The sequence below is a fragment of the Typopeltis vanoorti genome, chromosome 6 (genome assembly GCF_054136105.1).
Source record: "Typopeltis vanoorti isolate ZY-2024b chromosome 6, IOZ_Tvanoo_1.0, whole genome shotgun sequence".
Taxonomy (NCBI): domain Eukaryota; kingdom Metazoa; phylum Arthropoda; class Arachnida; order Uropygi; family Thelyphonidae; genus Typopeltis; species Typopeltis vanoorti.
In genome coordinates, this window is record NC_143554.1 from 97,026,813 (window position 1) to 97,231,335 (window position 204,523).

The 204,523-nt window shown below is 35.8% G+C and overlaps 3 protein-coding genes across 3 annotated transcripts; 1 reads left to right on the top strand and 2 right to left on the bottom strand.

Moving 5' to 3' along the window:
• The first annotated feature begins 9,236 nt into the window (after nucleotides 1-9,236).
• On the top strand, nucleotides 9,237-96,044 carry LOC150105732 (sarcalumenin-like). The gene is made up of 6 exons (XM_090394542.1): nucleotides 9,237-9,372; nucleotides 32,689-32,931; nucleotides 47,866-47,982; nucleotides 63,005-63,177; nucleotides 82,863-83,054; nucleotides 95,349-96,044. Exons 1-6 carry the CDS (start codon nucleotides 9,237-9,239, stop codon nucleotides 96,042-96,044), a joined length of 1,557 nt encoding a protein of 518 aa, XP_090250668.1.
• Nucleotides 96,045-114,392: 18,348 nt separating this feature from the next.
• On the bottom strand, nucleotides 114,393-153,652 carry LOC150105733 (proton channel OtopLc-like). Its single transcript, XM_090394328.1, has 5 exons — nucleotides 153,544-153,652; nucleotides 140,815-141,073; nucleotides 132,774-132,934; nucleotides 124,173-124,350; nucleotides 114,393-118,850 (listed from the first exon to the last, which is right to left on the bottom strand). The coding sequence occupies exons 1-5, from the start codon at nucleotides 153,640-153,642 to the stop codon at nucleotides 117,871-117,873; spliced, it is 1,677 nt and encodes a 558-aa protein (XP_090250454.1). The 5' UTR covers nucleotides 153,643-153,652; the 3' UTR covers nucleotides 114,393-117,870.
• Nucleotides 153,653-158,914: 5,262 nt separating this feature from the next.
• LOC150105734 (uncharacterized) lies at nucleotides 158,915-193,752 on the bottom strand. The gene is made up of 3 exons (XM_090394544.1): nucleotides 193,448-193,752; nucleotides 159,651-159,838; nucleotides 158,915-159,063 (listed from the first exon to the last, which is right to left on the bottom strand). Exons 1-3 carry the CDS (start codon nucleotides 193,750-193,752, stop codon nucleotides 158,915-158,917), a joined length of 642 nt encoding a protein of 213 aa, XP_090250670.1.
• Nucleotides 193,753-204,523: the final 10,771 nt, after the last annotated feature.

A 204,523-nucleotide genomic window follows, 5' to 3' on the forward strand; every position in this document is an offset into this window, starting at 1 on the left:
TATCAACCAACTTTCGCAATCCACAAATCTTCAATCTATCCTCATAGAGTGCATTCCTCAGATTTCTTGAAATCTTGGTTATTTACCTCTGGATCCTCTCCACCACTTCCAAATCTCCATGAAACCTAGGTGACCTTAAAATAAGAAATCATTATCACTTTAATATTCATTCTGGTAATCCTGTCGTTGGGTTAATTAACATATTCCTAACAATCAAAAAACGAATTACAGTATCGATATGGACACTAATGTTTTATTGCATAGAAATATTTTATTTCCTGTTAAAAAAACGTTTAATTTTCTTGACCAAAAAGCTCTTGAAAGACTTTTAATGGAATTATATTGATCAAGTGCATATAATAAACAACTAAGTTATACCAACTAGTTTCACCAACTAAGGCTGTTGGCATCTTCAGGGTACATAACTGATGTAAGACACTAAAAAGTAAAAAAACTGTTACAAACTATAATCAACCTATTTCAATTATATTAAACAATGAAGTGATATCATCCACGCTCTACGCATGTTTTGTACACCCTCTGTTCTTTGTTTAATATAATTGGAATCGGTTGAAACAGAGCGTGTACAAAACATGCATAGAGCGTGGATGATATCACTTCATTATTATATTAAACAATTTTATATAATTGGAATCGGTTTAATATAATTGGAATCGGTTGATTATAGTTTGTAACAGTTTTTTACTTTTTAGTGCCTTACATAGTTATGTACCCTGAAGGTGCCAACAGTCTTAGTTGGTGAAACTAGTTGGTATAACTTAGTTGTTTATTATATGCACTTGATCAATATAATCCCATTAAAAGTCTTTCAAAATATTTTATTTCCGTTAAAAAGTCTAACTTTTTAATGTAGTTAGATATTTTGTTAAAAATTCTGCCTACCAAATGGTAGCCAAAATTCGCCGAAAAACTTTAAGAATGTCATGTCTTGCTGGATATGTAAGACTACCAGTTATAAAATCTCCGTAGATGAAAAAATGCTGTTTCAAAGAATCTATACACAAAAATGAATCACAGAACTATGATGTCAAGCAAGAAAATAATTATTATATACAGTATATACGTATTTACCGACTGAAGAAATAAGATCGTAGTGTTTTGTATGAAGTTTTTTTATGTAAATCCCACCCATAAAAAGGCATAAATATATAGTGTGTATTGGCATCATGAGTGGGCTAAGGATCACATGATCCAGTTTGCCCTCTAATCTAGAGAACAAACAAAACTTTTCATGCCACTCTAAGCCACCAAGCAGCGTGGTGAACTCATACCCATTCAGAAAATTCATCTACCTCCTAAAGACATTCAAAATATATACATGTCTAAATAGGTTTCATATACCCATAGCATATTCTTGGGAACACATAGTATATTCATTGGTTATCAAAAGCCATGTGCTAGTTACCATTCGAAGTAACCACTATCCATCTCTGTACACATACGGAGCAAAGAGGATGTGAACTCTGTACACAAACAGAGAGAGAGAGAGAGAAAGAGAGAGAAAGAGAGAGAGAGAGAGAGAGAGAGAGAGAGAGAGAGAGAGAGAGGGCAATATCTTTAATGTTGTTAAAATCGAAAATTACATCTGGCACTCTCATCATATTATTTAAGATCTCATAAATTCAATTACCCTTGGCAACATTTCATCATGGATATTGGAGCCAATACTAAAAATAGGTTATTCGCACTTTTTTGTCAAATTATGGTTTCCATCTGTCTCCTGAAGGAGAAAATATTGCACTTGCCATCTGTCATCAGTAGTACGAAAAAAGGCCCTATCTTGCATGAAAGAGGTATGAAAAATATACTTATTTCTTTCTTTATTTATTTTTGGTATACGTTTTACTAATCAGCTCGCCGATATCGTGATCTTCTGCACTCACGTCAGAAGTCCATGCAATATTTCTGCCTAGCATATCAAAAAGCTTCTTGGGAAACGGGCATTCAGAAACTTTGTAAACGGTTTCTAGATATATGAACTTAGATGCCATGTTGTAGGTATTGATACGTTTTTTGTTTAAAGGTAACCTCATCTTGCAATAATTAAGCAAAACCTATGAGATTTGATAGAAGATGGCAATAGCTCAATATCAATGCCTTTCTGTCAGAAAATAAATAATAAATGAATTTCTCTTATACATATGAAATGTGAGCAAATATTTAGCAATTTTTCATCTCCTTCTATCTCTCATATAATATAGTTGTCTACTGGTCAATCTCATCTGTTGTCTATTATAGCTCAGCATTTAGCTTCAAAATGCTATGTTGTGACCTAGAAGAAACCATTAGCAATATTACACTTTTTTATACGCTTAATGCAAAAGAGCTATAATAATGTTAAGAAAGGTATAAGTAATACTATTTGCATAGAAAATGAACCATAGCGTAAAACTTGGATTCATAGATATGCTTTTTCTGTTAGGTCTACACGCGTTAGCAGAAGATTTCTTTAAAAAAAAAAAAAAAAAAGAAAGAAAGAAAGCAATAACTGAAGATAATGGAAACAAAGATTTTTTTCGTAAAAGTATCTGCAATGCTGCTTTTGCCAGTTGTGGATAAGATTCTAACTGTGTACACCAGAATTGTTCTATGTCCAGTTTTTCAAATTCCATTTGAATATGTGCAATGGCTCGTATTTCAATAAGATCGTCTTTTATTAAATAGCTGTCGTCCATCGAATCTGGGTCAAATAGAAATGGATCCAGTACCCATCTCTAAACTTTGCTAATATTTCCCGTGCTAAAGTATCCATGAAATGATTCACTCAGTTGGAGGTGAATTGAAATTTCAGGTATAATTATTATTTTCTCATTTTCCAGAACGATTGAATCAAGCAAAGGAAAGTTTGCAAAATTCCCATTTTCAACTTGATTTCCAAATGTTCGATAAATGAAGATAATTTTTCACTAGCTGTTATTATGTTCTTACCAAATCCTTGCATTGATGTGTTTAATTCATTCAGGTGGCTAAATATATCTGGTAAGTAGGCTAGTCGAAGTATTGCTTCTCTTTTTTCAAAAGCTTTAACTAAATCACAATTTTGGTTAGTAAGAAACTATATAATTTCCTGGCGCAATTCAAAAACCCTGCTTAGCATGCGGCCCTTGGAGAGCCACCGTACTTCAGTGTGATAAAGAAGCACAGTATGAACAGCGCCAATTTATTCGCACAAAACACGAAAGATACGATGATTAAGCGCTCGTCCTCGGATATACTTTACTACATTTACTGCAGTAGTTAAGTGTTATTTTTAAATTCTCTGGGAAAGCTTGCGATGCCAGTGCATGATGGTGCAACATGCAATGAGTTATTGTAACTTGCGGTATTTCTGTCTTGATGTAAGAAAAAAATCCAGAATTTTTCCCAGCATTGCAGGGGCACCATCAGTGCAAATTGAGCCTATCACATTCATGGATATTTGATGTTTCAAAAAAAAAAAGTTTCTAATATGATCGAAAACATCAATTCCTTTTGTCGTCAATTCCAGTGGCTCACAAAATAAAAATTCTTCCAACATTTCTTTTTCCTTAATGTATCGCAAAAACACGAACAACTGACTGCAAGTATCAACATCCAGTTGAAAACTCACTTTTAGAGGACTGGCTTTGATATCTTCTACTACTTGCAGTAAAATATCAACACGGAGATCTTGAATGCGCGATCGAATCACATCGTTCGATAACGGAATCTGCTGAATTTTTCTTTGTGCTTCAGAACCCAATACAATTTTTGCAATTTCAAGTGCACATGGTTTTACCAATTCCTCAGCTATTGCATGACCTTTTCTTAGCACACAGATGTGCCACTTGATAAGAAGCTTCTAATAAGGGCTTTTGAACTGCCGCAACGCCAAATTTTGTGATAGTACCGCTGGTAACAAATCGTGCCTTCTTGTACTTCAAGATGTTAAGAGTATGTCCTGCAGATTCACCACCAATCTGATTGTTGAAATGCTCTAACAACTTTGACGGTTTAAGATTGGAGTTTGAAAATATTTGCAACATAAAATGCATTGTGGTCGTTGCTTACCATCTTTTTCTGTTGTACAAGTGAATCCATAAGCACCATCTTTCCATTGGCGTTTTTTCGACATAACGAGGGTTACTACAATCAATAAAATAATAATTATAATTTTTCAAAATTTGCAGAAAACCTTTATGTCATCAATTGATCGTATCCGGTATGGGCTTTAGTCACTGATTAATGTTGGTAAATTAAAGAAATTAGTATTCGTTTCTGCGTCAAACCACCTCGTTAACGTTCGTACTCAGAGTATGCGAACACGTTCGCGTATCAACCAGTTTCTTATTGTACTGCATGTGCTGGTATTATAAGTGCGATATGCTGAGGCAAAGGTAGAGAGGGTAGGAGTGGGGGTCCAAAAAGTCGACGTAGTGTTCGGTAGTTTCTCACAGGCGGTCAGGCGGTAGTTTCCATCGAAAATTTAGAAACTTTTCTCGCACCCCTGGAAATGCTTTCTCGCACCCCCAGGGATGCACACACACGCCCAAGTTGAGAACCACTGGTCTATACCGACAGAGCTACAAAGGCTCATCATTATCATGATATAATTTCTGACACTAAATCAGGAACCGGTCGAGCAAACGTTTTTTTTTTTTCCTCCAGGAAGCTAAGGTTTTCCTTGCCGCAAACTCCACAAAATCGACAGTACAGTAGATCCCTCGTTATTTTGGACAAAATATAGTGTTAGTATTAGGGACAAGGAAATGGTGATAGTTGTCAACCGTTTCTTCACTCAATGCCGTTTACCATTTCTGATATTTTTGATCAGCTATCACTGATTGGCCACCAGTGGAGATTTGACTTCCGTTATCAGTCTCCAAAAAATCTTAGGGCTAAAATGACCTCGCCTGCTTTCTACAGTGAAATTAGCTGATTTATTTAAAATGATAAATAAAATTTACCACATCGCTAGGCCATCCAAAGAAAGCGTATCAAGTTCGATTCTACTTGCTTACTACAGAAACTTCTTCTAAGCATTTCTTCAGCCATGCATGGGGTTTCTCTTGGAAACTCTTGTTTTTTTTCGTCCCGTAAACTCAAGAAAAGTGACCGCAGTACCCACACTATTTTCAGACAATAAATGTAGATGAGGATTAGGGTCCATGAGATTCCTGCGCTAGTCAGCCACCTCTCGTCTGCTATCTCTGATTGGCTACCAGTAAAGACTGAACTTCCCCCTCAGTATCCAAAAGTTAGATAAGGCTAAGACGGCCTCATACTCTCTATATGAGTAATGGAAGGCGTTAGTTTTTCATATATATGTATTTTTATATTTCTTAATAAAAAAAATACTAACAAAGTTTGTAATAATATTATATATTGCTACAGAATCGTTATTTATATATATAAAATTAAAATTCAGCTGCTGGCAACTTAATTAATGACCATTAAATTAAAAAATAAAATAATACATAAAACAAATCTGTTAAAGCCTTGTTCCATGTAAAGAGTAGGCAAGGAGGTTTTTGCGTTAACTTTTGGAAATGAACGAGATGTCAACAAGTGTTGCCATCTCTTTGCTCTATCTCTTACAGGGTGGAATGGTTTCTATGGAACATTTTCTTGAGTTTATGGGATGCAAATATCTGAGTTTCATCAAGAACAATTATTATTATTATTATTATTATTATTATTATTATTATTATTATTATTATTATTATTATTATTATTATTACTACTACTACTACTGCTACTACTACTACTACGGGCGACTCCAAGGAGTCCTTATACTCATCGATGGAGGCCCTGAACATCATGTTCACACAACTATTCGACATTCTCACTGTAGCTATCCTACATTGCCTTGAACTCATTCACTGTCATAGCACCCACAACAGACTCTGGCAGCTTATTCCACTCATTCACCACTCTAAAAGTAAAGAACCCAGCTCTAACACACTTACTAACCACACTCTTGCCCAGCTTCCATAGATGTCCCCTAGTCCTCCCACCACCAGTCCTGATCTCAAAAATATCCTCTGAATTAAATCTATAGAAACCTTCAGCAATTTGAATGTCTCAGTCACATCTCCTCTTTTCCGCCTATCAACCAATTTCTGCAACCCACAAATCTTCAACCTGTTCTCATACGGTTCATTCCACAGACCTGCTATCATCTTGGTCACTCGCCTCTGGATCCTCTCCACCTCCTCCCCATCAAGAAGAAACCTAGGTGACCAAATCTGAGCACAGTAGTCTAGATGAGGTCTTATCAAGGCTTGAAACAGAGGAACAATAACTTGCTCGTCTCTGCTTGCCAATGCATTCGTCAGCAACCAAGTGATTTGATGAGCTGATTTAGCCACTTTTGTAATGTGCCCCCCTAAACTTCATCTCCATATCCACCAACACTTCCAAGTCCCTGGCCTCATCAATCTCCTGGAGTACAGTTCCACGAATGTGGTATACTGCTGCTAATCTTTTCACCCCAAAATGCATAACCTTACATTTTGTTGTTGTGAACCTCGGTTCTGAATGTTTTTATGCAGATTCGTGTTCCGGTAAATACCCAGAACTCAATGTGTCGCCCGACTAATGGCGGCTTTTACATATCCTGCGTAGCGCCTTACGGCTACGTTCGGTGATTGTGGTGGGTCATCCATTGCAGTTGGGTAGCACTTTCAGTTAACTCCCTGCGCTTTCATATCAGAATGGCATCATTGATTGTTGACCTGGGATGGCCCAATTTGTGAGTAGTTTGCAGAACATAGAGGCATCAATCACAACGCCTCTTTCAAACTCTCAATTCCACCTCTCCTAGACATTCACCTAGATACAGTTACACAGACCTGGGAGCATCATATTCCTCTAAATTTATACCTGCTACAAACACGCGACTCGTTACATGAAATGCCCATTCACTTCTTTCCAAGAAGCAATTAGTGATAGTCTTGGACTAGGTAGTCTCCACAGGTAGCCAATAAGCTACATCTGATTCGCTACTTGTGTAGATTGAACTTCCTCCTTAGTCTCCAAAAGTTAGATAGGGCAAAAATGGCCTCGTCTACTACATAGGGGAATAAAAGGCGTTTATTGCTATAAATCACTTTAATCACTTATATGCTTCTATCACAAAGTGAAAGAAGCATATAAGTTATTTGTGATTATTTGTCACAAATACTTGTATCTATTTATCACAAATAATTGTATCTGTTTGTGACTTACATCTAAATCGACCGTAGTACCCAGATTATTTCAGACAGTAACATATCTTGTTAGGGTTAGGTACCAAGAGATGGCAGCACTTGTTTGCCAGCCTATTCATCAGTGGCTGCTATAATTAGTGATAGATATGGTCCAGCTATCTCTGATTGGCTACGGTGGAGATTGAACTGCCCACTCAGTCTCCAAATTCTAGATAGAGTATAAAGGCCTCACCTACTCCCTAAAAGGGAATAAAAGACGTTAGCTGATTTATTTATTTATATTTATCTGGATCCACACCACCGCTTCATCACTACAAAATCCAGGTGTCTGAGAGCAGTAGTCAAGGTGTCGCATTATTAAAGCCTTATATTGGGTAACAATAAGTAATCTACCTTTCTTATTAGTGAGTTTTTCAACAACCGGTAATCTGATATGCTGTTTTTGCCACCTTCGCAATATGTTTTCAACTCGTTGTTTACAAAGTTATGCAAGCTGTTGGCATCTCACCGCTTTAGAAACTTTTTCAGGAGTTGCTCTGCATAAATACAGTATTAGCTTTTCTGCTTGCTGAATACGCAGGACGTAGGACATTAATGGCACAAAGGGTGAAGCTTGACGCTTTTTATATTCCCTGTTGTCTGTTTCAGAAGCAGTGATGGGAGAAGTATGTGAGCTATTTTAGCTCGCCCTGAGAGGGAAGAGGTGGTTATGTGTCATCGTTGGGTGTTAGGTTGGCTTTTGTGTTTCCAGTGGTCATTACCATCGTAGTTTCCGGTTAGCTGTATTAATTGGTTTAGATGGTGAACACCATCGTGAAGTATTTTTCTCCTAGAGAGGCATAGTAGTGAAGATATATGGAGGATATTTATGTCCCGGTGGATCTGGGTGTTCCCGACGAACCACGGGGCGTCCAGGATCATCTGTAGGCACTTGTTTTGTAGTCTTTATAGCTTGAGGATATTTATCTTTGAGGTATGGCACCAGGTTGGGGAGGCGTATGTAATTGTGGGGTGGATCACTGTCTTGTGGAGTAGAATTTTGTTTCGTGTGTTTAGTTTGCTGTCTATTGATCAAGGGGTACAGCTAGGAGATGACTTTTGATGTTTTGGTGCATGTGCTCTTGATGTGGCTGGTGAAGCATAATCTTTTGTCGAGGAGTATTCCAAGGTATTTAGTTTTCGTTTTTTCCAGGGAATATTTGTGTTGAACAAGGTGATATCTCCTTTGGGGGATACTCGTCTTCTTGTGAAGAGTATAGTTGTGCTTTTCTGGGGGGGGGGTTCTTGTAGTCATGAGACTGCAGACCATTTTTCTAATTTTTGGATGGTGTCTTGTAGTTTTTTGGTTACGAGATGCGGTTTGCGGGATCTGGCTAGTATTGCCATGTCGTCTGCGTAGAGAGCAATGGCGGATGTGAGAGGCTTTTAGAATCAGGGCCAGCAGTGATCCTTCAGGAACTCCGGCTAGGATATGTCATTGGGTTGAGACTGTATCACTTATTTTAACTTGCATCTTCTTGTTTGTGAGGTATGACTTGATGAGGCGTATCATGTTTAGTGGAATGTTGGAGAAGATAAGTTTGTATAGCAGATCCTGGTGCCAGATCTTGTCGAAGGCCTTTGAGATGTCTAGGAAGACGGCTCCAGTGTGCTGATTCCAATTTAATCCTGTGGTAATGTGTCCTACCAGCCTGTGGATCTGTTGGGTGGTGCTGTGGTTTTGACGGAAGCGAAATTGTTCTTGTGGAATAATGTTTTGTTTGTTGACATGTTCTTGGAGTCTGATGAGGTTAATTTTCTCTGCTATTTTTCCTAGATTGGATAGCAGGCTAATGGGATGGTAATTTTCTGGTAGGTGTGGGTCTTTGTCTGGCTTGTGAATTGGGATGATGTCGGCAATTTTCCATGACTGGGAGACGTGCTTGTTGAATAGTCGACATCATTCTATTAAATAATTTTGTAAATTTTTGAATGCAGCATTACGCATCATCAGATGAATGACAGCGCCACCATTTCCATAAGCCCATTTGCTCTATGGCGTGAAAAATGGCAGTATCACGTGTGCATCTTGCAATTTCCGCTGCGGTTTTTAAGGTCGATCTCACCGCAATGATGTTCAAACATGCATTTATGAATGTGGTAGTACTTCTTATTTTTAATGTAATTTTTTTAGAAGTACAAGGTAAAAAAATTTGCGTAATATTAGTAATAGAAAAATAAAAGGCTCAGCAGCAACTAACAGCTGCCTTGCTTTTAGATGGAACTTTTTTTTAATAATGATATTACTACTTTAATAACAGTTTTTGTGGCTTTCGAATTTTTTCTTTTAATAAATAATTTAGAAATTCACTGACTGCTGCAAAATACGATGCAAGGCAATAAAAACGCACTCAAAAAATAGACATTTTAAGAAGATTGTATACCTCATTCGTGTGTGTGTGAGAGAGAGAGCGTGCGTATAAACGACATACAACACAGAACTTAAATAACTATACAATATATTATATCATTCTAAACAAAATCCCGCTTTTTTAAACGCACCGCATGCATTTTTTTGTGTTAAGAACTGCATCGGCCGAGTCAGATAATTATCACTTTTGATCATTAAATTGAAAAATTTGTCGATAATATTTGGAAGGTGTGTAAACCATAAACAAAATTCTGATGTTGCACATACTTAGTTATAATTTAACAGTTTAGAAATAAAAATAGAAAAACTTGATTATTTCATTTTTGTCGGTTCATCAGTGTAAAAATGTATTCTGCAAGGAAAATATTTGCTGTTGAACTCCAGAAATATGGTAAGATGCTATTATTTATTGATATTAAGGAAAAACTCTCATGTTCTTTTAGGATTCAGAACCCACCCCTAATTTTCACCATTCCTGTTATGCTACTTAAATTGGTTTCACATCAGTTTGCTAACCATGCTCTCTGACTTCCACTCGATAGCCATTCTCAGAGAATACCATAACTCCATACACTTAGGAAGTACGACACCCTTTGCCAGTGTACGAGAAGGTTCCCCCCCCCATACATACACCCTTGTTTGTTTGCTTTTGTTGGTTTACCAAACGCTATAGCATTTGTGTTCTCTTATTCTGATATTATTATATTTGGGTACCTGAACCTTCATCACTGAGAGTATTAAGTTTACACCAACACTTAAGCCATGGTAAAATATGAATATAATACAATTTTTGTAGTTTAAAATATACTACTCAGTCCATAAGAATTTTTCATGACATTTCTACTGCTTCAATTCTGTGGAGTGATTCGAGATGCATTTGGATCAAGGTCTTTTAAAGAGGAATAGTTAAGTACAGTGTGACTTTCTTGTCTATTCATCCATGCCTCTTCATTGTATAATAATCCCTTTCTTTGTACTGTAGTTGATCATCAATGCTACCATTATTCACAGAATCCCTTGCCTTTCCATTTCTTGCCATACATTCCCACCTATGTTACATTGCCAGCCTGGTTGGCCGAGTGGATAGCGTATCTGCTCTCCAGCCAAAAGGCTGTGAGTTTGAATCCTGCCGTGGGCATGGATGTTTGTGATTATTGTCTGTGGAAATACTAGTGGTGATGGTGGTCGGCGGTAGATGGCGTTGGTGTAGTTGCGGTCAGTTGGTGATTGAATCGTGGAGACGAAGTTGTAGAGCAGGTGCCCTCCCTTGATTAGTCCTTGGACTCCCTGGAGGTGTTAAATAATAAATTACTTTTAATCTTTTCAGTCTTAACTGTAAACCTTACATTTAGCATTACTGAACTGCTGTATTTCCCTTTTCTTCATTTTCCTGAAGGGACATTACACAGTCTTTGTTACTTTTCCCAACTTTGCGTTTAAATTTTTCAGTGAACAGCAATATATGTAAAAATTCACTTCAAATTAGGAAAGAAAAAAAGCAAATGTGATTATGTTTTAGGACTTCAGGATTGAGATAGGAAAAAAAAAGAGTGAGGAAGAAAGCTGTGGTGATTGCAATTAAAATATCACTGTTTAAGGCCTTGTAGAGCACGATCCAATGATACAAATGCTGTGAAACTTTGCAGAAATACATTGTGCATCAGATATCGCAGAAATGATATCTGAGAAAAAAAAAAGTTGTTCCAAAATTCACCACCAGGAGCATTGTAAACAGTAAATGCATGGAATTTGCATAACACGCAAATTGGTAGGTGCCAGGAGGATTTAAAAAGATTCCTCTTTATTCTGGTTGTTAATACCATACACAGCGATGGCACTAACCTTGCCTCCTACCATGCTGAAGTTGTGAAGCTGTACTGCTTAAACAATTGCAATGCTAATGCTACACTCTGTAAATTTCATTGCCTGAACAAATGTTGACAGTGTCCACTATCTCCATGTGTTCTGTGATGAATGATTAGTTGTTTTGAAGAAACAGGATCATTGTGAGTTAGACCTGGCATAGGTCGCGAATGAATCAGTTCAGAAGTGAATTGCTACTACCACCATTCTGCAGCAAGCCATGAATAACAGCGTTGGTTCCTGCAGTGCACATGCTAGATTAAGACACATGGATGTGCCATACACAACTGTCTGGAAAATTCTGCATTTTTACTCATTTGAGATAATCCTGACACAGGAGTTGTGCCCACAGGACTTTGAAAGTTGACTAACATTCAGTTTAGCATTCCTTGCTTGACAAGTTGGACACTGCATAGTTGTGGATGATTTTGTAGGCTTACTTTCACCTGAACAGAGCTATGTATACCCATAATTGCTGGGCATGGCATGGGCTTTGCAAAACCTGCATGTAATGCAACAAATTCCTTTGCATTCACCCAAAATTACTGTCAGTTTTGTTTATCATTGGACATTCTTCATTGAGGACATTTGCCCTTTAGGTCATGTGACCTGCTCAGTTACTGTTGAGAGATATTGTGATATGATAAACTATTTTGTTACAGCTGCACTTGTTCGTGATTGTCATTTTCATGCAGGATGGAATCCCTCTACACCAGTGAATTTTTACAAGAGAACATTTCACAGAAGTCAGTGATCAGCCGTGTGCTTCCCACTCCATGTCCACCTCATTCACCTGATCTGACCCCTGTGACTTCTGGCGCTAGGGATTTCCCAAGGACAGGGTTTATCAGGATCAACGTGATAACTTGCCAGCACCAAAAGACAGCATAACGCAGCATATGCATAACATCAGTCCCAACCAGTTACATTCTGCCGTTGAACACGCTGTGCAAAGGAAGCAGTTCCAGGAAGAGTAGAACAATGAACAGTACAGTCCGTGAATGCATAATGGAAGTGAATAAAAATGTGTTATTTATGCTTGTGTCACTTTTCTCCTTACACACAGAAAAATTACTATGTCTATATTTGGTACATCATACAGTGCCCCTGTTGTTGGATTTTAGAACTACTTTTTTTTTCCCCTCAGATATTGCTTTTGCATGATGCACAATGTATTCCTGCAAAGTTTTGCAGGATGTGGATCACTGGTGGTGCTTCACAAGGCCTTAAACAGGATTGCTTTCATTTTGATCACCTTGTATATATATTATAGGAAAAATAACACATCAGATGCAGTTGTTGACATTTCACATAAGCAAAAATATTAAATTGAAGTATGCATCTCAAACATGCATTTTCTTAATGAGAAAGCATTCAATTTTCGAGTGAAAACATTCTTTAATTTTCAGTTTATAAACTAAAAATTTAAAAAAAAAAAACTGTTCAGATTCTGGTCTTATTATCCAAGTATTGTTCTCCATTCATTTTTCAAAAATTATGGATGCAACTACCATAGTATAGTAAAAAAAAAATTTCAACTTAATATAAATCAAAATAATTGCCAAACATTTTGACCTTCATGTCAGGATCATCATCTGGAGTATACACACATAGTATGCTAAAGTCACAATAATTTGTCAACAAATAAATTAACAAATTTTCAAGTTCTACAGCAAATCCTCACTTTAGGACTAGGAAATGTATTTATGTATTTACCACCATTAATAACTGTTTTTGTTCTAATTTATCTATAAGTAATCTCTAGCTTATCTTTGTTAATTTAACTATTAGTAATTTCAGACTAAACAAATAGCAGGAACCAATTAGTGTGGCTTTAGCATACTATGTGTATTGTAATGTAACTTGTTTCTTTGTATGTACTCTAGTATGACCTTGATATGAAGGGTGAAACATCAGGTGATTTTTTTTGTGTATGCTATTCTGCTGAATCAGTGGCATACTACAGTCTGCCATCCTTGATCTTTCATTAAGAGGGATGGATCTCGGAGCTCTCATTGGATCTACCAAACATTTTCTGATACTGAATGTTCTGCAATATTTTAGATATGCTGGTGTGCTGGACAGAATAAGAACTAGTCCTTGTGAGGTGTACATAGTGTTGAGAGAGGCCAGATTTCTGCGGTTTAAAAAGACGAATGTGGTCTTGATGTTCCGAGATGCGTTTCTGAACAGACCTACCTGTCTGTCCAAAGTAAGACAATTTGCATGAGCATGAAATTTCGTAAACACCAGGCAACATCAAAGGTGAGAGTTTGGAGAAGGTAACAAGTTGTAAATTTGGTTGATAGGTTTGTAAGTAGTGGCAAAATTGTATTTCTTCATAATTTTAGAAAGATGTTCAGAGATTAATATAATTAATGGCTATTTTAGCCTGTTTTTGTTTAGGAGTGTCCCTTATATTTAATACATTGGCTAACATAACTCAAAAGGGGTATATATATATTTTAGGGCATTATGGGCGAGTACACATTTTTTTATTCTGCCATAATTGCCTATAGAAGGCAATTATGGCAGAATAAAAAAATGTGGAAAAATTATGTACATATCTTGTTTTTGGTTTAAAGATGCCTTCTAAATCCAAGCTCTTGTTGAAAGGTTGTATGTAAACAGGGGGGGAGAGGGAAAGAACATGGGGATGTGCTTGAGACTAATAATAAATTTAGTTTAATCCTTTATCCAAGTGTGAGCAAACAAAGTTTGCGCCTGAAAGTATCTTCAGGACTGGGTTAAGGTGGTACACACCAGGGCAACTCGTTGCAAAGGTGGAGCAAGCTACCAACACTCCTATCCTAGTATCTCCTATAATGCAAAACACATCTCCTTGCGGATATGTCTATTGTTATGCATTAAGGGATTTGGGAATCCGGGTTACTATTAATAATATATATATAAATATATATATATATATATTATTTTGTTGTGGGGAGAGGGGGGAGGAAAAGAAGGGGAAGGGTATCCTTATGTGGAAACGGGCAAGGGTTTATAGGGTGTGGACCGTTTCGGTCATCGTCTGAACCATTGTCGGAACTTTGTGGGAACCTCACAAAGGTTTCAATTTTCAAACAAAATAATATATATATATATATATATATATATATATTATTAATAGTAACCCGGGTTCCCAAACTTATTTCCTGTGTCTCAAGCACATCCCCATGTTCTTTCCCCCCCCCCCCCCCCGTTTACATACAACCTTTCAACAAGAGCTTGGATTTAGAAGGCATCTTTAAACCAAAAACAAGGTATGTACATAATTTTTCCACATTTTTTATTCTGCCATAATTGCCTTCTATACTCGCCCATAATGCCCTAAAATATATATATATATATACCCCTTTTGAGTTATGTTAGCCAATGTATTAAATATAAGGAACACTCCTAAACAAAAACAGGCTAAAATAGCCGTTAATTATGTTAATAGTGTTTTAGAGGAGTAGCATGGGAATTTCCCAGAAATTATACTTAATGTTCAGAGATGCCTTTGACATAAGGTATGGGAATCCTATGGACTTCTTCCTGTCTGGTTTGATGTGTGGAGAAGTGACTGATGATTTTTTGAGTTGACAAACAGCTATAAACCTATTTCGGATTATATCCGTTTAGGATGGCTGTATTTTTGAATTACTTCCAATTCCTGGTTTAAAGATTCTTCAGAGGAGCAGAATTTGTGTGCTCTGGAAACTTGTGATTTAATGATGCCAGATTTCCGAGATGGATGATGAGCAGAAGAATTGTGAATGTAGCGACCTGAGAATGTAGGCTTGCGAAAGACAGATGTGGTGATGTAACCGTATTATTTTCTTTTGATGTGTAAATCCAAAAAGGAGATACCTTGTGGAGATTCTTTTTCTAACGTAAAGTTGATGCAATGATGAAGAAGGTTAATTTTATCTAGAGACAGTTGTAATTCATGTTCGGGATGATTCCAGACTGCAAATACGTCATCGACATATCTTAACCAAATTTTTGGTTTGAGTTCAAAAGTGAATATTTTTTCTTCAAGGTGTTCTAGAAACAAGTTTGCTAGGTTTGGTAATAAAGGAGATCCCATTGCTGTTCCTTTTTCTTGCTTGTAAATTTGACCTTTCCAGGTGAAGTAACCTGATGCAATAACAAACTTGAACAATTCAACTATATACATACATTCATCTTCAAGGCCCACCTTTCCTAATTGGGTTGTGGGGGCAACAGCTGCAAGAGGAACTTCCAATGGTCACGATCCTCTGCCACCAAGCTCAGGTGGGATTCCCAAACGTGTACACCCAAGGTTTTGGATATAATCTATCCAGCGAGTCCTTTGTCTTCCATGTGGCCTCCCACCCTCTGGCTTGGCAAAGAGGGCCTACTGATGGAGCCTCTCTTCTGGCATTCTGACCAGGTGCCCGTACCAACGTAACTGTGATCTCTCAACACGGAGAAGCAGCAGTTGAGTATTGAGGGTTTCCCGAATTGCAGAGCTTCTGACTCTGTCGAGTCTTGTCAGCCCCGCAACCCCTCAAAGGAACCTCATTTCAGCCGCTTGGATTCATGTCCGCATTCTATCAGTCATTAATCAACTCTCATGACCATAGGTGAGGATGGGGACATAGACTGTATTGAAGACAGCCCGCTTTGCCTTCTGGCTTAACTCCCACTTCAATACTACCGAACGGCCAAGCTCCCACAATATTGAGCTTGCTAAGCATATTCGAGTATCTAGCTCTACGTCCCATTTTCCATCATTCATGAATATGGACCCAAGGTATTTAAACTTCTCCACCTGCCTCATGGGGACTCCACTTACATGCAGAGTGCACTGGGATGGTTGTCTTGAGACCACAAATGTTTCAGTTTTGGCCACACTGATCTTCATTCCATCATCTGCACAAACAGCCACAAACCTATCCAGGGTCCGCTGGAGGACATCTGTGGAAGAGCTAAGCAGAACTAGGTCATCTGCAAAAAGCAGACGTCTAATTCTACCTCTTCCAATTCTGACACACTCACTGCCTCGGCTGTGCCTATCAATCCAGTCCATTAATATTGTGAAAAGGAGGGTTGGCAGAACACATCCTTGGCAGAGGCCAACGGAGACTGTGAAAGGTTCAGACTTTGTGCTGTTTACCCTGACACAAAACTCTGGGCATTCATACGGGGACTTGATGGCAGCTAATAGTTGGCCACCCACTCCATACTCCTATACTACTTTCCAAAGCTTATCCCGAGGAACCCGGTCATATGCCTTCTCCAAGTCCACAAAACATATGTAGACATTCTTGGCATATTCCCAAGATTTCTCAAAGACTTGCCTTAAAGTGAAGATTTGGTCAGTTGTGTTTATACCAGGACGAAAGCCACATTGTTCTTTTTGGAACTTTGACTCAACTATGCTCCTGCACCGTCTTTCCAAGCACTTAGCATACACTTTCCCAGGCAGGTTGAGCAGAGAGATGCCACGATAGTTACTGCAATCCTTCTGGTCTCCCTTCTTGAAGACTGGTATTATTATGCCTGTCTGCCATTGCTTTGGTGCTCGCCCAGATATCCAAGCAGCCTGACACACTCGAGTCAGCCAGAGAACACCATCTTGATTTAAGGCTTTTAGCATTTCGGGCCGAATTTCATCATCGCCAGCAGCCTTGTCTGATTTTAGCAATTTTATTGCTAAATGGACCTCTTCTGGTGTGAGACTAGTCATTGCCCTGATCTGCACCTCTTGGATGTCCACAACTGCTGGGCCACCCAGGTTAAGAAGGCTCTCAAAGTATTCCCTCCATCTGTGGAGGATATCCTTCTCGGTTGTTAAAAGTGCACCGTCAGAGGCCTTAATTGCCCTTGCTGTGCACGATTTCCTCCCTCGAAGGCAGCGGATGGTCTGCCAGAATACTCTGTTTGCATTTGCTTAGGATGAGTCTAATCTTTCTCCAAAGGATTCCCAAGCCTTCTGCTTTGCTGTCTTTACTGCTTCAGCAGCAGCTTTTCATGCCTCAGCATACCACAAGCGCATCTCAGGTGACCTGACTCTAAGCCATGTTAGGTAGGACTCCTTTTTTTCCTGGACAGTTTTTTGGACTTCTTGGTTCCATCAAGGTGTCCTTTTCTCACTGCCCATTGCCACGCCGTCCGCTTTCTGCCACAGCATGAGAGTGCAGAGGCAGTCACAGCTGTTCTGAACAGCTTCCACTCCTCCTCAACATCTACAGTATGCTTGGGAAACTCTTTGAACCTGGAGGAAATGTCATCTGCAAAATTCTTCCTCACAGCCTCATTTTCCAATGTCTCCCATTTCACGTGGTATAGCTGCCTAGGCCTAGCAGCGTTGATGGTAGCATCTGGTTTCTGAAGCCGTGGAGTGCACACAACAAGGTGGTGGTCAGTTGACAGTTCTGCTCCCTCTTCTCACACGAATGTCCAACACTGAGGAAAGTAGGTCTGCTGAGACTATAAAGAAGTCAATCAGAGACCTTGGTTCTAGTGTATCCCTGTACCAGGTATACTTATGGACTTCTCGGTGCTGGAAGAAGGTATTCATTATGGACAAGCTGTTAGTACAGCAGAAGTCCAATAATTTCAACCCATTTGCGTTAAGGTCAGGGGCGCTGTTCCTGCCAACCACACCCTCCATGTCTGGTCATCTGTTCCAACATGTGCATTGAAGTCACCCATTAGCAGGACTGATTCCATGTCTGCCACCCTGTCAAAAGCAGCATCCACTTCCTGTAGGAAGGCAGAGTATTCTTACTCCAGATTAGGTGCATAGGCTTGCACCATAGCCAAATCATGGTTTTTCATCTGGAGCCTTAACACACATACCCATCTCCCCAATGGGATCCACTCAGCAACACAGTCTGACAGCTGGGGGCTTGTGAGTATCCCCACACCCGCCTGAGCAGACATTGTCAGGCTCACACCAGAGTAGTAGAGGTTCCACCCCTTATCCAGGTCAACAGTTCCAGAGCCTCTCCTCTTGGTCGAAGAAAGCCCGACTAAGTCTAGCCGGTAGCGCTTGGCTTCCTCAACCAGTTCCAACTCCTTCCCTGTCAGAGAGAAGATGTTCCAGTTGCCTAAAGCCATAGTCTGGTGCTGTTGTCATTGCCATTTCTGTCCTTTTGCAGAACCATTTCTTTGCACTGCCCCTAAACACCTCCCCAAATGGGTAGCGGGCCCATTGATGGAGTTTCCTCTAGCAGAGTGCTGAGGAGTGGTGTCTAAGGGAGACTGTAACATATTTTTCAAATGGGTCCCTCTGCCTAAAACCCGAATGCGTCTCTTGGTAACCTGCGTGACTGACGATGCGGTATGAACATTTTTTGATGGCCTTGATCATGTTACAGTTACAATTCAACTATGTCAGACGGAAATTTTTGAGTTAGTAATTCTGTTGTTTCTTTATGGGGAATGTTTGTGAAGTGGGAGACAGTGTCGAAGCTGATTAACAAGTCAGTTTTTGATAGTTGAATGTCTTTAATTTTTGTGTGAAATTCAGTAGAATTTTTGATTGAAGAGACTGAATGGCCTATGTGAGGATGGAGAAGGTTAGACTGCTGGTACAGTCTACAACAGGTCTAAGTGGAACATTAGTTTTGTGTAGCTTAGGTATGCCATAAATTCTAGGAGGTCTTGCATGGTATGTCTTAAGTTTTTTGATTGTTTCTTCATCTAAGGAGGAAGTTTCATTAAGGAGCTTATTTAATTTTCTGAGTTGATGTTTTGTAGGATCATAATCCAATTTGGCATAAGTATTACGATCTCGAAGAAGTAAATACATTTTTCGGTCATATGAGTTTGTATCGAGAACCACAGTGGTATTTCCTTTATCAGCTCTGGTAATGATTATGTTTTTATTACGTTTTAATAAAAAATAAAATTAAATAATAAAAGCTATTATTTCCTTAAAACGTAATAATAACATATAATATATGTTTTTATTATATATAATGTTATAAATTATATGTTATAAATATTATATATTTATAATATATAATGGATATAATCCGAAAACAACTCAAAAAATCATCAGTCATTTCTCCACACATCAAACCAGACAGGAAGAAGTCCATAGGATTCCCTTACCTTATGTCAAAGGCATCTCCGAATGTCTTTCTAAAATTATGAAGAAATACAATTTTGCCACTACTTACAAACCTATCAACCAAATTTACAACTTGTTACCTTCTCCTAAGGACAAACTCTCACCTTTGATGTTGCCCGGTGTTTATGAAATTCCATGCTCATGCAAATTGTCTTACTGTGGACAGACAGGTAGGTCTGTTCAGAAACGCATCTCAGAACGTCAAGACCACATTTGTCTTTTTAAAACACAGAAATCTGGCCCCTCTTAACACGGAATTGAAAATCCAAACCATAGGATCCATTGGGAAAAGTCTAAACTTTTACATAGATCTTTATATAAACATGAACGTTTATACAAAGAAAGTTCTGAAGCCCTACTACACAGACCAAACTTAAACCACAATGATGTTCTTACTATTCCTAAAGTATGGGAAATTGTCATACAAAATTGTGTTAAATAATTTTTTTTTTTGTTTTTAATGAAAGCATGTTTAATGAGATTCTCTTGTAATCATGCGTCCTAACTGTATGTTAATCCTATAATTGTTTTAAACTACTACTGATGATGTCCTAAGATACTTAGGATGAAATATTTACAATTAAATAATTTTCACTGTGGTTAATACGCGTGTTTCTTTTAATTATGATCGCACCACAGGTTTTGTTATTTAAAACAGTTCTATTTTCTGTGTTTGCACATACTATTCACTCTCTAGCAATTTATTCCACTCACCCACTACCATTCATTCATGTAAAGAAACTCTCTCTCACTTACTCCCTTATACATTTTCCAGAAATTGACTCTTAATTCCTTCATAACCTCTGTCTCCTTTACCTGTCTGATAAGCTCCTCTCTCTCTCCAGCTCTCAGTCGTATTTTTACTCACCACACTAGAGTCCTTATATAATTCAAATTATCAGATTATACAGATATTCAGAAATAGGCCTATTTCTGAATATCTCTGAATATTTCAGAAATAGGCCACTTGCATAATCATTGCCTTATGCAGAGACCTAACATTCTGATCCTTGCTCCCATTCATTCCAAGCTTCAAGGGCTGTCCAACCTTAGGTAATCCAAGGGCCGCATTAAAAAAAAAAAAATTTATCTGAAGGTTGCATCCAATGCGTATCTAGTAATTTAGTGAGCAGCAGCGACACAACCTCGAAAGCTGAACAAACGAACAACACTAATTGAACACCGCATGCTTACGTTCGCCATGAACACCTGGAGCATACACGTTAGAATAAAACAGTGTAAGAACGCTTCTTTGACATATCTAATATTTGAAAAACACGGTACATAGTGATGTAAAAACCCCAAATAAAATAACCAACATCGAGACTATCAATTAGTGATAGAATTAAACTACCTAATACGCATTCAGTTCAAATTGTTAATTTTATTTTTTTGCTCATGTAAATCAATACCACATCAATACAAAATCAATACACGGGTGGGCTGCACAAAATTGAACCACAGGCCGTGTTTTGGACAGCCCTGCCATAAATCATTTCTTTAACACTGATCCTCTTACCATTTTTCAATGGGATAAGAGGAACCTTGTCAACATCATGGGTAGGAAAATAGTCCTGCCATTTTTCATAAGAAAACTCACTTCACTTACCTTTTATAATACCTATATCTCCAAACAAGATAATTTCTGCTCCCAGAAAAGTAATAGAAGGTAAATTTTCTGGAAAAAGAGGAAGAGTAGACTGTCAATGAGATAGATGGATGGTGTGTGTGTGGAGTGACTGATCTTCAGAGAGTTGAAGCCTCCAAAAAAGCATACAACAGGACTACATGGTAAGGCCTGGTGGGACACATCACCGAGCATTGGGGTGACCATACGGCATTTGTGGATGCCCAGTGAACAGATGGAGACGTGAACCTCTAGCTTTTCCTGACAAACACATGTATCCACAGCCTCTTCTTCCTCCAAAATACCGTCTTTTTCTACTGAAAACATTACTTCTCACTTGCACATCTGGTAACTCCATACAAATCGCAAATCTCTCCAACTTTAGAATACTGTTCCCACATTTGGGCTGCTATGCCAAGAACCTCAATAAAAATGATGTCATCCAGAAGAGAATTATCAGGTAAATCGATGATGATGTCTCTTTGAGAGATTCACTTTATTCGCTTTCTTGTAGATGTTCTGTTTCTGCCTTATGGCACTCTTCTGTAAGTATTTTCATGGATTCATGACCTTATGTTTTTACATAAACACTGCTGTGTATACATTTACAGTCCAGATGTTGGTTTTGTAGCTTATCTTTAATCTGTTTCTGTGTAAGTTTAATGTAAAAAAGAGAAAAAAAAAATTGTCAATGTCCTTCTCAATATGGCAGTAATCCAGACTGACTCTCATAACTGTCACAGCTTATCTTTTAAACTTCATTTCTTTATTTGCCATTTCCTTCCAGATCCCTTGTGTGGTGCAGGATCCAGGGTAATGATGTGAAGAATGATGTAGTGTGCTATATTGGTAAAATATAACACACTACATCATTTGGTTTCTTCAGGACAAAGTGTAAAATTTAACCTCTAGCGCAGAGCAAATTTCATTCACTGGGATGAAACTCCCAGTCAACTGCACCTGAAACAACAGGCTCCACTCACATCATTCCAACAAGAATGGATACAATAAAAAAAACTCTTGCCAAACTCTTTATAAAGAACACCAAACCTCCACCTTTCAATCCAGACTATACGTACACCATATCTTTACTTTACATCAAAAGTACAACAGATAAACTGGGCTCCCTCCTGAAACAACACAGAATCAAAAGAGTATACAAACCTTTAAACAAAGTATCTACCTTCCTAAAACAAATCAAGTATGGCCAGGATCCTCTCTCTCCTTCTCAGGTGTCTTTCGCATCCCATGTGCAACTCAGCACTTTAGGCAAACAGGATGGGACTACCTTAATCAGGAAAAAAAGAACATGAAAAATATATCTAGAACAGACAACCAAAAAGCAGACTCTTGCAACATACTTTGGAGAAAAATCACTTCATCAGATGGAAAAAAAGCAGGTTATGAAGCCATGAAGGAGAATCTGTATGATTATCCTTCATGATGTGATGTACCGCATTTGCCGGCATATAAGACGCACTTTTTTTCTTTGAAAATAGGTCTGAAAAACAAGGTGCATCTTATACGCCAATACTAAGTTTTTTATTGTTTTCATTTCTGGAAATTTTCTTTGTTCCGACGTGGAACTCGGATTTCTTTCTTGCTTCCTTGCGGTGTGTGATAGCAAGCCAGTTATGTAGAGTTCAGTGGATGCGTATGCGCTGTCATCAATGATCACAGCTGCTAAATCACAGATATGCCATTAAATTTTCTTTAAATTTCTTGGCAAATTATGGGTGAAAAACGTCGGCATTGCTACAATATTGCATACAAGCTACGTTGCATATGCTAAAGAACATGGAAACAGGGCTGCAGAGAGGCATTTTGGGCCCCAACTGAGAAAATTATAAGAACATGGCGGAATCAGGAAAAGGATCTAAAAAAAGCAACTCACAGTAAACATAACCTACGAAGTGGAACTGCAAAATGGCCAGAACTTGAGGCAGAACTGAATACTTGGATTTTAGACCAGTGCTTCCCAGACTTCTGGATGTCAGGGCCCCCCTTTGTAAAAATTAAAATATTTCACAGCCCCCCCTCGAAAAAAAGTCGTAATAGAGAGATATATCATTATAATATTTATTGTATTTATATTCAATACAAAACATACACAGCAAATATTGCAAAAATCAAATGTGTGTATTACATTTTTTGCCTCTTACCGTTTGGTTCTGAAGACGATGCGGGCTGTTCTGGTAAAATATGAAATACTGTCCTTTTGTTTGAGTCTGTTTCTGCTTCTTCTGATTGTTCGCGGGATTTTTTTTAAATTTTTTATTAGCCACTTATCCATCCCAGGGTTAAATTTTTTTAACGTAGAATAGATCAAATAATATCACCACTTACCGATACTGGCACACCACAGACTGATAACATGAAATTAGTGAATATTACCTGAATAAGGGAATTCCCGGACCAGGAACATTTTTCTCTTTTGTGACTTTTCTTCCTTGATGGTAATTAAGCCTAATGCGAAACAGACAGCAATTGCAGGTTATTAAAACATGCATATGATTGGTGCGGTATTAACAAAAGATCCCGCAACTGAAAGATAAAAGCATAGCTGACAATTGAGTTGAAATGCTAACTCTCTTCAACCGAATTCCATATGTGAAACTGCCATAACATTCATTATATATATATATGGAGGCTGTTCAATAAGTTATAAGACTATATTTATACGGAAAACAGATTACCTTTAATCGTCATCATTTACATGTATTTTTCGAAGTAACTACCATGAGACGCGATGCATTTGTCCCAACGTTGCGTCCACTTTTTAAACACGTGAAAGTCCGTTTTTTGAGAGTTCTCTCAAAACCGCCTCCGCAGCTTTTACAGATGCTTTGTTGCTTTCGAAATGGCGGCCTCTTAGTGGTTTCTTGAGCTGAAGAAACAGCCAGAAGCTGAGGAAACAAAATCGCACGGTGCGAGATCAGGACTGTATGGAGGGTGTGGTAGGCTATCTATGTTGTTCTTTTGCAAAACGTCCACTACACGACCAGCAATATGTGGTCTTGCATTATCGTGGTGCAATAAGAAGCCATTCTTCAGCAATGGACGCTTCCTTTGACATGCTGTACCATTGTCCGTAAAACATCCGCATAGTATGAGCCATTTACAGTATTCCCGGGTTCTACAGTGTGTTGGTAAAAAATGCCTTCGTAGTCAAAAAACATTATGGTCATAACATTACCAGCCGATTTTACAGTTTTTGCTTTCTTGTAGGTGTTGGTGAAGACGGATGCTTTCATTCACTGCTTTGTTGTTTCATTGTAGGGTCATAGTGATACAACCAAGCTTCATCTGCTGTAATGATGTGTTTTAAGAGGTTGTCGCCTTCTTGTTCCAGTCTTTCTTTCAATTCTGTGCACACATCCATTCGATGCTGCATTTGCTCCAGTGTCAACAGTTTGGGAATCCATTGGGCGCAAACATGTTTCAGTCCCAAATGTTCTGTCATGATTGAGTGAACACTTCCCACAGAAATATTCAGGACAACATGCAGCTGGCGTACTGTAATTCTGCGATCCTCCTTGATGATAATCACTGCTGTGTTGATCATTGTCTCTGTGATGGACGTTGAAGGTCTTCCCTCACGTTCAAGATCTTCCACATTTTGGCTTCCTTCCTTAAAAGTTTTATGCCAGCGAAAAACACTTGCCCTTGACATTGCTTCATCGTGGAAAGCTTCACGTATCATGTCAGTAGTGTCCGATGCCGATTTTTGCAAACGGACACAAAATTTAATCTCATAACGATGTTCCAAGGACGCTTGCATTTCGACGACTGGTCGCGGCTCGTAGGCGCGCCGAAACAAGCTTGCATTTAGTCAAGTGACACTCTGGCACATCAACCTGTATACGCCATCTATCAACCTCTTTTGTTAATACAGACAGCAACATTTCTTTATTCCACAGAAATTAATATTGTGATGAGTGGTTTTGTGACAGTAAAATTAGTCTTATTACTTATTGAACAGCCCTCGCATATTACTTAGTTTTAACACTTTTACGAATTTTAACACGTTCTGTTGAATTTTATTGCTGCCTTGGGAAATCGAACTCACACACATCTAATTAATAACAATAGTTTTTAGTTAGATACTGTGTTTGCCCATGCAACATATGGTTTTGTTTCAGTCTATACAGCATAGTTTCTGTATGAGGGGACATGTGGTTCATTAATTAGTGTGTTTTTATCCCAGTTGTCTCTAATTGCACTATTTGTTGACAAATATATTACACAGACTCCTCATACCTTATTCACTGGCATAATAAAAGTACTTGTTTTTATTGCCTCCGCAGTATAGTGGCTGTTAGGGAGGGCGTGTTGTTTACCACTGCAAGCCAGTTACCATCTCCCCACATGAACTTGTTTAAGCTTTTTTTCATGTGTGAAGTATATGCGAAACTTTTGTTGGTAGCAGAAAACTAGCTCGGATGACAGTGATAATATAAAACAAGTTTTGATATGTATATAAAGTCAGTATCAACAGTCCCTGATTACGAACGCATGATGAAAGGGATGGGATGATTTGGAGCTTCCCTGGAGAGCATTCAAAGTAAATACAATTAACCACTGCTTTGAAATGAAACATATGAATAAGCAATATTTACTAATATTCATTAAGCACCGAAATACGCAGGAAGCAAAGTTTGTGAACCAACACCAATGTGTGAATTTTTGCATTAAAATATAAAAAATAACAAAAAAGAAATAATAAATAATAAAAGTTAAATACGTTTCTTTTAAAATAAAAAAAAATCTACTTAGTCTTAAAACATTTTAAATTTGTTTTCATTATTTCACGGCTCCCCTCAACAAAACGTACGGCCCCCAAGGGGGCCGCAGCCCACAGTTTGGGAAGCGCTGTTTTAGACCACAGAAAAGCGGGACTTTCAGTGTCTGCAAAAATGATTATTCATCAAGCAAAATCGATAACCACTAACAGAGGCTATCGCCAACTTTACTGGATCAACATCATGGTGTTCAAGATTCATGAAGAGAAACCAACAATGTATGTGGACTAAAACAAAAATATCACAGAAGATGCCAGTTGAATATGAAGAAAAAATTATTGAATTTCATTATGTAAATTCATTATAATATTCAGTGATAAAGTTTTTTTCCTAAAAAATGTATACGAAAAAGAGGGTATGTCTTATAGGCCGGTGCATCTTATATGCCAGCAAATACAGTATATGTGATTTATATAGATGAAGAATAACAGTAGAGATAGTGTGCACTATCTGCCTATGTTTACTTGAATTCTAAAAAGCAAAAATATAAGAAATATTTGCTTACACAGTAATGTAGTTTTATTTCTGCAATTATAAATAGTTGATTTCTTTATGATTTCCATTCTATCTCTGTGTCTTTTGAGTAACATATTTTTGCATCTTTGTTAATATATTTCTTAATCCATTGAGTCTTCAACTTTGTTTTCTGAATTTTTTTTTAATTTTTTTAATATGATTTCCATCCTGGAGAGATTGTATGCCACTCATACATTAGTCTGGTATAGATGGACTAATGCTGAAATCATTCAAACCTTAATCAAACTTTGACTGTATGCCAGTTTCAAAGTTTGAGAAAGTAACTACCATTAACTGTTCGTAATTTTTTCTATATATTATTTACATTTAATTTCAGAAACTTTTTACAGTTGTTTCTTTGAACTCTAATAGTGCATTCCTGTCAACTTAGCTGTCACTGAGACATGAGCTAGTAAGCACATGCTATGTGACTTATTCTTATGATTTCATGTTTTGAATGTTGTTAGTGATGATTTCTTCTTTCTACCTGACAAGTCCATTTTATGTTGGAGGAAATTATTGCAGGTTTCTTAATAAATTGTATATATTTTTTCTACACATTAGCCACATAGCTATTTAGAAATAGCTTTGCTTGTTCTTACAATTTTCAAGAAAGTGAAAGAATGATAGTTACCAATTCAGCTAAGCATTGACCATGAAAGCACAGTAGTTCCCTTCCCCCTTATCCATGGGGGATACGTTCAAAGACCTCTGTGGATAGTACCGAACCCTATATATACCTAGGATAAAGTTTAATTTATAAATTAGGCATAGTAAGAGATTATTAGTAATAACTAATGATGTATAATTGTTCTAATAAAATAGAACAATTATAACAACAGACTTTGAAATAATGTTGGATCTAGTATCTTATTTGCCTATGTAATTTTAAATTGTTTATTTCTGGAATTTTCTATTTAATATTTTTGGACCATGGTTGACTGCAGATAAGCGTGTGTGTGTGGGTGGGGGTACCTGTAGAAGAGGCATTCAGTGAGAGAAAAGTCTTCAACTGATTAATTGCTCTCTCTCTCCCCCTCCTGAATAGCATCAAGCAATTCTAGTGAGGCTTTGGCTGCACCAACCAAAACATGTGAGCAGTATTCAATGTTTGGATGGATTTGAGATTTATAGAATGTTAGCAGTTGTATAGGTGAAAAGTGCTTTGTGCAGAAAAGTATTGAGTTCTTTGCTGGCTGCAGAAGCTATGGTTTTGGAGGTGCAGGTGTGTACAAGAAACGAGATCTGTCATGCTTTGATGTCTGAGTGTTACTCATTTTAACGAATTATGGAAACAATTACCATGTTGTAGTACTAACTTCAGTATATTAGTATATATTCCTATATATACACACACACACACACACACACACACAGTATGGCACAAAAAAAAACAGTATTGACTTTGACACCTCCATCAGTACACGTGCTATGAGATATGCCATTCAGCTGTATGCGCATTAATAAAAGAGCACATGTAGAGTGTATGCCTTATATTTAGCTGTAGCAGTGGTGTTGATGTTTGAATAAAAGATGTTTATTGTTGAGCATTATTTTCATTCAAACAGAGTTGGTTTGTTTGTCATTTCCGTAAACATGCCCCAAGCAATAGTGTCATCATTGCCTTAATCTAGAGGTTCCAATGTACTGGGAGTGTTCTGCCACAATGCAAAGGGTGTTCAGAGACCACGAACTGTTAACACACATGAAAATCATGGGCGTGTGCTGGAGCATGTCACCAAAACACAGTCAATGCTGAAAACGGGTAAAACATGGGATACTGAGGCAGTCGCTACAGAGAATCCTTAAGGAGCTAGATGCATTTTAGTCTGTCATTCAGTTGGGTCAGTGTTTAACAGCAACGGATTATGCTGCATGGCAGGAATAGTGTACACGTATGCTGGCAATTGTCTACGAAGATCAGTCCTTCCTCCATAATGTCTGGTTCTCGGATGAAGTGCATTTCCAACTAAGCAGTCATGCAAACAAATGAACCTACAGGTTTCTCGAGACCTAAATTTGTCCAAGAGAGAAACCTCTTCACAGCAAGAAGGTCGCTGCACCGTGTGACTTCCAGCCATTGGTGTAACCATGACCTTGAATAGCGAATGCTACATCAAGAATGTGTTGGTTCTATTCACCCAGGATTTGCATAGGTTGTGTTGTGCTAAAAACATTCTATTTCATGCACAGGTATTCCAAAAGGACGGAGCAATCTGTCATACATCACATTGTTCTAGAACCTCTTTATCAGAACACTTTCCTGGGGGGCTCATTTCACGGTTCACAGAATTCCCATATCCTTCATGTTCTCCTGATCTCCCATCACTTGATGCCTTAGTTTGAGGTATGTTTATGTCATGTGTACTCCATCATTGCCCACCTTCAAACCTTGATGAAATAATTACACAATAGTCCAGCAGATGTCCCAATCCTTGTTCTCCAAGGTGACAGAGAACCTTTGCATGCGCTACAAAACCTGTCTTGAAAGATCATATGGCAAGCAAGTAATCTATGTCATTAATGCTTTATTCGACCAGCATTCCACAATAGTTGTAGATATAGATACATATTATGTGTAAGGATATATTTCTTTGTTAATAAACCCGTTTACTCCATCACATATATTATTGTAATTGATCAGTACTTTTTTTTTTTTTTTTTTTTTTGCATGCCATACTGTACCTTTTGTTCATAACTGTTAGTTTCCCACTTCAGCTTTTCAATTATTGACTTTTATAAGGGAACAATTCAAAAGCTTAATGCACACTTAAGTGTGCAGTAAGCTTTTTCGTTGCACATACACTGCAGCAAGGTTGGTGGCCAAAGGGAAAGAAACCTTTTATACATTATGCACTCTGCTAAATGATTGTATGAGTGTGCATGTGTGCGTGCGTGCATGCATATAAGGATTTGGAGGGCGGGAGATACTTTGCCATGGTCATCATTGCAAGAATTGGAAGAGAAGATATCAGTAAATCAACAATGAAAAAAAAAAAAAAGCTGATCATATGGCAAGATGTCTCTGGAATATCTGTGGAAGGTGGGATACAGTTTCTGAACTAATACTGTGTAGCTCAACCCAAGTCACTAATACCATGTGAAGTTTCATATTGTTCCGATGGAAAGCAACACTTGCATTTAACTAGTGCAGGCTGTTTTTTTGAGCAGCACATTGTGAACTAGCTGCAATTGTGCAAAGAGTAGTAGCTTGTAATTATACCCGCTGTATTCTGTTAGACATGCAACAAAATTTTCTGTTAGTTTGATGGTGCAGCACAATGGATAATAACTAATGATGTGATCATTTTGGTGTTTCTGGACATAGATACGTTTTTATTATATCTACATCTAGTCCAAAAATGGCTTATGACTGGTTTGGCTTAAATCCAACTTTTAAATCCAAATTAAAGGCTATCACTTTTTCAGTGATAGCCTTTAATGTGTTGTTTGCAATGTGAGTCAGTCATTCCTCACAGAGTTCATCACAAAATGATTCATCATCTAATGTAGTTTTTTTTTTTTTTTTTTTTGTATAATTGTGCGTTTGCACATTGTATCTTTTGTGTAGCCTTTGTGCCAAGTTTGTATTCATGCAGTGAGCACTCTCAAATAACTAATTGGAAGCATGAGAGAAAAAAAAAAACAATTTCCATCCCCCCCCCTCACATTTCACTATTTCACACTAAAAACATCATCTTTGCTAGGTATCAACACTCAGCATTGCTTTTGTGTTCGAAGTGCATCGACAGATAAGTACCATCAACCCATGACATTCGCAAATGTGGGAAAAAGAAAGCTTATATGAAGAAAAAGTTCTGTTTTTTGGGTACCATATAGAACATGTGAAAGTTGTACCACTCAGCTACTGAAAGCAGAACCTTGGATTGCCATGAAAACATTCAGAACTGTCTCTGGCAACAAAAGTTTTTCATTATATAGGCAGAAATAAAATGGATGGGATGCATAAATTTTTATTGTTCTTTTTAATTGTTTTTTTCGCACTGTAAGTATATGTAGATAGGATTAACCATACTGTCATTACGTTAACTAGATTTATGTGAAGCCAGATTGATTAGTTGTGACATTCAGGTTAGTGTGACACTTTAAAGGGAAATAACCAGAAGATGAAACATGCACATACAGAGTGTCCATCAAATATTGTCAGTGATAATTAGAATGCCAAGTTTTAATTTGGAGTAAACAAGTGCAATTTTTTGTGCTCCAACATTTCCAGAGTAACTTTAGCAATGCTGTCTCTGATTTTGCATTTTAACTGTTCTGTTGATGTGACCACCATTCTCTGACCCTTCCATTAATAACCTGGTAAAGTAGAAGCAGGATTATTTACTAAATAGTCAAGCAGTCACCCAATTCAAGAACAAAGCCAAGTTTTTGATTTCACAGAAAAGGAAACATTTAAACTGTCTTTCAATGAGCTAACAGCTGAGAGATACAATATGCATCTCTACAGCTTAGAAATACATGATTGTATCTCCAAATCCCAGTGTAGCATGAACGTTTATAAAAGTTTGTAGGTGATTTTCATTGTCTAGCGAGAACCACCACTTTGCTTATTGGAGGCATGAATTGACATGAAAAATACCATACAGCTTAGAAATACATGATTGTATCTCCAAATCCCAGTGTAGCATGAACGTTTATAAAAGTTTGTAGGTGATTTTCATTGTCTAGCGAGAACCACCACTTTGCTTATTGGAGGCATGAATTGACATGAAAAATACCATGTCGTGGCATTAAAGCAGGATTCCCAGTTTATATAATCTCTGGCTTATCAGTAATACTAATGTGCTGTAAGTTTCTTATGTAACCTTGCATTTCATTACTAGATTTGACATAAAAATTAGGTGATAAATCGGAGATTATGAAAGAGGTTAGTTGCTCTCAGTACTAGTCAACAGGTATACCAAAGCCAATTTGTATATACACTTTGCTTCTCATAATATAATAATAATAATAATTTATGATTATATGACCTATGTAGCTCAGTGGATGTGGTGTTTGCAGACCACGCTGCTTAACCGCACAAAGGAAGACTTCTTGGTTTCGAATCTAGTCAGCGACTAGAAGAAATTTTTCTAAGCCTTTTTTCGACCGGTTCCCGAGTTAGTCTATCTCTGACATGGGCAGGTGGGTTTTTTCTCCTGTAAACTCATGAAAATTGACCGTAGAACCCACATTATTTCAGACATTAAATACGAGACCACGAGATGGCGGCATTTGTTGAGCCGTCTCTCTTCACTGCATGCCGCTTAATTAGTGATAGCCTTGGGCCATCTATCTCTGATTGGGTTCCAGTGGAGATTGAACTGCCCACTCAGTCTCCAAAAGTTAGATAGGGCTAAAAATGGCCTCGCCTACTCCCTATATACGGGAATAAAAAGGCATTAGCTGATTTTTTTTTTTGACGATTATTATAACACTCTCCAGCAGCCTCCTTATGTTAGCTACTATACTGTTTTTTGCATTTTGCTGTTTCATATTGTTGATTGTTTAAAATTTGTTACAAAATAACAGTAAATAGATGGCAATACTAGATTTGACAAACTAACCTCTCTCATGATCAGTGATCATGATAGGGGTTAGTTGCTCTCAGTACTAGTCAACATACCAAAGCCACTTTGTAGATATACTTTACTTCTCATAGTATAATAATAATTCTGATTATTATACCACCCTTCAGCAGCCTCATTGTGCTAGTTACTATATTGTATTTTGCATTTTACTGCCTCATATTGTTGATTGTTTAAAATTTATTACAAAATAAATAACAGTAAATAGATGGCAATATTGTTAATATTTCTTTGTGGAGTTAAATAACAGTATGTATGTGGATAAATTATGAAGCATGCATTTTCTAGTAAGCAAATATTGAAATACCTTTTGTCCTACCTATCTACCTACTTTTCTTCCCAAAATGTTTACCTAGAGATATATGCTCAAGCAGTTGCATACATTGCATATTGCAGGCAGTTGTGAAGTTTTCCCTCCCTTATGGATTAAATCAAAACTCATCTGATTTTTCTAAGATTAGGCGATTGTACTATATTGTATTCTTATGTTTTCACATATTTGTTTGTATACATTTTGATTATACATTCATATGTTTATTTTCTTACCACATCTAATCCATGTGGAACGCTTATATTTGTTTCTTTAATTAACAGCACATCAGACAAGCTCAGAAAACAATCATAATGGTGGGACAGAGCATATTACTGCTAGAAAGTTTGGAGAAAGAAGCCGAGATCACTTAGTGTCAACATTTCATTTAGATGAACCAAATAACATCAGTGAAGATCCACATGTGATAGAGATACTACAGAAACTTAATAGGATATATACTAATTCTATTAAGCCTCTTGAAAATGCATATAAATTTAATGAGCTGAATACAAATATAATCTCCGGTAAAAATTTTACATTTTATAGTAATATTGTAATTTCTTTAATTATCATCTATATAAAATGCAATCAGTCCTGGACTACTGAGACAGTTCCTGAACCTCAGCTTAACATAGCTAGCCAGAATATGTAACGTAATTTACTGTTGGCTGAGTTTATGAAACAGATACACATAGTTCATTTTAAATTAAAATCATATATGTTGCATTTTGTGTCCTGGTAATGTTATTGCTATGATTTTATAATATCTTTGTATCTGTCATAGCTACTGTTTTCAATATGTTATGAAGCAGAATGTTTTATGTTCACTACATGGCAAAAATTTCTCAACAGAATTTAATAAAGCTTAATCGATAAAAAAAAAAATAAAAATCTTACTCTACTATAAAATCCATTCAATATTTGATACACTGCATTGCATTCACAGTATGGATTTATTGCATGCTCGCTCGCTCTCTCTCGTTCATAAGTTAGAAAGTTGGACAATGAAATGACCTTAAAAAACATGCACACTATCTGAGTAAGTGGAGAAAACTATGTCAATATGTTTCTTATTTATTCTTAATGTATTTCACACTTATATTAATGCTATTTACTACCTTCATTTTCTACAGACCTCTCTCTGGTCTGTAGTCTTTAAGGAGGTGTTTTATTTCTAACCTAGCCCTTAGATCCATAAGATAAAATATTTGCCATCTTCACTAAAAATTTTGCCTAAATAGTTGAAAAGTTTTATTTTTTCTATAGGGTCTCCATTCAGGATGCAGTTCATGTTTTCATGTTAAATCCTATTTTGATGCTCTTTTTATTACTGATTTTCATGCTAACTTTTACAGCAGTTATTCAATTATAGTTTAGGAATCTGTAGATGTGAATTGGATTTCTTTTGCAGTATAACAGTTTCTGCATACAAATCTGACATTGCCATCTTCAGTTTTGATATCAGGGTTTTATATATATACACACACACACAGTGTTGTGCCCATTAAGTCATGAGACAACAATTTAATTATTATGTCAAAGCAAAGAACTGCATTTGGAATTGTCAATTACACATATTCAAAATAATTTCCCTACAACTCCATACAACGTTTACGTCTGTTGTATGAGTGTTCAAAGATACGGTGGAAGTCCTGAACAGGAACCCCCTTCAGTCTCTGGGTCACACCATGTTGGATGTACTCAATGTTGCTGAAGTGCTCCCCTTTCCAAGCACACTTCATTTTTGGCAAGAGGAAAAAGGAGCCAAATCTGGTGAGTAGTGAAGGAAGGGGGGGGGGTTCAATCTTGCAGGTTGATTTTGAAGCCAGAAAGTGCTATACAGGAAGTGCACAGTGCATGTGTGTGTTGTTATAATACTGACCATTCATTGTGGTGCCCTCAGGAACAAATTTGTGGTGGATATGTCGAAAAAAATTATCTAGATACATAATTTTTGCAACCTGACTTTCTTCTGCTGAGGAAAAGACGTTCCACGCCATTCAATGCTCTGACATTTCATTTCCAGATCAAACTTGAAAACACCAACTTTCATCACCGGTGACAATTCTTTACATCACATCATGATTTTGATCAACTGTATGGATGCAGTTTTTTTTGACAGCATGCAACCTGGTGCTCTCTCTATTCTTCCTTTCTTTTAGTGTTACATGGTGATCAGTATTCATTTTAGAAATTATGACTTTACAACCATGTTATAATTGTATCATGATGTAGTTTCTAAATAATTAATTCTTTCATTTTATTTGTATTTTGTTTTTACATATATATATTTTCACTAGAGGTCATACCAATAGATAACCGTTGATCAAATCATTGTCTCTTTAGCATGCTGTGTGAAATGTAACTCAGCTTGTCCCTGTATATACTCCAGATGATGACCTTAATATGAAGGTCAAAATGTCGGGAAATTAAAATAGTTATTTATAACACTGTTGTAAAGTCCATACTCTCTATTCTTGTGTCAACGTGTGCAGCAAACATACTTTGAACAAATCTTCCTCTTGTGCAAATCTCTTTCTAAGATTAATTGGGCCATTTCCTTACCAACACCAAGCTATACAGCAAGTAGACTAGTGTTTATTTGCCTGTTATGGGCAATAGTTTCCTTAGTTTTCACCACATTTTCATTTGTCTGTGCAAAAACTGGCTGTCCACAACATGATGCATCCTCCAAGGACTCCCTCTCCTCTTTAAACATTGAAAACCAGTGGAAAACACCTGTGCAACTTTCGAGTTGGGTGATGCAGCAGTTTCATGCGGCTCAGATATCACTGTAAACTTTTTTTAGGTCTTGGAACACTCCTGTAACAGTTTTTCCTAATTTACAGTAAAATTTTATTACAGCTCTTTACTCCATGACACAACTTCTGACATGCTCCATTCACACACACTGTTACTTCAACAGTTGCCATATGAAAACTGCTGCATCACCCAACTCAAAAATTGCACCTGTGATTACAACACACTCTAGCGGTCAAAACCATAAACACATTTTTGAAAGTTTTTCCACTTGGTTATCCTATAAATTAAAGATGCCAAGAAATTATTTCTTTCTTTAATCCGTTATCCAAGTGTAAGCAAAAAAAAACCAAGACTATAATTTCTTGGCATCTTTAATTTATAGTATAAACAAGTGGAAAGACTCAACATCTATCTCTAATCCAGAGTATTTTAGTAATCAGGTGTTGACACCTTTTGGCTGCTTGTATATGGAAATATGACTTCTTCATTACTTCAATCACTTCTGGGTCTGGCTCCCACTGATGAGACATCAATAATAAAGGTCGAAAGTGAAGTGAAGTCATTATCCTCTATATACAAGTTGCCCAGTAGTGAAGTTACTTCACATGCAAACTTTGTTTGCTTACACTTGAATGTTGGATAAGTGAGAAATTAATGGATATGGACTTCACCACTTTCATAACTAATTCTATGAATCCAGTAATCTGTGTCACAGTATGATACAGATTTCTATCCAAATATATTTCCACAGATTCTCATCCTCAAGTTCTTTGGCACAAATCACCCATCGCATTTCTGCTCTTCCTTTATCCCATTGACTACTGCTCTTAGTTTTCTGATTTGCAATGCCTGCTTTGAATTCTTAACAGAAGTTATTCTTATTGGTATGAGTACTTTCATTCCACAATACAACTTGTATTCTCAGCCTGTATTTAAGCCTTGGCACTCCAACATGTGTTCCAAGGCAATTTGCTAATTAAAACAAAGTACATCAGAAGCACTTTTAAACAGTCTTCTGTATGCTGCAATGTTGTACACAAAATCAGGTGATGAAAAGACATGCATGATCATCAGGTGATCATGCATGTCTTTTTATTACTTTTTATTTTTATTTATTATTCATACTATCAGGACTGCTTACTTATTTCAACAACAATGCGAAGCACATTTTGAGGTAAGTTATATTTTCTATGTAAATTACTCTTTCTATATTCTCACCCTTCTCAATTTTTATTTTTTTCTGAACTCAGTAAATTATACATCTTCTAAATTGTATAAATGCATGTGTGGTTCCTCCACTTCCATGTTATTAGGACTACTTAACCTATTTACATGAGGATAGGAAGTAGCATGTTTTGAGGTAAGTTAATTTCTAATTTAAACTCATCCTCTTTTTTTGTTCTTTTTATAGTAAGAATCTGTACTGTAAACATATGTACTTTTGCACAGACATAGTATGATTTTTAGATGCACAAGACTGAATATTTCCATTATCTGCCTGGATGCTGAACAAATGAATAGGGATGAGCTAGCAACATGGGACTTAATTAGTCAAACTGTATTACATACTAGCTTAAATCAAATGACAATTATAGTAGGAGATGAAATGTTGCAAAGTTGAGAAAAATTATAAGTAGCACTGCCAGTGGCACACTCAGGATTTAATCTTGGGGGAGAGTTGAGTAGACGATTTGCGAATACACACTATGCAGTGCATATGATCTATGACTGAGCATCTGCAGTCATCGCCAATACATAATAAGTAGTATAGAAATAGAAGACACAATAGAAGGTGGCATAATGTTCTATGGGCTCTTGAAAAACAAACTGAGAAAAGAGCACTGTAAAAGGAATTAGGGATAATAAAGATGACATGAAAACTGAAGATAAAGATATTCTAGATGTCTGGTGTACTTACTTTGAAAGACTTAAATAAACAAGATATGATAATAGGGGTAAAAATAATTGAGGAATGCAATCAAAAGCACATATTCATATCTAAGGTAGAAAAAGCCATCAAAAACCTGAAATGTGGAAAGACAGTTGAAGTAAATGATATTTGACCAGAAATGCTTTAATAATGTTTTACAGTGGCTATACTGCATAATTCAAATTGCCTGGTCACAGGGTTAAATTATTGGAGTAGAGCTCCCATAGTGCCCACCTATAAAAAAAGAGAAATAAAACAATGTGAGAATTATAGAGTAATTTTTTTAATTAGTATTCCTGGTAAGACTTATGTAAGCATATTGGAAAAGAGGCTATGAATAACTGTGGAAGAGAAAATTAGAGAACAAGCTCTGCATATATGAACCACATTATGAAGTAGTATTAAAAACAGCTTATAAGTGGCTTAAGACAAAAAAAATTCCAACTTCATTCACAAACTATGCTAAAGTCTGCACCACTTGCAAAAGCCATTATTAACAAGGCTACACCCAACTTTGAAAGGATTAAATATAGAAAATTCACCACCTGTGCTATTGGCAGCCTCAAATAATAAAGAAAGTCATCAACAATTTCTTTGACACCTGGAGAAGTCAACTAATCAGTCACCATTATGGGAACTGAAAACCAATATGGATTTCACCACTCAAGATCCACAGTATATCTCCTTACCTACGTCACATACCTCTAGACATGTGCCATGGAAAGGTTTATAGAAATCTATACTGTTGCACTTTTAAGGAATTTGATATGATTTAGCAATAAGGGCTTCTCAGCAAATTGCCATTTTATGATCTGCTTTACTCCCTTTGTGACTGGATTGCCATTTTTCTCTTGGGCAGCTCACTTGTTTTCCTTGACCTTGTTATTTCATCCACCGTCTTCCTCATATACATAAATGGCCATCTCACACAGACCCATATATACACACACTCCATCCACAGTTTTGCTGATAGTGCCTCCACTCATCCTTGCAGTGCTCAAACATTTGAAGCTTCAAGATTATCTACAATGTGTGCTAAACAATGATTGCCACATTGTTCAATGGGGTGATAATCTAGTAACCTCCAGTGCTTCCAGAAGCAGTGTTTTTTTGTTTTTTTTAAATCGCAAATAAGATCCCATTTTTTTCACCTTACTCTTTAATAACACTCAGCTAAGTCAAGACTGGATTCAGAATGACTTACTCCTAGTGTTTCTCGACATAATCACATCATTTCTATAGCATCATCAATTTGCTAAAACCTTGGCATCCTTTTTTGCTCAAGATATGACTTCAATATATATGATGCCTATATATATTTGTTCAAAATCATTCAATTCTTATGTTTATAAGTTCACAATACAGGAAGGCCTCATTTTACTTTTCCTCTATTTACGAAGATTCAAATTCACAAACATTTCAAATCAATTTATTTATTTATTTATGCTTATGGCTACATGAAAACTGGTAAGTGAAAAGTACAATCACAAATTCCAGAAGCAAATGTTGAAAATCTTAACATATAAAAGTTCATTACATAAAAGGCACAACCTGCTTTCTAAGTCTTCCCTTTTTTCTTTTTTTTTAAATATAAAGCAAAAGTAACTTGTCATAATTAAGCCAGGGACAATTATCGTCATACTGTAGGAAGTATGACAAGGCTGTAATATAATAAAATTAGTTTAATCCTTTATCCAAGTGTGAGCAAACAAAGTTTGCACCTGAAAGTATCTGGTAGCTTGCTCCACCTTTGCAACGAGTTGCCCTGGTGTTGTACCACCTTACCCCAGTCCTGAAGATACTTTCAGGTGCAAACTTTGTTTGCTCACACTTGGATAAAGGATTAAACTAATTTTATTATACTCTAACCAAGTGAAAAATAAACTTTCAAATATGACAAGGCTGCATGTTCTCACAACACTTCACAATATAAAAGAAGCTGTATCCGAGGTTTAAGTAGAGAGCAGTTGTGTCTTGTGTGAGAAACTTTGATCCATTAGAGGAGGCCCATTTCACACTGTATCATCATCTTCTAACATGAGTTCTGCTGATACTATGACGAGGACTATGAGAGTAACGTCTTCGTGGTGAGACGGGACCGTGATCTTCTGTTTCCTCCATAACCACTGCCACATACCAACTACAGGTCAAGGTCCAGGCTGGAAAGCCAATTCAAGGCCTCATCCATCACCTTGTGGATGTCCTGTAGGCCACCACCGTGAAATTGGCGCCTTGGGCAGTCGTATACAATATGAGTAATCGTCTGAGCCACGGGAAAACAATCACAATAAGGGTGATCTGACAGCCCCCATTTATGTAAAAGATAGCCACATCTTCCCTGACTAGTTCTGATCCTGTTTATGGATGACCAAATCTTCCTACAATGATCAAAACTAGGCTATGGAGCACAGGGATCTTCTACCAGGAAGCCGTTTGTTGGGAGATTATTGGACCAGTATTCTCTCCATATGTTAGATATTGATGGCAGTGCAGCTGAAGAGAATTCGTCCATGGACCAGAGAGGCTCTCTAGATTTGAGGCGAAGACTAGGTGGGTTTAAGAGAGTCTGGTGTAGGGGTAGGAGTGGGTTGCTCATTGCTTTATTAAATTCCTTAATCAAGGCTTGTCTTCTCCATATGCGTGGTGGAGCAATGTTAGATAGAACAGGCAGCCAGGAGAGAGGGATGCTTCTCACTGTCCCACTAATTGTGCGCATGGTAGAGTTCAGCTGGGTGTCTATAATGTTAGTGCGTGTACTTCTTTCCCAGACAGTGGCACAATATTCTGCTGCAGAGAATGTGAGGTCTAGTGCAGACGACCTTAGGATTCACCAGAACCCCAGGTTGTTCCAGCAAGCCTTGAAATGATGTTATTTCTGGTTTTAATTTTATTGGAGAGGTTCATGATGTGTCTTTTATAGGTTAGGCTTCTGTCCAGGCTCACTCCAAGGTATTTTGGGTGAGGCTCATGTTCTACCATTTTTCCACGGAAGGGAAGGTTGAGTTGTCGATTCGCCTCTTCATTGTACAGGTGAAATACTAAGGACACTGTTTTCGTTGGATTTGGCTTCAAGTACCACTGCTTGAAGTACTCTTCCAGGATGTGCAGGTCTGTATTCAAGGTTGATTCTAGGTTGGTAAAGGAGGTAGATTGATGTAAGATCGCTAGGTCATCGGTGTACATATACCTGCTTGATTTGGTATGAGGTAGATCATACACATAGATGTTAAAAAGTATAGGGGATAACACAGAGCCCTGAGGAAGACCGTTGTGAAGGAATCTGGGCCTGCTCTTTTTTCCGCCAATATGAACCCAGATCTTTCTGTTGGAGAGAATAGATTCAAAAAGTTGTAGAGTTTTTTTACACTTTATAATTTTCCTAGTTTTAGGAGGAGGCCCCTGATCCAGACAGTGTCATAAGCAGATGTTAGGTCAATGAAAGTGGCTCCAGATTTAAGTTTCTTCTGGAAGCCTGCTTCAATTTGAGTTGTCAGGGCCTGGTCACAGCAACTTCTTCCTGACCTGAAGCCAGCTTGTTCAGTCGGAAGTGCTCTTTTGATGAGTGGTGAAATTCTTTTAAGGAGAATTCTTTCAAAGAGCTTGAAAGTGGTGCAAAGCAAGGAGATAGGTCGTAGGTTTTTCACTTCATTTGGATCTTTCCCTGGTTTGGACACGGCAATTATTTTGGCTTCCCGCCACAGCTTTGGTAATTTACCAGACATGATGATTTCTGAGAAAAGGGCAGCCAGCCATTTTTGGCCATGTTGACCAAGATGTTTTAGGAATTCAGGGAGTATACCATCCACTCCTGCAGCTTTGCCATTCTTGGTAAGTTTTAAGGCTATTTGTACTTCTTCCCGAGATATTGGGTGTATACGAGTTCAGGAAGCTCGGTTTCCGTCTTCAGGATTTGTCTGATGGAAGCTTGTACAGCAATTTTCCTGGTAGAGCTGGGATGAATCTTGGAGGTTTTCAATAAATGGTTAGCCATTAGATCAGGAGTTATCTCTGTTGTTTTGTGTGTCGAAATGCATCATATTTGCAACGATACAATTGTCTTTTATTTTATATTATATGACATTGTGGGTAAAGATTATAAAACAATTTACATTTTGGTCCTCCATGAACCATATTGTAAGGACTACTCAAAAAGTTCAAGTTTTACTAACATCAGTAACTAAACAATAAATTAAAAACAACTAAATGTAGAGCTGATTCAACATCTTCCTCAGGCTACAAAAAGCAGAAAATCACCATTGAATCAAAAATGAAAGTGATTCAACGAGTGAATTGAATCAGGTGAGCATCATTCTGAAGTTTGTAAAGCATTAAAGTTAATGCCTTCTACAGGTTCAACAATAGTAACCAATACAGATAAGATAAAGCATTCACTGCAGGAATTGTTAGCGCAAAAGTATCAAGAGCATCATATTCAAAGCAACGTTCCTGTAACTCAAGCAGTAATCGTGGACAAATCAAAGTCTTTGTTTAATTAAATCAATGAAAGAGCTGGTGGAAAAGAGTCATTACTGGCAAGCAGAGATTGGTTTTTCCAGGTTCAAAAATCAGACAAAAATTCATTCGAGTTTCTGGTTTTCATGCTGAAGGGAACAATCTTATTTAAATTCATTATAATTTTACCTCAATTTACAAGTGATTCATATTCAGTGGGCTGAGATCCTAACCATTTCTTAAAATGAGGCCTTCCTGTATTTTGAATATCAAATGACAAAAATTTTTCCAGGTATACAGACTAATCCTAAATTAAAAATTTCTGAATCATCTGAATGAACAATACTGAGATATCTTTTATTTCCAATACTAGTGTGCTCATCCAAAGTAAGACTAAAATGGTGATCCATTTCTCTTAATTCTTTAATTTTTTGCTCATCCTTTTTTATGTTCATAGAAGTTCAAAATTAACTTTAAGATTTCACTGGTTCTTTGGATACATAATTCTGCTTTGAAATTGATTCGCATATAAAAGAACTATTGGCAATTGTTCGAATCTAGTTAGTCTCATTTAATCATGTTGTATAAAGGTTGGAAATTGAATGATCATCCTTAGGGGGTGCTTAAGTGTCAAAGCTGTATAACTGAGAGGAGACCTCCACATAGCATTTAAAGGAATGCGGAGAACCGACCAGGGCCTCTGACCTAATGTCCATTCCTCGCCGTCTCGTGGTGCTGTTGGGTATCTACTTGGATACTGAACGAACGAGGATGGGCTGGCAATTGGGGATTTAGCCGACCAAATTGTATTCTTATTGGTTAAACCAATATAGAAAATGATGGTACAACATGACAAAATTTCATGCCGGCTGGGGCATCGCCTGGTTAAACAAGGCCCCCGTTATTTTCGCCAGGGAACCAGGGTGAACAGCGAAAAGTCAGCTACTGGAACGAATCTGAAAGCACACCCCCAACTCAACATCACCAGAGTTAAAGATCGGTACTATCAACATAAGAAGCCTGAATGGCAAAGAAATGGAGCTAGCTGAGGAATTAGAATAAGTACCAGATTGACATAATAGGGGTGACTGAAACAAAAAAGACAACAACTGGTGAGATCTTTCTGAGCAATAAATACAAAATGTTATATTCAGGAAATGACAATCAAGGAAAAGAAGGAGTAGCCATAGTATTCAACACAAAATACAAGGCTAATCTTCTTGAATGACAGGCAGTCTCAGGTAGAGTGATGTAAGCAAATATTAGAATGGGGAATTGGACAATGAGACTTATTTGTGCCTATGGTCCCACAGAAGGTTTTACTAAGCTAGAAGTGGACGAATTTTTTGATGCTTTAGAGAAAAGCAACTGACAGAATGAAAAATGAAAAGATGGTACTTGTTGGGGATCTAAATAGCAGAGTAGGAAATGATTGTCAGACATACAAAAATATTTTAGGAAAATTTGGAGAAAAGAGCAAAGCCAATAATAATGGCAAATACCTGTTGGATTTCTGCTCAGGTTATGGACTGGTTATTACTAACACCATGCTCCAACACAAAAATGTGCTCAAATTCACATTGAGAGAAGAGGCAAGGAATAAGAAACGTCTCATTGACTATGTTATTGTTGATAGTGCTGTTTTTTCCCTGGTGCAGGACACCAGAGTGTACAGAGGATTTGAAATTGGAAGTGATCACTATTTAGTCTTGAGCAGGATAAAATTGAATTTCATATTGAAAAGAATAACATGTAAGAAAGTTTTAAAGTGAATAAAAGTTGAGCAGCTCTCAGATGTGAACTGTATACTAAAATACACAAAGGTTATTGAAGAAAAAATGAAAGAGTTTGGGAACAGGAACCAAACCTTGGAGATTCAGTGGCACGCCTTGAAGAAAACTCTGATTGATTCAGCCAGAGAAGCATGTGGTGAGGTTGTCTGCAAGGATAGAAAAATCAGAACTCCGTGGTGGACACAGGAAGTTAAGGAGGCAGTGAAGGAAAAGAAAAAAGCATACCAAAAGTTCCTGGCAAATAAGTCAGCTTGTGCTCTTGGAGAATACAGAGACAAATGTAAGAAAGCTAAACACTGTGTAAAACTAGCTAAAGAAAAGTCATGGGAGGACTTTGGCAAGAACATAGAAAATAAATATCAAGAAAATGATAAAATATTCTGGAGGTTGTTGAAGAAGTTTGCGAATCAAGGAAAGTTTTTACGAATCAAGTAAAGTTTTTACGAATCAAGGAAAGAGTGCTGTAAAAGGAGTTAGAGATGATAAAGGTGACATGAAAACAGGAGAAAAAGATATCCTTGAAGTATGGAGTAATTACTTTGAAAAACTGCTAAATGAAAAGCAGTGATGACAGTACAGTGGTAAAAAACACTGACTAGGCATGCAGTCAGGAATACATATCCATACTTGAAGTAGAAAAATCCATCAAAGGCTTGAAATGTGGAAAGGCAGCAGGAGTAGATGATATTCGACCAGAAATGTTGTATGCTGGTATATAAGTCTTACAGTGGCTGCACTGCATAGTTCAGAAAGCCTGGACGGAGTGACGAATTCCCAATGACTGGTGTAGAGCTTTAATAGTACCCATATATAAAAAGGGAAATAAAACTGAATGTGAGAATTACAGAGGTATTTCCCTACTGAGTGTTACTGGCAAGATCTATGCAAGCATACTTGAGAAACGGTTGAGAAGAATTGTAGAAGAAAAGCTTGGTGAAGAACAAGCTGGATTCATGCCAAATAGATGCTGTCAGGATCAGATCTTCACTTTACGACAGATAGTTGAGAAAGCATGGGAATATAACAAAGATCTGTATTCAAGTTCTGTCGATCTAGAAAAAGCATATGACAAGGTGCCAAGAGAGAAGCTGTTCAATACGCTACAGTTATATGGTGTCAATGGGGCATTATATCATGCGATACTTAGTCTGTATTTGAGTTGTAAGTCAGCAGTTAGAATTGAAGGAAGTACAGGAAGATGGTTTAATGTTAAATCTGGTGTGAGACAAGGATGTACATTATCCCATCTGTTATTCATTATCTATATGGATCACATTATGAAGGAAAGTGGTATTAAACATGATATCAGAATTGGAGATGTTAATGTCAGCTCTCTGCTTTATGCGGACGATGTTATACTTCTAAATAAATCCGCTAAAAGTTTGCAAGATTCCCTGACTAAATTGAATAATTGTTGTAATAGATATGGTATGAAGGTCAGCATTAAAAAGACAAAGACAATGAAAAAAAGAATTGTTAAATGTCAGCTGTGTTGTGAACAGGAAACCTGTGGAACAAGTGAAACATTTCAGCTACTTAGGCATGATTTTTAGTGAAGATGGTAAATTAAATATGGAAATAGACAACAGAATCTACAAAGCTGGTATGGTAGGAAGCCAATTCAATAAATTCATATGGAATAAGAGAGAAATTAGTCTGAATACTAAATTAGCTGTATACAAGACAGTGTTCAAACCAGTTTTAACTTATGGATCTGAGAGCTGGGTCAGAAGTAAAACACTTGACCAAAGACTAGAGACCGCAGATATGCGAGTCCTGAGAAAGATTAGAGGCGTGAACAGATGGCAGCAATGGCAATATCCTCTTAAAAACGAGGATATTAGGAAAGAACTTGACATGTCAGCATCCAGGAATGCAGTAGCACAGCTAATCTCAGGTGGTATGGTCACGTAAACAGAATGAGCGAGGAAAGATTAGCAAAACGAGTGTTCTCTACCAGGTTGGAAGGAAAATGACTCAGAGGAAGACCAAGATATAGGTGGATTGATACGGTACAATGTGCTTTAGACGATAGAAATATAAGATCTGATAATGATAATATTGGAGTCTTGACAAATGATAGACTGATTTGGAGGAATATTGTAGATAGGAAGTTAGTAATGATGTATATTTTTCATGGTACTATCATATCCCGTGCACCCCTTCAGGGTATATGTCAGGAATTTGATGATGATGATCATCCTTAATTCTTTTTTGAGCTACTTGAATGCTCTGTATTTTCCTCAGCACTTCTTTTAAAATGTAATTCATGCATCTGTCTGAATGTCTCATTGATCTGCTAATGTTTGATCTCTTATATAAAATTTGCTTTAAACAATGATTGCACTGAGCTGCTTTTTCATTTTTACATTTCTTAAAGTGTTTCCAAACTTCAGATTGATTTATTTTAATTTTTAAGATAAAGTGAAAATATGAAAATTATTAAATTTAAAAATTAATATAATCTACATAAAAAATAATTTTATCATGCATTAAAGCAAGGAAATCCATTGATGCTAGTAGTGAGGCTTTAGTTTTTATTTAACTAATGAACCGCCTGACCTGTTTGATCTAGTGCATCAGTTCCCAACTGGTGGCACGCATACCCTAGTGGATAATGCTGGGCCATTCAGGGGTACACAAAAAATAATTAGTAATGGCGGAAAAACCTGATTTCCACTATTTTACATTAAGATAGGCACTGAACAAAATTGTCAGTATTTAAAAACAGCTATTTTAAAAACAAGGGTTTTTAAAATAGCTGTTTTTAAATGGGTTTAAAAGGGGTACACAAGTGGAAAAAGGTTGGGAACCACTGGTCTAGTGGATAGTGTACCCACTCTCCAACCAACAGGCTGTGGATTTGAATCCCACCATGGGAATGGATGTTTGACTGTCGTACTAATTTTGTGTGGAAAGGGCATCTACCCCTACCACTTCTAGCAGAGACTTCATTCTCAAAATCCTGTGAGATATGGGTGCAACCATACAGTATTCAGTAAGCTATATGAAAATGGCCTGATAAGAGGAGTAATTCTGTGAATTACACTTCTTAGAGTAGCTAAGTATAATAAAAATGTCTTATGTGTTTGTTTCATTTGTACTTAATTTGTAGTCATGTAAATATCATTGTTTTAAATTTGAAACAAGCACAGGTGTATAAAATAAATGAATAGCATAGATTTTTTTGCAGTCATTAAACAGTTTCATTAATTCATAATAAAATTTTGTCATCTGTAATATATGTGATACAATAATTTACTAAAATTAAAAAATTATAATAAACTGATTTGTAAATATAAATTTCTGAAATGTCTCGATGTTTTTCTTGTGACTCGAGAAAGATATTTGAAAATTTCCTTGGAATTTCTGGGACAGAGCCCTAATCATTATCAATGCCACAATCTTTCATAAGGTTAACCTTGCCATGCCCAAATTGTGTTCCATGGTACATAAACTAAGCTAACCATGATAACTGTTTTGAATATTTTAATAAATGTAACCTTTTTACCAAATCAAGCTACATGCTACATTAATAACAACAACAAAAAAAAAAAAAAAAAAATCATACTCTCTGAGAATTAGACACAGGTTCAAACAAGTATTTATTCTGACCTGGAAATGACCCAGCAGTAAAATCTTGAGGTGCTGAATAAATCACCAGATGTGACTGTCAACACTTCTGTGAATTGTCTAAGTAATGGAATACCTAAAGGAATATGTGGGAAAGCTGTTATAGTAATACACTGCTACAAGACTCCAGTTTCTTAGAACAAAAGTTAGTTTACTTTTGATTTGCTGTTATATGAATAGTCCAAAATTGATTTTGAAGTATTTTGTAAACTACAATATACTTGGCAAATTTTTACCCTGTGATAATTTATGAAATACTACTTTTTAGAGAGTGATGTCTTTAGTCTTCCAAAAATAATATTTGTGGAACTCTGAAGCACTTGAAAATCCTCAAAATTGACTTAATACTTATTAACATTTTCAATCTGAACCTTCATGTTCTTTATGATGTTTTGCTATGAAAGTTGCTATCATCTTTACTTAGATTTCCAGATAAGCCTTTCCATCTCTTTCTTCATAATAATCTTAATTCATAAAATAATGTTTATTTCCCTCACCAAATAATCAGAACAAACGTTTTCATTAAAATGAAATAGTGAACTAAGATCTTATAAAATGTGTATAAAATCTTATATAAGATGTCTAAAAAAATTTCATCTTTCCTAGTTTGTCAAACTAGGAAAGATTAAATTTTTTTATTTAATCAGTTGTAGCAATTTGGCAAAAATCAAATTTTGCCAAATTGCTACAACTACCAAAAATCCCAATGAATAAATAAAATAACACTGTATTTGGGGGGGGGGGGCGATCACCTGTAGTATTCATCTGCTTTTGACCCTGTATTCTGATAGTGGAACTGTCTTGGATATATGATTTTGAACTATGTTGTAAACTACAATATACTTGACAAAATTTTGCCCTGTGATAATTTATGAAATACTTTTTAGAGAGCGACGTCTTTAGTCTTCCAAAAATAACATTTGTGGGACCTTGGAGCACTGGAAAATCCTCAATGATCAACTATATTTTAGATATTGAAAATACTAGCCATGCCCTACTGTCTGGTAAGTAAAATATATAAAAGCTACCTATATGTGTTATGAAAAATGGGTATTGAGAAGTGTTTTTCAATTTAGATTGCATATAACTATTTCACATTTTTTTTTATTTATATTTATTTTTTTTTAATTTTTAGGGAATACAGAATATATTTTTGAAAAATATTCAAAACATTTTTGGTAAAGGTAAATATATTAAATATACGTGTTAAGCATATTATTATTAACTATACTGTGTAAGGGTCAAGGGATGCTTAAGGGTCAAAGCTGTATAACTGAGAGGGAGACCTCCACATAGCCTTTAAAGGAATGCAGAGAACCGACCAGGGCTTCTGACCTAATTTCTAAACCTCACCTTCTCATGGTAAACTCTGTTGGGTATCTACCTGGATACTGAACGAACGAGGATGGGCTGGCAATTGGGGATTTAGCCGACCAAATTGTATTCTTATTGGTTAAACCAAAATTCAAAATGATGGTACAACATGACAAAATTCCATGCCAGCTGCGGAATTGCCCAGTTAAACAAGGCCCCTGTTGTTTTTGCCAGGGAACCAGGGTGAACAGTGAAAAGTCAGCTACTGGAACAAATCTGAAAACACATCCCAACTCAACATCACCAGAGTTAAAGATCAGTACTATCAACATAAGAAGCCTGAATGGCAAAGAAATGGAGCTAGTTGAGTAATTTGATAAGTACCAGATCGACATAATAGGGGGTGACTGAAACAAAAAAGACAAAAACTGGTGAGATCTTTCTGAGCAATATATATAAAATGTTATATTCACGCAATGACAATCAAGGAAAAGAAGGAGTAGCCATAGTATTCAACATGTAACAAGTAGAATAATGTGGCCAAATATGAGAATGGGGAACTGGACAATGAGACTTATTTGTGCCTAAGGTCCCACAGAAGGTTCTACTAAGGTAGAAGTGGAGGAATTTTTTGAGGCTTTAGAAAAAGCAACTGACACAATGAAAAAGGAAAAGTTGGTCCTTGTTGGGGATCTAAATAGCAGAGTAGAAAATGATGTCAGACATAAAAATATTTTGAGAAAGTTTGGAGAAAAGAGCAAAGCTAATAATAATGGCAAATATCTGTTGGATTTCTGCTCAGGACATGGACTGGTTATTACTAACACCATGTTCCAACATAAAAATGTGTACAAATTCACTTGGAGAGAAGAGGCAAGGCATAAGAAAAGTCTCATTGACTATGTTATTGTTGGTAGTGATGTTTTCTCCCTGGTGCAGGACACCAGAGTATACAGAGGATTTGAAAACAGGAAAATTTAAGCTTTTTGATACATTCCTCCCCCCCTCCTCAGCAGTCATAGAAGAAAAAATGGATGACATAAGTGATGAATTCATTGCACAGACACAATCAGACTTTTGTACACTCCCCAAATCTAGAAGATACTACATTCCAAGACAGCATCTATCAGACCTTGGAAACACATTCAGAATTCCAAATGGTCAAAAAGAAGAGAAAAATCTCTACAACCACAGAAGAACCCAAAACAGCAGAAATGGAATCAGTCAATGTACCTGAAGAAAAGGTACCACCAGTCATCTTAAGGGATAAAGAAAAATGAATTCCTGTCTCATCAGCCCTCAGGGAACATAACATCACATTCTCATGACCAAAAACTCCGATGAAGGAGTTAAAATTCAACCTGCCACAGTCACGGACTATAGACAAATGACTAGATTTATGGACAGTGCAAATCTCTCATACCACACCTTCACTTTACCCAGCAAAAAGAACCTGAAGGGTGGTTCTTTGTGGAGTTGCTGAAGGTGTCACCCCTGAAGATGTGATCACCGACCTCTCCAGACAGGGCCTGTTCCCAGTTAAAGTGAGCAGGATGCTGAGATCAGATAAAAGACCAATGCCTTTGGTGCTGGTAGAAATCAGCACCAAAGGCATTGGTGCTGAAAGCAATATTATGTAAGGCAGCCTACAGGTGCTTGAAGTGCATCAAGGGACACCAGACCAACACCTGCACCAAGCCACAATTACTCCTGGCTGCTGTGCTAACTGCAGAGAACCTCATGCCGCCAAATACAAGGGATGCCTTTTCAATCCAAATCGAGGGTCAACAAGAGTCAGTGTTGCTCCTCCTTGCAACGACGCCATAAGCAACCAAGTAGGTCACCCCACCCCACCCCAGTCCGAAACACCTCACCTTCAACCACACAGGAAGGAACATGATCCACGACCAAAACATATGCCGAGGCTGCACAAACTAAGATTCCTACATCTCTAGAGTGAGCAAGCTCCAACCTAACATCAGTTTTAACTGCTTCGCTTGCCACCATGCTGCAGGAATTCAGCAAAACAAGCCCTTCACCATCTTCCAGAAAGAGATTCCTGCAAGGCACTCGAACCATTATAACAGCCATCTGTCATGAGTAAAAAATTCAAACCAAAGTCACTCATGATAGCATGGAATGCAAATGGATCGATAAGCAAGGTCCTGAAACTTCAAGAATTTGAGATATCAAGATGATATCTCAGTGCTGATATCATCTTGATTGGTGAAACACACCTAAGACCAGCTAATAACCCTAGAATCCGTAGCTACACTATGTACAGAAATGATACTTGGCACAAGAGGTGGAGGCACAGCCATATATATCAAGAATTACCTAAATCATAATACAATACCCAACCCCCAAACCATAAACCTGGAGGTGCATACCAACGCCGGCAGTCTCAAGATATATGCTGCTTATAATCCTCCGAACATTCCTCTGCTGACAACAGATCTGGACTCCATACTCGGATCAAATGACTCAATAATAGCAGGAGACCTCAATTCAAAACACACAGCTTGGTACAACTCTTCAGTTAACACCAAAGGCTACACGCTATTCAGCTATACAGTGCTCAACTCTGCTGTTGTGGAGCCCCCCCACTTCAGCCCATCAGGCAGCTCGGATGTGCTAGACATCATTAGTTTTAAAAATATAAGATACTAATACAAATTGGAAACAGTTAATGAATTATCTTCTGACTAAAGTCCCGTAGTGCTTAATCTAGGTTCATCAGATCAATTCTTCCCCCCCACACACACACATTCATACCATGGGACAAGTTAACCAAGGTTCTTCCAGATTATATTGGTCTGGTGCCCAACATCAGTAAAAAGGAAGACATAGACTCCTCAGCAGTAAATAACTTAACCATCCATCAGAAAGCAATAGAATCAATCAGGCAAACCACTGTCTTCCACCCAACCAACCGTATCCCAGAGGAAATCATGGACCTAATTAGAGCAAAAAACAGAGCCAGAAAGAGATTCCATAACACAAGAGCCCCACAAGGCAAATCAGTGCTGAACAACCTAAACAGACAAGTTTGTAAAGCTCTTCAAAAATACAGAAACCATCAATGGGAAGCCAAATTGGCTACCATCAATGCTGAAGATCACTCTGTCTGGAAATTCTTAAGAGCCATCTGCACCAAAAAGCAACTCATACCCCCTATTCAAACCAAGAAAGGGATTGTTCATACAGATAAAGAGAAAGCTGAAGCACTAATAGATAACCCTGAATCACAGTGTAATCCATCATTTTATGCAAATCTAAATATTATCCTTGTATATAAGATTCACCGTCATGTTAGGACAACTTTACAACAGCATATTGATAATTCAGAACATATCACTCCCACTACTCTGGCAGAAATAATAAATATCTTAACTCGCCTAAACAGTAAAAAGGCTCCAGGCCCAGATGGCATAACCAAGCGAATAATAAAACTACTTCCAAGAAAGGCCATAGTCTATCTCGTCAACATTACCAATGCCATTTTAGATACCAGCATTTTCCCACTGCTTGGAAGACAGCCACCATGATGCCATTGAAGAAGCCGGGAAAAAACCCTCAACTCCCCAAAGCTACAGACCTATCAGCTTGTTGTCCAGCCTCGGAAAGGTGACAGAGAAAATCATCCTCACAAGGCTTCAGGCAGAAACAAATAAGTTAGGAATTTTGTTTGGCTTCCTCAAGGCCCATAGCACAGTTCAAGTACACTGGCTAGTGAAGATCATCACAAAAGGTATAATTGGAAACTCCATACAGCTGCCATCTTCATCAATGCTGAGAAGACGTTTGACAAAGTATGACATCAAGGCCTTCTTTACAAACTCATAAAATTTAACTTGCCAATCAAGTTAACAAAAATAATCCACTCATACCTGAAAGACAGATATATGCAGGTCAGGGTCAGCAAAACAGTTTCGTCCAGATGCAGGGTCTTGGCAGGCGTACCTCATTGCTCTCTTCTGGCCCCTCTCCTGTTCTCAATCTACATAGCAGACATCCCTCTGAACCCGAGAACAACATTCACTGCATTATATGCAGATGATACTGCATTAATGGCAAGATCTCTGAGGCCCAAAACTGGCAACTAGAAGACTTCAAAGCAGTATACATATACCTAGAAAAATGGCTAGCAGACTGGAGGATCCAAGTAAACCCCCCCCCCCCAAAAGAGCTTAGCCATACTGTTTTCTAGAAAGAAAATCCATAGTATGGAGGACATTCATATTTTGGGAGTGAAGATTCTATGGCAGACTGAAGTCAAATATCTTGGAGTGATTCTTGATTTAAAAAAAAAAAAACCTATTCAGCAATCATCATGAGACACGTTGCTTCGAAGACATCCAAAGTAATTGGACAGCTCTACCCTGTGATCAACAGAAAAATCAAACTGGATACACAAACAAAGTTAATAATTTACAAGATAGTAATAAGACTGGTTGGAAAAGGGAGGCTCCCTGTTTCACAAGAAACCACAGGATTGGAACTTGGAATGGTAGAAGTAAACTAAGGTAAGCTGGAAATAATAAACATGGAAATGGAGCACAAGAAGCTGGATATACTGGGAATAAGTGAACTTAGATGGACAAGAATAGGCCATTTTCAGTCAGGGGACTATATGGTGTTTTAGTCAGGACATGAGACAAGTCGTAAAAATGGAGTATCTTTCTTACTCAGGAAGAAGATGGCTAGGTATGTATTAGGTTATAATCCAGTGAGTGACAGATCATTTCTCTCAGAGTGAGTGGACATCCAATGAATATGACCATCATTCAGGTTTATGCATCTACTACAGAGGCACCAGAAGAAGACACTGAAAAATTTTATGGCAAGTTACAAGAAGTGATAGATGCAACACCAAAGCAAGATTTATGGCTACTTATCGGAGGTTGGAATGCAAAAGTGGGAGAGACTGAGGAACAAGGAATGACAGGTCATTTTGGTTTAGATATTTGTAATACTGCAGGGAAGAGACTAGTTGAGTTTATGCAGAGAATTCTTGTTTGTTGCTAATGCCTGCTTTAAACAGCCCACAAGAAGATTGTATACATGGTTATCACCCGATGGACAATACAGAAATCAAATTGACTATATACTTGGACAAAGATAATTCAGAAGTGCAATTCAGTCTGTCAAGACTTTTCCAGGTGCAGACTGTGGAACAGACCATGAGTTATTAGTGGCTATGATACATGTGAAATTACAGAAACTGAAAACAACACAAATGTCGATCAGATATGATCTTGGAAACATACTAGCTGAATACAATATTAGCATACAGAACAGATTCAATACATTCAATTTGTGTGAAAGAGAACCAGATGAACTATGGGAAAAGATTAAAGATATAATTAAAACAGAAGCAAAGAAGAATATTCTAACAGTTTGTAAGAAGAAGTCCAAATGGCTGTCAGAAGATATCATCAAAAACTGCTCAGAAAAGGGGGAAAATGAAGGCCACAGGAAATTTGAAGGAAGTATGGCATTTGAATGCAGAGTTTCAATAACAAAAAAAAAGCCAGAAGAGACAAGGAAAAATACTTTACCAGGAATGTCAACAAATAGAGGCCCAAAACAAGAAAGGAAAAACAATAGATCTTTTCAAAAAAAAGTCAGAGAACTAACAGGGAAGTTTAGTGCCAAGGTGACAATATTGAAAAGTAAACACAAAGAATATCTTACAGAAGCTGCAGATATCAAAGAAAGATGGAAAGAGTATACAAAAGCCCTTTACAGAAAAGACTCCAAAATTACTGAGAAATTTGAAGAGCAGGATTATACACAGGAGCCAGTACCACTGGAGAGTGAAGTGAGGTGGACACTGCAACAGCTATCCAGTATGAAGGCACCAGGAGGAGATGGAATACCTATTGAGCTGCTCAAAGCCCTAGGAAAAAAGGCAGTTAAAATTTTAACAGCTCTATGTCAGTGAATTTGGATCACAACTACATGGCCTAGAGCAGTGGTGGCGAACCTGTGTGTGTGTGTGTGTGTGTGTGTGTGTGTGTGTGTGTGTGTGTGTGTGTGTGTGTGTGCACGCCAAAAATTTTCAAATCGAGTTGCTGACGTGTCGGGCAGTTTTTAATAGGGGAAAAATTAATAGAAAATTAATCTAACTTAATTTATTTATAATATATATATATTTATTTATAATATTTATTTCTGTATAAATTTATAATGTTATTCAGTGTAAAATTTATTATTGTATTATTAAATTGATTTTCATTATGTTGGTTTAAAAAAAAAAAAAAAAGTAGTGAGAAAAATATTTATGCATTGTAACTCACCATTGAAGTTAGCTGAGCAAGGGAAGCAGTAGAAGGATGTCAACTTGTCGGCGAAATGCTTACCATATTTACTCGAAAATAACTCGCCCTCACGTATAACTGGCACCCCTGATTTTACTTTACGAAAAAAGACATTAAAAAGTATTGCATATGTCTCACACACGAAAAATGTTTAAACATGTTCATGTTGAGGCAATAATAACTCCCTGCGGTTAACAACACGCCCTCCCCAACAGCCATTATACTGCAGATGCAAGAAAAACAACTAGTTTTATTGTATCCCTGATTAAGGTACCGAGGCTTTTGCAATCTGTGTAATATATTTCTCAACAAATAGTGCAATTAGAGTCAGCTGGAATAAAAATGGTGCTAACTAATGAATCACATGTCCCCTCTCACAGAAACTACACTGTATAGACTGAGCAAAACTATATGTTGCACCGGAAACACAGTAGCTAAAAGCCAATTTTTCAATTACATGAAATAAGTGTTTGTTTTATTGCATTTGAAATTCTCCATGTCATTATGACAGATCACAAAGGCTAACTTCAAATAAAATTCTACCACGAATTGCAATATGCCATATAATGCATGTGTGAGTTCCTATGCCAGCTCAAACACAAACAAGCAGCAATTCAATCAAAATTCAACCAAAGTGTGAGTTGAACCCACCAATAAAGAGCAGTTCTGTCAGAATGATAAACGACACCCCGTCGTGAATGTGTTAAAACTAAGAAATATATAGTGAATGTTGTTATGACAGTTTCACATGTTATGGAATTCAGTTGAAGAGAATTAGCATTTCAACTCAACAATTGTAGGTTGCCTTTGTCATTGGGTCACGCGTTACTATCGCACCAATCATGTACACATCTTCATAGCTGCTCTCTGGTGTAAAACAAAATTTAACTTGTAAGTATTGTAACAATTAAAAAAAAAAGGTTTAATAATTTTTATAAGTGTATAAAAGGATATCACCTGTAAATCATTGATGTTCCAGCAAAATTCTCAGACGTGCCATAGGTTCGCCATCTGTGGCCTAGGGAATGGAAAAAAAATCAGTTTATATACCTTTATTGAAGAAAGGCAATGCAAGAGAGCGAAAATTATAGAACTATAGCACTGATTTCTCATGCAAGTAAAGTCTTACTTAAGATCATTCAGAATAGACTGGAACAATTCATGAAGAGAGAAATGCCAGATGAACAGGCAGGATTTCGAAGAGGCAGAGGAACAAGAGATCAAATCGCCAATGTGAGATGGATAATAGAAAGAGCACAGGAATATCAAAAGAATGTCTACCTTTGTTTCCTTGACTATAGCAAGGTTTTGACTCGTGAAACTGTGGAATGTGTTAAGAACAATGGTAGTCCCAGAGCATTTCATTATCCTTCTGAGGAATCTTTATTATGAATAAGAAGCTACTGTCTGAACAGATCTTGAAGAAACTGAGTATTTCACAATAGGTAAAGGGTGCTACAAGGATGTATTTTATCTCCATACCTGTTTGCAATACATTCGCTGATACATTCGCTGTATCACAATACAATTGTGATACAGCGAATACATTTTAAGAATGGCAGGGCTGGAGGAGTCTTCAGTTGGAATTAAAATTGGTGGAAAAAATATTAATAATTTGAGGTATGCAGATGGTACCACCTTGCTAGCAGAATGCAAAGAAGATTTGGAGGAACGTATTATGAAAGTTAAAGAAGAAAGTGCTAAATATGGTCTTAAACTTAACCTCAAAAAGACAAAAGTTATGGCAACATGTGAACTAGATGATTTTGAAGTAGATGGGAAGAAAATGGAAGCAGTTAACAATTTTGTGCTCCTAGGATCCCAAATTGATAAAGATGGTTATTGTACTGAAGAAGTTAGAAGAAGATTATTACTCGGAAAGGAATCAATGACAAATTTAAGCAAGATCTTTAAAGATATTAGCCTCGCAACAAAAATCAGAATTGTGAAAGCAATGGTAATTCCTGTGGTACTGTATGGATGTGAAAGTTGGACCCTGAGAAAGAGTGAAAGAAGGAAGATAGATGCATTTGAAGTATGAGTTTGGAGACGCTTACTAAGAATACCATGGACCGCAAAGCAAATCGATAAATCAGTGATAGACAGAATAAAGCCAGATTGCTCCCTCGAAGCTATGATCATCAAGCAAAAAATTGTCATACTTAGGACATATTATGCGAGCAAATGACAGTCTGGAGAAGATGATGACGCTTGCTAAAGTTGATGGAAGCAGGAGAAGAGGAAGACTAAGAATTAGATGGGTGGGTGGAGTTAAAGAAGCAACTGGAGTGCACTTGGAAATTCTGAAAGACATGGTCAGGGACAGATCTGAATGGAGAGCGTATGTTCGTGGGATCACCAGGAGTCGAAAACGACTCGATGGAACATATAACACACAATAAGACCGGTCATCACTTATGCATCTCCTTGCATGGAGCCACACTGCGAATACAAATATTCAAAAACTACAGAGATTACAGAACAAGTGCCTGAGGATGATGTCCCTTGGTTTATTAGAAACTCCCAGATCCATAGAGAAGTCAACATTCCTTACATCTCTTCCCTTCTCTTAGATCTAGCTGAGAAGTTCTTTACCAAGACAAGCAACCACCCAAACCCGTTGATCAAGGAAGCTTCAGAATATAATGAAGTGGAAAGCTACAAATACAGAAGGCCAAAGTCAATCTTACATCCAGCTGAACACTAATTTCACTGCCCTCACAGGGCGAGCTTATAGCTCATAAACACTCCATTCAAAATTCTTCCTTTACAGACAAAGGGGAATATGAAAAGCATTGTTTGCTTCAATTAACTCACCAAAAATGTTATTCATTCATTCTTAGTATCACCACCTCTGCGTCTGGCTCCCACTGACGAGACCTCAATAAACTAGTCTGGGTAGTGGCCCTTCCCTTAATGCATAGCATTATACATGTCCACAAGGAGATGTGCTTTGCATTATGGGAGATACTAAGATAAGTAGTGATGAGAGCTTGGTCCATCTTTACCACGAGTTGCCTCAGTCCTGAAGATACTTCAGGCACAAACTTGGTTTGATTACACTTGGATAAAGGATTAAACTAAATTTATTATATATCATCAGAGAGTATCAGTGTGACTTCTGCAAGGAAAGTTGACAACTAATCAAAGTTTTGTGCTCTGACAATTGTTAGAAAAACATTATGAACTTGATAAAGAATTATATTTTGATCAAGAATTACAGTTATTCCTCTCTAGTATTGGTGGACTATGAACAAACACATGACAGTATGCATCAAAATGCGCTATGGGATGCATTGATACTTTTTAGAATATTACAAAGTATATAAATATGACTGTTTAATTGCCATACCTTCTGCAATGTATGTTTCCTGCAGGAACATTCATCAAATTTTGAAATAAAATCTGGACATTGCCAGGGAGATGGCATATGACATCTCTCACTGACCCTGTTTGACCTAGCATTTGAAAAAGGTATTAGAGACCTAAATGAAACAGGAGGAATGAAATGAATGGGAATATTCTAAGGACAACATTGTTATCCTTGGAAACTTTTGGCACAATGTTATCCAACTGTGTCTAATATAATTAAGGAAGTAAGTCTATGAATCTTGTCATAAAGCAGGAAAAATATGTGCATTTTCAAGGACCCATCAGGATCCATTCAACTTGGTTATTGATAATTATATCCTTGAGCAAGTGAATAATTTTAAGTACCTAGGAGTCAACATTAGCAGCTATGATATGCATCAAGAGATAGAGGAGAAAAAATTGAGAAAGCCAATTATATATATATTGTAGTTTTATAACTCCTGAAATGCAGAATATTATCAAGAAAATCCAAAGAAAAACTGTTTAAGCCATCTCTATAACCAGTATTACCCTGTGGTTGTGAAAAATGATCAGCAACAAAGGGAGATATTAGAAAATTTATCACATTTGAAAGAAAACTACTGGAAAAAATTTCTGGACCATCTTACAATCAAAATACTACGCTGTGTGAATATGGGTCCCATGCTACCAAGAGCATCCCCAAGTTGCGGATAGGGGGAATGGCCTCTGGATACAGAGGTTAGCTGCAAATAAACAGGGAAACCTGTGAATAAGCAGTCATGGACAATGGGACAGCATCTACCTACAGGAAGTGGTGAGATGGACAGTGGCATGGTTATCTCTATAAAAAGCCACACATTTCCACTGATGGGGGATGTGACATGGCGAGATGTAACCACCATTCAATAAGTTACAGCCCGGTGGAAGTTGGGACAGCAACAACTTTCATCCTGATCAGTAGAAGATCACCATAAGTGACAACGGTGTGAAGGATACTGTGGTAGGCGGATAATCACGAAGAATAAGAAAAGGCTAGCACACTGAGCCCCCACCCTCTAGAAGGTTATTGCTGTAAGGAAGGCAAGGGGATACTACCTTGTTCTATTTTTCTCTAGTAAGATAGCAGTATGGATGGACATTCTAAAAGATAGTAAAGCACACAATGGCTCGGTACTTGTGCAGGGCAGGGGAAGAAGCAAGACTTCCCAGGTCGTAAACCAGCGAAATCCTTGTACATTCATTGGGACGTGGAATGTGAGAAACCCTCCTACAAATTTGAAGAGAGAAATGGGTAGATTAAAAATAGCCATATTGGGAATTAGTGAAATGAGATGGAATGGAACTGGAGACTTTTGGAGTGGTGATTACAGAATCATTTATTCAGGTGATGAGACAGCAAAAAGTGGAGTCACGGTGGTTCTCAATAAGGAACGGGAAAGAAGAGTAATCAATTCAGTAAAATGTAGCAGATTGATAATGGTAAAACTAAAAGCAAGACCAACAAATATAATAATACAAGCTTACATGCCTACTAGCAACCACAGTGATGATGAAGTTGAGAGAGTATATGTTGATATTGAGAATCTAATCAAACACACCAACAAAGGAAGATAATCTTATTGTCATGGTTGATTGGAATGCAGTCATTGCTGAAGGCAAAGATGGTAGAGAGGTGGGAAAGTACAGACTTGGATGCCGAAATGAAAGAGGAGATAGACTTTTGGAGTTCTGCCACCAATTCAATCTGATCATTACTAATACCTGGTATGAGGTACCAAAAAGAAAAAGGTATACTTGGGAAATGCCAGGGGATATATGAAGGCACCAAATTGATTATATTATGACAAGAAATAGATTTAAAAATCAAGTAAAATTATGCAAAAGTTACCCTGAAGCTGATGTTGACAGTGACCACAATTTGCTTTTATTGAAATGTAATCTGATATTTAAAAAGCTGTCACAACTAAGGAAAAGGCCCAGATGGAACATAAGTAACCTGAAAACATGGGAAAACCATAGAAACTATGAACAGCAAACTGATGAAAGCATTAAAACTGGAGAGAGAGAGAGAGGGGGGGGGAGCAAAACATAGAGTAAAAATGGACTCATTTGAAAGGTACAATCATCAAGGCTGCCAATGACTGCATAGGATTAAGGAACAAGCAAATAAAAAAGCCATGGATCACCCAGAACATTCTAGATCTAATAGATGAAAGAAGGAAATACAAAACCTCCCTAAAGGAAGAAAGCAAAGACAAATATAAACATATAAAAAATATGATAAATAGAAAGTGTAAAGAAGCAAAAGAACGATGGTTTACAGAGAAATGTAAAGAAATAGACTATCTAACAAAGACTGGGAGAATCGATAAAGCTTATAACATTATAAAAGGAATAAACCAGCAAAACAAGACAAGAAGTACAATTATCTAAAATAAACAGGGGAACATACTTATAGATATGTTCCCCTGTTTAGGAAGAAATAAGGAAGAAATTTCAGAAAGATGGAAGGAGTACTTAGAAGATCTAGACAACAAGACTATAGAAGATGAAACAAGACTTGATGTGGAAGAAATTGGTCCAACTATATTAAAAGATGAATTTGAATGGGCACTGAATGAATTGTCAAACAACAAGGCACCAGGCATTGATAACATCCCTTCAGAATTAATAAAATACTCAGGAAACATAACTTAGTCATACCTTTTCAAGATCATAAAGGATATTTATGAAACGGGGATCATACCCAAATATTTAACACAATGCTCTATCATACCCATTCCTAAAGTAAATAATGCAAACAAATGTGAAAATCATCGAACAATAAGCTTAATATCACATACTTCGAAAATACTACTCAAAATTATACAAAACAGACTAACAAGAAGGTTGAAGAATATGTTGGCAATGGCCAGTTTGGATTCAGGAAACAGCAGGTGACAAGAGAAGCAATCCTAGTGCTAAGAACAGTTATTGAAAGAAGATTTGAGAAGAATCAAAATACTCTGATAGTCTTTCTTGACTTGGAGAAAGCCTTCGACAGTATTGACTGGAACCAAATGTTTCATCTCCTAAAAACAATAAAGGTAAATTGGAGAGATAGAAGGCTCATATTTAATCTTTTACAAGCATCAAGAAGCCCTAATAGAAGCAGCCAGCAATAAAACAAAAACCACAATAGCAAAAATATGTAGAGGTGTAAGACAGGAGTGCTCTCTTTCACCCATATTGTTTAATCTGTACATTGAAGATGCAATAAATAAATTGAAAGAACTAGTAGAAACAGGAATTAAGATAAATGGAATTGATATTAACTGGCTACAGTTCACAGATGATATAGTAGTTATAGCTGATAACGGAAACAAACTGAAAGCTGCCCTGACAAAGATGGGAGAAATTTTCACACAGTACAGCCTAAAAATTAATTATAAGAAAAGAAAATTATTAATTACAAGTAAAGCAAATCCAATGAATATAAACCTGGAAATAAATAAATAACCTAATACAACAGGTATTCTCTTTTAAATGGAAGAAACCACTCAGATATTAAAGTACAAATAATCCTAGCCAAAAAAAGCATTATGCAACAGAAGAAATATTTTTACCAGTAAAGGACTTGGCATCCAGCTCAAAAAAAGGCTAGTGAAAACATACATATTGAGCATTGCATTATATGGTTGTGAGACCTGGACTCTAACAAAATAAGACATCAAAAAGTTGGAGGCATTTGAACTTTGGTGCCGGAGAAAGATGATGAAAATTAGTTGACAGAAAGGAAAAGTAATGAAGTTCTAAATATAGTTCATGAAGAGCAGTCCAGTCATTAATGAAACACATCAATATGAGAAAAAAAAGCTTAATTGCACACCATTTGAGGCATGGGGGGCAGGGGGGGGGTAGACTGATTACAGAAATAATGGAGGGGACTGTAGAAGGAAAGAGGCCATGAGGCAGACCAAGAATTTTTTATATAAATAACATAATGATGCTAACTGGCACTAAGAGTTATGAAGAGATAAAAAGGAGGTCACAAGACAGGATGTTGTGATGTGCTGCTATAATTACCAATCTTCGGATTAATGCACCAAAGAAGGAGAACTACAAAAGTTGTTTCAAAGGTCCAACATTATATCATCTGTAAGAAGTAAGAGAATTGAGTGATGTGGTTATGCTTGGAGAACAGATGACCAGGTAATTAAACAAGTACTTACAAATAAAACTGACAAGAAAAAAAAAAAAGACTCGCATGAAGACTCCCCAAGTACGATTGATGGATGTGCTAATGAAAGACCTAAGACAACTGGATGGACATTTTACACCAGATGCAGCATTAGAACCTAAATAGTCCAGTGAGCTGTTGAAGATGTGTACATTTTGGATTACATAGCCATCTAAAGGACAGATTAAAATGTAATAAAGCACACTAAAAAAATGCTGTGCTTTTCAAAAAATTTGACAATACAAGATCTTTTAACATCCCTTACCAATCTGTTGCTTAAATCAAAATATTTAGAAGAAAGATCAGTGAATTTACAATTTGAAGAAACTTGTTAATTCTACAGTGCAATAGATTCAACCATAGAACACAGGTTTACACAAATTAGGATATACGGTGTGTGAGTTTTTTCAATTTAATAGTACTAGCAGGTAAAAGATTAAAAATCACTGTTTTTAAATTAGTATTTGTGCTTTGAATGAAGAAATACAACTTTTATGTTTCATCCTTAAGAATATTTAATAACAAAACATATAAAATGTCATAACTTTAGGGTGATTGATCATTCTTCATAGATATGGTAAAGATTTAATGATACATCTGATTAATATGATTTGTAGTACAGAAATTATGAGAAAAGTAGTCTTTCAGTATTTGCAGTTCATAGCTAGAAAGTGTGGGGGGGGGGGTTAAAGCATGGCTTACGAGTATTTCATCTTTCTCTTCTGATAGTGATTTGTGCTATTTTTTTAAATTATTTAATATTGTATTTCTAATTTAACTGTATTTAGTTTATTATGTTGCGATGCATTTTTTTTTTGTTTGTTTGATTGATTTTAGGTGCTCAGCCAACCACTTCAGATTTTACAGTTATTTCCTATGGGCCTACTTACAAAGTTGTTGAAGGTTTGGTACTAACTATGAATAGTAGTTATTCCTCTCTTGAAAAGTTTGGTCAAAATTTCTTATCAAGACTAGAAGGTGTTCAGATTCCTAGCAAAATTCTGAAAAAGGTATGTGTAAAAGAACTTTTGTTTAAGCACTGGATATATATGAGTGCAGATTGTATTTCAGTGGGTTCAAAACTTTTGCCATTGAAATAAATTGTGATTGTAAGGAGAGATTGTATCTTCATTGAGGCAAGTTACCTGGGATTTGACATCTACAATCCACTAAATATATTGTTGCTGATTTTGCTTATGAAAAATGCTTGTTTTTATATTTTAAACATGATTTTATTAGAATTTGAGCAACATTTTATTTATAAAAAAAAATTAATCCTCTCAAAACTTCAAATACAGGCAAAAATAAATTAATAATAATAATAATGATACTAAAATCAAAATCTTAACAAGTATGGAAATAATTAGAGACATTAAAAAAAAAAAATGCTTATCACTGTGATTTAATACTATTGACAATTTATTTTTAATCATTAGCAGCATATCATTGGTATTGTTTTGAATTGTTTTACAACTGTGAATAGTCCAATTTGAAATTGAGATAACAGCAAATTTTAGTAAATATCCTAAATATCAAATTTCATTAAATGCTATCCTATCAGAGCAGAGCTATTTTGCATAATTTTGAATAACTTTGGAAAGTGATTTTAAACCAAAATTTAAGATTGCTCAAAAATTTTCTGTAAAGATCCCAAATATCAAATTTCAATATCCATCTGATCAAGAGGAGCTATTATATGCATATGGATGGATAATCAAAGCAAGCTTAACAGATGTTTTCCCACTGGTTCAGGACTCAAGAGTATACAGAAGATTTGAAATTGGAAGTTATCGCTATTTAGTGTTGAGCAGGATAGAATTGAATTTCATATTGAAAGAAAGTTCTAAAGCTAATCAAAGTTGAGCAGCTTTCAGAGCTGAACTGTAGACTCAAATGCACAAACATTATTCAAGAGAAAGTGAAAGAGAGATTGAAAACAAGAACTAAACATGGAGAGTCATTGGAAAACCCTGAAGAAACCATTGAATAATTCATCCATAGAGATATAGGTAAGGTTGTCTTCAAGGATAGAAAATTAAAACTCTTTAGGAAATTTCATTATCCATCTGACCAGAGAAGCTATTATATGCATATGGAATTATAAACAGCAAATTTAACAGGTGTTTGAATTTTCCAGAAAATGACAATTTCAACGTTACATAAGCACAAAAGTTTCTTAAGGGATGTGAACACCATAATCTTAGAGGTGCTCTCTCTCTCTCTCTCAGACAGTCTTCATTGTTACTTTGCATAGGCTGCTTTCTGATTTGTAATTAGTAGCCATCTGTTTTGAATTGTTTTAATATTTTGAGATTAATTTTGTTTGGTTTACTTTACAAATCAATGCAATATATAATTAAAAACATAGGCATGTTTTTTTTTTCTTTATCAAATACCTGATATGCAATCAAGGGATGTGCAGGATAATATAATAATATATGAAAAGTTGACATTATTATTAACATCCTGTAAACAATTTTCCACCAAGATAGAGGTGGATTAATACAGTAAAAAGTGCCCTAGAAGACAAAATTATAAGATCTGATGATGTTAGCGTCTTGACAGGTAACATTGATTTGGAGGAAAACTGTGGATAGGACGTTAGTGGTGATGTAAGTTTTTCATGTATCATATGCTGTACACCCCTTGAGGGTATATGTCAGGAATTTAATGATGATGATATTAGCTATTTAGGTGGGGCTTTTTAGAGTTGCCTGTTATTGTTGATTTACCATTCTATGATAGGCATCTTCAGTATATTAGCAAAAAAATTTTATATAAAATAAGTTTTTATTTTAGTTTCCTTCTGTTTTTATATTTTTTTATATTTGATTATGCCAACTCATCGTATTCCATTATTAAAACAAGCCTGTAATTTCTGGCAATTCAAATTACTGTGTAACTAAGTGAAAAACGTTTTACAGCTATCTGTGATCCAGGTGATACACCTTATTACTACTTGTATATGGGAAATATATAACTTTTGCATTGCTTCAACCTTGGTATCCTCTTGTGTATGGAGCCCCATTGATGAGACCTCAATAAAGGTCAGAATAGTCTGGGTAGTAAGCTTTCCACCCACCCCACCCCTGTATTTAGCATTATTCTGAAAGGAAGTGTGTTTTGCATTATGGGATACTAAGGCAATTGATATGAAGTCGTCAGCCTCTATGTACAAGTAGCCTAGTTGTGAAGATTCTTCACTTGCCAACTGTGTTTTACTTACACCTTAGATAAAAGATTAAAAAAATATATAATTTCTTGGCAAACATTTACTTTGTGATCAAATGAAAAACCTTTCTACAAAACATAAAGAATTGGGATGATCTATTCATAAATCACTCAAAATGATAACATGAAAAAGTACAATTCAAATAATAATGGAAGACAATGGAAACAACTAGAAGAAAATGGCAATCTATAATCAGTGTTTAAATTTCAAAATGTTATGAAATTATAACCAAAATCATAATAAGCTAAATATGTGTAGTCTGTATACCATTAAAATCATAATTTGAAAAATTTAGCTGATCACTCCAGTTACGAGAGGAAAGAAACAGAAGTGATGAACAATAATCAGTATATTATTCAGCCTTGGGGGGGGGGGGTGATAGACGTAGCAGATGTGAATGTCATCTTGATTGGACCGAGTGATGTACAGCTGACATCTTAATACTGATCTCTTAGAACTGTAAATTAAAAAACTATTACAATATATGGTATTTTTTTAAAATTCAGAGTTAGGTAAAAGTTACGAAATTTGTTTGGGTAACAGCTCATTCTGTGTTTGAAAGACTATGATATTAAAAAAAAAAATTCTGAATTTGTAGTTTAGAATTTTTGAACTTTTGACCTAAATGTTTGATTTTAATTTAAGCTAATGTAACCTTTTGAAATATAAACATCAATTTTAGATTTTTATTTTGGTAGTTTCATACTCTTCTAGTTCTTTCATATTCCTATTATTGTTTGGTTTGTATTCTTTCGTGTTGTTGTTTTTGTGTACATTGTATGTAGTTCCTGCCAATGCTTTTGTTCTGTTGTCACTTTATGATTCACCACCATTGTTTATTTATTATTATTTTTGTTGTTGTTGTTTTGTTTATTTCTACACTTTTCTTTTGTTATGTTTCATGTGTTTTTCCTTTGTGTTCTGTAGTCAGTGTATGATTTCTTATGATTTTTCCTCTGTGTTTTGTAATTAATGCAATTTCCTGCCATTTCCTTTGTCTCCTGATTGTGACATCATTTGCTGGAAATTCATTTCATTATCATGAAGGTTTTCAGCTTTTACTGTTTGTAATAATAAACTTAAAATAGCATTGGTTCTATGAGACTTGGGTCAGAACTTTTCCATAGTTTGTTATAGTGCATCATTTTGTTAAAGTGGCTTTCACTGTGTTGTATGTCTGTTGTATAAATTATAAACATGCTTACTCCTGGATTATTATATTATATTACTCTTGAAAGGGAGATTTTGTAAGCATTTATTCTGTCTTGAGTAGACCACAGTTTTGCTTGGAAAATTTCATTTACCATTAAAATGCTGTTCTATTGCTATAAATTTTAACATGCATACATTATTCTGTTGTACTTTTTTTTATATGGGTAGAGAAATTGTGTAAAGTGTCTGCTTGTTTAACAGAATAAAATAGGATTTATTGTGTTGTTTAAACAATCAATTTTTGAAGTGGCTATTTGTAATAGTCCTTTAATTTTTTAATTAAGCCAGCATTTCCCAGACTATGTTCTGCAGAACACCAGTGTTCCATGAAAAATTATCAAAATTAATATGAGCTTGGAATGGTTTTGAATGATGCAAACAAGTTCAAACATGTTTGAAAATCAGGCGCTCCTCACTTTGCGTGTGGATTGTGCTATTAAGGCCAGCATGCGCTGGCCTTGACTTAGCTGCTGGCTGACAGCCGCCTGCAGTTGCCGACACCTCAGAGCATGAGTGAAGTACGGAGATATCTATTCTAGGAAACATGCGGTCAAAAGCGAGGTCAGTATGATGTGCTGCTACCCAGCATGCCTGTAGTGTGCGCTGTCACATTTTTGCAATGCAATACAGCCTGTTGCCATGATAGTGTGCACTTAGCTTTATATTGAATATGAGACTGATGATACTTGACTCTAACCAAGGTGGTTCCGTTCAAATTTCAGGATTTGTGAAGTTTTCTGTCGTAGGACAAGTTTGAGAAATACTGAAATAAGCTATGGCTGACGAAAGTGTAGTACTTAAAAAAAAAAAAAAAAAAAAAAAACTTTATGCAAATGGTAACATGCAGAAAGTTTTAGAAAAATTCATTTAAAGAATTTAGAAGCAAAATCAATTAAATTTGTTTAATTAATGAATTAACAACGATATATCTTCAACATTATTGATTTTTGCGAGTGGTCATTTAATTTAGTACTTGTGCAAAATTAACTATTTTTATCTGTTTTGTTGTGTTTATTCATCAGAAAATCAGAGTATTATAGTATACTGGTGTAGATTTTTGTGTTTTTTGAGTATTAGTGTATTTATATAACATTTTTGTGATATTGTCAGCCTGGCACCAATGTGACGAACAATGGTGGCAAAGACCATATTATCCAGTGATTTGAATTTGTGGGATATCAGTGCAGTGTGTGCAAAATATATGCATCAAGAAAATTAAAGAATATGTGGAAAGAAATTGAAACTAGAGAGAGAGAGAATGTATTAAGTATTTTAAAAGCGAGTGTCTGTTAGGTGATGAGATTGCAACAAATACTGACAATAAGATGGAAAATGATGTTAATAATGTTGAACGTGCAGCTGTGGAAATAGAGGAGAATGAAATACATATGAATAAAGAAATAGCTCACTTAAATGTTATCCTTCATAGGACAAAGCACGAAATTGAAAAACTGCAGAACATCAAGAGTTAAGCAGGACTGGAAAAAAAAAAAGAAAGAAGCTGGATATTAGCCATGCCATCCAGATACAAAAAGGTAAGTCGAAAAAAATAATTGTTTTGGTTGGTAGCAATGATTTGAGAGGCGAAAGTATTCTATGAGAGAGGATGTACAGGATTTGTTAGAAGAAGCAAAACTTAAGAGCAAGAAGGTAAAGTTTGTAAGTCTTCTACCATGCTATGATAGAAGCGAACTGAGGAGGAAGGTGTTGATAGCCAGTGAGTCTATACGTAGATTGTGCAAAAGGAATGATGTAAAATTTGTTGATCTCTGGTCTCTGTTTGACGAAAAGAAGGATTTAGAAATTTTTTTACCTTGGGTGTAATATACGTTAAAGATACCAAGAAATTTTATACTTGGTTTTAATCCTTTTCCCAAGTAAGCAAAACAAAGTTTTGCCCATGAAATATATTCACATCTGAGCTATTTGTATATAAAGGCTGCTAATAACTTCATATCACTTTTATATCACTAAATATAAATTGTGAAATATATATTTAGTGATATATGCATATTAAATATAGTGATATGAAGTCATTAGCCTCTATATACAAGTAGCTCAGACGTGAATATATTTCACGGGCAAAACTCTGTTTTGCTTACTTGGGAAAAGGATTAAAACCAAGTATAAAATTTCTTGGTATCTTTAACGTATATTACAGCCAAGGTAAAAAACTTTCTATATCTTTCTCTCATCCAGAGATTTTTATTAAAAAGGTCAATCACCTTTTGCCTACTTGTATATGAGATATGTATGGCTTCTGCATTACTTCAACTTTCAGGTCTAGCTCCCACTGAAGAGACCTCAATAAAGGTCGAAACCAGTTGGAAGCTTGGTGCTCGGCTGTTGCTGTCACCCAGGTTCTCAGTGGGGGGGGGGGGGGGTAATGAATGACAATGCTGTAGCCCGTGAAGTTAACTGAGGGACAGCTGTTGCTGTTATCCCTCAGATGACATATGAGCAGCTCTGCTCGGTGGTGGGGTGAGCCTGCCACATGTAGAGCCAACCGGCTCTGAGAGTTCTTCTCAGTGGCAGGGTGAGCCTGTTACTGAGGGAAACAGTGCTGAGTTTTTGGAATTTGACCTGTACTTGAACATTCAATAAAGGTCGAAAACCGATCTGGATAGTGGCCCTTCCCATTATGCATTGCATTATACATGCCTGAAAGGAGGATGTGTGCTTTGCATTATGGGATACATACTAAGGCAAGTGATATGAAGTCATTAGCCTCTATATACAAGTAGCTCAAATGTGAATATATTTCATGCACAAAACTTTGTTTTGCTTACTTGGGAAAAGGATTAAAACCAAGTATAAGATTTCTTGGTATCTTTAACGGAAAGAAGGATTTGTACAATGTAGATGGACTACATCTTGAATGGTTTTAGTGTTAGGTGTGTGGAGAGAGCTTTGTTCACTGACATGCTGACATTCAAATTCAGAGTAAACTTAAGGCAATTAGGGTGAAAGCAAGTAAATTTGTGTGAAGGCACCCATGAAATGAGTGAGTGTGAGAAATGAGTAATCTAGTCTCTCAAGCAAAAATATTGAATAGGGTAGTCAATTCAGAAAGTAAATAAGGGGAATAAAGGTATGTTGCTGTTTCTATATACTGATTCCAGAAGTATCAGGAACAAGAGGGAGGAGTTTTTGGCATTGGTTAGTGCGGCCCCGCTAAACGTTATAGGCATTAGTGAGACCTGGCTAACAGCAGATGATGTAGTTACTGGGATTGAATGTGAAGGGTTTAGTATTTTCAGAGAAGATAGGATGGGAGGGAGGAATACTGCTGATAATAGCAGATGAATTGCAACCAAAAAAAAAGAGAAGATGGGCAGGGAGGGTGGCTGTTCATTTGAAGCAATCTGGTGTAAGATAAAGACCAATAAGACAAAATATACAGTTGGTTGTTGCTATAGGCCAGGGAATTCCACAGATGATCTGGAAGACATGCATTTTTGAAAATTATGGAGACAACTACTGTGTTTGAATAAAAATTTTAGTTTAATATAACTAAAATCTGCATTCAACGTTTTGACCTTGTCAAGGTCATCTTCTGGAGCATACACCTATACACAGAAAACAAGCTACACTACAATCAAACTGGTTTGTTAAAGATACTGACCAACCGTTGCAACAGTTGTTGGCCTGACCTCTGGTGAAAAAAAAAAAAAAAAATTATACATCAACGCTAGAGTCCTATTATTAGTGTTATCCGTTGGTTGTAGAAATACATTGGGCGTAACAAGTATCTATCTATATACATGTATTAACATCATGATTATACTTGTACATTCCAGCCAGTTGGTATGAAATGGTTTCTAATACTAGCTGAAGATTGGCTAGAGTCCTGACTAATGCTGGATCTTATATATTAGGTAAGTTGAATGTGTGCCATCCAGATCCTTGGAATTTTCATGCCATCTTTGTTGTTGATATTTGGGTGGTTTATCAGGATTTCACAGGCTTCCTTAAATTTCCTTTCATACCAGGTTTTTGTGTGGTGTAAAGAGCGGGTGCTTTTCCAGTTGATTTGGTGTAAGGTGTTGAGTGTGTGGTCTGAGAGGCCTGCTTCACCATAATGGTTATATTTAATGCCTAATGTGTTCTTTCTTGCATATAGGGATTGTCCGTCCTGTTTCACCAACGTATGGTAAGTTAGGGGGCAGCAGATGCAATAGACTCCAAGATGTGCTAATGGGAGGAGAGGATCTTTAGAGGAGTTGAATATGGTTTTAAGTTTAGTGGGTGGTTTGAAGGTGGCATTGAGGTTATAATGTTGTAGGATTCTGTTGATTTTTTCTGATAGCCCTTTAATATATGGGATAGATATGGTTTTACTGTAATCTAGATTCGTTTTTGTTATTGTTTTATGGAGTATTTTATTAATAGTATTTTTGTTATAGCCATTATTTATGAATGTGTCACTGATGATTTTTAGTTCTTGTTTCAGGGCTTGCTGGTTGAAGCAAATTGTTGTAGCTCTGTTTTTTAAGGGTGTTAATGACTCCATATTTTTGTGATAGGTGGTGGTATGAATTAGCATGTATGTATTGGCCAGTGTGTGTGTCGGTTTTCGGTAGACCGTGAAGGATAGACTGCCTGAAGGAAGACGTGACTAGTGTGTCTAGGAACGGGAGCAAATTTTGATTTTCGATTTCGATGGTGAATTGTATACGTTTGTGTTGTTTGTTCAGGTGGCTAAGGAATGTGTTTAGCGTTTGTCGCACGTGTGGCCAGATCGCGAAAACATCAACATATCTAAGCCAGACGGTCGGTCTTAGCGTGGTGGAATCCTTTGCTCAAAAGTTTCCATGTAGATATTAGCGATTGGGGATAGTGGTGAGCCCATGGCTGTACCTTCTTTCTGTAGGTAAAATTTGTTTTGCCACATGAAGTAACCGACTGTAGTACGTGGGCAAAGAGGGCCGTAATGTCGGGTGGAAATTTGTTCTGTAGTAGGAGAATTGTGTCATTGATGGGGACATTAGTGAAAAGGGCAGAAACGTTGAAACTGACTAATAAGTCATCTTTGTCGAGTGTTATGTTTTTAATTTTGTTTATAAAGTGTTGTGTGTTTTTTATGTAGGAGGGGGAATGACCTACCAACTCCTTGAGTGTTGTCGCTAATTTCTTGGCCAAGTGGTAATTGGGACTGTCTATTCCTTCTACGATTGGTCAAAGGGGCACATTTTGTTTGTGTATTTTCAGGACCCATATATTCTGGGGGGGGGGGCATAGTGGGGTTTGAGTTTTTTAACCATGTCTGGTGGTCAAGAAGTGACGGACTTGAGTAGTTTCTCTGTTTTATCCTTTATCCTTTTTTGTTGGGTTATAATTTACCAGCTTATATGTGTTATCGGCTACTAGTTGATTCATTTGAAGTACGTATGTTGACCTGTCAAGGACGACAGTGGCATTGCCTTTATCCGATTTTGTTATTATTATGTTTTGTTTGGCTTTTAATAACTTAATTGCTGCTAGTTCTGTTTTTGTGAGATTGTTCTGTATGGTTTTCTTAGTGTTCAGGACATTACTAGTTTCTAGTCGTATTTTATCTGCTATATTGTTAGGTAGGGACCTGATGCCTCTTTCTATGTGGTAGATAAAATCCAATTTGTTTATCTTTTTAGGTGCTATTGCGTAGTCAAGTCCTTTATTCAGTAGTGTAAGTTCGCCGTTGTTCTGGGTGTGGCTTGATAGGTTGATCACATAGTTCTTGCTTGCCGGTGGTTGGTCGCTCCTTGTCTTCATTGTTGGTGTTTATCAGGGAGGAGGGCTTCTGATTGGATGGATTCCTGTGATTGGCCACCATATTTTGCCATTGTTTCAAACTGTTGAATTTGGTCTTGAGTTTTTCTTTATTCTTTTCCAGAGTATATTTGGCCGAATTGTCAGTAATTATTTCATGTACTTGTAGAATGTCTGGATTAATATAGTTCGATAGTTCGGATTGCAATTTTGAAACCAGATTTTGTGTTGTTGCTAGGTTTTGGCGGGCTGTTTGGATCTGTTCTCTGAGCATTGCTTTTTCTGTGCGGTCATAAATACGGAGTGCCTTAGCGGACGTAAATTTCTTTTTTAGCCTGATGCAGATAGGAATAAGGTTATTGTCTCTGCATCTCTTTAAAAAGGCCAGCCGATTGATCAAGAGGGAAATACGAATCTTTAACTTACCATAGTGATTGCAGTGCTTGTGGGTATCATTTCCATGGATGATCTGAATCCTTTCTTTTAAGCTTACACGGTAGTTGTCTCCATAATTTTCAAAAATGCATTCAGATCACCGTGTAAGCTTAAAAGAAAGGATGATCTGGAAGACATGCATTTCCAAATTAGTCCAATGTGTACAGGTCAAGTGATTATTATGGGGGACTTCAACTATGGAGATATAGACTGGAAGGAAGAAAGATCACATGGCAGAAAGGTAGCAGAATTTATACACCTCCTGAGAGATAATTACTAAAGGCAGCATGTGATGGAGGGGACTAGGGGTGGGAGAGTATTGGACTTGGTCATAGGATCAGAAGAGCTATCCATAACCAAGGTGAGAACATCGCCTCCAATTGGTGAAAGTGACCATGTGGTCTTGACTTGGAGATTGTAAAACATGAGGAATATTCTATCAAGAAGGGATATTTGTGGAACTAAAAGGCAGGTGATTATGACATGCTTAGGAAAAAGCTTAAATCTGTACTATGGCATAAAACATTGCAGGATAAAGATGTTAGTAGTGCATGGTATATAGTTAAGGATCATCTAGAGCAGGGCTATCCAACTTTTGGTAATCTTGAGGGCCACATTAAAAAAACAAAGATTTACCCAAGGCTGCATCATAATACATATCTAGTAATTTGGTGAGCAGCAGCGACACAACATCGATAGCTGAACAAACGAATGAACAACATTAATCGTGTGCTCGCATTCCCTGTGAGTGGCCAGTGCATGCGCGTTGGAACAAAACAGTATAAGAATGCTTCTTTGACATGTCTAATATTTGAAAAACACATGGGTATATAGTGATGTAAACACACCATATAAAATTAACAATATCACAATTATTGATTAGTGATAGAATTAAAATATCTGGTACGCATTCGATTCAAATTGGTGTTTTTTTTTTCCATTCTTGAAAATCAAAACCAACAGGTGGGCTGCACAGAATCGTGCCTCAGGCTGCATGTAGCCCACAGGCAGTGCTTTGAACACCCCTAATCTAGAGGAAGCTGTATTAAATTTTATACCTAGGGTAAGGAGGGTTAGATGGATGAGTAATATCATTAAACACATCCTGCAGAAGAAGAAAATGCTGTGGATAGTATATAAAGAGAAAGGTGATCAGCAAACTCATGAACAGTACAAGGCTTAGGTAAGAAAGGTGACCAGCATGGCAAGGAAGGCAAAATCAGATTATGAGAAGAGTTTAGCTGAGCAGGCCAAAGGAAATCTCAAAGAGTTTTCTTTTGTTATGTGACAAGTAAGAAGAAGAATGCCTATGGAAGATTAACCTTAATGAGTGATGATGTCACGAGAAGACAGAAGCGGATAAAATAGTCAAGTTACTGAGTGACCACTTTTAAGCATATATCTTCCTGGTGTGAGGTTACTGCTTTAACCTATGTGAGAGACACTAATGTGGGAACAGAGGCGGGCGAATTGAAAGTTCTTAGGATATTGCAGAATTTCAACGTAAATACAGCTGTAGGATTAGATGGGATATCAGCTAGGGTTTTGCAAGAATGTGCAACGCGACTGGTGCAATGCCTTTGACAAGCTGTTTAATTTAAGTCTCAGCTCTGGTAGAGGTAGAGTTCCAAGGGAATGGAAAGAGGGCAAAATTGTTCCTTTGCATAAGGGAGGTTCTAAGACTACAGTAGCAAATTATAGACTAATCAGTATCTCGGGCTTGGTGGTAAAAGTACTAGAAAAATTGGTAAAAATTAGAATTCAAGAATGTGTAGATAAAAATATGGTACTGTATGATGGGTCAACATGGCTTTGTAAAGGGTTGGTCATGCCTTAGTAATTTATTAACTTTTCATAATAGAGTGACATTTGAGTTGGATAAAGGAAATGGCTACATCATCATTTTGCAGGATTTTGCAAAGACATTTGACAGAATACTACATGGAACTCTGTTACACAAATTAGAACAAATGGGGATGGATATGACACTGGTTAAGTTGATAAGAAAGTGGCTGCTGGTCAGATATCAAAAAGTGGTATATGAGGCAAAAACAGGTGACTAGTGGTGTGCTGCAAGGTTCAGTGCTGGGACCATTGGTGTTTAATTTGTGCATAAATGATATAGGAAATAACCTGAAAGGAAATATTGCAAAATTAGGTAGAGTAATAGTTAATCAAGGCAATGTTGGAGAGCTTGCAGGATGATTTACATAAGCTGTCAGTATGGGAAAAAGTTAATGGGCTTAATGTTGAGAAATAAGTTATGCATTTTGGAATAAATAGATTACAAGCTGTGTATCACATTCATGGCACTGTACTCCAGGAAATAGATGAAGCTAGAGATTTAGGAGTGGGTGATAGACAGAGTTAAAGTTTAGAGGACATATTGCTGAGGTAGCCCATAAGATTACTTGGCTAGTGAAGAACACATTAACGAGTAGAGATAAGGAAGTTGTAATTACTCTTTAGAAGGCCTTGATATGCCCACACTGGATTACTGTGCTCAAGTCTGGTCCACTGGGTTTCTGGGGGAGGGGGGACTGTGGAGAGGATTCAGAGACAAGTGACCAAGACAGTGAGTGGCCTGTGGAATGTTCCTTATAAAGGTGTGTAGATTACAGAAGTTGGTTGGTTGATAGGATAAAAAGAGGGGATATGATAGAAACGTTTAAGTTGCTTAAAGGATTTTATAGGATAGATGCAGGGGAAATGTTTCAATACTTGGCTAGAGGGACCAGAACAAAGGAGGGGGGGTCATCCCGGAAGTTCAGTAAAGGTGTGGGCAGCAGGGGTTGTGAGGAGTAGATATTTTGCTTGGAGAGTGGTGAATGAGTGGAATGGGTTGCCAAAGTTAGTTGTGAGTGCATTTTCTGTTAATGGGTTCAAGGAGAGTTTTTAGCGAAGATGGTAAATTAAATATGGAAATAGACAACAGAATTTACAAAGCTGGTATGGTAGGAAGTCGATTGAATAAATTCATATGGAATAAGAGAGAAATTAGTCGGGACACTAAATTAGCTGTATACACAGTGTTCAAACCAGTTTTAACTTATGGATCTGAGAGCTGGGTCAGAAGTAAAACACTTGACCAAAGACTAGAGACCACAGATATGAGAGTCCTGAGAAAGATTAGAGGCATAAACAGATCGTATCAGTGGCAATATCATATTAAAAACAAGGATATTAGGAAAGAACTTGACATTGTCAGTATCAGGGAATGCGTTAGCAGAGCTAATCTCAGGTGGTATGGTCACTTAAACAGAATGGGCGATGAAAGATTAGCAAAACAAGTGTTCTCTGCCAGGTTGGCAGGAAAACGACCTGGAGGAAGACCAAGATATAGATGGATTGATATGATACAAGTGTCTTAGATTATAGAAATATAAGATCTGATAATGTTGGAGTCTTGACAAGTAACAGACTGATTTGGAGCAAAATTGTAGATAGGGAGTTTGTAATGATGTGAATTTTTCATGTAGCACTATCATATCCTGTACACCCCCCCCTTGAGGGTTCATGGCAGGAATTTGATGATGGTGATGATGGTTTTGTACCTGCTCTATATTGCATAAATAAACTTGATCTGACTACTGTTGAAAGTGCAATGAAAAAAATGGTCTGAAAAGAACTAATAATCTCAGATTAAAAAGAGCTACCTTACAAGGCAACCTTTCTAAAGGACGAAAATATAAAATAAGCACACACAGGTGATGCTTTTATTATCATGGATACATGTGATTGTGGAACCAAAAAGCTCCTGGTTTACATGTGATTTATTATTATTAATATTATTATTAACACAGGACCTCCATGAAGTCAGAGACTCATCGTGGGAGGTACTCATTAATGCATACAATGCTTATCCAACCGCATCTTAAACTGATTCAATGTGTCCACATCCACAACACACTCAGGCAATGCATTCCACTCACCAACCACCCTCCATACTAAGAACCTACTTCTCACTCCTTTGCTCACACCCTCCTTATACAGTTTCCAACAATGGCCTCTTGTTCTACTCCCCTCTCCCATTTCTATGAAAAATCTCTTCCATGTCTACTGATAACCGTTTATGTCTCAATCATATCCCCCCCCCTTCTTCCTCCTATTTACGAGGCTCTGCAACTTACATTCTTTCAATCTGTCCTCGTACTCCACATTCCAAAGACCACTGTACCCTTTCTCTGTACCCTTTCCAACATATCCTCGCCACCATGAAAACCTGGTGACCAAATCTGTGCACAGTAATCCACATGAGGCTTGATCAAGGCCTTATACAATGGAATCATATTCCATTGTTTAAGGAATTTCTGCATGACAGGGTTCTCCGCATCATTTCTGCATGACAGGGTTCTCCGCATCATTGCCATTACTCGATGTGATGTCTTCGCAACTCATGCAATGTGGCCATGAATTTCAGGTCCTGTCCTTGTCTACCATCACTCCTAGATCTCTCTCATCTTCTCTACTTCTGTTAAAGTTTCCCTTCCAAGTCTATACTTTGCATCCCATTGTTGCTTACCAAATCTCAAAACCTTACACTTGGCAACATTGAACTGATAGTTCCACTTAGCTGCCCATTCATGCAATCTGTTCAGGTCCTCTTGTAAGGCATTAACATCAGCCTGACTGTGCATTGCTCTCCCCAGTTTTGCATCATTTGCAAACAGCTGGATATCACTAGTTAAACCCAACCCAATATCATTAACATGCAAATTGAATAACAATGGCCCCAAAACTGACCCTTGTGGCACACCACTGGTGACCTTTCCCTTTCGAGACACTGCACCCCCATATGCAACTTTCTGATACCTATCTGACAGCCAGTCACTGATCCAACACAGAAGTCTGTTATCCAATCCTATCTGTTTCAATTTGTTTAAGCACTTGTCATGTGGCAGTCCATCAAAAGCCTTTGCAAAATCCAAGTACACCACTGTATATGCATCTCCTATGTCCAAGGCATTTGTCACCTTGTTATAGTACATAAGTAAGTTAGTGAAACATGATCTCCCCTTAACAAACCCATGCTGATAACCACAGAGAATACTGCTATTATTAACCCATTTCTGTATCCTACTTCTCACCAATCTCTCCAGGACCTTCACCACAACTCCAGATATACAGACCGATCTATAATTTGAATCTACTGCCTTATCGCCACTTTTATGCAGTGGAACAATTTTACCCTCCTTCCACTCCCTTATGATTTATAAGTTCATTTTTTTTTTTTTTTGGTTTGACTAAGTTGTGCTATTTTATGACCTACTCAGGAGAATACAGTGGCACAACTTAGTCAAACCAAACAAATGATCTTATAAATCACATGTAAACCAGGAGAATTAAAAATAAATAAATAAATAAAAACAGCTAACATACTACCCATTTGTATCACATTTGCATATCTTACCAAAGACACAAAGGAGACACTAATCCATCATGTCGTTGATGGAATGGATTGGCTGGTCTCATATGAAGGTGGCAGAGCTTTTCTTTCCAGAAAAAATACTTAGCAAAGAATCAATAATTGGCCACACCTTTACATGAAGAAAATTAAATTTGGTTCAGAATTTTTGGAACTATGTTTCTCTATCATGTTTACCTATACTCCTGTGTGGGGGAAGGGACTTTCAGACATATTGAAAATGTTCTCTTTCAACATAATTGAAATTTTCTGATACTCTCTCTCTGTTCATCCTTTTTTAAATGGAAAGGTTAAATATAAAACTGTTATGCTTCTTGGCTAGAGGCTTGCCATTGTCACGTGTAATTTTATTTATTGAGAAATTCAAGAATGCAGCCCTCTCTCAAGCTAGTCTTAAAAACCCTACACAGGGTTGTGATACATTAACACTATCAAAAAATGATAAAATTTACTCTAGTTAGAAAGCAAACAGTAGTAATCTTTCTTGAGTAATCTTGAGTAATCTTTCTCAAGCATTATGATAAAACCTGGAAAATAGTAATGGTTTTAGAAGCCTGGAGGAAACCAACTTAATAAAGCATTATGTATTCTACAAAATAAGAATAAAATTATTATTGTTATTATTATTTTGGTAACCTCTATGGAGTCAACAGATTCATCATGGTAGGCCCACTCAACCAGCAATATGTCTATCATAATGAGCTTTGAAGTTATTTAAACCACCTGCATTCACATTGCACTCTGGCAGTGCATTCTACTCACTAACAACTCCTCACATAAAAAATCTACTCCTCACACCCTTCTTCACATTTTCATACAAGGGATGGCCTCTCATTCTTCCCATCTTAACATCCACTCTTTTTATAATTTCTTCTGTATTAATCTGATAGAATCCCCTAACTAACTTGAAGGTCTCTATCATATCTCCTCTTTTCCTCTTATCCACCAACTTCTGTAATCAAAATTCACTCAAATGCTTTTTATAACCAACACTTCAGAGTCCTGATATCACTTTGGACCTGCTGTAGTGTTTCCACATCACCAAGAACTAGGTGACCAAATCTGAGCACAGTAGTCTATATGTAGTCTGACCAGTGCTTTATGCAGAGGTACCACCACTTCCTTATCCCTACATGGCGGCATGCTTTTTATCATAGCAGCAATACAATGTTCATCTTTGCAACACTTGTGATGTGTCCTTGGAACTTCTTTTCTTTAATCATTTTATCCAAAATGACTACTTTGTGAAAGCTGTCCAAAAGTTTCGCCTAAAAGATGTACAAAATTTATTCCACTCACACAAACATACTTTGTAAGTATCAATCACTCCAAAAGTACTAAGGTGCTATATACTGAACATAAGTATAATCCATTATACTTATGTATAATGGATTATACATAAGTATAATGTATAATCAGTATGTAGGTTACATTGGCCAAAGGTATTACATTGGGGGGGGGGAATCATAACAGTGTAATGCATAAAAGACTAAAAAAATCAATATGTCTAAATGCCTGCATCGTCTTAGATAACCAGTCTATGAAGTACTTTGTGGTAGCAGTGTGCTGTCCAGTATAATTAGTTGGTGTAATTTTTCAAAAAATCCAAAAATCATCCACTCATGATATCGTTAATAGAATTCAAGGCTTGAATTTGCACATTTGTATAATCAATAGTTACTGTGACATGGCAGACCTCAGTTGTGCCAATGGTTACTAGTTATCACTGAGATGGCTGATATGTGAAAGAAATATTTATATCTTTCACATATCAACATCACCCACAGAAAAAACTAATCTCCTTGCTTTCACGCTTTGCCTCCAGTGCACGCATAACTGACAATAGCAAATGCCCTCCAGTAATTCCAACTGCCCAACACACAATGTCCCCTGCATCCTTTTGTCAGAAAGAGATCATAAACCTGTTGTCTAAATTAGACACAAAAAAAGTCTCCTGATCCTGGCGGCATTCCTCCAATTGTCTTTACGGTCTGTGCACCAGAACTGACTCTTTTCCTATGCCGTCTGTGCATACTCTCTTACTCCACTGGTGTATATATCCCAAAGCCTGGAAATTGGTCTATATTCAACCCATTCCTAAAAAGGGTGACAAATTGTTACCATCTAACTACTGCCCTATCTCACTCACCTTAGTCCTATCTAAAGTGATGGAGAAAACTATCAATTCTCAACTCCTACTCTACCTTGAAGGTACCCAGCTATTAAGCGACCACCAGTACGAATTCTATAGATGCTGATCAACAGGTGATCTGCACTCATATATCACCCATATCTGGACAAATGCCATGGAGAAATTTGGTGAATCCCAAGTGGTTGCACTTGACAACTCTAAAGCCTTTGACTGGATCTGGCACAAAGGCTTAGTAAGAAAACTCTCATCATTTGGACTTCTGCAGATGGATTGCCAGCTTTCTGTCTGGACGCACACTGTGTGATGGTAGGCGGCTCCCTATCTTCTCACCATCGAACTAAAGCTAGCTTCCCACAAGGTTCAGTTCTCTCACCGACCTTCTTCCTTATGTATATCAGTGACCTACTTCAGTTGACCTCCAACCCATTACACAGTTTGCAGATGTCAGCTCATTGCATGCCTTCCTTTCATTTGATAAACCTTACCTACCCTACACAACTCACTTCAACCCACAGAGCATCAATTGCCACTGCCCTTAATTCTTACCTCCAATGGGACTTAAACTTCACTGCTAGTAAAACCCAGTTCTATCTTATTTCTCACAAGAAAAGAACCATTTTCCCCCCAATATTATTTTTGATAACACTCAAATTCCCAGACAAGATGAGATTTCTCTTCTCAGAATTACCCTGACATCAGGCCTCTCCTGGCATAAACACATCACTATTGCATCCTCAGCTTCCAAAAAACTATATAGTACTTTAGTGCTGTTTCTCCTTTCCCAACCCACTACCCATATACAGCACTAAAGTACTATAGGTTGATCAGCAACCTCTTGTATATGGACCCAACATAAAAAAAAAAATATCACATTATCTGTTCCATCACTCACCAGTTTTGTAATTGCTCAGTAATGGAACAGACCATCTCTAAACTATTACATCTTTCACCTATCAAAGTGATAGGTGAGAAATGTAATATATCTCAAAGTGATAACTGGAGTCTGTTCTTAAGTTAAGGGGATAATAAATCCCTCATTATTTTAAAGCCGGATACGAAACTCGGAAATTGAAATCTAAGAATTTCATGCTGAAGAACTATCAGCGAATCCAAGCGTAAGTCAACACCTGGGTGGTACAGCACTAGGGCAACTTGGAGCAGAGGTGAAGCAAGATCCATCACTATCCTTAATATTTTCTCATAATGTAAAATGCAGCTCCTAGGAGATGTATTACTGTTTTACATTATGAGGAGAGGTCACTACCCAGCCGGTTTTGACCTTTATTGAGGTCTCATCAGTGAGTAGGTAGACCTGGATAATACCAAGATTTAAGTGAACCGAACTTGCATATACCCATTGCCAGACCGGTGTACCCATATATTATTATATTATTATTACTATGATAATGAGCCAAGAAGCTATTTTTCCGGCTGCGTAAATTAAGTTAAGGGGGATAATAAATCCCTCATTATTTTAAAGCCAGATACGAAACTCTGAGATCGAAATCGAAGAGTTTCATGCCAAAGAACTATCGGCGAGTCCAAGCATAAGTCAACACCTGGGTGGTACAACACTAGGTCAACTCAGAGCAAAGGTGGAGCAAGCTCCTTCACTATCCTAAATATTTTCTCATAATGTACAACGCAGCTCCTAGGAGATGTCGGCTTTAAAATAATGAGGGATTTATTATCCCCCTTAACTTAATTTACGCCGCCGGAAAAATAGCCTCTTGGCTCTTTATCATAGTAATAATAATATATGGGTACACCGGTCTGGCAATTTGTTAGTAGGGGTATATGTAAGTTTGGTTCACTTAAATCTTGGTATTATCCAGGTCTACCTACTCACTGATGAGACCTCATAAAGGTCAAAACCGGACTGGGTAGTGACCTCTCCTCATAATGTAAAACCGTAATACATCTCCTAGGAGCTGCATTTTACATTATGAGAAAATATTAAGGATAGTGATGGAGCTTGCTCCGAGTTGCCCTAGTGTTGTACCACCCAGGTGTCGACTTATGCTTGGACTCGCCGATAGTTCTTCGGCATGAAACTCTTTGATTTCGATCTCTGAGTTTCGTATCTGGCTTTAAAATAGGGATTTATTATTCCCTTAACTTAATTTACGCTGCCGGAAAAATACTCTCTTGGAGTCTGTTCTGTTACATTACTCAGCAATTACAAACTCTTGAGTGATGCAACAGACCATTTCCAAATTATTACATCTTTCACATATCAACTGTCTCAGAGTGTAACTGGTGATCATATGGTATAAATGCACTTAGATTAAAGATCTTATAGGTTACAATTCTTTTCAGTGAACTGTTAGTATGCTGAACAACATCCTATCTCTGTTTAATATGGTGCCTGAATTATTTTAGGCCAATCTTTTGTTATTATGGCTATAATATTATAAAGTGGTATTATAATTACGTAGCTCACATTCATAAAAGAGTATTCTGATAAATCATTACTATATAATTTTAGGTTGATTTTATTGATACACCAGGCATAATTGAGAATAGCAAACAACAAGGAAGAGGATACCCTTTTGATGAAGTATGTCAATGGATATTTGATCTATCTGATATGATTGTTCTTGTATTTGATCCTACAAAACTTGATGCTGGTGCTGAACTAGAGAAACTCTTTAGACATTTAAAAGGTCAAGAAGCAAAGGTAAGTTAAACTTTAAAATTATTTATGAATTTTCTTTATTAAGGATGAGTTTGTTGGTATTGGTAATTGGTCCTTTGAAAATGGCCTTTATTATTTCTGCTTCTATCAAACAGATAAGTATCTCTGGAAAAAAATGAAGATGACCACTCTTTCTTCCCCCCCCCCAGCGAATGAGTGAGTGAATGAGTGAATGTGAAATATAAGGAAAGCAGATGATCTGCAGAAATATTTAATTTCAGATGGTGATAATGCTTATGCACAACTTCTGCAGAAGATTGATGGCATACTTAGAAATTTTGAGACTTAATATTTAAAAAAACCCAAAATAATATGGTACACTTCATCACTATCATAAAATTCATGAAATATCCCTCAAGGGGTGTAGTAATATATGAAAAGTTTATATTATTAATAACTTCCTATCAACAGTTTTCCTTCAAATTAATCTGTTATCTGTCAGGACTCCAGTATTCACAGCTCTTATGCTTCATTCTTCTAAAGCACTTCTTATTGCATCAATCTACCTAGATCTTTGTCTTCTATCCTGGCATCAAATACTTTTAATTTGCTAATCTTTTCTTTCTGCTGGCTGGCCAAGTGGTTAGTGTATTTGCTCCCAAACCAGAAGACTACAGTTCAAATATTGTCCTGGGAAGGAATATTTGTGATTATCTTTAAGTGGAAGGTGAACCTCATCTCCCAATGTGAGATCACTATCCCTCTTACTGAAGGTTTGAAGTGGCTTAACAAAGTTCCATGTTTGGAACTTTGTGAAGGAGCTTTGTCTCTAGAGCTGGGTTTCTGGACTATATAATAAATGCAGTTTTACATATATCATCATCATCAAATTCCTGCCATCTACCCTCAAGGGGTGTACAGGATATGATAGTACTACATGAAAAATTTACATCATTATTAACTTCCTGTCTACAATTTTCCTCCAGATCAGTCTGTCACTTGTCAAGACTCCAATATTATCAGATCTTATATTTCTGTCGTCTAAGGCACTTTGTACCGTATCAATCCACCTATATCTTGGTCTTCCTCTGGGTCGTTTTCCTGCCAACCTGCCAGAGAACACTTGTTTTGCTAATCTTTCCCTGCCCATTCTGTTTAAGTGATCATACCACCTGAGATTAGCTCTGCTAATGTATTCCTGGATGCTGACATGTCAAGTTCTTTTCTAATATCCTCGTTTTTAATATGATATTACCATTAATGCCATCTGTTCATGCCTCTAATCTTTCTGAGGACTCTCACATCTGCGGTCTCTAGTCTTTGGTCAAGTGTTTTATTTCTGAACCAGCTCTCAGATCTGTAGGTTAAAACTGGTTTGAACACTGTCTTGTATACAGCTAATTTAGTGTTCCGACTAATTTCTCACTTATTCCATATGAACTTATTCAATTGGCTGCCTACCATACCAGCTTTGTTGATTCTGTTGTCTATTTCCATATTTAATTTACCATCTTCAGTAAAAATCGTGCCTAAGTAGCTGAAATGTTTTACTTGTTGCACAGGTTCCCCGTTCACAACACAGTTGACATTTTCAACAATTCTACCTATTTTCATTGTCTTGGTCTTTTTAATGCTGACCTTCATACCATATCTATTACAACAGTTTTTCAATTTAGTCAGGGAATCTTGCAAACTTGTAGTGGATTTATTTAGAAGTATAACATCGTCCGCATAAAGCAAAGAGCTGACATTAACATCTCCAATTCTGATATCATGTTTAATACCACTTTCCTTCATAATGTGATCCATATAGATAATGAATAACAGAGGGGATAATGTACATCCTTGTCTCACACCAGATTTAACATTAAACCATCTTCCTGTACTTCCTTCAATTCTAACTGCTGACTTAAATTCAAATAAAGACTAAGTATTCCTTGATATAATGCCCCGTTGACACCATATAACTGTAGCGTATTGAATAGCTTCTCTCTTAGCTCCTTGTCTTATGCCTTTTCCATATCAACAAAACTTAAATACAGATCTTTGTTATATTCCCATGATTTCTCCACTATTTGTCGTAAAGTGAAGATCTGATCCTGACAGACTCTATTTGACCTGAATCCAGCTTCTTCTGCACCAAGCTTTTCTTCCACAATTCTTCTCAACCGTTTCTCAAGTATACTTGCATATATCTTACCAGAAACACTCAGTAGGGAAAATACCTCTGTAATTCTCACATTCAGTTTTACTTTCCTTTTTATATATGGGTACTATGAAAGCTCTCTCCAATCATCGGGAATTCGTCCCTCTGTCCAGGCATTCTGAACTATGCAGTGCAGCCATTGGAAGACTTTTATACCAGCATACAACATTTCTGGTCGAATATCATCTACTCCTGCTGCCTTTCCACGTTTCAAGCCTTTGTTGGCTTTTTCTACTTCAAAGTATGGATATGTATTATTCCTGACTGTGTGCCTGGTTAGTGTTTTTTACCACTGTACTGTCATCACTGCTTGTTTCATTTAGCAGTTTTTCAAAGTAATTACTCCATACTTCAAGGATATCTTTTTCTCCTGTTTTCATGTCACCTTTATCATCTGTAACTCCTTTTACAGCACTCTTTCCTCCATTCCTAAACTTCTTCAATAACCTCCAGAATATTTTATCACCTTCTTGATTTTTATTTTCTATGTTCTTGCCAAAGTCCTCCCATGACTTTTGTTTAGCTAGTTTTATGCGGTGTTTAGCTTTCTTACATTTGTCTCTGTATTCTCCAAGAGCACAAGCTGACTTATTTGCCAGGAACTTTTGGTATGCTTTCTTCTTTTCCTTCACTGCTTCCTTAACTTCCTGTGTCCACCATGGAGTTCTGATTTTTCTATCCTTGCAGACAACCTCACCACATTCCTCTGGCTGAATCAGTCAGAGTTTTCTTCAAGGCTTGCCACTGAATCTCCAAGGTTTGGTTCCTGTTCTCAAACTCTTTCATTTTTTCTTCAATAATCTTTGTGTATTTTAGTCTACAGTTCACATCTGAGAGCTGCTCAACTTTTATTCGCGTTAAAACTTTCTTACATGTTATTCTTTTCAATATGAAATTCAATTTTATCCTGCTCAAGACTAAATAGTGATCACTTCCAATTTCAAATCCTCTGTTCACTCTCGTGTCCTGCACCAGGGAGAAAACATCACTATCAACAATAACATAGTCATTGAGACTTTTCTTATTCCTTGCCTCTTCTCTCCATGTGAATTTGTGCACATTTTTATGTTGGAACATGGTGTTAGTAATAACCAGTCCATGTCCTGAGCAGAAATCCAACAGGTATTTGCCATTATTATTAGCTTTGCTCTTTTCTCCAAATTTTTCCAAAATATTTTTGTATGTCTGACAGTCATTTCCTACTCTGCTATTTAGACCCCAACACGGACCAACTTTTCCTTTTTTATCGTGTCAGTTGCTTTTTCTAAAGCATCAAAATATTCCTCCACTTTTACTTTAGTAGAAACTTCTGTGGGACCATAGGCACAAATAAGTCTCATTGTCCAGTTCCCCATTCTCATATTTGGCCACATCACTCTACTTGAGACTGCCTGCCATTCAAGAAGATTAGCCTCATATTTTGTGTTGAATACTATGGCTACTCCTTCTTTTCCTTGATTGTGATTTCCTGAATATAACATTTTGTATTTATTGCTCAGAAAGATCTCACCAGTTTTTGTCTTTTTTGTTTCAGTCACCCCTATTATGTCGTTCTGGTACTTATTCTAATTCTTCAGCTAGCTCCATTTCTTTGTCATTCAGGCTTATGTTGATAGTACCGATCCTTAACTCTGGTGATGTTGAGTTGCGGTGTGCTTTCAGATTTGTTCCGGTAGCTGACTTTTCTCAGTTCGCCCTGGTGAAAACAACGGGGGCATTGTTTAACCGGCGATGCCCCAGCCGGCATGAAATTTTGTCATGTTGTATCATCATTTTGTAATTTGGTTTAAGCCAATAAGAATTACAATTTGGTCGGCTAAATCCCAAATTGCCAGCCCATCCTCGTTCGTTCAATATCCAGGTAGATACCCAACAGGGTGCAGCACGAGAAGGTAAGGATTGGACATTAGGTCAGAAGCCCTGGTCGGTTCTCCGCATTCCTTTAAAGGCTATTTGGAGTTTCCTCTCAGTTATACAGCTTTGACCCTTAAGCATCCTGTTTTACATATATATATATATATATATATATATATATAACTGTTAATGCAAGATTTAGTGTTGGGACCATTGCTATTTAATTTGTACAAAAATTATATAGGAAATAACCTGAAAGGAAAATATTCAGTTGTTTGCTGATGATGTACAATTAGGTAGAGTAATAGTTAATCAAAGTGATATATGGAGAGCTTGCAGGATGAGGATGATTTAAATAGGCCGTCAGTATGGGCAAAAGTTAATGGGTGTCAATTTAATGTCGAGAAATGTAAAGTTATGCATTTTGGGATAAATAGATTACAAGCTGTGTGTCATTGATGGCACTGTACTCCAGGAAATAAATGAAGCTTGAGATTTAGGAGTGGTGATAGACAGAGTTAAAGTTTAGAGGACATATTGCTAAGGTGACCCATAAGGTTACTTGGCTATTGAGGAACACATTAACAAGTAGAGATAAGGAAGTTGTAATTACTCTTTAGAAGGCCTTGATATGCCCACACTGGATTACTGTGCTCAAGTCTGGTCCACTGGGTTTCTGGGGGGGGGGGGTATCTCTGGAAGCTGAATAAAGGCGTGTGAGGACTAGATTTTTTGCTTAGAGAGTTGTGAATGAGTTGCCAGAGTCAGTTGTGAGTGTCTGTTAATGGGTTCAAGGAGAGGTATGATAGATTGTGCGTATAGATTTGGTCTCCTGCAATGAGTCTTCGGACTCCATGGAGGCACCCGTATAATAATATTAATTGTTAACATATCCTTTTTGTTCATATAATGATTTCTGGCTGACGATCTTTTGACTTACAACAAGATCATCAGAGCAGAACTTAGTTATAATTTGAGGAGTAATGGTTTATATAAAAATTAATGAAATCCTTAGTCCACTGACTATACAAGTATACTATAGGCTTACAATGTGTGAATTGCAATGAAAAAAAAAAAAATAATAATAAAAGTTTAGCTGATTCATCCATCTGAGATTAACTCTGCTCACACATTCTTGAATGTTAGTAATGTCATACTCTTTCCTGATATGTTCATTTTTAATAAGATTTTGTCATTGGTGTACCCATTTACTTTCCTGATTTTTCAGAACTTTCATGTCTATGATCTCTATTCTTTGATCAGTTGTTTAATCCTTTCTTTTAGTGTTACACAGTGATCAGCATTTATTTTTGAAATTATGGATTCTACAACCATGCTAAAATAACTCTTTATTATCCCGACGTTTCGATTTTCATATCAAGATCATCATCTGGAGCATACATAAATATACAAGACAAGCTGCATTACATTTCAAACCGTAATGTAATGAAATGTAACACAGCTTGTCTTGTATATTTGCGTATGCTCCAGATGATGATCTAGATATGAAGATCGAAACGTCGGGATAATAAAAAGTTATTTTAGTGTTTGTTATTATTTTAGTGCATTTTGCAGAAGAACATAAAGTGTTGCTATGAGAGAATTTGGTGTAGCAGAGAGTAATATTAGATTTTGGCGTAAGCAAAAAGATCGTCTTGAAAAAATCCCCAAAACGAAACATGCCTGTCGTGGAGATGTAGCATCCTTTCCAGAACTCAAACAAGAGCTGAATGGATGGATTTTGACACAACGACAAGATGGCATTATAGTAACAAGAAATGCAATTCGTTTTCGAGCTCTACAACTCAAGAATGGTAAATTCAAGGACACACCAGATATTTCATCTTTTCTTGCTTCACCTGGGTGGTGCAACAATTTATGGAACTCAAAGCATTAACATTACAACACTGAACAAAAATTGCACAGAAGTTACCAAAGCAGCTTGAAGAAAAAGTGCAGGCCTTCCATAAATTTATCATAAAATTACGGAAGTGTCACGGATATGAACTTTCCCAAATTGGCAATATGGATGAGACGCCCATGTACTTTGATATGCCTGGGAATCGAACAGTAAACTCAGTTGGTGAAAAGGGTGTCTTCATAAAAACAACAGGACATGAAAAAACGCATTTTACTGTTGTTCTAGCATGCATAGCAGACGGAACCAAATTAAAGCCGACAGTGATATTTAAAAGGAAGAAAATTCCGAAGTATATGAAATTTCCACCAGGTGTAATTGTTCTCGCCAATCAGAAAGGTTAGATGGATGAAGAAGGTGTACATTTGTGGCTGGATCAAGTATGGAACATACGTCCAGGTATGTTCATACAACAAAGCATGCTAGTGTGAGATATGTTCCGGGCACATTTAACGGAGGCAAGCAAAGAGGAAGCACGTGAGCAACGTACATAGCAGTCATACTGGGTGGTCTAACTTTCGTTTTGCAGCCGCTTGAATAAGCCGTTTAAAGATCACTTACGTGAAAAATGGAGAAAATGAATATCATCTGGTTTGGTGAAAATGACAAAGGGCGGGAATTTTCAGAAGCCTGAGATCACCCTAGTCACCAGCTGGGTTAAAGAAGCATGGGATTCGATACCATCTGAAATGATTCAATGCTCATTTCTTAAATGTGGAATAAGTAATTCAATGGATGGATCTGAAGATCACGTCATATACGAAAGCGAGGATGACACATAACAAAATGGAGAGCATGAAGACGATGAGGACAACTGCTATACTGATAATGCAATCCCTACAAATGAATTTATAAATGAAATGTTTGACGACTCAAAAGATGAAGAAGAATTTAAAGGATTTTGACATTTTGTTTTAAAATAAATATTTCTTTTGTTAATTCGTATTGTATTATTTATAATGTTATGGAACAAGATTAAGATCGCATTATACATCGATTGCATTATACGCGATAATATACATTAGTTTAGTGTTTTGATTAATTTCTCTCATAAATTTATTCACGTTACTTCCCACTATCCCTGCTCTGCTTATTTTGTTTTCTATTTTCAAATTTAATTTGTCATCTTCACTAAAAATTGTGCCTAAATAGCTGAAATGCTTTGCGTGTTATATAGGTTTTCCCATCAGAATGCAACTGATGTTTTCAATGTACCTACCTATTTGTCATTTTTATTGCTGATATTCATTCCAAATTTATCACAGCATTTAATCAGTTAGTTATAGGATCCTGCAGACATGTAATGAATTAATTTGGGAGTTTAACATCATCTGCATAAAAATTGGATTAGTGCTGAGACTAATCCAATTTTGATATCGAGTTTAATATCGCTTTCCTTTAGTGATCCATATAGATGATTAAGTGGAGATAGTATGCACCCTTGTTTTACACCTGATTTTATATCAGATCATCTTCCTATATCTCTTTCAATTTGAAACTACTCACAACTTAAATATATAAACTAAATAAACAACTGAAATAGCTTTTTGTTTGGTATTGACAAGTTTATAATTTATAATCTGAGTGCAAAGATGCTTGCACTCAGATTATAAATTCTAAACATGTTTATTCTTACATTATAAATTTCAAGAACCACATTGATTCATGTCTCATGCCAGCCTGGCTGGCTGAGTGGTTAGCGTATCCCTCTCCAGCCAAAAGGCTGTGGGTTTGAATCCCGCTGTGGGCATGGATGTTTGTGATTGTCCTTGGAAATACTAGTGGTGGTGGTCAGCGGTATATGGCATTGGTGTAGTTGCAGTCAGTTGGTGGATTGAATGGCAGAGATAGAGTTGTAGAGCAGGTGTCCTCGATGAGTCTTTGGACTCCCTGGAGGTGTCTAATAATAATAATTACATGTTGTCTGATACTGCATCCCCTTTTCAATGTACGTTGCAATGTTTTGAACAGCTTTTCCTTTGGCACCTTGTTGTATGCCATTTCCAGATCTACAGGACTTAAATATAGATTCTTGTTAATGTCTCATGATTTCTCAACTGATTGTGATCCTGACAACCCTATTTGGGGCAACCCCAGCTTGTTCTTCTCCAAGTTTCTTTTCCACAATTTTCTCAGCCTCTTCTCAGTATACTTGCACAAATCTTACCTGAATGCCCAGAAGGGAAATTCCATTCATGAAATAGCTTTTTGTTTGGTATTGACATGTTTATAATTTATAATCTGAGTGCAAAGATGCTTGCACTCAGATTATAAATTCTAAACATGTTTACTCGTAGATTATAAATTTCAAGAACCACATTGATTCATGTCTCTTGAATCATCCATACATGTTTAAATTCTTATCTAGGCAAATCTCCTGCATTTATCATTTTTAAAACAGGTTTTATTTTTCTTATGAGACTACAAATCAGTACCCCAATGCATAATGGTAATTATAATCTTGTCAGAAGAGACGAAATAAAGATTTTGATTATAAAATTGATATGCTGAATTGCTGTTCTAGGGAGGAGTTCTTAATGGTACTTAATAAACATAAAGGCTGTAAGTTGAAGGCAGGAATGTGTTACTATAGTGAATGAAGTGGTGATTATAGTCCAGGTTGTAAATGAGATTGAAACATTTTGTGATAGTTATCTGCAGTATCATCTGTGGATGATAGTGGATTTTGTAATATCAATTAGTTATAACCCATTTCTGGTAGGGCCAATATTGAATTTCATCTCAACTTTTCTCAATTAGATTGTTAATAGATATCAAGAGAAGCAGAGGTGTTTAGAAAAGATTAAGTGTATGGGAAGATTATATTGTGATAGTTATGAGCAGAGCTTAACAAATTATGCAAAAACCCTACTCTCTATTCAGAAAGTGTATACATGCCTAAGATAATTCCCCTCCCCTCCATCAGGTTCTTTTAATATGTTCAATAATTCAATGAGAATTCCATAAAGTGATTAATGGTGCTATATCATTCATTGTTTGGAGCACATTTCCTTTGTGGGAGATTAATTTTAAAAGGGAGAAGTTGATAAATAATAAGATAAAATAATGTAGGCACCATTGATTTTTTTTGGAAAACATAATTTGCTACATTAATTTTTGTTACTAGAATGGTCCTTTATATTATGCATATTTTTCTGTGTTTTCTTGAATTTAAAAAAGATTGTTTAGAATTTTTTTATTAAATAAAAAATATGTAACTTTGTCCAGTCTGTACTCTTCACAGGCAAGTGGGGGAGCATATTTGTCGAGCCGTGGTTATGAGAATTATTTGTTAGCTGTAATTTGTGGAATTTATTTAACTGGAGACAGACAGAAGATTTAATTGATATTTATTAATGTCTTTTTATGATTCCTTCTAGGCTATATAAATGCACAAAATTTATTTTTACTCTTATTTAAAATATGCAGAATAGTTCTGAATAGAACTATTCTGCATATTCATCATCAAAAACTCAGCTTATCTGGTGTAGAACTTGACACAGCAAGTTTATGGTTTTAAGAAAGATTTAATTGTTATTAATGGAAGATAATTAAAAATTAATAGATGATGAATTATGTTCTAATTTGACAGAACTCCGTCTACGTGTGAGATAGTATCTTTTGTTATGCATGTCACTTTAATCGCATTGATTACTCAGTACATCATCGACTTTGACATATTTTGTAGTTCTGATTTATCAGTCTTGGATTGTCGCTGTGGACAGAGGCTCAACAAATTATGCTTGCCCATGACAAGTAGATTTGGTCAGCTGGCAAATAGCTGCAGTCAGGACAAAACAGAATATTTTTTATTTAATAAAAAAAACTTTCCAAATAAAATATTTTTCTAAACTTTAAGAAAACACAGAAGAATATGCATAATATCAAGGTCCATTCTACTAACAAATTATATTTTCCAAAAAAATAAATAAGTGTTGTTTTTACTATTCTTCATATTCTTATTATTTAGCGACTTCTTTTGAATGGTTCTCACACAATGAAAATGTTCCTCAAGATGATACAGCACCACTAATCAGTTTATGAAGCGTCTATTGATGTATTGGAATGTATCGTTCAAAAAATGGGTGGGGGGGGGGATTTTGGCAAGTGTGTTTTTTTCCTGGTGAGTAGGATTTTACATAATTTGTGGAGCCCTGGCTGTGGGACTGGTGCTCTGTGTTTCTCCTGGCAAATATAAAATTGACCACTGATACTTTTTTAGATATGAAGTGAAGTTAGAATTTGGAAAGTGTGTTCATGCTATTGATATTAGTTAGTGCTGTGGTCAAAGGCTGACGGTAATAATAACAATGGCACATGTGTGCAAAATAAAAGAAAAATTAGTCCTATATATATATATATATTAATCATGTAAAACCAAATTGTGCAGTTGTTTATTGAAAGTGATTGCAGACTGCCACAGTCTCAGGTGTCTTAAACCTCTGAGAAGATTCACTAAAGCTTGTTGTACAAGGGCCAAAAATTGTAATAGGATAGTACATAGATGCTGTGGCACATCCAAGAATTTTGCTGGCACATCCAAGAATTTTGCTGGCACATCAACGATTTACAGGTGATATCCTTCTATACGCTTATAAATTATTCAACTTTTTTTTTTAATTATTGCAATACATACAAGTTAAATTTTGTTTTACACGAGAGAGCAGCTATGATGATTCGCATATGATTCATGTGGTATTAACAGAAGATCACTTGACCTATAAGGCAACTGACAATTGTTGAGTTGTAATGCTAATTCTCTTCAACCGAATTCCATAACATCTGAAACTGTTATAACAACATTCATTATATATTTCTTAGTTTTAACACATTCACGACGGGGTGTCGTTTATCGTTCCGACAGAACTTCTCATTACCAGTGGGCTCAACTCACAATAAGTTTCAACCCTCAGTTGAATTTTACGGCTGCTTGTTTGTGTTTGAGCTGGCAGGCTCACACACTCATTATATGGCATGTTTCAATTCTTGGTAGAATTTTATTTGAAGTTAGCCTTTGTGATCTGTCATAATGAGATCGAGAATTTCAGATGCAATAAAACAAACACCTGTTTCATGTAATTGAAAAATTGGACAATAATTTTTAGTTAGTTACTGTGTTTCGGTGCAACATATGGTTTTGCTCGAGTCTATACAGCATAGTTTCTGTTGGAGGGGACATGTGATTCATTAGTTAGCGCCGTTTTTATTCCAGCTGTCTCTAATTGCAGTATTTGTTAAGAAATATATTACACAGACTGCAAAATCCTCTGTACTTTATTCAGTGATACAATAAAACAACTTGTTTTTCTTGCATCTGCAGTATAATGGCTGTTGAGGAGGGCATGTTGTTACCGCGAGTTGCTATTGACTCGACGTGAACATGTTTAAACATTTTTTGTGTGCGAGGTATATGCAAAACTTTTTAATGTATTTTTTCGTAAAGTGAGATCAGGGGATGCGAGTTATACGCAAGAGCAAGTTATATTCGAGTAAATACGATAAGCATTTCGCCAACAGTTGATCCTTCTGCTCCTGTTCAGCTGACTTCTGTGGTGAGTTACAATGCATAAATATTTTTCTAATACTGGTTTTTTTTTTTTTTTTTTTTTTTCAAACCAACATCATTAAAATCAATTTAATAATACAATAATCAATTTTACACTGCATAATATTATAAATTTATATATAAATAAATATTATTTATATATAAATAAATATTATTTATATATAAATAAATATTATTTATAAAATTATAAATAATTATTTATATATTTTAATGATTAATTAATTTTTACCCTATTAAAAACCGCCTGGCACATCAGCAACTCGATTTGTAAACTTTTGGCACGTGCACATAAAAAGGTTCGCAACCACTGGGATAGTATGTTGTCCAATTCTAGCTTGCTTTCTGTTTACTTTTCACTCATATTAGTATGATAATGTGCAATAAATGCAATGTTTTGATAATTATAACGAAAATAATTATTTTTGTGATGGCATTATCTTAATGTTCTAGAATTACATATTTTAAGGAAAAAGGGGGGGGGAGCCTCTTTGCTTCCTTTTACTTTTTCTTTCTTATTAGTAGTGCAGTCAGTTATGTTCTGTTCAGACATCTATTTGCATTTATTATTGTTATTATTATTATGTGACACCTTTTTATGTAAATTAGATGTTTGATTCCATTAATATGTAACATATTTATTCATTTAAAAAATTGCATTTCCATTTTACCTAAATAGTGTTAAGTACTGGTTAGCATATTAATATTATAGTAAATTAGTCATTTTTTTTATATTTTGAAAAAATATTATTTTTTATGTATATCTTTTTTATATTTTTTTTTTGTAACTAACAGATAAGAATCATTCTGAACAAAGCAGATACAGTTAGTACACAAGAGCTGATGCGAGTTTATGGAGCTCTCTTTTGGAGTTTGTCACCTCTGATAAATGTCACAGAACCACCTAGGGTATATGTTGGGTCTCTCTGGTCTAAATCCTTTAGTCCTTCCAGTTACAATCATCAGCTTTTTATAGATGAAGAAATCTCCTTGTTAAAAGATTTATATAACGTTATGGCAAGTCGAATTGAAAATAAGATCTCTTTAATCCGTCACCATGCAGTTCTTGTACGTAACCATGCCTTACTTGTTAACCAGTATCTTTATTCGTTGAAGAAGCATCTGTCATTCTTCCAGGATAAAGATGAACTTGCAAGTAAAATTGCAAAAAATCCAGATAATTACCGAATTTTTCAAGATGTTTTAGCCCATTCTGACATCAGCAAAGAAGATTTACCAGCACCATCCAATTATGCCAATTTTTTCTCCATCCATCCTATTTATTCTTTCCTCCCACTTTCATTTTACTGCGGATTTGTGACTTCATGTTTACATGACACAATCAATGATGTTATACATACTGAATTACCATCATTGTTGAAACAACTAACAACTTTCTATGAGGAATCCTGCCAAAAATACAGGTACTGTAGTGTTCAGGATAATGATAGCTTTGAGCATAATAAGCAGAAATATAGTAGAACGTATTGAGAAATTGCTTAAACAGAAATTTTGTTTCTTTATACTTTATACTTGTATAAATACTTATATAAGAATGGATTTAAAACATTCTCAGTGCTGTGGGAATTATAGTTAAATTTAGGTTATCAAAAACTCAGATCATCTGTTGTAGAACTTGAGCTGGGCATGGTAGTATTTCATTGCAATACAAATATTATATGTTAGCAAATTAAGGATTGGAGATTTAAGCAAGACTGCTATGCAGAAATAATTCTTGGTATTTTGAGATCTTAGTTTAATATTACACTATTATGTGATAAACACATGAAATTGTTTTTAGCTAGTCTGTGATACAATTTTTAAGCTCTAGTCTTTATATATTAATTTGGACGGACACTAATTTACACTGGTAATTTTTACACCTGAGTTCTTATCGAAATGAATATATATATATATATATATTCATTTCGATGAGGTTGGATGAGATTAGTTTGTTATTCACTGTATAGGTAGAGATTTTTCAGGTATTATGCCTTTGGCAAAATAGTGGTTTCATAATCTTATCTTAATTAGGCATCTCAGCTTTCTGAAGACTAATACTTATTTTTTGAACAAAGAAACTGACTTTTATTTTACTGTTCTGGAGTATTATTTTGAGTAATTCCTGATGTACACAATTTTTTGTCAACTAATATTAGAGCAGTTTTTCATATCACATTATTTTGTTTTTAAATTTGTATAGAGTAATTCATTTATTTTTAAAGTAGATATGCTTGACTTTTACACAGGATAAATTTGTAATGAAATAGAGAACATGTTCTTAGAAAAGTTTGACATATTTTATTACTATATTGAAAAAGTTTAGTACTTAATTAAAATACTTTAGGTTGAGCAGAAAAAAATGCTACCTGCTTATAAAGTTAATGTTTTAATATCTTCTAAGGTCTTTTAGAATTACTTCTTTCTTCTTTGTAGAATATTCATAATATGTAAATGAAGTATAATATGTAAAAGAGCAAATGACTTCATGCTTGACTCTAAAGATTGGATCACTGACAGTTGTTTGAGAAAGTCAGCCAGAAACAATAACTCAATCAAGAAAAAGGAACTTCTGTAATTAATAAATGAAAGAGCCAAAAGGACTTTAAGTTGGCATTAGAACCATATTTCAAGGAAATCAGAGATAATAAACATCCATTATTATTTTATACCAATTAGGCAAATAGTATTTACACTTAAAAAACATGTTGCTTCAAAAATGATCAATAAACTAAGAAGTTTCATAGCCTTCAACATGAGTTGCACTTGTGTCTTTAGTAGTGCAATAAAGACACAAGTTCCAAAGAATAGTATATTATTATTATTTGACACCTCCATGGAGTTCAAAGACTCATCGAGGGAGAGTGTGCCAACAGCATCGAACGATTGATCCCCTACTAACCGCACTCAAACTTGCTTAACTTTTTGCGAGCTATTAGTAGCAGAGGATCTATCAATCGACTAATATTTGCTTTTTATTAGTACTTTTCATTAAAAGTCATGAACTGCTTTAAACTATTAATTCTTTTTTTTTCTACTTAGGCAGAAACTCAAAATACTTCCAGAAAGTTATCTGAAAGTTCTTTCTTAAGTGAACTGTCAGCTGATGCTAAAATCATAATTAGTAAATAAAAGAGCCAAAACGGCTTCAACTTGGCATAATAACAGATGCAATGAAACGCAAAAGGGTGTATATCTTGAAATGCATTTAACACCTTTAACTTTGGTTATGCTGCTTGCATGATTTGATATTTTGTTGCTAGCAATAATTACTGACTTTCAGAATGAAAGTTTTTATACATTTCTGTATAAGAACAATCCACTTCCCTTAAAATTTTTGTGCATTTCCCCTTTTGACTTTGCATAATACCATGTTAGTATTCTCTGCTGTTTTTCCCATCTAATTAACTGTGGTACATGGTATCATGAAATCTACATGAATAATGTTTATGAAATTAATGTTCAAATGCAAGAAAAACAAATTAAATTATGTTTTTATAACAGTTCTTCTTTCTAAGGTAGTATGTTCTGTTTATTTTTTGTGAAAAATCTTGGTATCATCTAGCTGACATCAGAGTTCCATCAAAGCTACATAGTTGTGCAATAGTTGATTAAAAGTTTTAGAAATTGTTTAGTTTGAAAGTTATGCAAATATAAATTTGCATGACTAAATGGTTCTAAATGTATGCTTCAACCTAATAATGTTTTGGCTTGCATTTTGATGAATTTAGCAGTTCAATCAGTGGCCCCCCTGTATACAAGCACAGCAAAAATTATTCAAGTAGCAGTTATGATCAAGCAGATGTTTTTCCTGTGATTTGTTGATCATCATGATAAATAAGAATCTGCAAGGAGCAGGGTTGATATATGGTTTGAAAGAAAAGCATCAGATATCAAACTAATTCTTAGTATTGAAATCCATTTCCTTTGTTCGATTTCTTACTTCCCAGTGAGTAGTAGAATTCCATTGCATAGATCTTGAGTAACATTCATATTATAAAACTTGGTAACTGTACAATTCTTTAAACTACATTATGAAAAATTCCATTTGGAGTGGTATTTAAGAATTGGTAATAATTGCCTATGTACTCATGTCTTACATTCCACTTCATTCACACTTCTGAGTTGTTTTTTTTCTTGCTCTCCTGATTAGTATGAAAAAACCCATTTATCCTGAAGCAATCTTCTTTTTTTTGGTGACCAAAATATATCTGTTGTTTAGAGCAGAAATGTCTTTATGAATCTCTAGGAGAACCAGCAGATTTTATAGTCTTTGTTCTGTGGTCAAGCAATGTTTATTTGAATAGAACCTAAGTTTCAGCCCCATTAAGGATTCAAGCAACATAGCATTTTCAAGTGGGATCTGAGGTGTCAGCTTTGACAGGTTCTTCTCTCAGAAACTTTATTTTTATTTTATAAACCTACCTGAAAACATACACAGTTGACAGACAGGATACACTAATACCTTTAGCATCATACACAGTGAAGAGTCCATAAGGTATAAACCTCCATCTTCCCTTTTATTGCTGTATATCCCTATACTAAAACATTATTATGTCAAAATGGTGCATCAGTTTCTCATGCTTTTGAAGTTATAAATGCCACCAGTCTAATTTGACCTATTTCAGTATAGTTCAGTAAAAATTAGATAAAACATATTAAAAAAAAATTAAATAGGAGCCCATGTATAACATCTTTAGGCTTGTATGGCCTGACTCGTACATGAAGATAGCAGACAGATTGCAGCATAAGACATCTTCAGTATAAATCAATGTGTCACCATTTGACATATTTTTGTACAAGAAGTCTTCTGTTTATGCATGTTTGTTTTATATGAATTTGAACCAAGCAGCCTGATGTTTAACCATTTTCATTTTATCTGTGCAACCAACTTGAAGTTGCATGTTTAGAAATGTTTGATAAAAATATGGTAAAAGACTTCTTTACAAGTGAGTCAAGAGCTGATGAACTCATCCTTCACAAAATGATCATGCAACCCCCCACCACCACCATCACCACACACACACACACACACACTTCAAAAAATCATCCATTTCTATATTGCATGCTTCAAGGGGATGAATCTCTAGCCAGCAATTGATCTTTCATTCAGATGATTTACCACCTTATTTACCACCTTTACCCATCATTAACAAATTTGTTTAAGGTTCATTTGCATAAATTTTTCCAATAAAAGTTTTATGCATTATATTGTTGTCAGTACTTTAATATTGATTCAAATGTTTATTATTCCATCGCTGTATGTATAATATAAATATATAGGCCAAAAGTTCATTATTATTATTTTCCACAATGGCAAAATAAATGAAATCGTTTTTATCCTGAAAGAGTTTTATAAATTTCAATAATTCCATGCTCCATTCTTGGGCTGTGGGGGTTAGTTTCCTCCAGGTGATCAAGTTCCTCTAACAAACATAAAATTAATATCAGGCATGTATGGTGGCACTTAACATGTACTACCAGATATAAAGCATGAAATTTATTAATTTGTGAGTTATGCTGTTGTCAAGGCTGATGATAATATTAAATTGAATTTTTAATGTATATTAAATTATATTTACAGTGTACAGTTTTTGCATCAGCTTTGCCAACTGCCAACTTTATTATCACATTTAGAAAATGACATCGACAGTGTCATCATCATTAATTCCTGATATGTATCCTCAAGGGGAATACAGAATACTGTGACAGTCCTCATAATTAAGTTTATAATATTACTAATTTCCTGTCAACAGTTTTCTTCCCAGTCATTCTGCAATTTATCAGGTCTTCAGTATTGTGAGACACTCCTTACTGAATCAACTTACATAATTTTGATCTTCCTCTGAGGGGTGGTGGTGGGGGAGGGGATTCCTGCCATTCTATCATAAAATGCCTGTTTTGTTAACTTTTCTCCTCCAAGTCTGTCTAAATGGCCAATACAACCTTAGATTACCTCTTCTCACATGTTCTGGGATCTTCATCTTTAATATGATTTTGCCACTGAAGCCATCTGTTCATTCTCTTGTAGCTGTTTTCAAGAACTCTCATGTCTGTGGTCTCTAGTCTTTGAATAACTGCTTAATTTCTAGCCTGACTCTCAGATCCATAAGCTAAATATTTTTCTTGCTGATTTTCATTCCAAATTTGTTACAGCAGTTATTGAAGTTAGTCCTGAAGACATACTGGATTTATTTAGGAGTATAATGTGATCTGCTTAAAACTGAGTTTAGTATGTCCAATTTTGATATCAGGTTTAATGCCACTTTTCTTCATATTGTGTTCCATATATAGATGATGAATAACAGTGGACATAGTATGCACCATACATATCTTTGTTATATTCCCATGATTGCCCAATAATGTCTTAAATTAAAAATGTGGTCTAGACAGTTTCTGTTGGGTCTGAGCCCAGCTTGTTCTTTAGAAAAATTGTCGAAGAGTTTCTTTTACAGTATTTAGAAATGTCAATTTTATCATATACATTTCCTTTAATGGTACTTGTTACTCTTTCCTTCATTTCTAACTGATCAATACTTTCCAGAACATTTTGCCACCTTCTATATTCTTGCCAGTCTTCTTATGACTTTTTATTATTATTACATATGGAGTGCATAGACTCATCGCAGGAGGTATATTTCAAAAACATTAATTATCAACAATTGTACAATACCTGTCATATTTTTTGCCTTGAAATCATTTATTGACAAAGCACACACAACTGGCTCTGGTAATCTATTCCACTCATTAACCATTTTCCAAGCAAAAAATCTAGTTCTCACTCCCTTACTAATTACACATTTACTCAATTTCCATGATGACCTGGTTTTTTGTCACATTATTCATGTACTGAAATATTTCTTCTACATCAATCCTGTAAACTCTCCCCCCCCCCCCACAAACAACTTATATATATTTCTGTCATATCCCTCCTTATCCGCTGATCAACCAGCTTCTGTAACCCACAAATCTCCAATCCCTCCTGATATGGAGCATCACACAGACCTACCACTATCTTGGTCACTTGCTTCTGAATCTGCTCCACCTCGTATACATGTCCAAGAAACCCAGGCAACCAGACCGGTGTGCAGTAATCTAGGTGAGACCTTATCAAAGCCTTATAAGGAGGAATAATAATTTACATGTCAGGGTGTTCAACAACCAGATAAACCTATGGGTTGTTTTAGCCACTTTTGCAATATGCCCTATGAACTTTATTTCCCTATCTACCAACACTCCCAAATCCCTGGCTTCTTCAATTTCCTGGAGTATGGTTCCATCAATATTGTACCCAGCTGCTAATCTTTTCACTCCAGAATGAATAACCTCACACTCTGCCACATTAAATTCACATCCTGTAAAATATAAACATAATCTGCAAACAACTGAATATTTCCACTAAGATAATGAAAATAGTGAAAATAGTAGACCCAAATACAGTGCCTTGTGGCACACCACTAGTCATGAACCTTCTACAAGACTCTGCTTCTGTATAAAGTGCTGTCTGGTATCTCCAGCAACCACCTTCTTATCCACATTACCAGCTTCATGTCCATTTGGATATAATTTATGTATCAGGATTCCATGCAGTATCCTGTAAAGTGCCTTTGCGAAGTCCAACAATTGTATTTGGAGTCCAGCACAGTATCGCTGTGTAGCCATTACCTTTATCCAACTCAGCTGTCACTTTATTATAAAAACTGAGTAAGTTACTGAAAGCATGACATATGCTTCACAAAAGCCACCTCTCCCATACAATATCCCATTCCTATCCATCCATTCCTGAATTTTGTCTTTAACCATCTTCTCTAATACTTTAACCATAAAATAAAGGTTTAGAGCAGAGGCAGCTCTGTCACGACCAAAACCCTCACATTATCCTATGGCATGGCGAGTCAGTGCTGCCATATAAGCTCTAGCTTTGATAGAGAATGCTCTCTACAGAGGCAGCACCTGTAGAGTATCCTTCAGCAGACAGAACAACAACTGTGTTGTCAATAACAGATGGCTCTGGCAGGTGGATGAATTGGCATAGCCCAATCAGTGGCTGACAATCCTAGCCGACCATGCTGGTTGCTGAGCCAATTACAATATTCTGCCAAACAGTTCCATAGATTTGAAATTGAAGCTTAGTGTCAATACTGTGTTCAAAGGAACCAGAGCCACAGGGGACAAGTGAAAAATTGGCTATGTGGTCCTCAAGAAGAATTTTCACATCTCAGCTGTAAACATTAGAACAGTGGATAAAAAATTGTGAGCTAAAGCTACTTGAAGAGGAGCTAAAATACTTTAGATGGAACATAATTGGAATTTTGGAGATATATTGGGTGGACAAAGGTATGATAGACCTAAGTGAAGAAAGAATGTACTACTCTGGAAGAAGAGATCAACAACACAGAGAAGGAGTTGCAATTATAATCAGAAACATCTCATAAATACCATCATTGATATAAGTCCATCTCTTCAAGAATCCTATTCACGATTTAAAGCAAAAGAAAACATTTATATTAAAATTATCCAAGTGAGTGCATCAAAAGAAGTAGAATATAATAACTGCAAGAAGAAATAGATGATGCAAACAAGAGAGGCATCGTGATGATCTTAGATTTTAATGCAAAAGTTGGATGATTTTTAATTTACAATCTGTAAATTAAATGGCCCATTTATCACCATCACAATGTTTTATTATAGGGAAAGCCATAAATACACCTGGACTTTGCCCAGTGGAGAAACCAAGAACTGCGTAGACTATATATTAATAAAATATGAAAAGTTCAATTCAGAATGTTAAAAACCCTCAAGAAAATAGATATGGATACAGACCATGAACTGCTGACAGCCAAAATAAACATCAAATTTGCCAAGAAGAAAATAGCACTCAAAGCAAAAATAATAAATATCAACAAACTTAAAAACCCATCATGTAAGCATCAATACGGGAAAACTGGCTACAGGGAAACTAGAGCAGTAAGAGAAGAAGAGGAAGAAATAGGAAACTGATGGAATTGAGATAAAATTGCTGGACACAGCAGCAAGGATCTTGGGTTACTCTAGACTGGAAACAATTTGAAACTAGTAGAGAAGGAGAGAGAGAGAGATGAAAAGCAGGCTATCAGTAAAAAACACTCCTGAAAACAGAAACTGTTATAATCTTCTCAAGAAACAACTAGACAGTAACTGTAGAGAAAGAAAGACCAATGGCTGAATGAAAAAAGCAAAAGAATGCAAAGATGCATTTGAAAAAAATGACACCAGAAAGAACTTTGTACAAAACAATCAATCAAATTGCAAAGAGCTACTCCTCTTACCACATCCCTATGCTCAGTGATGACAAGATAACAGCCAACCAAACAGAAATAGAAACATTATGACAAAACACTTTTTGCAGTTATTCAAAAAAGAAGCGTACCCTCCATCAGGCCCATCGCACCACACCACACCACACAAATAGATCAAACAGAATCCAAACCAAAAATTCTAAAAGAAATTATCATGGTGATAAAAGTAATGAAGAATAAAAAGACACCTGGACTGGATGGCATCCCAAAGGAACTGTGAGAGAGAGAGGAGGAGAAGGGACTATACAATACCTAAACTATTTATACAGGGAGAAATGCTACTTAATATTAGAAAAAGAGGAAATCCCCAATGACTGGAGAGTCAGTAAAATCATTCCAATACATAAAAAAAAAAGGAGATGAAATGAACAACTATAAACCCATATCATTGTTAAGCCATGCTTACAAGATATTTATTAGAATCATTCAAAACAAAATAAAAAAAAAGTATGAAGTAACAGATAAACAAATATGATTCAGAGATGGAAGAGGAACTAGTGATGCAATCTTTGTCTTATAGAGACTAGCAGATTTGACTCGAGAAAAGCAAAAAGGTATTTTTGTATGCTTTATAGACTATACGCAAGCCTTTGATTCAATAGATAGAAACTGTATGATAGAAATGCTGCATAAAAAGAGGATTGAATAGTAAAAGGACAATAGCAAAATTCAGGAATATTGAAACTAGTAAAATCCTATCCCAGAGGGGAGTCATGCAGGGGGATGCCCCCCCCCCTCTCTGCTTATTCAACCTGTTCCTCGGAGAGGTGGTTGGAGCATTGTCTGGGAGTAATGGTCAGTGGAAGAAACATTATCCACTTAAAATATGCAGACGATATTGTTTTGTTATCCAGTAATTTAGAGAACCTAAAATCAGTGATTTCTAATGGTAATAGGCAGAGTGAAAAAATATGTCAATGTTACAATAAATAATAAAAGAATAGAACAAGTGGACAGTTTCAGTTATCTTGAATCATTATTCACTAAAGATTTAAATTATATGAAAACTGTCAAGCACAGAATTATTGTGGGATGGTCAGCAATGAAAAGGTTGAATGATATATGGAGAAACAAAAAAATTAGTCATAGCCTAAAGACTAAACTCTTCAGTAATTCTCCCAGTGGTACTGGACAGAGCAGAAAGCTGAATCACTGGCAAACAAGAAGAAGACATTAAAAGGTTTTGAATCAAAGTGCTTAAGAAGAATCAATGGCACAAAGTGGACTGAAAAGTAAGGGAAGAGTTGGATTACACTGATATAGTTCGCCCACCGTTTGTAGGTCCCTGCTTCGTGTCTTTCCAAGAATAGTCGATTCATGCTGAAGGGAAGAAAGAAAGAAATGAAGGACGTCCGAATTGGTCGCCAACACGGGAAATCACGTGCTTTATAGGTAAAATTTTCCAATTGTTATACAAGCAACATAGTTAACTACAATAATCATAAAAGAAAAGTTAATTTTCCAACCGGTAATAATAAACAACTCATCCCACAATACGGACCGATTACCCTATTATCGGAATAGATTCTCCTTTTTCTGAGATGCGCAGAAGTGTCGAAGGATCTCTAATCGGTGGGTGAACTATAACATCCTAAATAGGCTACACAAAAGACAGTTACAATGGTTTGGGTAGTCTTTTTATATGGAAGGGTTGGGGTGACCAAGTAGAGGAAGACTAAGAAGATCCACTCAGGCTTTACCTCATTCCAACAGATGGCAAGGGACAGAACCCAATGGAGGAAAAGAATCTGTGGAACACTGAACCTGTCCTGAATGAATAAAATTTATTTGTAAACCTGTAATACATTCTTAACATCAATGGGTTAAGGATATTTTTTGATTTTATATATATTTTTTTTGTATTTTTATTTTTTTTACCAGGTCTGGAAACACGACCCTAGAGACAACATGGAACTTTTTTCAATCCATTTCAGGCCTCCAGTTCTCTAATTTTTTGGTTAGTTCCTTTCAATTTGTGCTTCTTACATTGATACTATCCATCCCTTTTAAGATTGAGTTTGTTCCAGTAGCTGACTCACGACTGTTCATTCTGGTTCCCTGGCAAAAACAGTAGGGGGAATTTGATTAACAGGTCAGTATCCACTCAGCGAGCATGGTAGTTCATGTTGCATCATAATTTTTGTTTATAGTTTAAGCCAATATAGAATAAAATTTGGTTTGCTAATTGCCAGCCATCCTCATTTAATTCAGCATTCAGGTAGATACCTAATGTGCACACCATGAAAAGGTAAGGTATTGGACATTAGAGAAACTTTTCTCTGATCAGTTCTCCACTTTCCTTATAGGCTATTTGGAGGTTTCCTTCCAGTTGGCTAGCTTTGACCTTTAAATGATCCTCTTAACCAGTACCATCTTGTGAATTCCATATCACTATAGGAAACATAACCACCCAAAATTGTCATTTTGTCTTTGCTTCTTGCTTTATTGATAGCTGTAAATCTCTGTCTTGGAACAGCCAAGATATATTGCACTTCATTGAATCAAAGTATACTAAAAGAGGATGGGGAAATCATTTTTATAAACATTAAGGCAAAAGCACTGAATGTTAACAGAGAAGAACTTGTGGTATAATTCTTAAGTTCATTTGAAAAATTCATTTCACACTTTCACTGGCAGAACAGAATCCAAAAGATAAAGTATTAGAGGATTATTATATTTGGAAATCTGGAATTACTTCAATAGTTACAGAATTGGGGAATAGTTAATTAAATATTATTGCTATTATGATAATTATTATAATAATTATTATGATAATTATTTAGTTACATTTCTGTAACTAAAGTATTCTGGATTTTCAGATATTTTAATCCTTTAATGCAGTTATTTTTCTCAACCTAAACTTTCTATGCAAATATTTTATTTACATCTTATGCTGAATTGTTCTGAACATTTTCTGACAAGATGCATTTTATAATGAGATTGAGTGATTTCTTCCTTCAAGGTTATTAATATGAAAATTATTGGCTTTACCAATCTTAATTTTTTTTCTTCAGAAACTTGGAATTAGATCCTTTATTTTCTGATTGGCAATGTATGAATTACTTAATTATAATTTTGTGTTAAGTTCCCATAATTCTTTTGCATGATTCACAAATTAAAATTACATCCAGAACAAATTCTTCAAAAATTATTTTTTTTAAAAAAACTTTCATATATTCATATTTCTTTTGTATCATTACAAAACCTAATGTGTTATGATCCTAGCACGTATCCAATAGTAATCTGAAAATTTATTCTACCTAAATGTATTTAGGTAGAATTTTAGTTGAACTTTTTTGATGAGTGCTGTCACATTTAACTTTTCAGTTAAAAAAAAACATTCCAATATATTTCTCTAGAGCAGAGGGAGGACTCTGTAGTGATTTCTATTAATATATATGTATACCTAGGCTTGATTGCAGGAAAGTAATAATAATAAATTTATAAAATAAATCATAATAAAAAACATTGACGTTCCTAATGGACTTGTCTGAGTTTGTTGTTTGGATGGGCTATGTGCCTATTCTAAAAATTATATTTATTTTAATTGTGCTATTTTTTGTATTATTCTTACCTTGTTTACAATTAAATTATTAGTTTTTGTTGGCTGTCAGCTATAATACTTATATCATATTTAATTTAAAAAAAAAAAATCAGATTTTGCAACCTCTTCTGTTGTGAAGTTAATATATGGTAGACTCAAGATTATCGTTAATGAACTTTCCTGAATAGTTGAATTCCCAGTTAATCTACAAAAAAAAAAAAAAAAAAAAAGAAAAGACTAATATGACATTAATATGTGTTATTAAGAAATTTGAATTAAAATATATACATTATTTTAAAGAATGCAGTGGTGGTTGCTTTTTTATTCTTTAACTTTGCCTAAATCAGAACAAAAATTTTGTATTATTTATTCAGCAAGCATAATGTTTCCTTGTCTTCATCTGACTCATCATTTTGGTTTGATTTATCATCATTCATAATTTGCCATTGGTTCATTGTCACTTAATAAGGAGGCTTCGGAATCTCCTCATTTCAACTCATTGAAGAAATATTTAGCTTGCATAGCACAGGTTGTTCCAGATAGGGGAAATATCTTCTACGTTTTTCTGATTAAATCACATAACCATTGTACAATCAAGGTTATTGTAGGTTGAAAATTTCATTTTTGACATACCAGAAACACTAGCAAATGCAATTATTTTGGTGGTTTTATTAAGTCATGAATTGTTTGTTCACTCACATTTTCTCATTAAGAAAAAGTTGATAGTGCAGAGCCCTTTTCATGTCTGTTTACAAGCTCAAGTTTTTGTTGAACTGAGAAAACAACTCTTTCTTTTTAACATGATAGATAAAAGAGTGAAATTGATTTTGCAGTAAAATAATTCGAAAATAATGCACAACACACAGATACTGAATAACTGCATGGAATTGTTTCCATTACTTGGGTGGTTTTCCCCACACACACACATTTTGTAATGGATTATACAACAGTACTGTACTATAACAGTAGTTGATGGGTGCAGTCAGGATATATATAAGTTGTGGAATTGCATTATACCAATGCTAAACTTATTAAAAACACACACCATTCTTTTTACTATAACAAAATAAGGCAACTACCTCTATATAGAATGGAAATTAAAATTTATAATTATTGAATTACAAAGTCAGTTAATCTTTCCTCCAGATAATCAGGAATTTAGCATAAAAACAAAAATAAATAAAAATAGAGTTGTTTAGAAAGAGATGTATACAATTCCACTATCATAAAAAATTAAATGATATTTTAGCTGCTTGTGATTCTAACATTATAATAAATGAAACAGCTAATATGTTATCCTGTAAGCTTAGTATTAAACTAGTTTTTATTTCATTTACTGTCTAATGAGCTTTATTATAATCATGAAAAATCAATATATATCTTAATTGAAAATAGAATAAATGCTACTAAATAAACTTTTGAAGTTTTGCATGTTGGAATCAGCCTCTACACTTTTGATATGAGCTTTTTTGAGTCACCTGACAATTCTTGACACAATTCATTTCACAAATTCATGATTCCTTTTGCCACTTACATGGAAAATAGTTTCATCATTAACAACAACACTGACTTTTGATCTTTCTGTTGAATGTGACAGGAAGTCGCATATTATGTTTGTTTTTTGTTTAGTTTTAAAAAATGTATTGGATGGAATGCATGACTGAGGGAATAGTATCTCTGCTCTAGATATATAGACTTTGGGTTAAGATCCCATTTTGAAATAAGGTTTGCAAATGTATTTAGATGACAGATGATTTTCATTGTCGTTCCAGTATGAGACCACCACCCTGTTTATTGCAATCTGAAATGGCTTGAAATAGTACTATGTCTCTTGAGTAATATTCAAAGAATAGCTAATTTCTTTCATGGTGTGGTATGATGCTTATGTGCTGTAAGTTAAGTAAAAATTTTCATGGCTAGGATTGTCATAAAAAGAAAGAAAATTACTTTGTTTGGTTCCTTGAAAAAAAGCTTCAGAGAATACACCATACTGTTTGCTTTTGGATTATGTTGAAATTCTGTCTGCTCATATTGCACTGTTTCTTCACTGAATCTTGTATGGCTCTTTTATAAATGAAACCTTAGTTATTCAAACTGTTTACACTAAGCATAAATTGATTTGTTCTGGGTTCTTTCTCGTATTTCCTACAATACCTATGCTATTAAACCTTGCCACAGAATTTATCTTTGTATACTAAATTATGCAGAATGCTTTTTATTGGTGTGGGGAGGGGGTTACACCATTTTAACTACAACAGTGTGCTACTGATGTTAATGATGAGTAGCAATCAAACACTAAATGTTTATTTATTTAGTAGCATTTATTCTATTACCAGTAAACAATTGATTTATATGAAAATTTAAAGACACTAAGATATTTTTAATAGTGGTGTTTATGTGCATTGTACACAAATCATTCATCAGACTTCAATTGTAGCATCGTATATCTTTTAGGTGAAATGAATCAACAGCTTTATTCAGTTTTGTGATATGCATTTTTTATACATTGTGTTACTCCATACTTAAAATGTCTTTCACGATTTTTGTTTAGAAAATTTGGATTTTGCATTATACATGCATAACTTGAAATAATGTATAGTTTTAGCTGTTGTTAAACTTATTTGTTGAATTTACGATATATCTGATATTTTTTATTTCTAATTTTATTGTGATTGACAAAGGCTATAAATTATTTTCACTGTGTTTATTTTATATTTTACTATTGATTTCATATAGTTATATAGTTTTAGTGGTAATCCTTATGTGAGGCTATCTAGGGATGTGTTAAAATATGTATGACATGAATTGTGTATTGGGAAGAGGTGAAGATTTCTTTATTGCACACTTCAAAGAATCATGTGGGATCCCATCCCTTTATCCTTTAATATGGCTGAGGGAATTTATTTTCCCTTCTAGCCTCAGTACCCTCATGCATCATAAGGATACTGAAGTTTTGAAGGCACTAAAATTTGTAATAATTAAGTGCTGAATATTTCAAGTATTTTTTGTTTATGTATATATATATTTAGTACAGAAATCTTATTTCCTTAAGAAATGTATTACAGAAAAATATATTCTGTCTGTTACCTTGAAATTAACTATGTATTTATCAATGTATAATAAAAATTACATTCCTTAACTTCAATGTTCAGATGATTCTACTTGCTTTCTGTCTGATTCATTCATTTGCCTTCAGGTATATTAATTGATTATACCCATATTATGAATATGAATTATTATACCTCAATAAAGTAAGATTGAGGTGTAATAATTTCAGTTATTCATTGAACAATAATGGAAAATTCTTCAAGCACAGTTTAACACACAATGCCTTTCAGGTGCAACATATTATTTGATATGTAATTGCTGATTTTTTTTAATGTTGGATACATACATAAACAGTAATCATTTTAGATGACATTTAAAGTAGTAGTTTGCATTGGCAAAGCTAGAACACTGGCTTAATATTTGAATGATGAGCACTCACGTATGTCATTGCTTCTGTAACATGAGATGTTTTCCCTAAGAATGGACATTGAAGATCTTTTTTCTTTTTGTTTTAGAAAAACCAAGGAGTTTTTAATACAATACATTGACAATTGCAGATTGCTCACCAATTTATGCAGACTTGTGCATTGAAACCAAAATTAACCAGTTTAATATTTACTGAAAAAATTCCCATATTTGAATTTAGTTCATTCAAAAATGTAATTTTAAATACATTTCAGTGTGTGTGTGGGGGGGGGGCATATTTTCTGAGAAAGTGGGATTGGAGAGTTTTGAAGCTCAGAAGGGAAATGATGAGATTGGATTCCACTATGGATATGGATGTTTGTGAATACCTTTAAGTGGGAGTTTTAATTCTATTATCCAGGAGGAGACAATCACTCCCTCTTATTAGAGGCCTGAAGTGGCTTAAAAAAAATTGGGTTTGGTTTTTTGAGCTAGAATTCTGGATTACATAAAAAAAAAAATAAAATAAAACTCTGTCCACACTACTAATTTACTATAGCTTTAGAACCTTTTGTGGATGGAAGTCACATAAAAAATGACCTATGTTTTAGGCAAAAACTTTTGACTAGGCATCAAAAGTTTTTGCCTTAAACTGTTTGCAGAAAAATAACACAAGAATACTGAACATAATTACATTATAAGAATGTCAAAAAAAAAACACTTTTGTATCATCCTTATAAAACTTGGTAAATTTGGGTGATTTCACAATTTACCGTAAGATGAATAGTGAATTATATAACCTGACTTATTTTCTGTGATTTATAGCACCATGATGATTAACCTTATCTTTTTTTTGCACTGGTATGCTGTTGTTTACCAATGTTTTCCAAAGTGTGGTCCATGGCATGCTCATTGAATGGAGGGGGGGTGACCAGTCCTCAGGAAAATAAATCTTCAAATATGGTGTGAGTTGTTAATGAAAATCATGCTATAAACAAAAGTATATAACTATTGTTTATTCAAGTTTAATAAATGTGCAAAGACATCAGAAATACATGCTTAAGTCTGAGTCCATTTCCTGACCAAAATCAGATACCAATCAAAAAATAAAAAAATAATAAATATTTTTACTTATAATTACAAATCTTATTTAATTTATAAAAATAACTAATTAATAGGCAAGTATATATATATGATGGCACACGTGCACGCACACACACAGTACTGAACTGATCCTCAACCAAATAAAGTTTGGGCTCAGGACACTGCTTTATAAGAAAACTTGAAGTGTATTTTACTTCTAAAAATTATATAAAATAGATCTATAATTCATTTGAAATCGTCCTAAATAAATTTAGTGAATGAATATTTTCCTTCAAAGAAAACAAATTTCTGTGTTAATAAAATGTACAAATCTGCTAGAAGACAAAAGAAATCCATTATATTTCAACATGGTCACAAATTTCAGAATTTAGAAAAGTGAAAAGATAGGGATTAAAGCCAAATTTACAGAGTGAATGAGAAAGGAAATATGTCACATACATAGTATGAGCGTGGTCTGAAAAGTTCTCGGCCTAACAATGAAAAAACGAATTTATAATTTCAAAATTATTTTTATTTTTCAACATAATCTCCCTTAAGACTAATATGTTTATTCCAGCAATGCTCCAGTGCCATTATCCCGTCCCTGTAATGGTTCTCAGTAAGATCTGCAAAATACCCCTCTACAGCTGCAATCACTTCTTGATTCGAAGAAAACACAGACCAGCAAGGAAGAATTTCAGTTTTGGGAAGAGATAGAGGTCAGAGAGAGCCAAATCTGGGGAATAGGGTGGATGTTCCAACAATTCATAGTACAGATCCCTTAATTTTCCCATTGCCAAAACAACTTGTGGGCAGTTGCATTGTCCTGATGAAAGATGATTTTTTCCTTCTGTAAACAGGGTCTCACTGGTTCAAAGATCGGAATAATATTCCCCAGTTATTGTTTTACCCTTTTCAAAATAATTAATAAACAAAATGCTTTTAGCATCCCAAAACACCGATGCCATGATCTTTCTTGCTGATGGAACCGACTCTGTCTTCTTTGGCACTAAACAACTGGTTTCTGTCCACTTTTTTGACTGCTGTTTGGATTCTGGTGTGTAATGGTGAATCCAAGTGTCATCCATAGTAATAAATCGATGCACAAAATCAGTTTTATTCTTGTTAAAACACTCCAAGCACTGTTCAGAGATTTTCATGTGAGTGCGTTTTTGATCTGCTGTGAGGAAGTGCGGCACCTATCTTGCACAAAGCTTTTTCATTTGCAATTCTTCATGCAAAATATATCCTACACGTTCTTTTGAAATGCCTATGGTCTCAGCAATTTCACGCACTTTGACTCGCCTGTCATCCAATACCATATCGTGCACTTGATCAATGATTTCTGTTGGTGTTGTTACACTTTTTGGATGTCCTTCACGTGGATCATCTTTAAGACTGGTATGGCCACATTTAAACTCAGCAGCCCATTTCTTAATTGTCGAAAATGAAGGAGAAGAATGCTCATAAAACTTTTATGAATTTCTTTTAGCGTTAAACCTTCTTTTAAAGAATTTTATAGCCGCATGATACTCAATTTTATCCATTTCAAGAGATACAGACCATGCTTTTGCTTCAGACAGCTATATAAAACAAACTACTTGATAAAATGACTTGCAATTTCACATGGATGCTTATGACAGATGTACCAATTTAGAAGAAAAAATCTTGCTGATAGTTGCCATCTATTGTTGAGGCCGAGACCTTTTCAAGATATAAGTGTCAGATATACAAATGTAACCTTTCCTTATCAAACTTCATCCCAGAATCTTAAGTGCTTTCTATCTTGGTTTTAAAAAATCTGGATCCTGAGTATGAAAAAAAGAAAGGGGGGAAGGTGAAATATATATATTCAAATGAAGTATTTCTAGTGATCTATATGGAAAAGAATCCTTAATAGGATGGTTATAATTAATTTTTATGAAATTGTGATACAATGACAGTGTAATTATTGATTTTGCTGCTGGCGTGTGATGTAACATTAGGGATGTGCTGGAGCTGGTTCACGAGAACTAATATAATTTTATTGAGGAGTCACTAAATCAACTGGTGGGTGGGGGGGCCAGTGAGTAGAAAAAGGCTTATGTGTTTGCAGTACATGTTAATTTATTTTAACGGTGTTGATTACAACACAGAATGATAAGAAAATAATTAATATAAACTTATTAGCCGATATTTCACTGGTATTATATCCAGCATCATCAGAGCACAAGAACAATTTGGTATAACAGTGTTACTAGTTTCATATAAAAGTGTCAGATATACAGATGTAACCTTTCCTGATCAAAGTTCATCTCATACATTCAAGGCACATCTGAAAAGATATCTAGAGTGCTTAATAAAAATAAATATCAGCCTTTCCATATTTAAACCATATTTCAAATTGGAAACTCATTCATTCACCTAAGGACAAACTCTCTTCTTTATCACATCCAGGGGTTTATGAAGTGTCCTATTCTTGTGACTTGGCTTACTGTCGACAGACGGGAAAAAACTGTTGGCATCTGCCTTGGTGGACAAACATAAAAGTGCATTCGCTGCTATCATCAAGTCAAGTCGGGTCTAGCAGACCATGCCTTTGGATACCCTTCACACAGGATCAAATGGAAGAAAACAAAACTGCCATACAGAAATCATAAATCAGATAGATTATTTTGGAATCAGCAGCAGCTTTAAAACATACTCCACACCTCAACAAATATGGCTACAAATTTACCAAAAATCTGGGAGACAGTCATTTTAAGATCTAATTAATACTTGATTTTCTCTTTTTTTCAAAATAGATGGTGCCAAATGAGACTTTAGTTCCATGTGTTGTTGTCTGTTACAATTTTTTATGCAGTACTGTGGTAAATCTAGTCCCACTGTTATATCAAATTGTTGTTTCATGTACTGTGAAAACTGTTCTTGAGCTCTGATGATGCTGGATATAATACCAGTGAAATATCACTGGTATGAGAAAGGAATATTAATATTATTTTTTTATCATTCTGTGTTGTCATCAATACCATTAAAATAAACTAACATGGGAGTAAAAAGTAAATGCACAAAGTGCCGATTGTATTTACTCTGTACTTAACACGTTCACTTCCAACTACGAGTACACTCGTAGTTGGTAAGCCAGCTATGAGTATACTCGTATGACGCTTACCGCCGGCAACGAGATTACTGTACTGACCTTGAAGAAGTGAAAATGCTTGGCTTGTGGAGCTAGCATCAAAACTGTGTATTCTCATAGATAGTATATGCTCTGCACAAGCCAACTACAAGTATACTCGTATGACGCTTACTGCCGGCAATGAGATTACCGTACTGACCTTGAAGAAGTGAAATTGCTTGGCGTATGGGAACAGACTATGCCGAAGTAGCGTGGCAGCGAACGTGTTAACTATGCTGCTTCCCCTAATGCCAAGCTTTCCTTTTTCAGAATGCATTAGACTCATGCACATATGTCATTATTGCAAACTAGTAGTTCATATTTTACCAGCACATCACCAAAAATTTTTGGTGGAGATACATTAGTACACCAATAATGTTACATCACAGAAGTCAGTATGATTGTTGATATGTTTTACAGCTGATTAAAAGAAGTTTGTTAGGATTAGTGTTTAAGTTTATCATTTAAATTATCTTCAGTTACTAATGAAAGTGAACTGCAGTTGAGGCCCTTCAAAGCCTGAAAAAAACCCTTCAAATTTAGATCAGCAAAAATAGAATAATTTGTTGAGTTATAAAAATAAATACCTTCATTGCTTATCTAGAACAGTCACTGTTGACATGATATTTTCACCATGGCACTATGAGGTTGTAGATTTAGAAAACATTTTAAAGCACATTAATGATAGTCATCTACCTCTTACCATTCCTGAATCTGATGATGCAGACTAACAGTTGCTACAATATGCTGAAAACTAATTCATATTCTTAGCAGAACATATGCTTATGAAAATGAGTCTTAACAAAATCATGTGGGTGTTATGTCAAGAATTATGACACACAAAAGATTGAATGGAATGTTTGTTTTGAATTACCTTGTGTCGTTCTGAAATGCAGTAATCTAATTGAGCACACATACTACAAAAATGAAGGAGTTCATGGCTATTGTATCATCATACAAAATAAATAAATAAACTACAAAAATTCACATTCTGCACTTCTCTTTGAAAGAAAATTAAGCTCCAAAGTAGGTTTGACTAAGAATAAGGAATCTCAGATCAGTGCTACAAATTGCCAAAAGATGTGTTCTTGAAAAACACCTGTGTGGTATACAAGATTCCACATAACCTGCAGAAAAGCTTAAGTTGGTCAGAAGAAGTACTGTATTTTTCCATGTATTAAGATGATACTTTTTTCTAAAATTTTTATGCCAAAAATTGGGGATCGTCTTATACACGGGGGTAACTGGTTGAGAGACCTTTTTTAACTCTGTCGATTGACATCATTAATGGCTGATTCTGAATAAACCAATCAGAACACTGAAAGCATTCATACGTCTGCAACTCATTGGCAGGGTAAGTTACTGCATTAACAATATTTTGAGCACTAGCGCCCATAAAAATGTCCGAAAACAAAAAAAAAAATGATTCATATTCTTCAAAACAAAATTACCTAATTACTAAATATACTTTGAATATTTAAAAAAATATCAAATGTGTTCTATGTTTAAATATATATTTAGTTTAATCCTTTATACAAGTGTGAGCAAACAAAGTTTGCACCTGAAGTATCTTCAGGACTGGGGCAACTCATGGCAAAGAAATCAGAACTGAGTTCTGCTCACTTTCCTTAGTATCCCATAATGCGAAACACATCTCCTTGTGGACATGTATAATGCTATGCATTATGGAAAGGGGTCACTACCCAGACTGGTTTCGACCTTTATTTAGGTCTCTTCAGTGGGAGATCAGAAAGAAATCAGACCCAGAGGTGATACCAAGGTTGAAGGCATATGGAAATTTTGTGATATAAAGTTTTCATGGATATATAATTTTTTTTTTATGACTACAGTGGGCTGTTTATGATTTTGCAATTTCAGATATAGTAGCCTTTGTATGCCTGCTTAATGGAACAAAAAAAAGAGAACATTTAAAAAGGACCAAGTCATTTTGTTGTTAAAGATGTCAAGTTGTTAAAGATTTGTGTACTGATCATCAGACAGCACAATAATTAAAATCACTAAAATAATTAAAACCACATCGTTGAGTGGGATAAAAGCTGTATCCCTTACATAGAAGAGGATTACCGCTCTCGTATTTTTAAAGAAGCCACAACAGTCGCCCATTCTGTAGAAAATCTTAATAGGAACCAAGGTTTAATCTTATCCAAGATCTGGAAGACCCTAATTAGATCTTTAAACACACAAGAAATGAACTTTAGTACCAACTATAAAATGTTCCTAAACAACAACAAGTGAAATCATGTATGCGCCACACATGTATTGCACACGTTCAGTGTTGTTTTGTAATTTATAATTAGAATTCTGTTAATGTCTAGTCTGTAACATGCTTTGTTAGCTTTATTTCCTATCATCAGTCCTGTACCCTGAAGATGCCAACAGCTTAAGTTGGTGAAACTAGTTGGTATTAAAATAGTTTTTTCTCAGATACTTGATCAACATTTCCCAAATAGTCAATGTTACAATTAAAATCACTCTTGAAGTTCATTTTTAATGATCAGCTTACCATGTATGTTTACAAAATGAAAAACTCCAGTCTGTATGTGTCTCTGTACATAATTGCATAACGCATTTTACATAGCATCTTCTAACGTAGAAGGCATCACCACTAATAACTTCACCACATCCATTATAATAGTTTAATGTGAATGCCATGGTCATCACCTTCAGTGTTTTGAGGATGAAATGATTCTAAAAATGACTGTTCACTGTTTCTGTTAGCAGTTATACATATTCAGGCTTGATCTTGTAAGTTCTTTTCCATATGTCACATAGACAAACTGTGGAATGAAATCTGAAATAGATAGCTAATGGTGTAGTTACATGGGTAATAATTGTCCATGCCCATGAGCCATAAAAATGTAACTGAACTGGATTAGAATCTACCCTCTGAGTTTCAAGTGTGTTTATAGCCCACATGGCAAAGTTACAAACTAATAAGAAAGTTACAGTCTCTCGACCTGGCTTACGATGTGTTTGATCTGAATTTCGGGCATGTCTCCTTGAAGCATCTAAGATGAATATTGTTTGTAGAGTGGCTTGGACTAAGCAGGCTAGAGATGTTAATAGTACAAGTACTGTGCTTTGGTCCATTGTAAAGTGGCCACCAATGATGCTGAACATGGTGTAAAGGTAGAGACCACTTTGAGCCACAATGAGAAGGATATTATCTAGTTCAACATTTTGATGAGGATTGAACTTAAGCTCTCTGACCTGAAACAATGCTATGACAACTGCTAATGCAGTCATCAAATACAACACAAGTTCTGTTATGCGTGCTTCTAATACTGCTAGATATTTGTAATCAGGCTTGCTGATAAGTACAAAAAAGAGGATGATGCTAATGATGGATAATACCATAACAAGAATGCCAGTGAAGAGACCCTTATTGGCCTTGGCACAGTCCACTTGATAATGATGGCGATGTTTTGGTGTCACAGATGATGACGACTGAACACTTGAATTATCAGCACTTTTACTATTCCGTGATTTTCCTATATTTTTCCACATTATGTATAATATAGCAGCACAAATGAGACTGTACTCAATTGTGCATGGAAACAGGAAATGGCTGGCCTCTTGAACTAATTCACCCATGATGTTAGATCGACGGCACTCATGATTTGTGAAAACTCCATTGTCAGCTCCATGCTTCACACTGGCATGTTCATTGATTAATTTGTATGGGCCTGTAATATCATCATCTGAAAGTTAAGGGAAATAAAAATCATTATGACAGGCAACATAAATACATTGCTAATAAGAATTATTGCATTAAACACAGTTTCAGAACCATTAGAAGAATTAGTAAATTTGATTTGTATGACTAAATTTTATTCAAGAAGTATTTGTGCACATAATGGCTTATCCAGACTGGTTAAAACTTTATTTTTTAGAATAGAATAATTTACATGTTTTCATATCTATACAAAATTTTCAGTAATGTGTTTATGCTGTAAATGTTTTTTTTTTCTTTAATGATTAGAAGACCAAAACCATAATCCAACCAAGATGATGATGAACAGAAATCATGATCATCCCACTGATATTCCCAGACAATGTAAGGTCGAGAGTGACTTTGTAAGTGCTTCACAGAATTTAACACTAGATTGTAATCTCAATTGCACAGAGGACAATGAACAAACAGTTGCATTTGTCTGGTATTCTGATAGGCAGAACAGTTTATGAGATTGTTCATGGCAAATACTTTGACATACCTGCCTGCTTAGTGATTGGAAAAAAGAAGCAGTCTGGAACTGCAAACATTAAAAGCACCAAGGATGATGACCAAGGATGGGAAACTTTGACTAAAAACCAATAACTTCAAATGATTGATTCTAAGGAGCTAATAGAGACAAGAAATTAATTTAATAGAATAAAGCAAAGATACTTTTAGCCCAAGAAATCAAAGAGGAGAGATTAAGAAAATTCTACTCTTTCACATGGAATATCAAAGCAAATGTGTGCAGAAATGTCATTACTGAGATGAAAAGTGGTTAACTTTTCAAACCACTATTCATAAATGAATAGTGATTTGAAGAAGCTGATAGTCAAGTTTCTCTTAAGAAGAGTAGGTGTAGTTTTGAGATTAGCAATAGAAATGATCAGTTAAAAGTTTGTAACTTGGATTGGATTGCATATATTTATAAAGTGGATCTGGGAGTTTTTTTATTTTTTTTTAATTCAGATTTGACTTTTGCTTGTTTAACACATTCACTGCCAATCATTTATGATGGAATGACCTTGCCACATTACCTACGCATCCACATGATTCGACCACCCAGGCCAGACTCAGTTATGCAGCACAGAAAAACATGTGAGTCTTTACAACACCTAGAAGTGGCAGCTGACGTTTATATATATTGATTTACTCCTAGATAGTTTCCTCCAGCCCAATGGTTTGATATCTCTTGGTTTGCATAATTGGGTACTAACAGGCCAATATAAAGGTGTTAGCACAAGCTTTGGTTGCTGCAGCATACACAGCTGGTTTGGGGTGGCCTAAACATAAGCTCGTTCCAAAGTTTAGCCACTTAGGTGCCACGACTTATTCATTCTTCTTTGACATGTTGAAGCCAAATTACTGTTAATGAATAAAATATATGTTGTGTGTCATTTTGAACTGTTTAGTAAATAATGAAGCTGTTGGTACTAATCTTTGTATTCACATAGCCATATTTTATTTGTATGTAACTGCTAGAAGAGCTGGATATGGGAAATAAACTCCCATGATGAGCACATAAGGGTCCAAAATATCTTCTGTGGAAGTCAAAGAGAGAGAATTCTTCAAAGATGTCAATCATCAGGGCAAGGTCCTGAATGAAGCTCATACTTTCCAACAAACTGATACATATATATAATATACATATGTATTTTTTTTCAAGTCAGCTTGTGCTCTTAGAGAATACAGAGACAAATGTAAGAAAACTAAACAGTGTGTAAAACTAGCTAAACAAAAGTCATGTGAGGACTTTGGCAAGAACATAGAAAATAAATATCAAGGAGGTGGCAAAATATTCTGGAGATTGTTGAAGAAGCTTAGGAATGGAGGAAAGAGTGATGTAAAAGCAGTTAGAGATGATAAAGGTGACATGAAAATGAGAGAAAAAGGTATCCTTGAAGTGTGGAGTGATACTTTGAAAATTTGCTAAAGGAAACAAGCAGTGATGACAGCACAGTGATAAAAAACTGACCAGGCATGCAGTCAGGAATAATCCATACTTGAAGTAGAAAAAGCCATCAAGGGCTTGAAATGTGGAAAGGCAGCAGGAGTAGATGATATTCGATCAGACTACATAGTTCAGAATGCCTGGACAGAGGGACGAATTCCCGATGATTGGAGTAGAGCTCTAATAGTATCCATATATAAAAAGGAAAATAAAACTGAATGTGAGAATTACAGAGGTATATCCCTACTGAGTGTTCCTGGTAAGATATATGCAAGTATACATGAGAAACGGTTGAGAAGAATTGTGGAAGAAAAGCTCGGTGAAGAACAAGCTGGATTCAGGTCTATAATAGAGGCTGTCAGGATCAGATCTTCACTTTACGACAAATAGTGGAGAAATAATGGGAATATAACAAAGATCTGTATTTAAGTTTTGTCGATTTGGAAAAGGCATCTGACAAGGTGCCAAGAGAGAAGCTATTCAATACGCTACAATTATATGGTGTCAATAGGGCATTATATCAAGCAATACTTAGTCTTTATTTGAGTTGTAAGTCAGCAGTTAGAATTGAAGGAAGTACAGGAAGATGGTTTAATGTTAAATCTGGTGTGAGACAAGGATGTACATTATCCCCTCTGTTATTCATTATCTATATGGATCATATTATGAAGGAAAGTGGTATTAAACATGATATCGAAATTGGAGATGTTAATGTCAGCTCTTTGCTTTATGCGGATGATGTTATACTTCTAAATAAATCCACTACAAGTCTGCAAGGTTCTCTGACTAAATTGAATAACTGTTGTAATAGATATGGTATGAAGGTCAGCAATACAAAGACAATGAAAATAGGCAGAATCATTGAAAATGTCAACTGTGTTGCGAATGGAGAACCTGTGGAACAAGTAAAACATTTCAGCTACTTAGGCACGATTTTTACTGAAGATGGTAAATTAAATATGGAAATAGACAACAGAATCAACAAAGCTGGTATGGTAGCAAGTTAACTGAATAAATTCATAAGAGAGGAATTAGTCGGAACACTAAATTAGCTGTATGCAAGACAGTGTTCAAACCAGTTTTAACTTATGGATCTGAGAGCTGGGTCAGAAGTAAAAACACTTGACCAAAGACTAGAGACTGCAGATATGAGAGTCCTGAGAAAGATTAGAGGTGTGAACAGATGGCATCGATGCCAATATCATATTAAAAATGATGATATTAGGAAAGAACTTGACATTGTCAGCATCCAGGAATGCGTTAGCAGAGCTGATCTCAGGTGGTATGGTCACGTGAACAGAATGGGCGAGGAAAGATTAGCAAAACAAGTGTTCTCTGCCAAGTTGGCAGGAAAACGACCCAGAGGAAGACCAAGATATAGGTGGATTGATGCGGTGCAAATGCCTTAGACGATAGAAATATAAGATTTGGTAATGTTGGAATTTTGACAAGTAACAGACTGATTTGGAGAAAAATTGTAGATAGGAAGTTAGGAATGATGTAAATATTTCATGTAGTACTATCATATCCTGTACACCCCTTCAGGGTACATGGCAGGAATTTGATGATGTATTTTTTTTTTTCCCATAAAGCTTAAAATGCTTGACATGATAGAAATTAGGCCTATTCCTCAACTTAAAGATTTCGAAAATCCATTTTCAGTGGAATAGTACCCTACCTCATTTCTTTCAAGATATGATATTGCAGAGTAGTGTTGTGACCAGCAGTGGTGTCATTTGAAATAATTAACAACTGGTTCTATTTTTTATGTATAGTTATTATTTATTTATTTTGCAAAATGGAAACCAAAAATTTTCAATTGTATGATTCATTTCCTTGTGGTTTGATTATGATGACAATAATTCATGCAACATGTAGAATTTTTTTGTTTTACATTATTGTCAAATACTCACCAACTGCTAGCAAAGAAAGAGGAGTAGTTGATGCTTTTGAGCACTCAGGGCTCCCTTTCTTCTCCTTGACCTGACTGATGGCAGCTGTATGGTGTCCTTGGCATAACCATGATTTTGTAAACTGCATTGCATTCCATTCTTCGATTGGTTTTTCATTATATTTATCAACTACTGTTGTCAGTTTATCTAGCTTACTTCTATAATTTGCATTATAGAAGTAAGCTATAGAAACTCTAAAATGAACAACTTGCATGTGATGTTCATTCAACTTCTTACCTGTTGATGCTGCTGAATTTCTTTAGTGTAACTACTTCTGCTGACCACTATTCTGAGGGGAAATAAGTGCTTTTTGAATCAAGAAGAGAGAGTTCCCAATTTTTGCACACACCATCAGTATTAGTTATTTCAAGCTATGGGTATTTGTTCATGAAGTACCACTTAACTGTCCAAGCATATTGTTAAATTATTAAGTTTTCTCATGGCATACTTGTATGGTCAATGGGAAATGATAAATAAATCAAACTCATTTGAATGTTCACATCTATTAACAGAAACATCAGTCTCACTGCACTTTAACTCTCTTATACTGGTCAATGCGACTACCAAAAAATTTTAATATGCTACTTTGACATTTCATTATTATACTTCTGATAAGTACAGCTAAAACTCAGACAGCCTTCTTGAACAAGAATTAGAAAGCTACTTCAAACAAAATACCTGTAATTCACTCAACAAGCTCAATTAGTTGCAATTGAATCGTGATAGTGGAAGAAAAATCCATTGTTGTCAGGAAAATAATCAATTTGAAGTAAAGTTTTGGCATAATATGATTTCAGATATAATGTATCAAGAAAGCGTGAATTTCACATGAGACAAAGGAATCATGGCTTCTGTTACAGCCAACTACTTTCAAATAATTGCACATGACCTTCAATGAATCATGCTCATGACTCCAATAGAAATTGTTTAATGTAGTTCCAATATTTTTGTTTTGTTTTCTCACCAGAGGTCAGACTAGGATAAATGATTAACAAACATTTCGATTCATCTTACTTTTGTATAGTGTAGTGTCATGTAGCTTGTATCCTATACTTGTGTATGTTTATATTCCCGATGGTGACCTCAATACAGAAGTCGAAACATCGATTGTTACTTGCTTAATGTTAAGTAAAGTAATTATTCTGACACGTGTTGTCTCCATAAATTCTTTACTATGAAATCTGATATGTAATTAACAAAAGTGCTGCCTTAGGAAAGAGAGCATGCAAAATATGATTTTGCTAACTGTTCAATTTCAAAATATTTTGATTGTTCTGTGACAGTGAATGAATGAATGAAAATTAGTTTTATCATCTGACTGTTACAAAAAACACAGGATATTAAACACAGTATACAGTTTTCAAAGCAGTGGATTTTTATTTATCAGTTTATAGATTAACTTTACCTTCTTTCATGACTTTGAGTGGAAAAGTTGGTAAAACATTTGTTGCATTTGAATTACCCAGTCTGAGGATTCCATGCTTTGTTTCTTGGACCAGTACATGCAGCCAAACACAAAGGTTAGTTGCAATCATGTGCATCAGACCAAAACGAGCAAAAGACTTGTATTTATTTATGGCTACCTAAGGAATAATAATTGTGAATAAGAAAGATATCTTTCTGAAGGATGTGATTTGCTATACAAAGTAAGTACAGTGAATTACATGACATTTGACACCTCTCTTCACTTCTTGGGAGTTTGTTTGAAGTAATCAGTTGTTAGAACAGGAAGTTTAAATGCTCCATAACAACAGCACAACTGTAAATTAGAACAATTGATTTTTTGGAAAACTTTATTAGCTAGCATTTGACATTGAAATAATCAGTAAAACTGCAGTTATTGAACATCAGTAATTGAGCTGCATGCTTGTGGGACCATATAGCAGCCAGCTCACACTGCTTGCACATGATTCAGTCTCCTACTCACTGCAGAGATTATGCTCTATATCTGAAAAGTTGACTGCTTTGGTATTATTCGATGTTTTTATCTGATGTGTTTTTGTTATTGTAGTATTAACACAGCTTTAGCACCATACACTAAATATTTTCTGTTGAATAAAAATGTATACTATCTTTTTTTTTTTATTATTTTTTAGCTTATAAATGTAAAGTGTGTTGTGCACTTTTTTTTTTCAAAAATCACTTCCTCCCAGGCCAACCCTTTTACTACTCAGAAGACATCAGGTGTTGCCAATGTTAGAAAGGGGAGTTTGATGTTCATATATTAAAACCACAAATAACATCATAGCAGTCAACTTTTCAGATATCATTGGCTTGATGCTTAGATTGTGAGCAGTTGATTTTCATGTTAGGGAGTTTAAAAAAAAGTGAGATGTCATGCAACTCACTGTACTTCAGAAACTGATTTTAAAAACTATGTTAATATTTGGATTAGAATAAATGATGCATATAATCATTATGCTGAATGTAGTCATATTAAGTATAATTAGGGAACGTCACATGCCAGGCCTGGCTCTTGTTTGTCTATTAAAATAATTATTCACAGCATTGTTAAATCTGCCTGAATCTAACAGCCTAGATTTTTTTAGTATGTATCTATATATAAATTGCCTTACTATACTTAGAACAACAGTTAAATCCAGAAATACGGATATGATTTGTGGCTCTCCCGAATAAAAATAACTTATTAGGAGTATACAGCAATCCCTTGATTAATGCGCCCCCCGATTAGTGCATCATTTTTTTTTGATACCCAAATTCGATTAGTGCGCCTATATACATCTTAAAAATAAATGTTACAGATTTTAAAAATTTTCGATCTATACATTTTTTTATGGCTAACTACTTTAAAAAATCACTCACCAGGATGAAATTATTTAGTTACCAATTTAAAACATTTTACAAAGTTATTTTTTAAAGGAATACTACACTATGTTCCAAATTTACTGCCAAAATTTATGTCGTCTGCTTTACATAGCATTTTGCTGATCATATCATGTGCAATTGTTTTCCTTACTTATTTATTTTAAATTATTTTCCTAACCTTTAATCATGAGTAAAAGAATTAGTGAGCAAAAAATAGAAGTGTGAAAATTATTCAAAAAGTAATCTTATTAGAAGAAAAATTTGAAATAATAAAGAAAAATGAATAAGGGAAGTCCAGAGCAGAGATAGGACAAGAACACAACAATGGGTGAATCAACTGCTGAATACAAAGAGAAAGGTAAGGGTGCTTCAAGTTCATCATGCATGCACTTGAAATCAAAGTATTATAATGATTGAATTAGAGAGACTTCTTTTTACATGGATCGAAGATTGTAACCAAAAACGGATCCCGCTAAACACTGGCCTTATTAAATCAAAAGCATTGTCTCTTTGTAACCTGGAAACAAAGAGCTATCAATGATGGAAAAGAAGAAGAATTCTTCGTTAGTGCTGGGTGATATGAGTTTCAAAAAGAGAAATAGCATACATAATGTTCTAATCACAAGAGAAGCTACAAGTGCAGATAAGGAGATATTCAGAGATTTTGAAGAAAATTGTGTAAGAAGGAGACTATTGTGATCAACAAATATTTAATGTCGATGAAGCTGGCCTGTTTTTGGAAGCAAATGCCTTCCAAGACTTTTCTAGCCAAATCAGAGAAATCTCAGCCTGGTTATAAAGTCGAATGAAATTACTGCTGGCAATATGTGAGCCATTTGGAAGCACATTCTTCCACATTGTGCAAATGATTTTAGAGGCTTTTCAAATGAATGTAAGTTAATTAAATCTCATTCTGAGAAGTTGAGTGATTCCAACCTGCTAAATTTAGATACCCAGTGAGAAGATCCTGAAGAATATGAAGAAAATTTAATCATTGACAAGCCCAAAGAAGTTTCACAGAAACAATTTGAAAATAGTTTTCGTACAATCGAAGTTTTTAAGCAGCAATGCTTAGAAACTGACGCTGGTAAAGAGAGAACCAGTAAAATTTGCAGAAGAGGCAATAGGGCCATACCATCAGTTGTATGAAAAAAAGAAACAAAATGACCGCCAAACTACATTAGCTCAATTCTCTGTTAAGAAGCAGAATAATAAATTTATATTCTGAATATGTTTTATTGTCTTTCAGCTTCATGGTTTTCCTTTAACTAGGCCCTGAGACATACCCTAATTCTTTTATAAAAAAAATTAAGGGTCAAAAAAAGAAACATGAGGAACGAATTATACATTTTCCCATAGGTTATTTTCGATTAATGCGCCTGTTTTCAAGAATGCATTAGGCGCACTAATTGAGAGATTGCTGTATATATTTTTCAGTACTAAAGTTAAGAATATTTGGGGAAAAAAAAGTACAGAGAGACAGGTCATTTTTTTTTAAAGTAATTTTAATACAGTTATCCAAGTATTTGATATGACTAGTGGCCCAATAAAAATTGTTCACTTCTAAAGTATTGAATATTCTAGTAGTTATTCTGATGCTCTTGTTTTTATTATTTGTATCAGTAATAATCACTTGAAATGCTCTGATTAGGAAATTAATATTTTTCTCTCATAGAGCCTTTTTTCCTATAATTGTTAACCTGTAAATCAGTATTGCTCAGCATTACTTTATTACTAGAATGCTCATAGGAATGAAATAATCCACTCTTCTCTTTACTTCTCTCTCTACTCCCTTTATACATACATACACACATATAAACTTTGTATGCCCACAAACATGCTATGGCTATAAGGATATAATGTATATATAAATTGCTATTCATTCCAATTTCAGATTTTTTTTTCCTGCTTATGCTAATGTTGCTTGCAAACAAGCTATAAATCTAAAATTTTTGAAAACATCAAAAAATATAAAAAATTATCTTACATTTGACAATCTTGTTTCCAAGTTACTTGCCACTGACTGATAACTTCTGTTGCATCTCTCATATCCCACTGTTGCTTCCAGATAGCTTAATTATTATTGCAATTGTATCATATCTCTGTGCTTCTGTATTACAGTTGTAAGAATAACACATGCCCTTTGGTTGGCAAGACCTCTGAATCCTATCAAGGCCAATAGGACAAAATATATTGTTGATTGCTACTATAGACCTGGGAGTCCAAAGGAAGATGTGGATGCCATGCATCAGCAGATTAGTACAATGAGTGCAGGCCAAGCAGTTTAATGGGAGAATTCAATTATGGGGATATAGATTCAATTGTAAAAGGCCTCTTTGATTCTCGTCCTGATGAGAGGAAGCTTTATATGGGCTTTTTCGATTAAAGGTGAGTTAGCTGATTTCATATGGAGGTAGCAGGGTTTTTTCTCCTGGAAACTCGAGTTGTTCATCTCACATACAGGCAAATCAGTCATCAGAACACATGCAATTTACATACAAAAAATACTGTTGTTCATGGTGATGGATGGTAAGTAGCACTGATTGTAGTTGTGTGTAGTGGGAGAGATAAGTAGTAGAGGAGATGGTTTGATATGTGTAGTGAAGTGGAGTAGAGTGCTCTCCTGCAGTGAGTCTTGGGACTCCTTGTAGGTGTCACATAATAATAATAATAGATGGAAGGAGGAAAGAGCACATGGCAAGATGAAAATGGAATTTATATTGTTACTAAGGTATTTCCTGAAGAAGCATGTGATTTTCCTGAGAAGTATGGGGACCTGAGATTTAAGAGTGTTGGATCTGATAATAGCATCAGAAGATCTATAGCTACTCTACCACTGATTGGAGAAAATGGCCATGCAGTCTTGTTCTGGTAGGTTGCTCAACTAAAAAGTTAGTGACTATGACATGTGGCAGCTTGGAGCTACAAAGAATGAAAGTCAGTAGTGCATGGGAACTGATCAGGGATGGTTAGAGACAAGCAGTATCAGGTTGTTTGTTACAAGGTCAGGAGGATAAACTGAGTAGAGATTAAGTGGATGAGTAGCAATATATAAAGCATGAGTTGCAAAAAAAAAAAAAGAAAGCATTGTGGAATATAAATAAAAAGGTGATCAGCATACTCATGATCAATACTAAGCACAGGCAAGAAGGGAAACTGGTATGGCAAGAAAAGCTAAATCCTAAAGATTTTTTTTTTTTGTTATATATAGCAAGTGAGAGAAAGAATGATTATGGAAGGATAACCTTACTCATGGTAGGAAAGCAAAAGAAATCGTTGAGTTGCTAAATGATCATTTTGCAGGGGTGTATTATCCAAGTAGAGACTTCACAGTTACTGATGTGAGAATTGAGGTAGATTAACTGGAGGCACTCAACATATTGAAAAAAATATCAATGTAAATACAGCAGAGGCACTGGACAGTACGTCAACTTGTATACTATGAAACTGTGCAAGAGAACTGGCAGTGCCTCTGACAAAGTTGTTTAATATGAGTCAGCTCTAGTAAGATTCTTAGGGAGTGGAAGGAGGGTAAGATTGTTCCATTACATAAAAATAACTTCGAGGCAAAAGTTACAAATTACAGACTAATTAGTATCTCTGGAGTGGTAGTTAAAATACTGGAAAAGTTGGTTAAAGGTAAAATTCAGGAATGAGTAGATAGAAATAAGATCCTCTATAAGCGGCAGCACAGTTTTGTAGAAGCTGTGCTACTGCTGCTGCTGCTGCTTCTTTGACCTGCCTTAGTAATTTATTCACATTTTATAATAGAGTAACAGCAGAGTTGGATAAAGGAAATGGCTACACCATGATACTGGTTGGGCTTTGCAAAGATATTTGACAGAATACCAAATGGAAAGCTATTACATAAATTGGAGCAAATTCAAGTGGATATGAGGCTGGTGGCTGACATCAGAGGTGGTGTATGGTAGATGGTTTGATATGTGTAGCAATCAGAGTGGAATCAAGGCAAATCAGTGAAGTACTTCGGGGTGCTATGCTAGGGCCACTATTCTAATTTGTAGAACAATGATATAGGAAAGATTTAAGGGGGATATTCAATTTGCTGATGATGCAAAACTGGAGGTGGCATAGTTGATAGATGATATCCTACAAAGGATAACGATTGTAAATTTAATGTTGCAAAATGTAAGGTTATGCACTTCAGGTTTAAAACTTTTATATTGTGCATCACATTGATGGCACTGGATTACAGGAAATTGATGAGGCTAGGAACTTGGGGAGATAATGGCAGACAGAGAGTTGAAGTTCAGAAGGCATATTGCATGAGTTAGCAAAATGCTCAGAGGAATTAGTTGGATGTTGAAGAATACTTTGACAGGTAAAAAGGAGGCTGTTATGATTCAGTCTCATCTTGACTATTGTGCACAGATTTGGTCACTTGGGTTTCTTTGAGATCAGGAGGTGGTAAAGAGGATTCAGAGACAAGTGACCAAGCTGATGACAGCTCTGTGGAATACTCCCTATGAGGATAGATTGAAGGTGTGTGCATTGCAGTTTGGTTGATAATGGAGGAGAGGAGAGGAGACATAATAGAAACTTATAAACTACTAAAGGAATTTTGTTATACAATTGATGCAAAAAAAATTTTTCTTTTACATGAATAGTTGGGTGAGAACAAGGGTCACTGCTAGAAGTTGTGTAGGAGTGTGTGTAAAGCAGGTTCTTTGCTTGAAGAGTAAAATGGATTGTCAGAGATAGTTGTGATTGCTCCAATAGTGAACAAGTATAAGGAGCGGTATTGTATGAATAACAGGTGGGTCTCCCATGTTAAGTTTTTTGACTCCATGGAGATATCCATATAATAATAAAAATAATAAAATCCCAGTGATCAAATTTGAGCTCAGTAATTCAGGTGTGTTCTGATCAGGGCCATATACAATGGTACCACAACACCTTTATACAACATGTTGGTTGTCTTTTTCAATATTACTGCAATCCTTTGGATTGTCTTCACTACCTTTACAACATGTGGTCCTCTGAATTTCAAATTTATATATGTCATCAGTCCAACATTTCTTGCCTCCTCTGATATAGTTCTACCAGTAGAGTATGCAGTCTTTCATCTGTGGATTCCAGAAGTTAATGGCTCACCTACATTAAATTAAACCACATTAAACTGTTTCCTCATCTATCTGTCTTGCTTTTCAGCTTATTTAAATCCTCCTGAAGAGTCATGGGATCAGCCCCATCACTGATAACCTTTCCCAACTTTACATATCCATAAATCACTAAATATCTCAATGCAATCCAGTACCAATATTGTTGACAAAGATTGAATAGTAATGGTTCCAGTACTGAGTCCTACAGAGACCACTTGTAACCTTCTTTCTCTTATGCCTACTTTATCCTCCATAAACAGCTCACTCAGACAGCTAATTGCCAATCCACTGAACCCATTTATTGCAACTTATCAATTTGTCATGCAAAAAAAAAACCTGTCAAATGACTTGACAAATCCACTGAACCCATTTATTGCAACTTATCAATTTGTCATTAAAAAAAACCTGTCAAATGACCTTGCAAAATTCAGAAAAATTACAGTACTGTATATGCATTTCCCTCATCAACTATTCTTGTTAAGTTGTCATAAAAGGTGACCATATTATTGAAACAAAGTCAGGGCAGGATTTAAGGTTATGATATGGCCCTAAGCTATAACTTTTCAGAGGACCCTAAAATTTATTCAGCTTTGTGGTTAGTAAATTTAAGACTATCTATACTGAGCAAGAGGCTCTTGTAATGTGAGACTTTAAGCTGTAGCTTGTCTAGCTTATGTGTAAATCTGGCCCTGAACAAAGGTGACTCTTAATTTTACCTTCATTGTCTAATTCAGTATATGAGCTCTTATTAGTATTTCCAAAATCTTAACAACCAGAAAAGAAATACAAAATAATCCTAAATGCAAACAAATGCCACTATTTTAAATCTATTATTAAAAAATCCATTAATGGCTTTTATTCTCTTATAGCAAATAGGCGAGGCCTTTTAACCCCTATCTAGCTTTTGGAGACTAAGTGGGTAGTTCAATCTAGCCAATCAGAAATAGCTGGGCGAAGACTATCACCAATTATAAGTGGCTACCAATGAACAAACAAGTGCTGCCATCTCTTGGTATACCTAATCCTAACAGGATATTTTATTGTCTGAAATAGTGTGGGTTCTACGGTCAATTTTCTTAAATTTCTGGGACGAGCGAAAAACCTGCTTTCCCCTACCAGAGATCGACTAACTCGAGAAACAGTCAAAGAAGGGCTCAAAAAAAGGTTCCTCCAGCTCCAGTCGGTGGCTTGACTTGAACTTAAGTCCATCTTCGGGCGGCCTAGCATAGAGGATGCAAGCACCACGTCCACTGAGCTACACGTGCCTTAATATTTTTAATGTCTGTATTTATTTATATTTTATAATGATAAAAATTTTGTACTATGCTTATCATTCTGTTATAGATAAGAATGTATGCTGAGTGTCAAACCATTTATGAGATCACAGTACTATAATTATTGTATGAGAATCCATCCCAAAGAACACTGTAAACCTATTGTGCACTTTTAGTACCGTGGGTGGCATTGGCTGATGATGATGATGATTTATGGTTTTAATGGTGCAAGGACAAACATCCATGCCAGCAGAAGAATTCGAACCCACAACTTGTTGGTTGGAGAGCGGATATACTCGGCCAACCAGGCCAGCTGTGGCCTTGGGATTCCTTATTCTAAAACCCTACTCTAAAGATCTATGCTTACAGTGAAATTCAAACCTATAGCTTGATGGCTGGAGAATGAATATGCTATCCACTTAGTCAGCATTTGTGTGTGTGTATGTAGCATTCCTACACTAAAAACATCTCGAGAGTATGTTGAAAATAGCAGGTAGCTGCATTCCAACCCTGTGAAGTGCTATTACAGCTACACAGTTCTCATAATCTTCTGACTACATGTTAATCCATACAGCTAGACAACTCTCTCTCCTGATAAACACATAAATGTTGGCTGTGCACAGCACCACTAACAGAACTGGGCTTGCACAATTCTGTGGGCAGCGTGGAGGGAGGGTGCAGAAGTTGTAACAGTATTTATGACAAGACTGTGTATTAATCTTTCTCCTTCTCTTTTCAATAATTTTGTTCTCTGTGCTTGATTGTAATGTATAGTATACTTACTCTAGAATTCAGAAAGATAAAATACATTTGTATAAAAGTAAAAGCCATTCTTGTTGTTGGTGTCAGTCCATAAAGGATATTGTAGCAATGGGAATCCACTTCAAGCTCAAAAAATTGCCCAAACTCTAATCCAGAATAAATCATACTTCCAATTCCAAATGCTGCAAAAAAAATAAAATAGAACATTCACTATCTGTTAATAACTATTATATTTATTAAATTTTCTAAATCATTTTTATCTATAGAATTTTGCATATATATATAAAATGAAATATTTTTGCACATACATAATATGTGCACATATGCAGTATATCTGCACATTTTTCATGCTTAATTGTAATTCATCCAGTAACAAACATTCTCACTGTATATGTGCAGTCCTCAAATATTTGAAATAACAAATAATGAAAAGCACTTAAAAGATATACATTAAAGTGCTGGTTCCTAATATATTGATTTCACTGTCATCCCTTTTAGTGGGATGAGGACAATCTTGTCAACTTTAATGCGACCAAAATACAGCTGTTTTATTTCTCAAGAAATATCGCATTTAATGTCTCATCACATTTGATATGACTCAAGTCTCCAAACAAGATTCTATTTCTCTTCTTAGAGAGGCATGCCTTTCGTACCAGAAATCCATCACATTCATAGTCTACCCAGTTTTCTAGTTCTTTTCCACTAAAGATATTAATCTTTACCTGTACAGCTACCGACCCAAACAAAACAATGTGCCCAATATGTGGGGGTTTTTTTGGTTTTTTTTCAGGGCACACCAGTAAACAGAGTAGTGGTTATCTCCAGGAAAAAAAAAAAAAAAAGTTTACTACCTAAAGGCATTAACAAATATCTATGCCCATGGAATTCAAACCTGATGGCTGGAGATTGGCAATGCAATGAATACATATTGTCATGGTCAAGGTACATAGAACCAGGGCTGTGGGACAATGAAAATTGGTTCTAGTGATAATCATATTTGATTTCATACTCGTGAAATCAGTTTAGTAGATCGTTAGCAGTATTTTTTAAATGAAATAGAAAATATAGTGAATCTCACAGATATCATTGCTTTAAAACACGTTCATTTGATTTCATACATGTGTTAAAATCTATAAAACTTGTTCAAATCAAACTATAAAAATAAGGAAGGTGTGAGAACTAGTGGCCATCCCTGAAAATTGTGTAAGGAAGTGTGAATAAGAGGGTGAGAAGTATTTTTTTTACATGGAGAGTGGTGGGTGAGTGGAATGCATTGTCTGAATATGTTGTGAATGGTAAGAGTGTGATGAACTTAAGGTGCAGTATGATCGATATGTTACATTAATAATCAATCTATTATTAATATAATAATAATAATAATAATAAAACACAAATGGATGCAAATTAAACATAAACGCATATGATAATTAAATAAAATACTTCCTAATTTCTGGTTTTGTATATTGTTTAATTTTTGAATTTTTTTTTATATATATATATATATTGTATTTATATATTTATGTTTATATATTTATGTATGTATTTATTTATATTTATATATTGTACCTCATGATAAGTTGACAGTTAAACTAGAGCAGATGGGGTTGGATATTAGATTGGTGCATTGGATTGGAGACTGGCTGTCTGATAGGTATCAACAAGTTGTGTATGGGGGAGCGATATCCAGGAAAAGGAAAGTCACTAGTGGAGTGCCTCATGGGTCTGTTTTAGGTCCATTACTGTTTAACTTGTATATTAATGATATAGGTGAAGATTTTTGGATGAAGATATTCAGTTGTTTGCAGATGATGCAAAGTTGGATGAACCATGAAGTGTAGTGAAGATGTTGTGGCCTTACAGGAAGACTTGAATAGATTGCGTGATTAGGCACGGAAATGGGGATGCGAATTCAATGTTGCAAAATGTAAGGTTTTAAAATTTGGAAAACAAAGATGGGATGCAGAATTTATGCTTGGTGAGAATATATTGTTGGAAGTAGAGGAAACAAGAGATCTGGGGGTGATAGTGGATAAGGATCTAAAATTTAGGGGACACATCGCCAAAATTTTGAAGACAACACAAAGGCTTCTGGGAATGATGTGGAGGACACTGATGTGTAGAAGTAAGGAGATTCTTGTTCCATTATAAGGCTTTGATTAGGTCACACATGGACTATTGTGCCCAGATTTGGTCACCGGGTTTTCAGAAGGATGAAGAGATGTTGGAAAGAGTCCAAAGGAGACTGACTAAGGTAGTTTCTGACCTCTGGATTGTCAAGTATGAGGAAAGCTTGAGAAGATGAATTTGCAGAGGCTGGTGGACAGGAGGAGGAGGGGAGATATGATAGAGACCTACAAGTTGGTAAGGGGTTGTTATAGGATCAATGATGGAGAAGTTTTACAGAGAATAGTGAGAGATCAGGGGAAAACCAGAAGTCATCCCTGGAAACTGTATAAAGAGGGTGTGAGTAGGGGAGTGAGAGGCAGGTTTTTTTCATGCAGAGTTGTGAATGATTGGAATGCCTTGCCTGAGAATGTGGTGTCTGCAAAGAGTTTGAATGTGTTTAAAACATGGTATGATGAGCTGTGTGTGTAATAAAATGACCTCCCAGATGAGTCTTTGACTCCATGAGGTCTTGGGGTGGTAATAATAATAATAATTTAAGTCCTGGATCGTGATGTAAAATGTATTTCTTGTTGTGGGTCACTGTCAAAAAAGTTCGAAAAACACTATGCTAAAGGGAGTTCAAATATCATGCCAAGGAAATTTCTTTCTTTTTTTTTTTTTTTCAGCAACAACAAAACAAAAAATAAATAAATAAATAAAAGTAGTGAGGTAGTCACTTATGGTTACAGGCTTTCCCCTTTTTCCTGTACTCTTGAGTTTTTCATCCTTCAGTAGCATACAAATCGGCTAAATAACACACAGTTTAAATAAATCCTTTGATGCTTTTTATTTCTCCAATGGAGTAAGCATAGCTCTTTTAGTTTTGGTTAACTTTTTGAAGCTAGAAAGGCAGTCAGTCTTTATCTTTCACTGATAGTGAACCAGAGCTATTAATGAATCAACTTGTTTCAACAGATAAATATTTTTATTTGCACGGTTAAAAACCCGAGTTTATGGGAGGGAAGAAAGAAAAAGAAAAAAGCTACTTGCCTTACCAAAGATCGAACTAGCTCGAGAACCGGTTGAAGAGAAAAAGAAAGAAGGGGGGGGGTAAAAAAGTTCCTCTAGTCAGCGACTAGAATCGAACGATCAAAGCGCTACGAATACAAAGTTCATTTTCCACAAGGCTATATAGGAAGCACGCAATTTATAAACATGCTTCTGTGGTTATTATCATTGTTATTGATTTTTAGGTTAATCAATGACAATATAAATATAATGATAGTTTAAAGAGTAGAGTATTAAGTATGCAGTTAGCATCGCTGAATATGTTGATATTGGTATCTTTTATAATTGGCAGTTAAGTTCAACATGATAGTTAAAAAATTACTATGCATGTATCTCTAATCTGTGATTAGAATCGACCCGATAAAGCTGTCTTATGCTGATCTAGAATCCTGGAAGTCACCACAAGCCAACAACAGTAAAAAAAATATAAATAAATAAAAAAATAAGCAAACGCCTTTTATTTCCTTAGGGAGTAGGCGTGGCGTTGTTGTTGTTTTTTTCTTAAATTATAATACGTAATTTATTTACAAACTGAAATATATGCACAAACCTCCATAAAGAGGGGGAAACAACAATGCCCTTTGGTTAAAAAGACCTGGGTTCGAATACTCTATAGAACGTGAAGAATCTTTATAAGGGCTTTTCAATTGAAGGTGAGTTAGCCAATCTCGTACAGCGGCTAAAGGGTTTTTCCTCCTCCCCAGAAACTAGGGTTTTCATCCCGAAGAATAGACAAACCGGTCAGAGTAATACACACAATTAACAAGACATAGAAGATAGGATTAACTGCCCTATCGTAGTAATAATTAGATTTATATGATGCCAAGTTGCTTAGTTGTGACATGCCAGCGAACACCTAACACGTCAAGATAAGATAAGATATATACAGGATATCAGTAGCGCACTCAGAGGGGGGGGGGGAGCACGGGGCCCTCCCCAAATAAAAAGGAACAAAAAACACTAGAAAATTTTCCCAAAATCTTTTCCTAATTAAAATTCATTTTTTTATTTATGTTGTATCATATCTTCTATTTCTGTACTACTTATGAATTAGCGATCATTGAAGATTCTCAGTCGTAGGTCGTATGCGATGCGTAGTGTGTATTCTCAAATCGTCTACTCAACTCTCCCCCCCCCCCCAGATTAAATCCTGAGTGCCCTACTGCAGGATATTATGTACAATGTACATTATAACATATTAATAACAGAATCAAATGATATTCTGTAATTGCGCAAACCGCCAATAATAATTCATTTTCAATCCCTTCTAGCCATTTATTGTATCTTCGGTATCTGAATTACTGAACTACCCACTTTTAGAACGATTAGTTAATATTAAGAAAGTTTGAGGATTATCGTTAAGATAACATTTGAACCCCCTAACCAGGGCCGACTCTACCGACGGTGCAACACGTGCATTTGCATGTCGCGACAAGTTTTTGGGAGCGGCAAAATCGACCTAAAGTATATGAAAAATAAATCATTAAAAAAAAAATCATTTATTCCTTCTCTGTTGAAACCAGATGGCCTTGACTGAGGGGTAAATCTCATTTAACCAATGACACCAAACGATCATAATGAGATAATTGGTTAAGAGTAAACCAATTAAACAAATAGAATCAAAACATAAATATAGACTATATTTATGTATTTTGATAATACAGTTGTGCAGTGATTGCTAATAATATTTTTTTGATACAGTTATTAGGATTTGGCTTTTAAAATAATTTTAACATTCCAATATGTCTGATAAAATTCAGTATAATTTTTTTAAAATTCATACTGAAGAGGTCCTTTGATTAAAAAAAAAAAAAAACTATCAGGTGCAGAATATCGCAAACGAAAATCGGAAAAAGAACGCGATATTCAGAAACAAAGTGGGGCTTGGCATAAATATCTAAAAACTGAAACTGCTAATGTAGTACAAGAGAAAATAAGCGAAAGGACCGAAACTAAAAATTCTGAGCTCATGGCAAGTACTTCTCATTGCGATCCCAGTAATGTCGATATTAGTAGCAATTGATTTTAATTACCAATGCAGACGCACGTTTTCAGAACAAAATTCTACCGTTAAAGGGTTAATTGTCTCTCTCTTTCTGTAAAGAAATATAATTCATGATCATTTTTCACTAACTTAAGAATTTTCATTAGCTAATGTTACTATTTAGAATTTATGATCAGACATGTTGAAGCCTAGCTTAACATCGTGGCTTTTAAGACGCCATTAAAAGAGATTTTTTTTTTTTTTTTTTTTTTTTTTTAGGGAAAAGGGGCGGCAAAATATGCTATTGCACGGGGCGACAAAATTCCTAGGGCTGGCACTGCCCCTAACTAATTTTAATTGCCAATAGTTGAAACAATGCTGGAGTAAAATCGACTAATATTGCTTCGAAAATGTTGCTCGGGGTAAGGCAGACGAAGTTACAAGCAAAAATAAATAAAATAATTATATATATATATATATATATATATACACACACACACACTGTATATTAAAATAAAATAAAAAAAAAAAAAGAAAGAAAGAAATTACAGTACTTCAATTTACGGCGAGCTGCACTCGCTGGATGAAACATCTAATAGAATTGAAAACCGACAGAAATATCTATTTCACCGCTGTACTCAGTTCGTTAAGATATCTCCAGTCTTATCCCCCCCCCCCCCTATAAAACTACTTGTAATCATGAAAGCAAGTGTTTGTTTCTAATTAAGTTACAACTCTAGTAATCGAGATTTGTGTATAAAATATCAAGTCATACAACAGCACTACATATTTACACGAAACTAGATACAGCTATTGGATTGTAGTGTATAATAAATCGCTCATATAATTTATGAAGAAGATATTAGCAAATCAAAATGAAATTACTCCAGTTTATTATATCATTTAGGAATGACTATATCTGAATTTACCAAGCGATTATTTTCTTATCTGTTTCTCAATGCAGTATCTCGAGGTCAGAATTGCAGTTTGAGAATAAAATGTACATATTTATGAGACAGGACATATTTATGAATCTTTAACAGATCAAAGTTCAGGGTAATAAGTTTATGACATGACACTGAAAGCTACATTCCAGTTTATAACTAATTCTCAGAAAAAAAGCGAGGACATACTTTATAGACAACGAATTAATTAAAAGACTATTAACAATTCATTAATATACTCATTTAATTAATTTTAGTGGTTAGAATGAAAAAAGCCGTGTCGCGTCGCTTTATTATTTGATAACGAACAGGAATGTGGAAAGTATAACTTCCAAAAATTCCTTTTGATCAGACATAATTATAACAATAATAGATTTATCAAGAAAGAAACTGAAAGCAGGCTTCATTCTAGCCGCTCAATGCAATTAAAGCAAAAATTGAGAATATCAGTAATATCTTCTGATGAACAATTTATGTAATTCATGAAAATAATTCGGTTATGGAATGAACGGCTATCTCGTAGCCGTTCATTCCATAACCGTTTAAAGCAAAGTAGGATCTGTTTCCATATTTTCGCGATGTTGAACTTTCCCTCCCCACCTCTCTTTCTTGAAAATGACGGTGCTGTTTAAAGTTCTTGCGTGGCTTTATAGTATCGCTTGAAATTTTCCAGGTATTCTTCAAAATTTAAAGCGCTCATACAACAAAATGAGATGCCAAATAAATAAACAAATAATAGCATTAATTTATCCGCTGCCAGTGGAAAACTTAAAAAAAATAGTCAAAAGTTGTAAAGTTTGCTTATGAATTTAACGTGTAGTTAGATATTACCACATAAGTTTAGCACTACAAGTTACGATGCTTTATGAACATTCTCTGTAACCTGAAGATTTTGGAAGGGTTGAAATGAGAATGAACACTAACAGAAAAGCGAAACTTCTAATATGATACGAAAAATCCTGTAAAATACGTGCAATGTATGAAAGGTGTGATTGAAGTCTGATTAGCGGAATAATGAATTACTGACTTTAAAACTATATATTTAGAAATTTATGTACATTTAATCATACAAATACAACATACTACAATGATATTCTATCTTTTTCAATTTATCTACTTGAATACAAATTCTACCCTACTGTTCTTCTTTATGAACTGGTCAATAACATCGTCATAAAAAAGTTGGTTGTAACTTAGTTTTCCCAAGCAACACGCACACTTGTAAAGGCTGACTGAAGCTCATTGGCTAGAGCTACTTTGACTGCGTATGGCCTGTGTTTAAGACGACGTGAAGGGTGCGGAAATGGCTATGTGCGTTCATGAAATCAGTGCTGCAGCGAGGAGCTGGAAGCTCCTACAACCGAGCAAGCCAAGGTAGCTTTGACTAGATGAGCAAGCATCGGTCTTCGATACACAACGCAAAGCTCAACTATTGCCGCGCAAGCTTAAGACATCTTCTGTCTACAAAAATAAAAGCCTAAATGAAATGCGTATAAACGCATGCATTTATTAACAAATAAATATTACTTCTTTCCCAATTAATGAGTTTGCGCAGCAAGCATGGAGAATTCGCCCCTGATGCCAGTTATCTTACATTTATTGTTGCAGCACACTAGAATACTGAGTTTGGTTTATAATACTCCAAATGGTATAAAATGGTATCCTATCCCACTCCAAGTACAGGTTAGAAGCTAAAGTTCGAATTCCTATTTCGGAATGTATTTGCTTATCGTATTTAAATTAAGATCAGTGAAGAAATTATTTTGTTTCCATTTTTTGCCTGAGAAAAAGTCCAAGTTTAACATGAATCCAGACATTATCGCATTTTCGAGAAATTTATTTTTTTCAAAATACCGATACAGTTATGTCATCTGTGTAGTCACTAGAATTATACATGTAATACAATGAAGGTAAATTTCAATTTATTTTTCGCAGTTCAATAATTTCTTCCACCACTTACCTACAGCTCCAAGACGTAGATAAAAACTTCCACAATGAGCAGCATCATCCACCTTCTTTTTGGAATTATGATTATCCATACTACCTGTACTGTTACTTCTCCTTGGAATTGTGTCCATAGTTTTCAGAATAATGCGCATAAAAGAAGAGAGGCGACTGGGTTTTCGATTCCTAGAAGCTTGAGTATCCTGACGAAGTAAGAATATGTAAACAAAGAAAAGAAATCCAATACTTCCCAGATACAAGTAAAGATAGAAACCCTATAAAATAAAATAAAAATGTTATGTAGCATAAAAGTAGCAAAACTAGAATATGCAATATAAAATATTTAGTTATAAATTTTATCAACATTAGGCATGTGTAGTCCTGTGGAAATGGCGTGTGCATCCATAGCTATAGGCCACCTGGACAAGGTCATTCCAAGTTCAAATCTAGGCGACGACTAAAGGAACTTTTCGATGGTTTTTTGAACTGGTTGCCAAGTTAATAGATCTCAAGCATGGGCTAGTGGTTTGGACTATTTCAGACAATAAAATATACTCTCAGGATTAGGAACTACAAGGTGGCGGCAGTTGTCTGTCATACTCTCCTCCCTGAGTGCCAATTAAAGGCACTAATAATCTTAGTCCATCAATTCTATGACGATTTTGGATTGAGGTTAGCTACCCACTAGTGTTCAAAAGTTGGTCAGAGCAAAATGGCCTTGCTTACTCCCTTTGATGAATAAAAGGCGTTAGTTACAAAAATGTGCAGCTGTGATCTCCACTGAGGGGAATATTGATTATGCACATTCTATTCTATTAGAAACAACAACCCCCCCCCTTCCATTTGGCAGTTATATGGGTCTATCTTTCTCTATACACAATAACTTGGGTGTGTGCATGTCTGTGTTTCACAATTATTGACCTTCAAAGAATTATAAGGATTAAAATAAATAAATCCTCTAGTGCCTGTTTATTCCTCGAAAGAAGTAATTGTACCTTTTTTATTCTTCAAAAGGTAAAATAAAAAAAAGCAAAGCTATTTTTTATTTTATCTTTTTGGAAATCGGCAATGTCTCCAGACCTGGTCGTTCGTCAGTAACTGATTCAGGTAATTTCAGAACTTTATGGGATAGCATGGCAGACAACTACTGCTATCTTTCCAAAACAGACATTACAGGTGGAAATAGTGTGTGTGTGTGTGTGTTAAGATTTAGAACCATGAAATTGTGGCTATTGTATACCATGCTTTCACCTCACCCCCTAATTCCTATGAAATCATTGAAAACCTTAAGCTCAGCTGTCAGTGGCAACCAAGGGTAGAGAGCGACTGTCAGACACTCTTCCAAAAACTAGTTACAGCTAAGAGTGCTCTGCCTACTCCCGTTGAGAATTAAAAGCATCCGAGGGTTTATGTTTATTTAATATCGTAGATAATATATCGATTATTAACGTTCTGTTCTATTAGAACAAAAAAAAAAAAAAAAAAAAAAAAAAACTTCCACCCTCCAATTGGCTTAGCAGTTATGTAGGTCTTTGCCCATATACAATAATTTTGTTTGTGTGTGTGTGTGTGTGTGTGTGTGTGTGTGTGTGTGTGTGTGTGTGTGTGTGTGTGTGTGTGTTGCTCACAATTTTTGGAAATAAAAGTCAGATAGACCTGTGATTTATACAAAATGCCTTGTCTAGGTGTAAGTAAAACCGAATTTGTTGTGTCATCAGTATTTTTTTTTTTTCAGAAAGATTGCATACTTATAGTATATCAACACTATGAGTATGCATTAACATCCTCTTCAAACTGTCGTAGAAACCACTGAGATATTTAAACTTATTTTGAATACCTTTTTCCACTTTTTTCAAGTCCAAATGTGTTCTGACGTCTGATAATGGTTCCAAACGTTGGAGATGCCCACTGACGAGCAACACAGATGAGAATATGAATATCAATAAATTTGTTTATGGAAACAGACGCATCACTATTCAAAACAAAAACCATCCTGAAGGGGTAGAGTCGACGGTCTCTACCGCACGACATTTTCCCACTCTCTCTTCACAGGTGTAGGAACTTATGGTCAAAAAAGACACGATCTTGTTGGGCATTTCCTACTTTTTTCTTCACCTCTTCAAAACATGAGTTGACACTATTATTGTTGAAAGAATTGATGCATTACATTTTAAGAGAAAAAAAAAATTACATCTTAATCAGTTGAGCAAATGCCTCTAATGATAACCCAAACACTCGATTTCTTGTAATAAGTCGTAATATTTCAAAGAGAAACTATGAAACAGCTGCGACATGTTATTTTACACAAAGCTCATTTTCCATTCTGTGAACATGCTCTAAGTTGCGTTTCCTGAATAATTATTTTAGTCCTCTAAGTTCGTACCACTTTTTCTGTAAACGGAGGTCCAAAGTGCCGCTCTGCTGCCGTACTGCCATATTTTTTTGTGTACTCAATCACACTATGCTAAAACGCAATCGTATAGCTATGTCTGTGCTTTGTAGAATCCATGGGTTATAAAAAAAAAAAAAAATTAAATATAATAACGTATTGATTGCTAGTTTTGTAATCCTATTATTTTTCTTATGGTTTCTTTTCTTATCTTGTCTCTTCTGATTCTGCTTTCTATCTTCCTGAAAAATTTTATTTCTGTTTGCTAGTTGGCTGAACTGTTTTACAACCATAGGTCAAAACTGGGATATAAACTGAGCGGCGGTCAACTGACAATTTCATGTCATTTCTTATTTCATATTACTGCAATGAAATTAAATTAAATTTTTGGAAATAAAGTATTCTTTGCAGTATAAGACACACGAATTATGTATCAAATTTTTCATGCAAATATTATTTATTTATTTTTTAATTTTAATACATGTATTATCCGTTTATTTTCGGTGATAATTTCGTTTTTGCACTCATGCACGAATCCTTTATCTTCATAAATCTAAAGCATTACAGGGTCAACATCATAATGTTGACCCTGTAAAATCGATGATATTTCTTTCGGATGCCAATAATTTTGCTCGTTGAATAATTATTTTTGTAGATGCGCAGTAACTCGATCTTCTTTGATCCATTATCCAAGTTTTTAATTCATTTTTAATTTCTGGTGATTTTGCCGGTTTTCTGTAAAGACTGTTTTTTTTTTTTATATATATATATATAATTTACTTCTATTAAATGATCTTGTTTCCTCCAAGTTCGTATCATTTTTTCTCTAAGCGGAGGCCCAAAGTGCCGCTCTGCTGCCGTACTGCCATACTTTTTTGCGTACTCAATCACACTACGCTTAAACGCAATCGTATAGCTATGTCTGTGCTTTGTAGAATCCATGGGTGATATAAAAAAATAAAAAATAAATATAATAACGTATTGATTGCTAGTTTAAATGCGTGACCGTGTGACCGTTAACGACCGTGCAAGTACAAACATAAAAAACACATCGGTGTATAAGACGCATTCGGCTTATAAGATACATCCTAATTTTCAGATAAATTTTAGGTACAAAAAGCGCGTCTTATAAAGCGAAAAAATGGTATATACATGAGACCTTGGACTTCTTGTATATACTGTATTATTATTATTATTATGTCACATCTCCAGGATTCATTGAAGGAGGGCAGCGTACTCTACAATTCTCTTCCTCCACCAACTACACAGAATTACTACTACCATCATCATCATCAACAACACAAAACGCCATTTACAGCCCACAACCACCCACTAATATTTTTTCTGCAATTGCATGTGTTCTCAAGGCCGATTTGCCTGTAAGTGGGTATAAAAACCCAAGTTTTTGGGAGAAAAAAAACTGCTACTTTCGTATGAGATCGGCTAACTCACTTTCAGTTGAAGAAAGGGAAAAAAAAAAAAACATACGAAGATTCCTCTTGTCACGACGAGAATCGAACTTAGGCCTTTTACAACTGAGGGGGAATAACATACCCGTCGTTCCAATTGCGCTATGGAACTGCTTATATATACTGTTTATATAAAAAATCGAGTAATTTTCAGAGTACCATAGGCACCAGATGTGATCGAAGGCCAGAGGAATGTGGTAATATAAGCTTCGCCCTTCTGTCCATTAACATGATCATCCATTGAAGTCCGTGATATATATATCACCCAAATTTATATATATATATATATATATATATATATATATATATACAAGGAGAGTTAGCCGATCTCAAACTGAGGTAGCAGGGTTTTTTCTCCCGGAAACTCGGGATTTTCATCCTGCATACAGGCAAATCGGCCTTCAGAACACACGCAATTTACAGACAAAAAATACTGTTGTTGGTGATGATGGGTGGTAGATGGCGTTGCTGATAGTAGTGTCGTAGTAGAAGAATTAAGTAGTAGTGGAGAGGGTGAGATGTATTTAGCGAAGTGGAGTAGATTGCCCTCCCGCGATGAGTCTTTGGACTCCCTGGAGGTGTAACGTAATAATAATAATTTAATTAAATTTAAATAAAACATATAAATTAATTATATATAAAATATATAATACGCACTTTTATTTCTCAAAAGCTATCACTTTTCATATAATGGCAGTTTACTATTGATGCAAGCATTAGTAGTGTACTGGAATGGCCATGTCTAGATTTTTCCTCTGTGTCACTGGCCAGCGTGCTCGTTGAAAGGCACAGGGGAAAAAGTGTAAAGTTATGCATTTTGGGATAAAAGGATTACAAGCTGTGTACCACATTGATGGAACTGTATACTGCAGGAAATTGAAGATAGGGATTTGGAAGTATTGGTTAATAAAGCTTAAGCTCAGAGGGCATATTGTAAGTTTATCCAGGGTAGCTCATAGGATTACTTGCTTATTGAAGAACATACTAACAAGCGGAGATGAAGAAGTTATCATCCCACTTTATAAGGCCCCAATATGTTTACATCGGTCATTTTACTCAGGTCATTTTACCTGGATTTCTTGGGGATGATCTTCGCGACTTCATCATCCCCAAGTAGTGAGTGACCAACATTGTGAGTGGTCTATGGAATGCTCTCTGTGATGATAGAGTGAAGGTTTGTGAATGGGCTGCAGAAGTTGGTTAATAGGCGGAAAAGATGGGATATGACAAACATTTAAGTAACTAAAAGTTTTATAAGGTTAATACACAAGAAATATTTCAGCACTTAGAGGTGACAGAACAAAAGGTCAGATCTGGACACTTGGGTAAGAGTGCGGTTAACAAGGGTATGATGACTAGATTTTTCGCTTAGAGAGTGGTAAATCAGTAGAATGAGTTGCCAGAGTCAGTTGTCAATGCTTTGTCCATCAATGAGTTGAAGGAGAGGTACGATAGATATTGTGATAGTTTGGGTGTCCTATGACGAGTCTTCCGACTCCGTGGAGGTGCCAGTATAACAATAATAATAACTACACTATTCTCGTGTTCTAACACCAACTAGTATGAAATCGTGTGTGCTCTGCGGTAGATTTTTCAGTCACTGGATTAAAAACTTTTTATTATTAGTAGTTTTTTTTTGTCTTTTTTTTCACAGGGGGGAAAGAATTGCTTACGTGTGCCAAAGAAATTAAGTGTGGTATCTGCTGACTCGAGAAATTTCTTAGATTTTAATAACTATTGAACTTGTAAATTTTGTAGATTAATCTAGCATTATGAAAGGCGCCACGAAACTACTCACTCTTAATATAGAACCTCTCTCTCTCAGCGAGTTATTGGCTAACTCTCCTTCAATTGAAATTAAATGATGAAATTGTATGTAGTCCTTACCCCCACCCGGTAACTTCTGCGGTGTGTGTGTGTGTGTGTGTGTGTGTGTGTGTGTGTGTGTGTGTGTGTGTGTGTGTGTGTGTGTGTGTGTGTGTGTGTGTGTGTGTGTGTGTGTGTGTGTGTGTGTGTGTGTGTGTGTGTGTGTGTGTGTGTGTGTGTGTGTGTGTGTGTGTGTGTGTGTGTGTGTGTGTGTGTGTGTGTGTGTTTCTCAGGTGGTAAAAGCCACTGTTTGTTTACTGCATAGTCTACGCGATCAAATTCCCCGTAAGGGATGAGCGTTTGCAAAAGTCTTCTCCGAATGATCTTCTCTATCTTCCTGAGGAGCTTTTTGTGGCTCAGTCAATATCGATTATGCACCTTGGTTGGAAAGACGGATTGATATTTCGTCTCGGACGCAAAGTCGAAAACTCTTTATCAGGGTTTTAAACCACTGAAGGTGAGTTTGCCGTTCTCATATAAGGTGGTATGGTTTTTCATTCTGCAAAAACAAGACTGTTTTAGGGAAAGACATTTACACGCAATTTACAGATGTATACACTGACTTCATAGCCTTAGGTGCTTCGGCCATAAATCCAAAACAATCAACTATCAAGTTATCTCCCTAAGTGTTTAAAGTTCATCTTAAAGAGTCAATAAATAAAATGTATTTATTTATTTTTAATTTTGCCATTCTATTTTCGAAGATCTCTCTGCCCAATTTACTTGTTTGTACTTTAAATGAAAACTGAAGTGCCATACATGTTCGCAAAACTTTTATCCAAAACTCGTAAGACGCTTTCGTTCATTTTCCCCTCAGAGCTACGATTATTATTATTATTATTCCGGGCAACTCCAAGGAGTCGATAGACTCATCAAGGGAGGCCCTAACATTATGTCAAGAACAACTATTCGACATTCACACACTATCTATCATACCTTGCCTTGAACTCATTCACGGTCGTAGCACCCACCACAGACTCTGGCAGCTTATTCCACTCATACACCACTCTCCAAGTAAAAAACCTAGCTCTAACACCCTTGTCAACCACATTCTTGCCCAGCTTCCATGCATGGCCCCTAGTCCTCCCACCACCAGTCCTATTTTCAAAAATATCTTCTGGATTAATCTTATAGAAACCCTTCAGTAATTTGAATGTCTCAATCATATCGCCCCTTTTCCGCCTATCGACCAATTTCTGCAACCCACAAATCTTCAACCTATTCTCATAAGGTTCATTCCACCGACCTGCTATCATCTTGGTCACTCGTCTCTGGATCCTCTCCACTTCCTCCCCATCACGAAGAAACCCTGGTGCCCATAACTGGGCACAGTAGTCCAGATGGGGTCTTATCAAGGCTCGATACAGAGGAACAACAACAACTTGTTTGTCTCTGCTTGTTAAAGTATTTTTCTGCAACCAAGTGATATGATGAGCTGATTTAGCCACTTTTGCAATGTACCCCTAAACTTCAATTCCCTATCCACCAACACTCCCAAATCCCTGGCCTCATCAATCTCCTGGAGTACGGTTCCACCAATGTGATATACTGCTGCTGTTCTGTTCACCCCGAAGTGCATAACCTTACACTTTGCCACATTAAATTGACATCTATTTTTCTTAGCCGTCCTCCAAACTATCCAAATCATCCTGTAAAATTTTGACATCCTGTGCACTCACAATTGCTGTACCCAACTTTGCATCATCAGCAAACAAGTGAACACTTACTCTCAGATCCTTTCCTATATCATTGATGAACAAACTGAAAACCAGTGGTCCAAGAACAAAGCCCTGCGGCACACCACTAGTCACAAGCCGTCTTTTAGACTCAACTCCTGAATAAACCACTCTCTGATATCTCTCCATCAACCACCCTCCTATCCATCTCACCAACCCTATATCCATCCCCATCTGCTCCAGTTTACTGATTAGGGTTATATGTAGTATCCTGTCAAAGGCCTTGGCAAGATCCAGTAGAATCACTTTAAACCCATTACCCTTATCCAGTTCAGCCGCCACTTTGTTATAAAACGTGAGCAAGTTACTGAGGCATGATCTACCCTTCACAAAACCATGTTGTCCCCCATACAATATCCCATTTTCATCTATCCAATCCTGTATTCTTTTCTTGACTAATTTCTCTCTAAGAACTTGACAATGATTCCTGATATGCTAATCGGTCGGTAATTTACAAGCAGTCTTGGAACCTCCTTTATGCAGTGGAACTATTTTCCTCTCTTTCCACCCCCTTGGGACTAACTCAGACTCGAGACTCAAATTAAACAAAATGGCCAAGGGTACTGACAATTCTTTAGCCGCTTCTCGTACGACACGAGCTGGTATACCATCCAATTCCACAGATGTATTGACATTGAGGTTATGCAATAGACTACTCACCTCCACTTCATTTACCACAATTCCCGTATAATCTACTGGTTCATTCGTGTCTGCAATGTCACCACCTGGATGATATATTCTTGCAGAGTGCTCACTCAGTAACTCAACTATATCTACTGCTTCAGTTACCTCCCTACCATCGGCATTCTTTAAAATCATTCTGCCATATACATTTTTCCTTTTACTTGCAACATATCGAAAAAACTGTTTAGGATTCTCTTTAGCCTGCATGGCCAATGTTCTTTCGTAATCCTTTTTTGCTTTTCTTACCACATTCGTTACCCTTCTGGCCCCTGCGCTTTATACCGTTCGTGTGCCTGCCGGTCGCCTTTCTCCTTAAATTCCCTCCATAGTTGTTTCTTTTTTTGCAGCTCAAGCTTAATGGTGTTATTCATCCATTTAACCCCTACTTGATTTATTATTCGGACTCTAGGTAGTCAGCCATTGCTTCATGCAAACACTTCTTAACTGCCTCCCATGCACTATCAACTTCTAGTCCATGCAGTTGTACATACCATGGCACTGAACCAATCAAACTCCTAAGCTTGTCATACTTTCCAGCCCGATAATTCCACATGTACCCTATCTTAATTGTAAATTCCACACCTTTAGCCACCTCCCAAGTCAAGACCCTGTGATCACTCTCACCAATTGGTGGCAATGTGGTCATATTTGTTACAGCCAAATCCTCAGATGTAATTACTAGGTCAAGCACTCTCTGACCCCTTATATTTTCCATCACATGCTGTCGCAGATAGTTATCCCTTAATAACCACATAAAATCCAATTCCTTCCTCCCGTGTGTCTTCTCCTCACTCCAATCAATGCAACCATAGTTGAAATCTCCCATAATAATTACCCTCCTTCCACTCATTTCTTCTATTTGCTTGTGCATACTGTAACCACCATCTTTTCCATCACCTGGTCTATAGCAGCACCCAATTGTATATTTTGTTCTACTAGCCAAAATCTCACACCAAATGGCCTCAAACGTGCTCTTTTCTCTATCCTGCAATTCAACTTCTATTCTCCTTGGCTGCAGCTCATCAGCTATCATCAACAATACTCTTCCCCCCCCCCCATTTTATTCTCCCTGTCATTCCTGAACACGCTATACCCATCACATTCAATCCCACTAGCTATATCATCTACAGTCAGCCATGATTCACTATTTCCAATAACCTTTGGTCTGGAAGTGCCAACCATGGCCAAAAACTCTTCCTTCTTGTTCCTAATACTCCTAGCATTAGTGTACATGAATTTAAGACCCCCCCCATTAGCCCCAACCATACCTTGATGCCTTATATTAACTATCCCATTCTGATTTGTTGTCCTTATTCGCTCACACATATTATACTCATTCATACATTCAACTGCCTCCCTAAGGACTGTATATCTACTCCCCTCCCCCTTAATAAATCTAGTTTCCCTGATTTTGCACATCCACTACATTCAGCAAACTTTTCAAGTCGCCTTACACCGTATCCATTCAAATGCAAGCCATCCATCTTATATAGATCCTTTCGCCCATCGAACTCACTCCACACGTCCACAAATTCCACACCACTCGTCATATATAACCCACGCATAAAGTCATTTGCAATTAAGGTCCTCCTTTTAAACATTTCACTGTCATACTGCGGAAAAAGACTAATCATTCTAACTCTCTCACTCTTTTCTATTGCTACCTCAAACAATTCATTTAGGTCCTCTATCATTTCCATTTTATCTCCTTTCAAATTATTTGTACCTGCCACAACAATCATTTCTTTCACCCTTTCCTTTTGCTCTCTAATAGACTCAGTTACATCCTTTATGGTCGCACCAGCTTGGTACGATTTTGTCAATTCCTCTACTAACACACCTCGTACTAACGGGTCTCCATACAGCACTCTATCCTTCATTTTGTTTATGTTCACACTCATACGCTTATTTTTCCTGTCATACTTTTTATTATTGGCTGGTTCACTCAGTCAACTTTTGTTCATACGCTCTAGCTGCCATTTTGTCCTTTGTATCGCTCCACTCAACAACGCGATCTCGCTCATTGCATCTATCTCATCTTTTTTATTCTCTGTAAAACCATTAATATGCACTGAATTAATACTATCATTCACACTTTCTACATTCACGGCCTCACAGTTCTCTGGTACAACCTCGCCATTTCTTGTCATATCACTATTTTCATCATTCTGAAGTTTGACAAAAATATCACACTCACGACCCGAATTACACTTTAATTCCTCATTCTCCTTACATTTTCTACACTCACATTCACTCCTTTATTATCATCTAACCATACTCCGACCGCACTCCACAAAGCGTACATTTCGCAGATAGTACACTGAATCATCTCCTTTATATTACCGTTCTTCAATAAAGATGGCGAATCATCATTACTGGCCGCCATTTTCCTTCGTATGGGAGCCATACTTATTTCTAACGCATTTTATCAAATTATAAAATGAAACACCAAAAACACACAAACAGACGCACTAAGATACACAAGGCAAACAAAACTACGTAATATTCAAGTAAATCTATCGACGATAACTTAAAATAACACTTATCTTATCAGGAGCTCTCAACAAGCTCAAACGACTACGAATCTCTCTAGGAGTGAACGAATCGAATTTATTACAGCCAAATCCTCAGATGTAATTACTAGGTCAAGCACTCTCTGACTCCTTGTATTTTCCATTACATGCTGTCGCAGATAGTTATCCCTTAATAACCGCATAAAATCCAATTCCTTCCTCCCGTGTGTCCTCTCCTCACTCCAATCAATGCGACCATATTTGAAATCTCCCATAATCTCTCATCATATGCTCTAGCTGTCATTTTGCCCTTTGTATCGCTCCACTCAACAATGCGATCTCGCTCATTGCATCTATCTCATCTTTTTTATTCTCTGTAAAACCATTAATATGCTCTGAATTAATGCTATCATTCACACTTTCTACATTCATGCCCTCGCAGTTCTCTGGTACAACCTCGCCATTTCTTGTCATATCACTATTTTCATCATTCTGAAGTTTGACAAAAATATCACACTCACGACCCGAATTACACTTTAATTCCTCATTCTCCTTGCATTTTCTACACACACATTCACTCCTTTATTATCATCTAACCATACTCCGACTGCACTCCGCAAAGCGTACATTTCGCAGATAGTATATATAAGGATTTTATATATAAAGATTATATATATAAACTGTCAGTCATTTCTGTACTGTGAGTTACCATGCCCCACGCTATAGAAATGTGTGTTTATTATAGCTGATGTGTGGGAAAGGAGACAGTGTTTATACAGGAAGGTGTTACTATGACAAATGCCTCCTTGGAGAGAGTACCACTCGTTACTGTATTTGTGTTGCTGACAGATTAAATTGTCGCCAGGGGATTATGAATGGAATCAGGCTGATTGTTTAAAAATGACTCCACGGTTGGAGGTGATTAGACGAAATTCAGTGGAAAAATTAGTATTGCTACCATGAGTAGATCACCTGTCTTACCAAATTTTCTTTATTATTATTATTAAAAATCGACAGGACACATGGGCAGAGAGTGGAGATTTACTTATTGAAATCCATTTTAAGACACGAGTGCGACGTTGTCCCGTGATATTTGAAAAACGCGAAAATGAAAATAGTTGGTGGAGGGAAAACGTCCTATAGCAGGAAATTGTTACTTGTATTTCTGTGAAATTTTTCTTTCGTTTAATGCCTATTGTAATAAAACAATTACTAATATAATTGAATAAAATTTCTCACAAGCAGTTCAAAATGTTTGTTTTCTCATATATATGTGAAGTTTTAACTAATCAGACTTTAATATTAATCCACTAATTAAATCTAAAAAATAACTACAATCGTTAAAGTCTTAACTGGGGTAATACTGTTCATATATTGTATTCTGTGTATAATATTATAGTCGGCATAAAGTGACCTCCCGTGATGAGTCTTAATGGCACCATGCGTATCTGAAAAAATAATAAATAAATTAAATTAAATAAATATAATAACGATAAGATTTAATACTTAAGCAATGGTTTTGACTTTTCCAAGTTGCTCACTATTCCTTGCAGCATACTGATAAAACTGCTATTCCAGGCTGCTTCTTGCAACTGTCTGTGCATTCATCTTTTAGCAAATCTGAAAATTGAGCTTGCAGTTTTGAAGTTTATATCGTGAAGATATTTCTCCTGCAAACTTTTGTTTGATTATGCTTGGATTAATTAAGGATGTAGACAAGAATATACTTTCTTATCAAGTATAGTATAAAGCTGTTTATCTTGGATAGGATTAGTTTTTCAGTTATAAAACATTCTTTAGTCGGAAAAGAATAGCCGGCATGATTGGCAATGGATAACACTGATTGGTTGCTTGCTTTTAGTCAGCGGTTCCGAATTAAGGGGGATAAAATCTGAACAACCGCTGAGATTTGTGATTGCTATTTAGCGTTAACATATGTCTGCTTTGGGGCGGAAAAAAAAAAAAAAACGCAAATCGATCGTATAAGAAGAAATCTTATAAGCTTTCTATCAATTTACACACACACACACACACACACACACACACACACACATACACACACACTTTAAAAGTAGATTCAAGTCTTACCTCATAATAAGATATTGGAATACGCTTAGATATTACCTCAGCTAAGGGAAAACAGATTCCCATGATAACAAGAAGCTTTGCATAAATACCACTGAGCATTACCACAAGGGAATCGCTGAAAGACAAAAAATATCAAATGCGATCAAAATATAAATCAATTAGTACCTGATCTTCATATCAAACGTGGTAAATATCACTATATGGCAATCAAAGATTTAAACTTTTTCTTAACCCTGCGGAGGTCGCGGCTGATCTGACAGATACAAACAAATTGTTTAATATAAATATTCTTACACATATCCAGTGTATAGCTTGGAGGTCATGAATAGCTGCGCATGCATATATATTACGAGTGATATTCCACACTGTTTATGTGGTCAGTTTTGGGTTATGTAAAGGTTTGTCATATTTCAAAGTAAATTGTATCTGAGAGATACGGCGACCTCCGATGTCAGTATAGTATTGGTTTAATTGTTTTTTTTTTTTATTTACCCTTAAAAATGGCTGGGAAAATACATCGATTAAATAAACCATCAGATGTTGAAGAGATTCAGCGATTTTGTTACTCGAGTCCGATGATGAGAATGATAGAGTCGAGTGCGAAAGTGATATTTGATAGTAAATTGTATCTGAGAGATACCGCGAGCTCCAATGTCACTATAGTATTGGTTTAATTGTTTTTTGCTTTGTTTCTTTGTTCAATAATTTCTATATTGTAACTGAAAATAAATAAACCATCATGTATTTGCAGAGTTTTTTTGTTTTTTTTAAGTTTTATCGCATTTTAGCACATACTGGTAATGTATCTCTCAGATACGCGTGACCTACGTTGCAATTTTTTCCACCGCGACCTCCGCAGGGTTAATACAGATCGACTCGTCTGTGATAGTATACACATTCGAAATGACACCTCTGTGTCATTTGAAGATATCTGTTCACTTCAAATTCTTCTAAATTAGAATGCGTTTTCGACGTAACACGTTGAATTAATATCTATAAAATAAATACAGTAGACATCCGAAATTCGGCATACCGAAAACCGATACCGACTAGTTTGAAAATACGCTACCTCTGTTATATTTAAAGGTGATTTTTATAAAATCAAGTTTTAAGAAGATTGGGGGGGGGGGGAAGTAATGCTGCAACAGCAATAGTATAGTTTTTATATTGTCATATTACACAGCAACATTTGTTATCGCAAACACAGCATTTCGATGAACGTTGCCTAAGAACATGTACACAAATAGTACCAGTTAGGGTTAAAAAAACGCTGTCTGCCATACTTTCGTAGCTTGACAATCTTTAAGCTTCCACTTGACAACGAACCTTATTAAAAATAAAGAATAATTTGAACTTTGAACTTAATTGGTTGATGGACTGAGTCCTTGACTCTTTATCCCTTCATCTGGATTTTAGATTGTGGGTGATGAGATTATTGTGGGTAATTTACCCGCTCATTGTGAGCATTGAGGCTGTATCAGCTTTCTCTTGCGATGGAGGATTTCGGTTTTTTATGTTTGAAACGATCTGAGGGCTTGTAGTCCGCTGCCTGTCGAACTAGCTGATTTGGGTGATTATCCGTGATTGTGAAGAATTTCTCTGCCATGCTTGTCATGTAGGTCTTAATATCTGGAAGATTGGCTTCTTGATGTAACTGGATGTTTCTGATGAACCATGGGGAATTAAATGCCATTCTTAGGCATTTATTCTGTATTATCTGAAGTCTGTTGATGTTGCTTTTAGTCGTGTGACCCCAGGTTGGAGAGGCATAAGTTAGTTGCGATCTGATTACCGATTTGAAAAGGAGGATTTTGTTGCTTATGCTTAGGAAGCTGTTCCTGTTCAAAAGTGGATATAGCTGTGCTATAGTCTGACTTGCCTTAGTGGCAACACTATCCATATGTGACTTGAAGTTTAGACGTCTATCAAGATGAATTCCCAGATATTTGGTAGAATTTCTCCCCCCCCCCCCCCACCCCCCCCCCCCCCCACCCCCCCCCCCCCCCACCCCCCCCCCCCCCCACCCCCCCCCCCCCCCACCCCCCCCCCCCCCCACCCCCCCCCCCCCCCACCCCCCCCCCCCCCCACCCCCCCCCCCCCCCACCCCCCCCCCCCCCCACCCCCCCCCCCCCCCACCCCCCCCCCCCCCCACCCCCCCCCCCCCCCACCCCCCCCCCCCCCCACCCCCCCCCCCCCCCACCCCCCCCCCCCCCCACCCCCCCCCCCCCCCACCCCCCCCCCCCCCCACCCCCCCCCCCCCCCACCCCCCCCCCCCCCCACCCCCCCCCCCCCCCACCCCCCCCCCCCCCCACCCCCCCCCCCCCCCACCCCCCCCCCCCCCCACCCCCCCCCCCCCCCACCCCCCCCCCCCCCCACCCCCCCCCCCCCCCACCCCCCCCCCCCCCCACCCCCCCCCCCCCCCACCCCCCCCCCCCCCCACCCCCCCCCCCCCCCACCCCAGAATTAATCTTATAGAAACCCTTCAGTAATTTGAATGTCTCAATCATATCACCCCTTTCCCACCTATCAACCAATTTCTGCAACCCACAAATCTTCAACCTGTTCTCATAAGGTTCATTCCATAGACCTGCTATCATCTTGGTCACTCGTCTCTGAATCCTCTCCACCTTCTCCCCCATCAAGAAGAAACCTTGGCACCCAAATTTGGGCACAGTAGTCTAGGTGGGGTCTTATCAAGGCTCGATACAGAGGAACAATAACCTGTTTGTCTCTGCTCGTCAAAGTATTTTTCAGCAACCAACTGATTTGATGAGCTGATTTAGCCACTTTTGCGATGTGCCCCTTAAACTTCAACTCCAACCCTCCCAAATCCCTGGCCTCGTCAATCTCCTGGAATACATTTCCACCAATGTGATATACTGCTGCTAATCTTTTCACCCCAAAATGCATAACCTTACATTTTGCCACATTAAATTGACATCCATTCTCCTTAGCCCAGTCCTCCAAACTATCCAAATCATCCTGCAAAATTTCGACATCTTGTGCATTCACTATTGCTCTACCCAACTTTGCGTCATCAGCAAACAAATGAACTATTCTTCTCAGATCCTTTCCTATATCGTTAATGAACAAATTAAGCAGTAGTGGTCCAAGAACAGAATCCTGCGGCACACCACTAGTCATTAAGTTAAGATATTCAACTTTATTTTGCTGTAATAACTTCGGGCACAGTTATGATAAAAGAAAATAGAAATACGTTATCAAAATATAAACGAATGCGGATCTACAATGAAAAGTTTTACACGCCATCAATAATTCTCTTTTGGAAATACAGACGATGAAATTCGTCTTATCGCAAAATGGATAAGATGAATTCAGAAGGAATGTGCTTAACTTGAACAAATAATTGTATGATATTTCAGATTTAAAAAATACACATAATACTCTTCATCAATGGAATGGAATAAGTATATATTATATTCTCTCAGATGTATAGGGTGATTGTAAAGTCGCGCAATCCAGAAATAACACATCTGTTTCGAGGTTAATTACAAGTATATGAAAAGTGAAACAGCTACAAATACAGGTTATAATCGGACCTTTATAACAAAAGAAGAATAGGAACCTCATTATAACATATGTTGCAAGTGGCCACTTCCTTCGTGAATGCCAACTCGCGTTCTTTTTATCAGGTTTGATGCCACCTTGTGAAGCATCTGCACATTGATGTTTTCAATCACTGTTGAAATATTCATTTTTAGAATACGTACATCCAGTGTGTGTGTGTGTGTGTGTGTGTGTGTGTGTGTGTGTGTGTGTGTGTGGAGAGAGAGAGAGAGAGAATTATTCCAATAAACACCTTCGAGATATCCCCAAAGGAAAAAATCTGCTGATGATAAATCTGGTGATCTTGGAGGCCACAGTTGTTTCGAGATGAGACGGTCACCGAAAAATTCTTGGAAAAAATGTACGGGGCTATTCGACGTGTGGCACGTGGCACTGTCTTGCTGGAACCAATAATGGCGTTCGCTGACATCAAGGAGTGCCACAAACTGTGTGATGTCTTGGTAGACGGAACTATTCACCGTCGTTTCAATGGGTCCCACTATACGACGGCGTGATATCGCACACCAAACTCCAATTTTTTGAGAATGCAGAACTTTTTCATGAAAAGCATGTGGATTTTCACATGATCAAATCCTATTGTTTTGACTATTCACATATCCACTGAAGTGAAACTAGGCCTCGTCACCGACAAAAACTATATCAAACATCTATACTACGTTCTTCAACGAATGAACGTGACCATCTGCAGAAGATTATTCGTTTGCCTTTATCTGGGTCCTTCAGTTCATGGACTGAGTACACACAATATGGATAAAGGTGTAACGATCTCGCAGCTTTCTTAGCACTACCGTATGACACTGATGATTACATGGTAGGTTTTCCAAGGCTTTTTGTTGGGGACCGCTGCAGTGCTCTCTTTACCTCATCCGTCAGTCAAAATGGAGGGCCTTCTGAAGCGATTCCTATCTGCAACAGATCCAGTTTCCTGAAAACGCTCCATTAATCTCGTTATCGTCGACTTCTGAGGGAATGCTGTACCCGAATATTTCCCGTGCAATTCCTTGGCAACACATGCATAAGAACAATTAGCGAAATAACTTTCCAAAATGAAAACTCGTTGCGGCTGGGAAAAAGACATTTCACTTCCACAATGAACAAAGCTACACCGAGAACAAACCTGTCACGTCACAGCGAACTCGGCGTCTCTGATAGTTTGTAATAAGATGATGGTAACATCTGGTGGCATAAGGAATGATGATAACGATTTGGAAACATTTGGTACAAATTCAAACTTTCAGTTGGGCGCAATCTCGGACACTAGTAAAGTTATTTTAAAGACACTAGGAGAGCAGATCTTAAAAAAATAAATTGGTAAGAAATTACAACAACGTTTTGTTTTTTAGAACTAATATCATCTTCAGGAAGTTAAATTCTAGAGAAATATACAATAAGAGAACCTATGGAGACTCATACATAGTTGTTTTTATCAGTTACTTTTATATTTACAGTTTATCCTCCCGAGTTTCTCATTGTCTATTTCTCAAGGTAGGAGAAGAATTTCATCGCCCGATGTGAGCCCACCTGCCCGCTTATTAGCGACCTGAAGTGGCTTGAAAATGTTTTGTGGTTAGTCTCTAGAGCGGGTTTTTCGTATGATGAAAAAATAAATAAATAAAAATAAAAAGTGATGAAAAAATCCTTATCCCGCCTATGGTACTAATGTATTCTACAATCTTACGTGGAGGAGTCATAAATAATAATAATATTTCAATGCATAAATAATTTCCTGAAGATGTGTTGGTCCGTAATAGCATCTTCAGATTTTAGAAAAGTTTTAAACATACTAGTGCGGAGTTTTAAAAGTGGGCTTTCGAGCAACAGTGTTACCACCAAATGACAGGATGAATCGCTGTTGCGGAACTTTCAGAGAAGTGTAACTATCAGTGTCACTTAACAAATGACAAATGTTTGGCTTTCTTGACTCTACCACTGCTAGTGTGTAAAAAAAAAAAAAAAAGTTAAGAAATCTAGTAATTCGAGAAAAACTTATGGCAAGTTATTAGTTTAAAAACTTATAACTCCTGGGACGATTTATATAGGAACTATTAATCGCAGTGCCAATGAATCCTTCTGTTTTACATTGGTAGTTTTGACAGTTCCGTTATCATCACTACCTGCACTATGGTAAAGATAACGTTAGCTAATTAGCAGCATACGACATTCTATTGGTCGTTGCAGAGATGTGACTTCGTTCCATGGATCATTTGTGAAGTAATTTGGAATATTAGATATGATCTACTTCAGCTGTGGAGAGCACTATTTACAGGATTTGAGCAAATTATTTGCTCTGTGTTAGTGTTAATGTGGAAGTGAACTACCTGAGTGGGTTGCAGTTGTAGAATAATATGTTATTCTATAAAAAGTATGCTACTGATGGCCGAAGGCCTTTTCCATTGCAGTCACTTATATGCATATGGAAGGGGAACAATAGTTGAACTTTGAAATGAGTATTATTTATTTCACCATTTGTAATTTAATATTGAAATTTCTAAGAGCAATAAACGTTCATTTATTCTTACCTGAACTAGCGGATCCCGTGTTATCTTCTTGTCCATTTGTTAGTAATTTCTCGGGAAGCGTGGAGGAAGCACTGCGCCTTAAAACTGGCTTCTCTGCCAGAGCAGAGACTAAAACATTACCTTCTGTTGGAGTAGAAACTAAAGCATTATTTTCCGTCGGAGTTTCTGGAGGATCGAGGCTCTCCCACCTGTGAATAATAAAAGTGCTATAGTTATGCACTATGTTTTATTGCTGTAGAGAAAAATTAAACTTTAAAAGCATTTGAAATATCCCGAAGGAATAACTGAAGGAGAGAAAGGATGAAAAAGATCTCTTGGATGCTAAATTCGAACAGTAGTATCCAAGACGAACAAGCGATACCTTGATGCTTTTCTTGTCATTATCTTCGTACACAATAAAAACATTATCGTTCATAACATGAATTGTATTATATTATATTTTATTATTCTATACAAAGAATGATAACGTCTTCTATTCAATATAAGCTAAAAGGGAAACAAAATTTCTTTTTGAAACTACAGAGAAGTTTTGAAATGATAAGTAATCTACGAAATAATATTACATTCGACATGAATCATCTCGGAATGGCTAAAGCACGAACTTCAAAAAGAAATGAAATCTGTGTTATTATCTTTTATTAGTAGTTTTCATTATGTTCCATTTGACTCATCAGCAGTTTTAAACTTATTGGCTTTCCTCCGAGATCATACAGACCTATTACTTTACTTTTATCAACTTATTTTAAAATTTTATTTTATATTTTAAGTGATGTAACATCGATGCAGTGCATGTTGTTTCATCGAAGATTTCGAAATTTCTTTTTATTTCATTATTTATTTTTATGTCCAAGAGAACTGGAGAATGAAGCCTTTTCAGGTTCTTTTTCTTATTATGTTCTAGGCCCAAAATGAATGGAATGTGACAGCGAGGAAAATTGCAATGACTGATGTTTTTAAACTTCGAATTTCTTCGTGTTCTTTTTTTTTTTTTTCAGTAAGCAGTGTGGATTCTAGAATTTATTTTCAATACATATATTACTAATAGGATATTTCGACGAATGGAACGTCAGTTTTTTTTTTACCCCATTTCTAATCTAATTTTCTCAAAAGCTAGTGAAACTAGCTACCTTAGTGCAAAAGTTCAACTTCCTAGTTCCGCAGAAGTGGGTAAATATTTTAATCTTTCATTCTATCCATCAGTCATTTAGCAGAGTGCATAATGTATATGACAGGTTTCTTTCCCTTCGGCCACTAACCTTGCTGCTAAGTACACACTTAGGTGTGCAGTAAGCACGTCAGCTTTCGAATTGTTCACTTCTAAAAGTGAACAATTGGAAAGCTGAAGTGGGAAACGAACGGTTATGAACAAAAGGTATTTGTATACACATTCCTTTACTTTGTAAGCGTCAACTGCTAACAGATTCTAGAATTTTCGAAGAATGGAAATGGAAATTCTTTTTCTATTATCAATTAAATTTTCTCGATAATTATAAAATATGAACGTGGTGTAAGTGATGTTTAATTCATACGCATTAGAAAAAAAAAGTTCTTATGCCAATATCTCGGGATTACTGCGCAAGGAAAACAAGGAAATGATTGTAAAATATCATAAAACGGTATTTCATAATACCAACATTGTGTAGCAGGACTATTTATTATCACAATTGTACTGTACTGTAGAAAATAATAAATTTCGTTTTGCCTAATTTTGATATTAATATGTTCCGATCGAAACCAAAATTTAATTGACTCCAAAATTTTAATTGAGATTCTAAATTAACAACAAATTTCATAAGAGATTTTTTCCAGCCAGCCTATAGGAGGGAAAAAAAAAATCGTTTATCTGACAATCTTGAACTATAGCCTAAAAATTGCTATACTAAACGTACATCGCTTTAATCTTCGTATATATACAAATATGTGTGGAACAAATTTACGATATTCACAGAGTTCCATCGTAAAAAAATAATCACTATCACTGTGTCTTACTGTTGTAAGAAACCGACAAGTATATCAAAAAGATATAACACGTTTAGTTAACATGCTGTTTGGCACATTTTTGGCCTGTTTACTGTAGGCATAATCCGTGAGAACTCGCCGCTGGAGGGCACACCATTCCACACAACCCACCGTCTACACTAAGCGACCATTTATATACATCGTCATCTACCACCCACTAATTACACTTTTGTCTGTAAATTATTTGCCGGTGTTCTCTGGCCGATTTGCCTGTATGCAGGATGAAAAACTCCTTTTTCTGATAGAAAAATACTTTCTACCTCCGTATCAGATCCATTAACTCACTTTCAAACGAAAAAGTCCATACAAGGATTTCACGACGAGAATCGAACTCGAGTCTTTTCCAATCTATGGGCAAATAAATTGCGTCACGGAGGCCCTGAAACGACTTAACACATTTCAGTACAGATACTAAATATCGAATATCGTTCAATTCCGATTGGCAGGTATAGAATTACTGCTATCAGTTCGAATTGTTTTGAGTATAATAAAGATCTGATTGAAACTAAACTGACCTATGTGGACATAATATTATGTACATTGCCCCCCCCCTTTTTTTTTGCCTTTGCTACTGACCCGACCGAAACATAAACTAAGATTGTTAAACAATCTTTTGTCTTCTTCTTCTACCTCCTATCACAAATCTAGGCCAGGCAACCTGTTTCGGTCTCGGCCCAGCATTTCATCAGTCTGCCTCTGTTTCTATGACCTTTTGACTTGTAGTTCGCCATCTTTCCTGGTATTCAAGCATATTCATTCGTTCTAGATGCTCTTTCCATTTGGTTCTGTATTTTTTTATGGTTTCCATTAGTGGTGTTGGGTTTAGTTCTTTCAGTATGTCTTCATTTCTCTTTTTATTTAGTCTTGTATAACCTGATGTTCTCATCTTATTTCATTTATTCTGCAGTTTATTCTTTTCTTATCTTTCTCTTATTGTACATGCTTCACTGCCATATAATAATGTTTGTTTTGATAAAATATTATACATCCTTAATCTGCTTTTTTTGGTGACTGTTGCTCCCTTATTATTGTAACTTAATTTATAGCCCAAATAATTAAAATTGTTAACTTGTTCGATTATTTTATTGTCTGTTACCGTTTTAGTTTGGATGGGCATTTTTCCTTTGAATGCCATAGTTTTATTTATTTATTTTTCTCTCTTGAGAGAGAGAGAGAGAGAGAGAGAGAGAGAGAGAGAGAGAGATTATCACATTATATTGTTTTATTATTAAACTCAGTGTCTTCAGTTGTTCCAAATATCACTTGGTCATCTGCAAAGAGGGCAAGTTATTTAAGATAAAGTTATGTTCTATATGAATTCCTTCTTTGTTGGTTAACTTCCATTCTTTGATTATTCCATTCATATATATTCCAAATAAAATTGGAGAAAGGGGGCATCTTTGTCTTTGGCCTCCTGTTACTTCAAATATTTTGGTTTTGTTCTCGCCTCTTTTTATGCTTATTATTGTTTTCTCATATAGGTGAGTTAGCCGGCCTCTACGGAGGTAGGATTTTTCCTCCCGGAAACTCGGGTTTTTCGTCTCCCTCAGAATAGGCAAAATCGGCCCCGTGAACACACGCTGTTACAGTCAAAAATACATATCCCCCCCTCCCAGCGACAAGGGGGGGGGTTGTACTAACAAAGTCGCATCGAGTAACACGCGGATCCTGCATTGGAAATGGGATAAACGCGCAGAGGAAGAAGATTGTTTTCTCATATAGGCTGTGGAGTGGTTTAATAAATTTATAAGCAAGTTGTTTTTTAATATATCGGAGAGTGTATATGTCTATCCAAAAGCTTTTTTATAATCTATGAATGCTAGATGCGTTTCTAAGTTAAATTCTCTTCTTTTTCTCATTTAGTAGTTTGAGAAAAAGTTATCTATGCAGGATCTTTTTTTTTTTTTCTGAAACCATTCTATTCTTCATTTATAACTTCATCTGGTATAGGGATCAAACCATGAAAAACTGCAATCTTCAAAGTTGGCACAACACATTCGGGCAGGTAGCGTTCTTCTGGTATCAACCAAACCCAGATTTGTCCATCGGACTGCCAGATTGGTGAAACGTGATTCATCACTCCAGAAAACTTAATTCCACTTCTCCAGACTGGAATGGTGGCTAGCTTTACAGCACTCACTCGATGCTTGGCATTGTCCTTGCTGACGTTGGCTTGTATGCTGCACAGCCATGGAAATCCACGTTTTTCAGTTTCCGACGAATAGTTGTGATGTTGTGACGTTGCTTGCAGAAGCATTTCGGAACTCGGTAGCGAGTGTTTCAACCGAGGCCAATAGATTTTTTTTCCGTCACGCGCTTCAGCACTCGGCGGTCTCGTTCTGTAATTAAATGTGGCCTACCAGGTCGTGATTGTGTGTTGTTGCCCCTAGACGTTTCCATTTCACAATATCATTACTTACAGTTGAGTAAGTAATGTTATTTACGGGGCAGCTGCAGCAGCGCAGAAATTTTCCGAACTGAGTTGTTGCAAAGGTGGCATCCTATAATATTGTGACGTCGCAAGTCACTGAGGTATTCAATATGGCCCATTTTACTGTTGATGTTTGCCTACGAAGATTGCAAGACTATGTGCTTCCTTTTATACCATGTATGAGCATGGTTGGGATATATATTTACCCATATCCACCACTACAAAGGAATGTCCGGATATTTTTGATCAGATAGTGTGTATCCTCAAAAATTTTTATTTAGTTGTTTTGCTACAGAAAGTTTGCTAATCACAAATAAATAATAATTTGCTGGTTCTCCTGGACGAATATAGTTTTCAAGTGGCAGCTTTTAGAGATGTTCCCCCCCCCCCCCCTTCATTGCGAGAATCGTCCATTGCGTTTAGTACCTATATAAGCATGCTTTGATGGTCACTGCTCCACTTTATTATGAAACAAAACAACAATAAATGCAACTGTGGTCTTACTAACTAAACTGCAATTATCTTTATTAATTTTAAAGTTTAAGCCAAGATTCCTTAGCAAGTTTTCGTTCTATTTATTAAATCATCTCATTAACTCATACGTTTTCCAGCATGTGAGTTTATAAATAAGTTTTTTTTTTCTATGAAAAATAAACATTTTCATTAAAGTACATTTATTAGTTTTTATTTAGCACTATTATATTGTTATTTTTATTTATTTATTATTTTGTAAGTGCAATTGTAATTTTTATTGCTTTTGTTGGTGTTAGGACTGGTGACTAAAAAAATGCAACTTTTTTATACTTTTGAATTCAGAATATGATGCTTGGCTTTTAGAAATGCAAAATTATATACTTCTGCTAGTGCTGCATTTGAGTTCAATAGCGGTGCAATCTAAACATTACCAAACGCCTTCTATGTGTGAAGAGTTATCAAGCATAAGATATCGTCATTGTAAATAGCATGCTGCGATCTCTGATTCGGTTCATTTCGTTTGTTGTCATATTGTGGCTCTGTTGCTGTTAATACTGTATTCTTTTTTAATTAAAATACTCAATTCTTAAATACGCTATTTCAGTTTATTAATAATTAAAATAAAGTTAAGATTTCTTTTTATATCATGTATTGTGAAACCTAAAATCCGGTACACTGTCTAAACTACATTCTTGTACCTCAACACACAAAGAATCCAACTAGCTACTATCATACTCTCAGCCTGTTATATCATGCATACTTAATCTAATCTGTAAAAAAATAACATGTTCACATTGATATACCTTTTTTTGTTATATAAAATATGAGCCATTTTCACCGTACAGAGAAATAATTCGCATTCTGGGAACTATGAATAACAGTAACCAGTATCAGACAATGTTAATTTTGATAGCTAGAACTATTCTTTCATATGGGATTACGAATCTTGTATCTAAGCCTATGAATTTAAAAATAACATAAGATAAGACAAAATTCCTGATAAATTATTATTGTAGTCAATATTTTCGAATTTTAGTATTAAAGACCTCCAAATAATTTAAGTCCATGTGGGAGGAGATGATCGGATGACCGATGAAAATCACATAATGCAGCTGTAATGATGATCGCTTTGCCAAAAATATTTCAGTCTAGGGAGAGAGAGAGAGAGAGAGGATGAACTTTGGGGGCCCTTTCGGAGAGAATATACGGGCAGATAATTAATATATACAGTAATTTGGTACTGGGGAGTGTCGGCTAAGTATAGAGTGACACCATATAATCTGCAGTTAGTGATATGATTGAGACAGACTTCTTAGTTGTTAAGAGATGTTTACTGGATAGCTGTTAGGGAAATTTTCCAAAAGGATAGAACAAGGGGAAAAGGACCAAGACAAGGAGTCATACCCGAAATGTAGAATAAAGACCAATATGATATATGTATAAACTAATATAATAGGAATTCATTTTATTTTTTTTATCCCGCACTACAAATAGAGAAAATTGTATAGCAAATCTCAAAAAATATAAAATCTTAACACGTACCTCTTGTCTGCCATTCGAGTTTCTAATACCACCATCTTCTCTAACCAAAGACTTATTCTAGATCTATTGTAACCTCAAGGAAACTGAAGAGATATAGTCTACTCGTTTCTTGTTGTGCATTATTTGACGGAAAAATAACTTAGTATGAACTTTCTTTCCAAGACGTGAACCTCGTTGTTTCTTTAAAATTCAACAATCTGAACAAACAGGAAGAAACACATCACTAGCTTTTCCCGTTCTGAGAACTACCTCGCGTCTGTTTGTCTTAGTCACTTTTATAGGATCTCAACCGAGACCTGGCTTGGTTAGTTTACTGTTTTATGACACATCACTCATTCACACCTGAACACTCGAGAAAGAAAAAAAAAGGGGGGGGGGGAGTCAACACACACACACACACACACACACACACACACACACACACACACACACACACACACACACACACACACACACACACACACACACACACACACACACACACACACGTGCGTGTCGATTATTACTAGGAGAATGATAGACGTTGTGAAATGTGTTATCACTCGCCTCTATCTATTCTAAAGCATTTCAAAAGAGAACTGCGTTTTTTACAGTATATTACACAATTGAATTAAAAAATATACATAACTGTCTAGAAATTTAATACGAAATATATAGATCCTGATCTGTGAACAGAATTGATTTATTTTACTTGAATGTTTATTACCAACTGTGTGTTTGGTTGTAAGGTATTTTAATTTATATGGAAACAGATCGAATATGATTCTCGCGAATCTAGGTATCCGCCTAAGGTGTAAAACAGAAAGTGACATCCCACCGCACACACAAAATAATTAATAGTTTAAATTAAATAGTATAATCATAAATGGATGCCTTATACTTACTATCACGTGATGGTTTTAACGTCTACTTGGCTATTTCACATTCGATCTATCAGTCACTATTAAATTAATATTAATCAGATCGTCTGTATGGCCTTAACTGCCTCTGTATTAATCCTAGTCTAACTAATCACTGTTAATAGTGACTATTCTCTAGAAGGGGGGGGGGGGGTAGGATATTTTTCGGCTTTATACTCAGCTATAACATTTTCCTTTGTACTCCTTTAGTAGAATCATATAGTCTTATTTGTTTTGGAATCATTGAATATAGGATGCACTCAGAGGTCGCCTTGTGTAAGCCCGGGGCATATTTAGGAAAGCGTTTACTCAACAGAATGAGCAAGCTTAACTCCGCATTGGAAAAGGATAGTATATAATTGTTTGAAATAGTATGAGTTCTACGGTCGATTTTTCTTGAGTCACATGCAGGACCGACCTTCTCTATAAAGGAGCCCGGGTGCAAGAAACCTTTTGGGGCCCTAAAATATTTTTCAAAGGCAAAAATTAAATGATTCGAAATAAACGTATTGTAAAACCTCTTACCTGCAAATGATTTTAGCACAGGAAAACAAACAAAAAAAAAAAAACATTCGAAATATCATACGTTTCCGCAAATGTGTACCGACTGTGCCCACTCGATCGTGGGGCTCGTGCACCCCCGAGATGGCCGGCCCTGGTCACATCATTAAAAACCTTGGTGACAAACTCTAGCTGTATCAAAAATTGGCTTGGGAACTGGCTGGAAAAGTCTTTAATAATTATGATAATCAGAAAATTGCGAGAATCGTGATGGGGTGGGTGAAGGGTGGGGTGTCTTGAACACAACCCTGGAATGAACTCGATCCAAATTTACGAAATAAACCAATAAAGGAATAACGTTTACAAAATTATAAATCATTTTGTAAATTGCAATAGGCCCTGCTTTTACGACATAATTGGTTCTTGGAAAGACCTCATTAAGTTCGTTCATTGTAAATCGAGTCCTAAGTCGCACCGTCATGAAAACTGAGGTTTCATTCCTGAAAATACAGTTTGAAGTATAAAATACTATATCGAAATGATCACCGAAGTAAAATATAACACTTAAACAAAGAAATGATAAAGAAACACATTTATTGCCGGCCTGGTTGGCCAATTGTTTAGCGTATATGCTCTCCAACTAACAGTTGAAGGTTCGAATCCCGTCGTGGGCATGGATACTTATGGTTGTCTTTAAGTGGACGTTGAATTTCATCGCCTAGTGTTGACACCACCATTTCCCACTTAATGGAGGCTTAAAATAAGTTTAAAAAAAAAGTCTCATTTTGGTCTCCAGAGCAAGGTTTCCGAACTCTGTAAAAATACTGATATATAAATTCATGAAAATAGAAAAGAAAATCCTTAGTCTACTCACGGTGCTAATGCACTTATATGCAAACTGAAAATGTTAAAAATATTACAAGATTTACTTTTTAGAGCTTCTTAAACTAAAAAAAAAATGGACATGTAGTTTCTTCTAAGCGATAAATTTCCCTTCATCGTGACGACATGGCATTCCTCACCATGTGCTAAGATTTTGGAGCTCCGCTCAAAATTTGAATCATCGCTTTCCAAATTTCTTAGACCAGATTTTTTTTTTTTTTTTTCAAATGTAATTTAAATTTATGGATAGCTACAGATTTTCCATAATGCATTTTTATTCTCAAATTATTCGCTTTTTATCTTTCCTGACATTTATGAAAGTACAAATATGCTCTGTACTATAAATGGTATTAAATTATACTGATAACGTGGAAGAGCGAGGCAAATTACAACATTTCGCTGCAACTTCAGACTGTAGTCTTATCTAATTTTCCTGTGCACCTATGAAATGATCTATGCATAATTCAATTTTTTTAATACAGATATATGTATCCAGTATTTTGTGACGTAAGACAAATTAGTTCTTGGATTAAAAAAAAAAAAGTACGTTGATTTAATTATTAGAAATCATTTACTAGTTAGCATTTTTATTCTGAGTTGTACGCTCTCAGTAAGTTGACAACCTACTGTAACTGTAGAAGGATACGCATTCAGTTTCTGTGGACCAAAGTATATCATAGTCATAATAGAATTTTATATATATAATCTTCTTCCTTTACGTATTAAGTCCGGTGGCCTATTACGATTCGAAATCGGAAATCCCACTGAATAAGTCGGTCAATCCTATTCCAGGAGTGTCCTATGTTTATAGATGCTTGACGTAATATATGTGAGCCTCGTTTACGACCTCTCTCTCTCTCTCTCTCTCTCTCTCTATATATATATATATATATAGTAAACGGGGGAGTGGAATCTGCGTTTTATTCTTTATAGGAATTCAGTTTTGAAGTAAAAATATCCTTGCCCTCGACAGTAGGTGTACTCTCCATAATATGTCCTACAGCACACAAATCCGTTTGTTATGTAGTTTACTGTTCGTTCGTGGAGAACTGTCGCGTACGTTACAAATTGCAGACTGAAAAAAAAAAAATTTTTTTAAAAGATTCTAATGATGGCTAAAAGTATTGCATGTCACACGTCAGTATCAGAGAAAGAAAGTGATTATTTGAAACGAAACTTAGTTCGATAAAGAATTTAGTGGAAAGAAAGAAAGATGTCATCGAAGATCCCCCAATTTGTTATTCAAATCATTCAATGATCGATACAATAATGAAAGAAAACCAATTTGCTTTGTGATTGTTTTTATTACTTTAATAGAAAAACAATACGTATAAATCCAGGCTCGATCTAAAATGACTATTGAAGCAAACTGACTATTTGCTCGTGTTTCACTGGTATTTTTTCAACCCACTTCAGCCCTCCAATAAGCAGGGTAATGGTTTCACACACCGTACGAAGACATTTTTCTCCCATCTAAACTCACAAACAACATAAATTCGAATCTGCATCCTGTTTGTTGGTTACAGAAACTTTTTTTTTTTACATTTTGCATAGAAGTCTCATCACGGAGGTATAAATACTTATGGGTGGATAAACTAAAAAAGTCTGGTTAGTGACCTTTTTAGTTTACTTTTATGTTTCGACGTAGCTTCGAACACCAGCTGTCTACAATCAGGCATCAAAGCTGTTATTGTATATCTGAATTTACTTGTCGGCGATTCATTCTTGTATAAGGGGAAAAAAAAATAAACACTGAAGTTTATGGAAGGTAATCGCTATGAAATAAACCATGCGTACCCATGCACAGCAAATCATTCAACGTAGGCCAAGGTCATCGTGACTCCACCCTTTGAGCAAATCTTCCCATCCCTCCCATACATATGCACACACAACCGCACTGCAAAACTGCCACGGTGTTATGTGACATGTGGCCCTTTGGCTAACAAAACACAGATCAGGACACCACAAGGCGCGAGGAGGTCAAGTACCCGAGGTCACGTTACATCCAAAGATACCTTCCAAGTTCCCGTAAGTCATGTTGAAGCCCTACTATGCCCACCTAGGGGCATATTCGAGGAATTGGATATGTCCTCTGTCATTCACGTATTCAAATTCGATATTGAAAATATCCACATCAGATAATCTTACTGCTATTTTAATATATGCAGAAGCCATTCATTTTACTTTAAAAATAACCTCGTTATTCAATGATAAGTTTCGAACATGCTCAAGCATTTTTTTTTTTGTGTGTGTGTGTGTGTTATAAAGCTAAACAAGACAGTTTTGTCATATAACGAACTCGGGTTCATTTATATCTGTCACTTTTTTTTACGTTTAATGCTAGCGCTTTCATTAAGGAAACAGCTCGCTTGTCACATCGCTGTATAATCACGTGCCACATGAAAGCGTAATCACGAAACCCGATAGTGAAAAGATGTGCATCAGCTCACAATATGACGCATGCGCGTACAACAAAGAACCCGAAGCATAATATACGCTTTGAAATAAGCTACTTAAAAATTGTTTCCATTAGAATACGTCATTTATTTAAGCGTAGGGAGGAAGCAACAGACCTTCACTGCTTAAATTATTATTTCATGTGACAGGTCCCCCTCATATAAGAAGGATAATCCCTATGAGTTTTTCATCATTCTGAAAACAATTTTCTGTAGTATTAGAGCTGCTTTTTTTTTTTTTTTTTTTTTTTTTCTTTTAAGAAGTTTTTGTCCGGCGTTTTTATGATCCGCGTGAACGCGATCTTTTTTTTTCAAGCAGCAGACTCTATACACTGAATTTACCTCAATTTCGGCGGAAAGCCAAAGTTATGCAGTGAATAGCGTCGTCTGCTTATGAAGTTCTCTTCAAGTACAATTGATGGCTGTTATTTAAAAGTGCTAAATTGCGGGAAGGATTTTACTTGCGTAGCAGGTCGGAGGAAAATGATCTAAAATGTAATTGTAACAAAAAAACGTCTGTCGTTTTTTAGAATTCAAATAATTTTTAACCTTTCGTTTCCTAAATTCAGTATTCGTCTTGAATTTCCATGAAAGCAACAAATGGAATTTCAGTAAAGATATAAAGCCAAAAGGCTAGTTTTCTGGCACCTTAATATAGAAAATAATAAAATAAAACAGTAATACATCTCCTAGGAGCTGTGTTTTACATTATGAGGAAATATCAAGAATAGTGAGGGAGCTTGCTCCACCTTTACTTCGAATTGCCTTCGCCGATAGTTTTTCGGCATGAAACTTATATAGATCGTAGTTATCGATCTTTAGTTTCGCTTACTGGCTATAAAACAACAAAGGAGGTTTATCCTCTTATTTTCTAAATGGAATTTCATTTTTCTTTTCTATTTACTTTAAATAATATGTTGTTTATGACCCGAATCAAATATGAGTTTTAATTTCATCGTTGCTAAAGTTGATTAGATTTTAATTTCTCCTGAACTGAGTGTAAGATTTCAGTCGAAGTTCCTTATTCTCTCTCTCTCTCTCTCTCTCTCTCTCTCTCTCTCTCTGAAACACTTATTAAAATGAAATATAAATGTAATAAAAAATAGAGATTGTATTTACATATACAAACAGGAATAAACACTGACATAAAATTAACATTCCTGGAACATATTTTGCTTCAGTATGCTTAAAATTATCATTACGTAATACTTCCAAGGACTTGCCGAGAATTCCCGGCAAGCCCTTGGAGATAGAGAGGACACTATATTTCACACAACCCACTCTCCATCTACACACAGCGTCATATGCCTTTTTATGAAAATGCACCAAATTCCCTATCTCCAGACTCTCTAAGCCGGAAATTAATTTTAGAGAAATAATCTTCCATTTCCAAAAACAATACGTATCGCCGCAAAAGAGTTAAATTGGAATTATTGTTCATGAAGAAAATGAAGATGTAGAACAATACACACCAGAATGACCTATGCGCATGATGTTACTTTATCTGCATATTATTATATTAATTTAAAAAAATAAAATAAAATAAATAAAAGAGATACTGTGTGAGTGTAGGCACATTTTTCGTTTAAGAACGTAAGCGTTCTTTCAGATAATAATATTGAATATCGTATAGCATCAACACCCACGTGCTCTACATCCGTTTCCTTGTAGAAAAGCTAATGTCAATACGGAACTGTCTTGTCTACATTAAATGACACCATCATCGTTTTAAGTCTTTTGCATAACCACTTACCAAATTGTTTTATGCATTTTGCATTATAGGAGTTAAGGCCACTAAATTTTGTACGGCTATTCTTATACATTTCACCATAGGTTATGTTTAGACCAATTTTTTTACAGCTCCCCTTCCCCCCTGGGTCGTTATAGTTATCTGTGTTATACGGTTTGTGGCTCTTTCGGATCTACCATGGCCAAGTTTGGCGATCGCAGAATGATAGTTGTAGCGAATGTCTTTATGAACCATCGGAAGAAAGAGCAAAACTTTCACTCTAATCATTTTTCACTGTGCATAAGTTATTTATAATTGAGCAAAAGTAATCCGAGGCGTTTTATTCAATCTCAACATTAGCTATTTTAGAAGATCTAAAAATCAGGAAATCGAAAAAAAAAAAAAAAAAACTAATATTGATGTACTTAGTCATATCTACTCTATACTATAAAATGATAAGCAGAAATTGGAAACGGATGTGACGTCGGCTTGAAACGGATGTAGGCTGTAATGTTTTTTTGTAACGTTTTTGTCAAGTTATTTGAAACGTTTTGAAACTCAGGGGCTACCCTGCGTGTCGAGTCTTCAAAATTCGAGTCATCGGAATTCAAGGAGAACCGTCCTACCAGTCCGGAACACGGGGGAGTTGGGCGCCGTAGGCGTCAGGGGGCGGACCCTCTAGCACGTATGTAAATTCAGGTGCATCTATAAAATATGAAGGAACAAATATGAAATTCCCGTAAAATAAATCTTATATATTCCCTACTATATGTAGCGACCACTTCATCTCAAATCCGAAACTGTATTATAAGCATTATACAAGGATTGCAATATTTATGTATATTTATGTATAAATAGTGTATAATATTTATACATAAATATTATACAATATTTATGTATAATTAAATAATTAATTATACATAAATTATTAATTTATGTATAAATTGGCTAAATATTAGCCAATTTATGTCATTGGCTAATATTTAGCCAATGACAAATATTGTCATTGGCTAAATATTAGCCAATGACAATATTTATGTTGTCATTGGCTAACAACAATGAAAATGTGCCTGAAACAGTTACGGTTTTTATTTCTTTTTACTAATAAATCTTATTAAATAAGTTCTGTAACCTTTGACAGCTTCCAAATGACTGGCGCAATACGAAACATACTTCAGATGATGCATTCCACATAGTTAATGTACGACTTCGTGGAAATACTTCCGTTAGGCCTTTCTTCAAGGAAGGAAGAAGAAGAAAAAGAAAACGAAAGAAATCAGAGCAGACAACTTGTTCTCGAATACCCAGTTGTGCTGAGTTGCATATACATGTATATGGTTGTTCATGGTCTATACAAAAAAAAAAAAAAATCTTTCTATGTGGAAGCTCAGTAATTTGTCTTCTTATTGATGTGGCACTCTTCATTTAACTGAATTGACTTTATGACATAAGAAAATGCGCATGTTTATGTCATGTCAAACAAGTGTTCATTACAGCACAGTAGAGAATACTTCCGATTGAATGAAGTTGACAGAGTTACGTCAAAGTGTAGAAAGGAGTGAAACAATTAAAAACAGAATACCATTTAATGGAAATTATACGCATATATATATATATATATATAGAAAGTTTATTACCTTGGGTATAATATATTTTAAAGATACCAAGTTATTTTAAATATAAACCTGTTTTTTTTTTTTTTTACTCCACTTCCCAAGTAAGCAAACAGACAAGTCAGTCAAGTTTGCACCTGCAAGTGTTGCAAGTCTAGCTGACCCTGCACGTAGTGCAAGTCCAAGGCAGCTCGTGGTAAAGGAAGAATAAGCTCTGATCACTATTCTTAATATTTACCCTTAATGCAAAGCACATCTCCTGGAGGAGATGTATGATGCTATGTATTAAAGGCAAGGGGCCACTACCCAGATCGGTTTCGACCTTTATTGAGGTGTATTTAAGTAAAGACCTCTCTCTCTAAAAAGTAGGATGATCCCTAAACCACTCCATAGTGGCTGAAAGACCGTCCAACTCAGCGTTGTTCCACTCGGTGACAGGCTCACCCCGTCAGCGAGAAGAACTTCTCAGCGTTGGCTCTACCCAGTGGTAGGCTCACCCCACCACCAGCCAAAGCCATAATCTCAGCGGTGGCACTACTCAGAGACAGGCAAAAACCTATCCCCAAGCAGAGCCTCTCAAAGCCAGCCCCCATCAGTGGGAGCCAGGCTAGAAATACTAGAAATAAAAATCTCAGGATGAGAGATAGATGTATAAAGTTTTTTTACCTTGGGTATAATATATGTTAAAGATACCAAGTTATTTTAAATATAAACCTGGTTTTTGTACTCCATTTCCCAAGTAAGCAAACAGACAAGTCAGTCAAGTTTGCGCCTGTAAGTGTTGCAAGTCTAGCTGACCCTGCACGTAGTGCAAGTCCAAGGCAACTCGTGGTAAAACCAGGTTTATATTTAAAATAACTTGGTATCTTTAACATATATTATACCCAAGGTAAAAAACTTTCTACATCTATCTCTCATCCTGAGATTTTTATTTAATAAGGTCAAAGCACCTTATGGTAACTTGTGTTGGTAAAATATTTATAAGCTCTGTATTACTTAAACCTTGGTATTTCTTAGCCTGGCTCCCACTGATGAGACTTCAATAGGCATCGGAATTGGTGGGGGCTGGCTGTGAGAGGCTCTGCTTGGGGATAGGTTTTTGCCTGTCTCTGAGTAGGGCCACCGCTGAGATTATGGCTCTGGCGGGTGGTGGGGTAAGCCTACCACTGGGTAGAGCCAATGCTGAGAAGTTCTTCTCGGTGGCGGGGTGAGCCTGTCACTGAGTGGAACAACGCTGAGTTGGACGGTCTTTCGGCCACTATGGAGTGGTCTAGGGATCGTCCTAATTTTTAGAGAGGTCTTTATTTAAATACACCTCAATAAAGGTCGAAACCGGTCTGGGTAGTGGCTCCTTGCCTTTAATACATAGCACCATACATCTCCTCCAGGAGATGTGCTTTGCATTAAGGGTAAATATTAAGAATAGTGATCAGAGCTTATTCTACCTTTACCACGAGTTGCCTTGGACTTGCACTACGTGCAGGGTCAGCTATATATATATATATATATATATATATATATATATATATATATATATATATATATATATATATATATATATATATATATATATATATATATATATAAGGGAATGATAATCGAGGGAATGATAATAAATATATCATTCCCTTTTATATATATATATATATATATATATTTATATATTTGTATTTCGGTTGCGTAGCAAATTAATCTCACGATTGACGACGTGTTGAAGAAATTGAATTTCTTCAGCACGTTGATGACACTATTTTTAATTGGTCACTTCAGAAGGCTAGTTACTTCAACTCTCCATTAGACACTAGAGAAGCTACGTTTGCTGATGCAAATACCTACTAACAGCTCTCCATTCCAAATCTTCTCACATGTGAACAGCCTTTGATAACAACAGCAGGGCGTGTGCTAGCTCTCCGAGATCTTGAGAATCCTTGAGAAACAAATGTTCTGGCAATCGAAATATAAATATGAATATCGTTATACTGATTGACAAAACTTATTATTATTGAAACAAAAGTTTTGATGACGTCGTGAGTGACTTCGCAGCTGTGAAGGCTCATACAAACCGATGTAAATAAATATTATATTATATTTTAAAAAGCGCACTATCATGCTATTTTAATGTTTTATCAGCGGGGTTCTGGGAAAAAAAAACTTCTACAACAACTGAGATGCTTATTACAAGTTTAATTTAAAGTTTGCGGATAACGCAAAAATCCTCTCACCTTTTTATTCCCAACGAGAGCAGGTAGAGATGAATCCAAAGCCCAATAATTTCTTAAGCGCTAGGAGAAAAAAAGTATGGCGAACAATTGCCGCTATCTCGTTCTAAACCTAAACAGGTATAGACGTATGAAACAGTGAGAGTTCTAAGGTCGATTTTTAATTTTTTACTTGCGGGGTTTATCCCCCTCCCCACCCGCGATAAATCGAGTTTTCAATTGGGGAACTATTTGCTTGCTGGCTGGAGGAAAAAAAATAAAAAAAAGGCCCGTAGTTGACGACTATAATCACACCTAAAGCGCTCGTACTTGTGGGGATCCATTCTTGCAGAACTGCTTGAATAAGCTGAAATTTTAGTGTGCAAAGTGATAGAAGTGAGCGTGATCCAGAAATTATGTACAAGTTAACTTAATAACTTGGGTTATAGTGAGAAGGATCTGAATACATCATTATCAAACACAAAATTGGATGGGCAAGGAAAACTTGCCAAAACCTCTATTGGAATTTTATCAATAATAATATGAAATTTGATATTATTAGTTTTTATGGCTACTTGGCCTATTTTTCTTAAGGAGTACTTGTATAGTGTTATTGGCTCTCTTTACTCAATTTATTTAAGGCATTATTGATATTTTAGAGACATAGATAAGCGAAAAAATATATGGAAGGAATAATTTTGGACATACCTTTGTAGGATGTTCGAGGTTGTCTTCTTTTGGAACAGTATCATGCGTATAATGATAACACATTTATATAACACTGCGAAAAAATGACCGAAAGGAAGGGATGGGGGTTAGGGGGGGGGGGGGAAATGTGGAGATAGATAAATGTGAAAGCTAGAAATGCGGGTGAATGGAAAAGTGAATGGAAAACTGAGTTTCCAAGGATGGACTATAAATTTATTGGAAAGGAGAAGAATAGAATATGATAAATCAAGATTAGAGGTGGGAGTAACGGGGTGTGAGACGTCTTCGGAGCTCGTAGGAAAGGCTATATCATGTTGGCTTAGTGTGTTTTGTCTTGGGTTTATCGGTGTTTTCCATTGGTCAATAGCCATAAATAATTAATACTAATTTAGAGGAGTAGCATGGAAAAATTTCCAGAAATAATATTTATTTTGAAATTTTATATCTCGATATAAAATTTTCTTAGTTCCATAAAGCTTTCTTGTGCTGGCAGGTAGTTCGAATAATTGCATATACAGGTATGATAGGCTCTGTTACAAGATGAAAAGTTACTATATTAGAGAGAGTACAAAGAGAAACAAAAATAATAATTGGAACTTGGGGGGGGGGATGGTTGAAAAGAAAAGAGGCTAAGTTTGTAGGCTTCAGTTATTGCATAAAATAAATTTTCATAGGAGATGTGTATTAAGAACTTGTATACACATATATGAATAGGAAATGGAGGTGGAAACAATAACTCTTATTATTTTGCTGGATAGCCTTTCAGGAAGGCATTCTCCTAATGTTTATCTTTTTTTGTTTGTTTGCTTGTTTTATCCACTGACTCACACTGCTTCCTGTCATTTGACCCTTTTTATACCAACTAACTAGTGCCATCTAATACCTATGGTTGTTATTCTTTAGTAAGACTAAACAGGAACATCTGCCAGCTATGAAAATAATTTAAAAATTTGTTTTCAAATAAGTGCTATCGTTAAAAAGTTATAACATAATAAATAAAAATGATGACTTAATGGTATAAATTAAAAAATTAATACATTTCATCAGTGCTTTTTTTTTCTAGAAAAAAAGGTGCCGGAACTCGCATCTTGTTAAGCTTTTTATTAAAGAAAATGATATTCAGATCTTAATTTAAATGAAATATAAAGCAGCTGTTGCTGTCACGGAGTCGCATAAATGAATGAAATATAATTTATCTTCAGTATTTTTATTTTAGACATTTCAATTCCAATTGTAATTTTTAATAGAAATTTCATTAATAATTGCAATTGAAACTTTGTTTCAATTCCAAGAGTTCTAACTTTTCTGCAAGGCGTACAGCCAAGTTTCTTTTTGCAAATATACATCCATTCATTTTTCGAGCAAAAATCATTTTTTTGATTCCAGCAATTCGGCCAGTCATTTTCAGTTTGGCCTTGCTCCTCAAGATTAGCTTGCGATGATTCGAAAACATCAACTGGCACCATTATTTCCATATTTTTTGACGTCGTGTCTGTTTTTATTCTGGGCTTTTTATTAATGGGACCGGTGGTTGAGAATTAATTGGAAATCTTTTTCATTTTCAAACTTGGGGTCAGACGTTTACACTAAAAAGTAAAAAAAAAAAAAAAAAATGCTAAAAGGATATGAAAATAATCACGTTAAATTTACTTCAATTCAATAAAGATATTTTTTAGATAAATAAGTGTTTTACCGAAAATCTTTCGCATGTAGTCAATCACACGTCCATACAGCCACAAACGTAGATGCTAATGGCCTGCGCATGCGTGCACGCCATTAGTAACACGCATGCGCACGTGTTATGTACGCGCGAACATTATTTCAAAAATTACTTTTGAAAAATTGAAAAAACTGTAAAAAAAATAGGTGCCGGAACGCCGTTCCGGTGCGTTACGCCAGAATAAAAGCACTGCATTTCATTAATAATTGTGTATAATTTGAAAACTTTAGGAAAATCATCAAATAATAATTTGTTTTGTTTTCTAACTAAAGGACAAAGAAATTAAAAAAAAAAAAAAAACAGGAATACAATCAACAACAGATTTTTAATAGATTATTATTTATAAATTGTCCTGTTTAAAGTGGTGGATTACGTTATTTAATACCAAAAATGAATTTTCATCGAAATCTATATAGTGTTTTAGATCTAAAATCTATGAGGAGGGTAGACTGTAGATGTAGCTACGTAACGGATAGTCGTATCCATTGAGTTTTTCTTCTGTCAGTCAATTTCACAAGTAAGAACGCCTAGTAATCTATTTGAACTTTTGTCGGACTTATTTTGTAATAAATAACATTAATAATGAATGAAAAACTTGATAAAGAATTTATATGCTTATAATTGAAACATATAAAACATTTTTTTGAATTCATATTTTATATTTATATTCATAATTTATATAATTTTAGATATAATTTATATACCTATAAGTTATATTTTCAAAAATTTGAAAAACTACAACTAATTTGAATATTTATAATTATATGTATATTATTTACCAATAAGTAATAATAAGGAGAAGTCCATGATGTTTAACCAGTAAGTTTTAAAGAATGGCACCAGAGCTGGTATTTGTAAAGAGAAAGATTAGTACTAAAATATTTTAAAATATTTATTTCTTTTCTTCTAGAAAAACATCGTAAATTTTTAATTTGCGTTTTTTTTCGATATTAATTAATTTGAAATGAAAGAACACTTGCTTAATTTAATTCAACAAAATTTAACACTGCGTGGCGTTGTCTCAGAAGTACCGCAACAAACACATTTTCTATAACGATAATTGATTACAATTGACGAGAATCCTAGCACTCAAATGAGTGCTAAGGTTCATATCAGGTAAAAAAAAAAAAAAACTACAAGACAGCTCATTTAATTGATTGTATATTCGACTTGTTAGCAAGCAGTTTCAATAGCATTATTATTGAATGGATCAGTATACCTTCATCGTATGTGTTAATTTAGTGTGTTCAAATGTAGAGAAATTTTACTTTTTGACAACGATGGACAAAAGATGGAGGGAGAGTACAAGTCACAGACAACTGAATAAACTTTTTGTTGTTTGTTTAAAAAGGAGGTAGCCGGAAGAAAACGGGTGAAGAAACAATACTCTAAAGCTCTTCAATAGTTTAGGAAGAGCATTACAATGGTTTTATTTTATTAATTTTTTGTATTCTTCTTAAGTCACCGTTGGACACGAAAGACCCGAAGAACTGGAAATTAAAAAGAATATGGGAAGTCTGTGTGCACCAAGAAATAATGTACTTCTGGAAATGCTTTCTTAGACAGTCAGATATTGTTCCACTTTGCTCTTGATTGTCAAATGGTTTTTCCACCGCTGCATGTAAGTACACTTGATCATCAGATTAAAAATATATATTATTACGTGACACCTCCAAGGAGTCTAAACACTCATCGAGGGAAGACACCTACTCTACCAACTACAGCCGACCGCATCATCTACATCAACGCCATCTACTGCCCACTACCACCACTAGTATTTTCACATACAATCACAAACATCCATGCCATGTTCGAATCCCATAGGATTCGAACCTGTAGCCTTTTGGCTGGAGAGCGGATACGCTAACCACTCGACCAACCAGGCCGGATGGTTAAGGAATCCCGATGATCCGAAAGTATTATTATTATTACATATGGGCACCTCCATGGAGTCCGTAGACTCATTGCAATAGGTTCATTTCAAAAACAGTAATTGTCATATTAATACCAGTAAAATATGTTGCATATTTTGCCTTGAAATCATTCACCGATAAAGCACGCGCACACACACACACACACACACACACACACACACACACACACACACACACACACACACACACACACACACACACACACACACACACACACAAAATGATTCTGGTAATATATTCCACTCATTAACCACTCTTCAAGCAAAAAATCTAGTTCTCACTCCCTTGCTAACCACACTCAAACAAAGTCACATTCATTAGAAAAACAATGTTCAACGATAACGAAGTCCTAGTCTTATGGAATAATTGAATTGTAAAAGGAATACGGTTTATTTCGAGCGAATTCATTTATAACATACTGTATGACCATTTGGATGTTGTAGAAAATGGCAGAATATCATCAAAGCCTGTGCTAATGGGCAAATGGGACATTTGTCTGGGCACCAATTGAAAAAAGGTGTCGAATTATCAATTTGTGTTCTCTCTCTCTCTCTCTCTCTCTCTCTCTCTCTCTCTCTCTCTGTGTGTGTGTGTGTGTGTGTGTGTGTGTGTGTGTGTGTGTGTGTGTGTGTGTGTGTGTGTGTGTGTGTGTGTGTGTGTGTGTGTGTGTCAGAAAGTTTAATGCCACTCTTAATTTGATCCATGATTCATACAACAAATTATGGGTCAAAGAGACGAAAGAATTCAAATTTTGTTATGAAAATATCAACTTTCTTAACAAGAAAAAAAAAGGGGGGAGGACAAAGAACGCTTCCTTCTAATGATTAATGAAATGAGGCAGTTTTTTTTTTTTTCTTATACTCTTGCCCACGCGATATCCCTCTTATCAAGTGATATCGTCAACATCTTGATGACAGAACGTTTCGTCATCTACAAAAGTCAAACTGTGGGACGCCGCAATAACAAACATGTTCTGTCTAATACCTATCGCAGTTATCTTTCCTCCCCGGCAAACTAAAATGAGACCAGGAGACACGTTAAATCTGTCCCCTTTTCTCCCCCTCCCCGCTCCCCTTCATTCACTGATAATTTATCGCCCGTCTTCCCCGCATAGTAGTTTTGCAGTTCCTCTTCCATCTTTGCCTCCTAAGAAATGAGGTGACAGTCACGTTCCTTCTAGCTATCTTACAGAACAAGGTCGCTTCCGACCCAGTCACCTACGAGTGAATCGGCTCAGTTTGCCACCCACAGCACATCCTTTGTACGAAGTAGCAGGATTGAGTTACTGCACACTCCATGAGCAACCGAATAGTAAAAGGGACAGATTTTAACACGTGCTGTTCGACTCACTCACTGCAAGGGTCATGCTGCGTTTCCACCCTAAGCCATATAAAGTGTATGTGCGACGTCACTCGTTTATAAATATCCCGAATTGCTGTGCCTACTATGAGTCATAACGCCATGTAATCGTGTTAGCCCTTTAACAAATTCCTTAATGTTCGATAGGAATTTTCTAAATATAAATCTAAACGTGTTTAGTTGCTGCATTTTTGTTTATTTATGTACGTATGACCCGCAGTGGTCTTGGAGGAGATAAATAAAGAGAGAGGAGATAGAAAAAAGAGGGAAAATCGAAACTTTCATGAGAATTTTCATGTAAAACATGTGTAGACGGTACAGCAATCCCTCGATTAATGCGCCCCCGATTAGTGCGTCATTTTTTTTCGATACCCAAATTCGATTAGTGCTCCTCTAAAATTCGATTAGTGCGCCTATATACATCTTAAAAATAAATGTCACCGATTTAAAAAAATTTTTATCTATACATTTTTATGGCTAACTATTTTAAAAAATCACTCACCAGGATGAAATAATTTAGTTACCAATTTAAAACATTTTACAAAGTTATTTTTTAATGGAATGCTACATTATTTCTATCTACACTATGTTCCAAATTTAACGCTTAAATTAATGTCGTCTGCTAATTACATAGCATTTTGATGGTCATATCTCGTGCCTCCATTGCAATTGTTTTCCTTACTTTTTTTTTATTTTAAAAGTATTTTCCCAATCTTTCATCATGAGTAAAAGAATTAGTGAGCAAAAATGTGGAAGTGTGAAAATGATTCGAAAAGTAATCTCATTGGAAGAAAAACTTGAAATAATAAAGAAAATGAACAAGGCGAGTCCAGAGCAAAGATAGGACAAGAACACAAAAATGGGTGAATCAACTATAAGAGCAATTTTAAGCAAAACTGCTGAATACATAGAGAAAGGTAAGGTTGCTTCCAGTTCATCATGCATGCACCCGAAATCAAAGTATTATAATCATTGAATTAGAGAGACAGGGTCGAAGATTGTAACCAAAACGGATTCACTGACCTTATTAAATCAAAAACCTTACGTCTCTTTGCATCCTTGAAAGAAAGGGCTATCAATGATGGAATTCATAAAGAGAAATAGCCTACATAGTGTTCTAATCACAGGCGAAGATGTAAGTGCAGATAAGGAAGTGGCCGCAAATTATCCAGAGAATTTGAAGAAAATTGTGGACGAAGGGGCTATTTTGACCAATAAATATTTAATGTCGATGAAACCGGCCTTTTTGAAAGTGAACGCTTTCCAAGACTTTTCTGGCCAAATCAGAGAAATCTCAGCCTGGTTATAAAGTCGCGAAGTCGAATGAAATTACTGCGAGCAATATGCGAGCCGTTTGGAAGCACATTCTTCCACATTGTGCAAATGATTTTAGAGATTTTTCAAATGAATCTAAGTCAATTAAATCTCATTCTGAAAAACTGAGTGATTCCGACTAAATTCTGCTAAATTTAGATTCACAGCAGGAAGAACCCAAAGAATATGAAGAAAATTTAATCACCGACAAGCCCAAAGAGATTTCACAGAAACAAATTGAAATATTTTTCGTGCAACCGAACTACGTTAGCTGAATTCTTTGTTAAGAAGCAGAATAATAATTTTCTATTCTGAATATGTTTCAGAATATTTTCTTTCAGCTTCATGGTTTTCCTTTAACTAGGCCCTGAGCAGGAGCGAATGCTGGTCTTGAAATTCACGCTTGCTCTTGTTATCATTCAGGAAGTGAGAGGTGTGATTGAAGGTGTGATTAGCGGAATAATGAATTACTGACCATTAATCATACAAACACAACATTTATTTTACAAATGATATTCTATCTTTTTCAGTTTAGCTACTTGAATACAAATTCTACCCTACGGTTCTTCTTTATGAACTGGTCAATAACATCGTCATAAAAAGGTGGTTTGTAACTTAATTTTCCAAAGCAACACGCACCCTTGTGAAGGCTGGCTGAAGCTCACTGGCTAGAGCTACTTTGAGTACGTATGGCCTTATGTTTAAGATAACGTGACGGGAGCGGATATGGCTATGCGCGCGCATGAAATCACAGGGCTGCTGCGAGGGTCTGGAAGCTCCTACAACCAAGCAAGCCAAGGTAGCTTTGACTAGACGAGCAAGCATCGGCCTTCGTTACACAACTCAAAGCTCAGTTATAGCCGCGCAAGCGTGAGACGTCTTCTGTCTACAAAAATAAAAGCCTAAATGGAATGCTTATAAATGCATGCATTTATTAACAAATAAATATTACTTCTTTCTCAATTAATGCTCTTGGGCAGCAAGCATAGCAAGCATGGAGAATTCGCCACTGGTCTTCACTGGTCACACGAATTAGGGTATGTCTCAGGAGACATGCCCTAATTCGTTTATAAAAAAAATTAAGTGTCAAAAAAGAAATTTGAGGAACGAATTATACTTTTCCCCATAGGTTATTATATTCGATTAATACGCCTGTTTTAAAGAACGCATTAGGCGCATTAATCGAGGGATTGCTGTATTATTATATTAAGTAAGTAAATAAAGTCAAAGCGTGAGCGGCTTCTGTTCGAAATTTGAAGGTAATTTCTCTTTTTGAATACGAAAAGAGGAATTTTCTTAATTTTTCGTTGACTTCTTTTGTTGTGCTTTTCCTAGTCCACACCGTAAGGACTTACTCACGGACTTAATTGTTATTCTTTTGTCAATTAATAAGTATAATGTATTATACTTATTAATACATTATCTTCTCTTCTTCTTCTTATGTACCCTATTTTGGCCACATGCCATCACTTTCTTGGACTTCCAATTATTCTTTTTTCCATTTATTTTATATCTATACGGTAACTTTGGTATTTTGCTATTATCTTCGATTTAAATGTTCTATCCATTTTTTGTTTATATTTACTTATGTAATGATTACCAAATTGGTTTTTACATTCAGAATCGTGATATGTCTTCCTTTGTTTTATAGTTCCACTTGATATAGCTATCCATGTGTTTTTCTGAGAAACTTCATTTATGCTCTTTGAATTAGTTTTTCATCTTTCTTTTTTATGGCCTATGAATCTTTTCCGTATAATAAAATTGGTTTAGGCAGGACATTTTATATAGCCTGATTATTAATACATAGGGTTCGACAAATAGGCTATAACTTCCCCTCGCAAATAACTTCATCATCATCTTCTTCCCTCTTTTACCTTGCGGTGTCGAGGGTCCATTGATCATCGGACCTCACTCCGTTTACAGGATAAGGTGGTCAGCCTTATGCCCCGGTGTATCCTATGGCCTGTAGTGTTGAGTTCTCACGGCCAGTTTGCCTGCTTTGCGGGATGAAAAAACCCTGCTGTCCACGCCCAAGACTGGCTAACTTGGCTATGGCTGAGGAAGATCCTTCAGCTCCTCACGTCACCGACGGGAATCGAACCTAGGACACTCCTTCCCCAGGCATATGGTTGCGAAGCGCATAGCCACTAGGCTAACCGCGCAAATAACTTTCTAAACAAATATATATATTTGTTTAGAAAGTTATATATATATATATATTTTTTTTTAACTTTAAGATAAGACAAATGCAGCACCACTAATCACTTTCTGGAACTTCTTGGCTTATTGGGATATATATTAAAAGAAAAAAGAGGCGGGGGGTTCTTGGGCAAGTACATTTTTTGCATGGCGAGTATGGTTTTTCATAATTTGTCGAGCCTTGATATTAGGGATAAAATAAAAGTTTCTTGTCGGATGGGGGATTCATTTCTGGAAATGAGTGGCCGTGAATTAAAATATATGAGGATGGGGGGGGGGGAGATATAGATTAGCCAGAAGCCTTGAGATTTATAAGGGATAAATTAAAAATAAATACATTTTTGCAAAAAAAAAAACAAGAATCGTAATAACATCACAGAAGTAATGAATTAATTTTATAACCTCCGATGGATAAAGGAGGGAAGTATAACATTCAACTAAAGAATAAAAAAAAAGTACAGTAAGAAACGGATAAATGTGTTGGTGTTATAAATTAACAGTCAGTTTTCATGATGGTGAGGTATCGCCGAGTACGTGGCCTAATACGCTCATATCAGATTTATATTTTTTATGCTCCTTCAAGCACTATTTTTCGGTGCATGTTATATACATGCACCGAATATATGAGCTCTCTACGTTGACAAAAGTATTTGGACACCTAGTTGTGTTTAAAAAATGCGTTCTAATTATTTCTATTTCCGAGTGGTACCACCTTTGGCCTGCATGACAACTACCCTTTGGGAATGCTTTCAACCAATTCCTGATATGTCGCAACAGGAATATTCTTCCATTCCTTCCGCAAGCTATCCCCATTCTAATGCTGATGACGGCCTCTGTGGTCTGGAGCGAATTCGGCGTTCTAATTCGTCTCAAAGATGTTCTATGGGGGGTTGAGGTCTAGACTCTGGGCCGGCTAGTCCAACACTTCAACGTTGTTTTGTAGAAACCAGTCTCGGACACGCAATGCAGTATGTCTTCCATTACGTCGGAAGCATGAAGTTGTCCAGGATGTCCAGGCAACCATCAGATGTCATGGTTTTGGGCACCTCCCCAAATGGACCAATCCCTACAACTTCAACATCTCCATACCATTACCGAGCCCCACCAAACTTGACAGTTGGAATGATGCAGTCTTGCCGGAACTGTTCCCCGGTAATCTCCAGATCTAAACACGACCATCAGAGTGAAACATTTGAAAATATGATTCGTCGCTCCACAGAACCTTTTCCAATCATCTACCGTCTGAACGATATGAAAGACACCAGTCAAAGCATCGTTTCGCGTCGAGGGAGGGAGTGATGTGTGGCTTCTTCGAAACAGCTCTACCATGGTAACTTAAGACATGCAACTCTCTGCAGACAGTTCTTACGCGGCATTTTCCAGGTTGACTGCGAGTTCCGCCGCTGATGACGTGCAGGATGCTCGAACATTCCAAGACAGAGCTTGTCGATCTCGGTCAGTGAGCGTCGGTGGCCTCCCAGGACGTTTTTTCTGCAGTTGTGGCACCATCAATTTTCCATCTACGAATGTTATAAGCAACGGTGGATTTCGGTACACTGTGACGGGTAGCAATGTCATGAACAGAAAGACCACTGGTGTGACACCCAACCACCATTCCAAGTTGGGAGTCTGCCAGTTCAGCTGAACGTGGCATATTGACAATGAGGACAGTGTGTGAAACATGCAGCACATCCCACCTTTTATCAATCCGGACTTACGTAGATATTCCCTGAATATTTCCATGTGGTAGGATCCGAAATTTGCATTCACGTAAGATGTCCAAATACTTTTGTCAACACAGTGTATGTTATATGTACTCTTTGATTAGGAAAAAAAAATGCTTTTTTTTTTTTGGTTGACTGTTAGTTAGGCGATTTCATAAGGAGGCGATGGAATTTTTATGTCCCACAGAAACAGACCAATTGACACACGCAGTCAACGGACAGAAGTACATTTGATGGATGGAGCATGGTGTGAACTCCGCGATCATCCCTTGGGGACTCCATGAAGGTATCATTGTAATGATAATAAATGTATGTTAATTTAGAGCCTCAGTAAAATTTATTATTTTAGCACTTATATATTTATTCATAATAAAGTATATATTTAAAGATGCATAATTTGAACGTCTTTAAATTATGTACTCTTTAAAAGCAAAACGCTTTTCATAAATTGGCGTTGTAAACAGTTGCATATGCTTAATAAGACACAGCATATTATGTTTGTTAATTGCGTGCGTCCTCTGGCCAATTTGCCTGTTCATGATAAAAAAAAAAAAAAAAAGCTTTTGAGAGGTTGACTAATTCACCTTTACCTGAAAGGCCCTTATAAAATTCCTCATTTCTTAGACAAGATTTAAACCTCTGTCTTTCCAATCGAAGTACTCTACTTGAAGCAATTTAATTGTCCGTTAAATTACGTTAGACAGACGAAAGATTTTTGCAGAATATTCTTAAAGAGACGAGTATAATTCATATAATTAAGAAATAATTGTCAAATACAAGATAATCCTTGATGTTACAGTGTATAGATGTATTTATTTATTTTTATTTCATACTAGAAGTAAATGCAGCAGTTTTCAACAAGCCATTTTTCAGATAAACACGCTTCCCAATATAAGAATGTTTTATCGTGGCTCCTCCTGCTTCGACAACTACTGTGTAATAACAACAAGAAAAGTTACTTCATATACCATCGGCTGGAAAGCTTGTTGGTCAGTATAATAACACCCTCTTGCGAAACTGAACTACATAATTATTGATATTATAAAAGTATGAAAAACCTGCATTGCACCTCATGTAAAAAAGAAGATTGGTGGTAGAAGATGTTCGTTATCTGTAACACACTGTCTTCTTTTTTGGAAGCCCGTGAGGCATAATAAACCAATGAATGTCTTCAGAGTAGAATTCCAGGCTTATTAATCCTTCAACGTTTACAGTACTCGTGTACTACACGCGATTTTATGGATAGGACTATTTACAATAATAATAAACGTTAATCTCAATCTTTAAATAATCTCGATAAAAAGTGTTAATTAGTAGTTAATCACATCTAATCGTGAAAATTTAAAACGCAAATAGATTAGTGATTTTTTTCTAGGCTGCACATTTTTTTCATTCCCTCTTAAAATTAATTCTATCGCATTCCTTCCCCCCCCCCCATGACCGTTAGTGCAATTATGCTAGCACTAACAGTCATAAAAAAATATTTGTACTGAGAAAATGTACAGTTCCTTGTGAAAATTCACAAGTGTTTTCTGTGGTTGTGAGACATGAGTAATGTCAATTACTCTGAGATGAATATTGACTTTTGAAATAGAAATAGATTTTGCGAATTGGGTGAATGCGAAAGGTAACAAATGAAGAACTGTATCTGAAAGTAAATAAATTGCAAACAGAATCTAATGCAGAAAATAATTCGAAGGAAACTAAAGCTTTTCGGACATATCTAAAGAATGGATAATAGTAGAAAGATAAAAAAAAAAAAAACTTAATTCTTGGTACAATGGACGGTATAAATAGAAGAGAAAGGGTGGTGTGTAAAGAGTTTGCAGGATTCGATCACCTGGCAATGGACAGAGAGAAATGGCAAAGAATGGTGAAACAAGCATCATATGCCATCGGACATTGAAGCCATGGGATCTGATGATGATGCCGACCGTTATAAATTCGATTCTAATCAATACCTAGAGGAAGTTTTTGTATTTTCCCTCTTCATTTCCGAGTTATTCCATCTGTGGCGCATCACACAGTCCTGCCAACATCTTAGTTACTCTCTTCTGAATCCACTCCACTTCATCTACATCTTCAAGAAACCCAGGCAATCAGATCTGTGCGCAATAATCCAGATGAGTCCTTCTCAGATCCTTATAAAGTGGAATAATAGCCCTATCTCTGCATGTCAGGGTGTTCTTCAATAACCAGATAATCCTATGAGCTGTTTTAGCCACTTTTGTAATGTGCTCTCTGAATTTCAACTCTCTCTATCCACCAAACAACCCCAAATCCCTAGCTTCATCAAGTTCCTGGAGTACAGTCCCATCAATATGGTACATGTGGTAATCTTTTCACTCCAAAATGAATAACCCTACACTTTACCACATTAAATTGTCTATTTAAATCGCCCTCAGATTATTTCCTATATCATTAATAAATAAATTAAATAGTAGTGGCCCAAGTTCAGAGCCCTGTGGCACGCCACTAGTCACAGGTCTTCAGGAATGTGCACCTGTATAGACTACTATTTGGTATCTCTCCATCAGCCAATCTCTTGTCCACATCAGATGCTTCATATCCATATCCATTTGATGTAATTTTTGAATCAGGATTCCATGCGGTTAATCTCAATGAAAAGTGTTAATTATTAGTTAATCACCTAATAGTGAAAATTTAAAACTCAAATTGATTAGAGATTTTTTCTAGGTCGTACATTTTTTTTCATTCCTTCTTAAAATTAATCCTATCGTATTTCTTTTTTTCCCCTATGACAGTTAGTGCAATTATATGATGTCCATGAATTTTTACATAATATGAACTCATCAAAATCAATTTTAATTATATTCAAAAATTAATAAATTAAAAATATGAAAACGGAAGATTAGATAAAATTTGTTCCTACGGTGAAGTAACCAATAATCAAATGATATGTAATGTAATGAGTTATAGATCATCATCATCATCAAATTCCTGCCATGTACCCACAAGGGGTGTACAGGATATGATAGTACTACATGAAAAAATTATATCATTACTAACTTCCTATCTACAATTTTCCTCCAAATCAGTCTGTTACTTGTCAAGACTCCAACATTATCAGATCTAAGGCACTTTGTACCGTATCAATCCACCTATATCTTGGTCTTCCTCTGGGTCGTTTTGCTGCCAACCTGGTAGAGAACACTTGTTTTGCTAATCTTTCCTCGCCCATTCTGTTTAAGTGACCTGAGATTGAGATTAGCTCTGCTAACGCATTCCTGGATGCTGACAATATCAAGTTCTTTCCTAATATCCTCGTTTTTAATATGATATTGCCATTGATGCCATCTGTTCACGCCTATAATCTTTCTCAGGACTCTCATATCTGCGGTCTCTAGTCTTTGGTCAAGTGTTTTACTTCGGACCCAGCTCTCAGATCCATAAGTTAAAACTGGTTTGAACACTGTCTTGTATACAGCTAATTTAGTGTTCCGACTAATTTCTCTCTTATTCCATATGAATTTATTCAATTGACTTCCCACCATACTAGCTTTGCTGATTCTGTTGTCTATTTCTATATTTAATTTACTATCTTAAGTAAAAATCGTGCCTAAGTAGCTGAAATGTTTTACTTGTTCCACAAGTTCTCTATTCACAACACAGTTGACATTTTCAATGATTCTGCCTATTTTCATTGTCTTTGTCTTTTTATTGCTGACTTTCATACCATATCTATTACAACAACTATTCAATTTAGTCAGAGAAGCTTGCAGACTTGTAGCGGATTTATTTAGAAGTATAACATCATCCGCATAAAGCAAAGAGCTGACAGAGCTGAGTTATAGATATCGTTCTTAAATATTCTTATATTATTAATAAGTCGTTTTTTTTTTTTGAATGTTGTGAAAGCAAATGAATTATTTTAGTTTACTATGTCCTTTTCTCTCTCTCTCTCTCTCTCTCTCTCTCGCACACATGTGACTTGTCAGTGAAATTTTGGGAGGCTCTTCACATACACAATAGACAGCATCACAGAATTTCATTCATTCACGTTTTTTTTTTTTTTTTTTAATTCTAAAAATAATTTGTGGCCATTCAGTATTTCACAGTAATTCACCTGCCGTCCAGTTTTAATGAAGAATCGAATGGAATGCTTATGATTTTTGTTTGATATTCCATTTGTTGCCCCCAGTACAAGTTTAAGTACAGGTTTCTGTATTTAAATGGTAGTTTTTTTTTTTGTTTTTTTAAAAAGCATCTGGAATAAAATCGTATTCTAATATTTGGCATTGATATTTAACTTTTAGCATTTTATGTTATCTCAGTTCATTGATATGTGAATAAAGCTGACATCATCTCTTTGTTCCTCTGGGAACAAAGTCCTGCAATCTCTTACCAACTTACCTTCCGTCGACAAGGTCTTATAATGGTTTCTTCGCTTCCTAGATGGAATTCGAGCCCAAGTTTTTCGTTTTTAGATACGTTTCCCATCAATTCGTATTGTCTGTTCTTAAGGGTAATTTGACTGAACTGATTTAATTAATTTGGAAGAGAAAAACTTAATGTTTATCGTCCACATAGAGTGGTATGTTATTTTCTATAATGAGATTTATGAAACCAGGTAAACTGTTTGAAATTAATTATGCATTTCTATCTTTAGGACGTAAATCTCGAAATAATAAAATGGACCTCTTGTACGTGCATTACTTATTGCAAAATATCATATATCAAACTATCATGAAAAATCAAATTTTAAGTGATATTCGTCACACGTCGAATTATGCAATAAAGATTACAATGAAATTCGGTTACTCAAATAATTGCTGACTTTATGGGTGGTTTTTTCTTAGAAAAGACTCTAGGTTGACAGGCTCCCATTCTCCGTGTTTCTTAACTGTTCCCAACGGCCTGGAATTCCTTTTCTCCCCATTACTGATCCATGTGACACATAAAACGTTCATCTTAAGTAAAATATGTTTATAGTCCCTAGGATTTCTCCAACGGTGACTTTACTGAAGTGAAAAACACCCATGAATGTCGGTATTAACATCTTTGTTGGCCAAGAATAGATCAACCCTCCGCTAGGAACCCCAATAGAACAGGGACTGAAAAGGACCCTGTTTGTCACTTCCTTAGGGAGTCAAAAACACTCTTTTTTTTTTTTTTTTTTGTCAGTTGTCCCTCACTGCAGCGATGATCCCTGGGAATAAAAACAGCGCAAGCTGAAGGAGAATTTGTTAATAATATCTGGAAGGGCAAAACGTGATAGTAATAATAGACCACAGCTTATAAATGAAAAAGCACTAAAAAGAATAAAAAGCTGCTTCCCCTCTCCATGTATAATATGACAATCGGAAATTTCGACTGTAATTTACGAGTAGCAGAAAAATAAAATAAAATAAATAAGAAGGGGGAAAAAATAGTGTAGTACTTAATATATTTCTTATTTATGAGTTTTATCTCTTTATGAGTTTCACAGAAAAAATTTTGTAAAGGAACTAAAATTAAAAGGAATTAGAAACATTATTAAGTTCAAATGTGTTATATTTCAGTTATTAATAAATTGGAGAACCATCGTCAATCCACATTTTCAAGAATTCCAAAGTATTAAGCAAATAATAAGCATTATCCATTTGATGAAATAGGCAAAATGTAGAAAATTCTAGACAGTCGTTACAATTTATTATTAATATGATGAAATGACAATAACTAATATATAAAGACTGATTAGACAGCGCCATCTAAAATAATTTCATTTCCACATATTTACTTGAAAAAATACCGAAATACTTTCGATCGAGTATGCCGTATTAATAACGCAACTGAATTTAGATGGTTCTGACTACAAATACATAAAACGGAATACATACATGTAAAAATTCACTTTTTTTTTCTTTCTTTCTTTTTTAATGATGATAATCATCTAACGTGCATGTTTTAATTGGCCTATATCGGCCAATTGAAAGTGCTAATTTATTTGACGGGCGCTATAGAATGGCTACTGTTTTTTTATAGAAAATCACACACTGTGAAGAAAATAAGAACAAATTAATGCCTTTCATCGCAGTCACTTTAAATATGCCCGTAATGGAACTGAAAACAATGAGAACAACTAGACTTACCGGGCGAGTCTTGGAGTACGATGAACCCTTCTTTTTAAATACGGCTCACTGGAACAACGGACCGACGACCCGCAGTGGACCGTAGCTTGTGTTCGGTCTACGTTAGAATGCTGAGAGACTGTCGTTTCGTCACCCTTGACCTCGCTGTCTGAAAGCGAATGATTGCTAATAGTATAAAGTTCCAGTTCTATATCCGAGTCTATACCTCTGTCAAAACCCATATAAGATGGTTCCTTAGAGTCTGTGGACAGTCGGCATCGACTACCGTCTGTTCTGCTGCCATTCTCGCCCGGAGGCTGCGCCATATTGCATCACTTAACTTGGACCCTCCTGTTGTCTGTCGGAAGGACCAGGGTGACACACGTGGTGATTGGGGCGGAAGTTTGGGTTCAGCGTTCATAGTCACGTGATCTTTAAAAAGCTGTGGAAGCCCTCGGGTATTTCTGCGAAAGGACTAAACGAGCTTATGCGTGAGCGATTACTTCGTATGAGCTGTTTCCATCACTCTTGTCAAGGTCTCAAGTAGTTTACTCCCGATTTTTCCTTCATCCTATTTATGCTTTTGTTTAACTTTAAAAAAAAAATGAAACAAAGAACCTTTAGAACTTCGCTTTTATATCTTTGATTGTTGTTTCTAACCACTGAAGTGTGCTTTTGTATTAGTTATTCGAATTAACTTTTCTTTAAAAAAAAGTTATTTGGAGCCCTTTAATCACTTTGTCGAATTTAGTTACTATGCAATTAATGATCATTATTTGCATAATAACTAAATTCGACAAGGACTCAAAATAACTTATTTTAAGAAAAGTTAATCCGAATAACTAATACAAAAGCTCACTTCAGTAGTTAGAGCAACAATTAAAATATAAAAACGAACTTCTAAAGGTTCTTATGCGAATATTATTATTTTTTAATTGTGACTCCTTTACGATGGCATAAACAAAATTGTTCTTTATTATTTTTTAAATAATGTTTCTGTATTACCCTAAACATTCCACAGTTTCAGTTTCCATTTCAAATTTTTTTTTTTTTTCATATTTTATAGTTGCAGCTTGAGAAGCATCTTTCGGAAGATCAAATCTTATCATTTGCTTAGTCTGAACAAGAGACATTAGAACAATGAATCTGCAAATATTCTCGTAATCATTAATTTGTATTAATTATTCCTTCAATTATTTATTCTATTTATCATTTTCGAGATGATTTTTAAATAAAAGACTCGGAAGTGAAATTAAGAAGTTTGTTTTATGATTAGACGATTTCCCACATTTTATATAAATTAGCGGATGTAGTTCATGTCTAAGTAATACAAAGATACATCCGAAACTACTTTGAATGAAAAGTAATGCACGATTTAAAAAAAAAAAAAAAAAAACATAGTATTAATTCGCATTTGCTTCTTCTGGAATGAGGTTCGAAATTCTCACTGTGGACCATATTATTTAATATAGTCATCATCATAATTATTTTCCAATGGTGACAGTTTGACGCAGCTATAATTTCATGACTAGTTTCCAGTCAACAGCTTACAACTTACTTACAGCTTACTTACAAATGATTCTGTTATTTGAGCCTCTGGGTCTTTTTTCTTGTCATTTTTGCCTAAAACACTTCTTTTCATAATCTTTCATTTCCCATTTGCTTTATGTAACCATAATGCTGTCTTCGATTCATCCTGTTTACGCATTCGTATAATAATGAGTTATTTTCTGATACCATCGTTTTATTACATGGTTCCGCATTGGTATTGCCTTCTCATTCCGCTGCTTTTCCTCAGACGTCTTGCATCTGTAGTCTTCGGTCTTTGATTGATTGTTCATTTCTAACCCATTAATTATAATGAGTTATAATTAACACTATCACCATTAAAATTTAAAATAAAAGAAGAAAGGAATAGCAGTGGAAAATAAACTTGACATGTGTGGGCAATCTTATATATTTGTTACAAAAAAAAAGACTATTTTGGATATCGTAAGGATTCTAATATTGAATATAAATAATATAAATGTGATGTTCAAATTGCCAACAGAGAAGGATTTAAAATCACTTTCATCATTCAAATAAAATTTTGTTGTACGAATGATTTTATTATGTATAAGCTTGATTTTACTTAAAATGAATAAAATTAAATCAAACTTTGCTTATTATACTAAATCTTTTAAATAAATAAATAAAATAAATTATAAATGAATTTGAGGATCTTCGAAAAAAAATTTTTTTTGAGATTTTACATTTGAAAATTGATTTTTTTTATTTTATTTGGAAGATGATGCAATATTTTTTTTAAATGCCAAAAAATAAATAAAATAAAATAAAACGAGGGGATGTACATGTAAAGTTACATGGTGAGTTCCCAGGGAAAGAATATTAAGCTGTTCATATTCCGTGAAAGTTAATAGACCAATGCTCGAGAGATTCACAGGGTACTTATTGTCCATTCACTAGAAAATTGGCAAGTTATCTGTCATCATGGTACTGTTTAGTGCCATCTTGAAATCTCATTCATTTTCTAACCAATCATTAACGTATATAGTTTAATATTTTCAGAATTTGAGAAAGGAGAAACTTCTGAATCGGAATTATTATTTCTTGGAGTTGATTTTTTTTTTTTTTTTTTTACAATTAAAATCTCTAATTATTCGGTCCAAATAGCAGAGTTGTTTTCCCCACCATGCAGACTTGATATTTTTAATGCAGCTAGCTTGCCATTTCTTTGATAAAACTGGTGCACGATGTCAATAAACTGCATACATTCTCTGGTTTGTCTGTGTGCCGATTGTTTCTTACAGTCTGTAAGAAATAATCGGAAACAAAAAGAAACAAGATAAACTTGTCAAAGTTTATCTTGCTGGCATGATTATTTTCTATAGAAAGTATGGACAAATTACTTAGTCTCTCTTCTGTCATATTGGACTGCAGGTAACATTTTATTAATTTTAATTTAGGAAAATTTCTTTCACAAGAAGCCACTGATACATAAATAGTTAAAAAAATCTTAAACACAGTGAAATATTTGGAAGAGATTCCACAAAATCCCACTCTACAATGAACTGTAATAACTGAAGAGCTGTCCATTTTTCTGCTTCTTGTTTGCTAATATTAACAGCTGCTAGATGTCGCTGAATTCTTTTTATTTCAGGAATTATATCTTAGCTTTGAAATTCATCACAGATATTTGTGGATGCAATTTTCGAAATCTTTTTTTTTTCTGTGCCATGCATTAAAATATTGGGTTGTAGAATCCTAAAAATCGTCATTATTTCATCCATTGCTTTGTTAGCTACTATAATTCTAGAAAAAAGCGATCGAGGCACACAAACATTAATCTTCTCACCTCCTCTTGAAGTGTAAGACCAACATCGTCCAACAATTCTCCCGGCATTTTTCTTTTTAGCCTTTTCTTCCCCTTTTTTCTATAGGAATCTTTAATTTATCGCATTTTGTTGTTGCATATTCGATTGCTCCATTCACCATTCCTTCTCGTTCATTTTCAAGAAAGAGTTTCAGATTTTCAAGTCTTGCACTACATTTTTCTAAACTTATCCTGCTAGTTTGCATGTATTTTTGAGTACCATTTACTTCTAAATCTTCATTTCAAAAAGACAGATAATACAAAAAAGTAAAATCGCAAATTGCACCAAGTAAATTTTGAGCTGATCCTCGTGTATCAATATTTTCTTTTATATCACATAGTGCTTCTAAACTTAAAATTGAACTTTTCGATATTATATCTTGCTGTATGAACTGCTTCATAGTAAGCACTCCATCTTATGTCTGATAATCTTTTTAATGTTAGTCCTACATTTTCCTTCAATACTTCCCAACGGTGAGTTGAACTTGAAAAAAATGAATACAATTTTTCCAAAACTACAAAAAAGTTACACAAGTAGAAATGCTTCCAAAAGCATGAACTCCACAAAGATTAAGTGATTTGCACATGATATAAATAACGTTTTAGAATTGATACTTTTTATTTTACATTGAACTCCACCATGAATTCCAGACTTAGTGCAGCATTATCATATCCCTGGCTACGGCATAGGTTGATGTCAAGTGTGTCCTCTTCTAATTTCTTCAGAGTGTCAGAAGTAATATCATTTGCATTTTTTCTTGAGATAGAAAAAAAACTTAAGAATGACTCCCTTACTTCAACTTTTTTTATTTTCGATGTGCATGTATCTGATAACTTCACATTTGATCTACGTCAGATACATCAGGAGTACTGTCGAAAAGGATCCCGTAATATTTAGCCTTTTTTATCTCCTCCAATATTTTGTCTTTTACATGGTTTCCTAGTAAATTTATGAATTCATTTTGGATTCAGGGAGATAAGTATGAGTTGTATCTCCTATTATGTAAAGCAGAATGTTCAGATCTTAATAAACGTTCTTTTAGAACAGGGTCATAATGAGATAGAAACTGAATTAACTCCAAAAAATTTCCTTTATTTGTCGCTGACGAATCTTCTTTATGACCTCGAAGAGAAAGATTTTGACGAGCTGAAAAAAGAATTCCATCCAAAACTCTCTTCAAAACAGCCTTCATTTTTGTATTTTCTTTAATAATTTAATCTCAATTAACTTGATCTATAGTCTTATTCAATTTTAACCTTGTTGCTAAAATTTTCCATATTTCTAAGCAATTAAGATGTTGTTCCGAAGTTTCATGTTGCGAAATCTTTGGATTTCATTTTCACCATTTATTAAAACCATTCACAAAACTCGATACTCTAGTTGTATCGCCGCAGGCAAATAAACGGCAACAAAAACAGTATAATTTTTTTGCTGTCTGAGAATAAACCATCCAAGTTCTAAGAACATTTTCGCCATTTGGTAGGTTTTTATAAAAACCATGATTTTGTAAGTTGGCGACGATCTCCTTTAATTCCTATTCCAGATCTATCTGTTGCATCAAAAGGTCCATCTTTATTTTGAATACTTCACTTCCTTGCTTAATAATATCAATTTTAATTTCATCTAGTACTGGGATTGACCAAGTAGCACCATCGCAGAATATTTCATTTGTATTTGTCCATTCCATTTCCTTACTATTGACGTTCTTTACTTGTTCTATTGCTTCTGTCGTATTGAGTTCAATATTCTTTTCATCATCTTATCCTGCTGGAGTATTTGTTCCAAAGTATCTTCCATTTTTTTGCCGTTCTTCTGCCACTATTTCTTCTATTTCACCTGCTATAGTTGAAACTGATGTCGCTGGCATTATGTATTTTATAATAGCTCCCGACGTATTTGTAACAGCTTCTTCTTTCATTTTTTTTTATTTTTCTTCTTTGATATTCACTTGGTCTTTGTCGTTTCATGTTCCTATAATTTTTTAAATAGGGTTTGATTAGTGTTTGACTAGTATGGATTGTATCGATCAGAAGCAAATCAACAAATAATAGTAGAAAAAAGTTGTTTTAAATTTGTACTTTTAAAAACTAACACAAAAATACTTCTTCCAAGTTTGTTTATAATCGACCTATTTTCAACACACAGTATCACTGACTATAAACACAAAAATACGAATGTGTACACTTATACGTTTGGATAAATAATGTGTGATTTTACTATGAAATTGTTCCGCTGGTCTTCGCCTTGCTTTGCTTGGCTTTAAAACAATAAAATTTTAAATTTTAAAATAGTCAAATTTATTGATTGTTTTCAATCAAGGTCACGCGTGTTTCTATCTTAACACCACACCACTTCATCCCCACTAACTGTAAACTAGAATGTTATACGCCCTCTAGCTTTGAAGTTGCAATAATACAAAAGTAACTAAACAAAATTCGCGCGTTTTGATTTGAATTCGAAGTAACTATCTACATATTGTTATGTATGTTGTATTTAGCACCAAATTAAATATATATATATATATATATATATATATATATATATATATATATATATATATATATATTACGAGTATCAATAATATTAAATAATTTTTAATAACTGAAAATGATAAAAAAATTGCTATACAAATATCTGGTGAATAGTAATGATATTCCATGCTCTTGACCCCCATTCAGCTTGGTGCCTGGGGAGGACCCCCATCTCCCCCCCCTCTGGGTACGCCACTGTCGCAAACATCTATGCCATAATTAGATTCCAATTCGAATTCCAACAGCCTGTTAATCTGAGAGCAAGGACTGTCCACTCAGGCAACCAGACACCAGCATGATTACCGTATACTTCTCTATAGCACTTCAAATGTAACGTAAGTTAATCTATCAGATTATTAGACTAAACAAGCTTTATCTGATATCTATCCAGTACAGCTAATTTTCTGAACGAAAAATCATTCTATCTTAACTTCCTTTCATTCTAGGGACTTTTCTTTCATTAAATAGCAAAGTCAATGGTGCTGCTAATTCTTTAGCACATTTCTTAAATTTTTATGGCAAAATTTCATCTAGTCCCATCGCCTTGCTAACATCCATGGTACTTCTTAGTATTGTAAATAAATCCACTTCACTTCTGATGCTTCAATCCTCTCTGTCCCCTTTGGTATAAAACTCACCTCGCCAGAATGAAACTCTAATAAAGTATTCATTAAACAGCTGTACTATATCAGTCACTTTGGTCATTCGACCACCTGTTCTGTCTAGCAGGAGCATTCATCCACAAGCATTCCTTTTCTTGCTGGCCACATAACGGAAAAATTCTTTAGGATTGCTCCTTGAATGTAGTGCTAGTCTCTTCTCATATTCTAATTTCCCCTTCCTTATTATTCTAGTCAACTTTCTCGCTGGAACTTTGTATTCTTCATGCAACTATTCACCTCCTCACACTGTATACTGTTTCCATAACCACTTTTTCATTTGTAATCTTTTTTTTATATCAGCGATCATCCGTTTTACTCAATTTTTTTCCCATTCGTGGTATACACTTTGCTAATGCTGACAACAAATGGTCTTTAATAAGGATTTTGCATGCACTATTGACCTCTTTATCTTCCAATATCCATCCATATCGTTGCTCTAAAAGGTTTCTAAGAATATTAAAATCACCTGTCTTGTAATTTCACATCGCTTCCTTTCTCTTTAAGACTTTCTCATGCCTATGTAGTATTGACCTCCCAAGTCAATATCATATGGTTACTTTCACCAAGTAGAGGCAAGTATGACATTTCACTGAGTCAAATCTTCTGATGCTATAACCAAATCCAAAACTCTTGATCCTCTAATTGTCTCCGACACATGCTGTCTAAGACAGTTGTCTCTCAAGAATTCCAAAAAATGTTTCCTTATTACCATTGTCCAATCTATATTTCCATAATTAGAATCATCCATAATGATCACCCGCTTTCCACTGACTAAGTCAATTTTACTGAACATTTCCTGTTCATCACCCTCTACATTCCCTGGCCTAAATCAACATTCAGCTATAAATCTGACCCTGTTCTTCCTCACATCCTCAAAGCCATGCACATTATATCCTTCCTGCTTCTCTATCCTGAGAGGGTACATTTCATCAGCTACCATAAGCAACATTTCGCCATCCAGTTTCTTTTTCCTATCCTGCCAGAAAAGAGTATATCCTTCTACCTCTTTTCCTGTTAGGTCATCATTCTCTGTCAACCATGTTTCATTAATACCAGTAATATAGGAGAGATTGAATCAATCAACGCCATTAGCCCATTCGCTTTATTCCTAATGCTTCTGGCGTTGGTATATAGAAAATGTGCGCATTTCTATTCCTCCCTTTATATGTGCCATCTGTCAGTACTCTCAGCCCAATGTCTTATTTTCCACAGAATTCCACAATGAACTTAACGTTACCTTGTTTTCTGAAACATCTTTCTCACATGAGCCAAACTCCTACTCCCAACGCTAACAATTCTAGTTTCCCTGCCCAAATGTTATTTAGATTATTAATTTAGCTTTCAATACCTGATGCACTAATATGTAAGGTACTGTTATCTCTTCAGAGGAAACTGACATAGTGGAACGATAAATTTGGTGTTATTTTCGTAATATGTGTGCTAAAATTATATAAATTTAATTAGTAACAGATTGAGTTGGATTATTTGGAATCATAGCCAAAGTAAATAACTGTGAAGAGAGTGTATTATGCACATACCGGCTACTAAATTAGAAACCTTTATGGAGATATACGTAAACGTCACTTACGCAGTGATAATGCAAAATAGTTGGTCGCGAGCGTCACCACGTGTTCTACGCAACATTCAAGAATGCTGCTGTCAGTAATCGTGAACGGTGTTGATCAGAATGGAAAAATAAAAGGCTCTTTCAGAGTTCGATAAAGGGTTTATTGTGGCTGCCCATCTGGTTGGAACCACGATTTGGAAAACAGAATTGACTGGTTTCTCAAAAGGTGAGCTATCCCGGATGTTTAATCAGTAGAACAATAAACCCCTTGGTTGTCTAAGACAGTGCTTCCCAAGCTTCTGGATGTCAGGGCCCCCTTTGCAAAAATTAAAATATTTCACGCCCCCCCCTCGAAAAAAATCGTAATAGAGAGATATATTATTATAATATTTATTGTATTTATATTCAATACAAAACATACACAGCGAATATTGCAAAAATCAAATGCATATATTACATTTTTTGCCTCTTACCGTTTGGTTCTGAAGATGGTGCGGGCTATTCTGGTAAAATATGAAATACTGTCCTTTTTTTGAGTCTGTTTCTGCTTCTTCTGATTGTTCGCAGGATTTTTTTTTTATTTGTTATCAGCGACTTATCCATCTCAGGGTTAAATTTTTTAACGTAGAATAGATCAAATAATATCACCACTTACCGATACTGGCACACTACAGACTGATAGCATGAAATTAGTGAATATTACCTGAATAAGGGAATGGACCAGGAACATTTTTCTCTTTTGTGACTTTTTTCCATTTACGGTAATTAAGCCTAACGCGAAACAGACAACAAAGGCAGGTTATTAAAACGTGCATATGATTGGTGGGGTATTAACAAAAGATCGCGCAACCGAAAGATAAAAGCGTAGCTGGCAATTGAGTTGAAATGCTAACTCTCTTCAACCGAATTCCATACGTGAAACTGCCATAACATTCATTATATATATATATATATATTACTTAGTTTTAACACTTTTACGAATTTTAACACGTTCGGTTGAATTTTATTGCTGCCTTGGGAAATCGGACTCACACACATCTAATTAATAGCAATAGTTTTTAGTTAGATACTGTGTTTGCCCATGCAACATATGGTTTTGTTTCAGTCTATACAGCATAGTTTCTGTATGAGGGGACATGTGATTCATTAATTAGTGTGTTTTTATACCAGTTGTCTCTAATTGCACTATTTGTTGAAAAACATATTACACAGACTCCTCATACCTTATTCACTGGCATAATTAAAGTACTTGTTTTTATTGCCTCTGCAGTACAGTGGCTGTTAGGGAGGATGTGTTGTTTACCACTGCAAGGGAGTTACTATCTCCCCACATGAACTTGTTTAAGCTTTTTTTTTTTCATGTGTGAAGATATGCGAAACTTTTATTGGTAACAGAAAACTAGCTCGGATGACAGTGATAATAAAAAACGAGTTTTGACATGTATATAAAGTCAATATCAGATTAGGAACGCATGATGAAAGGGAGAGGAAGATTTGGAGCTTCCCTGGAGAGCATTCGAAGTAAATACAATTAACCACTGCTTTGAAATGAAACATATGAATAAGCAATATTTACTGATATTCATTAACCGCCGAAATATGCAGGAAGCAAAGTTTGTGAACCAACACCAATGTGTGAATTTTTCCATTAAAATATAAAAAATAACAAAAAAGAAATAATAAATAATAAAAGTTAAATACGTTTCTTTTAAAATAAAAAAAATCTACTTAGTCTTAAAACATTTTAAATTTGTTTTCATTATTTCACGGCCCCCCCTCAACAAAACCTACAGTTCCCAAGGGGGCCGCGGCCCACAGTTTCGGAAGCGCTGGTCTAAGAGGCGTAGCTGTGGTCTGAGAAGGCTTGTACGGAAGTTCATTTGCGCAGTTATTGACCGAAGCATTTAAAGAAGGCTGTCCAGACCCATATCTCACCGAACTATGCGTAGGGAATTGAACAGGATCGGTATTGGCAGTCGAATGTCTATATGGAAACCACTAATTTCTGCAAAGTTTCTAATTCAGTAGCTGGTATATGTATCTCCTAATTGTTTGCATTTTTCTGCACGATTTACATGTTTTGCATATGAGACCCGTTAGCTCATCTCCCATAGAATAAGTAATAGAAACTTCTGAAGTAGGAGAAATCTCATTTCTGAAAAATCTCATCCTAAAATGGACAATGTTTCTAAATAAGACTGCCCTTCGTGTTATTTAAATAAATTAACACTAGTAGATCGGCTGCAACAAAGTTACATTCCTTATTGAGTAATGATAAATTGCCTGGAAATATTTTTATTATTTGGAATATCTCCGCCAAAGTTAAAACCTCTTCCGTCATTTTTACATTTTTAAATGCAGCTGGTTCTGTTGCATACGAATGTAACACTTTCATCAAAAACACGTTCATAATATTAATTTTCACACTTAGCTAAACTGGAAGGTTATGTTTCCGTCGCTGTGTGGTGTTCTTGTTTCATAAGAAGTAACTTTTTATGATATATAAAAGAGTTTTCGATTAATTTTCATATGTGATATGAGAATTTTTCCACTCTTTTCTGAACAATGATAGTTTAACTAACTTGCACAGAAACAGGCGTTATACTACAAGAAAAGCCTTTTTTTTTTTTTTTTTTGTCTGTGCGTTGGACCGAATATTTTGTTAATCAAAATGATAATAAATATTAATATTATGCTTAAATGGCAATGAACTCCTCAGTACTTTGAAATAGAATTGACCATAGAATTTTTTATAGCCACTAGGACAAAGAATTGTTGATATTTTGTCGAAATTACTACGATTATGATGCAGTGTCATTATGATAATACTATTGCTAGTTTTGATGAGCAATGGTTATGGAAGCAGCTGTTGAAATATGCAATGAACATGAACTGAATCTCCTTCTTCCTCTTTATAGCGCTATTATATCAGACGGTGCAAGGTCTGCTAAGATTATGCGATT

What these genes read in the sequence shown, in the direction of transcription:
- LOC150105733 (XM_090394328.1), bottom strand. Translation starts at nt 153,642, where the DNA reads ATGCTCAGTGGTATTTATGCAAAGCTTCTTGTTATCATGGGAATCTGT. An exon ending in TCTACGTCTTGGAGCTGTAG is followed by an intron (nt 132,935 to 140,814) that starts GTAAGTGGTGGA and finishes TTTTTTTTGCAG; the next exon opens with CATTTGGAATTGGAAGTATG. An exon ending in TTATCTTTCTGAATTCTAGA is followed by an intron (nt 124,351 to 132,773) that starts GTAAGTATACTA and finishes ATTATTCCTTAG; the next exon opens with GTAGCCATAAATAAATACAA.
- LOC150105734 (XM_090394544.1), bottom strand. Translation starts at nt 193,752, where the DNA reads ATGGCGCAGCCTCCGGGCGAGAATGGCAGCAGAACAGACGGTAGTCGA. An exon ending in CGTACTCCAAGACTCGCCCG is followed by an intron (nt 159,839 to 193,447) that starts GTAAGTCTAGTT and finishes TATTATTCACAG; the next exon opens with GTGGGAGAGCCTCGATCCTC. An exon ending in CACGGGATCCGCTAGTTCAG is followed by an intron (nt 159,064 to 159,650) that starts GTAAGAATAAAT and finishes TTTACACACTAG; the next exon opens with CAGTGGTAGAGTCAAGAAAG.
- LOC150105732 (XM_090394542.1), top strand. Translation starts at nt 9,237, where the DNA reads ATGGCAGTATCACGTGTGCATCTTGCAATTTCCGCTGCGGTTTTTAAG. An exon ending in CTAGCAAAATTCTGAAAAAG is followed by an intron (nt 63,178 to 82,862) that starts GTATGTGTAAAA and finishes ATATAATTTTAG; the next exon opens with GTTGATTTTATTGATACACC. An exon ending in TAAAAGGTCAAGAAGCAAAG is followed by an intron (nt 83,055 to 95,348) that starts GTAAGTTAAACT and finishes TGTAACTAACAG; the next exon opens with ATAAGAATCATTCTGAACAA.